The sequence below is a fragment of the Crocodylus siamensis genome, chromosome 2 (assembly GCF_052110815.1).
Source record: "Crocodylus siamensis isolate JL-2025a chromosome 2, ASM5211081v1, whole genome shotgun sequence".
Taxonomy (NCBI): Eukaryota; Metazoa; Chordata; order Crocodylia; family Crocodylidae; genus Crocodylus; species Crocodylus siamensis.
Window position 1 is genome coordinate 182765378 of NC_143396.1, and position 288358 is coordinate 183053735.

At 43.3% G+C, this 288358-nt stretch overlaps 1 protein-coding gene across 2 annotated transcripts; it reads right to left on the minus strand.

Annotated features, from left to right (window-relative positions):
• Positions 1-10799: 10799 nt before the first annotated feature.
• OSBPL5 (oxysterol binding protein like 5) lies at positions 10800-230075 on the minus strand. 2 transcript variants are annotated; one of them, XM_090032527.1, is made up of 22 exons: positions 229541-230075; positions 107236-107392; positions 95998-96071; positions 78699-78779; positions 75189-75290; positions 73784-73987; positions 65488-65572; positions 48682-48853; positions 40167-40386; positions 36204-36388; positions 33268-33349; positions 32579-32677; positions 30801-30897; positions 28321-28419; positions 25992-26089; positions 22529-22618; positions 19310-19446; positions 17880-18065; positions 16976-17114; positions 15239-15356; positions 13768-13870; positions 10800-12174 (listed from the first exon to the last, which is right to left on the minus strand). In XM_090032527.1, exons 2-22 carry the CDS (start codon positions 107369-107371, stop codon positions 12039-12041), a joined length of 2643 nt encoding a protein of 880 aa, XP_089888653.1. In that variant the 5' UTR covers positions 107372-107392; positions 229541-230075; the 3' UTR covers positions 10800-12038. The 2 variants fall into 2 exon arrangements, with proteins under 2 accessions (XP_089888653.1, XP_089888654.1); XM_090032528.1 differs by lacking the exon at positions 107236-107392.
• Positions 230076-288358: the final 58283 nt, after the last annotated feature.

Consider the following 288358-nt stretch of genomic DNA (forward strand, 5'->3'; position numbering starts at 1 on the left):
TTTTTTCAGCAAATATGATAATTTTGAGCTTCCAATATGATAATTTCGTATTTAAGATCTGGCAGTGCTGCCTGTGGGCCAACACTCCAGCTCCTTGCCTCCTACCCCCCCCCACCTACCCAGTGTTGCCAGGTGTCCAATAATTATCATATCTGTACAATAATTTCCACCTTTGTACAATGTACAATGGATAATACTAAAAGTGTTCAAAATGTATGATTTTTTTTATGCAGTTAATTGATGCAGCATATGCAAAATCCAAGTCACTCTGAGGAAGTCTTAACTGACTTTTGGGTTCTCTGTCAGCACTTTCTTATGACTGTTTGCCTGGAAATAAAGAAACACTCCAACTTTGATGACCCATTGGATTGGAATTTGACAGGGACTAAAGGGAGGGTAATATTTTAATTACATTTGTGGTGGTTGGGCCAGGTGCCAGATGACTGGAAGAAGGCCAATGTGGTCCCCATTTTCAAAAAAGGGAGGAGGGAAGGCCAGTCAACTATAGGCCCATTAGTTTTACTTCGATCCCAGGGAAGCTCTTTGAGAAAATTATCCAGGAGCACATCTGGGAAGGACGAGCACGAGGGATGATGCTCAGGGGCAACCAGCATGGCTTCATTAGGGGCAGGTCCTGTCAGACCAACCTAGTGGCCTTCTATGACCAGGTCACAAAATCATTGGACGCAGGTGTCATCGTGGATGGAGTCTTTCTGGACTTTAGGAAGGCCTTTGACAGTGTCTCCCACCCCATTCTCCTTAAAAAGCTAGGCGACCATGGCACTGATGCTTACACAGAGAGTGGTGGCGGACGGGTTATAGTTGACCTGGAGAGATGTAGGCAGTGGAGTCCCCCAGGGCTCGGTCCTCGGGCCCACACTGTTCATTTTCTTTATTAGCGACTTGGACGAGGGGGTGAAAAGCACCCTGTTCAAATTCACTGACGACACCAGGATTTGGGGCAAGGTGGGCATGCTAGAAGAGTGGGACAGGATACAGCTGGACCTGGACAGGTTACAGGGGTGGGCAAATGAAAATAGGATGGGATTCAATACTGACAAGTGCAGGGTGCTGCACTTGGGCAGTAGGAACCAGCAGCATACCCTACAGGCTGGGGAATTCCCTTCTCAAAAGCATGGTGGCAGAAAGAGATCTGGGAGTCATTATCGATTCCAAAATAGACATGGGCCGCCAGTGTGAGGACGCGGTCAGTAAGGCTAACCGCACCTTGTCATGCATCCACAGATGCATCTCAAGCAGGTCCAAGCAGGTGATCCTCCCCCTCTATGCGGCACTGGTCAGGCCGCAGCTGGAGTACTGCGTCCAGTTCTGGATGCAGCACTTCAGTAGGGATGTGGACAACATGGAGAGGGTCCAGAGGAAGGTCACTCACATGATCGGGGGCAGCAGGGCAGGCCCTACAAGGAGAGGCTACGGGACCTGAACCTGCTCAGCCTCCACAAGAGAAGGCTGAGAGGGGACCTGGAGGCCATCTATAAATTTACCAGGGGGGACCAGCAGGGAATGGGAGAGACCCTGTTCCCCCGAGCACCTCCCAGATTAACAAGGAATAACAGCCACAAGTTGTTGGAGAGTAGGTTTAGATTAGACTTCTGTAAGAACTACTTCACAGTCCGGGCGGCTAGGGTCTGGAACCAACTTCCAAGGGAAGTGGTACTGGCTCCTACCCTGGGGGTCTTTAAGAGGAGGCTGGATAGTTACCTAGCCGGGGTCAGATGAGCCCAGTATTCTCTCCTGCCCAGGGCAGGGGGTCGGACTTGAAGATCTACTTAGTTCCCTTCCAACCCTACATCTATGAATCTATTCATATCTATGAATTTACCGTTTATCTTTAACTGGAGAGTTACAGTGAGTGATCTAAGTAACTGCATAATGATCACATAACTACATCTCATTGTGTAATAATACTAAAAACTTTATTTTAAATGCTATATACTGTTTTTAACTCAATGGAAAATCAAAGGGGTTTTGTGCTTGCCGCACTTGTAAATTCCAGGCGTGTACCTAGTACAATAAGTTGCACAATATAAAGTGTAAAATATTTACAATGCACAGACCTGAGCCGCAAAACAAAGGGAACAGAATACTCATAGTAATAAATTCTGTTTAAGCAGTTGAAGAAAAAGTTAAACAAAACGTCATAGTGGGCAGTGTCAAGTCGAGTGGCCCGGGATGTGATGATAACAGTATAAGGCAACATGTTATTACTTAAAAAGGAAAAGTTATTTGCATACTTATTTGCATACCGGTGTCTAAGTGTACAGTAGTTTTTCAGAAAATATGATCATTTGAGCTTTCAATATGATCATTTCATATTAAAGACCTAGCAACGCTGCACCTACCCCTCCACCTGCTCACTCTTCCCCACTGAGCCCCTGAGAGTGAGAGACTGCCTTTCAAAAGTTGTAAAAAGAGTGGGCTCCTCAGGCCTGGCTTGGAAAGAGCATTAGCCTGCAGCCAGGACTAGCCCCTGGTTGTGGGCGGGCCCCTGGTTTCAAGGGTGATATCTTATCAAGGCTCACTGATGGTATGCCAGCCCTGTAGCCCCAAAAACTGGCACAGGCAGTAAGGGGGAGTTCCCACTTTTATACAGAAAATCATAGGGGTTTGTGTCAAAGGAAGGGAACAGGTCAAAGATGAAGAAACATCAGCACTGTGGTAACATACACTTAACCCTTAATTTCCACACACACACCCCTCTGGAGGTACCCCCAAATAAGCCTTTAGTCCTTAGAGCACTTAAACAGCAGCCTGCAGCTCCCCATCACATGGCTGTATCAGGGTCAGGCTGTCCCTAACCCCTCTCTGTGCAGCCAGATCAGGCCCACTGGTTGGATCCAGCCCACAGATGTGCTGGGCACTGCCCTTCTGACCAACAGCACAAAATGGTTGAGCACCAGTGGTTAGGGCTGTACAACCCTAGTGTAGTCAGGACAAGTCATAGTTTTAGCTCAGATACTCTGCTGGCAAGCATACAACTATTTTCCTCAGGTTAGATATGGTCAGGGGGATTAAGTGTCTTGACCAAGGTCACAGGAGAAGAAATGTTCAGTAGCAGAGCATACAATAGCAGCCCCTTGTTCTGACTTGAGAGGGAGAGAGAGAGTACAAGGAACTAGTGACACCGTATAAGTCAGATGCATAGGCAGTGGTCAGCACTTCTCATTTCTGTCAAGATTCTTGTAGACCAGTGATTCCTAAAGGGTGGCCCCTGGCACACTAGTGTTGCAAGAGCAATGGAAATGTGCCAAGAGATTCACCTATGTCCAGGGGTAAATGCTGTCCTCCCCCATCCCACACCCTACACCTGCCCCAGGTACTCCAGTGGCACTTGCAGCTCTGGCATCTGCTGCCACTGCTCCTGTCCTTCCCTACCCCTATGCTCTCAGCAGCCTGCTTAGCCACGGGCAGGCAGATGCACGGATGGAGCTGCTTTTGGCAGACCTGCTCAACTCCTCCAACCCTCCCACAGTCGGCAAGAGGGGTTGTGGAGGTGATTGCTGGTTGAGCACCAGTGGCTAGGGCTGTACAACCCTAGTGTAGTCAGGACAAGTCATAGTTTTAGCTCAAATACTCTGCTGGCAAGAATACAACTATTTTCCTCAGGTTAGATATGGTCAGGGGGATTAAGTGGCTTGACCAAGGTCACAGGTGATCGCAGATGCTGTATAAGCAGTCTCAGCAGCTGCGGCTACTGTTGCCCCCTGAGGTACAGAGCAGGCATTGGGAGGAGACAGTGAAAAGAGTAGGACACACCAGAGTGAAAGGTGGCATCAGCAACCCTGAAGGGGCCCGAGCTAGATCACTGAATCTTAACATTTTTAGCCTCAATGCCTCCCTCCATGTCTTTTTTTGAAGTCAGATCTATCTCATCATTTTTAACTGGGGTGCAATGAAATTCAGAAAGGTTATGGAGGGGAGCCTTGGGGCTAAAAAATTGAGAATCACTGGTATAGACACCAACCCCTTGCTTAAAGAGTGTCATTTTAGTTTTTAGTCAACCAAAGACTGCAGTAGTCAACCAAAGACTGCAGCCCTGGTGTCATCAGGAAGGCTTTGGCTTCCATGACCCCAGCCCAGTCTTTGGTGAGAGAGGCAGCAAGCTGCTGGGAAGAGATGGCCTTCACCTCTCTTTCCTGGGGAGGAGGCTCTTCTCAGCCAGACAGGCTGACCTGCTCCACGGGGCTTTAAACTAAGCTCGTTGGTGGATGGGGGGACTACTGCCACTGCTGGCTCGCTGAGCAACCCTTGCAAAGCCAGCAGGCCAAGGCACTTAAGGGAGCCCACCCCTGCCCCAACCCTGGTACAATATGTGGGCAAGGCAAGAGCCTCCAACGGGACACTTGCCTGCCTCTACACAAATGCCAGGAGCTTGGGGAATAAGCAGGAGGAGCTCATCTTCCTGCTCAATGCAAATAATTATGATGTCATAGGGATAATGGAGACCTGGTGGGACTCCACCCATGACTGGACCATGGGTATAGATGGCTATACCCTGTACAGGAGGGATTGTGTAGATAAAAGAGGCAGGGGTGTAGCTGTCTATGTTAAGGAAAGCTACGCGTCCCTGCAAGCTGATATTGGTGACAAGGGTGGACAACTAGAGACCCTCTGGGTTAAAATTTGTGGGGAACATGGCACAGGGGACACAATGGTGGGAGTATACTACAGACCTCCACCCAAAGTCCTGAGTTTGACCAGGAGTTTGCCTGGGAACTGGCTGAGGCTGCATGCTCCAGGACCAGGGTTATCATAGGTGACTTCAGTTACCCGGACATCTCGTGGGAAGATCACTCAGGAAAATCCAAGCAGTTGCAAAGCTTCCTCTCGTGTGTGGATGACCTCTACCTGACTCAAGAAGTCTATGGGCCAACAAGAGGCAAAGCTCTGCTCAACCTGGTATTGGCTATGGGGGATGACCTAATCAGAGACCTAGTGATCAATGGGAAGCTGGGTGACAGCGACCACAAGCTGATCACCTTCACCATCCGCTGTAAAGCTGGCAAGTCAGTCAGCAACACGGAAGTCCTTGGATTCAGAAAAGCCAACTTTGACAAGCTCAGGAGGCTCGTCAGTGAGGCCCTAAGGGACCATGTCCTCAGGGAGAGGGGAGTTCAAGAAGAGTGGTTGCTCCTCAAGGGAGCGATCCTCAATGCACAACCTAATTCAATTCCATCTCAGAGGAAAGGCAGCAAGAGAGCACAGCAGCCCCCTCCCCCCGGCTCTCCAGGGACCTAGCAGACCTCCTAAGGCTAAAAAAGAAAAGCCTACAAAGGATGGAGGACAGGATTCACCTCCAAGGAGGATTATTCTGCACTGGTCCGGTCCTGTAGGGAGCAAACCAGGAAAGCCAAGTCTGCAACTGAACTCCAACTAGCTTTGAGCATCAAGGACAATAAAAAGTCCTTTTTCAGATAAGTGCAGAGCCAGAGAAAAAGCAAGGGCAACATTGGACCCCTGCTGAACCAGATGGGGCAACTGACAACTGATGCCCAGGAAAAAGCCAACCTATTAAATGGCTGCTTTGCATCAGTCTTTCATCAGTCCCATGGGACTCCCATGCCTGCTACGGGACAGGGAGGTCCAGGTGAGGGAGATCCCCTACCCCCGGATAAATGCTGACCTTGTGAAGGAACAACTTGAGAAGCTGGATACCTTCAAGTCAGCTGGCCCTGACAATCTACGTCATCAGGGTACTCAAGGAGCTGGCGAGCATCACAGCCCAGCCCCTGGCACGGATGTTTGAAAACTTCTGGCGCTCTGGTGTAGTGCCCGAAGACTGGAAGAAGGCCAATGTGGTGTCAGTCTTCAAGAAATGGAGAAAAGTGGATCCAGCTCACTATAGGCCTATCAGCCTGACTTATATCCCAGGGAAGATCTTAGAAAAGTTTATTAAAAAGGCCATCCTTAATGGACTGACCGATGCCAGCATCCTAAGGGGTAGCCAGCACAGGTTTTTTGTGGGTAAGTCTTGCTTGACCAATCTCATTTCCTTCTATGACCAGGTGACCTATCACCTGGCCAAGGGAAAAGAGATTGATGTCATATATCTTGACTTCAAAAAAGCCTTCGATCTGGTATCCCACGATCCCCTCTTGGCAAAACTGGCCAATTGTGGCCTTGGGTCCACCACGATCCGCTGACTGGGAAATTGGCTCCGTGGTCAGACCCAGAGGGTTGTAATTGATGGCTGTCACTCATGGCAGGCTCTGTCCTTGGACCCATATTGTTCAACATCTTCATTAATGGTGTGGACATTTGAGTCAGGAGCAGACTGGCCAAGTTCGCTGATGACACCAAACTTTGGGGCAAAGCATCCACGCCAGAAGACAGGCGGGTGATCCAGGCTGACCTAGATAGGCTCAGCAAATGGGCGGACGAGAACCTGATGGTGTTTAACACTGAAAAATGCAAGGTTCTCCACCTTCGAAAGAAAAACCTGCAGCATCCTTATAGGCTCGGCAGTGCTACGCTGGCTAGCACTACAGAAGAAAGAGACTTGGGGGTCATGGTTGACCACAAGATGAACATGAGCCTTCAATGAGATGCTGTGGCTAGTAAAACGACCAAAATGCTGTCTTGTACTCATAGATGCTTCTCAAGCAAATCCCAGGACATCATTCTCCCCTTGTACTCAGCCTTGGTGAGGCCATAGCTGGAGTACTGTGTACAGTTTTGGGCTCCACAATTCAAAAAGGATGTGGAGAAGCTTGAGAGAGTCCAGAGAAGAGCCACGTGCATGATCAGAGGTCAGGAAAACACGTCTTACGATGACAGGCTGAGAGCCATGGGGCTTTTTAGCCTAGAAAAGTGCAGGCTCAGGGGTGATCTGATGGCCACCTATAAGTTTATCAAGGGTGACCACCAGGATCTGGAAGAATGTTTGTTCACCAGAGCGCCCCAAGGGATGACGAAGTTCGAACGGTTATAAACTACTACAAGACTGTTTCAGGTTGGACATAATGAAGAATTTCTTTACTGTCCGAGCCCCCAAGGTCTGGAACAGTCTGCCATTGGAAGTGGTTCAAGCACCTACGTTGAACACCTTCAAGAGCAAATTGGATGCTTATCTTGTTGGGATCCTATGACCCCAGCTGACTTCCTGCCCTTTGGGCAGGTGGCTGGACTCAATGATCTTCAGAGGTCCTTTCCAGCCCTAACGTCTATGAAATCCATGAAATTTTTTAACAGTACATCACAGTATTGGCATGGTGTCCTCTGGTAGGAGAATGGATGTGTTATATGGTTTGAAAAAAAATGTGTTACCAATTGTAATCCATAAAAAACAGCATGCCCAGGTATCAAAAGTTTGGTAAACACTTGCAGACCCGATAGCAAAGGGGAATAAAGGAGGTAGCTCTGTGGATAATTGTGGGGCTCTCCTCACAAGCATGAAGCAGCTGGGGAGTATGCATTTGAAAGGGGGAAACTAATTGAATGGGCTAACTGGAGAGGAAGAAGAGCGCTGAACTTTTATTACTGGATACAAAATAAAACAAGACTAGATTAGGAAGGGCTTTGAAGGGGAAACAAGTAGCTTGTGCTTGTTACAGTCATGAAGTGATTGCAGTGAAAGGATGCGGAAGCAAGGGGACAGTTAAAACAGCAGTATATTGAATGGAGATGAGCATGACAAAACTACATTGATCTGTAGGGCATGAGAAAAATTATCTCATGGTACTTCACTATTGCTCAGAAAAATGTGACTGCAGAAGCCTAACCCACTAGTAATTAGAGGTACTAAAATATAGAACGTGGTACAACCCACACATAAAGGACTGTTGATCTCTCGTTCATCAGCTTGGCTCACAGAGCAAGTATCTTAGATTAATAGGAGGTCCTTATATGGCCTCTCTTCCTAGAGATCCAGGTGTCTTGTAATCTTCTCAACTGTCCTAGAGAGCAAAATCTTTCCCCTATTTTCACAAATGGGAAATGATCAGAGAAACATAAAGCAACTTGCTGAAAGTCATTTAGGAGTAGAGATCCACTAGATTAATCCAATTATCACACTCTAGCAGCCTTGGCATTACGTTTGATGAACTTTAGCTAAAGCACCCCTGCCACCATTTTGAAGCACAGGATGCTCCATACATGAGACACTGAGGATGCTTTAATTAGAGTGACTCCCAAAAGCTGCTCTAATTAAAGCACCCCCATGCTCCACTGTGGAGGCCAAGTAAAGATGCCCAAAGTGCCAAAGTATACAGTGCTCCCTGAAGGTCAAATCGGGCAAGAATGGCCAGCCCAATCTAACTTAGTGTACCCAAGAGGTGCACTAGAGCTACACCAGGCATGAGTTATACTGAACATGTGCACACATTCAGAGTGCAGTCCTAGGAATGGGAAAGCCCAGACGCTTGCCACAGCTTTGCAATTTCCCTACCTACCTGTTTGACTGGGCTATTTTTAGCACCCCCTGCCCCCAAGCTTCCCAGCTCCAGACAGACAGCACCCCCTGCAGATTTGCCAGCCTCTCTGATCCCACCAGACCCCTTCCCTGCTCTCCACCAATTCCCTTCAGAACTGCCAGCCTCTCCAATCCCACTAACTCCTCCCAGACCTGCTGGCCCAAAAAATCTGCCTGCCTCTCCCTTCACCCAGACTGATTTAGATCAGACTCCTGGCACTGGCAAACATCTGTAAATCAGGACCCAATCTACAATCACACAACTTAAAACAAGCCACATGATTGTAAAGCAGATCATAGGAATATCTGTACTGTTCTGCAATTAATTTCTGCATAGAACACTCCTTTCCTATCAAAAACAATTACAGTAGGACACCTAACTTACTTGGGACTCTTTTGGGGGGAACCCTCTAAAACTGAGTGTGTGGATAATTGTACAATAGAGGGAAGGAAAAAAAGATAAACAGTGTACTATAATGACTTTGTAGTTATATCACCTAACATTTGGCTCCAATAGATAGATTTCTGCTCTAGCTTCGAACAGAAGGGTCTGCTACATTTTCTTGCTGAAAGATGAGAGTTGGATCTTCATAGACAACCATTGCAAGTATTTCCCAGTGATTGTATTTTCTTTTTCCCCTTATGGTTTTATTACCTTTCTTATACCATTCTCATGGCTTAGTATTTAATATTAATTCAGTTGCTATTTTAACAAAGCTGTTTGAAGATTGTCCTCTGGATTAATTTTTATTCCATGTAGGAAATGCTGACAGATATTGTGGACTTTTCTGCTGTGTAGTTGGGGTATCCAGGTCAAACCTCATCACTGGTTCTGCAGCAAGTCTCTCAGTGGGAGTATTATTTAACTGCAGTAACCAGTCCCAGGACAATCCTTTGGGGGTACAGCATTGTTCCTTAAAGTGGAGGAACTCCAAGTATTTGCCTAGTTAGCACCTTATAACGATTTTCCATTCAGCACCAATGCCATTTGGATTTTGGTTTTCTGAAAATAAACACGTTTGTATTCTTTTCCAAAACTTAAGGCATATCTATAGCCTAGAGACGCAACACATCCCTACAGAAGGTCACAAGTTCCTATCAGCACATTCTTAGCCAGTCTGATTAAAGGTCTCAAGCATTTTCATTTTTAAGGAAAATGCACAGCTTATACACTTGGCAGAAGAGATGGGGGCTACCTTGCCCTGCCATCTGAATTACAGAAGACAGGTCAGATAGATGCTTTATTTTGGGCAAGGTGCTTGGAGGCAGTTTGTTTGGAAATCGAATACCAAACCCACAGAAGCATCCAGGGCCAAACGTTTTCAAGAATTACTGGTGACCTCAGAAAAGTGCAGCCAGATCCTTTCAAGGCATCTGATTTCAGAAAAAATGTTGGAGCACCCACTCACTCAAACCTGAAAGGGTCTTTTCATAGAGTAAGGCCAATAGGGGCTATTATTCATCATCTAGTTGGCTCTTACATATAGTATGGGCCATAGAATTGTTCTTACCTGCCACTGTTGCAAATCTGGTAACTTGGGTCAATCATAGCCCCTTCCAGTAAAAAGGAACCAGTCCTAGAGAACCCACTTTTTCATTTTGCAGATCTCTTCAATGATTAGATCTCTCATTTAAAAAGATCAGCCCTCCCGCCACTTCCCCGCCCCCAACCCCAAACTTGTGCTTTATTTCCAACTGGAATTGGTCTGACTTTAACCTTTCAGAATGATTCCAGTTGTCTTCCATTAACTTCAAAACCTATGACCTCGTGTTCTTGCTCTCTGTATAGGTGCTTGCACAGCATCATCAAATCACTTTCCTTGCATCTTTAAGTAGGGTTGAAATGCAAAATCTTTTGTAATTTCTTTTATTGGACTAATAGTATAGTCAGGAGAGATGTTGGGCAAGCTCAGAGGGCTATGAGTAGTTCCAAGTGGTCTCCAGTCACCTGAGGAAAGGCATTTAATGCCCCAAAACCTTGTTCAACAGCTCTTCCACCTATACAGTTGGTCCAATAACAAAGATCACACAAAAAAGCTTGCATCTCGAAGGCATTTCAAAATTAGACGCTTAGAAACAAAAAGAACGCCCCACCAACAGTCTCCATCTTTGAAGGGCATGGGTTTGAGCCAAGCAAATACCAAATTTTACATTTTGGCATTTCCCATTATACATAAGACTTTCTCAAAATATTGTGAGCTACTGAACTTCCTTCATGGAAGATGATGAATCTTTTTATTGTCTAAAATGTAGTGTGCAATCTCTCTCGCCCCCCCTGTGTCCCTTTGAAAAGCATGTCATTACTGAAGATGTGCATGCAAGCTTGCTGCAATATTAAGAGAGACTCAGGCACACAAAGAAGTGGTCATTGAAAGTCATGTGTAATTTTATTTCAACATATCAAGCACAAACAGGTTTCCCCTAATGGGGGAACAGGACAAGGAATGTAGTTAAAAATTTGGAAACATTTACATTTGAAGTTAGCCCAGACTGGCACCACCACTAAGTATTTTAAGGCTATATATATATATAGCAGTATTTTTATCACTTGGAACTACTGCAGGCCAGAAAAGAAAGGCTTAGTACTGACTGCAGTCTACAGAAAATATTGCAATTTTTTTTTAAAAAAATGGTGTAAAATAGGAAGACTATTAACAGAGTTGAACAATGCAGTGGCAAAACCCTTACCCTTCCTGACTCTTAACAATAGACGTGCCTACGATCAAACAAACATTACACACATACTTGCTCCCACCCACCCACTCCACCTATTTTGGGGCAATGAGAAATTTTAGAGGACTTCCTCAACATAATGGTAGTGTGTTATAATATAAAAACAGCCATATAGCAAAATAAAAAAATAAAAAAAGTGACCAGGACTTATAAAACAGGCATGTCCGACATTTCACTCAATGGGCCTGGTTCATTGTCAGCTCTGTAATATAATAAGGAAATTTAATAAAAACACCTCCCATCTCCTAAAGAGGAATTAGCTCTAGGAAATCGTGCATATTTACAACCTTTGTGGAATGGAGCGTGAAGCATTATTTTCAGGTCCAAATTTCCCATGTGTCAACTAAAAAACCCTAGGAGACACTGTGACATTGATACCCACGTAGCTGGATTTCTGGGTCACTGTCTGTTGCTTTCCCACCCCCCAATAATTAAATGCACCCAGACATCTTGGAAAAAAAAAAAAAAAAGATAAATCAGAACTCTGCCCCCTTTTCCCCAATGCTCAGAGCAATAAAACAAGCCAATGGGACCATTCTAAAACCCTGTGTGTTTACCATTATCGGGGCACCAATACTGCTTGGTAATTATTGAGATAATGACAAGACATAGAAAACAAATTGCACAAATAAAGCTACATTTGGCTTTAGCATTAAGGCCCATACAGGTTAAGAGGTCCTTGAAGATGTACACATAAAGACAAATGTGACAGAATCTGAAGGAACAAAACTCTGCAGGTTCCCTCTGTTTAACCTCGCTCTCTCTTCCTCCTTCGTTGTGTTGGTTCTAAAGTGCTTGGTGCCTCAATGGGCTCCTTACGTGAGTGGCCCCCTCCCGCAGCCAGTGATTTTTATTGCTGCCAAACATAGTGTTTTTATTTGAAGACATAATTAATGAATAGTTGACATGTAAGAAAGATGCAAAGGAGAAACCAACAGCGGGAGTCCAGAAGGAGGTTTTCAGAAGAGACCCTTCTGTAGAAAGATTTCTTGTTCAGAACAGCGAGGTTTCTGAAACAAAAAGCAACACTTTTTTGTATCAAGGAAGGGAATGTGCATACATGTCCCACCCTGCTGCCCCTCCACCCTAAAGCCTCTACCCAAGCAAGACTTACTTGAAGAGTGCAGGCCTAAGTCTATATGGTTTTCCATTTCTAAAAGGAATATGACCTCCATTCTCCTACCCTTTGTCTTTTCTATATCACCTGTAAGCTTTTCAGGATGCTATGTAAGCAGAGAGCCCAAAACAATGGTGCTCTGATGTCACTTAGGGTCCCCAGGTACTATTGCAATACAAACATTATATCAGGTGGTTGGTTCTATGCAGCAGAAATGCAAGAGAATTTTCAGCACAGCTCAGTTTAAGTGCGAAAAATAAAGTGGCTGGATTTGCACAAGCTCTCATCTGGCTCCAGGTATGCCAATGAGGACCTCAGATCTAGCCCTAATTGTGGGCATAAAGCCCTTGGATGCCTAGCCCTAAGCATAGGACAAGCAGCATAGAAAAGCAAGTAGTGTGAGAAACAGGTGCTGTCAAGTTATTGCCAGAATTTGTTAGCTCTAGGGAAGAATAATGTTTCCTGGCCATGTCCAATAAAAATCAAATGCTTCTTATTTATGCTTAAACTCATTATATTTCTGAAATTATTAGAGAAGTTTCTGTAACTGGAAACCTTTAGCTTTGTTAGAAAGCTGATAATAGTGGACTTCCCCACATCCTCACCTGTGACCCCCCAGTTTGGGGAATCTGGGGAACTATTTTGAAAATGTGTCAGCCTGCAAAGCTAGATTGCATCTAGACATTACATTAAAGTGGGAAGAGACCACAAAATATATCCTGGGTCTAACAGTCAGGTACAAGCCTACATCTTGGCCTACTCAGAACACAGGGATTTCTGACGTTTGTGGAAGAGAGGTGGGGCCATGGACCCAACCTCACTTCTGCAGCCAGAGACTGCTCATCTGGTATCTGATCCTGTTCTACTGAAGACAGTGAGAGCAGAATCAGGCCCTTGGTACACAGGAGAATGACTGTAGCACTCCATGTGGGATGCAAGAGCAAGCATATTCCTCCCATCTGTCTTGGAGCTCCAATGAAGATTGCACCTCTTGATGCACCTTCGCTGGTAGGGTAGTCTCACCCTGAACCCTAGGCAACTTAGGAGACTAAAGGCCACAAAAGAGCTACACAAAAGTGTGGCCATTTTAGAGTGCAACACCTATGTGCCACAGTTCTTTAGCCAGCTGTGATCACTTCTTCCTCAAGACATCCTTAAGGCAAGCCTTAAATCCAGGCTGACAGGCCCATTTCTCCTGACTGGTTTAAGTATTTCTCCTTTGACAACAAGTAGAGAGATGCATCATAGGGTGTACTTGTGCCTTTTGGGGAAAGGGGAATATATGCTATTCCCTGCAACTCCCAGTTCACACACCATCAGACCAGGTGGGCTCTACACCTCCACATGAGGCTCCCAGCTGGAGGGCTCCTTTTCTAGGATACATATTATTGTACCCTTTAACGTACAACCATGCTCCAAAGGTCAGCTCAGAGGAGTCTAATTATTTTTGGGCTTATAAGATCATAGTGTTGTTGGAAGCAGTTACCGATGTATGTCCTGTTGGGCTTTCTGTAGAGATAAAACTGCTGTATGAATTTCCTTCAAGTGATTCATTTCCTTCCCACACCGAGTACATGGACTTTCAAATCCTGTCGCAAAACATGGAGAGGAACACAGATCTTATACATGTCTGATGATGGTAGAGCCACTCACCATATGACAAAAACCCCCACATAGTGGGGCTGGCTTTATATAACACCAAACGTAAGGAACCACTGGCCTAGAACTTGGAGCTAATGAGATTTTTGCTTACCAGAACTAGTAGTGATGTTTACATGAAACTCAACTGGAACCGTCTCGGCCTGAGGAAGCCCCTCCCTTCACAAAGCCTCAGCCTCCCCCTGCCTGGTACAGACGTATAGTGATGGGCACCTTCCGTTCCCCATTTTCCCCACACCATTGTTCTGTAATCTTCAAGGACACCTGGCTCTTCAACAAAAGGTAGTGGAAAGTTAAGTTTGTATCCTTACTAACTCAAGGCCTTAAAATGGATGCAGTTCATGTTTTTTTGCAATGCTATAAGCCAGCTTCTGCTAGAAAAGCCACTGACATTGTTAAGTCAGTACTTGGGAAGCCCTTGGTAGTACTGCTAACATAAAAAAAGAAAGAATAAGAGTGTTACATGATTTAGGTGACCATATGTCCTGGATTTTGGAAGCTCTCTCAGCATCTCTGCCACTGGAGAATATTGAACCAGGAGTCCCAGATTGGTGGGAACCTGCCCACACGTGCCTAGCTCCCAAGTCAGGAGCTGGTGTGTATGTGTATGTATATGTATGTGTGCATGTGCGTGTCCTGTTTGGTCCCACTCTTGGGAGCTTGGGGGCTGCACACTGGCAGTTCCTCATGTCTCAGATTTCCCTCAAATTATTATGGTCACCCTATATATGATGAAAGTTAAAACAACTAACCAAGCAAGCTCAGAACCTCAGGGGACAAATGCTGATTCCAATAATCAAGCGGACATACTCCTCTCTTCTTAACTCACTTCTGTGAAATTATCCAATCGGATGATATAAAGGCAAGGACACTCAGCTCTGGAATACAGACTGTGTCATCTGCCCACTAGCTCCCCCACAGGTCTGGAAATTTGGCAGCAGAGACTAGAAGCAGTAGCAGCATTAATTGCCACTCCCTTGCTGTCAATCTTCCAGACCTGTGGGGAGTTTGGCAAGCCAGATAGTGTGGGCCTGTACACTAGACTGGACACATGGGGTTGAGGCAGCCTGGGGCCTGATCCCAGTGCGTGGGGCTGAGCCAAGGTGGCACAGATCCAGGCAGAGGCAGAACAGGACCCAGCCACACTTGCCAATCCTGCAATGGAGTCATCCCATGGACTGGTGCCCCACCACTCATGTGGCCCATGGGATCAGAAAATAGAGTACCATTGACAAAGGAAAGATGCCAGGTACAAGCAAGGGGATGAGAATGTGACCCAGCATTGCCCAAATACTTGCCATCATCATCCGATAGCTCCTGCACAGACTCTGGTGTTGAACAGCTGCTCTCAGTGTTCTGGCTGTGATTGGACGGTTGGTCACTGGCCTTACGACGCCTGCAGTCTTTTGCAGACCTCTAGATAGAAAACGAATTATTAAGGTACACTGTCAAATTTGAGGCTCAACATTTGAACTTCAGAGTGCCTGGTGACATTTTGGTAAAGCAACCCAGACACCTGCTTAGCACCTTAGCATCAGATCTTAAATAGCTATTCACAAACAGTAGCACTCTCTCAAAAAGCAAGCTTTTTTTCAGAAATCACAAAACACTCAACCTTGATGTAATTAGCTTCAATACGCTTAAGACCAGGAATGAATTTGGCCCAAGTATTCTGTATTCCTGCAAGTTCTAAATGTTGATATCACCCATGATGTTGGCACATGACAGAAATTGGATCAGATTGTTGATCGTGTTTTGGAAAGTGAACCACAGCTTTAGATCCAAAATGCTCTTGATTAGATATTTAGATTTGGATTTCAAAACCCTGTAAACACCTCCAAAATTTCAGAGGTATTCAGTTTCAGGACACTATAAGACAGAGTTCTAAGGTATGAAACTACATTTGTCCATTATTTTGGAATGGGTCACATCTAACCAGCTTAGCAATTCCCCATACACTTCAGAGGCACTTTATATACTGAATGACTAATCCTAAGGACAATGCAACAAGGCAAGAAATTAATCAGCCCCATTTTATACAAGGAGAAGGAGAAAAGATGCTAGCCTTACCCAAAGAACTGGAACTTAAGCTCCAGTCATGCTCTTACCACAAATTCAACCTCTAGGGCCACATCCAGACATGCATGGATGTTTGGTTCCCCAAGGACTAGTGGTGGCGCACCTTGTACTGCTGCTAGTTGCCCCCGGGAATACCTGTGCCCTATGTGCTCTGGCACACAGCATGTTACCTCAAGTGGGGTAGGGGTGGCTGAGGCCAGCACTGGGCTGGCCCCAGTAGCCTTGTGTGGGGTCCTGGGGGCCTCCTGGGGCTGCAGCAGTGGTGATCCTGCTGCACAGAGCCTGCCTGGCAGTGGAGCATGGCTCCAGCTGGCCAAGCTCCGGTTTTGGGTGGTGCACACTGCTGCCACATGCACCGCTCCACTTCTTTTTCTGCAGATTTTTTTTTTCCCCCTGGGATATCCAGGGGTCAACACCCACCCCCAGCTCTGCTCCTGTGCAGCACAGAGAACAACTGAACATGCAGTATGTGGCACCACAGATGCGTCTGCGGCACCACATACCTCACGGCTATGCTCACCTGGACACAGCCCAGCAGTCTAATGAGATCCAATATTTTCCTATAGAAAAAGTTTAGTTCAACCTCATTCAAAAAACAAATCACAGGACAAGAACCTAGGTCAGTTATGATTGATAAGGGTTGGAAAAAGAACCACATCAAAATAACTCTTAATTGATCCAAGTGATAAACATCCATACAATGTTCTTGGCAGTCACTCTATTAATACAACACATCTCAGCAGAATTAAACTTGATCATTCAAACTGGAGTTTGGCAAGGCAAATGCCTTCAAAAGCTACTAGCAGATTAGCACCACTAGCTTCAGTACAGTTATCAAAATAAACACGGAAGTCCAAGGATGTCTCTAAGAAAAAGATGCTGAAAGAAGAAATGAGCTCTTCTTCCTCTACAAAGAGAAATATTTCTGAGAGGCTTTTGGCCAGAGCATCAGTTACCTTGTGTCGTGCAATTTGGTTATTTATGCCTGTGGTTTTGTGAGATGACATCCTTGTGGGCAAGTGCCTCTCCATGGTTTGAAGCAACCCATCCTTCTCAAACTGGGCAATGTCGTTTAGAGGGTCCCAGGGCCTTAAACTTTGGAAACAAAAACAGGAGTATTAAAAAACAAAAACAAGGCCACCCTCACACATGCCTTCACCATGCTTGTTAGAAGCAGTGCATGAACTCCAAGCACATAGAGGCAAATATTCAACCTCCAGAGGTAATGGGAGAAATGCTGGGGGAGTACACGGGAAGTCTTATACAAACAAACTGCTTCCACCATGGCCTCAAAGTATCTAAAGCCACAAGTATCAAATTTAGAGCAAGATGGTGTTTCAGTCTGATAGTAATTCAGCCACTAAGTTTTAAAAACCTTGGTCTTTGGGTTAAGGCTGCTAACAAAAGTGCCTATAAGCATCGGCTGCAGCACTAGTTGTACAATATGGAAATGCTCATCAAAAACTTGAGAGATTGACCCAGTTCTCACAATCCACCAAACCTCCAGCCAGATGAAAACATCTTCTGACAGCTACAGCTTCAACCCAAATTTGTACCAGAGAGGTTTTAGACATCCCAAAGTCATTCCTATTTCTAGCTATTCCTCCTTTCTTATAAACACTCATCCAACAAAATAGGAGGAAGAGTACAGGAGAAGGGAATGATATCTAGTCATGGGATGTAGGGAAGGCCCAGCATGTTTGAGGGCAGGAGGAACGTCGCCAACGGTCCAATAGAAACAGATGGCCAATGCATGCTGTACATCTATAGCCCTTGTATTTCCGTACTGGAACCCAACTAAGGAGGTCTACCCCTAACTCTTTATGAATACATGAGTGACACATGGCTTGGGTTACTTACTCCTCATATTTGTAGTGCCATTCATTGGTAGCAGCATCATGCTGGAAAAGCAACGGCTTCCACTCACTGCAAGTCTCCTTCCGCTCCTGGGCTGCTTTTCTTTGCTCTTCTTCCAGCACAAATTTCTCCTCAGTTGCCTTGTTTTGATCTCCCTTGTTTATTGCACTTGTTACATGCTGCCAAAGCCTAGAAGGAACCCCCCCACCACAGGAAATCCAATAACTGCCTCTCAACCAGCAATGTATTCAGCTGGATGGAACCTTAGCAAGTCTCCTCTGAGATAGACTACAAGAACTCTGACAGGACCAGCCAGACACTAAATACTGAGGAAGTATTATCAGGACAGCAAACACAAACACTGCATATTAATGGCTGTGGGGAGACATAACTTCAACAGATTTAAAAAGAACAGAGTTGTCACTTGGGAGTGTTAGCTATTCCAACGCAACTTATATCTGCATGCTCCTAGAGTGGCATATGTGACCTAAACTATTATTTCCCTTTAGCTATGAATTCAAATGGCATATATTTGCATGTGTAATTCAGGTAGGCAGACACTCAGTTTTCCAAACCACGTGAGAAAATTTTCTACTTTGCACACAGAAAGGTGAATCAATCTATACATTTTAGCGCCTCCTGGGTAGAAGTCAAGGTGCAGACAGAAGTGCAGCTCCCTGCTGGAACTCATGGTGCTTTGCAGGAAATGACACTAGTTCTACAATCCCCCGGACCCAACAGACATTTGCTGTTGGGTCCCAGGGGTTGGGGGGGTGGAAATCAAGCTGCAGCTTACAGCAGCCGAGTCTGCAGCCACTCCCCCCTAGCTCTATCCCTGCCCTCTCAGCCCCAGTGTTATCTTCAGAATGGGGGGGGGGGAAGGAACCGCTAGAATGAGCTCCCTCTGCCCCTTTTGCCCCTTCCCATTCTGAAGACAGAGCCAGGAGCAGGGCTAGGCTGGCATGGTCCTGCTTTTGGCATGCACAGACACAAGTTTATGAAGACACTCTACTTTGGCCTATAAAAACATTCTTTATGGCCTATAGAAAAAGACTCCCCCCGCCCACAATATCTGACCATTATTATTCCTCCACGGAATGGAAAATAGATCACATCCTTGGATAATCAGTTCCTGTTGTCAAGAAACAGATTTTTCCTTTATTCTCTGGGAGTCTTAGATCTTATTTTACTTCATAAAACAATGGATTCAGCCATTTATGAAATGGCTAGGAGCTTTTAACCCATTATTAACACTCTTTGGAAATTACTTCTTTTATTTGTCATCTATTAAACTATGAAGATCACCTGTAAATATCCTACAGGCCATAATATATCCAATATCCCACTGCAGACTTAGGGCCTTTATTCCTGCTTCTATTGAAATTCCAACAGAAAAGCCACCAGTGGGAAGAGGTTTCTATTCATCTGCTTACCTCTCTGATTCAAACTCAGTTTGTTCTTCAAATAGCACAATGTGACGTTTCAGCCTCTGCCTCCGCACCTCACTGGTTGGATTCCAAAATATTTCTGTGTTTCCATTTTTCAGGTCATTTATATGTACTTCCCCATCCTGAAAGGAGAAATTAAGTGCATGGGTTAGTGACAGCAAGAACAAAAGGAGCAAATAATCCTGAGGACCCTCAGCAGAAGCTTGAAGGGAGGGGAGGATGTTAGCTAAAAGGTCCTTTTCCTACTAATTTCCAATAAGCCTCACAGAATGTTTTAGGAGTTACCCAAAAGCATCCAGGAGTTTCCTGACTTTGAGATGCTGGCCAAATTCAGGGGGAAAAGGAATCACATTCACCAACTGGTGGTCAAGAGTTCACCTTTTCACAAGAATTTATATAGGTGCTAGCATTCTGCCACCCTTTCCCCCACCTTTAGGGAGTGGGGCCAATTTCATAGACAGGAGCTAGAAATTCACCGCCCTGGAACTCCCTGTCGGCTCTTTTGTGTCCCCTTCCCTTGAGCCCTCACTACAGCAGAAACCCTAGCAGAGTTGCACAGCAGACATTACAAAACCACAAGAGATGGCCACAGAAATAGCAGAGGAAGCAGAGCAATTTTATACCAATTCAGCATTTTTGTGGTCCTTCAATAGTGCTTCAAATACCACCAGACTTTCATCTGTGTTCTCTGTCAATTTATTTGGCAACTAGCTACAAAGAGTACGTCACTGCTCAGAGGCCAACTGGCAATGCCTTAGTGTCCCCACCTAATTACGTGACTTTGTAGGCCTGCCTATGGACACAGCAATGCCTCAAGCAAAAAGAAACTAGGCTAGATACTTTACAGAGGTTATGGTGCACAGTATGACATCCACTAAAGGGAGAAGGAACCATCATACCTTATGTTTGCTCAGTGTGTGCACTGGTGCTATTCTGCCCTCTGAATGTACTGTGAATATTATTTAGATCACATTTAGATCATGCATACTTGCTTTAGACTCCTGCTGCTCCATTTCTTCCCTGAAATGGCTGTTGAAGAAAGCCTTACCTACCTCAGTTTCAGATTTGTTCCTACTTCAGCCCACTTCTATTGCTGAGTTACAGTTTAATTTACTCCACACAGTTCCCTTAACCACATCTTCACCTGCAGATTCCTCCCAGGCCCTATATAACACATGCTGCCTCTCCCCACCACAAGCCCACACAGGTGAAAAGAGTACCTTGTGTGGACACCCAGCCCCTCAGTACAGAGGAACTGGTTCTAGGTCAGGAAATGAGACCCCCTGAGATAAGTTCCAGCTCTGGATTTGAAGAGACACTGATGGGTAGAATATTAAACTTAGTGATCACTATGTATAAACCCATTACAAGCCATCATTTGCTTGTCTTCCACCCGGTACATGTGAAAGCTGACCTGCTGCTCCAAAGCCCAGAGCTAGGGAAGCTTTGGCATGCGTTTCCTCACCTAGAGCTAAACTTTCCTTATCCAACAGGAGACTGAACTTTCAAGTGCGGCCAAGAAGGCATGAAAAGGAAATGGATACTTATGCAATGTAGATTTTAGTGAAACTAAGGATTTTAGTTAAATAAGGGCCAGGTCTGATCCTGTAAATTTGGGGTAAAGGTAGTTGTGGTGTTAATTCAAGTAGTGCCGTGAAACAAAAAAACCCACACAAAGCAAGAGTTCCAAGAAACAGAATACAGAACTGATACAGAGAGTTCTTGAATCACAAGCAATGCTGGAGTGAAGCCTTGAACACAGTCTGTTTTAGTTAAAGGTAACTGCCAATCGAACCAACATGAAACAGGGGGTGGGGCTTTAAAAAGTAATGCAACTTGGTTGTAAGGTGATATCTTATATTAGCAGGCTTAATATGACAGGCCGAGTAGCCTAAGCAACAAGAACAAACTAGTAAATGAATAATAAAAGGGGACGAGAGGGGCTGGTGGTGGCACTGAGATTCTCCGATACAAAGTCCATCCTGCACCCTGACAGAATCCATTGTTTTCTCTGCCCTTACCACATGATGAACTATGTCTTCAGGTGATGTATTACTTTTATGAATATTACAACTATTTTCTCATTTTACAACTACCACATAGAAGTTCTAACATAGCACAAAGGGGACCTATACATGTGCCTGATGCCAGCTCTGACACCTAATTAGACCAAGTTGGAACAGACTCTATTAGTAGTATATTCAGTGTCCCTGCACTTCAAAATGGCAGTGGGGATGCTTTAACTAAAGCTCATTGAACAAGCACACCCACTGCCATTTTAAAACATGGATGCTGAATACACATGATACTGTGGGTGCTTTAATTAGAGGAGCTCCTGAGAGCTGCTTTAATAAAAGCACCCCCCCACACCACAGAGCACATTTAAAGATGCCCTAAAAGTTTAAAAGAACCCTTTCAGAATAACTTTAACATCAGTATTGCTGAGTTAAGGAGGAAGCTACACATTAGTGTTAGACCATACTAAATCTGAGAAATGTTAAAGTGACGTTAAAGTTGGAACATGCTATATCAGCCCATTAAAAATCATCAGTTGTTTCTCCTGTCAGGCACACATGGAAGCTGTCAGCACTTACCCATGTCTTTCAGAAGTGTTGGGACAACAGCATGATAAAGACTATGAGATGCTGGAATACTCACATAACTGGGATCAGATAGCCATTTACAAATACATAAAATTTCATAGGATCATAGGTAAGTAGGGCTGGAAGGGATGTCATAAAGTTATCCTGTCCAGCCCTCTGCTGAAGGCAGAATCATCCCCCACTAAACCACTTGCCACAGACCCTTGGCTGGGGTGTCACGAGCCATTAACCTCCGGCGACCTATAAACTATATGCTAGGGTCTATTTGAAAGCCATGGAAGTCAATGAAAATTGACTCCCTGCACATTCCAATAGACTTCATCTTAGGTCCTACAAAGGCAGGCACACTGAAGCTCCCATTATCCAAGCTGGACCAGGTTAAGAGGTCTTATGTCTTATTCCACACCATGCTATGTGTTGGATAGTAAATGATGTGGCTTGGTAAGGCAAAGAGGTATGTTCTGAAGGAAGCTGCCCTTCGCACAGTGAGGAAGTGACCAATGGTTTCAGAGTTTTCAGGCTGCAGTCCTTCCCCCCAACCCTGTTCCCATGCACAGATATAATTTTTAACTTGTCAGCAACTTGGACCATCATTAGTTACCCAGTATCCATTGAGGCTTGCTAACACTTCTTCTCCACATTTAATCTTCCCGGAGATTTGATTAATGCTTGTGCTGCCACCAAAAAAGGGCTGTTGGGGGAAAAAAAGTACAAAATAACGATCAGTCCGGATGCATCTGGAAGAGGGTCAGAGAAGCAGTGCCTGAGATTGAAGCTAAAACCTGCTTCATTTCCAGCATTAAGAGGCTGGGGAGGGGGGAAGAGAGCAAGAATTCTTGTATTACCATAACTCATCACACTTCTATCCTTCCTATTTCTGATACTGTGTCTATTGTCTATTCTGATACTGTGTCTACTTGCAGCGATCTCTGAGAGAAGTGGAGTAAGCTTTCAGATGCATTACTGAATGTTAAATGCAAGACCTTGTCTTTTCTGGGAATCTTTCCCAATTACCCTGGCTAAACACCAGTATAACCACACTTGTGCAAAACCTGACTAGCCAAAGTAAACCTTTTGCATCTAGAGGTAAAATAGACCCAAAGCAAATGGCGTTTTGTGCATTTATGGTAGGTTTCTGAACCAGTGTCTGACCACTGATGGAAGTAATTAAAGCAAACCCAATGCATTGGAAGCCTCCATTGGCTATCAAAAGGGTATTTCCAGGCTCCAGCAAATTCTTGGAACAACGTGAAATTCTTTTGGCTGGCTGCCTGCCTGCCTAACAGGAAGTGGAGGCAGCTGTGACCATCTCTTCCGTTTCCACCATGGAACCATATCTCTTCATCAGTTTTGATTGTTGCTTTCCACAGTGGTTCGGCAGTTAGACCCACACAAGTTTACTATCACCATAAACATTTATTACAGTCTTTACTGAAAAAGACTTCATCTATGATGAGCATGGCAGGAATGAATGAATGCATGTACCATAATCCGCCAGAGAATTGGCGCACACCCAGATAAATAACAAAGCCATGAATCACTTAAAAGTTTCTTACAAGACTGCTGAAAATGTGGCTAAAGTGAATATGAAACAGTTACAGTACACTATGCACAAATCTGACAACCAAACTGTAGGAACCCCCCTGAACCAGCTTTGGACCATGACAAACTGTTTAAGCCACAAAAGGCAGCATTTCTCCCCTTAAATTATTTCAAGTTCTTAAAAAGCATTAAGATTCACAGTTAGGCACTTCTTCATATATGGCCAGAATCAGAACGAATTGAAATCAGTGGAAAAACTCCCCCTTACTTTATCAGGCCCATGGGCACAATGCACATGTCCAGACGAGCATGCATATGCAGTTTGCAGCACCTCAAACCTGTTTGTGGCACCACAAACTGCGCACTGTGAATGTACAACTGTGCACCATGCAGTGCCAAAATTTGACACCAGGATGTCCCGGTGTAAAAAAGAAGTTGCAAAAAGCAGTGCAGCACGTGGCAGCAGCTTGCACTGCCAGAAACGGAGCCTGGCTGTCCAGAGCCATGCTCTGGCTGCCAGCCAGGCTCCTTGAGGCCAGACTGGCACTGGTGCTGCCCTGAGAGGACCCCAGGCAAGGCACTAAAATGTGGCCCTTCCTGGTTGGACGAGGCTCCTGTGATGTCACACCAGGTATATAAGAACTGCTCTCTAAGGTTCTCCCACTTTCTCCTGGGGCTGCTGAGAGCTGCATGGCTACATTGGGACCAGAAAACCTGGTCCCCGTGGGGGGAGGAGGAGTCACACCCCCTGTTCATGGAGAGGCAAGCAAACACTATTTGCAGGGAAGTCTCCGGTACAGGGAGACAAAGTCTGTCTTGTAGTTTGAGACTCCTATTCCCTCTCTCTTTTCTTTTTTCCTTAAGTGGGTTAATGCCATGGAGGTATTAATCCCTGAGCAAACTACCCAGGAATAGGTCCTGGCAGTTACTGGCTACAGGGGCCTGGCCCCCCCTGTTTTGAAATTGTATAGTCTCAGCTTGGGGTATAGGTGAGATGATGTCCAGGCTACAGCCCTAAGCCCGGGCCTTTTTTTATCTGCTATTTCTACTACAGCTATGGTGTTTCAGCCTAGCTGCATGGCTGAACCCCAGTTATATGTTCAGGTCTCAATGCAGTATGGGACTGGCAGCTTTTGCTGCCCAGTTCAGGCCCAGTGAGGTAGCCCTGCTCTCTCCTTAGAAGTTTGTTTTTTTTTTTGTGTCAGTTTGTGCACAGCAGATTGAGACTAGGAGTATAGGGGTGTAGCATGCTGTCGGGAGCCACAGTTAACCCCTCCAGGCCACCATGTGGAAATGGGGATCAACCTAATGCATTGCAGGGACCAACAAGGTACCCCTTGCAACACAGAAGGACCCGTGCTCTCTGGCAGCTTCCTGCAGCCCAGCAAGCTCAAGGGGCTCTCCAGTGAAGTCCCCTCTCTAGCCCATTGCTGAAGGGCAGATATAAGGGTGCAAACCCCTGAAACTGCCTTTGTACGAGCCTTAAGTCCAAGACTGCGTGGGCATGGGTGAAGCCTCCCCAAGATGGTGCAATCTGTGAACTATACCTTGGTAGTATTTTAAATTGTATTTAGTGTTTTTCTTTCCTTTGTCTTAGTTGTCTGTAATGAATTTATCCTCCGTGTTTACACTCCTTGCAAGGAGGGAGTTTTGTTAATGCAGGACACTCTAGTAATCTATTTAGTGGTCTGGGTGGGGCGTTGAGCCAAGGTAAAATATATTTAGGCCCCACAATTGAACCTGGCCCTTGTTGCTGCTGACAAGTGCCCAGCAGAAGGGTTACATATACAACAAAACAGGTGAAACATTTAACTTTAAAATTACAAGCAAAGGAAATGAAATGTGTTTTCCCTACAGGAGACATTAAAAAATAAACACACACAAAACAAAAATGAAACAAACAATGCCCCTGCTACCAAACAAACAGAAAAATCCCAAAAACCCAAAACACCCCACCCTCTGCCCAACACCCCAATTCAGCTGCCTCCAAAAATATGCTCTGTCTTTGTCCTGAGAAATCTATGGAATGCCATATGACCTGAGAAACCCCATGTCCAATTTGTATTCACTTTGCAGTTAGACAGAAAATTTTAACCAATGCAGGAGATGGAAACTATGCTTTTTTTTTTGTGTGGAAAGACCACCCCATTTTTCTTCAAGTCCTACTTTAAGATTCACTTCTATTAAATATTACTTAGAAGAGTTTCAGATTTTATCTGCAACCCACAAACCTGAATTTCACCCAGTGAAAAAAAAAACTGCAAGTAGAAATAAGCGCCCTTGCAAAGAAGTAGTGGCAGCCCAGGTCTGAAAATCTGGCCATAAATGACTTGACCAAAGGGATATAGTAAGTTAGCACCCAGGTATGGTCTTCTGGCTGCAAGTCTTGTGCTTTTAAACCCCAAGCAGGACTGGCCTGTTGTGAGATTCTTCACGACTTATCTACCTCTGGCCTGGATGAGAATGAATTGGAATATATGAGGTCTGAAACAAGCTAAGAGATAAGCCATGAGATCCATTACCTTTAGCTTGAATTCCAGTTCTGCCCTGTGGTTACTTTTCTCACAGTCAATGGTAACTTTCCCTCCAAGCTCCATTGTCATGGTACCATATAAAATTCCTGAAAGACAAACCAAAAAACCCACAATGAAGTGAATATAGTATTTGCAGAGGCAATGGGTCAACTCTGGACAACCTTGCTAAACTGCTGAAAAAATTGTGACTTCCAGGAAAAAAAATTGGCCCTACAACATAACCCAGAAACATCCATTCCTTACTCTACCTATCAAAACACAATAAATCTTTCCAGTGGAGTTTAGAGATATTCAAGGAAAGAGGTCACTCAAGGAATGGTGGATTCACAGAAGATGTGAATAATGGCAGAGGGTCTGAAAAGAGGCAAAAGAGAAGAGTAAATGTCTATAGAAGCAAAAAAAAGGAGAAAGCCTTTTCTCCCAGGATTCTACAGACATTCATGTTCATTGTCCTGCTTCAAGTACCTGTGAGCTAAGTTTACTGGATAAAACATGTTAACTGTCTCTTCCCCCTCCCCACACACACACCTGTAATTTAAATGCAGCTCATTTAACTTAACTGGGATTAATTCAAGGACAAGCCTGGCAGGATGTCTGCTCTCTCTTGCCACCTACTGGCAGAAAAGTACCAAAACAGCTGTATGTGTAAGGGGCTATGCTGCTCCTATTTTCATCCAGGGCAAAAGCTGGGACAAAATCAGGACTGCCTCAAATAAGACCTCCGATTACAGCCATCACATTTTCAAACGTGTTCAGCAAGCAGCAGTTCCATTTATTTCAGGAGCTGTGGTCTCCTGAATAGTGAATACCTAGTCCAGACGTAAGAATGAATTGGGGAAGAGAAGGGTTTTTATTAAGATATTGTACATTCTCTTCTAGTAAAGAATACTTCAATGATGACCGAAATTTCCCTATTGTCATGCACACATTTTCTGAAAAGTTCATTTGAGGGTGAAAGCAGACTGGTTAAACTTTTAATTGAGCCTAACTTGCATAAATGGAACTTTTCCACCCAGGGGACACTATAACACATTTTTATCCTCCTGTGCATTATGAATTTTCATTTCTACCTGGGAAAAATGTTACAATCTCTGCTTTCTCCCTTGCCCAAGGAAGGGCATGTGAGCCTGAAAGCTCGCAAATATTTTTTTTTGCAACAATTTAGTTGGTCTAAAAAAAGACAACACCTCTGCCAAATGTTCTGCATTTTTCAGCTTATAGACCAACATGGTTAAAACCTGTATCCCTGCTACAAAGAATGTAATTTACACTAGCTATCATTTCCTAAGTGGTCTCCACTCAATATGCCAAAACTATATACTCAACTACTGAAAAAACTTGGTTTTATACAGGCAGGCCAAATATCAGCTAATTATAGAATTCTGAGGAAAGATTCCAAGTTTAGTGTTGAATCAGCAGTTCTGCCACTGACTTTAGTGCATATTTGAACCAGAATAATAAAACCAAAATTGGCTCGTACTATTTAAAACCAAGTCAAAAAGCAATCTCACTTAAGCTGATTTTTAAAATATGGTATTATAGTTTCAAGATCCTTTACCTATGCAAATATGGACTAACAGGGAAATTGCAGGAGAAGGTAGGGATATATTTAACTCCTTTATTCTTAAGGCACTAGATAATTCATTAAGAACTTCTAGTTGAACATTAAGCATTTCAGTTATCAATCATCACAAGCCAGAAACTCATGGACACCTTACCTACAGCACATGAGTGGAGTATTACTAGTTTCTCAACAGCATTAACTATGAGTTTGCAATGAATTTACTTCTGCTCTCAGGCATTCCTGTACAAACCTAAATGATTTCGATGAGAGTAGCTGGATGTCCAATTATCTGCAGTCCTCATGGTGAGACACATGGCTTATATCCTAGGCAGTGTTAGGGCAATGCTGTAGCCATGGCAAGGATTTTTTTGGGGGATGATATCTTTTGTTGGACCAACTGTGCAGTTAGAAAAAAAAGTTAGACAGGCTTTCAAATGCAAGATATGCAAGGTCATCCGATACAGAATGTCTTGCATTTGGAAAAAAAAGCTAGACACGCTTTCAAATGCAAGACATTCTTCAGATAACCTTGTATGTCTTGCATTTGAAAGCTTGTCTAACTTTTTTCCAACTATGCAGTTGGTCTGACAAAAGATATCACCCCCCAAAAATCCTAGGATTATAAATGCATTTAGTGTCTAATTATTTCAATGTGGGAAAGGTGTGTGGAAAATGCTGCAGGACTAATTACAGTTCTACAACAGTATATCCATTTGCTTCCAACATCCTTTCTTAATGCTCCTCATATCTTACCTTTGCAGTGGGCATATGGCATAGTAATAATGTAATCCTCACTCCTGTTTAGGAATGTAAGCTTGGCTTTCCCATCCAATAAAGCAGAAAGCGAGTTACCTAAGAGTTGAAAAGTACAGGTCAACGCATCTCTCCAAAGTTAAACATAAATCTTTTAATGGGGAGACAATGATTTTGGGTATCAACCAACTACTAACTGAGGAGGAAGAAAAGTATCTAGGTACTAGCCAGGTTTGATGCAATAAGGCATTTCCTACACTCATGGTGGATTTTTACCCATCCTGCCAAGTCTTTTTTCTTCTTTACAAAATTCATCCAGTTTGATGAGCATTCCATAAACACTAAGGACAGCACTGGTTAGTCCAGTTTCAGCCAGTGTAGCTACTTGATGCACATCTGTCTCATGAGACCAACTACTGTATTTACTCAAATATAACACAAGATTTCTTTCCCCAGTCAGCATGGGGGGAAATGCTTCTCGTCTTACATTTGCAGACAAGGAAACCTCATCAAATACACTGTCTATCAATAAACTGCTGCCAACAGCAGCATGTGCTCAGTAATGGAAACCAACTATGGAATTGATTAAATGCAGCCAACACTGAACACGACTATAACATACAGGCCTATATTGGGCAAATATGGTGGGTGGGTGGGTGTGCGTGTGCGTGCAAAAAAGGATAGTTGTGTCCCCAGGAAGGAATGGGTATCAGTCCAGAGGCACTGCAATACCAGGCTGGCACTTGGAGAGGCTGGAGCAAGTTCCAACGCCCTCCCTTGGTGCCAAAAAATGGTGACGGGAACCATTTTTTCCCCCCTGATCCTTAACCCCCACCGAACAAACAAAAACAAAACACCCCCCCACCCCAGGTGTTCCCTCCACAGGGTACTGGCACTGGGCTTGGAGGTACTGCAATATCAGGGCCAGAGCCAGCCTTGACACCCTCCCCTTGCTGCCAAAACCACTTGATCTACGGGAAGCTACCACAAGAATAAGTTAGTGCCATCCATCTAAGTAACTCACGTGGTAGTGCCCATTGTACTTCATCCCCCTCAGCACAAACTCTTTTCCAGCCCATGGTGAGCCATTATACTTCATACATTTTGATGTCCACTTCAGTCCTACAGCTGAGCTGTTCCTTTCTTTCCCAATTTAGGAACAAAATTTATGGGTACCTGTAGTAAGTTGCCTATAATAAACAAGCTATGGTGCATATTGTATAAATGCAGTGCCTGGAAGCAATAAACTCCAGTACATGTGCCCAGGACTACAGCATGTAGAGCTGGGTCAGAGCAGCCCCGGCTGGCAGGGGACTTGGGGAGGGGAGGGGAGGGGAGGAGGCACAGCTGCTCTGACTCAGCTCAACATGCTGTGAAAGTGCTGGCTGGGGTTTGATGATGCTCCAGCGCAGGGCTAGCCAGCAGGCAACGCCCCACACTGAAGCACCCTTGTGCCACAGCCAGCCGCATCAGTGCCTACATGTGTGGTGCTGCACAGTAAAAGAGACTCTACAGCAAGATATCTGGAAGCGCTATCCTGCTGCAGAGTTAATTAGTTTCCTGCAGCCTAACAGATTGCACTGTAGATGTCAGACGTTTACTACAGAACTAATTAGTCTATTCCACAGTAAATGTCTTGCATAGATATGCCCAGTGTTTTCACATTTGTCCCTTTCCCCCTAATAATTAGATTCTATATCTGGAAAATTGCAACAAATATATACATTTTCCATATATAGAATCTCATTATTGGCAGGGGTGGCAGGGCAGTCTTATATGCAAGTAAATGAAGTAATTCCAAATAGTGTTATGTTTTTCAAGGCCAACAGAAGCACTTTTCACGTGATGTATATTGACAGATTTGTGGCTGAAGATCATAGAAAGCAGAAGTACTGAAGCAACTATTCTTACCAGGGGCTGTGCATCTTGGCAATCTGGGGTAGACACCTAGGCCTTTGCGAGTGCAACTTTGATAATTACACAAAGTAAGCATATGTCTGAGACCCTGTGAATTCCCATCAGATGTTTGTCCAAAGTCCTGCCACTCTATTTATATGAAGGTCTTAGGGGAGTCCTCAGCATCAAATCTCAACCTTGTCAAACTATTATTATTATTAGTCAAGTAGTTGCTACAGGCCAAGTTCTGTAATAATTTATGCATGTGCTGAAGGAGATGGGCTTGGCATGTGTCTCTAAGAACAGGATTTGGTCCTCTAATTATGGTACCCTGTATGGATAGCACAATAGCAAGATTTCAAGCATGTATGTTTTCTATACATAATAGTTTTCCCAACTATCTTGGAGGTAGCTACCATTGGATTCTCTACTCCTAAAGGAGCTATGTAGGCTATACTACAGAGTCCAACTGGCAACTTTTTTGCTCTTAATTTTTCATGAGATGCAGGCAGGACTAAGAACTCCACCAGAGAAACACCACCACCAATAGGTCACTTTGAGGATGTTTAGGTTTGATGTCTTACCATAAAACTTTGACTTAGCTAGTATGCTGCCAGTAACACAAAACCCATCTTTCCTATTACTGACATGAAAAGCTGATACTGGCGGGTGATGAGAAACCTACAAGAAAAAACAAACAAACAAACAGCTAAACACACCATTAATGATTAATGATGCTCCTTGCAATCCATCTGAGGTGAAATGTGCAAATTGGCCCTCAAACAATAGAACAAGTGCTAGCACAAACCTCTGCAGATGGACCTTTTAAAAATCAGATTTACGTTACTGGCAAATTGTTAGGGCCATGTGATCAGCTGGGGGAGAGTTGACACGTTCCTGGACCACGATGAAGGAGATCTCCATTCTGTAGAGTCACTCTTCCTACTGTGACTTCAAGCAAGGTCACCCCAACTGGAACTCTAGCACTGCAAATAGTTCTTCAGGGTTCAGGGACAAGAGGCCCCCTCAAATAAGCATTTGCAGCCCTAGTGCACGGAACAGAGCAGCACTTTAAATTACAAAGAGATCTGAAGTTTTCTTCTTCTACTTATAGACATGTCTGGGGTAACAGTGTTTTCCTCTCTGAAAACATGGTAAAAAATTCACAGAAACACAAGCCCAGCCATCAGATCTCTGAGGCAGCACTTCCCACTGATATTCAGACAGATTTTTGAGAAGCACAAAACACCTTTACAAGCACTTATTTTGCATCTTAAATAAGGGCAGAACTCATTTGAATATCTGTCTTAAATTTGGGAGCGGAACAGGGGGTATTGGGGCTACTTAAAATCTGGTCTTATATCCAGAAGTCTCTTCTTCTTTGAGCAAGAGAGACTTGCAGCCAAAGGAATAAGATTTCTTTATAATAGGCTAATAGACTTGCAAAACCACAAGATTCTGCAGACAGACTCCATGACAGTATATGAACTACTTTATATCCCAGATTTTGTGCACACTGGATTTTGATGCTCACCAGTGTTAAATGCCTGGACATACAGCACAACTTGAGACCCTTATTTCAATCTGTGTAGACATACCATTGATTCCATCATCACCTCCATAAAAAGTGATGTAGTGGTAGAAAAGATGAGGATCAAGAAGACTTGATAATCAAGCGGGAAGAATTGGCTTGAAAGCAAATTAAAGGATTCAGATGCTTAATTTTAATAGGGATTCAAATCACTTCAGCAGAGAATTTAAAAAAACTGCTAAACACATATATTCTGAAAGAGCTAATTATTCACTTTTTTTAACCCGTACAGCAAATAGGGATAATTATTTCATTTACACCTGACCACCTCAATCAGAAGGTATACCTAACAGCAGAATTTGATTATATGTTTCGTACTGTACATGAGAGCAATGCTTCTACATACAATACACTTCATTACAATAAGCAAGTGACGGGGCAGAGTTCAGAGGACAGAAGGTCTTTAAAACCTGCTAACAGGTTAGCGTTGTGGGTCAAGAATCTACTGCTTGCATTGCTAAGATCCGGGTGTCGCGCTGTAGGTCCCTGCTAAAAATCAGCCTTCTTGTCTCAGTACTGCTCATCATTTAACAAATAGCATGGAAGGATTTTATCCTAGAAGGACTCCAAAGAAGTCCTGTTATAGCAAAACAGTAGGCTATGATACGCAGGATAAAGCACAGGGAAAAAACTTCACATACCATGACTAGTTTGTAGACATTGCCTACTGTTGATATGTGAGCATATGAACTGGTTTCTTGTACTAAAAAGGAGTAAGATTTAATTGCTCCAGTGCTTCAAAAGGCTTCGACTCCAAACAAAGCCGCTTACCTGTTCTGCTATGTAAAACGTGTGACTGTTGGTCTGTGGGTGAAACCAACAGCAGCGAAATGTCTCGCCCAAAATGGGATTATATGGCTTTTTTATTCCCTGCACAATATAAAAGACATTTACATTATTTTTAAACAGTCACACTCCCACAGCACTCATACACCAAACAGCTTTGGTAATATTCTGGGGGAGGATATGACCCCAACAGTCAAACTGGCTTTCATTTGTAGTAATTAGCTTGTTTTACAAATAGGGAGACAGTAACTTTCCGCAAAATTTTATAGCAAGGCAGAGTCAGTGACTAATATCTGACTCACTTCCCTGCTCTAACTACCTCCGCCTGATCCATGGTTTGACCTGCTGCATAACCAATCATTATATCCTACTGATAAAAGCTTTGTAAGGGAGTCAAGCTTTCTTATTGCCACCACCCAGAGCAGGTTCATTCAGCTACAGAATACACTGACATAGTACCATAAGGAAATAGCCTCCCAAATAATTGCATATTTATTCTATTTACCACATGACTGGCTCAACGCCTCCTGCTTGTCCAGTGCAAGAAGTGAGCCAGTTGCTGGTTAAGTATTTCACAGGAGGAACAAAACACTTTGTAACAACACAATACATATAAAAGCTATAGCAATAGGTGTGAACATTTCTCATATCCACAGAAATATGCAATTTCTTACCTTTGGCTTCTTATAGAAGCCTGACAAATACCATCTCAGAACCTGCTTGATTCGACTGTAGGCATCATCTTCAAGCACAGCTCTGTGGAAAAGGGAGATGGGATAATTACTCAAAATGCTTTTCATTTCACTGGATAGGGCTGATTAGAGTATTCAGTTTTACACTGGGGCAGGGATGCTCAGTTTCCAGCTTGTGGGCCAGATCTGGCCCACAGAGCTGCGTCTCCTTGTCCGCAGGGCTCCCTACATGTTCAGAAATTTGGCAGCAGGGAATGGTACCAATACATCATTGCCACTAAGCCTCAGGATCCATGGGGAACCCCAGGCTCTGTGCGCTGAATCCAGCGCCTGATCCCAGAATACAGGGTCAGGCACTGGCACCACTGGGCCCAATCCCAGCAGGCAGGGGCAGGAGGGAGTGGTGCTGTTCCCCAGGACCCAATCCTGGCATGTAGGGCAGCAAAGGCAAAATGCTGGGCCCCAGGGCCCAATCTGGGCCACAGACAGGGCCCTGTGACACTCATCTAGCATTTACATGGCCAAAAGGGCAAGTACCACTGCACTATAATCATACTATTGATTTCAGTGGCGAGAGACCAGCATAAAACTAGATTGGTGAGTCAGGTCCTATGTCTTGCTCTGAAGCTTCTAGTGAAAAGTAAAGGTCCCTTTCCCAGATGAAACAGTTCTGTGGTGTATGTACCACACGTGCATGCCCATGCATACATCCCTCCCACGCTCCACACACACACAAGCAGTGGGATTCCTAAGGCCTGACTAATTGTCAAGGTCCCTATAAAAATCCAAAGGCAAAAATGAGAGACACTATCCTAAAACTCTTGCATTATGGATGTCATATGCACTAGAATTTTACATTCTCAACTGCAAAATTGAGTTATCCCACCCAAAAAAAATCCAACCCATCTTGCATTTTTTACGGGAAATCAAGCATTAAATTGCCTGAGCCCTCTAAATCTTCCTAGCTTCAGACAGAGCAGAAGCAAATGTTCATCATCATCATAGCAGCCTTCAAATACCCAAAGGGTGGTTCCAAAGAGGATGAAGCTAGACTGCTCTCAGTGGTGGCAGATGGCAGAACAAGCAGCGATGGTCTCAAATCACAGCAAGGGACATAAGTGACTGGTAGGGGGTGCACAGGGGTGCATGTGCCTCCCCAGTGGGGCCGGTGCCCCTGCAATGGCCAACACTGATGCCGTCAGTACGGCTGGTGCCCTGCCTGACAGGGCCTCCGCCATCAGCATCTTCTGCGGGTGCCCCCCCCAGATTCAGGAGGCACCAGTTGCTCATGGCAAGGGAAGTTTAGGTTAGATATTAAGAAAGAAACACTCTCTCATCAGGCAGATCTCAAAGCACTGGAATAGGTTACCTACAGAAGTTGTGCAAACTCCATCCTGGGAGGTTTTTAAAACCTGACTAGACAAAGCCTGGTCTGGGATGATCTAGTAGGGATGGTCCTGCTTTGAGCAAGGGGTTGGACTAGACCTCCTGAGATCCCTTCCAACCCTCATTTTCTACTATTCTATATTCCCAACCTCATACAAAACTGGAGATCTCTTGAGATGGAGGTTCTTACATACAGTTAGGAGCCTCTGGACCTCATAAGGCATTTTCTGATGATAATCTCAAGCCTCCTGAAGCAGAAGACAGTGAGTTCCACATTTATAAATAGTGAAACTGTGCCCAACAGGCAAGCTTGAAAGTGCACTGGGAAAGCAGTGGAATAATGTGACCTACTCACATGATATATAAAATTCCATACTTTTTAAATCTAAAAAGAAGACAGCATATTAGGAACTTCAGCCCATACTTATAAGCACATATTGAATATAAGATGTGTGCGAAATGGGCCATATTCAATTAAGATTTGACCCAAATCGGGGACAGCGATTTGATTTGTTGATTCGGATCACTGCCCCCATTTGATTCAGCCAAATCCGAATCTGAAGATTTGATGCCGATTCAGAGAATCAATGATTTGGCCATAGACACAGCTTGAAATGTTTTTTCTACATACCTCGAGGTACCAGGCATGGCTTATGAATGCTGCAATGCTGGGGTGGATGAAGCATCCCACAGGAGCATGGGGGTGAGGTGGGGTGGGGGGTGGCCGTGTGCTCCCCAGTGGACCGGAAGTGCTTCTGGTCCACTTCCATGCTGGGGACACCCCCACATTCCTGTGGGTTGCTCCATCTGCCCCAGTATCGCAGCATTCACGAGCCACCTGCTACCTTGAGGTATGTAGAAAAAACATTTAAAGCTGTATCTACGTCCAAATAATCAAATCTTTCTGAATCTCTCCAAATAGATTCAGAGGGCTCCAATTCGATTTAGAGAGATTAAAGCGTCTCCTGATTCGATTTGGATTCGGAGTTTTGGTTGCCGAATTAAGCTGAATCTCTGCTGATTCAAATCAGCAACCAAAGCTTCGAATAGCCCTATTAAATATGTTCTACTATCTCTGCAAATAGGGTGCCTCTACCCATAGGAAATAACATGCAACTCCCCAGTCAACCCTGATATTGTTTTCAGTTGGCAACTCTGCTGCAGCTTATTCTCCTGTAAGGGTTTTTTTCCTGTGCCTCCTTTTATATCAGTACACCAGAAGGTGGAGTAATATTGTTACTAGTAGCCATACAGACTACCAGCTTTTTGATCCATTCTAGCCAATGCTGGAGGGGTGGGCTCTGAGAGCAGCATCTAGCACATTCCCATTTTCTTTGCTTTCTCCACATCTGCCATTTTCCACTGGGAACCATCTGGCTTTAGAAGGTCACAGGAGCTGATGGTTGACATGATTTACAGATCAAACTAGAGACTCGTGTATTAAGGAGACTTCACCAGCATACAAATGTGTCAGGGAGGCCCAGCCTAATACTTTCACACGTGTTCATGCGGCTGCCGAAAGTGCAGCTTACTGGGAAAGTAGGTCAGCATGGTAGTAGTAATCAGAAAGTTTGTTGAGGAAAGATCGTGGTTCCAGGATGAAGGTAGGTAAAACCACTCGGGACAAGTCCATTCCAGGGCGCAGCTGCTTCAGCAGAATCCACATCAGACTCTTGTTTTCATCAGAGACCGTTTCTGTTTGGGAGGTTTCACCAGTCTGAATAGGGGAAGGGGAAACAAAACCACAACCAAAAATCAAGCAAGCAAGGAAGCAAGCACGCACAATGTGAAAGGTGGCAATTAGATAACAGCCATTTACTAGATGTGCACATAGCTATAAGGGAACCGACCTAGATTTTAGACTTTATCATGGTCATTGGTGCAAATCAGGCCCACATGAGTAAGGAGCAAAATCATCAGAGTAGTGTATCCTGGTGAAGTTTGTGCCTGGTGGGCATTCTTAGCAGTGGCTATAACCAGTTTTGCTGCTGTTGACAAACTTAGCAGATAGGCCAATGACTAACATGGTAAAGAACAATGGAAGTGGTCCTTTGAGTATAGGAGTGAGAGGGTGAGGTAGGACTTGTGTACCTGAGTCTGCCCTGTCATCATTCCTGCACAAACATAAGCTTACAGGCCAGCATCCTTCACCAACAGCAGAAGTAGACAGAGTAGTAGTCATGGACCACATTCTGCTTTTAGCTACATGCAACTGACTTCAGTAGAGCTGCATCAGGTATAACAGGCCAATGAGCTTAAACTTTCAAACACTATCAGCTATCAGGTCTGGTGTCCAATGCCCATCTTAGGCATTAGACTTTTTGATGGAGGAAGGAAATTCAGCAGCTATTTATATTAGGACTTCTGCTGCTTTAATGCCTCAGGCAAGAGACTTCTAACAGGGAATTGCATAGGCCTGCTTCTGAAATACTACTTTACTTTAGGAAAAGAGTTGTGCAGCTTTTTCATACACCAGCCTCTTATTTTTATTTGATGCAAATTGATATAGCTAATTTATACCAATGGAGAATCTTCCCATGTAGCTTTTGGCTCCTGATCATCCACTTAACTAATGTTTACCCCTACAATAAGAACCCAGGTCTGAGGTGAAAAGAAAAATCAACAAGGAAGCCTTTTTCATTCTGTTAAATATCATCCTGCCAGCTTTGTGATGGACACTCAAAATGGACACAGCTTGAGCCTCGGAAAAAATGGAAACCACAAGAGAACTTACTACAGCGCTGGTAGCTAGGATTACCTCCGGCAGCAATCTATTCCATACTGCCCAAGCCCCCAGGGTTTGGAATAGATCACTGCCAGACAGAGGTGGTTCAAGCACCTACTCCGAATGCCTTCAAAAGACATTTAGGATCCCACCAAGATGTTCATCTTGCTGGGATCCTATGATCCCTGCTGACTTCCTGGCCCTTGGGCAGGGGGTTGGACTCGATCTTCTGAGGTCCCTTCCAGCCCTAATGTCTATGAAATCTATGAAAATACATAGGAATCTGTCAGCACTTTCATTTTTCACTCAGTTTTTCAGGTAGTATTTCTTGAATACTACAAATTAATTCTAGACTGGACTTGATACAAAGTCTTGCCTTAGAGAGCTCAGGATGGGAGTTGCATTCAGCAGGAGATGAGGGGGAAGAAAGCTTGCAAATAATTTTGTTTGGCTTCTTAAAATGTATTACCAGTGGGGATGCCTTTCAGCTCCTATAATTCAAAAGCAAGTTTTCCTAACTAACAGTCCACCTTTCACAGATATGGGATTTACGATATGGTATTATTCTGTGTTCAATTCTGGCAGGCACAAAAATGTCCCCACAACTGTTTGTGCCTGCAAGTTTCCAGCACGGATATGGAAGCTCAGATAAGGCAAAGCTGACTGTTATAAAAATGTAAATCTATGCTTGCGTATGGTCTCTCTGCACCAAGTGAGCTTCTATAGTAGTGCTGGAAAATTGGAGGTGAAGTTGTGCCTGAAAAGATTGGTCCATCATGTCTAAATAGCACCAACTGCAAGGCATAAAGCATGTACCCAGTTAGTTTAGGAGGCTGTTCACACATCATCCCAGGTGCTAACTGCATTATTGCCCATGGCACCCCTCTCCCTCCCGTAATGTCACCATCTGGGTGAAAACACTACAAGTACATTCCTTCCGCCTGTTCAGAGTGACAATCCAGGTGGAAGCCTACTCCTCACGGCCAAGAATCTAAGAGTATCTAAGGGCCAAAGCTGTATATAATGTCCTGTGGAATGCATAGCGCATCCAAACCCAGCCACTCTGCTGCCAGGCCTTACTTCTAGCTACATTCATGATTAAAACAGTAGCTTCACAGAAACCAAGTATAATTCCACAGCCTTGTGCTATAAATTTTAAAGTCTCATTTAAAAAGTAGAAAGGGACCCATGTTTTCTTTCTAATGTCACCTATTAAATATTTATTTGGGTCCCAAATCCACAAATGCCAATGTATCAATTTGCTTATGTCTCTCTGACACTTTAAAAATGAGAATTTATCATTTGATAAGTGTTATAAATGCTAGTTTACATGCTGATTTTGTTGTTTGTGGTTTATTCTTAATCTGAACTCAATATTCTTTGTTTGAGAAAGGGGAATAATTTGCCATCTATTAGGCCTTGAAGAGATGAGAAGGACTTTAGGAGCAGAAAAATAGCTGCCTCTGTTTTCAAGCACACATTCTTCCCCAGGAAATAGGCAGAAAAGCTTCAGAAATCACAGGGCAGAGCAACCGGGGTTGTAGCTATGGATGTAACAGCACTGAAGCAAAGCACTGATACAGACAAAGCCACAGTTTACGTTGGTGTGTCTTATTTTTCTTTGAAACAGGGATTAAACTGTACAAGCAAATCATAGTTTATAGCTGCTGACTAGGGGTGTTTGAAACAGGCCCTATTCAATTCAGAATCAGGCCTGAATCAGGGACAGTGATTTGATTCGTTGATTACTCTGGAGAACACATAACACCAGCAGAGTCTCCCTATGCCTGAGGAAGAGCGTTTGTGCTGGAAAGCTTGCAAAGACCTTTTTCCCAACATTTCAGTTGGTCTAATAAAAGATAAGTACATCTACCCAAAGAACTTTGCCTGCCTGGGGATAGGTATGGAATAGCCAAGTCACTATAAATTTGTACTCGCAGGTATTTCCTCAGGGACCTGTACTCCGTCATCACCAAGCGTTTAAATTCAGAACTTAAAAACAGGCTGGCTTCTGACCTCGTCTCTCCCAGTGTTAGGTTGGAGGTCTTCCACTGACTCCTTGCTTCTCAGTCTCTTGAAGGCTCAGATCAAGTGTATTCTGGCTGACTCAACCTCCATGCCCCCCCGCTTCTTCCCCCTCCAGTGATGTCAGTTCCATGAGCTACTTATAAGTTAGAGAAGTCACAATGTAAAAAAAGGTCCTTATGTATGCAGATACATTCATGTCCAAATTTTAAACTGCATGAGAAATGGCTTTCCAGCCATTTAGGAAAAATTGCTCAGGTACTGTTAAACACACACAGGGTTCATCTTTATTCATATCAAATAAAGAGAAATATCATATTTTGCATCCTGCCATGGACTGAAGCATCCTATTTGGTGGGGATACCTGCCCTGAATGATAATTCCCCTCCTGCTGTCTTTTGAAACAACTGTGCAAATGCTACATGACTCCTTAATGCAATGCCTAGTTAAAGCAATCACTGGTTTTGGAAATATGCCAAGGGCCAATACCAGAGCTGCTGTTCCTAATGAATGATTACCGCACAAGGACAATTCAACAGAATTTGGCATAAACCCACGCACAGTATTGCTTGTAAAATATCTCAACTCATAGAGTAGTTTTTACCTTGTCCCTCGTCCAGAAAGCTGACTAGATGCTAGGGACTGCATGAAGAAAGAAAAAACCAAAACAACAACAACAACAAAAACCACTCTGACTTTAGAAAGTGTTCTGTGGAAATAGTTTAGATTTTATTTTTTATTTTACCTCCCCAAATTCCTCGTAGATCTGTTCGATATAGGTTGTCCCTTTCCTTTCCTGAGAGGCCTCCCCATGGGTCTCAGACTGGTCACTCTCACTTTCGTTCGTCTTCCGGCTGTTCTCGTGAGTCTCATTCTCAGACTCCTCTATGTTGTCTCTCTCAGACTTGTCAGAAAAAGCGTCATTTTCCAGATGGTGGTGGTTTTCCAGGGCTGACTCATTAAGACTGAAACACAGTTTGTTATTTTTTCTGTTTGATTTATGCATCTGGATTGCCAAAAGGTGTTTTAGTGAAGACAATCCCCCACCCTCCTCTAATCCTTGTGAGCCAAAGCAAAGACTGTAAACAGAAAAAGCAAGCAAGGAAGGAACCTGCAGAAATGCCCAGTTCACACCATACAAGCAGTAAGACATTTAGGTCAAATTTCTCCTCTTCCGTCTTCATTTTGTGGCTTCGCTGCATATTCTATACTAGGGCTAGGTACAGATGTTCAACAAGCCCAAGGTAGAATTGATCTAAGTTATGTGGTTTTCTAGATCAGTAACAAACAGAAAACACATTTACAGTTTTGGTGGGGCAGGGGGAGGGGAGGGGCGCAAATCTTAGACTGGGTTCCACCTTTTTTAAAATCAGTCTATGCATGAACTTTATTCTGTTACAGGTATAGGCTGCTTTCTGATGTCTTATACTGGTAAAAGTGTAATGTCTTTACTTGGCCTTGATTTTTTATTCAGAATGCCCATTGACTTCAACCAGGAGTCTTCATACAGACTAAATGCAGAATATGCAGCAGTTGCTGGATTTAATTGAGTAGAGACCTTCAGTGTGAATCAAAGGAGATTGTTTGCCATAAGAACAAGCTAAAAGGAGGCCAGGAGGAGGACACAAGAAAACACTCCCCCCCCCCCCAAAAAAAAAAAAAAAAGATTACTACCACTACATTTCAGTGAAAGATGACGAAACCAACCCTATAAAAGGCTAAAAGTACATGTAATAAAATTGAGATAGAGGGGGCAAATTAAAACTGATAAATGGAAATTGTTAACCCAATGCCCAAGTGTCTTGTGGAGCTTATTGCTGCCAGATACCCAAGACCAATGATTCAAGAACAAGAATCAGACATTTGTTTGCAACAAAAATGTATAGAAATACAACAAAAACTAAATTCAGGAAAGGATATTAACCTGCATACTTCAGGGTACTGACAAACCTCCAAAAATGAGGATTAGGAGGAAATTCTTTCTAGGGGGTAGGTTATACTTTATACTGCCTATGGTATCTTCCTTTGATCAAGCTGGTACTTGTCATGGGTGGGCTGACAATACTGGATTAGACAGACGGCCACTCTGACCCAGTAGAGTAGGACCTACATTCCTGCTGAAGTTTACTTGGAAAAGCAACTGCGTCACTGCCTTCTCGTAATTGTTTTGTGCACACATAAGAAACATTTCTTTAATATATCAGACCTGCTACTTGTTCAGTTTAGGCAATCCTGCTACATCTCTGACCAAATTTCCATGCAAATTTCACCTCCTCAGGGATTATTTCAGGTAGCATTATTTCATTGACTGCCCCAATTGTTTTCCACAGATGATATTAACAGTAGAGATCATCTCTTGAGCTACGTAATTTTACCAACACACAGAAACCTTACCAGGTTTTCTTTTACAAATTCTAACAGATCCACAAACTCAGTGCATAATTTAAATACACAAGTACTTTCAGCAGCACCAAGAAATATTTCAGAAAAACTAAATGGACATGAAAGGTCCAGTAGTTTACTTTGGGAGAGACCTTCCTGCTATTAGGTGCCAACATGTGACCCTGTTTCACCCTGTTCAAGTCCTCGGGGGTGGGGGGGAAGTTAAGCTATTTTTACAGTGGTATTTTGTAAAATGCCAATGCCGTCATCGTAGCCTTATGACTGTGTCACAAGCAGCAATGAGCAGGAGGCAGATCTACCCCTTTTGGCATTAACTGGTTTACAGAGCCTTGAGCAGGGTGTAAACCTGGCCTCTGGTCTTCTTTTCTGCCAAAGTAATCTTTCCCAATTTCCTCTTCTCTCTGTCTCTCCAGCTCCCCTTCCTCCTAGTGGCAGCAATGCCGGAGCAAGCCTGTCTGGCCCTGGCACACTCTGTACAAGCTACGCATTGCCAAGGGAACTAGTGACCTCCAGTGGTGGCTGCTGCATGAGGCCCTGGCCACAGGCATCTTTGTCTGCCACTTAGACTTAGTGGCAGCCTGCCCTTTCCGTGAGTAGGAAGTGAAGGAGACTCTTCCATGCCTTCCTGGATTGCCCTCAGATGCAGTCACTCTTTACTGCTGTTGGTACCCTCTTTGGCATGCTGGACTTGGACTTCTCCAAGACAACGTACTTCCTCTCTACCCCATACCAAGCAGCGGAAGAGTGTGATCTGCTTCGCCAGTTTCCTGCTAGGCCAGGCCAAGATGGTGACCAAAAAAGCTGCGGAAACTAGCTTGCAGGTGCCAGCTCTAGGGATGCCCTCCAACTTTTCTGCTTCCTGGTCTGAGCACATCACATTTGACTTTGGACATTTCACCTCGCAAAAAAAGTGTGGACCAGTTTGTGTCACACTGGGCCATCAAGAGGGCATTCTGCAAGGCAGAAGACAGACAGCTGGTCCTACATGTGTAACCCCATGAGAGGCATGGGGAAGGGGTTTTCAGTCTCTGGCAACATGGTGCTTTTTGTCACTGACAAGCATTTCATGCTCAGCCTCTGAGAGGGCCACAAATCTTTACACTGTCAGCATTTGTTTTAAAACAAGTCTCTCTCTCTCTCCATCTCTCCCTAACCCCTGCCTCCAGCCCCAATGCATTAGAAAGCTTTTTACAAATTTAAATGCCTTCTCAAGTGGATTCTTGTTTTAACCATCTTTACATATATAAGGGAGAGACCTTCAAACAAAGTTAAGCTTTGTCAGCTAGCAAGAGATTTTCAAGTTTTCAGAACACAGAACTGGTGTCAAGTTTTAGGAGAGCTCAGTTCCCACTTGGTCACAAAAATATGGGATTATTTAAAAACTATGCAAAAATCCCTGTTCTTATGGCCAGCTTTCTGGAAGAAGCCAAAACTCAAAGCTGAGCTGTTTCAGAATTCTGGCTCACAGCATCTTTTAAGTTTGAGAGATCATCTTAGCTTTATATCATTTAAAAAATATCTTCATTATGAGGTTTTTCAGTTTCTCAGTTCAGACAAATGATTATAGGCTTAAGACCAAATAGCTAATGGCAGTTGTATTTGATCACCACTGCGCTACTATTATAAACATATGTAGTTCCAGTGAATTCCAATCCCAGGTCCTGACCTCTACATTTTGCTTTAGGCAGTGACTACCAAGCATGACTGATCACCAAGATCATCTCCATCCCAGAGCTAAGTGCATATTTGGACTTCAGACAATAAATGACAAGCAAAAGGCAAAGAGCAGACAAGGAAATTTATCCCATGATCCTACAAAGATACCTGTTGGACAGCAGATCATGAATTAGGTGTTGACAATTCAGAGATTTGATTTGTTTCTTTGGGGTAAATGATCACCAAAATATGTCTGTGTTGGTGTATGGTTGCTAGGCTTCCTTCCCTTGTGGAAAACTTCTCCAAGGAGCATGTATACTTGAAGCAAAGGTTCATTAGATGGGCCAAGATCAATGTTTGAGAAATAGTATGTGCTTCATTTAGCATTTGTTAAATAAGCAGCTGCATGTAGTTATGTAGCTTTTTAAAAGTCTTCCCTCAAATTCAAAACTTTCAGTCATTCCTTTTTTGTTGTTGATATCTCCGCTTTCTTTTTACTCCTATTATGGTTCCTCCTTCCACAAAGCAGTAAAAGAAATAAAATTCCTAAAAAAATATATATATATATATATTTTTACAGTATTTCAGTTATTTCCAGGGGTGGGTCTTGGGATGAGGATGGAGTTACATCCCACTTCAATTCCTGCTCCACACCAATTTTGAAACCAACTGCCTGGGAGGGGCAGCAGCATGTCTAGTCAGGCAGTGCTGAGACATTCAATTGACTTCAGGGCTCAATAGCATCTCTATAATTTCTGCTAATCTCTCCATTCCAAAAGGTGTTAACAAACCTCTAACCTTTTTAATGGTCTTAAAGTTCCAGTATTCAAACTATCCTTTTCTTCTGCAATTTTGCTGTCTGTTAGCTAGGTCTGGCAATCTTCCCCTTCTATCACAGACCTGCAAACTGTTTTTAACTTCAACTAAAAACCTCAGCTTAGGTGTGGTAATACTAACTCAGGTATAGAAATGACTGACAGTGAAGTAGAGGTCCTGTCAAGACTCTCAGGAAAGACAGAGTTTGTTTTAAGAATAAGAGACATATTTAACTATGACCAAAGGACTAACGACAAGATATGATTTGACTATTTTTGTTTAGTTTGTGGGCTGTTGGTTTTTAACTGAATACGTAAATCTAGCAAATCAAGGCATTTTCCAGTAGTTATATTTGGTTTTGCTTTGATTTTAAAATGAATAATATAGTATTAGCCCCCTAGCACATTAGTAAAACTACTAATTTATTTTTAACTGGAAAAAAATGTGTCGTGTTTTATGTGTAAACAGGCATCACGTCTTTCCCCTCCCTGCGCCCTTTTCCTAGATCTGCCCACGGTTATTCCACAGCAGAGCTACAGGCAGGAAACCAGTTCATTTGAAATCACACCATATATTAATATTAGACAATAATTAACAACTGGCCTTCTAGGACACAGCCCTCAATACACTCCTGGCTAAAGAACCACTCTGGGGGAACCAGATGCTCTTCATTCTGAACAGCATACTCAACTGACTTAAATGGAGCCAGCCAGTTCTCTTCTCACGAATGATGCCAACCAGAACTGTTAAAAATGAGAAATATTTACATTACAAATAAAAGCCAAGTCATGAGCCTGATCTAAAGTCAGTAAGAAAGGCTTACATTGGCTTCCAACTAGGATCTAAGGCCGTGTATAGACAAAACAAGGGGCATGTGTACACGCCACTTTAAAAGCGGGCTAAATGCTTTTGCACCACTTTAACGGTGTTGGTGTTTGCACGCATTGGTGCATTAATTCCAGCTGCTGTAGGAAATTCGCCTCAGCGGTATAAAGTGACTTGGGGCACAGAAAACTAAACTACTTCCGAGCACCGGGCTCCGTGCAGCTCAGGCACTCTGCAGAAAGCCCTGCAGGCAGCCTGGCAGCAGCCCAGGAAAGCAGACTCTGCCCAAGAAAAACGGGAGTCTGATTCCACACCCCTCCCCTGGAGCTTGCCTGCCTGCCTGAGCTGTGCAGGGGCCTGGTGCTTCCCTCCGCAGCTGCGCTGCCCCCTGGGACCACCAGAGCCGGGTGCCTGTGGGCAGGTGCCGCCTGGGGCGGTGGGGGTGGAGCTGCCGCTGCTGTGAAGGGAAGCACCAGCCTCCCACATAGCCCAGGGACCACTCTGGCCACCAGCAGCTCACCTTCCCCTCCCCATATTATTTATGATATCTATTATGGCAGCATCTAGACACCCCAATCAAGGATTATGATCCCATCCTACTGAACACAGTCCTCCTCCTGCCTTTAAATAACAACGGAAATAGCCTCTGGCTCAGAGAGGTTATAATGTAGGACTCAAACAGGACAGACAACAGGTAGATAAGGCAGACGAACAAGGAAGGAGATCTCCAAAGACTAAAGCAACATTTAAGAGCTGCAGTCAGGTATCCAGGTTGTAGCTTTTGGTCTAGAGGCAAAAAGGAATCAGGACTCATGGTAGAGGTGATATCTTTTATGAGACCAACTATTAAAAGTTATCACCTCTACCACGAGTCCTGATTCTATTTAAGACACGCAGGGTTTTTGGTTGTATCCATGTTTGTCCAAGGACATAGGCAAGCAAGTTTCTTTGGGTAGATGTGATATCTTTTATTAGACCAGTAGATCAGTTGGAACAAAAAGTTATTAGCAAGCTTTCAGGCAAAAGCTAAAAGTATGACAGGATGTTAGTGAGAATGTAAGTGAGTGGAAATCCTCTTCTCTACCCATTGTTTTCTTAATGTCCACCTATTCCCATTCTCACTGACATCCTGTCACACTTTTGCTGTTCTGAGATCTCCAAGGAATGGAAGAAGCTAGAGTCTCCCTAGGCCTGAAGAAGGGTGCTTGTGCCCGAAAGCTTGCTATTTAAGAGATGGAAGAAGTGTATATTCCTTCTGAAGTCACAAGTTAAGACTGTATAGACTTGAATAGGGCTTTAGTCTGCAACCCTGCAGAAGGCTTGGAAATCTAAAACCACAAAGTGAGCCAGAAATCGTGATGCACACATGACATGAAAGGCAGTAAAGATACCAGTTTTGCTATCATTGTGTCATTTTCACTTTCTTCTAGGAGAGAAACAAAAGGTGCCATCAGACACACATACTATTTACCCAAGATAAATTTCTCCTTCTACATGGAGCTGGTTTCAGGTCATCTCCAGAATATACACCATCTGCCCTTTTTTCCCCCCTTGACAGAGTAGTTTGACTAATTTGAAGATGGAGCTAAATGTAATTAACTGCCTCCCTAATAATAGCATGCCAACTTAATTGGTATGATTCCCTGTAGGAAAAAGGCATTTAATTAGAATGAATCAATCCCTGAGAAAGGCACTGTCAAGGGTAAGTCAAGAATCTCTAGCTCAGCACTTGGGGAATGTTATTTTCATGGTGTCTCTTTCCGCCAGTTTGCTCATCCCCCGTCACTTCGGGGAATTCACACCTCTGCCAGGCAGATGCCAAAGTCTCCAAGGCTCTAAACCTTCCGGGAAGACTGAATCGTAAGGCAAAGCTTCAAACACACCAGCATCAAGAATGGAGTTGCATTAAGAGCTAACCTTTGAGTAACGCTCAGTGCCAACAACTGCAGCCAGACTCTTCCAGGACCCAAGCTTTTTTGAATATCAGATCCCAGTTATGGCTGCTGAACATTTCTAAAAACTGTTTTCTGCAGTATTGTTGAAGCCCCTATTTCTAGAGGGCTAAGTAGGCCTCTTAATGTTGAACATGCAATCAGAAGAGAGAGTAGCTGTTGTATAAACTTTATCTGTGATAGGGGGGGAATACTTTAATACACTCCTAGCCAGTCTCCTGCGATTTCCATTTACTATAGCTGTGGCTCCAAATGCATATTACCAGGGCTACAGGTTTACTTCTGTCCTAGAATGTACACACAGGTGTAACAGAAGATTTGTCATAGCAGGATATAACAGGGTACCACAGCAAAGGTGGTATAAAGGACCGACCTCCTTCTACTGTGTTCTTTTTACTCAATTGCACGGTACTGAGCACAACACAACCTCAAAACCCAGTTGAATGCCTTAAGCATTGCTACTATGCCATTAATGTAGTAACATGAAGCAAGTACAAACATCTTTAGACAAGTGTGCAGCAAGGCAATGGTACTTCCATTACTGATGCATGGTATCTGATTTTACAAGATCATCCCCCATCTGGCAAAGCATTCATGTGCCCACAAGTCAGAAAAAAAGCACAAGCTTAATGCTGCTACATAAGCTTCAGTTTCTTGTACTTGGAAACTTTCTTATACCTGAAACTACACTATGTTCCTTGCTTCACTGTCAATATAAGCTCTTAACATGGGTACTGTTATAGCGTATTGTCTCTTTAGCAGCAAATGGGAGAACTGAAAAGTCAACAAGGATATGGCACATGAGATTACAGGTCTACAGTTAACCTGTACGTCTGAGTAACACCTCAGATTTCCTACTGTGCTGTCCCACCCTCATCTCATGTTATACCTGGAAGGAATGAAGGAAAAAAGAGTTGTACTCATGAGTTGTATGAGCTATAACTGAAGGGCTGTCAAGTACTCCCAGCTGCAGGAACTCCATGCATTCCTGTGGCTGGGAACACAGATCAGCTGACTGATGCTTTCTGTCATCATGACCCCAGGCTTCCCCTGCACTGGCAATATGGTACAATGAGGATCTGACCCCTGATCCCACAGTCACTCCTCCTACTGTCTATGTGCAGCATGGCAGGAAGCACAGTTGTTGGGACTGCATCACATCTTTTACTAAATGTCTGTCAGTGGCTTAAACAATGACTAGATGCTGGAATGGTTGCATCTAGTTATCTACCCAATTTGGTGGGCTTACCTATAAACTGGTACTCAACCCAGGCAAGCAATTCTTCTACCAAAATTAGCTTCAACAGAAGATTAGCTCAAGTAAGAGGAAGAGTGGACTTGATCCTTGCACACACTTTTACACAACTAAGATTCCAACCAGTCCTTTCACAGTCTGTAGGTTGAAGCTTTCAGATGGCAAGACACAAATCAACTCCTTCACTGGCCAAAAAGCACCCAGATGTCACAGACTGAGTGAGGTATGAGAACCTATCTAGGCAAGCCTTGAAGTTAGATTACCAAGCCAATGAAAAAAATAAGGTTAAAAAAAAAATCATTCATCTATATATGCCAACACCTTTACAAGCCCAAGAGGCAAAAACATCTTACTGGAAGAGCTCCTGGTCGGAGATGGTGGCAGTGTGCAAGAGGTTGTATAGGCCAGCATGCGAGGAATCAGATGAGCAGTTCAGTTCTCCATCCTTCCCCTGTTTGGAGGTGCTGAGCCTGAAGAGACTGGAACAACGAAGGGCAAGCTCCAGAGCATCCAGCCAACATCGACCTGCAAAAACAAAAGTCTAAGTATGGAAAGTCAGAGAGCTGTGAAAAGCGGTTGTTTGCCATTGCACAAAAGCTGCTAACTTTTAGGCTTTCACCATTTTTTCTGTAGTCAAAAAAAAAAAATACCAAAGTCAATCTTTTGTTGCAAAGAACTCAAAACAACCACAACAAGTCAATGTTTTTGACACTATGCCTTCCTGTTTGAAATCCCTGGGTTTATTTTGTGCATAGATATTTGCACACCTAACAGTGCAAATATGGTGTAGCACCCTTAAAAGAATCTCACAAAACCCCACGGTGCCATGGCACCTTGGTTAATAATCAGTTGCCTAACCAAAAAGTAAGTTTTACATTGCATAATTTTTAACATTCAGCAGTATTATAGATGCTGCTGGGTACAATCTATATTTCTCAGTGTTCACTTTATGCACTCAGTGCAAGTTACCATTTTATGCAAGTCCCAGAACCCTGTTTAGATCTCCATATAAAAAACATCACCAAAAAAATTATTAGCCTCAAGGATCATGGCCAGGTAATTAATACTGTGTTATTAGTCACTTATTACTAGGGACCTTCTGAATTTGTGGTGGCTGTCTGCTGATTTCACTGGTGGATTGTGGGGCTTGGCAGCCGTTTTGTGGGCAGAGTGCAGCATTTCCCCCCTCTCCCCTGAACCTCTGGCCAAGGGGCTCCAGCAGCCCCACCCCTTGCTGCTGATTGGCTGTGAGGGATCCCTGTTAAATGGTCCTGGCTCTGCTGCAGATTGGCTGTGAGGGGCATCCATCATGTAGCCTCACTCCTTGCACTGATTGGTGGAGAAGGGTGTGGCCACATGACAGGCAGCCCTTACAGCCAATCAATGGAAAAAATGAGGGATGGCAGCCATCTTGCCAGCAGCCCTTTGAGCAGCTTCCCCTTGTCCCTTTCCCCGTCCCCTTGCTGATGGGCTGCCGCAGTGCCCTATGCACTGCCAGCTCCCTCTGGGGATCCTGCAGCATGAACTGAACTAATGTAGCTGATGTTAACAAAGTCTAATAATAGTGAAATGTAACCATGTTAGTTTTGTCTTGTAAGTAACTTGGAAACTCAATTTTTGTACTGTTTTGCTTGACATAAATGAATGAACTCTGTACGCCCTTTCTGAATGAGTGCATGTGAAAGGGTGAATGGTGAGAGAATGGCATAGAGACAGGAGAAGACGATTTAACTGTTTATGTAAATAGCAAGGCACCAGTCAGTAAACTAATTAATGGATGGCTGAAGAATCTCTTTGAGGCCTAGGACACAACAGGAGATAACAAGGAAGAGAGAGGCACATAACCTGCCAGATGGGCAGCAAGAACACTCCAAGGCTAAGATACCAACTTTAACAACCAAACTGACCTCAGGCTGAGATAAGCTGAAGATGAATGAAGAACAACCTCAAAAACAGAAGCTGGGTATTGAAAAAACCCCAAAGCACTGAAACAAAGGATGCCAACCCCTACAAGAAAGAACTTTGAGAATGCTAAGTTGGGCGAGTCTCTCTCTCAAATGCTGTTTCGTTGGAGTACAGACACATCTGTTTCACCCGACTCCAAGCTGTTATCTACAGGATCTGTCTCTCAAAATAACCAACCTACCTGCTATCTGCATCTTCTCTCAATAAGGCCTGGGCTGGCCACCCAGTGCTATTATTGAACAACTGCTGCTGGTAACTATAATGGAATGGTTGTTTTGTGTTTGTGTGTGCCTGTGTGTTAGTTTTGTGCATAATGATTTGTGTGCATCTACCAGTGGTGTGTCTGAACCTCTATGTCTAATTTATGTAATAAATAAACACGGCATTTTGCCTTATCCCCCTTTATAAGGTCTCGCTTGTGATTTGAGCAATTGGCAATTTAAAGTAACAATCCAGCATTTTATTTTCAGTTCCTTCTTTTGCCTTGTGGATTTTGTGGGCATTGCCCATTTTTGCAAGCAATGCCACATTTTGCGAAATCTGCAAACTTGCACTGAGTAGGGACCTACCAAAATTACAAGTGCCAAGATTCTCATCATTTGAGAAGGAAGTTCAGCAAAAATCAACATGCTTCTGCTATCGTTCTGCATCAGCACAAACACTGGCCCCATACCTACAACTTTCTAAGCACAACAAACTGTTGTACATCCACATTTCTGAGTGCACCCTGAGGACTCAGATGCAAGGGAGTCAAGTGAACAGGGACTTAATGTAAAGCATGACACAAGAAGCTCTTTGAAGGCACACAATTACCCCAAAGGTAACTGAAAGCTAAACCGGCCCAGGAGACACCCGCATTACATTGCCTCATTCCATTTAACATGGAGTAACTGGGAGCGCACATACAATTCCCAGAGATAGCTGCTCTACAGTTAGCCCCCTCACCTACTAACTCTCTCCAATTTGATGATTTCTCCATACTCTTATTTGATTTCAGTGCAGAACCGGTGATAAGCTGGCATGGAAAAAATTGCATCTATCAGAACCTATACTGAACATCCACACTTCTTATTTAGGCATGCAAGTCAGCATAGTCATGCAAAATACATAATTAGGTGCTCAGTGGTGATTATAGCATTGAAGAAACAAGGAGATATATTGGATTCTCCATGATTTGTTTTGCTTGCTATAAATCATAACCTTTGTCTGCTTATCAGGGAAGCTTTTGTATACATTTGAAAACAAATTAAAAATACAGAGGAAGCATATGAATCACTAACGAGCACAGGCACCTGGCAAATTTACAGGATATTTGAGAAGCTCTAGTTTCTACCACATATAGCAGAGATCTTCATTACAGTTCTCAGAATACATTATAGAGTAATTAGAACACACTTGAGAGGAAACGAAGGAAATTAGCAAGGACTTTGCAAGAGCAGTGGAGAGTCCCGTAAACACATGAATTTCTTATAGCCCTGATTTTACTCCCCCACCCAAGTGTAAGGAAGCAGTCCTACTTAGGAGAACACACATCTAACTACAAACCCAGGGTTAAGTTTAATTGAAATTTAACTGCTGTCTAAATTCCCACTAGGCCAAAGTCCCAGTGGAGTTTAATAGGACCAGGTTTTGGCCCTATGGGAACAGCAATTAGAGTTCAAAGGTTTGAATCATTTTTCTATAAAAGACATATTTATAATTTTAATAAGTCTCTGCACTCCCATGAATCATTTGTATAAGAGAAACAGACAGAATGAAGGTCTTGAAGGATTATGGGTTTACTGAAATTCCAGCAACGGCATTCAGTGTAGTCATTTACTCCTACTTTGTCCTGCAGATTCCTTCAGCATCAGCTTGTGGTTTACAAATACCATACATAATGGCTAATAAATGATTAGGCAGGTTCAGGGAGGCTATAATTCATTTCACACTACTTTGGATTTTGCAAGTAATTATATAAAAGCCTTGATATACAGAGATCTCTTCACTTCTCACCATGCAAAGGATTTGCCTGGATAATGCCTTAGAGCTAATGGGCATTTGAACACAAATCCCTCATCTCCTTCACACACCTGACTCAAAACATATTCCAGATCATTCCATGTAAGGAAGCATATCTTCACCTTCTATTCTCCAGTCCTAGGAAAGGGAGAGAACTGCAGTAATTTGCTGTTGGGAATGCTGTGTGTGCCATTTGTGCACTTAAGCAAAGCTTTCAAAAAAGCTCTTAAATATAGGCTATTTTTACAGCTTCAGTTACAGAAGTGAAAGGGTGCAGTTCCCACTGAAACCCAATACCCAATTCAAAGGAAATTACATACATGCATATCTTCTCCACACTAGAATAAAAATTTTTAAAGCACGTGGTTAAGGGTTTAGATGAATTAATGAGCCTTACACTCCTACTAACAAGGCAAGGCCCATGTTTATAAAAAGTAGCTGGGCAGTTCTATTCATCCCTTGAGGCATTTTTCCATTCTTGCAGGTGAATAAACACCTTTGTAAACCCAAGAGACCATAAGCTTAGGCACCTGTTTTTTAAAGTCTTAGCTTTACTATTCAATTGCAGGAACATCAAATTCTAAAGAGCATTTATTGCACAAGTCCATTCTGCAATAGCATTTAGCACTACTACTGCATTACTGGCATCCAGAGCATGGCTACCTACTTACTTGAAAGTCAAGGAGAATTCAAAAGACAGACAGTCTAATGTAAAAGCTAGCAACAGAACTTTATCCATCAAGTGGTGCTATGAATCTAGAATCAAATATATGCCAGGGTTAGATGCAAGACGTGGCATTTATTTTGCCAGGAATAATATAAAAAGTACATTCACTCTAAATTAGCAGTATGCTACTCCCACAATCCAATATTAAAAAAACCAAACAAAGAAAAAAAACCAAACAAACCCAACAAATCCCACTAATGTTTAGGGCTTCCAGGCAAGACAAACCTGTTTTACTGCTAAAGAGAGATGTCAAAGAGTGATTTTTCAGCTCAATTACTTTCTTTTATTGCAGAAAATACAATGAATCCTTCTTGTATTTCTATTGTAAACACTGGTATTTAGGTGCTTGTGTAACAGGTCAATGCCTTTACACTGAAGCAGGGAAAAATGATAATTCAATCATGTAACCAAAGTCTATATCATAATCCATATGTACAAAGAGGATTGCATTAGGAAATGCCAGTATTAAGATTACGTGTGCAGCCTTAAATTGGAACGGTCGATTTTACAATCCAAGTAACGTCCTCTACATATAGCATACATATCACTAGTTTTATAAAACTAAAATTGGAGGCCAAAAGCAGATTCTTTAAAAGAAGGCTGAGAGAGTTATATTAGACAACAACCTTATACTATGATTATGTTAAAAGGCTGGGAAGGATTTGGATAATTTTATTTTTTAAAGCAACTGCTATTTTTTAGAAATGAGATATTTTTGCATGCTACAATTTAAGAATAGTCAATAAAATGCAATGTGCTATATTTGCCATAGATAAGGGATTTATTCTAAGTGCAAGCTCCTATTCCAAGAAAAAAAAAGAATGCATCAGACAGTAATTGGCAGCATTCTTCTGTATTTGTTTTTAGAGTGCGGATTATCAGAATTTGGATTTATGCATTATAAATAAATTACTCATTCAGGAACTTCAAGATAGAAATTATACTTAAAGTTGATTCAGCAATACCCATGTTTCTCCTGTCTGGAACAAGAGAATCTTTCCCCAAAAACTCTTTGCAAGGTGGATTCTGCTTCCATTTAAGTTCACGATTACTTGCTATACTGAAGGCCTAGTATAGAGCAGTGGTTCTCAAACTTTATTTTATTTTTTTTCCACGGACCACTTGAAAATTGCTGAGGGTCTTAGAAGATCACTTAATAAACTTTTTTTATTCTACAAATCAAAGCACACGCAACTCATATGTTAATATCAGTAGTCTTACCCTACAAGTACAGATATTCTCAATTTTTCTGCAACCTTTCTGCGGACCACCTGAATGGAGTTTGTGAACCAATGGTGGTCCACGGACCATAGTTTGAGAACCTCTGGCATAAAGGGCAATTATTTCAGTGTTACTTAGAAAGAACGGAGTAGAATTAAAACAAAACAGTTTTATTTCCCCCATACACACACAAATGCTTTTGCACAATGCATTGTTGACCAAGCCAATAGGAGAATTCCAATGAAATTTGCCTTTTTTGCCAAAATTATGTAATTTATCAACTGGCTCTGATGGCAGGTTATAAACAAAATGAAAATTCTTTTATAAAATATTCAGTTCTAAAAACACTAATGCAAACCAGGTAATTATTGCAAGTCTATAAACATCAAGTCACCTTGTAAATGACTGTCATTGCATTGTACATGTGAGAGAGGTTACACAGCATATATCTGTGTCTCCTCTGACCAGAGGATTTAGTCTTTTCTCTGGTTCAGTGGCAGTAAGACTGTAGCAATTTGACTTAATTGCAATTAAAGAGAGAAGGAAAAGGGAAGGGAGCGGGGAGGGGTAAATGTAAAGTTACAGATGAACTGTAATTGGGTTACAAACTACACACCCTTGTAGAAAGGTGTGGGGAAAAGTACCAGAAATGGCTTTCCATTTATTGCCGTTGCTCTGTAACAACAGGAGCTGAACATGCCCTTCAAGTCGGATGCACAGCCTTGGTTCAGCAGTCTGGACTAACGCTTAGCAGCTGTTTGAAACAAGCAGCTTAAATAAGTCAAGCATGTTCAGATGTTACTACAGAACGTTTACCTCAAAGATAGCTAGTCGGGCTGTGTGAAATTTCATTGGCTGTTTTGTTTTGACACTGTTTCGACTCATTTTGAGCGTGAAACAGTGAAATGAAGACAAAACGAAGGGCTTTGAAACAGCCTCGAAACCAAACAAGGGCAGTTGAAACATTTCAAAAGTTTTGAAATGTTTTGAGTTTTGAAGCAGCCAGCCAGGCGGTGGGAGACAGGGGAGAACCAGGGCTACAATCAGGCTGGGGAAGGGAAGTCATTTGGGTTGAGTTCCCTTCCCCCGCCCCAGCCTGATCACAGCACTGGGGAGGGGAACTCAACTCCCAAGCCCGACTGAAACGTTGAAACAGCAAAGCCATTTTGACAAAATGGAACGGGACAGTGTTTTCAAAACGAAACAAAACTCTAAATGAAACACTGTTTCGTCGAAACGGATGTTGAAGTGGAACACTGCTGTTTCACACAGCCCTATAGCTAGTGGATGCACTGTTTGCTTCAGCAGTGGAAAGATGATGAAACTGCTAAAAAAGCTGGGGCTGTGTGGATGGAAATGAGCACGCAGCTTAATTTCCTCTAAGCAATGGTTGCAATTTAATTCAACTTTTTTTTTTTTTTTTAAATAAACATACTCAGCCCATGTAGCTAGATAGTCAGCCTTCTAACTCTGGCCAGCTCCTATTCAAAGAAAACATTTGGCATGCCCCAGTCTTATAATGGATGGTATGAAATAGCTATCAGTTTCATCATGTAGTACTGAGAATATTAGCACTTAGAACCTTTTCATTTTAAGCCCTTTTGTGCGCCTTGAAATATTTGATGACAAAACCTGGGCTGAAGTTCCCTCTGTGCTTTTAGACAACACCAAACTATGCTATAGATTGAATCTTACTGAAATTTCAGCCTGGGACCACTTCTTTCAATCACAAATTTCAGAAATGGAGTGGTTGGGTTTTACCCCCTTCCAATTTTACTTACAAAAACCAATACAAAATAGCCATACAACTCTTCAGACAGTACACTGCCAGGGGAATACTGCTTTTCTTGGCTAGTAAAAGTCAGCAGCTTTTGGCCTTGTGCCTCACCAGCATCAATCACATGGATGTAACAGCAAAGACACATACTGCCAGCTGACAACTGTGTTTATGCCTTTAAACAAGGAACTCATGAGCGATAGGGAAGACATTGATTTAAAGCAGTCACTGAACATTTCAAGGCCCAAAAATTTTCAGTTGACTGCCCTTAATTTTGCTGTTCCTTTGGGGGGCATGCATCTAATTTGTAGCACTCTGGCTGCCTTGATTCAAGGATGATCCCTCAATTAGCTGCAGGTGCTGTTTATGTAGTGTACAAGTTAAAATCCAGGCATTTGTAGGCTACTGTTAGAGGTGAGTGAACTTTACAAAGTGCTGTTCTGACGGGCACTTATGTGGTACAGAAAAGGTTAGTTGTGAGTTTTAATTGCTATGACATGCCTGTGATAAGAGTGCGATGCATCTGCACCAAACTGTGAACTCCCTCTGGGATTACAACCTCCATCTTGAAGTCTAACCCTTGTTTTACCTTGTCACTTCCAGTTTGAATTAGAATAGGTTCTGTACTGGCACCTAGATGAGTGTCTAAGCCTGAGAAATCTCCTAGGGCAATCTAGGACCATCAGTTGCCTCTCATGTACTGGCCTACAGTCATAGGCCAGCAGCCTCTATACCAGGGGTGGGCAATTATTTTGGGTGGAGGGCCACTTAACAAGCTTTGGTGAGCTGTCAAGGGCGGCATGCATAGCCCTGCCCCTTGACAGGCGCCCTGCCCCCTGGTCACTGTCTTGGAACCAGAAGTCCCACCCCAAACCCCTGACCTTGCCACCAGAAGTCTCTCCCCTTACCCCTGGAAATACTCCTTTTGGCAGGGGAGAGTTGCCATTTAAGAAACAAACAAACAAAAAAACCCTAAATCACACACTAAAAGTTAAACACCTACTATAACATTTAAATTTTATTACAAAAAATATTTTTGTCATGATTTGTGCAATGTATATAGAGGGGATTGCATAATAAGTCCAAAACAAATTCTTAGTCTTTTACATTGTGTTGGGGGGGGGAGGGGGGGGATGGTGGGGGGGGGAGTTTGTGAGGGGTGCGGCTGCGTGGCTCTGGAACACACCGTCCTCTCCTGCAGTCAAGCAGGCAACACTGTGTGCGCATGTATGAGTGCAGGTGCATTCCCCCCGCCCACACACACACTCCCATGGCACAGCAGCAGCAGGCAGGGGTGCTGGTGCCTGGCTCTGGCCAGCGCTGCACGTCACAGCGAGGAATGCAGCCCCTGCCGAGCCGTTCATTTCCCTGGTGCTCCCAGCACCTGCAGGGCACAGGAGGAAAGGCCCAAGCGCTGGAGCCAGCCGGTTTCCCAGTCCACTCGTGCCAGGTGCTTCCCTCCTGTACCCCGTGAGTGTTGGGAGCACCAGAGAAATGAACGGCTCAGCAGGGGCTGCATTCCTCACAGCGCTGGCTGGAGCCAAGAGACAGGCACCAGCACCTAGCAGAGCACCCCCTTGCTGCTGCTGCTGCTGCCCCTGCTGCCTGCCAGGGTCCGCATGCCCCTCCCCCTTCACACTCACACCCTGCCCAGCCGAACTGCCCACTGTTGCCACCCCCCTGGGCAAGGGCTTCCACTGCAGCCAGCCCCAGCCCCATGCTCCATGCTTCTGCCCAGCTGCAGCCCCACCTTCCCTACCTGATGCCTGGAGGGAGCAGGACCGGCGGGAAGCCTACAGCAGCAGCCCCGCCTGTGCTAGTGGGGCACAATTCGTTGGGGGGGTGGGGAGGAGGTGTTCCGCAGGCTGGATGAAAGTGCCTGGTGGGCTGGATCTGGCCTGCGGGCCATATTTTGCCCACCCCTGCTTTACACAGAAGTCTGACAACTCAAGGAGAGGAGGGGAGGGGAAAGGGCTGGAATTTCCTCCATGAATCATAGGGGAAGGAAGGCCACACTACATTTAAGAAATGCTTTTCTGGGCAAGGGAGATGTCTACCACAACATACTAGAATACCAGCAGAAAAACTCTGCTTTGCCCAAAATGCTGGCAAGACTCGCCGAAAGAGCAAGATCAGATGAAAGAGGGAAAGGTTCTTCCTCCAGGTGAAGGTAATACAACAGAGCAACTGTGTGCAGACATTCTCCTGTATTCTTTGCCTGCTTGCTGCGCTGTCACCAGAGGGCTGACTTGAGAAGTACAGAGCAACTACACGAAGATGGACTTACGAGGGGTCATGTACAGCAATGGAAAAACGGATGGCCTTAAGAGGCTGAGACACTGCTTTGAAAGGAGGGGTTACGGTACTGGATGGAGGAGCCTCACATTTCAAAGGAGGGTGGCAGATGGGCTCTGTACATGGGCACAATCCCTATCAACCCAGGGAATTCAGAATAATGTCCTGTCCTCCTCCATCCCTACTGAGGAGTCTTAGAAGGAAACAGACAGTAGTGGTCGAGTCTTCGCAGACTGGTGTCTTTCCAGGGAGGGGGACAGCCTAGGTTGTGACAGCCTCTCTTAGAAATACCACCCAGAAGTTGTTTTTTAACACCGCTGCTTATTTTTAGAGACTAGTAATTACATAAATACAAGTTCCCTTTCAGATGATGGTGAGAGAAAGACCATGTATTTATAGAGGTTGAGCCCTGTGGACTGTTTTGCCCTTGCAGATGGTTTTCTAAAGCAGGAGTGTATGCCAGAAAATGGACCCTGCTCCTGGACACTACAGGATGGGGAATTTATTGTTTGTGGCTCTTCTGGGGGCTGGCTGCAAGGTAGGACCTTAAATCCTACCCACAGTGTCAGAGGGCAGGGCAAGGAAAAAAACGTTTTAAAAAGGGAAAACAGGATGCTGAGGTGCTGATCACGTTGTAGCCACATGTTTAATGAGACTCTGCCTCAAGTTCATTGTGCAAGTCAATCTTCTAAAAAGTAGAAATTCCTCGTGAATTATTGTTAACCTTGCCAAGTGTCTGAGGCTCATGCCCCCCTTTTAATAAACAGGAGACACACATGGTCAAGGTTTGCTCAGAGGCATTGTGGTTCACAGATTATAGTAGTTGGAACCAACCTTTTTGGCATGCCACAAGTTAGCCTGCACCCTCCTTAAGTGCCACTCTGATCCCCTCCCTCTGCATGATCTACTGCTCTGCTTTTTGGGCCTGCCCCATCGGCCTGTCCCCTGCCCTCCTGCCACATACAAAGGCTGCCCATGCCACTTGTGGTATGCATGTCACAGGTGGGTCACCCCTGCATTACAGGATCCATGGAGGTGTCACACACACATCATAAACAGTGTGAAATGAAAAAGAGAGAGATGCCAGCTAGCCCATTTCTGCTGAATCAACCTACTACTAACTTCTTTCTCTCTCTCCCCCGCCCATACTCCCTGCATCTAATCCACCTCCTCCACCTCCCCAAATTCCTGCCGCCTTAACTATCTTTACAAACTTTGTTAAATGCATTAGATGAAGATAAAAACTCTTTCAGACATGCTTATTCCCCAAATCCCTTCAGATCTGGGTTCTATTATTTTCAGTCCATACCCATTTATAGTAGAATCTGTTCCATAGTACGTATATGAGGAGTTAATGGCAGTGCATGAGCCTCTGTCTCTCTTTATAGCCCAGTCTCTTTAAAATGCAACAGGTCCCTTTTCTTGCAACATTTTCAGTGCAAGATTCATATACTCCATAAATGCTGATGGAAAATATAATGCCCATCATGATTTTATATGCTTTCTACTTCTTCCCCAGAGCACATCCATTTAATCACAGCTCACTGACCTCAACTACCAAGCCAGATGTTTTGTCCACCTGAAAGCACCACCATCAGCACCATTCTTCACCCTTCATGCTAGCATTTTTGTCATGACAGTATATCAAAGGCCAATATCAAATAGAATATGCCTGTGGCTTCATTCAGTCAGCAGTTACCATTGCCTCCTTGATGGAGTTGATGGAATTTGTATGAACTCCCCCTTTCCAAATCCATTCAGATTCCCTTTGATCATTCTGTACCTGTCCAAGAGCACTCTCCTCATTTCATCCTTAATTACTGGCTTTCTGAAAACAGATGTCGCTTAATCACTGAATACAAATGTCACATTTATGTTACTAGATGCTAGCCTCTTTCTCTGATCCTGTTTTTAATTTAAAGAGCTCCCATTAGCTTTTCCTTCAGGCCATAAACCGCTCTTGCAAGTGAAGAACCAAGAAGTCTCAGGTTCTGAGATGGATTTCACTTGAATTGCATAGATCTGCTTGCCAAGGAACCTGACCAAGCTCCTGAGTGAGAAATAGGTCGTAGTAATTCACTATTTTAACTTCTGCCTTTATCACAAATGCCTAATAATTCATTTGAGAGAAAGCTCCCCACAGGGCTTCAAATACTGCAAGCTAGATTTTTCCCCAAACTGTCTTGTGCCAATCCATTGTATTGAAACCTAGTGCACATGTTCCAGAAGAAAAGGGCACAGCTGGGGCTGTGCTGCACTTTGAGCTGCTCAGGCCTCTTGTAGGATGTCCCTAGCAGGTGAAGATTAGAGTAGCTACAAGGCTGCTCTGATTTATAGAGAGGGCTCGCAACAGTGCCAGGAGTAAGGAGTGCACCAAGATGACATGTGGCCACACTACTGTTATCTTGCTTGGTCTACAAGTTTCAGTCATATTCAAAACAGTTCATCCGGCATGCTAAGAGGTAAGTGGTGGCAGCAAATTCCATCCCCCTAACATTCACACACATGCACTGCCTGCACCAATCACATCGTACATTTTCTAATTAAGTTAATGGAGTGGCAGGTTACAGTGATCACTAAAGAAATGGCAGTTTAGGAGATTTGGGTTGACAGACAGTTACTACTGGTATTCAAGTACCTAACCAGCCAATAGGTTGCCTGTACAATAGAGGAACAGAACAATTCTATCCCATCTGACCCAGGCTTGAAATGCTTTGACAGTTGATACTTAAAAGACTATCCTAACTTTCCCATCAATGTTTTTCTAGACATTAGCTGCAAGGTAGAATTCTAATCATTTTCTATTAATCTTTTATTTCATTTTCACAGAGTTTTGCAACGCAGGGAGCATTCTGCTCAAAAACCCTTGCATAATTCTTTATTTGAATTCTGCCTAGCTTTCACTGTAGTATAAGTTGTCGCTATTGAGAAGGCCTTTCCACACAAACTCTTTACCCAAGAAGGAAGGGATGGAGGTGGCAGTGGAGGCAATAATACCATATTTACTTGAATATAAGACAAACCCCTCTCCCCTGCATGAGCACGGGGGTCAGGTGCGGGGAGGGGGGCGGATCCTTGTCTTACATTTGCATACATGGAAGCCTCATTAAATACATTGTCCGTCAGACTACTGCCAAAAGCAGCATGTGCTCAGTAATGGAAACTAACTATGAAGCTGATTAAATGCAGCCAACACTGTGTATGACTGTAAGATATGTGGCACACATTGGACAAATGTATTGATTTTTTTTGCAAGATGTATACATACATACATACCCCCCCTGCCTCCAACACTCTGCCAAGTGGCCCCTGTGATTCACTTGGCAGATTAAAGCACACTAAAAACCTGTTACACAGTTCATACCACATATTCACACACCCATCTCCATACCTGTACCCCCACCCACTGCCCTGATGGGAACCACAACAAGGACAGGCTCATGCAGCCCAACTGAATAAGATATATGGTAGTGCCAATTCCCCCCAGTTATTTTTAAAGTCATGCCGAGCCACTATTTTGACTGCAATTCCACTTCTTCACTCCCACAGCTAAGTTGAGCCTTTCTTTCCTCATTTCCAGTTATTCCTGTTTCTTCACCAACTTTAAATGTCTGGCAACAATCACCAAATGGGGCCCCAAACAGTTCACCCAGAATCCCTGTCACCCCCTCTCTCAGCCTGTCACATACGATTAGTGTGGCCCCACCCTCCATAAGGTGGAGGTGGACCAGGTTGCCAGGTTCCTCATCTGCATATACGTTTTTTGGAGGATCCCAGAATTCGTGGACAAGAACATCCAATTCCAGTCATGAGTGGGATCTAATTAGCATTGTAGATCCTTTGTGGGGAGGGAGGAGTATCTGGAGTATACACACATACTGAGCAATGCTGGGCTCTTGGGTGACCATGACTTGACACACTGTGGACGGTACTGTGGCTCAGCCCAATGAACAATGCAATGAATCATGAGCCTTTTGGCTTTGGACTAATATGCATATGGGTGTATCTACATGTACTTGCAAAACCAAGTACTAAATCAGTGTGTAGTAACTGGTGCTACTACACATTAGTGTTGGAACATGAGTTTTTACAGACACTAGCTGTCTGTTAAACTAACATATTAGCTTGGGCTTTGCCTGGCATGCTTCTGTGCGTTAGCGTTTCATGCAGATGTACCTAGTTTGCACTATGCATCAGTAGGTATACAAGCATTGCTTAAAAGTGTGTTTATGGAATACTTGTGCTAAAAGTTGCAGTAGTTTCAAAAAAGGGAAAACATCAATTTTGGATGAACTAAGTCTATGGATATTCATAGTAGTTTGTCTATAAGCAAAATTACCATGGGCATGTTTTTCCAAGTCAGTGTTTTAAAGCAGGGACAAGGGAGTAAGGGAGTGGGATGGAAAGGGGCTGCAAGGAATAGAATGCAAGGGGGCCACCTGACCCACCCGGGATTTATTTTTCCTGATGAAGCAGTGGGAGGGGGACAAATTCAAGGCAAACTTCCAATAATTAGATTCTATACCTGGACAACTACAACACATTTATAAATTGTCCAGGGTAAGCATCTCTTCCCTCCACTCTGCTTTCAAGAGGCACTAGAGAGTTAGACACTAAAAACATCTGAATGGAGATTTAATATTCCACGAGATCTGGGATTTGGTCATCAACCCACAGCAGAGCAGCTCAAGGTGTCTTTATTGACATTAATGTGATCAGGTAGCCTTCCTTATAGTAGTTCTCCTTTCACTAGTTTTCAGCTGAAGTCGGGCTTTGGAGGGCGCTATCAACTAGTTGGATGTAGGAAACTACTACCACATGGATTTTCAGTGCACAGACTGAAATCTGCTTTATGATGGGAAATCCCAGGACTAACTGATGCAGAAGCAATATTAAAATTACTAAGTAGATGAGGCATCAAATGTCTAATTATTGGGGGGAAGGGGGTTGTGTTATATTTGGAATTGTCTTATATTTGAGGAAATACACTAGCAGGCCCAAACCCAGAAAAAACAACAAAAAACAAAACCAGACCCCTGAAACACTTTCCCCAGTTTTCAGCTCGTATACTATTTGCTGCCAACTGCTAAACCAGAGATGCATTTGACAGCCTCAGCGTTCCCTCCATGTTCTTCCTACTTGCCAGCTACTGGAGTGGATTAAGATGAGCTGCAAGCCAGAAAGCCCTTCGAACCTGAGCCTAATGGAAGTCTTTTCAGAGATTTCAGCAACTTCAAGGGAATTTTGAATGAGACCCAAAGTGTATGCAGGGTCACTTGGCATGCCCTTTGTGGAGTGGGTAAAAACTGTCCATCAGGAACAATTGTGAATTTGGTAGGAAAAAGAATGATGTTATTCTGAAGGCCAACTAGAATGAAAATATGTTTTAAGCTTCTTATCTGCTTAAAAAAAAAAAAAGAGTGATATTTTAGCCTTCTGTAGTCGTTAGGGTCAGAGACAGGTCTCACATATCAAGCTGGCATATTTCCCACACATTGACCTAAATTCACTTCTCACAGTGTTGTGAATTCAGTAAAAGCAGCCAGATGTGGTGTCAGGGATAGCAACTTGCAAAAGTTACAGCTCTAACCTGGGAAACACTGTATTCAGGATAAGAATTGGCACTGGGGAGTTGTCTCCCCACCAGCCCTCATGGATTGTTACACATTTTCTCTTTTAGGTCCTTGCCTAAATGAGTATTTAGGGAGACGGTAATAAATAGGGAGCAAGATGTTGAATGACTATCCATAAAAAGGGGATGCATGTGGGACCAAGTCTCCTGAAATGAGGAAATGGTTCAGCTGGGAAACAACTGCATGAGGCTAACACAAGATCCACTCCTAAAGCTCCAATGATTCTCTCAAGATCTCTGCTAATCTTGTGCAGGGGATAATCCCTTCCTCATCCCACATTCAACTCCCTTCATCTTCTGGCTGCTTGGGGATTTAAGGTTTTTTCCTCTACCTTCAAGACTTCATATTATGGCTAATCAACTGAGAAAGGTAGATGTTCAATGAGCCACTCTCACCTAGAGATGTCTGGAGCACAGCTGTGACTCAGTGTAGACACACTTAGGGTCAGGCTGATGCCTGTGTGGCAGAAGCCACATATCTTTGTGCTCCCTGGTTTAACAACATGGATGCTGCCTTTTACAAAACTGAAAAGCCAAAAAACCCTAGCTTCCTAGGTCCCTTACAAGTTTCCAAAAGAAACTCTCAGCCATAATGTTCAGCTTTATCCAGATGGAGAGAAATTGGGCATATAGAGCACTTACACATGTGCCAGACATCTGCTCTGACATGTCCAAATTAGCATGCTCCAGCAGTCTCCACATCACATGTATTAAATGTCCCGTGCTTCAAAATGGCAGCAAGGGCACTTCAACTAAAGCTTGTTGAATGAGTGTCCGACCTCTTTCACCCCAAAGCATGTGTAATGATGCCTATAATTTAGTCATGGGGTCCCACACAAATCTATTTACCTTTTACTGTAGTACACACATTTCTTCTCACCCTTGTTTTGTTTTAGAAGAATTAAAGATGAAATACCAACCTGTGAAACAGGGTGCTAGTAACTCGAATGAGTCTGTACTGGATGCTGTGCTAATGCAGACAAATATCTGCACAGATATAAACCCAATGGGGTATGACTTGTTGCAGAACAAAGTTTAGAAGAGTAATGACTGCAAAATTAATTGGAATGGATTCTAAATCCTTTAGTCACTTCAAGTGGTTTTTCTTCCTTTACTAGAGGAGCATATTGCTTGTATTACAGCGGTACTTTAAGAAATGACATTGTTAAGTGACTAATATGCATGCCACCATAGCATGAGAGTATGGCATCAAAGAGCTTACTATCTAATTTTAGACAAGGATAGCAGAAAACAGTATTAGGCTTATTTTAACTGCAGCACAGAGATTAAATCCCTTATATAAGGTCACATGGAGAGACTGCAACAGAGCCAGGAACTAATTTCATTTAGGCCCCAGCCTACTGCCTGAACTATGAGGCCAACCGTCTTTTGTGTGCTTATGTGCTCAATTTTCTTTAAGGACATTAAGAAGGAGAGCATGGAGAAGATATTCTCAAAATCCCAATGCCCAAGTCTTGCTCACAATCCATCCTGATGATCTATGGAAGAGGAGAAAGATTGGAGATGTAGACAGCACTCACCATCCGATTCAGAGGCTGCTCTGAAGATCAAGTAGCTGCTGGGTAGAGGCTGAGTGATTGAACCCACATTCTCTCCTTTAGGCCCCTAGAGTCACAGATAAATAAGGGGAAAAAAAAGGGTCAGGCAAGGAGATGCATGTTACCATTCCATGTATTTTACTTTACAAGGGCAGTGTGTGCTCAAGGAAGGAGGAGGAAAAAGAACATTTTAAGTGGTTTATAGACATGCTCTGGAGTGGGGATGGGGAGCGGTGAGAGGAGGGGTTATAATTAGCGTAGCTCTGAGATCCATGCTAATTAAAAGCACCTACAGCACCACATACATCAGCATCCCCATGCTGAAAAATGGCAGCGGGGCACTTTGAACTAAAGCTAGAATGAGCTTTAGTTCAAAGTGCCCCGCTGCCATTTTTCAGCATGGGGACCCAGAGCGCAGTAATTACCATGCTCCAGCAGACTCGATTAATCGAGACTGCTTCAATGTGCTGTAATTACAGCACACTGGAGCAGCCTCCCTGAAAACGCATAGGAGCCCTTAGAGAGCTTTGATTGCAACCAGAATATTGCTGTTGCATTTCCACAGCAGTAATAAGATGATGAGCCTGTTCCAGCCCAACCTATTCTTTGCCCAGAGACTGGTTTATATCCCCACAATTTTTTGTTTCTGAGGTTACTGAACAAGTATAGAGAAACATGTGCAATTACTGTCTTCTTACAACGCCGGAGGACTTTTCAGCTCAGCGCCTACTCCGAGTTTGTGAGAAAAAACTTTGAGGTCAGCAAAAAAACCCACAACTCCCTTCCCCCAGTTTTCTACATCAACAGAAAAACAAAACTAAAACAAAACAGCAGGTGGCACTCACACCTTATGTGGTGGCTTTCACATTTCCAGGAGACTGGACCCATCTAAGCTGCTGGCTCTTAATTATTTAGTTTGCCGTGCTGATGCTTGGAAATAGCTTTCATTGCATTGCGCCTTTCCCCCGGTTGGCTGCTTCCTTCTCTTTCCATTAGTATTACAGGTTGATAATCTTGAAAGTCAGCAGAAAGGGAGAGACCTAATGCAGGCTAATAACCTAGATCCTTCCTCCACGTGCACCTCACATACATAGTATTACTCAGTTCAGTACATGGCATTTCAATGGCTGCTTTAGAAAAGGGCCAGAACTGAAGTGAAGAGGAAGTCTTCATTTCCACAAACCCTCCTGAGAACAAACAAACAAAAAGCAACCAACCAAAAAAACAATGCCTGCCCCCCCAAAGAAAAACCCCCAAACAAACAAACAAAAATCAACCCAACTTCCATGATAGTTTCAAGGCTGAACTAAAAGAAGGCTTCAAAGCTTCACTGTATAACCAATTACTCTGTAGTCTAGCCTTCGCTCTCGCATAACGTATTAGTTTTATGTCCTTCCAGGGATACTGATCCTGGGAGATCCAACATGACAAATCACCACGGGGACACAGGGAGGAGTTGCTTAAATAAATAAAATAAATAAACAAATAAATAAAATAAGTGCCATAAACTTGCCATCTTCAGTCAAGAGGTGAATAACTATGTCTTACAGATAACCCCACACTGATCTGATCAGGGAAAGATACCCAGAAAGTCTATGTGCCAGCTGAATCCATTTCAGTTGAGTGCTGCGCAAGGAAGAGTACCAACAATCTTCGTTGCTGGGGTGGGAGGTACCTAATCCATCCGTGATTCCTTGTCCATTTTAGGGCATCTTGAATCTCAGAGGTACTCAAGAGGAAGCAGTCCCTGCCTTCTAGTGAGCACAGGTGCAAAGAATACGGTCCATCTGCACACAGGTATGAAAGGGGGCTGAATTTTGAGGCTACATTTCCCATCTTGTCTAGGCAACAAGACAAAATCTGGCTCAAGGAAGTGGGGAGGTTTCCTTCCTTTCTTCCCTCTCCAAAGTGACACCCACAATGCTTAGTTCTATCCTGATGCATGAGTACACTATAAAAGTCACATTGCAAAGGAACAGGGAAAAAAAAAATAGATTTGCTTTGAAAACAAACTAACACGTTAGCTAGCCCTTGTGTGGTAGGAGACACCACTGACTTTGGCAACTCTTTATCCTGGCCTGTATTTGAGCAAGAGCCACTCTCTCTCTGTGGCTACAGCAGGGGCGGGCAAAATGCGGCCCACGCGCTGGATCTGGCCTGTCATGTCATTCTATTTGGCCCGCGGGGCCACTAAAAATTTAGAAAATTAATATTTATCTGCCTCAGACTGCCTGTTATACAGCCCTCAATGGCTTGCCAAAACTCAGTAAGTGGCCCTCTGCCCAAAATAATTGCCCGCCCCTGGGCTACATTAAACCTTCATTTACTATAAAGGTTTGTACACAAACCTGTTTTAGCACATGGATATAGGTTTCCTGGTTTGTGCAGGCACCTCTTGATGTCCTGCCTGATGTAATATTTCATGTCAGTCTCCTACTCAATCACACACACAAAAAAAACTGGCACAAATTGTTTGCATGAGCCCACCCAGTTTTAATGCAGAAGCAATATTAAAATGACAAAGTAGATGAATTCACCATCTCTGGTTGGTGTTGTGAATGGCTCCTCTGCATGAGTGCCTGGCAGGTGGACTGTAAAGTTACCAGAGATGGTAAGCCCTGCTGGGCAGGACAGGAATAGGAAGAAAAGGAAGATCAGAATGGGTGACATGTCGAATTAGATTCATCAGGCACATATGTTACTCAGGAGAATCGGTCTCTCTGACCTACTTTCTAGTACCAGAGACTTTCAGGCTCTGTAGCAATTCAGTTTATTTTCTTCTTCTGCCAGGGGAGCTAGAAATCCTCATTACTCAAAGCAGGGAGAGCCAGAGTAAACATCTCTCCCCTCCACTCTGCTTTCATGAGGCACTAGAGAGTTAGATACTAAAAACTTTGGTATGGAGATTTAATACTCCATGAGATCTGGGATTTGGTCATTGGCCCACAGTAGAGTAGCTCAAGGTGTTTTTACTGATATTAATGTGATCAAGTAGCCTTCCTTGTGGCAGTTCTTCTTTCACTAGTTTTCAGCTGAATCAGGCTTTGGAGGGCAATATCAACTCTATTTGTAGGAAACTACTACCAAATTGATTTTCAGTGCACAGACTGAAATGTGCTTTATTATGGGAAATCACAGGACTGACTACTGCAGAAGCAATATTAAAATGACTAAGTATATGGGACATCAAATGTCTCTTAAAATCTTGTAAAGTATGAAAAAAATTAAAAAAGACCAAATCACTCTGTCAAGCAAACATATTCAAACAGTTGTCCATGACTACACAGGAGGAAGGCTATTTCCCACAGGCCTATACCAAGAGGTAAGAGGGGCCATTTTCTATGACAATAAAATGAGGGGGAAAAAAAAAATGAAGTGCCATGTCTGAAAACTCAGCTACTTTTTTTGTTATTTTCCCTACCCTTTGAAGATAAAATCTACTTAGATTAGAAGCACTACTTAGATTAGAAGCACTCCAAGACAGTGGTAATTTCTACTAAAATATACATGCAAAGCCTAGCACAGCACGGCCCCAATCCCAGGATGTATACACAGATTATAATAATAAATAATCTGGGAGAATCCTCCCAGGTTTGTTCTATTGGTAAAGAAACATTTTACCCAGAGCCTCAAGTACAGACATCCAAATACTGAGGCCCCGAAGAGTGGAGAGACTGGAGTGCTGTCACTGTGTAGTCAAGGAGGGGCCCTGTGGACACATCCCAATGTGCTCTGCAGGCTCCTTTAGTTTGCCTGGAAACCATAGGTGACACGTAGAGGGGGCAGTGGGGGTGGGGATATGCTCCCCACCCCCAAGAAGCACCAGCAGCACTTCTGGTTTTGCCACCTCTGGGGTCAGACACTGGGAGACCCCCCCAACCAGTCAGTGATTGGCTGCTGGTGCCCCCTCCAGAGTCAGGAGGCACCAGTCCTCATGCTGGAGACATAGGGCAGTAGTGTAATTGGGCAGCCTCAGTTAACTGGCCCAGACTGCCCTCAGTCAGCCTGTGTTTTCCTGTAGCACACTAGCACACTGCGGGGATTGTGAAGGGGACGTGGTCTGCAGAGCAGAGTCCAGTGAGCAGAAAAGAAAAAAGTCACCTGTGGTAGGGAAGGGGAGGGGAAATCCTGGAGGATTATACTGTCTTCTGAAAGAAGCCACAGTATGTACAGACATTTGATCTCCCAGGAGAAACTCTTCCCCCAAGTGATTTAACCCTGATTGCCCCCAAGTTATTTTTCTCCTGGAACAGCCATTTTTACTCCAGGAAAAAAAGTTTGAATGTCCGTACATTTGTGATTTCTCCTGGGACAGCAGCAACTCTAAGACAAATTGAATATCTGTATGAGACCTCATTTTCTGTCTCAGATAATATAACTAAAAGTAAAGCGAAGTCTGTGTGTCACTCATATTGACATGTGTTCTTAAACCACAGATATGTCTGTGGTTTTAAAGAAAAAACAACCAGATTTGTTTTGCCACTCCAGGTAGGGAATGAGACCTCCCATTACTGAAAGACTAAAAAAAAAAAATTGAGATGTGTTGATGTATGCAGGGAAGTAAGCCATTTAGAAGTTTCTAATTTTGCTTGTCTTGGGGGAAAAAAAAAAAAAAAAGCAGCTCATTAACAACATAACAGAAATCATGGGTTGGCAAACTATGGCCCATACCTTTCCAATGGAAGAAAAGAAAATGAGCAAAAATATTTTAACTGGATATTAGGAAAGCATTCCTAATGATGTTGTCAAGAGAAATGGTAGAAGTTCTGTCACTTGCTTTAAAGGAAAAAAAACTACAAAGAAGAAAAGACCCTTTATTTTACACTTTTTTGATTTCAAATTTTACTGGTACCCACCCAGAGTTCTCTGCTGGATACATACTAAAGTAAACTGAAGTCAACAACAAAAATCTCTAAGATGCAAGAAAACTCAGGTGAAAAACTGAAAAGATTTTCATATACCTGAAAGCCACCAGTCCACATTGTGAAACACGTGGGTAGGTATCCAAAAAACTCAAAATTATTACTATTCTAGCACTGCCTGGTACCTTGAAAAATTTTTGCAGAAAGAGCATGAGTATTACATGGAACAGAGCCAAATCTTCCTTCCCAGGTTAGAGATGGCCCTCTGTTTATGCTACTGGGAGTGGATTTGAGGTTCAATAGAGGTCTACCTAGCACCTTTCAAAGACAAAAAAAAAAATTGCCCAATTTATTGTTGCTGCTTCCCAACAACAATCATGTAGCAGATGAAAACAAGCACTTTAGAGAAGCCTGTGGAGCTGTTACACAGTCTCCCCTAACCATCAGCAAAGGACTCTAAGCAGCCCTGTGGAAATCAGTCACTTTTACAGGAAAAAAGTTAATAGAAGTCACTTGGTACACTTAAAGTATGATTTACACTAATATTTAGCAATTAAACACACTAATGTTATTAAGGATATTAAAAGCAGTGGTGTTTCTCTCTGCCTCTATGGGTAATTACTTGACATGCACCTCAGAGCCGGATTCTGTTTTAACTCAAGTTAAAAGGCTCCCCATCAAATGGAGTTGGCTAATATTACTATAAATCCTGGCATAGACATGATACTTGACAAGCATTTATGCAAGGGTTTATGGCAGAGTCTTAAGTTAGGCCCAAACATTTGTGGTTTTTGACCAAATGTTTGTGAACAGGGGCAGGAGGCTGGACTTGATGATCTTCCGAGGTCTCTTCCAGCCCAAATGTCTATGAAATCTGTGAAGAAAACCCAACCAGCTGACACTAGTTGAAGCAAGGCCACAAAAACCTCTAATATAGATATACCATGGATTGGTTTTATTTTAATGGCAGTTGATATTCTCAGCCATATTTTGGATTCTTATATTACAGCCAATAACTTTGTTCCAACATAGGTTAATCTCTACTTCATGAAACATGGGCTTTTGCACCATTAAACTAAAAGGGATTTGGATCTGCAAGTCTGGCATCGGTTGCCTTAAAAGCAGACAGTGAAAAGACATAAAATGAAATTGTATTTTTGGCAGCTTCAGCATTAAACTGCTGTCAGAGTGTAGACAGCTCCTTTGACATAGAACAGCTCACTGGACAAATTCTTCCTCATGTGCTTTTGGTATTCACTTTACGGCCGAAAGTGTTCTCTCTCAAAACCATCCAACTGAAATTTCAGGAGGCTTCTCAACAGGCGGTTCAATAGCAACTTCCCCAACATTCAGTTGAAGCAATTCAGTAGTATTTAACCTTAAAACTAAGATGTCTTAAGATTTTCTGTAGTCCACAAAACTTTTCAGGAAAATCCCTTTATGCCATCACTCTATGTACAATTGCATACCCACAACATTTTCTTTTCTTTCTGGCTAAATAGCACTGAAGGAAAAAAAAGATGCTTCCAATTCCTAACCTTCATTCCTTTATTATCACTTTTCCTGACTCTGCTTTTTAGAATTCAGTTGATTTGTTAAAAGTCAAAATGAATTACGGTGATAGACAGAGCATACTTAACAGCTTTCTTGGGTGCATGCTCTGAATCAGAGAAACAACCAGAATTTTGAGGGCTGAAAACCCCCCCAAAGTGGCAGCAAACTTTTGGGACAACACAGTCAAAGCCCATCAGGACACAGACTGCAGCTAAGTTAAAAACTCTGTAAGGAAAGAGTACTTGTTCCCTCAATTATTTGAAAGAAACACCCATTTATTTTTGAAGACCATTTAAATGGTGCCCTCTACCTATTCTGGATTCCCAAAGTTTAAGAGATTTATTCTGATGAGTTCCCACTGACTTCACTACTATTACTCATGACATACAGTGCTGCTCACTGCAAATAAGACTACCTTGTCTTCTATTTTAACCAGACCCTTTGGTACAAGAGTCTCTCACAAAGCCATCCACCCTAGACTCAAATTTCAGGAGACTCCACAACAGGTGGGTCAATATCAACTTCCGTAACATCCAATGAAGCATCATCCTAAGCCGGGGTGGGCAAAATGCGACCCGGGGGCCAGATGCAGCCTGCCAGGCCATTCTATCTGGCTTGCGGGGTCCCTAAAAATTTAGGAAATTAATATTAATCTGCCCTGGGCTACCTGTCATGCAGCCCTCAATGGCTTGCTGAAACTCAGCAAGCGGCCCTCTGCCCAAAATAATTGCCCGTCCCTGTCCTAAGTGTATGAATCCTTCCAAGCTGCTCTGTTATGTTGGCCTCTTTGCAGCAGGATGGCAATCAGCAGTGCTTTGTTTGTACTAGTATACATTTTCTATGAAATAATATCTTGCAATAACTCTGCACAGTTGCTATTTTTAATGGTGGAACACAGTTCAAGACTAATTAAGCGCTGTTCCTTCAGGCATCAAACAGATGTTACTCAAAGTTTGACAGGAGCTGGTAGGATCTTCCTCATTAATTGCAGCTAAGGTCAGATGAGCTTTTTTGGGTCTTTCCTTGGGGAAAAAAGACCCCAGAAGATAAGTGCCATAAATTATTTAAAAATAAATAGGTTTCAAAATCAGTTTCTTTCAGGAGGGTGAAAATACTAGTTATTTGCATTACGACAGCACCTACAGCCATCAGCCAAGATTCTGACTCTGGTCAGAGAGTCGCCCAGCATCCACAAGCTTAAAAATTAAATACAAAAACTATGTAAGGCAGGAGAAAGGAATTACTAACTTCATTTGCTAGACAGGGAATGGAAACAGAAAGGAATGAAGTACCTAGCCAAGAGGTAACAACAAGTATTTTGTAGAAGAGTCAGGATTCAAAAATTCAAATCTAGTTCAAATGGCACAAGACTTTTTCAGCACTGAAGGGTAGTGTTTGAGAAGTGACCAAATCATTCGATCTACCTCACTTTGCCACTGCAGAACTGGCCTTTGTGCTAGGCTGTTTAGGCTTTGTTAAGGCTACTTCAAGAAGTGCTAGTTGATGGGTCAAGCCCTCCTTGTCTATTAGGAACTTCTGCCTTAGTCATCTACATCTCACCCCCAAGGGCCTTTTGCTAGTGTCTACATGCTGGTTTCCCTCTCTTGAATTGCAGCTGTGTAGTTATCCACCAAGCGGTTCAACCTTATACAAATCAACCCTAATGACCAACTCCACATTCTTTGGTCTGGTATTAAAACAAAAAAGGGTTAAAACAAAGCCAAAGGCTCCCTTAAACTTGTTTATTATGAAATGACAGTGGCACTTGCAGACTCCTGGCATCCTGCATCTTTCCCACAGCACAGGCCTCCCTGTGTTAGAAGATGTAGCGGGGAAATATTTCAGCTTAGCTTAGTGGTTACCTTCACAGCCCAGATGGACTGATCCAAAGGGTGGAAGAGTTTAAAACAGAAGCCGTCCTTTTTGGAGGGTCTTTCGATCAGCTCACAGGAATGGAGCAGGATGGTGCCTACCCACTGCCCAGTCTTTGGTGTTTTGTAAATCAATAGCACGCCTGGTTTCAGAACACACCACAGCTTGGTCCAGCTTTTCAGAGTCCCACGGATCTGCAGGGAAAGCAAGCAAACAGTTTGATTGTTGATCCTTAAATCAAGTATTCAAATGTTTTCAAAACACATGCTTCACTCCAAGCCAAATTCTAACAACTTCATTCATGCCAACATGCCCAGTACTCCATGGTTTAATTGCTTTAGTAATACTGATGGAGAAAAACTACTATTCCACATGAGCCAGTATATCAGTCTAGCCCCTGGCATTTAACTGATTTGATTTGACCTGTACAAGACATAAATGCTACTTGTTGCCGAGCTGAAAGGTTTCGATGCTTCAAACTCTTGAAGTTTTTTGTCCACAAAGATCAATATTAAGAGAGCTTAAAAACTTAAAGTGGCATATAAATACATTGTTGTTAGCTTTGGTTTTCTACTACACCATGCTCTCCCCCCATTACTGACAGTAATCAATCTTTATACTTGTTATAACCCTACATCCTATTTTTTTTCCTGAAATCAATGGCTTTTTCCTCGCCAAAAATATTAAAATCAGAAATCTTGGCTTCATAAGTATTTGAAAATGGGCAGGTATTACAGAAAGGACAGCCAATCCTAAATGTGCATCAGGAACGCACATACAAATTGAGATACCTAATAAATCATACAAAAATGGGAAGTAACCTTCCCCTATCTCATTGCAGAACTTCAATCTAAATGTTTGTCCTGCTAGGTGTAAGTGTCAGGAACCAATGATAAATTGCCACATCTGTGCACAACCATAAGTTACAGCTGTCAACTGGTCCAATCAATTTTGTTCCGTTCTGTGTCAATTTACAATCCAACCTGCTGCACCTCCAAATGCCAAAGAAATAGCTTGCATCTTCCTGCTTTCAAACAATCACTTCCCCAATATAATCCCTTCTCTCTTAGCTAAAATATAAAACACATCTACAGGAAGAAACAGCATCTCCTTGCCAGGAAGAAGAAAGGATGAAGAAATATGGTCAGTTTTTTCCAAGGCAATAGCTCAGACCTGGCTCCTCGTTCATTCTCCTAACCTTCATACCACAGCCTACAAGGCAATTTAGATCATTAGTCCCTTGAAGTGCTAATTAAGTTGGGATTTTCCATTCCCTACAACTTTCTTCTTGCAGCAGATATTCAAGGATGACCTTTATCCATTCCTGAGTACAAATCCTGAAGCATTTTCTCTCTTATTCCTACAGGTTTACAAACAGTACTTTGCATTAAATACCTTCAGCCAATCTGCCATGATCACAACACTGGGATCCTTCAAAGCACTGAAGAGCTGTTTGGTGGCTCTTTTCTTTTCCTGTCTGTAGTTCTTCTTCTGTACCTGTTTCAGAATAGAGGGGAAAAAACAGCTGCTGTAAAACATGTTCTTTTTCTGTGTTACACTTGGAGAGGAAAGACCATTTCTACTATACATCTGAGGCAGCTATGCACCAATTGCCTCAAACCAGGCATTGTACAGTTTCCCTGGAAATGAAAGGTGCATGCTTTGGTGACTAAATTGTGGCTGGTCCTTTACAAGCAGCTGAGATAAATGTAAATATGAACTTCAGTGGAGTTTCAGCAGAAAAAGTACTTTATCTTGTTTGGGTTGGTTCTACTAATTAAGCATTACCAAGGGTGTGTACCACTATTACCGAGAAGTTTGAGAAGCTAAAATCAGGTTAAAAATGGCCACCCAATCTAATGCAGTGATTAGATAGGTACTGGGAGCCTGATCCAAGGTAAGTCAGAGCAGGGGAAGGGGAGGGCAGAACCGAGAGGCTAGTGGGTCCACAGGGTAGTTTAGGGGGGATTGAGAGACTAGCGGGATCTGCCGGGGGGGGGGGGGGGGATTGGTGGGGTCCAGGTCAGTGTTGCAGGATTGGAAAGGCTCTCTCATTTTGTCAGGTCAACACCCCCCCGCAAAGGCCCCCTTACACTCCAATCCAGCCAAACCACACCCAGTCCACTCTTGATAGAGCTGGGCTATTCTCAGTAGTGGCAGATAACAGAACAAGGAGCAACCATCTCAAGTTGCAGCAAGGGAAGTTTAGGTTATGTATTACGAAGAATTTTTTCACTAGGAGGGTTTTACCCAGAGAGGTGGTGGAAGCTCCGTCCTTCGGGGTTTTCAAAACCTGGCTAGACAAACCTTTGGCTGGGATGATTTAGTTGAAGCTGGTCCCGCTTTGAGCAGGGGGTTGGACTAGATGACTTCCTGAGGTCCCTTCTAGCCCTGACTTTCTATGATTCAATCCCTCAAACTGCTCCCAGTGCCAGTTTTACTGGTGTTCACCACTGCTGGGAGAAAGATCAAAATGTCAGGGTGGGAGGGAGGGGTAGGCAGATCAGAGTAGCTAACGGCTCTTTAGCTGGGGGGGCGGGGATGCTGGGGGGTTGGGGGGCTCTCCCCCCTCAATTGGAGGCTACTTCCAGCCCTCACCCTACCTCTACCCCCAGACAATCCTCCCCTTATGGGCCAACCCCCTCCCCTCCCCTTCTCCCAGCTTACTGCAACTGGGCTTCTGGCACTGGCACCTGTGAATAAAACCAGGACTGGGGGCTGTTTGTAGGCTTGGGGGTGTTTGACAGGCTCCAAGGGCTTCCTGGTCCATGGGAATGGTGGGGATGGATGGAGGGGCGGTCAAAATAGCCCATGGCAAGGGGAGGGGAAAGAAAAAAGTGCTGCCCTGGGGCTTAAGCTGGGCTCTCAGCCTTGGGGTTGCATTCCAAATGCATGCAGATGTTCGGTTAGATCAGTATAACTGTGCCTGATCTAACTTAGTGCACCTCTCAGATGAACTAAAGTTACATCGCGCCAGCCATTTTTTGAACCGATCTACCCTTCAGGGAACATCTGTACAGTTTGGTACTTACATCTACCTAACTAGGGATCTAAGTATAGTCTGCAGGTGGGTGAGCTAAGTTAGACTGGGCAACTATTTTTAACCCAATCCAACTTCCTGAACATCTGTATGCACCCTTAGTCTCCTGTATATCTGGCTACTAGGGCAGTGGAGGCCAACAAAAATTCCTATGCAAGGGTGTGCAGAAGCAGATAAGTTTAATTCTTTCAGTTACATTTACACGTAGATGAAGTCTCCTAGAAAATCATCCCAGGTGTAAGCAAACTGAAGCCTTTGAATTGCACCAGGCAGGACTTGGCCACTTGTTTTAGATCAGCACCACTGCTACTTGGGGTGCATTATACCTTGGAAGTAGTAAGCAAGGAATTTTGGGCAAGGCTGTCAGACTTCTGTCAATCTTCATGGTTATTTTCATCATGTGGATTGCACTGGTTTCCTCAGACAAGCTGGCTCTACCACCTGGGTGTAGCTGCCTGAGGCAGTTAAAAGGAGCTCAAATATTTAGGTACCATTTCCCAGGCACATGAACAGAGATGACCACAAGGGGCTGATATTTCCTAGTTTGTCAAACACAGCAGGAGGAACCTTAAAAACAGTCATGCACAAGTCTCTTATGCAAGACAGGTTTTATTGAACCAGCTTCCTTACACAGAAGCATCAGCTGACCTCTCTTGCTTTATACCAGGCAAACTGTCAGTGCTAAAGGAAGTGTAGTGGATAGTATTACAGCACACTCAGCATTAGAGCTGGGTGAAGTTTTCAGGCCAGGAGTAAGACAGGCAAAACATGCCATTTTGTTCATTTTGATTTTATTCACAAATTCATGTGAAATTTGTGATATTAGATTTGGTTGCAAAACATTTGGAGACTAGACTTATAAAATTGACAGAGGGGAAAATTAGGGTTGTGGTGTACCCTTTTCAGTTAGTGCATTCACCAGGGTTGATTCCCCCCTGCCAAGGAAATACCCTAACTATCATGCTGGTAGGTTAGAAGGGTGGGTGCCCTCAACCCCTCCTGTTGAGACTGTTTCCCTTTGTATAAACATGCAATTGGGCAAGGGCATGAATCCAAGTGTCCTGCCACCCAAGCAAGCACCGTGACCATCAGTGTTACTGACAGAATATCTCATTCTGTGTCCTTGAAGTGGATGTCAACAACTAAGGTGGAAGAGTGGCAACATGAGACAGCATGTTTTATCCTTACAGAGTCCATAGCTTATGCTTAAGGCACTCTCAGAAAGGAGAGGTATTAGTTCAAGTCCCCTCAGGGAGAGGAAGTTGTATAGGATGTCAGAGACCCTGGTTCATGTGCTCCAACCTCCAAACTTTTAAGTAAAGGAGAAGGCACAATCACCAGTGTTTTGGGTCCAGCCTTTTGTGTTTTGTTTACTTTTCTGAAAAAAAGCCACGTGGAATGTTTCATTACAGGTTAAATTAAATTCAGTTTGGGGTTTTTATTTCAGTTGGGAGGGGAAGAGGTGGAGGGAGAAGGAATCAAATTATTCTCACAGCCCTTCTCAGCAACTTGCCAAATAACATGATTTGGGAAAAATGACACCCTTTTTGTTGTTCAAAGAACTTTAGAATATGTGAACAAATGCATGACAATATTGCTTCTTTCATATCAAATGCATACAAACAATTCCAAGTGCAAGGTTGGATGCCCAAGTGAGTAGGACAAAAGTCTTGGATCTGTATGGACCCATGAAAACAGGATCATTTTGTGTCCAAATACACAGTGACACTCAGAAAAGGTTTCAAGCTGTAGGGTGTTTTGCTTGTTTGTTTGTTGGGTTTTTTTTGAAGTTACTAGTCATCTCTAAAAAGGAAGTAAGCAGGTGACACCTTGGCCAAAAGGAACTCATATTACTTTGCGCATACCTTTAATGTTTCCTTCTTAGTGAATTTGGCTGTGGGAGATACACACTCTTTATCAGACCCGTTGCAAAGCTTATATTCATTCTAAAAAAAAAAAAAGAGAGAGAAGCAATGTATTAAGATGCTTATGTTATGGTTTAGCGGGAAAAAATGTTTACATCTTCCAAGAATTCACTGAAGATTTATCAAGATAACACCATAAAACTACACAGACTCAGGAAAGGCCTAGTTGCAGTGTACTCTTCACTTCCTTTTAAGTGTGAACCCTTTCTTCTCCCCACAAAAAGTGTTCTATACAGACACCCAATGATGGTTCCCATCTGTACACAGTCCATTCTTCTCCTCCATTGATCTGAAAATCGGTTGTTCATTCTTGGATCTTAAAACATTTAACTTTCTGAAGTGAAACACTAGCATCTCTACCCCATGAACATTAACAGCATTTTTTTTTAATTCAGTACATATTTAAATACACAATTGTATTCCCTGAAGACTGGGGTAGGCTTGTTCTGGCAAGACAAATTGCTCAAACAGATATACTTTACAGCATACTGTACTTTACTTTACTCAGAAATCTTTTCTCTTTCCATGCTACTGCTTACTCCAGTTGCACCCCATTTTAGTTATAAGGAATCTTGCTCATGTTGGCATGAATCTTTGGCTCAAGAGGTTTTTAAATTGCTACTACTTAAGACCCAGTTGAGCTGCCTATAAACATGCACAGAGAGGACCAGAGCTAAACTATGTCCTGGATAAACACAAACTTATTTTGGCTTTGGGAAACAAGGCTCAAAATGTATATGTCACTTTAAATCATGTTTGGTGCCAAAGCCATTTAAACTCATTTTCAAGGAATCTAAAAATCACCAATTTCCTGATTCATCTGATTAATTGGAAGGACACAGTCAGCAGAGCCAATTGGCCAAAAGAATCTCTGCATCAGCTTACACGTTCACATGGACTAGCCATGCAGAGCCCACTTTGATGCTGGGATCCTGACTTAGGTTGGTATTGTTAGTGCAATGTCCAGAGCACTGGACAGACTCAGAACACCGATTTATAGAACACCCATAGATCCCTAGCTCTTCCACCACTAGCTTCCTATGAGACTGTGGGCAAGCCATCTCCGCTTCCCCTTCAAGCCACCTTGTTTATTTACAGTGTGATCTCTTTGGGTCATGATCGTCCCTTGTTAGAATAGTATGTTACTATATTGACCTTGATTGGTGCCCTTAGGCACAACTGCAGTATAAACAAGGGCAACTTTTGGGCAAGGCATTCAATTGCTACAACACACAAGATGAATACTGCACAGCTGTGTTCCAGTAGGATAGCAGGAGAACACTTTTCAGGAGCTCACTTATAAGAACTGGACTCCCTGTTATGAATTACCAGTAAGCTAGATGACTCACTGCATTGTCAAGCTTTTTTTAAAAATCATCTTTAGAGGTCTTTTTGCTGACTGCCTCAATTTTATGGCTGCATTCCCAGAGCACCTACAGCCACTGCACACAAGGTAAAGCCAGGGTTATTACAGAAGTCCATAAGGCATACTCCTTTTAACAACAAAGCCCTGGGGCTGGAAGAAAGGCAAAACACATTTAAGTAGCATCTGCACTTCCTTGCAAATCTTAGAAGGCTTGGAAGTGAAAGGAACTAGTCAGTTTTGGGGCTGCTAATACCATGGCATTTCAAGCAGTACTTATTAACTATATAACACTGCTATGTTATTAACAGGCCCAAAACAGAACTAGCTCCCTTAATTTTTAAGGTTTTGTTACAGATCTTGAAAATGAAGAGCGCGCAGCGGAAAAACCATTTATTTTCTGTCATTTTTTCAAGTTTAAGAGCAATCCTTTGATAGCTGCTTCCCCTTTACAATTGCTGGCACAGTTAAAAAAGGGAATGTGGTGGCCAGTGGGGCTGAAATATCCTACAGTATATTTAAGCACTGAAAACAGGTAATCAATATAGAAATAACCAGTTTGTTACAGTGTAAGCAACAGGCAACAAATGAGAACGCTCATTGTGTTTTATAGTTAAGTGAATTAAGCACTAATGTGTTATGCATACAAGTGGAATTCACTGTAATACTATTTCTATTGATCCTTTTCATGTTTCTATCACTTGAATCATAAGGAGCGTTAAAAATCACATGACCATTTCACTCTCCAGGGACCATAAGCACATGTGCCAAAGCCTACATTTTGAAAACTACTGCAGCAGCTAATACACAAGAGTATCGACTCCCTCTGGACCACGTGAAAAGCAAATCCTATGTCACTACTTTTCTAGAACTGTGGAAATTAAGGGCAAAACTTGAAGTCTGAAATACAGAGGTGAACACTGTACGATGTGGCTTTTGTTAAATCCATGCTTTTGATATCTTTTGATTATGAAGGAAAGTTATGCACAATATTTTGCAATAAATACATTTCCTGAATTGCAAAATGAAGACTCAAGTAGTCCCTAAACAAGACTTGTGGACTCCTAGATTTAACTAGGGCTATAACAAATGGTTTTATCACTAATGTCACTCTTAAGTTTTTAACTTCCGACTCATGCCAACGATTCACTGTCTGGGGTGGTTTTTTTTTTTTGCAGAAGGCCAAATTCTTCCCCCTTTTCTGCAATACATATTCCACACTACCTTTGCACCTGGAGGCTTTTCCACACACACACTTTACAGCTAGTGATGGTCAAACCTCTGCAAAGAAAATTCTGCCTGCAGAGCATATATTGCATTTCACATGTCAGTACTGTGTTATGCATCTGAAGTACACTATTAGCTTTTCTTTATGGGAGAAAATATCTCATTAGCATGAAGAATGTCTTGTCCATGAGATGTAATTAGGAGTCAAGTGTTTATAGGCAGTTTCTCCCCCTCTAGACATTTAAAAAAAAAAAAGAAGATCAGGCACAGAGACAAATACCAGGTACTGAGCTCATTAGCTAGACTGAGCAAACAGGAAGATACAAATGTTCACAAGGTTCTAGGAAATCCTGCTCAGATAGATGGCTACAAAATCTTAAACCAACAGAAAGGCACTCTTCGTAATCTAAGCATTGTATGCTAAACTCATTTATGCAGTTCGTGGAATACTATCTAAGCAGAAAGACTGGGAATAACATCTGACCCTGTAAACGCAGTTAAGTGACTTTGCTTGGAGATGAATTCAGCCAGCCAATCAACATCCACCACAAACTGCATGATGCCCTCTCCCTAAACCTTCTAGCAGTAGAAACTGTTATCATCACAAAGAGAAGATGTTTTCATGATTAGAAGACTGAACCATCCTGCCCATCATACAAACCTTGTTACAGTGACTGTCAGAGTGAGAATTTTAAGTTGGGCAAGCAATAAAATGGCATTGAAACCTGGATGCTTGCAAGAAGCAGCAAAGTGTCTGCTCATTCAAGGAGCATCTGCTTAAATTTTATGACGCTTTCCAATGCTACCAGGCTATAAAACCACCAAGTTTAAGAAAGTGAATCATAACCCCTTGGTACCAACACCAGGCTCTTTAGGCATTTGATTAAGATTGCATACATATATCAAAAGTATCTGAAATCATCCCCCAACAGACCAGCTAAGATTGAACATCTCTCAAAGGTGTTTTTTAATTACAGGTCAAACAAAACTGGATTAGAACCTGTGGATATTACTTTTAAGTGACCTCAAGATGGCAGGTTACTTACTGGTGAAGTTCATTACTGCATTTTTCTGAAACATCAATGCATAATTATTGAATTTCATTGCATAGTTGAAACTCTTGGGATACTGTTGTGCCCACACAGGTTGGATTTACTAAATGTGCCAATCACCTAAGCTACTTTGTCACTTGGCACATCCTCTTACTTTTTGTACAAACATTAGGGCCATGCGAAGCTTTGGTCCCCAATTCAATTCGGTGGAGATATCGCCTGATCCAATGGCTGAATCTCCGAATCTGAAGTGAAATCAGAGGACCCTTTAATCTCTCTGAATCGATTCAGAGAGAGTTGGTGATTCAGACATAGTCACGGCTTTAAATGTTTTTTCTACATACCTCTAGGTAGCAGGCAGCTTGTAAATACTGTGATGTTGGGGCACATGGAGTGTGCCACAGAAGCCTGAGGGGCTCCCTAGCACACTCGGCAACAGAACTGAAAGCGGACCAGAAGCACTTCCAATCCACTTCTGGGTCTGCCAGGGAGCATGTGGGCCTCCCCCCCACTCAGTGACTTGGGCTCCCACAGACCCAGGAGGTACCTGGGAGGGGGGCATCCCAGCGTGCTCCCCAGAAGTACTTCTGGTCCACTTCCAGGTCTGCTGCCAAGCGTGCTAGGGGCCCCACCATGCTTCTGTGGGACACTCCATGCGCCCCAGCACCACAGCATTCATGAGCTGTGCATGGTACCTCGAGGTATATAGAAAAAACATTTAAGGCTGTGTGTATGGCTGAATCACTGATTCTGTGAATCAGCATTGAATCCTCTGCTTCAGATTCGATTCAGCTGAATCAAAAATCGGGGACAGTGACCCGAATCAATGAATCAAATCACTATCCCCGATTCAGGCCAAATCTGAATCTAGATCAAATAGGGCCCATTTTGCACATCCCTAATAAGCACTTTTGGCACAGAAAGATCATTGCACCCCAACAGCCATTGTCATTTGCCAAATGACCAGCTCTGTATATGCTCAGAAAGAACTGCAACCTTATATCTGTAAAGTGCCACCTGTTCTACAGGTAATTTCCTGTGCTACATGGACATGAGCTCTTATTAAGAAGACCTTTCCTTTTCGCAGGAAACCTGGGACCTAAACACTTCATAATGAATATTGTAGATCCATGCAACTGTGCACTAAGGCATTGAAGAAACCCCCCCGCAAAGTTCTCTTCAGGTTTTTACCTGCTAAGTAACTTAAGGAAATTGATTCAGGAATGAATAAAACAAATCCAATCTCAACAGCTTTGATTTAATTACTTTATTGTCATTAGGTTCAATGACTCCAGTGACAAAGCCTCCAGGATCAAGAAGATAGAGCAGCCTTGACATCACCAAGTAACACCAAGTGCATCTAATGATGGCCTTTCATTGACCTACATTGCTCAGCCTAGTATAAAAAGGCAGAAATTCTCTACCTTCATAGACTGCAGCTACAATTTCCTCCAAGTTTTACTGATGTAAGTATACAGCAGCTCTTTGAGGTCAGAATGACCAGGGTTTTTGCAATGGTGAAACAGCACAAAATTTCACCTTCTGTCTCTCCCAGAGCTGTCAGTCTATATTAACCAAGGAGGGTACTTCATATAACCAGGGGCAGATCTGCAGGGGAAGAGAATGTCATGGTACTGTCTCCCTCACTTCCTGTTTCGATTCCTGTTCTACCCAAAATTTAAAACCAATGGCTTCGTAGGGGAGTAGCATTTCTGTTTAGGCAGCAGTGAGGGAGTCAACTGATTTCACAGCTTCTTGTAAGCTACCAGATTTCTTCTGAAATCTTCATTCCACAAGTGTTAATGATGCTATCCCCCTTTTAATTATCTTGATGTTCCATTAATCAGCTAACCATTCTTCTGCAGTTCTGCTGCCCCTTAGCTGTTTCTGGTACTCTAGCTCTTCAGACTATTTTTTAACTCTAGCTAAAAATATTAACTCAGGTGTGGAAGTTTTAACTGGAGTGAACACTAATTCAGCTGTGGATATAACTTTCAGTGCAACACTAGATGTATTGTCAAGCTGCTCAAGAAGCTTAGTTTTTTTATGAATCTGAAAAAGGAGATATACATTTGACTGTATATACATTTGGAGATGTATAAGGATATATCCATTTGACATTCTTATGACCACAAAACTAATCATCTTGGGATTATTTTTTGCCTATTTTTAAATACATAATGTATGATATAGCAAATTAATGGGCATTCCAGTAAAGTTGCATTTAGTTTGGTCTCCATGTTAAACTGAATATAGCCCTATGGTGATAGCCCTAGGCTTTATCTTAGTAAAACCTCCAGGTTTTTTTTAAACTGGATAATCTGTGTTGTTTTATATTTGATGATATTTGACACCATCTGCACCCTCCACCCCACATTTCAAAATCCTAGATCCACCCGTGTGTACAACTGAGTATCTTCAGCCTTTAAAGAGAAAGAAATCTGTATCTCCTGAAGAAACACAAAATTTGTGCTTTATGCTCATTGCTTTATGAGATTGAGAGCAATTTCACATAGCAAAAGCCTGTCTAGATGTGTTCCATGGGCTAGAGGAGGAGGAGGAGGAGGAGGAGAGCTCTTCTTGATTCTCTAGCTAGATCTTTCATTTACAAGACTGATGGCCCTGGCTATACTCTGTCCTATTGGAGGTACACCTTTTAGTCATAATAGGAGCCCCCTTCACTTAAGACTTGCTTAGTAAATGCAATCATAGCACGAGTGATCATTAGCTGTTACAAGGAAACCTCCATTTACTGAGCAAAGCTCTGATATCTGACAGTCACCTCAGGGGCCAGACAGCTGCAGACACAGCTCCCCTGGTACAGTTTGGAAACAAATATGAGCCCCTGCCTGCACTAGAAGAGTGTACAGTGGGGGAAAGTGCATTGGAAGGGTCTGCTGCCATCACTGAGTCAAGGGCTCGCCAGGTAAGCAGAAGAAGAGACACTGGGTCACCGTTGTGGGCAACTCCTTGCTGAGAGGAACAGAGAGACCCATCTGTTGTCCGGATCCCATGGTGTACAAGATCTGTTACCTGCTTGGAGCCAGGATCATGGACATCATGCTGAGGATTGCTGACCTCATCCAGCCCTCTGACAACTATGCCGTGGTCCTCATCCATGTGGTAACAAATGATGCAGCCAGGAGTAGTCCAGACCATATCATGAGTGATTATAGGGCTCTGGGGACCAGACTTAGGAAGATGGGGGCACAGGCAGTCTCCTCATCAATCCTCCCCATCAGAGGTGGCAGTAGGCATTAAGTCAACCTGCAGCTCCAGAGCTGATGCCATCATGCGGGTTTTGGCTTCCTGGATCACGATCCACACTTCCATGCAAGGGGCCTCCTGGGATGCGATAGGCTTCATCTCTCCACAAGAGGTAAGAGGCTCTTTTCTTACAGGTTGGCTGACTTCCTATGTTGGGCTTTAAACTAAGTGCAATGGGGTATGGGGAAGAGGAGATGGAGAGAGTCTAGAGCCTACAAACTGCGAGACATGCAACAGTACACTCCAGGTAAATAGCAAGGGGCCCTTTGGGCATCAGAACAGTGGCACACAAAAGGCACCATTCAGAGGGCTCAAGTGCCTCTATACCAATGCTAGGAGCATCGGGAACAAGGAGGAAGAACTCACACTTCTGCTTGCAGATAATAAATTTTGATTTAGTGGGGCTAACGGAAACCTGGTGGGACCCTACACATGACTGGGTGGTACACACTGAGGGCTACAGGTTGTACAGAAGGGACAGAGTAGGGAGGAAAGATGCGGGGTTGCTCTCTATGTAAAAGGAGCATTATACATCTACCCTAATCAAAATGGGATCAGAGGAGAAGAAAGTTGAGGCATTGTGGGTTAGGATACATGGAGGTTGAGGGGAAAGGGACTTGGGTGATGGGGGTCTGCTACAGACCACCACATCAAGAGGAAGCGCTAGACTTGGAATTCCTGAGGCAGCTCTCAGAGGCTGTACCATCTAGGGACATGGTTGTCATGGGGGAAACTAAACTACTCTGACATCTGCTGGGAGGAGCAGTCAGCCAAATCTAACCATTCACGTAGGTTCTTAACCTGCGTGCAGTACCTTCAACTAACACAGGAGGTATATGGTCCCACTAGGGAATGCCTTACTGGACTTGGTGTTTGCTACTTGGAGAGGACCTGGTAGGGGAGCTGCAGATTCACGGTCACCTTGGAGACAGTGACGACCAATCAATCAAATTTACCATATCGTGTAGGGTGGTAAGATAACTAGTAGGGTGGAAGTACTTGACTTTAGGAAGGCTAACTTCAGAGTGCATAGTCAATGATGTACTGCAGGATAAGAGTATTGGCGAGATGGGAGTCCAAGAAGGGTGGTTGTTTCTAAAGGGATCCTTTGGGTACAGAGGGAGACTATCTCAGTATGAGGGAAAAGGGGGAAAGGAGCCAAAAACCTTTCTTGGCTAAACAGGGAAATCCAGGGGAGCCTAAGGGCAAAAGAGAAGGCATACAGGCAGTGGAAGCACAGGGAAGCTACCAAGGAGGAGTATATCTACTTGGCCTGCACTTACAGGAATGGAGTTTGAAAGGCTGAAGCAATTACAAAGCTGAGGCTGGCAACACAAATTAAAGACAACAAAAAGTCTTTTTTTTTTTTTTTTAAAGGTATGTAGGGAGTAAAAAGAAGGCGCAGGGCAGCATAGGTCCCCTACTGAACAAGAAGGAGCAATTAGTGACAGAGAGGGGGGGGACAAGGTTGAGCTATTCAATGAGCTTTTTGCCTCAGTGCTCCTGAGCAAGATAAGTTTCCTAATGGGTTCTTAGATGGGCAGAGGGATACCAGCCTACCAACTGTTGACGCTGACTTGGTGCAGAGTCACTTGGATGGACAGGATGTGTTCAAGTCAGCAGGCCCGGATAAGCGGCATCTGAGAGTACAGAAGGAATTGGCTGGTGTCATAGCAGAGCCACTGGCACGGCTGTTTGAGCGCTTGTGGCGCTCAGGTCAGGTCTCAGAGGACTGGAAAAGGGCCAATGTGGTCCCTATTTTCAAGAAGGGCAGGAAGGAGGATCTGAGTAATTATAGGCCAGTCAGTCTCACCTCCATCCTTGGAAAGGTCTTTGAAAAAGTGAAGGATCATATTTGTGGGAGTCCAGTGAGAAAAGTAATGCAGCAGGGAAACCAGCATGGATTTGTAGCAGATGGTCAGGCATGAGCTAATCTGGTTTCGTTTTTATGACAGGGTCAAAAATTCTTAGACGCAGGAGTAAAGGTGGTCGTTTTCCTGGATTTTAGCAAAGCCTTCAATATAGTATCTCAGCCCATTCTCATGATGAAATTAAGAGGCTGTGACATAGATATTTACATGGCCTGGTGGGTGGCAAATTGGCTTAGCTGTCACACCCAGAGAGTGGTAGTAGACAGGTTGGTATTGACCTGGAAGGATGTGGGTAGTGGGGTCCCACAGGGTTCAGTCCTTAGACCTGTACTCTTCGATATCTTCATCGGTGACTTGGATGTAGATGTGAAGTGCACTCTGTCCAAGTCTGTGGATGATACTAAGTTGCGGGGTGAATTGCATATGCCGGAGAGTAGGGAACGATTGCAGGCAGACCTGGACAGGTTAGAAAAGTGGGCAGTACACAAACAGGATGCATATTACAACAAGGACAAGTGCAGAGTGCTGCACCTAGGGTGCAAAAATATCCAGCACACCTACTGGCTGGGAAGTGACCCTCTCAGCAGCACAGAAGCGGAAAGGGAACTCAATCATAGCAGACTCCAAGATGAAATGAGTCAGTGTCACGATCATCAGCAAAGCTAACTGCACTTTATCGTGGAACAGCAGATGCATGACAAATAGATCCAAGGAAGTGATATTTCCCCTCTACGCAGCATTGGTCAGACTGCAGTTGGAGTACTGCATCCAGTTTTGGGCACTGTACTTCAAGAAGGACGTTGATAGACTTGGGAGGGTCCAGAGGAGGGCCACTCGTATGGTTAGGGACTTACAGGACAAGACCTATGAGGAGAGACTGAGGCAACTGGGCCTCTTCATCCTCCTCAAGAGAAGGAGGAGAGGTGATCTTGTGGTCATCTACAAACTCATTAGGGGAATGCAGCAAGGGATCGGAGATGCTCCATTCACCAGGGCGCCTCTTGGGGTAACAAGGAACAATGGTCACAAACTGACAGAGAGATCAGTTTTAGGTTGGATATCAGGAAGAACTTCTTCACGGTAAGCGTGGCCAGAATTTGGGATGGGCTTCCAAGGGAGGTGGTGCTCTCCCCTACCTTGGGGGTCTTTAAGAGAAGACTTGATAGGCATCTGGCTGGGGTCATGTGGCCCCAGAACTCTTTTCTGCCTAGGCAGGGGGTTGTTTCCTACCACCCTGCCTGGAGACAGCCAGCCGAGCCTGCCAACATGCATTCCCCAGTATGGGGGTGGTGCCCCTCCCCTGTCCCCAGGAAAACACCCCAGGGCCTAATGGCACCTGTTGTGGGTGGGATGCTCCTCTCCTCACCACCCCCAGGGAAATACATGCCAGTCAGCTCTCAGCCTGCTGACTGCAGGCAGGTAGGGAGGGAACAGCAGCCTGGCAATCAGGGGTTGGGAGGTTCTGGCTGGGACACTGCCCCTCCTCCCCCCCCAGAAAGTGTCCCTAAGACCTGATGGTACTAGTGGTGGGGCAACCTCCCAGAGGCCCCCCTCAACATGGGGCAACATGTGGGGGGGGGGGGGGAGAACCAGCCCAGTGATCAGGGATGCCCTGGCTGGGACCACACCCCAGAAAGTGCCCCCAGTACCTGATGGCACTGGCAGGGGGACACACTTCCCCCAAGCCCCCCTCCCCCCACCCCACCCCACATGGGGGAATGAATGCTGGCCCGCTTTTCCAGCCAGCTATTTCCCAGCAGGCAGGGGAGCAAGTGCTGGGGTGCTAGGGAACACTCCCCAGATGCCCCTTGTGCTCTCCTCCTCCCAGCCCTGCTGCACAAGGAAGAGACTCTCTGCCTTCTCCCTGTGGTAAACTGAGGGCATGGTATGTGGGTGGAATCATCTGCACATAACCCTCGCAGGGAATCTGTATAGAAGCTCCCCAAGGTGCACCTCTCTAGAGCACCTTCAGCAGATAGCCGATTTAACAAGGGTTAACTTTTTGCCTGATTGCTCTACAGCCAGGATGTAACACATGTACATGGCTGCAGAGAGCTTTTAAAATGGCCATGTTCAGGGGCCTGACAGTGTGAGAAATGTAACTCATCTGCACCCACATTATCAGGAACAGCCTCATTATCTTCAGTGGTATTTAATTTATTGCATTACAGAAGGCTATTTAAGCACCTAATCCAAAGCATGGGGTGACTCAACGTAAAGGCTCCCATTGATTTAACCGAGTTTTGACTCAGGCCCTGAATTGTTCAGCAAATAATACCCTAGTTTAGAATTCCAGTTGTCTTGTTTCTAATACATCTTGGCACTACCCATGAACATTGAGTAGATCACTTGTTCTGAACCTCAGCTTTCTAGCTTGTATACAAGATTTTCCTACTTCAGTGACAATGCAATGATAAAAGGTGTTTGTGCACATAAGAGCAAGAGCAAAATGAACAAAAAGTAGCAAGGGGCAAACATAGACATAAAAATAAGCAAGTTTGATTGTTATTGGTCTTTAAGTGCGTGTGTGTGTGGGGGGGGGGGGGAAGGGGGAAAATAACCATTGAGTTTTAAGTATTTTTCATAACTGCACTAAAGTTGTTGTACTACAGTTTAGTAAAACATTTTGTACCTCTCTACTGGAATAAAGTAGCAATTTTTAAAGTCAAGGTCACAGTTTATGGGACCGTTACAATGTCGTTTAAGTCTGCCCCTGCCCTCTGCTTCAAATGGTGGGTGGGAGGGGAGGGGTTACAATTTGCAACCCTAGGTTAAGCTTAAAAAGATTAGCTTGATAAGGTAAAATAGAATAGTGTATTACAGAATATTTCTTTTTATAAGTGCCACAGAAAGTCTTGCTGCCTTGTAACTTTAATTCCATTTCAAATTCAAACCAATTTAAGAACATAAGTGCCCTACTGGGTTACACAATGGTCTGTCTAGCCCAGCATCCTCTCTCAGTAGCAAGTAGTAGAAGCCTTAAAAGGGAGATTATATGTACATGGCATATTTAGTTTAATTCATCCCATCATACCCTTTCTAAGGCAAAACACAATTGATTTAAAGGATGATAGACAATAGATCCCCAACTGTTATACTCAATAGCTCCCAATGGAGCCATCCTCCATGAATTTGTTTAATGGCTTTTTGAACCTGGATATACTATTTTCCTCTACAACCACCTATGACAATGAGTTCCACAAGTTAACACCATTCTGTGTAAAAAAAGAACTTCCTTTTTTTTTGTTTCGGTATACCTGTCTGTAGTTTCAGTGGGGCCCCATTGAATTCTTCAGTAAAGAGGCTTTCCCTGCTGTTATGTGGGATGTAGCTTTCATACCTTTTTGTGTGGTCCAATTACTCAAGCAAGTCAGGAAAGCATTACATTAAATATTTAATAATTTAAAATTAAATATAAAACTTGAATAGTCAGTTAAAATACGTTTGGTTGCAACATTTAATAAATCCCTTTGGTTTTAGTAACTCCATTTAGTCTCAGTACCTGAGAGAGGACAGATGGGTAGAGTTATGACCACCATTAGCCCAGGGTTACACAGTAATGCTGCTGTAGCTTAACATGAGTTTGTCTCCCTATTTTCATTTGTCGTAGTAGAACTTGCATCCATTCTGTTCAGTGAAGTGTTCAGGAAGATTAATGGCTGTGTGCATCCAATACTTCCCTCAATTTTCTTTCCTCTCAGACACTGAAGCCAAAATCCTAGACCAACTAAAGGCAAGACTCCCTGTGCCTTTTAATGTTGAAAATTAAGGAAAAAAGTTACTTCCTCGGCCTGGCCATGGGAGTTTCATCTAGGCTAAGTACAGATATTTGGGGGCCTTAGGGGGAGGTTAAATCGGATCAAAATGGCTGCCTGACTTCAGGTAAGTCAGGATGCAGGAGGGGAGAATGGGGGGGCGGGTCTAGTGGGGGTTGGGGGTCCAGCAGGCTGGAGGGCCTGGGAGTCTGCTGAGGGATGAGGGGTGGTGCAACCCACGAGAGGTGGATATTAGCGCAACTCACAGGTGCAGTGCGTAGGGGCTGGCACAAGCCATGAAGGTTGTGGGGGCAGGAATGACCTGCAGGTGGAGTGGGATCCCCCTCCCAACAAGCTTACACCCATACAGATTCACAGAAGTCTAGGGCTGGAAGGGACCTTGTGAGATCATCAGGGCCAGCCCCCTCTTCTTTGGGCATACTTCCCACCCCTCTTTCCACTGGGACTTACTTGCTCAGCTCTGGTAGTGGCAAATGCTGATAAAAGTGGCTGCACACAAAATGTCTTGTGGGATGGGCGTTGAAAGACCTGGCTGGTTGGGAGCAGTGGGAGGTGGGGAAAAAACAAAAAAAAAAACCAACCCAGAAAACCCAGTTGGGAGCAGGGGTCAAGGGAGTGTGAAAAGAGCAGTCCCAGGACTGGGCCAAGTGACTGGGTTTTCCCACGCCAGGGCTACACAGGGAAAGCGTGTAGGAGCTCCATGCACTGGTTTGATCCAAATTGAATAAAGTTTGATACTACATAGATGCAAGTTCATGTTAAACCAAGCTCTGCTATTTTAGACTGGTTTGTGTGCATGGAACTGCTGATGATTGCCAGTCACTGAGACTGGGTCTGTAAGTAGAAGTTTAGCACCAGGATGAGCCAAGTTTAAACTGGGCAGCCATTTTGAACCTCATGTAACCTCCCCAAATACTTGTACTTAGCCATAAAGAAGCAGGGCACGTGGATGCTGGTGAGGAATAGAAGTTATGAAGAGATTCCTTCTGACCTTTTGTTCCATTCTGTTCAGCTTTCAGTCCTCCAGACTTTATGCTAAGAGTTGGGTAAGACAACAAAGTGAAGGAAGTCACAACATCTTTGCAAACTGGTTTGTTAGGCTACTTATCCTGAGACTGTGTTGGCTCATCCTCATCTGCTTTGGCAGTGCTGAGGCTCACCTACTCAAATCCTGACACCGGCAGCAAATTAGAAAAATAATTGTGCTTATGTTTCCCATATCTGTGTGTAAACTACTGTAATGAAATATCATGGACAGCTCCACTGGCAAAAGCAATGCCTGGAATGCTTGGACTCTTCTCTAGGACTATGCTGAGCCTACACAAAGAACATTTTGTTCCTGGACTTCACCGATTTGGGTTTTGAATCCAATCAGATCTTCCTGCCAACTGAATCTGGTCCCGATTCCTTGATTCACTGGGTAAATGGCAAAAACCCTTGTGCACTGCCAGAGTTGTGACTGATCTTTTATCGTGTCTCTGAATGTAAATGTGGCTATAATTAACTCCAAAGGTTCAAGGCATGCTGCCACCTGGAACTCAAATGATTGGTTTAAAGACAGCTTAGGATTTGCAGTGGCTCTATTAAAATGAAACTGATACATCATTACAAGCTCAAGGACTCTCACTGTGCAACAAAAATAAAAGGGAATGGGGGAAGTTTTTAGCAACCATTTAGACTCATCTTTTAGAATGCAAAAATCGAACAAGCAAGCCAAAAAACCCAAAACTTCAAATAAGTCAACCATACCAAAAACCTCGCTTGTGACAACCTAAGCAAATCTAAGTTGTGTATCAGTTAATGGTAGGCAACATTGGACCTTCCGTCACATAATAAGTTTAAATACAATTATGGCACAAGCAGAGCAATCTATTGAAAAGGAGCACTAAAGTCTCAGTTGAATTAGGGCCCCAGTGACGGGCACTTCACAGACGCAGTACCAGGTCTCTTTAGCCCCAGTCCAGTGCCCCACCACAAGTTATATTTCCTCCTCTTCCATTTACGCTTTAAGAGAGTCAACATATTTTGGAAAAAACATACACAGCAGAGGAACGATGCTACAGATTCACAGATTTGTAATAAGGTCAGTTACATTTATTGGGCAAGATACAGCTCAAACATGCAGAATATTTCCCGCCTCCCACTTAGAGCAGTGAGTCTCAACTGGGGTGCATGCCATAGCATCATGGGGTGCTGCCAGATCCTTTTAATGGTGCCACAAGGTGTGAGAATATAGGCAGATATATCCTACTGCCTGGCCCCTCCATAAGAAGGTAACCACTATAATATGTAAATTAGTTTGAGATTGTGCACCACCTAATTTCAGAAGTGTTATGGAGAGGTGCCTCAACTTCAAAAAAGGTTGAGAACCACTGCCATAGGACCTAAAATGCTTTCTTCTTTATGCTGCCTAAATGGGGCAGCTGCTTTAATTTACTTTGCTGACACAGTCTTGTCTTATGCCTAACTGAGAGAAGTGGTATAACAAAGAATGAAGTGACTCAGGAGCTTGGTCATGACAAAGTTACAAGTATTTAGGAACCTGAGGCCTAGCATGGTCCAAACATAATGATCATCTGACCGATGATCACTACCAATACAAATGCACTAGTGGTCTTAGGGCAGTTTCAAGTGAGCAGCTGTTTGCCCTAGATCTTGTGTTAATTGGCTAACAGTCTCAGACAGACCAAACAATTGCTAAAGTCCAAGAGCTTATCTCTAGCTTTTGACCAAACCCACATCCCAGAAATGTGGAGACAAAAATAAATAAATAATAAAATTGAGCTTTTGGGGAAGGTTCTCTACCATTGTACTCATTCAAGAGGGTTGCCTCTGTTGTCAGCCCAACACTTCCTACCGAAAATAATTTGATCCAAAAAAACCCAAATAGGTGGTTTCTTTTGCTTTGCTGCTTCAGCTGAGGCGTGCTCTGCTATAATTCCAAGAGCAGTACCAGTCCAACATCCCTCTCTACACGATGTCAAACACTTTTCTCCTATCCACAAAGGCAGAAGAACAGCTGCATCATTGTAGATGCCAGTAATTTACTGGCTGGTAGGCAGTTTTAGTACAAACAGGCTGGTGGGCTGCCCATGGAGCTATTGTTTGAATCCCATTTGTGACAGATTTTCAAGCCTTGTTTCAAAATGCTCTGCTGGAAAGGAAAACAGAAGAGCAGAATGGCATGATTTTAATCTAGACTTTTCTAGCCATGGTAGAGTGGGCAAGATGAGAACTACAGGCATGGAACCTAGCTGGGGACCAAACTGTGACCAAGTCATCTGCAAGTATTAAAGACCTCACCTGAAGCGACCAGACCATTATGATGAAAAACAGCATCTGTACATTTTTGCAGCTCTAGCACATTTAGTTGCCAATGTAATTGCTTCCAATGCTGAAGAGGAGTGAGGGAGTCCTAGTTTTGTTTTTGCTGCCCTTGGTATGTGGATTGGGACTCTGAGGTGCTTCAAAGGAGCTCTGCAATGGATGGAGTCTGAATGAAGAGAGCTCAGTACAAGATCATGAGCTTTGGTCAGCAAAAACAAACCTGGATCTAACTAGACATTGGAAGGCAACAGACAAGTGTTGATAAAATATTTAAGTTGTGCCCCATCTCTAATTCTTAGGGGCTAACTGGTCTTAATGCTGTAGAGGGACTTGTTATTCTTCAAGTACACATTTAGTTAAAGCTCCACAACCTTCCAAAAGACTCCCACCTTTGCATATAGAGACAGTCGTAGCAGAATAAAAAATTAGGGCCTCAAGTTGGAAAGATTAATACCAGGACCAAGACCTTAATAACATCCATCAAAACACATCAGAAAGAACCCGAGAGGTCTTCACTCCATTACCTATAAATCAGTCTGCTGGCCAACAGAGAAGCCTTAAGCAGGGATTAAGAAAAGCCTATATACACCCTTCACACTTCTCAGTGATTATGGGTGCATTCACACATGCTGTGCAGGTAACTGCACAGCAGTCTAATTTGTTGCAGTATAGAGCATTTATACACATACTTTTTTTATCCTACAACATGCCAGAGATATGCTGTTTCAGTGCAGACTTGATTAATCAAGTCTGCTCTGCACACGAGCCGAGGTGAACTGCACTGCGCTGCATGCGGTTGTAAAAGCGGCAAAATGTGCATCAGCATACAGAAAAATGGAGGCAGTGCACTTTTGGACCAAAGCGGTAAAAGCCTACACATGAGATGCTATTAGACCACAGCAATATAATGTTAATATAGGACAGTAATATCTTGCAGCAGTGAAAATAACTGTGTCTAAGTGCACATGTAAACACTGACCTTGTCAGTGTAAATTGTGCCTGGTCAGCCCAGGCAGCAGGGGGCCAGACCCCTGTCTGCTGCCTAGCCACATGGCTCCGCTCTTTGGGCACCCTTGTGTTCCAGCCAGCCCCTCCATGCCCGATGCCACCACCTGGGGCTGACTCCCCAGGCCTCCTTCCAGCCTGGGGATGCTCTGCCTAGGCTCAAATAGCTATAGTCCCATGTGCTCGTTTAAATGCTGTGCCTGGGAGGAGTTTTCCAGAGTTCATCACATTGAGTTAATTGCTCGTGTAGATGAACCCTACATGTTCAATATTGAATTGATCAATCACTAACAAAACCTGAAAAGAGATGTAAGCGAGACATAGCAAAGTTATTGCCCCATGCCACAGTACCTTGCTAATGGAGTTTGGTGTCTGGGGAGCCTCATCCTTCACCATTGACGGGCTATTTCCTTCCATGTCTTTTCCTGCAACAGAATAACAAAATGAAGAAACTGAGAACTGCTGTGGGCGACCAGGACTACTCAAAGCCATTAGCCCTTAAAAAGACCACTGCTAACATAACAAATAATAATAGAGCAACCAACAGAAAGCCAGGCGTGGCTTTAAAATCACACAGATCTATGTGCAATTTACCTTCTGCAAAGGTATTACATTTATTGTAATAAATTCACATAATGAAGGTTGCTTTTTAATTATTACTATTTAAAATTACATCTAAAAACGACAACACTGGAGAGTCATTATGGTTGCAAAGTCAAACATTTAAAAGGTTAGGAAATACCTGACTGAATGTCACTTCTACAGCCTTAATTTAGTCCCCTGGTATATATGCATTATGATGCTGCCTTTAATCACATTACTACATAGTATTTTCCTTACCACAGGCTTCCTGCCTCATTCAGAGCACAGAATGAATGATGCTCAAGTACTAAAAAGCTATTCAATGTTTTGTTTTATCCTCCTTATTCAGTAACTACACTTTATTACATCTGACATTACATTATCCTTTTCCCAATCAATATTACACAACTCAGAACGTTACAGAAGGAGCTGCAAAAAGTTGCACGCATTCTGGGGTGGTCATGAGATCATAAAGGCTAATGGGTAGTTGCTTCAAGAAATACTTGCTAATAATTGGCATATGCGAGGGGCTTGAGGTTTCCATCATGTATAAATATATACATTTTAAGTCACTAAAATATACTATGTATATAAACATGTACCTTTTTTAGGATAATGCGCTGGCATTATCTGCACAAATTCTGCACCTTTTGCCAATTGAAATCATGCTTTATACTAAAGGAAAGCTCATAAATGCTATTAAGTACACAGCACTTGATCAGACTATTGTTTTACTGCCAAGACTAATATCCTATTGCAGTACAATAAATAACCATCAAAACTGGTTATTTAACTGGTTAAAACATCAAAAAACTACTCAATGATAACAGCCAAGTAGCATTAGAAGTTTTGGACTCCTCTGTGAATGCAAAAATAGAAAGGGAACCAAATGAAAGGCAGAAAGACAACTCTTGTTCTATTGAAGTTAAGGGGAGCATTGGCACAGATATCAATGGAGCCAGAAGTTTACTTGGAGTATTCAGTACCACAAATGAGAAACCTTATACAAATCATTTCACATGAGTACTTCAGTCCCACACAAGACTGGGAGACTACTCGCCTATATGAAAAAGGTAATTTTGCATGCATTCATGTATATACAGAAAAAGCGCAGAAACTATGAAATGGAGCATTGCAAAAACTAGGAGACGGACAACAAAGAAAGAGGAATTCAACATCAGTATCACTGAATCAAGCACAACTTTGGCATGGCAGTAAAAAAAGACAAGTCTTAAGAAGTATGCAGAACAGTCATTTAAAAAAATTAAAAGATGAGAGAAATTAGTAGTGGGGGCTGGTGGAGAATACAGTGTCATAATGTTTTCTGTTATAACTTCATTACAACAACTGTGAGAGAAAACTGGATTTGTCAGTTATCCTGAAGAAAGAAAGAATCAACACCATAACTGTAAGAGGGATAAGATTTCATGAGTCAGCGTTGTTGAGATTCCCTGCAGAAAGCTGTACTGGTTATAGTCACTGATCAGCCCTTTGGAGCCTGATCACTTTAACAGTATTTTTTAACTTCACCTTCTTACAGTTATAAGATATGCTGCCTAGACTCAGGACCATGTTACATGCATTCACTTTCCAGCATCGTGAGCTAAGCCTGACCATAGCTTCAGATCTATTAGTTCCCATATTTTTCCCCCACTACAAAGCAGAAGCAAAACAAATGCCCTCAGAGAGAAGGAAAGAAGAGCATCTCATCCAATTCGCAATGGAGAAACGAAGAGGGAGGTTAAGGAACATATTCAAGGTCATAAGGGAAGCTGGTGCTAAAACCAGGAAATAAGCCCCAATCACAGAAACCCAAGCTAGTTCCTCAAAAACCAAACCATCCTAACTCTCAACAGCCCAGCCTGTACATAGACTGCCTAAAAATATCCCCCAGCAGAAAACCTCAGGCTGGCAGCAGAGTTACTAAATCAACTGTGCCATCATGGCTAGAGAGAGACCCAGAAGGGACTATATGGAGAAAGTCCTAAATGCTCTTAGGTACCTTGCTTTGCATGCATTAGCACTTCTCCCCACCCTCTTCATCTCCAGAGATCTCCTACACCAGGTGGTAGCTAAAATACTCACTCAGTTCTACTGCTGTTGAATTTAGTTCATTAGCTTCCTCCATGCAGGTGGGTATATTTTTCTGTCTGTGCATACATATGCATTGGAAGGCAGCATATGGTCTTCAGGTCCAATTAAAGTTAACGGAAGCCATAAGATACCTTTGTCATTCACGGGGATGGAAGTTGATACCAGTGGCATTTGTCAGTAACAAGATTAATTCACACCAGCCCCTCAATTATACCTTATTACTTAAATAAAAGTTTCACACCTTGTGGGTAAATATACAGAAAAATTTAAAAATTGCACTGCAGGAAGATTTTTGCCTTGGTTGCATGATAGGGTTAAAAGCTTAGCATGTAAACAACAGGATGATGGGCATCTTTTGAGTTGTAGATCATCGTTCTCCCCTGGCACTATGCAAACTGGAATTTCCTTATAGATACTCCTATTTTCTCTAATTAAAAAAAAAAAAATCACAACAGTTAATCAAGTCCTTTTGAGGGTCATTTGGCCTACAATTTATATAGCTTCTGTATGTTGTACTGTTTGCAAGTCCTCTGTAGTTCATGTAGGAACTACTTAGGTTTCTTAAGTAATTACATGTTTAAACAGTCTTCTTGAAAAGAAGACAGAGAACCAGCATATTGAGGGAAAACTCATGAAGAGCCTGTCTGGACACTCCCTTAGAGACAAAACCCCACCCAGGCCCTGAACCTGCATCCTTTCAAGAAGAAGGAAAGAAAAATCAAGCTAAGCATAAAAGAAACCAAGTACTTACTAGCTACAGAAACAGCCATTCCTACTTCCCCCACCACAAAACTACTATTAGAGGTTGAACTTATTTAAATCTGCAGATTTAAAGGGCCAGCCACTCAGCAGAACAGGGAGGGCTGCCATAAAAAAGTAAAGGCAAAGCTTTGAGCTATACGATAAGAAAGAATTCAGGAAGTAGGCCAGTTGCACTTCTAGAAAAGGGATGGCTGGGAGGAAGGGGGTTTAAGTGCTAAGGAAGATATTTTACAAAAAGTTTCAGATACTATAGCCCAGCATATTATGTATTTGAGCTACTGATATCCCTCTCTCGTTCTTCTGTTACATTGTATGCTGTGGATATAATGCATACCTATATTTTTTCTCAAATGCAAGTTTCTTTTGTTTGAGTTTTAACTCTGAGCTTTAGCCTACCAGTTCCATTTATTTCTCTCTTAATAACTTAACCAGAATAGCTGATAATTGGTAGGGCCCCTTTTCTCTGAGCACAAAGCTGAATTACTAGATTGTTGAAGAGTGCCTTGATTAGTTCAACACAGCATGAGAGTGATTGCTTTATAACTTTTCTTGATATGGCATCTGGTTAATTACTGAAGGAAATGTAGACAATAAATCTAGTAAGACAGAATGGACTAACACTTGTTCAGATTTAATTGATTTTTTTTTTTATTACAGTAACATCTGTCAAGTCTCAGGAGGTATATGCTAGGCTAGAATTTCATTGCCTTATATAGATTGTGGTCCACATTTAGGAAACGATTTAGAAGATAAAAAGATACAAACAGGTACCTGTTAGGACTCATAATATTGCTTATAAAGTTAGGTGCTTAGTTTCCACTGAGGCCAATAAAAACTAAATGCATAATCTGCTAAAATGCTTTTCTAAAGCCTACCAGCTGCCTATATGCCTTTTGTAAATGTGCCCCCTCATCCTTTTTCTACTGCCCAGGTTACAGCAAATGCCTTACTAAAAAAAGAAAACTGACTCTAAGTCAAATGCTGGGCATTCAGGAAGCCATACTGCTTCTAAATCTCAAAGTGTGTTAACAGTACCTATGCTAATCTTCTTGTCTGTTTGTAGCTAATAATTCTAACAGACCTATAGAAAAGAGAAAAAATACATATAATTGGACCATTTTCAGTTTGCTTGGCTTGTCACAAGCATGATACCTGAAAGCAGAGGTCTTTGGATGCTTTTTATGAACCTTTGCTATATTGAATTTTGTCTTCTTTGATTCTGAAGGAGGCATACTTAATGGTGTAGAGTAGGAGTTTTTCTTAGCCTGTAATTGAAAGGGTGGGCAGGTGTGAACCTTTCAGAAGAAGCTTTCCCTCCAAGTGTTTGTCAGGTGTTTCTATTACGTAGGTGCTCATAAAATTAAACAAAACTAAGGGTATCAACAGATTAAGTAAAGGTCTCCCCCCTCACCTTTTTTTCCTTGTAGTTACTAAATGTTTACTGTTGCTTGTGATGCTGCTGCTCTACAACTTCTTTACCAAAGAGAGGACAGATTTTTTTAATACATATCACAGAGTAACAATTGTACAAAAACACAATTCCTTCTGCTGCTCACCTTAAAAGAGCTTTAGCTGCATTTACTTGAAAAGCACAAATTATTTTGTTCAGTCTTTTTCTGTTTGTTTTCCTTTCTGTGGGGAATTAATTATGTAATGCTTAATACCTTATTTTAACTGACGCTATAGGAAGTCCAGACATTTGTACTAGAAATGGAATCTGTTCTCAGGAGGCAATTGTTAATACAGAAGGCTAGAAATGCCAGGAAACTACACTTTTAGATGCAACTCTTTCCTTTTCAGCTTGCAAGAATGTGCTCCTAGGCATGAACTATGGAGTCTGAAACATGAAACTCCAAATTTGGGTGACCTTCATGTGTCAGGACTAATCAAATAAATTGTTTAGAGAGACAGCAAAGTGAAGTCTAATCAACATAAAAAAGCTTAGTTAAATACAGTTTCAGCTACTCCCCCTACCAGCTTATTACATTGTATTCCAAAGAAAATCTCTTCTTTCTTTCCTTCTTTCCTTTCCTTTCAGGAGGCAGGGACACCAACAGGGGAAACAAATGAAATTGGACTCTTGTTTGTGGACTTTCCCTTCTTTTTTTTTCCAGTTACAGTAATTTTGGTGGTTATATGTAAGAATAGCAGACCAAAAGCCATGTTCCTCTTTTTTTCCCTCCTCTGGGTACAGACCAGTATTCTCATTTCAGAGAGCCTTTACAATATGCTTTAGCTGAGGTCTACAGTCTGTCACTCTTGTATTTACACATGCTAAAGCCACACAGGACTAGTCTTCTATTTCACAGCCCTGAAGCCTGTGCCTATGAAGTCTACTGCCACAGCCATGCTAGACATGGTGGTAGGATGTAGGAAGTCAAGGCAGATCCAAGGTGTGGAATGGTATGTTGTACCTCCCTTTGATTCCTGGCTCACTCAAAGTGCAAAACCAACCATCCAACAAAAGCAGCAGCATTATTATTCAGGCAGCTGTGAGGAAGTCGCATAACTCTGTGGCTCCTCATCACACTCTACCTGATTTCTTCTAAGCTTATTATTCCAACTGGAGTTAACAATCCTCTCTTTTTTAATAGTCCCACTAATCAAGCTATCCTTTCTTCTGCAATTCTGCTGTCTGTTAGCTGCTAATGGTAATATAGCTTCTATTTCACAGCCCTGCAGGCTGTTTTTAACTCTAGTTAGAAAATTAACTTAGGTATGGAAATGTTAACTTACGTGAACTTTAACTCAGGTGTGGAAAGAACTTTCAGTAAAGCATTGGATGTACTGTCAAGATGCTCAGGATAATAATAAAGGATAACCAATAAAGCTTGGTTTTGTTTTATTAATCTGAAAATGATGTACACTTAATTCTAATGACAGCAGGACTAAATAAGCAACATCTTGTGATTATTTTTGCCTAGCTCCTTGTGTTTTTATACATATTATATGCAAATTAATATACATTCCAATACTTTTTTTTTTCTTTCAGTTTCTTTTTTGTATGTTGTGTTATATAAGATGAGGCACCACACCATCTGCACCCCTCTCTCAAAATCCTAGATCCACCCATGGTGGGAGATAATTACAGTCCTTCATTGGGTTGCCAATTCAACATCTAGGCACAACATTAAGAGGATGGAAATGATCAATGGAAAAAGTCTTCAGAGCTCCACGGATTCATAGACATTAGGGCTGGAAAGGACCTTGGAAGATTGAGTCCAGTCCCCTGGCCCAGGGGCAGGAAGTCAGCAGGGGTCATAGGATCCCAGCAAGATAAACATCCAAATGTCTCTTGAACGCGTTCAAAGTGGGTGCTTGAACCATCTCTGGCAGCAGTCTATGCCAAACCTTGGGGGCTCGGACAGTAAAGAAGTTCTTCCTTATGTCCAGCCTGAAACGGTCATGGAGGAGTTTGTGACCGTTTGCCTTTGGGGCGCTCTGGTGAACACCCCTGATAAACTTATAGGTGGCCATCAGATCACCCCTGAGCCTGTGCTGTTCCAGGCTGAAGAGTCTCATGGCTCTCAGCCTCTCATTATAAGGTCTGTTTTCCTGACCTCTGATCATGCATGTGGCTCTCCTCTGCACCCTCTCAAGCTTCTCCACATCCTTTTTGAATTGTGGAGCCCAAAACTGGACGCAGTACTCCAGCTGCAGCCTCACCAAGGCCGAGTACAATGGGAGAATGACGTCTTGGGATTTGCTTGAGAAGCATTTACAGATGCAAGCCAGTGGTTTGGTCACTTTAGTAGCTGCAGCATCACACTGAAGGCGCATGTTCATCTTGTGGTCAATCGTGACCCCCAAGTCCCTTTCATCCATAGTGCTAGCCACCGTAGCACTGCTGAACCTATAAGCATGCTGCGGGTTTTCTTCCCAAGGTGGAGAACCTTGCATTTTTCGGCGTTAAACACCATCAGGTTCTCACCCACCCATTTCCTGAGCCTGTCCAGGTCAGCCTGGATCACCCTCCTGTCCTCAGGTGTGGATGCTTTACCCCAAAGTTTGGTGTCAGCAGCGAACTTGGCCAGTCTGCTTCTGACACCAATGTCCACATCATTAATGAAGATGCTGAACAATATGGGTCCAAGGACAGAGCGTTGGAGGACCCCACTGGTCACAGGGCACCACAACGATTGACTTCTGTCAATCACCACCCTCTGGGTCCAACCACGGAGCCAGTTCCCCAGCCAGCAGACCATGGTGAAGTCGAGGCTGCAGTTGGCCAGTTTTGCTAAAAGGTGATCATGGGATACCAGATTGAAGGCTTTTTTGAAGTCAAGATATATGACATCAATCTCTTCTCCCTTGTCCAGGTGATAGGTCACCTTGTCATAAAAGGAAATAAGATTGGTCAGGCAAGACCTACTTGCAACAAACCCATGCTGGCTATCCGTCAGGATTTTGCCATCAGCCAGTCTGTTGAGAATGGTCTCTTTCATAATCTTTTCTAGGATCTTCTCTGGGATAGAGGTCAGGCTGATGGGCCTGAAGTTTGCCAGATCCACCTTCCTCCCTTTCTTGAAGATAGGCACCACATTGGCCTTCTTCCAGTCTTCAGGCACTTTACCAGAGCACCAGGAGTTTTCGAAGATCTGTCCCAGGGGCTGAGCTATGATGCTTGCCAGCTCCTTGAGTACCCTGGGGTGTAAACTGTCAGGGCCAGCTGACTTGAAGGTATCCAGCCTCTCAAGGTGTTCCTTCACAAGGTCAGCATTGATGGAGGGTAAGGAATCTCCCTCACCCGGGCCTTCCCATCCCGTAATGGGCAGGGGCATCCCATGGAACTGGTGAAAGGCCAACGCAAAATACCCATTTAGAAAGTTGGCTTTTTCCTGGGCGTCGGTTGTCAACTGTCCTGTCTGGTTAAGCAGGGGTCCAATGTTGCCCTTGCTTTTCCTCCAGCTCCCCACATATCTAAAAAAGGACTTTTTATTGTTCTTGATACTTGTAGCCAGTTGGAATTCAGTCACAGTCTTGGCTTTTCTGGTTTGCTCTCTGCAGGTTCGGAGCAGTGCAGAATATTTCTCCTTGCAGGTGGATCCCATTCTCCATCCTTTGTAGGCCTTTCTTTTCAAATGCAGGAGGTCTGCTAGTTCCCTGCAGAGCCAAGGGGGCCACTGTGCCCTTTTGCTGCCTTTCCTCCAAGATGGAATAGACTTTGTTTGTGCATCCAGGATCGTTCTCCTGAGGAGTGACCACTCTTCCTGAACTGCCCTCCCCTTTGGGTCATGGTCCCTTAGGGCCTCACTGACAAACCTCCTGAGCTTGTCAAAGTCAGCTTTCCTGAAGTCAAGGACTTCTGTATTGTTGACTGACTTGCCAGCTTTATGGTGGATGGTGAAGGTGATCAGCTCATGGTCACTGTCACTCAGCTTCCCTTTGATCATTAGGTTGCTGAAAAGGTCATCCTCCGTTACCAGTACCAGGTCAAGCAGCGCTTTGCCTCTCTGCAAGTTGATGATAGTGGGGAGTGGAATACCTAGACCATTCCACAGTAGCCACATCCCATAGAGAGAGGGGAGGAAGTGGAAAGCTGATCCTCATAGAGGAGAGAGAATGAAATACAAGGGTAACTACAGGAGCAGAAGAAAAAGAGTAAAAGGAGAACATATATGGGAAGAAAGCAAAGAGTGAAATATGGGATGCAAACAAAGATGAGGGATGAGAAGAGGCTGCTTTTTCAAAGCATATAAATTAAAGAAAGACAAGATTAAAGCTGAAGGAAAGAGAATGAACAGGAAAGAAAAATAAATGGGATAAAAAATCCAAGGGAGAAAATAAAACCATAAGACCCCCACCCCTAGGCCTGCACGTACGGCTTCAAGCAATGACATGGTTTTATTTGTATTCTAGTTTAAAAAACTCAAGCACACCTTCCTTCTGCATTGGGTGGAAGGGGAAGAAAACCATGGCTGTTTTCCTCACTTGTGCTAATGCTGCAAGTTATTTGGGATGATCAGAAAAAAAAGAACAAAACCTCAAATGCAGCACAATGCACTTTGTGCACACATGCATTCAGAGGGTGTAGTTACAAAAAAAAACTTGCCTGCACGTAACAAGGAGAAATAAAGTACTGTGATATGGAAGGTGGACTAAGAACAAAGCCATTTTGATAAAGGAGATGAAGATATGGAAACCCCTCAACTTTTACTGTCTCAGATGGAAGCTAACAGCACTCAACACTTCTCAAATGAACAAGTAAGTAGGTCATTTTTCAGGATGTTTTATTTATTTGGCATGTACACAATCATAAGCAGCTGCTCACTTCCATTGCAGCAGACAAAGCTGGCAGAAGGTTGAAACGTCTGTTCTTCAAAACTAAATTTCTCCAGTGTGCAAAAAGTTGACTAATAGACCCAGCTCTTGGTCCAGCTCAGCCATGAGAATGTAATTTGCTGCAGACTTTTTTACTCTACCGAAGCCATGTTTATATAGTATCAGTTCCATTGGACAAGATGTATCATAATGCCTAACCACTGGCTCCCAAAACAGGTTTTATACACCCATTTCACTGATGGTCACCACTCTGGAGGTGAGTAGAGGTAGGGATTTAAGGACACCTTGAAGGCCAATCTAAATACATGCAATAATAACATCAATACCTGGGAGACTCAAGCACAGAATCATCTCCAAGGATGCTGTGACATAGGACAAAACTTCAATGATTTTGAGGAAATTCACTCTGCTATGGAGGCAGATAGATGAAAGGGATTAAGAGAAAGAGCAGTGACCTGGCATCACCAGAATCTACTCCTTCCTCCCACAACCATCTGCTGCATCTACAGCTGAACATTCAGATCTCACATGGCCTCGTCAGCTGCAGACTCACTGATAGCTTCCTTATTTACTGGAAGAACATCATCCTCACATTGAAGGACTGCCACTGCCATTGCTGCTGACATCTAAGTGGAGCATTTTTAGTTGCGGCCACATTTTGTAAGAAGCCTTAAGTTCTGAGTGTCACAAGTTTTATGTCTCCACCCTGTGCTAGCCCTGAACTAATTTTCAGAAGGTGGTGAGCATGTACTGCTTCTAGTGAACTCAGCACTCCTGAATTAGGCCCAAGTTGACTCCAGTTGGACATCCAAAAATAGGCACTTGAAAGTAAGAAGCCTCCTGAAAATGTTGGGTTTTGATTATAAACTCTTTGGTTCCAGATTTGATTTTGTTCTATATTAGGAGAACACCAAGCACTATTGGATCCTGTAGAAGTACTAACGCTGTTTTGTTTTTTTGCCAGTGACATTACCCTCTTTCCCAGAAATATCAGAATTGCAACAACTTACAGAGGCACCTGCGGGTTTAATTATTAAACTTATCAGTGACAACCACAATTTGAGTTTGCAAAATTGTGATTGCACCTTCAGCATAGGTTGAAGCACATGTTTACAGACTAGTACCTGATCCAGATTGCAATCAGCAAAACTGCTCTTAATTGAGTGTTTACTACATACAGGAAACACCACAACAATATAGTCAATTCTGTTTCCTTCAGAACAGATGGTTGCTAGTAATTTTAATTTAACCCTGAAGGAAGTATTGTAAATTCTTGAAGCCAGTGGTATATTTATTGCAATTGGGCAATATTACTGGGAAAAAATGCTAACGATATTAGCATTGGAGAAACAGAATTTGTTATGTATGTTAGAAGGCCAAAAATGTACATGACAATCACTGTTTTTAAAAGTGGCTAAAAATTATGGTTGTCCATTTGACACTTTAAAAAGGCCCAGTTTTTAGGACAATCCATTCAAAGGTTCTCTGAAATGGGTACCCCAGATCACCCTCTTTTCTACAGTTTTAGGCCATTTGGCTCAACATTTAGCTAGATCTGGGCCCCTCTCTGAGGGGTGAATGCCTTCCACTCCATTGAATGAATGAATGTTGAGGGCTTGTAGCATCTTTCCAAAGTCTCTTAGGACTTTGTAGGATGGGTTGTCCACTTGCTGCAAGACTTTTATAACCTCCTGCTTTCGCTTCCACACCAAGTTATGTCTTTGCGGCTTGCAGACATGGTAAATTTATTTGCGCTCACTCACCCAAAGGGCCGGTTTAACAGTGCTGTACTGTTCGTGTGTGTGTTGCACTGAGATTCAGACAAAGCGGTGCAAGGGCACATGCTGATTCAATGCAGCACAAACTGACCTGGGCTGAGCGGGTAGATCTCATTGTCAGCTCCAAAGAACAGATTCCGTGTCAGCTTGCGAGGGTCGATTTTCTGAGGAGTGGATGAAGCAGGACAGAGAGAGAACCTGCGGCGGAGAAAATTCTCTTCCTTCATGGCATGAGTTGTGGGGGTTTTCTGAAAGGCAGGGAGAGTAATTACAGTTAATAGAAAGACAGAAGAAATCAAAGTTTTACACCCAGTTGAATTTGCTGCTGCAAAGCTCCCTAATCCGGAGTAAAGTGCCAAGTTTAAAAAAAAAAATGCTAAGCCCCAAAAAATATTGCTATAATAGTACAAAGCCACAATTACTGCTCTGCTGACTCCCAACAATTCATGGTTTGGGGCCGTGCCATGAATCCAGCCAAGGTAACATCCATGAGGCTCTGAAGATAATGTCAAGAATTATAGTTACTTATTAGCCCATGCCTAGAGCACAGTAGCTGAATTACCTTTCTGGTGTTCCTTATATCATAGTAACCCCACTGATGCCAGTGGAGTTTACCATTTTTTGGCTGCTGTCACTGAAGTAAAAATCTAGTTCATGGTAACTATGGGAAGAAAAGCTGCCAATCCAATGACAAGAGCAATATGAGCTTTGCTGGGAACTAGTGAAGAAAAGCCAGTACCACTCCTTCCCTTCCCAGTTTCTTAATACAGGACGTGTGAGCCACTTCACATTTTCTTTAGATCAGCCTTGTGGTTTGATCAATACAATAAGATTTGCTTCACCATAGAACTACCATACAGAACCACATTTATCTTTTGGAAAGCCTCCCTACTTCTTAATACGAGAGCCTGGCAGTGCTGTGTGCTATTTACCAGTGCTCAGCTAATGCATTAGATTATCCTGATTGGAATTAAAGGTTTCTTTTATACCCATCTGACAAGCAGCCCTTTCTCATCCACTACAATTGGATATTATGACTGTCTTCCTGAATTCTAGGCTCTATTCTCTCTCCCTGATGTGCGATTGGAAGCAGAGCTCTCATTAGCAGCAAGGGGAGTTCACTTTGCCTGCAGGGTTTGCAGGAGGGAATACAAGGTACGCTTCCTCCAAGAGGATGAATTGCTGCCCTGAGGAATAGATCTCGGGAAAAGCCCAGTGAAGCTTCAGGGCACTGTTTCCCAAAAACAGCCTGTAAGCTTGCCCCTTTCTTTAGGTTATGAAGAAAAAAACAGGCCAGATTCTTGGCTCAGCCTGTAAGAGACATAAGCCTAGACACCGGTTTCAGTTATACTGGCTGCACTGGGGACTGCCATCCTCAATGTCAGGTGGACTATGTATCAGCCTGTGTCTGACACCGCAAAGATATCTTAGTCTACCACAGGGGTCTATTTTCCTCATCTGGATGCAGCTTTTCTGCTGCTTTGAGCCACTGAGGTAGTGCTAAGCAAACAGAGGAAGGGGTAAGAATCTGTGCCCAGATGAGAAAACATCCTCTTGCATGTTACCTGGGTATGTCTCTGGCACCTGTATACTGGTCCATGAAGAAGATGGCACAAGTAACAATGCTTTTTGACTGATTAAGCATTACACTATCAAAAAGGTAAGAGACATGGTTCCTTCCTTCCCTCATGGACAATTTTTAGGCTACAGGAGCCTAATTTAAAATGAACCACTGCATGCATTTTTATGGAAGGAAAAACAGTGGGTTCTGGAAGACCAGAAACAGTCCTGGCTTTTAATCCTAGCATTACCTCTGGTCTACATAGGTAAATCACTTCTGTTTCCTTTGGTTTTCCCACCTACACAACAGGGGGAAATCTTTCTTACCTACTTGACTGACAGAAGATTGAGTAAGATCAGTACAGTGCTTCAGACATTGCAACACCTCTCAAAAGGACCAAGTATTATCAAATATGTCTCTGCAAAATGGGTGTGAAATGCTAATGAGTCACTGAAACAGCTGCTGCTTACTATAATAACTTCGACTATATCAAAGGAGGTAGTGGAAAGTCAGGCCCACCATTTGCTTTTGGAAGACAAAGTGACTCCATTTTAGATGGGGGTCAAGCAGCAAAGTCTAGATTCAAAGTTCTCCAAAAGGGTTCCAAGCTACTGTTTCAGTTCAGGCCCAAACCAAATCCTAGTCTATTCTTTCCACAAGTTTATACCTTGTGATTGTAGAGAGTTCCAGGAACAAAAAAAAAAATCAAAAGAAGTCCACTTCAAGAAGGGGACAAGAAAAATCTGTCTGTTTACTTATCTCATAGAAAATATTTTAAAATAATCCTGGCTAAAATAACTGTTTTGAGAATGCTAACCCTCTGAGCTATTTTCTGTCTTTGTTCCCAGAAAGACTATCTGAACTTTCCACCTTTGGAACTGCTTGTAAGCTGCTCTAATCAAAAGCAGACCCGTGGGATTTTCTCCCCAAATAGCATTGGCCCAGACAGGCCAATTTTATCATACAGAGCTACAGGAAACCATTCAGAAATACAACATCCACACAATGAAAAGAGGGCCATGAAATGTTACAAATGTTAATGCTTTTTTTCCCCATCTGGCTCTCATCTCATCTATTGACTTGAATAGGAGCTGGATCAGGCTGTGTATTTGGTTTGGCCACAGAGAATACATGTACTTTCGAAGTCTTTGTCTACTGACTCTATACACTATGTAGTGGGTGGCTAAGGATTCCTTCATGTGTTATTTTACATCAGTTAGTCATGCAAAGACTGACATAGTTATAATGATGCTGCTCTGCCTTTCTTCATATCTGCACTGGGGGGCAGTTGCTCAGCAGCAAGGACTGTTGGTGTCCTATTTAACTATGGACAGCCACTGGGTAACATATGAAAAGTAGGGCTGTGTGAAGCTTTGGGTGTTGACTCAATTTGGAGGAGATTCGGCCCAATTTGGCAGCCAAAGCTCTAAATCCAAATCGAATCAGGGGACCAATTAAAAGGTCCGAATAAATTGGAAGCTGTCTGAATTGATTCGGAAAAGATTCGGAGAACTTTGGCAATTTGGGCAGTTCCCGCTGGCTGCAGCAGGGAGCTGGACCTGAACTCCATGCTGGTAAGTAGGGGGTTGGGGAGGGGAGGCTGGAAGAGGGGGGAGGGAACCATGGGGGGACCCCTGCCAGGCCTGCCCCAGCTCCTAGCCCTTTACAAAACACAATAACAACCCCCCCACACACACCAGCCGCTGCAGCAGCCTTGAGGCTTCTGGGGGCTCTTTACAGAGCCCCCCATGCAGTGGGGGGGCAGGGGGGACTGTCCCCCCCACCTGGCAGCAGCCAGTGAGTGCAGGGTTTTATTTTTCAAAGAGCCAGGAGCTGGCATGGGCAGGGCTGGGAGAGCGGGCAAGGGGTGGGGCCTGTGTGATTTGGAGATTCGGCAGCAGCCAAATCTCCAAATCAGATTCAGCTGAATCGATTCGGGACAGTGCTTCAAATAAGCGAATCGAATCACTGTCCCCCGAATTGGCCGAATCCGAAGCGAATACTAACTGCTTCACACAGGCCTAATAGTTTCATAGTTTCTAGGGTCGGAAGGGACCTGAGCAGATCATCTAGTCCGACCCCCTGCCATGGCAGGAAAGAGTACTGGGATCAAATGACCCCAGCAAGATGTTCATCTAACCTCCTCTTAAAGACCCCCAGGGTAGGAGCCTGCACCACTTCTCTTGGAAGCTGGTTTCAGACCCTAGCTGCCCTGACCGTGAAGTAGCGCCTCCTGATGTCTAACCTAAACCTACCCTCTGCCAGCTTGTGACCGTTATTCCTGGTCACTCCTGGCGGTGCTCGGGGGAACAGGGACTCCCCCAATGCCTGCTGATCCCCCCTGACTAGTTTATAACAGGACACAAGATCCCCCCTCAGCCTTCTCGTTTGGAGGCTGAACAGGTTCCAAATGAAAAGGTTTTGCACACTGTTTAGTTAAAGTAGGATTGCATATCATGTAGTAACTTTGGAACAGCAGCATAAGTCCTTATCACCACTTGAGATAATCAAAATCTCTTAAGATCAGCTCATGAGGCCTGAGGCTACGGGGTGGGGTTAAGGCTCACATGGTATTTGAACAGGTTACCAGTTCATGTATACTTTCCTTTTGCTGCTGTCCAGAAAAAGCTGTACAGGATGGGGATTCTGGCTTTATACAGAGAGTCAGAACGCAGGAAAAACCAAAGGAAACGAAAGTGATTTCATATAGTGCTATTTTTTCCAAAATGCACATATGATTATCTGGACCCCAAAAGTTAATTGGGGCCGGAGTTTGCTCCAAGGTTTCAGGTGAGAAATAAGCAACATGAGAAAATGAACTTCAGATCAAAGGTTATTTTTGCTGAAGGTGCAAATGAATTTAAATGCTGTATTCTTGGCTTTTGAGGGCATTGTTCTGAATTCAGAACCCATGAGCTTGCAAGAAAATACTGGTACTGAAACTATGGAGAGCAGGTTATAAATTCTGGAACAAAATTTGGATTTTAAGGTCAAAAATCATTCTGATTATGCATCTTGATGATATGTGTAATATAAGTTAAAGAATTTCATCCAGTAATCCCTATACTTAGTCATGCTAGGACATCTATTTTTAAAAGATATCCCCTCATGACTGATGTCCAGCAATCCACCATATCTTTAGTAGGCTGTTCCTCAGGTTAATTACTCTTGCTGTTAAAGAGGTATGCCTTATCTCTGGCTTGGAGTTATGTAGCTCTTGCTTCTTAGTTGCTGGGTCTTGTTATGTCTTTGTCTGATGAATTAAAGAGCCTTTACTTAAAATGCAGCTCAGAGCATCTTTAGCTCTCCATCAAATTCTCTTGACCATAAACATGAGGTAAGAGTAATTCAGAGAATATTGGCAGAACTGATAAAGCCCCTTATATGCTGTCCTCTCTTTACATATCAATATAACATTTAATGAGAGTTGTATGCCTGTTCTTTGCCTCTTGGGTCTTGAGCAAGAGTAAATAATTAACTAAAGAAGGAGAAACTCCTTTTAAACCTTTGCCTGGTATTATTACCTTAGCCTTTTGAAAAGGATCAAGAAAAACACCCAGAAAATCAAAACCTGAGCCAACCGATTATACAACACCAGCAATGAAGTTGCAAACATGACAGCTGCCTGGTGCTGGTGCTGACATTAGTTCGTTCACAGATTGATTCATGACTAGGTACAAGGCAATGAAGAGGGAAACCAGGAAGAATCCTGTGTAGGACTCAGAGGTGCTGAATACCCCCAGTTCCTATTGAACTAAAGGAAGCAACCGACGCTGAGCAGCTCTGAGCAGCAGACCTATTTAGAACACCACGACTGCTGCTCACGCACAGGCAGGCTGCTCTTCATGATGGTCACTCTGCACTTCTGGCTTTCTGTTGCTCAGGAGGAAAGATGGTGGCAGGAGGCATCCGCTCTAAGCATCAGGCTAGGCTTTTGGTTTGGAATTTCTGTGGCTGTCTTTAAACTGTCTAGGTTGCTGATATGCAATTACCCAGTAACTGCTAGACACTGCGCAGACATTATGCTGTCCGTATTTTGTGCTAACTAGTGGGTAGATAGGTTTCCTTCCTGTCATTTTCAGTTTTAAAATAGATTGGAAATATACACATCTCTATAAATAGTTAATTAAAGGTCTGGCGTAGGCTTTTCCAACTGCATTAGTGAAAGGGAGTCTTTGATTTACTTCAGTCTTGTTTCAAACAACCTTCACACTTTCTGGCCATTAAGTATTTCTCAGAAATTAGACTAAACTGTATTTTGTATTCACAGAAGTCATTCATTCTCTAGAATCTGCATCAACAAAGGAAAATAAAGTGAAAAGAAGCTGACATTTCCTGATTCAATTAACCTGAGGAGGTACACTTTTCATATTTGAAAAAGAATGGCAGATTGTTAGTGTATGCATTTACTGCTATTATAAACCTGATAGAGTGCGTATGCGGAATATTCCCAAATCAGAAAATAACGGGATAGATTCTTAGCTGGTTTAAATTACCATAGCTGTTACAACTTCACTGAAGCTATGCTTATTTTAATCAGCTAAGGATCTGGCAGTATGTCAATTTTTAATGTCTGAATTCTACTTCAGGATGCTGGTCCTAAAACATCTAAATACAGGATAGAAAATTGAAGGGACACAAACCTATTTGCAGTTTAGAAAAAGGACAGTGTAATATAGTGAATAGTGCTTCCCTAGGCAAATCTTCCTCAATAAAGGTATCTTTTTGACAGAACATGTTGTTTTGCATATATATACAAAATGTACAGACAAAATCCATATGACAAAATACAGTTTTATTGTAGAAAAAGAAATGAAGCAGCATATTATAGTTTCATTGGAGTCTTTTGTGCTCCTATTGTTTGTAAAATCCCGAACAAATTAGGTTTCAGCATAAGTCTCAACAGAAGAAGTAGCTGGTTTGGTAGCAATCAGTCTACGCCAGCAGGATGCAGAAACATGCATAAAATAAAACAGGTGATGCATACTGCAGAGATGAAGAACCTGTTTGATGTTTCAAGCTTGGGATCCAAAGTGTGATATATACATGAGAAATTTGTCAATTTGCTGTCACACTTCAACATGTTAGATTATACAAGCAAATCTGATTTTCTATAACTAGGCTATTCAAAGTGTTTCCAAATGAGAAAAACTGCTAAACCACCAAAGAAAACCGAGCCTTTGAGAATGATGATCAGTTGAGTCTACTTTCCTGTTCCCAGTACATTTGTATTGTATTGTTCAGAACCTGCTGTCAATGTTAACACTTCAAATCCAGGTCCAGATCCTTAGCTGATCTAAATCAGTAGGGAGCTATTCCATGACATTTGACATCAACTAAATACCAGGTTCACTGTATTTACCCCAACATTACTTTCACTCATGTAACAAACTTCCAGTCATATAAATTTTAGTGGTATTTACAGGTATCTGAAAGTAAAACCACAGAATAATTCACTGTAAAAACCATGTAATTGCATGGTAATTACATGTGACCTACTGCTTATATACAGTACAGGTTCCTCGTTCAGTGTTACAAGTAAGGACACAGACAGGTACCCATTTGTCATAAATGCTTAGTGGTCCCTAGGCACTAGTTGAATTACCAGATAACTGGTGACAGTTAATTCAAAACTATTTGTATCTCATATAGCTTGATCCCAAAGAATCACCTCTGCATTCAATAAACTTACCGACGCAATGGTTCCGGGCTAGGCTTAGGGCAGTGATTTTCAACCACGGGGCTGCAGCACCTAGGGTGTTATGAGTTCCTTTTGAGGGTGTTGCTCAATATTAGCACTGTAAGGTATGCATACACTGACATATGATTCACAAGATAAACCCTGACCTATTGCGGTCTTTCTTGGTTCTTTGCAGCAGAAGAATTGCTCTATTATTTTTTCAACGTCAACAAGCAAGTGAAAGCTAAGAGTTGGCATTTTACAAGGGTTGCCTTGAGTCTAATAAGAGATGCTTTGAGTCTAAAAAGGTTGAGAACCACTGGCTTACAGTGACAGAAAAGATCTCCCCTCCCTTTCCTTTGACCATTCCACTGCATCACCAGCATTATTTCTGGAAGGAAATGCCTTACTTTTCAGTGGTCTCCTCCCTTTGCTCCTTGCATCTGCCTTCCTTTACTCTCTGATCTCCTTCATTAGCTTACACTTTTAAAGCCAGCTTTGCAGGTGTGAAGCAGGATAAGGAAGAGGAAGAGGAATATGACAGTGGTAACAGCCTTACAATTCCTAGTCCGATGACATTCAGAACCACAGAACTTTCTGGACACAGATCTTGTGCAGAAAAGGGACCTACCCGTCACTGCAGAACTGCTATCTGGGGGCATTTCTGGATGCAATCAAACTGGGGAATGAATCATATGCACAGTTACTTTGGACAAGTTCCTGGCTAGCCCAGGGCATCTGCCTAAAAGTAGCTTCCTGAGTGGGATGATAGAATTCTGGAGCCAGCTAGCAGCCACAGTGAATCTTACTGTAGATGTCCAAGTGACATCCCATTTTGAGGTGTTAATAATTACCCAGTCTGACTTTAAGCATGTGTGAGGTTTGGCGAAGAAAAGAAAGGAAGACCACTCAAGTGTAATTTACTTTATATAGATCTCGGGCATATACAATCATTAAATATAAGATCATCCTGTGTATTGCCTTGAAAATGTTTGGAATTTACTCTGTAAACATTGTGCTGGAAGTTTCTTTCACATCCTTTCAGAGTAAAAATTACGGCTGCTCTGGAAGGGTCACTGAAATAAATGCTTAATGGCTTTTACATCCACTTTCTCTGACCTCTTAACACATAAATTGATTGTTGTGTAGAGGCTATTAATTTAACAAACCATATTCAATTTGTCACTCATACCAAGGGACACGTTTCTGACTTAGCGATCTCCCTGGCCGTCCCCTTGCTAACTGCACAAATCAGATTTCACTTACCTCTAAAGCTATACATTTAAAGCTATTATATCTGCATTAATAACTTACCCTGATAAAAACATTGAGCTTCAGACCTCTGTACTGTAGAATACCATTGATCCCACAACGTACTCCAGAATGATGAGACAGTTCACTACTGCTTCTCCCCTGGTGTTTACACAGTTTATCTTGTTTTTTATGACCCATGCCTAATCTGCAGCAAATCAAGCTTTACTCAAATTGCTTCCAAGTCCTGATTCAGAAAAGAAGCCCTGTTCAAGACATCACTTTAGTATGTACTTCATGTTAAATCCTACTATACACATAAAATAAGCACACATGTATGTGCTTCCTTAAATAGGAACTTTGTTCTTTTGCCCTATATTACAATACATGGATCTGAAGACGATAAACATTTTAGACAATCGCAGCCATTCCAGTAGCTGAATACTATATATTCTACAGTAGTCTACTTTAATGCACATTAAAGGATCACTTAAAAAAACATGCTATTTAGCTAATGTGCATTAAAATAAGCTACTGTGCATTAAGCATCACTTTAAAACCATTTTTTTTTAGTTAATGCATATTAAGGCAGGTTAATGTGCATTTTCCTAGTACCTTAGGGTGCCTATACATGAGCAGGGAGGCTGCTCTGAGTTGTAATTGCGTCGGAGCAAACTTAGTTAATCAAGTTAGTGGCAGCATGGTAGTTACTGTGTTCCAGCTAGCCTCTGCATCTCGTGTATCAGCATCTCTGCATTTCAAAATGGAGGTGGGGCGCTTTATCTAAAGCTCATTGACCGAGCTTTAGCTAAACCCCACTTCTGCCACACTGAAATATGAGACGCTCTGGGTACTTTAATTAGAACGGCTCTCTAATTAAAGCATCCTTTCCCTCACCCTCAGAGCATGTATATATATGCCCTCACAATGGAGGTACTAGTTTTAAAGTACATTAACTAAGCAAGTTAATGCATGTGTAGATGCTCCCCTAGAGTGGCTACTTTTCTGCATTAGTTTACCAATGACTAAATTTGATCTTTATTTTAAATACATGTCAATTGAAAAATCAAAATACAAATGGATAAAGCTGCCTACAGAAAATAATATTGTGAAGGGAGATGGTTCACCCTCTCCTGCAGGGACGGCAGTGGCAGTGGAACTGGGCAGTGGAACTTCAGGGAAGGCAAGAGCCCCATTTTGTGACCTTCTGCTCACTCCTGATTGGAGCTCACCATGGGAACAGTGAGGTATCTGGCAGTCTAGCATGACTGGAAGAAAGAGAGGCAGCGGTGCAGAGACACAGTGCAGAGCTATGCCATGGCAAAACCATGGGGAACAATGCTGAAAATGGGGAAGTGAGAAGGCTCCATGTCTGGGAGCTTGGAGGAGCATCCAGCATCCTACACCATCACCTGGAGGGAGCAGCAGGGACAGAAAGTCCTGGGAGACACTCTCTGGACCGGGCAGATGGTGGAAAAGTGGGTCAGTGAAGGGACCTGATCATCACCAAGCAGGGTTTTTTTTGATTGACTTAATGGATGTCTGTTCAGTGAATGTCTGGGGCAGGGGTAAGAAAGTTAATGGCGTAAATTGATTTGTTCCAAGTGGTGCCAGTGAAGCTTACTGGTTTAATTTATCCTTGCAAGGAACTACCCAGGAGTTAATTTGGCAGTTTGGACTCATCTGAGGAATGGCCCAAGACTTGAAGGGCTATATTGGTTTATTTCCCTTTCTGAGTTTAATTGTTTTCATTTGAAAAGTGGCTGGCAAAGCTGTCTGACTCAACTGATTCAGGCAAAAAACCATCCCAGGATGGGTTGGTGGCACTGATCCTTTTCTTCTTCAGAACAGGCCTGAAAATTAATTTGGAGCAACCATGTGAGCATTAGTTCACCATACTGAGTTGTCCCAAGGAACACAGAAGAATTAATCAGACCCAGTGCGTTTTGGTTAGGGGCTGGTAGGGAGGCAGAATAACTGGACTATTTGATTTATTTGATGAAGTGCTAGAAGGCTGGCTGGCTTCATTGACTTACCTGATAAAAGGCCGTAGAGGCCACTGAACTGTCCCAGAACCAGTCAATTTGGTTTGAGTAAGACCAATGGAAGTGGAAGGCAAGTTCTGGAAAACAGATGCCCTTCTGATCCCTGTTGGGTGGAAATGATACAGGGTGACCACCATTCCATCTGTTCTGCTAAGAACAGGCTGAGGGGAGGGTGGATGCAAGGGGATGAAGGAGTCCCACAAGAAGATTTAGCCCAGTGGACCCAGAGGACAGTTGCTGAGCCCGCAATCCATCTCCCAACTAGATTCTATTAACATCAAGGCATGGCAGATGACAAGCAGATAATCCAGGCCGGGCAATTGTTTAAGATATTCTCGGCCTCCTCACAGCTAACCCCAACAAGGCACCAGGCTGTCGAGGGCCACAGCTTTACAGCATCCGCACATGACAGATATCTCAACAATTTAAAATAATTCATATGACCAAGAATACAATAGCACTGGACAAATAATGCAATTGTGTTTCCCAATTAGTCTGCTATTGCTTTGCACATTTCTCTGGGTTCCTGAAAAGCATTTCCAACAATGTGACTATAACAAAAAATATCAACAGAGCATAAATGGGGAGGAGGGGTTGGAGTTTTTTATTTAATAGCCATAAACTTTTGTGACTAGATCACTATGGTTCTACATTTTGTATTGTTTTGTTTACACAACTGCAAAGCAGATGTGTATAAAGCATTACAGATTCAGAGTATGGACTGACAAATTATATCCAGTTAAAAGGAGTGGGGACGCTTTTACCATGTCAGCAACTTCTGAGTAAAAGTTTGTGTATCTGAACCTATCTTGTGAAAAGTGAAAGCTAAAGCAAGCAGCTTATCTCTAAATGAACAGGGATAAATTATCATGGCTTATCCTCCATTCACCATGGGATAGAGTGGACACACAAAATACTGCAGAGCGGCCGAGGCATGTTAAGTCCCCATATCCCTTTTAACTTGGTATAACTAGTTCATCTGCTTGTACCCTAAAAATGGCACAGTTTATATCTGTTATAAATGGTTACGAATGACTATGCAACATAAACATAAGTTCATTTCAAACACAGGTGATCCAAAATTCATTACCTGAAATTCTTAGTTACCCCAAGATCAGACAAATCTTTCAAACATAAAGTGTGGTTCTTCAGAGTTTTCCACAAAAATGGAACTGCAAAACTAGCCAACATGAGGAAGCCTACTCTGATTATTATTGTGTGTGTTATGGAATCTAAATTCAAGGTTATGGAAACATAAATATGTATTTCAAAGCTTGCTGACCCTTGTTTGTGTGAATCTATAATGGTATGGAAATCCTAGAAAACCCATGAGATTTCTGGATACTAAAGATACTTGGAAACAATGTACATCTCTTCTGCAGTTCAGGTATGATGTACAAGTTTCCCTTGCCAACCATGGGGGTTAGGTTTCTAAAATTTCCCGTGGCTGGCAAAACTGGTTGGCAAAACTGGCAGGGCTGGAGCAGCAGGGGGTGTGGGTGTGGGTGAGGGGTGAGGGGCACCATCAAGGCTTGGGGGGGCAGGGGGAAGTGAGAGACATAAGCAGGGCCAGGGGAGCTGTTGGGGGTACTTTAAGACCTTACCCTCCCTCCCTTCTCTGAAGTGTGGACACTCAAAACTGCATTTGGCAAAACCATGTTTGGTGAGGTTTGTTTAGACACACCCAAGCTGGCTTTAAAACTACCTAGTTCAGGCAACCAATAACAGTGTACTTGAAGTACCAGGGATGTCAGCATAAATTGCAAACTTCACCTGAGAAGCCAGGCAAATAATCAAGCACTTAATCCATTCTGAAGTCCATGGTGCTATAGCTGGAGTGCTATCAGTAACCAAGATAGCTAGTTTGAAGCCAATGTGGGTAAGTCTGCATAAGCAACAGTCACACCTTTGACTTCAGCATAGGCATGCCCTGAAATGGTGATTACTGCAATAGCATTTCTCTTATGGGAACTGGCTTGCTATTTGCCTTAGAATTAGTGATATTACTTGTAGTCACTAGACATTTGAAGGGCCATCAAAATAATGACTCTGAGTCTGATTTTGCAGCTAATGAAGTCAGGGGCAACAGCTCCTTTGGCCTCAGTGGCTGACACTTGAGTCCCATATGCTTTTTTTGTCAGTAAAAATACCTTGCGAATGAAAAGGCTTGGTTTAAAGTTAAAGGATTTTGTACCAGTTGAGTAAATAAGGGCTTTGTCATTGACTTCATTAGACACAAGATCAGGTTCAAGCACAGAGCACTAGGTACTTGATTCAAAAGCATTTTCAGCTAGAAAAGCAGGTTAGAAGTGTTTGGACCCTTTTTGTCATTACCAATGTTAATAATTCCTTTCATCAGGGAAATTATATTTTCTTTGAAGTGTGCATTGGAAAGGTGACATATAATATTTATTCAGCAAGTCTTTGCCCTTCTTATCTCAGGTGGATTTTTGGATGAATAGCAAATCTCCAATCCTGATTAACAATATTAATGAGCTGCACAGCTGATAAACCACAACAACCTTAGTGCATCAACCCTTCCAAAATTATCTCTGATTCATTGTACCCATTCTTTGGAGAATTCCTCTTCAGCAGTCCCGACTGTACTACATTCTTTATACCCACTAACAGTTATTACTACCATACAGCTTTTTCAACAACTCCATTTAAGCATCCCTTTAAAATGGCACCTTTTTATTAAACAATATCTTATTTGTATTACAGGGAAGTCCACCCCTAACTGAGACTAGGGATTCACTATGCCAGGTACTTTGTAATTGCATACTGAGAAACAGTCCCAAAGATCATTATCTGTATATGACCCTGCCTGTGTGCATCACAGCTCCTTAATTTAGGGCTAGGCTGATACTGAGAGAACCTTACTGCTCAAATACACCCACTGATTTCAAAGGGATAAGTCCAGTTTAAGAATTCCTATAACAAAGAACAGAACTCATGGCATAAGGTATTATTTGGTAGGAGTAAGGTTGTTACAATCGGGATCAGAGTAATTAAAATAAGTGTTGGGTTTTTTTATTATTTCTAGTCTGACATAGCCAGTACAGCCACAAAGGCGAGCTAGTGTTTATTTCTCTGTGTACAACATCAACATAACTGTTTATGTTTAAAACATGTCCAGTTGCAAACTTATTGAATATAGTTGCACAGTACAGATATCAAAATACACAATAGAATTTGCCATGCACAGACTTTATTACCAATGGAGCTGATGACGCATGGGAAGGAAAGAGCCCCACTTACCTTTGCAGGATTGGCAATTTGCAAAAATATCATTTAACTTGAAAAATCAACTCATTTTGTCCTTAAGACACAAAGCTGGAGATAGGGGTGTGTGAGATGGGCTATATTCGATTTGGATTTGAATTCAGCCTGAATGAGGGACAGTGATTTAATTTGTTGATTTGGATCACTGTCCCCAGTTCAATTTGGCCGAATCCGAATCTGAAGATTTGATGCCAATTTGGAGAATCAGTGATTAGACCATGGACACAGCTTTAAATGTTTTTTCTACATACCTCAAGGTACCAGGTGTGGCTTGTGAATGCTGTGATGTTGGGGTGCATGAAGCATCCCACAGGAATGCATCCCCCCCGCCCCTTTGTGATCAGCCGTGAACCTGGAAGCGGACTGGAAGTACTTGTGCACCAGGGAGCACGCAGAAGGGGCCCCCCTGTACCCCCTGGTTTGGCAGTTGGCTGCGGAGGGACCCCAGGTGGCCACCCAAGACCCAGAAGGCACCAGTTGTTGAGCTGGGGGGTGCAGGGGGTTTCCCCATGTACTCCCTGGCAGACCCAGAAGTGTATCGGAAGTGCTTCTGGTCCACTTCTGGGTCTGCTGCTGAGTGCGCTGGGCAGCCCCCCATGCTCCTGTGGAATGCCCTATCCATCCCAGCATCACAGCATTCATGAACCACCTCATACCTTGAGGTATGTAGAAAAAACATTTAAAGCTGTGGCAGGAAACATTTAAAGCAGAGGTCAGGAAAACAGATCTTACGATGACAGGCTGAGAGCCATGGGACTCTTCAGCCTGGAAAAGCGTAGGCTCAGGGGTGATCTGATGGCCACCTATAAGTTTATCAGGGGTGACCACCAGGATCTGGGGGAACGTTTGTTCACCACAGCGCCCCAAGGGATGACGAGGTCGAACGGTCACAAACTCCTGCAAGACCGTTTCAGGCTGGACATAAGGAAGAATTTCTTTACTGTCCGAGCCCCCAAGGTCTGGAACAGTCTGCCAGCGGAGGTGGTTCAAGCACCTACATTGAACACCTTCAAGAGTAAATTGGATGCTTATCTTGCTGGGATCCTATGACCCCAGCTGACTTCCTGCCCTTTGGGCAGGGGGCTGGACTTGATGATCTCCCGAGGTCCCTTCCAGCCCTAATGTCTATGAAATGTCTATGAAATATGTATGAATCTCCAAACCTTTCCGAATCTCTCCAAATTGATTTGGAGGGTTCCAATTCAATTCAGAGAGATTACAGGGTCTCCTGATTTGATTCAGATTCAGAGATTTGGCCACCAAATTGGGCTGAATTTCCACTGAATTGAATCATGGATCAAAGCTTTGCACAGCCCTAGCTGGAGACAGAATAAACCTGAGTCCTCGCAATCCCATTTTGCTCTATTCATTATTCAGGTAAGCATCACAGCTAACTCTTGAGTGCAGTATTCTAGCTCTTTTTAGCAGCCATTTTGTTTTTGGATCTCTACAGATCTACAAAATCCAGTGTGCATTTGGAAACAATTATAAAAGCCTTAGAACAGTTCAAATCCTATTGCTTAAAAAGAATATCTTTGGCAGGCCAAAGGCTTTTCTCACTCACAGTGAGCACGTCTACATGTTTGTTAATGAGCTGTAGTTACTGCACATTAAGTTTGGTACCTGTATTACCAGGTACTAAATCAATGTACAGTAACTGGTAGGCCTGTGCGAAGTGGCTAGTATTTGCTTTGGATTCAGATTCAGCCAATTTGGGGAACAGCGATTCTTTTCGGTGATTTGAATCACTGTCCTGAATTGATTCAGCTGAATCTGATTCGGAGATTTGGCTGCTGCCAAATCGGACAAGACCCACTTCCCGGCCACTCTCCCAGCCCTGTCAATGGCTGCCCCACCTGGCCCCAACCTCTTGGATCTTTAAAAAAAAAAGCCCAGCACTCACTGGCTGCTGCCAGGCTGTGTGTGGGGGGGACAATCCCCACTGCCCCTTTAAAAAAAAAAGCCCTGCACACACTGGCTTCTGCCAGGGGGGGAATCCCCGCTGCCCCTTACTGTGTGGGGGGCTCTGGCATGAGCCATCAGAAGCTCCAGTGGCCACTGCAGCATCCAGGGCAGCCATGGTGGGGCTGGGAGAGCAGGAGGGGAATGGGGCTCGTGACAGAGTGACAGCGCGGAGCAGTGGAGATAGCCCCCATGCCTAGCAGCAGCTGGTGAGTGGAGGATTCTTTTTTTTTTTTTTTTTTGAAGAGCCAGGAGCTGGGCCCGGGCAGGGCAGCCATGGGTGAGGGGGCTGAGAAAGTGGGCAGGGGATGGGGCCTGGTGGGGGTCCCCACATGGTCCCTTCCACCCTCTTCCAGGCTGCCCCTCTCTCGCCCCCTACTTACCAGCATGGAGTTCAGGTCCAGCTCCCTGCAGCGGTGAGTGGGACTGCCTGAATCTCTCTGAAGCTCTCCAAATCTTTTCCAAATCAATTCAGAGAGCTTATAATTGATTCAGAACTTTTTATTGGGCTCTTGATTCGATTAGGATTCAGAGATTCAGCCGCTGAATCAGGCTGAATGTCCTCCAAATTGAATTAGCACCCAAAGCTTCACACAGCCCTAGTAACTGGCATTACTGCGCAGTAATGCAATTGCATGTCTTTTAAATTACACTAATGAGGAATAGACTAATAGTACTGTGTATTAGCATATTAGCACAGCTTTGTCTGTGATGCACTAATGTGCAGTAGAATTAATCTACTGCACATTTAGCATCTCATGTAGATGTGCCCAGTGAAACAAATGTAGAGTAACTTTACTGACATCAATAGCATCATTTCAAATTTGCACCATTCTTACAGAATTTTCCTCTGTCACTTTAGGCAGATGCTCTCCAGTTTGACTGTATTGTGGTGGGCAATACTGTGGAGTGTTGATCAGTGCCATTCTTTCTTGACTTTGGCTTGAAGTTTATTTCTGTAGCCATAATTCCAGGCCCAAATCTGTGCTCTAGGGGGTCTGACTGAATAGGGGCTTGGAGCTTTAGGTCTTCTCTTGGGAGTCCTCACATGCAGAGAAGTTTTAATTCTTGTGAAGGCAAACCTCAAGCCTATACAGTGTTCAGTGCCCTTACTGACTTCAGTAAAAGCTGAATAGCCGAACACCCTGCAGGATGAGTCCCATGTTGTGTACAGATGTCATGTTCTGGCTGGGAAGTATAAAATACATAACTTATATGGAATAACATATTAATGAACTTGCTTCAGCTTAAGTTCATTGAGCTCGAAACCCCTCAGCAGAACTTGCTGGTTTGGGCTTCCATACAATGATGTCTTTTCAAGGAGCCCACAGAGTCAAGGTAATTTCTGTTTTGAATTTTTCTTTAAAACAAGATAGCATCGTCATCACCACAAACTAATTTTGTTATCTAAATCACATACTGAGATCATATTCCGTCTTACTGGAAGGATCCTACTCTGTGCTTTAATGATATTAAAAAAAAAATCACCAGACTACTGCAAGCAGCTCTGATTGCCTTATGAGATATCCAGCTCTTGCTTTTATGTAATGAAATCTAGGAGAGCTGATGTCTTAGGGCTAGGCTCCTAGTACACAATTACTGGGAAATACTAAGCTAATTTGATGACCTACTTACATAACTGAAAGTTTCTACCTAGCATTATCCCCTTTGTTTTTTTGGAAAGTATTTTTCTCCTATAGCAAAAGGCCAGATTTCCACCCTTACTTTCTGTTCTTTGCAATGGAGTTTGTGAGTACTGAGCAACTTGCAAGTTCAAGCTAAGAAGAAGCAATTCCATGTAAAGGGATGTTTGAAATGCTAAAAATATACAAAGGAGGAATGACTTCAACCAACTTAAAAAAAAAAGAGAGACCATGAGTCCTGTGGGGTCTCTCAAAAAGTGTCAGAATTCTCCATGGGGTCTATGGCTTGATCAGAAAATACAGCAAGTTATTCCTTAGAGATGGATTTCCCATTAGGTTTTCTTTTCAGAAATTACCTGCCTTACCAACATCAAAGTGCTTGAGATAGCCGCAGATTTTTAAATACAAAATTCCCAGGAAAATTATACGAGGAGGTGGTTTATCTAAGTATCTTCTAGTGTGTATATTTCACCAGCACTCTTCATATCATAAAAAAATGGGCTATTTCTCAGATTTTGAGGCCAGAAGGACCATGATCATCATCATCAAAGCCATTACGGCCTTAAAATCTATGAAATAGCTCATTTTTATTATATGAAGAGTGGTGGCAAAATATACAAACTAGAGGATATTTAGATAAACGATCTCCTAAAATCATTTTCCTGGGATTTTTATACTCATACATCATCTCATCAGAGATCAGAGTCTTACTGTCCTAGACACTATACAAAGACAGAACAAAACCTCAGTACTGTTTGACTTCCTGCATAACACAGACTATAGAACTTCAAACAGTAGTTCCTACACTGAGCTCCAAACATTGTGGTTGAACTGCAGGATCTCTCTTTTAAGAGCAGGATCTCTCTTTTAAGAGCAACCTGGATTTAAAGACATCAAGTAATGGAGAAATGGAGAATTCAGCCCACCGACAGTTTTAATGGTGAAGAGTTTTCCTATCTCTGACATTCTTGATCAAGGCAATGATGGGAAGATAATATAAAAATGATCTGGAAGAGACAGGAGAAGATGCAACAAGGTGGAAGGGAAGTGTGCAAGATAGAAGAAAATGGAAGGCTATAGCTAAGGCAGTTATAAGCCCTCAAGGCCTGTGAGACCAGAGAAGAAGAGAGTTTCTTGTGTTCTTATTGAAGAAGCTTCTATACGTCTCAAAAGTAACAGGAAAGGATAAGTAAGCAACATCAGACACATTTTAGGAAGTGTTTCTATTTTTTTAAAAGACCCTTAAAAGCCCTGGTCTAGCTTCTTACATTTTTGCACAAGCATCTGTCATGAAGAAGCTTATGTTTAGCATGCCAACTCTACTTACTTTGAAGTGGTGACTATCCATCAGATTCTAATGGAGATTAACATATTGCTTTTTTTTGTGTAAACCTCACTGTATTTATCATAGAGGGAAGCATCAAGCTTTTCCAACATTAGTGGTTAAAGGACAATGCTGCTGTTATTTCAGTCCTGGGCTTTTAATTAAATATCTCTGTGGGAGGAAGGGAAGCTTCTATACAACATAAAAAGTGCACATAAGGTGACATTTGCAGAAGAATAAGACTCTGTACATGGCATTCTGCAGGGGTGGAGATGCAATGTACACCTACAACATAAGGCTGCAGTGCTGACCTACTGCAATGAACTGGTCACTCCCTCTGTTCTAGGGTTTTGAAATGGAGAGCGGTTAAACACCCTTTTCCCCACTCATATTTATTGCTAGCTGCACCTGTGGGCTACAAATCCCAAAGGCACCTGGAAGCAGAAAGAGGAAGTAATGAAGAACCCTGAAGAGTTCTGTTGCTGTAATTCAGCACTGAAAATCCCAGAGACCTTGGGAGCAGCAGGAAGAGGCAGCTAACACACAGCCAGAGAGCTGTGCTCCAGCGCATTCCAGCTTCTGGCCTGAGCCACTGCAGGGATGTGGCTGCATTTCCTAAATCAAAGGTAAATGTCTGTTCACTTCCATTTCAATTTAATCTCTGCATCTTAGACTAACTTGCAAAGACTGAATTGACATTTACCTTTGATTCAGGAAATACAGCCATATGCCTGAAGTGGCATAGCTCTCTGGCTATGACTTCACTTCCAGTTCTTGTTGCCCCCAGGGTCTCTGGGATATGCTGTCCAGAATTAAAGCAGCAGGACCCTGCAGGGTTGCCCATCACCACTTTCTCTTCCTGCTTCCAAGTGCCTCAGGGATTTATAGTCCACAGCTGCAGCCAGCAGTAAGTTTGAGTGTGAGGAGTGTTTAACCCCCTACCCTGGCACCAGACCCCAGCCTGGGGTTTGCCTGGTGGAGGAGGGCAGTCTCCTTCCTCTGTAGACTGGGCTGCATCCCCAGCCAGGCTTGTTTGCCCTCACCCCCTTATCAGCCAGCCTTCACTGCCCCAGCTAGGGAGCAGAGGGGCAGGGCCAGCCCTGCTCTCTGGAGCAGACCACACAGCCCAGCCCAGGACTGCAAGACTGTGACTTAACTTGAACCAGGAAGGGGTCTGGGACAGAAGTTTCATAAACTGGCTTGACCCAAATCAGTTGAGTGTGATACTACATTCAACCAGGTTTATCTTAAACCTACTTCAGCGATTTTTGAAACTGGTTTACATGCACTGAGCTTCTGTTCTGTTACAGGTTTAAACCAGTTTCTGATCACTTAAACCAGTTTATGTTTTGTCCTTAGCCCAGGTGAGAGCAAAATCTGGCTCTCACATCCCATAGGCAAAAAACTCATAATACAGTTGTTTAAAAAAACAAAACAAAGCTGAAAGCAGGGCTAAATTTAGTGAAAGAATCTTTGTCATTACTTTAAATATTAGGATTCAGCTGTATTTTATGCTGTTCAATGGGATTTTTATTTAGTTCAATGGGAAAATCTAAGCAAAAACCCTATGGGGTCCAAATGTGAAACCCTCCAAACTGTCCGTGAAGTACAAAAGGGGCATGCTGCAGAACTATGTGGAAAGCTGAGGAATTTTTAGCATGGGTGTTAATTCAGGGTTGGCACAGAACTATCACAGCATACTCTGTGCCACCTACACTGCTTCTCCAAGCACAGGCCACATGCCAATGGAAGGAGGAGGTGTAGCTGGAATGTGCTATATTCCTGCAATCCTCATCCATCACCAGGCCAGCACAGTCCAGTCATAATTTGTGCCATTGACCAGCCCGGTCAACAACAGCTCCCAGGGCTTGGAAAAGTACAAAGTGTAAAGTGGCTTTAAAAATCATCTTTGCCACCCACACCTCCTCAACTGTGCTAAGCAGGGCAAGGCTGTAGCACAACAAAGGAACTGGTCCTAACTTCAGCTGTCTCTTCCTTGAAAGGAAGCAAAACACAATGCAGACAGTCACAGTGTTCCTTTATCCCAACACAAGAGCAGCCAGACAATGCTTTTCAAGACAGATCATAGCAATTTATCAGACAGAGATATGCACTAGCAGGAAACTCTTTTATTATCTCCACAGTGACAAGGAAGCAGGAGGAGGAACTGGGGAAACACTGGTGACAGACAGTTTGTACTGAAATCAGAATACAGCCAATGATTTACAGGAGCAGGGACCATCTAATCTTTTCTATGCTGCAGGAAAAGGCAAAAGTGCCTTGTCTCTAGGGGGAAGCTGTGGCTACTAAAACCCCACTTTCAGCTGGAACAACACCTGACAAATGAAAATACTTCAACAACGATGATCGGGAGTGAGATCTTCAGCGAACGTAAATCAGCAAAACTCCTTGGGCTCTAGTAGAGTTACACCTATTTTTATCACCTGGGGATCTGACCCCTGGAATCATCTGGCCATGAAAGGCACAATAGTAAGAAGATTTATAATGTTACAATGAGGTGCCAGGAAAGAAAGCTGGTCCCTGTTATGGAGATAACTTAGTCTGTGCTACAAAAAGAACCTAGAGACCTCTAGCTGTTTAACCTAGTTCAGAGCATTTACATTTGTATAGGTAAAGAGAAAAGACCTAAAGAGGAAGAAAAATAAAGGAAGAAAATAAATAAATAAACCTGCTGTGAATCCCTCCACACTATAGTCACATTTAGTGAGGCAAATGGACAGTGAAAATCTTTAGTGAGGAAGATAGAGGGTCTAGCCATCCATGTGGGCAGACAGGATCAAGCCCTGACCATCCATGACTGTACACGGTCTGTCTACATTGCATACATGTGGTACAAACAGAGATCACGACCACTGTAGTTAAAGGAAGAAATCTTATTAGTCAACACTAATAATTACTATTTATCATTTATATTACAGTAGTCAGGCAGCACAGAGACCTAATGTGCTAGGCCAGAGGTTCTCAACCGGGTGTACATGTATCCCTAGGGGGTATGCATGGGCAGGCAGGGACAGAGTACCATCGCCTCCCAAGAGCAGGGCCAAGACAAGGCGAAGGCAACAGTGTCCCTGTGCAGGGTAAGGAAGTTCATACACAGCAGCGGCTGCCACCACACACCAGGCCAGTGAGCTTCCCCTCCCTGCAGAAGGGTGGCACTGCCCTCACCCCAACCTGGTGACCTTCCTCGCCCTGACCTGGCCCTGCTCCTGGGAGATGGCAGTGCTCCATCCCTTGCCCTGCTATGCGCTGTCCCTGCCTTCCCACTCAGTGTCTGGCTGCACACCACACACTCAGTGTCCAGCTGCCAGGGGTATTTAGACTAAAAAAGGTTGAAAAACCCCGTGCTAGGCAGTATACAAACATATTGGTTAAGTATAGGCATTAAAAATGCCCAAGGCTGAATCATAGATTTCAGAGATTTCATAGACAATAGGGCTGGAAGGAACCTCGGAAGATCATCAAGTCCAGCCCCCCACCCGAAGGGCAAGAAGTCAGCTAGGGTCATAGGATCCCAGCAAGATAAGCATCCAATTTGCTCTTGAAGTTGTTCAATGTAGGTGCTTGAACCACCCCCGATGGCAGGCTGTTCTAGACCTTGGGGGCTCGGACAGTAAAGAAATTCTTCCTTATGTCCAGCCTGCAACAGTCTGGTAGTAGTTTATGACCGTTCAACCTTGTCATCCCTTGGGGCGCTCTGGTGAACAAACGTCTGGTGGTCACCCCTGATAAACTTATAGGTGGCCATCACCCCTGAGCCTCCGCTTTTCCAAGCTAAAGAGCCCCATGGCTCTCAGCCTGTTGTCATAAGGTCTGTTTTCCTGACCTCTGATCATGTGCGTGGCTCTTCTATGGACTCTCTCAAGCTTCTCTACATCCTTTTTTAATTGTGGAGCCCAAAACTGGATGCAGTACAATTCAATTCAGTCTTTGCAGGTTAGTCTAAACTGCAGAGATTAAACTGAGAAACAACTAGACACACATTTACTTCTGATTCAGGAAATGCAGCCACATGTCTGCAGTGGCCCAGATCAGAAGCTGGGAGGTGCTAGAGCATGCTGGTAGCCAGCATGGGCTGTGTATTTTCTTCACCTCCCTGCTGCCCATGAGGTATTGGATCTGCAGTCCCCAATTACAGCAGTAGGACTTTGCAGGGTTGCTTATCACTTCCTCCTCTTGTTTCCAGGTGCCTCTGGGATTTGTAGTCCACAGTTGCAGCCAGCACTAAGTTTTAGCAGCACAGGGCAGGGCAGGGCAGTTCTGTACTGCAGAAAGGTGAGTTTAACCCTCCTTCTTGACCCTAGACCCCAGCTGGGGTTTGCTGGGGAAGGGGAAGCCCTGCCCCCACCCCTTACCCCACCCTTCTCTGTTGGACCAGACAGCCCAGCCCAGCCCAGGGATGCAGAGCATGCTGGGATGCTAGGGGACTGTGATTTAACTTAAACCAGGAAGGGGTCTGGGACAGAAGTTGCATAAACTGGTTTGACCCAAATCAGTTAAGTCGATATTACATTCAACCAGGTTTATCTTAAACCAGTTTCAGCCATTTTGAAACTGGTTTATATGCACTGAGCTTCTGTTCTGTTACAGGTTTAAACCAGTTTCTGATCACTTAAACCAGTTTATGTGTAACATCTGTCCCTAGCCATTTAACTTAAATAGGTTGTTAAGGTTATAACACAAACAGACCTGAACCCTTATGATTGAGGGCAGCAGCACACAAAGACAAATGCATGCATGCACATACATGCACACAATTAAGCCAGGTGCCAATGTATTGTAAGCCTACTATGCTGATAGACTGGCTGTAGCAAGACAGCATTAAAAATGTGATATTTTTAACTTTGTCATGATTATATCTCTTCATTCAGTGCCTTTCTCAGCAGGAATAATCTTCCATTGCATTCTACTCATACTCTCCAGGAAAAAAAAAGACTATTGCAGTGTGTGTTATAACAATACTAATTTACACTGATAGTACCTTTCCTCTGGGGCTTGCCATGTGCTTTTACAGACAGTGGCATGATTGAAGTAAATATTATATTACTATGTTTACAGTTCATATCAGGTTAAATTGAGGCAATGGCAGAGTAAAAGGAGGACTTCCAAAAACACCCATCTTTGACCTGCTCTATTGCAAATGAGCTTAATGGTTCTACTGACTGCTGTGAGGACAGTGGCCAACTCTAAGTACTTCCAAAAATCCTACTTGATGTGAACAACCCCACACATGAGGGGAAGGTAAGGGAATGATTGGAGCTTCTGACTCTCCTTCACGTGAGATCCACGTTGCTTGAACCTTTGAAGGGGGACAACAGCTATTACTAACCTGCTTGCCTCATCTTGTGCAGGTGGGTGGGATGCAGGGAGGAACAAAGGAGAGCAGGCAAATCCCTAGCTGCACATGGCAGTGGGTGTTCTGCAGCCAGACTGCAGGGAAAATTAATCCACATTGACTAAAGGACTGGCAGAGATCACCTTTCCCATATAGCAAAAAGGAAACAGAGAGCAGAATGACTCAGATTACGCAGGAAGCCTGTAAATGAACTGGAGTGTAGGGTACAACACACGTACAAATAACTTGACCAAGGTCAATCACTTCAGTTGTAGGTGAATCTGGTTCTCAAAGTCAGTGCCCTGCCCTGACTACCACACTCACATACACGATTCCTGGTTAATATGATCACAAGGCAACTGCCGTGGTTTGGGTAGACAGATGGGGCACTGCAAGCCCCTTCTGGCAATGAGCACGAATAAAAGATTTTTAAAATGTTTGGAAGGTAGGGGGCTTCACAAGTAGATGGAAAGAAGCATTTCTAACTAGAGAGTCTGCCTGACAAAGCATGCTGTTTACAGCATGGAAAGTGAAAACACGTTACTCAACCAGGACTGTGATATAGAAACTATGCTTGATCTTGGAGTTTCAGAGAAATGTGGTAAGACAGGTCTTGAAGTGCTGCCTTGAAAAGATACTACTGCTAAGTAAACATGGGAATTAAGTGAAAAAGGCCATTCTGGCTCATAGGTGAAGCCCATTAGGCTGTATAAACATTCTTTTCCTCATCAGCCACTCAATGTAATGATGACAACAAGCAGGTCAACTGATCCCCAAACTGTAAGCAGTGCAATAAAATACCAAGATAGCATCTATAGTCATTTGAATGCACTAACTTTTCTGCTCCACTAAGCCTCCCAACCCCCAAATTTAGTGAATTTACTGATTGCAAATGGAGATGCTATTGTCTATGTGGAATAAGCTCCCTCCAGAGGTGGTGCAATCACCTGCTCTGGAAACCTTCCAGAGGAGACTGGATGGTCACTTTGCTGGGGTCACCTGACCCCCAGTTGTCTTTCCTGCTTGGTGCAGGGGGCTGGACCTGATGATCTTCTGAGGTCCCTTCCAGCCTCACAATCTACGAATCTTTGAATAGTCTTTCTGTGCATCAATTGATTAATCCCCTACTCGATGTGGATTGTTCAAGTGCTGGACCCGATGATCTTCTGAGGTCCCTTACAATCTAATAATCTGTTTTTAGCATGGTATTTTAGTAACTCTTTTAGTAGCTAGAAGCCCATTTAAACCCTGCCAGTTCAACGTATTGTGTAATTATATAAAATACGGACAGACTTGAGACATCTCACACTTTCGGAGCTGTACTGACAGCACTGCCAGCATCTGATTCATCACTTTGGAATACTTTAGGTATGAAATATTACATAAACCAAATGCATTGCTCCTTCAGCCACCCACATAAAAGTACATACAACTTCCCCATCTGCCTATAGCTTTGCACCCTGCTCAGGTAGTCTGAATTAGCAGCAGTAGTGGGACGATGCCATGAGCAAACAGGACAACCTATGAATTCAGCATTCCAGATATATGATCTGAACAAAAATAGTTTTTCACCTTATGTATTTTTCCTGTTGGCCACTCTCATTTCTGTACATTTCTGGATGTATAGAGAAAGCCTGAATTAGTACAGCCACTATGAGGTCCCTGGATATTGCTGGTGCATTGTAAATGAAAATAAAGGCCAAGGTACAGGTGGCAGCAAAATGGGCCCAGGACCCCTATTATATAGTTTATTTGAAACAATGGTCATGAAAAAATAAACATGTAGGAACTGTATAGACAAGGTAATAATTCTGCAATTCTCAACTGCATAATTTCTCAATAAACCTGCAATTCTCAGCTGTATAACTGTTAAAATGTACTGACTAGAAAAATCACTCTGTTTTCTTTAAAAACTTCTTGAATCACAAGGACAGTGTTATGTGCCTATGATATATTCAACACAAGGTTGTCAAGGTCTGCTGGGGCAACTTGCAGACTAAGGGTATAAACATAGGTCACCAAGCAGATCAGCTGTGCTGGGATGTGTCCCATCACAGCTGATCCATTTCACTGGACAAAAGCCATGTTACCCATTGTCCCACACTGGGCAGAGGCCCAATCCTGTGAGAGAACAGGCAACATGTTCCCAGCGTATAGTGACATGCCTTGGTGTATGTATCTAAGTACAGAAGCCCAGCTTTCTTTGCTTCCAGAGGTTCATGCCAGGGAATCCCTAAGGCACATTTCTGTAAGTGAAGAAATCAGGGGTTCCCCACTTACGGACATGCCCCAGGAAATCTCCAAGTCATGTCTCTGTAAGCAAGGAAACCTGGGGTTGCCTACATACAAGGATGTGCATTAGAGATTGCCTGGGGCCTGTCTCTGTAAGAGGGCAAAGCTGGGAAGCTACTCCTGGGTCCTGAGGGGTCCAATCCTGCACGGGAATTCCCGGGACACATAGGGCTCCTATACATGTGAAGGGAGCCTGATTTGACATGCTGTAATTCCAGTGCATTGGAGTAGACTCAATTAATTGAGCCAGCTGGAGTGAGGAAATTAACGTGCTCCAGCAGCCTCCCCCCCCCAAAACAGCTTCTGGAGCATGTGTATGAAGGCCTATAGGGTTAGGCCCCTCAAGTTGCTGGAGCGCTTTAGTGTGCTCAAGTGTGGACTTGCTTACCTTGAAATAAAAGTACCTTTTATTGGAACAGCTTGCTTCTCCTTCCTTTGTAAGAGTAAAATCTACTGGTATAAACTGCATTTGCACTAAAGGGAGTCCCAACACTTTAACTATAATGGCATCGTGTTAGAACTTTTGAGTAGACAAGATCTGATCTCATTCTAGAACAGACTCGGGTTGCTTTGATGTCTCTGTCTAAACCTCCAACTGATATGAGTGGATCCACTTGTGCACAGGACAAAGGAACAGTGGAAGCCAGGCCTTGTTTACATTACAAACTTCTGCTGGCCTAGATATGTTGGCCAGGAGTGTGAAAAGACTCCACCCTGTAGCTGATAAAGCAGTGCCAGCAAAGCCCTTGATGGGGATGCAGCCAAAAAAGGCTTCTAACAGCAGAGCTTCTGCCTCCTGGGGGGAGCTGGTATAACATTGGGGGCAGAAAATATCCTTCTACCACAAGAGTGTACCTGTGTCATCAGCATCCGCTGCTGTAGCTAGAGCAAAAACAACCCCATAAGTCAGAGTGAGATTTCCGCTTGAGTGACATTCCCAGAATAAGGCTTAAGCTATTCAAAAATAATGACAAAAATACTTCATGGAAGAAGGGATACATCTGTGCAGACTTCCAATAAAACCTCCTGTTATAGCTAAAAGATACAGTGGGCACGTCTACATGTATGCTTGATGGGCTGTAGCCTATTTACTATACATTAGAGCGTCATGTCAAAAACTGCTCTAATATGTTAATAAGCAGTAAAAATAGGCTTCTGTGCATTAAGCATTACTAAAAAAGCATGTGGTTTTGCTACTGTGCATTAAGGCAGCCTAATGCACATTTATTTAGTACCTCACATTAGCGCTACTAAATTTAATGTGCAGTAGTAAAAGCATATTAATGAATATGTCTATGTGCCCAGTATATCTCTATCACATGTCAGCAGCTAGGAATTTACTCAAGCTGTTCTGAAGCAGAGGGCAGTGAAAAGACCAACCCTATTATAATGTACCAGCTACTTGACAATGTCAATTAATGAAGCTAATCACAAGATGCTGCTGGGTGAATTCTAACTGCAGCAGAGCAGGGCACCTCAGTTTTCAGGCAGATAGACAGAAATGCAGATTGGGTATTTGTAAATCCATCATTTGCGTTCCCTGCCAGTCACCAAAACAAATGTTCAGTGAGCCCAGTAAATTAGCATGATACTGCATTCAGAATTAAAGGCAAAGAATTGAAGCAAGAAAGGTGATTGGAATTACAGAACAGAAAAGCCTAGATGACCTGGACTGAGACATAATCAAAGCACCATTTGCCAAGCAGCACAAAAGACCCCTCCAGAGGCAAGTATTCCAAGCCTATGGCATTAAGAGAGGTGCACACTTTTCTGGAAAACTAGTATATTAATTATTTTTTCATCCACAAAACCAGGAAACTGTCAAACAGATTAATGTGATTAGCATTACTCTTGGCAGTACATGCACTTGGATCCCTTCAACAGTCAGGCATGTTTACTTCCCACATCACACAAACACTATAAAATGTCCAAACTTTCCCCTTGTCTTGGGGTTTCCCTGTATTACTAACTTAAGCAAAACAAAACCTGAATTTCAGCTTCAACTCTCAATCTAAACTGGGCTCTTCCTAGTGTTGTTCCCTACATGGCATGCTCTAATACAACCTCTTGTTCTCTCTCCCTCAGGGAGAGGCAACAACGATGGAAATAATAGGACCCAACTGAGCTGACTGCAGAGCAAGTCAGTAGAATTAACTCTGCATCTCTAGCAAGGTTAACTCTGCATCTCTACACCTCAAAAAGGATGCAGAAGAACTAGAAAGGTACACAGAAAGGCAACAAGGATGATTAGTGGTATGGCAGGGCTTCCATATGAGGAGAGACTAAAGAGGCTAGGCCTATTAAGTTTAGAAAAGGGATGCATGAAGGAGGACACAACAAGAGTTTACAAAATACTAAACGGTGAAGAGAAAGTAAATAGGGATTTATTATTTACGATCTCTCACAAGACAAGAACTGGGGGTCATAAAATGAAATTAATGAGTGGTAAGTTTAAAACTAACAAAAGAAAGTTCTTTTTCATACAACGTGTAATTCAAGAACTCATTGCCACAAGGTGTGGGAGCTGACAATTTTACCAGATTCAAAAAGGGACTGGATAAATTCCTGGAGGAAATGTGCATCGGTAGCTATTGAACATGAGAGCTACCGGTACAGCCTCTGAAGCAGAACTTCCTAGACAATAAATGCTGGAAACTGCAAGTGGGAGAGGAACAGGGAAAAAACCTGGTCATCCCTGTTCGCCAGTGGCAAGCACCAGTGCACCCCCTGCCTGGCCACGCTCACTACTTAGGTGATGGGCAGGCAGGAGCATCAGTGCCTGTCCTGCAAGTGCCGTCCGATCACTGCAGCCACTCCCAGAAGCGGCTGCAGCCACTCCCAGAAGTGGCTGCAGTGATCGGCCACCACGGGATTGGCTGCAGGGGTCCCCCCACTCCAATCAGCGTGACTGGTCACGGGGGGGAGGGCACATGCCCCTCCGCCACTGACTAAGGCAGCACTAGTCTCCCATGGTGTTCACTGTCCCTTTCAGAATCCAATCTCTGCCACCATGTGACAGAATACTGGGCAAGATGGATCTATAGTCTGCCCCAGTAAGTGGCGGTTCTTATGTTATATTCTTATAAGACTTGTAGCACCTTCTAACTTGTTACACTGTCACACCTGTTTTGGGTAATCTGTCAATAGACCTGGTTTCATTAATGATTATGTACCTGAAATCATTTGAATTGCAGGCATATATTGCATTTGTGTTGCTGAATTTTTTCCTGCCTTTCATGTACATATGTGCTGCCTTTTGAGGCACGATGCAGGAGCCCATTTGATTTTGCATCATATATGGCACCATGCAATTGGACCCTGGAAATGGGTTGAAAACTTCCCTGTTGTTGCACTGATTTCTTACAAATAACCAATATTCAAAATGCTGGGAGGCTGAGGTGGCAACACCAATAAGCTAGCATTCCTATGGCAGCTGACATCTTCAAAGCACTGTGCAAACAAGAATTAAAATGTGTACATAAACAGCATTTGATACACTTGACAGCACATGGTTTAATGAAACCACAGTATCTGTTTGGACATAATGATCTTTTATTAGGTCAGACATTTAAGCAATCACAGAGACTCTTGCCTGGGGAGGCTGCTGAAACCTATGTGGGAGACTGCATTCACATGTCAAGCTGCACAAACACCTCCTGAAGTCTAATGACAGCCTGAAAGGAACCTATGTGCCCATCCACCTATGAATGACAATGACATACATTGAGTTGAGGGGTTAGAAGCCTATACACATTCACTCAGAAAAAACAACTGGGGGAAGGCAAGTGACGATTCAGGTGTTTTTACATTCCTGAGCTTGTACTTAGTTATATACATTATACAGTTATTTGTGGTTCAGAAAATAAAACGGCACACTCCCTATCCAATCTTGATGCAGTTAGACTTCTATAAATGCATTGCCAGTAACAGAAGTGAGGATGGGACCTAATTTAGAGAATCACTGGCTTGTCGCTGTGTTGCTGCATAAGAACCCCTACACTGTGCCAGCTACACTGTAGTTTAGAGGTCAGCAACGTCTTTGGACAGAATGCCAAGAATGCCAAAAATACCTGCAACCTCAGCTTGTAAGATGTTGGCGTGCCAGGGGCAGATGGCAGGGGAGCCACAAGTGGCCTGATTCTTGTTGTGGCAATGCAGCCCTGGTCCCTTCCATGCCATTCACTCTGAGGTTCACGTGCCATGCAAAATGCCTTCACATGCCACACTCTGGCACCTGTGCCGGGGCTTGCCTACCCCTGCTATAGTTTGAAGGAATGCAGAAGTTGTGGCATAGTCCTTGAACATCCATCCAGATGTAATTCATAAAGACCCTGTATATTAGGCAGCACAGGTTAGGTTTAGTTTGGGTGCTAGAAAGCCAAAGAACACTACTGGTTTCTCTCTGGGTCCAGCAGTAGCCCTTAGACAAGTGCATATTGCACATACTAACAGTGTTCTGTCTCTTCTGTACTCTGATGAATACTACAGATGGGAATATTGTGTGTGGAAGGACAGTGGGCAGTACAGAAACCCTAGCCAGCTTCCTTAGTGGGTTGTCCAGCTCCCAGATGGCTTTGTGTTCCTGCTGCTGTATCTCAAGATAATCAATTCCCCTTGTTGGGTAAATCCATGGAAAATGTTTCCACCTACCATAGCCTGCCTGGCTAGGAAAAAGGCTTAGAGTTGATCTACCTCTTGCAACTTTAGGTGACACCAAAACAAAGGGAGAGCAAAGTGAATGTGTTATTTGTCCTCAACATGGTTCCTTAAACTGTTATCATTTTCATCATATTGTCTGTTCATCCCCACCTTTCACATCCTACAATGTTAGGATTATGCTGTTCTGGGGAAATGGCATACCGCATAGCAGCAAGAAGAGCAAATAGGGTTTTGTTTTATGCCATCCAGTTGCCATGAATGCCAGTGATGTCAATGGGACTGCTCACTTACCTAAGTGCTTCCTTACTTAAGTGTTTTCAGGATTAGGCCCATCAGCTCTAATTCCCAGGTCAGAGTTTCTAAGAGGTTTTTTTTTTGTTTCAATCTTAGAAGGGTGGACTATGGAATGTAATGATATTAGAGCCTGGCCATATGACATTATGACATCCTAACTATGGGATGTAAAATGAGAAGGGCTGTCAGGTTTTTTTTTTTTGCCGTACCTATATGTACTTAGGCCTCAATCCTCCAGTAAGTAGTTTGGCTGTGGATAGGCTGTGCCCAAGCAGAACACCTTTAACAGCAATTGAGCTCCAGGTTGGTGTAATGCTATCCTATCAATGATATCGCTTAAAACCAATTCCAGAAGCAGAGCCTAAACAGCTCCCCGTGGTTTTCAAATCAAAGCAGGTCTTTATATCTGCCCTGAAATAAGCATAGTCTTCTTCTGAATAATAGCAAGAAACTCTCCACCTTTGCCAAAGATTAATTGTAAACTATAAAGACACCCAGAAACATAATCTTCATGGGGTTTGCTATTTGGCTAGCACAAAGGAGAAACAGAAAGCCAGATCCTCAGCTGCAGTAATCTGTTGTGGCTATACCAGATAATAAGATGAGTTAGGCTCAAAAATGGGTTTGCTTCTTTCTGTCTCTCCTTTGCACACTTTCCTTGACAGACACCTGGAGATGGATGGGAATGTTCTGCTCAGCAGCACTGGATGTACTATTCTTTGAACAATAAATTACTTTGGAAGGTATAAAATCACAGCCAGACCATAACTCAGCCACAAAAATGCGTCAGAGCTAATTGCATAGTTGCCAAAACAATCTAGCCCATTTTAGGTACATTGGGGCAAACCAAACAAACACAAGACTATTTCCACAATTTGGCAAGTGGAGCCACTGCTCTTAGCTCTTATGGGGACAGAAAATAGGGAGGGAAAGCAGAATGGTTCTGACACCACCATAAGAGGAAGGACAGTCTAGGGATGAATGCATTGGGAAGGCATCTTGGTTTAATTACTGTGTGACCTTGGACACTGCAGGTATGTCTGCACCATGACAGCAGCATGTCCTGACACAGACATGCCTGAGCATATACCCTGCCCACTTGCTTTTCCTCAAATGCTCCAGACCTGGAAATGCAGTGGAGAGTTTACTTTATGGGTGTCCACCTCAGGTTGCCTTCAAGACCATGGCCTCCAGCACAAGAGAATGAGTGACTTCTGGGGATTGGGTTTGGATTCTGTGAGTGAGCGTAGGTGGGCAAAGCAGGCCTAGGAGTGTACCTACCAGGACACAGCTGCTTGCATAGTGTAGGCAGGCCATAAATTGCCCTGCCCTGCAATAAAATGTGGTTAACAACACTCTTCTCTTACCCTTAATTATTCTACCTATTTAGTGTGAATGCACTTCTGAGGAAGAATGCGGAAGAATGCTCTTCCTCCTATTTGTCTGTCCTTGAGACTTGTCATAAAGTAACTAAAGAAGTTGTTGCTTTTGAACACCTATGAGATTTCAATGGGAGTTTTCCCTGAGGAAAAGTGATAAATCACCATCACTTGGGCCATTTTATTCCTCTTCTTCCTCCTCCTCGAAAATCTACTGTATTTTTCAAAGGTAAAAAAGGACTAAACCTATTTTAAAACTACTTTGAACCCAGTACTCTGTCACCATTTCTCAAATCTATGTGAAAGCTTTTCACTTGATCACACAGGTATTAACAGCAAGTAGTTACATCAGCCAAATTTCTTACACTTAAATGTGCCTGAAGGTCTGTCTGTACACCTGCTGCACAGTGTCCAATGTATTAAGCCACCCACAGGTTTAAAAACTTTAGTAACCCTCACTGAATAAGGTTTTAGATAAAGCATCCCATAGCCACTTTTAAAAGTGCTGGGGCTTTATATGCATAATGTTTGTAGCATCGCTTCTTGGCCTCTTGTGGGCTCAGATCAAGCGTAGTCTATGCTTACGTAGGGGAAATACCATAATCATCACAGTGACTTCCTAGTTTCACCTGGGGAAGACCGTTCTGCTGGCATGGGATAACACCCGAGTGGGTAATGCATAGTTAACCTTGGCTTTATGCTGACTTTATGGAAATGGGAGACTCCTCCCTAGCTTGCTCCTGGGGCCTTTTGGCTAAGGGCAAGTGAAACTCAGGGGCATCCAAACCCCAAGCCTCCGGGCTTCGGCCTGCAAGTAGGATACCCGCCAAAGGATTTGGGAACGTCTGAAGCCCCAGGTGGGGGATTTCATAGATTTCATAGACATTAGGGCTGGAAGGGACCTCGGGAGATCATCGAGTCCAGCCCCCTGCCCAAAGGGCAGGAAGTCAGCTGGGGTCATAGGATCCCAGCAAGATAAGCATCCAATTTACTCTTGAAGGTGTTCAATGTAGATGCTTGAACCACCTCCGCTGGCAGACTGTTCCAGACCTTGGGGGCTCGGACAGTAAAGAAATTCTTCCTCATGTCCAGCCTGAAACAGTCTTGCAGGAGTTTGTGACCGTTTGACCTCGTCATCCCTTGGGGCGCTCTGGTGAACAGACGTTCCCCCAGATCCTGGTGTTCATCCCTGATAAACTTATAGGTGGCCATCAGATCACCCCTGAGCCTGCGCTTTTCCAGGCTAAAGAGTCCCGTGGCTCTCAGCCTGTCATCGTAAGATCTGTTTTCCTGACCTCTGATCATGTGCGTGGCTCTCCTCTGGACTCTCTCAAGCTTCTCCACGTCCTTTTTGAATTGTGGAGCCCAAAACTGGACGCAGTACTCCAGCTGCGGCCTCACCAAGGCCGAGTACAAGGAGAGAATGATGTCCCGGGATTTGCTCGAGAAGCATCTATGGATGCACGCCAGCATTTTGGTTGCTTTACTAGCCGCAGCATCGCATTGCAGGCTTATGTTCATCTTGTGGTCAATGATGACCCCCAAGTCTTTTTCTTCTGTAGTGCTAACCAACGTAGCACTGCCGAGCCTATAAGGGTTCTGCAGGTTTTTCCTCCCAAGGTGGAGAACCTTGCATTTATCGGTGTTAAACACCATGAGGTTCTCATCTGCCCATTTGCTGAGCTTGTCCAGGTCAGCCTGGATCACCCGCCTATCTTCTGGTGTGGATGCTTTGCCCCAAAGTTTGGTGTCATCGGCGAACTTGGCCTGTTTACTCCTGACTCCAATGTCCACATCGTTAATGAAGATGTTGAACAGTATGGGTCCCAGGACAGAGCCTTGAGGGACCCCACTGGTCACAGGGCACCACGATGAGTGACTGCCATCAATTACAACCCTCTGGATCCGACCACGGAGCCAATTTCCCAGCCAGCGGATCGTGGTGGAGCCAAGGCCACAACTGGGCAGTTTGGCCAAGAGGTGATCATGGGATACCAGATCAAAAGCTTTTTTGAAGTCAAGATATATGACACCAATCTCTTCTCCCTCGTCCAGGTGATAGGTCACCTGGTCATAGAAGGAAATGAGATTGGTCAAACAAGACCTACCTGCAACAAACCCGTGCTGGCTGTCCCTTAGAATGTTAGCCTGGGCCAGTCCCTCAAGGATGGCCTCCTTAATAAACTTTTCTAAGATCTTCCCCAGGATAGAAGTCAGGCTAATGGGCCTGTAGTTAGCCGGATCCACTCTCCTCCCTTTCTTGAAGATCGGCACCACATTGGCCTTCTTCCAGTCTTCGGGCACTACACCAGAGCGCCAGGAGTTTTCAAAGATCCGTGCCAGGGGCTGGGCTATGACGCTCGCCAGCTCCTTGAGTACCCTGGGGTGCAGGTTGTCAGGGCCAGCTGACTTGAAGGTATCCAGCTTCTCAAGGTGTTCCTTCACGAGGTCAGCATTGATGGAGGGTAGGGGATCCCCCTCACCCAGATTTCCCTGTCCCGTAGCAGGCATGGGCATCCCATGTGACTGATGAAAGACTGACGCAAAGTACCTATTTAATAGGTTGGCTTTTTCCTGGGCATCAGTTGTTAGTTGCCCCATCTGGTTTAGCAGGGGTCCAACATTGCCCTTGCTTTTCCTCCGGCTCCCCACATATCTGAAAAAGGACTTTTTGTTGTCCTTGATGCCTGAAGCTAGTTGGAGTTCAGTTGCAGCTGAAGGAGGAGGATGTTTGCTTGTAATAGGGCCAATTTTGGTTCTAGACTAACTTACGGATTTGGAATTGATTTGACCAATTTGTCTTAGAATATGGAAAAAAAAGTGAGAGACATGCCCTCCTCCCCCCCCCCCAAGCATATGTGTAGGCAGCCAAAACTTTTATTAGCCTTGTTTAGTTTTGTGGGCCCTGCTTATGGTACCTTTCGTCCATACATTTGGTTCCTATCCACATAGTGATAATGCCAATGCTGTCAGGAATAAGGGCTATAAAATAGCTCCCTACCTTTGGGCAGTTCTGTGCATGATATTTCTCATAGATTTCTGCCCCCAAATCAATTACTGAATTGAGTTTAAGTAACCCATGCACCCTCATGCTCCAGTCCTGCAAACAACTGGGATTAGGAGGCCAGAATCTGTCCCTTCTGCTATTGGTAAGTGATAAGAGAATCCTTCTCCCTAAAACATACAGACACATATAACCCACACACGTCATTTCTTCCAGGAAGCATGGAAAAAAATCAGCCTTTGAGAGTGCTTCTGGAAACTAGATATATCGGTGGGGAATTTCAGGGTTAGTATGGTGAAATGCTGTAGAGCTAGATGGATAAGAGCGGGTGTTTGGGTAACTAGATCTGTACATAGTGGCACCCTGAGGGAAGTGCATGTGTGTGTGATGGGACAGCTGGAGGATTCTGAGGCAACCTGCCTAGATGCCTCTGAAAATACAGGTCTCCAAAACAATCTGACCACTGAGGGTGAGCTTCCCTCACCAATGAAGAGGTTCAAGAAATTATTGCCAACTGGCAGCTCATCTCCACCAGAATCAAAAGGAATCAGTGAATATACTAGGGCATGTGCTCCAAATGCCAATGCATTCATTCCCACATGATGCTGTCAAAGGGAAAGAAACTGGTGTATGAAAAATTGGGTGCCCAAAAGAAACGTCAAGACAAACACTTACCTGGTAGAGCAGGGCACACAGAACAGATGGCAGTAACTGCAAATGAAGAAAGAGGAATAGAAGAAACTGGTTTCCACTTTGTATGCCAAATTTGGCACTGGAAGGATAAAATGAACTTGGTGAGTGGGGTGCTTGGGAGTTGAGGGACTGAGGTAGGCACTTCCATCTCACCATCTGTCTTGTCTCCTGTTCCCTCTTCCACGGATGCTGCTCCCTGGTGCCTGTAGGCCAGCGAATGGCACAGAGAGCAGTAGGAGCTGGCAGAGAGGCCATATGGCTTGCCAGTGAGCAATGTCCCTTGTTGCCCAGAGGAATAACTGCTGTGAGGTCCCTTCTTCCTGCAACAGAATCCTCTAGGATTCCAGGAGGAGGTGCCATACAAAATGGCTTTCATAAGTATATTAACAACCTTATAGAAGGACGATGTTGATTGTTGTGGTTGCCTGCTTTACTTGATGCAGGTTACGGTATTACTGGTTAGGGTGTTACGTGCTGTGTTGTGTTAGGGTTGACACTGGTTTTATGAAGAGTTTAGATTACAGATTAGGGTACGATGGTTTGGATAGGAATGATCCTTCAGGCAGGGGGTTGGACTAGATGGCCTCTGGAGGTCCCTTCCGGCCCTAGGCTTCTATGATTCTTTATGACTCATAACTTTAGAATTCCTCTAGCTCCATTTTAATCAGTGGAAGTGATGGGTGATCAGCACCTAAGAAAATCAGTCCTAAAGTGCCTATTTAGGATGCGTTGGGAGTCTGTTTTTCTTCTTGTCAGAGGCACTGTTAGCAGGAATCAACAGTTTCTTACTCAAAAGTTCCTGTGAGAGGGTGAGAAGTTTTTGAATGGTTCAATGCAGAGGCAGCTATAAGTGCCCCTGCCCTAATTCATCAGCTTTTCATAGCATGCAGATGCCCACACAAACAGTCTGGGAAAGCTCTCATGCCCTAGGATATCAGGAGTTCTGTCCATGTTAAACAGCCAGCACTGGCTACATATAACAGAATAAGTTCTAATCTGAAAGGGAGAGGCAGAGGGACACATCAGCAACTGATGGCACCTCCTCTCAGCCACCCCAGATAAAACAAAGAGGAAATCCTCAAAGGTCAGGTTTGTGCAAAAACAAAGCTACTGCCTTACTAGTAAGATGTGCCTCCTCTTCACTACACAGCTCAGCTTAAGATTGAAACCAACAATGAAATCAATTTCTGATTAATCTGTATGCAGGTTCAGTCTCACTGGTTTATAATATTAAATTAGACTTCAGTCCTGCTTTACTTTGGATCCTGAACATAAAGGTTAAATCTTAATACTCCTTGATATTGGAAACTTTTGACTGAAGGTCACAGAACCAGAATTTTTTCACTTTATTTCTCCATTTGCTTAGATTCTGTTCCTGCAGAGTCCTCTTGTACAGCTTCCTTTTTTTAATTCTTCAAGGGATATCTGCCTTTCCATATGCATGTTTATAGCCCATGCTTTTTGTTCCTTGTTTTATCATGCTCTTTGTTGTCTCAGCGTAACCCAGGTATACCCCCTGTCTGCAAGTGGAAGGGATAGGATGGTCAGGCAAGAGTGCTGTAAGAGGGGCCTGCCACTGGGGAGCAGTTCCCTCTTTTCGCTATAGAGCCAGACCGGGACAAAGCACTTAACTATATACAAATGTATTGGTATACAAAATAGATATGAATAAGAGACACTAATTATGTACAGTAGAATTGGTATGTGACACCATATACAAGGACTAAGCCATTAACTCCTGATATCAGTTGGCACATGTAACCTGCATTCAATACATTGCACCACTTCGAAGGACTGAAAAACACAGAACAGGTAACTGGGAGCTCAGTACAGGTGAACTACAGTGCAGGCAATAATTAACCCCCTGCACAGATGAATATTAATGCCCTGGAACAGGCAAGTCAAGGCATCAGCACAGTAAACACATATAAGCATCAACTTAGATAAACTTAGGTAAGTTGAGGCAGTAATAAAATAGACGTACACAGGCAACAATACAGGTAAGTTCAAGTTAGAGGCAGTAAGCATATATAGGCAATGAAACAGGTAAACCAACATAAACCCCCCTAAGGAGTACCCATAACTATATTAACATCAACAGTATGAAACAAACATCAATCATAAAATACGAGGTGTGCTCAGGACCGTGTTCCCTGGAGCCCCTCCCCTTTCGGGCCCAGGATGTGGACACGCCCCCCCTATGATGGAGGAAGATGGAGGCTGCAGACCCTCTCTTCCCAAGGCCACCTCCCCTGTGGGACCTGCTTCCTCAGCAACTCTCACTCCCACTGTGAAGCAGACAAGGCTCGTCCCCTGGAGGCCAGTCCCACAAGGGCCTCTCTCCAGCGGTGCCTCCGGCTCCTCTCGATAGCCTGATGCCCTGCTCTGAGCACCCGGGGCTCTCCTGTTGCCTGGAGCAGCATTGCCGCTGGCTGTAGGCCCACCCAGCCTCCCGCTGGGGCTTCCCCAATTGCCCTGTGCCCCGCTCCAGGTACTGAGAGCTCTGTTGGCTGAGCCAAGCCATACTACCTGGGCTTTGGCTGTCCGGCCTAGCACTGGGGCTTTTCTCCTGGTCTCCGCTCAGGGCTCTGGGGGCTCTTTCTGCAATGCTGAGCTGTGCTAGTGGCTTTAGCTGCCTGGCCTCATGCCAGGACCACTGGCCCGAGCCACCCCAAGCGGCTCCCAGGGCCTGACTCCATGCACTGTTCTTGTGCACTGTGGATGGACCTGAGCAGCCTCGAGCTACAACCAGCGTTTGGGCTCCGTGCACCATCCCTGTGCACCCTGGTGGACCTGAGCGCTGCTCCCAAGGTCTGGGCTCCATGCACCGGTTCATGCACTGTTGGAGCCTCCTGCCACTTGGGTCCCCAAGCGGCAGTGTCTTCAAGGGCTGTCCAGGGTGCTGGCTCCACCCGCTGGGCTGTTCTCCTCAGCTCTTCTGGGCCCCGCTCTTCTTGAGTCCCTCACCATGTCTGCCCCACATGCCAAAAATACTGGACTTTTATTTACACCAGAGACCCCACCTCAAAGTCTGCTGGACCTGCAAAGCACTGTCTTCAATCAGGTCCAGGGACTCTTTGCCCCCCACCCCTCCAAGCAGGGGCAGGGCAAGCCCCTCCCAGCTGTTACCTGATTGGTGGAAATGTTCCACCAATCCGAAGTGTCCTTCTCCAAGCCTGGCTTGCCAGGCAAAAGCAGTGAGCCCGCCACATCAGCTGTTAAAAATTTTAATTCCCCCAAAAGAGAATAATCAAAATGACTGTCATTCAGTGCTGACTTAATGAAGCATGGAAGTAGCACTGGACATTTTTTGTTTGTAGATGACTCTCTCAGCAAATGATCTAGAGCTATTTCTTCAAGCACAGTGACTTACTTTGAACCCTTGCACCTTTGGATGCCTGCAGCAACCAACAGACCTTTTTAGAAAGGTCCGATTAGAAAACAACTGGGCTTGGACCATTACTGATGTCAGGGGTGGCCAATCTGCTGCACATGTGTCACAAATGACATGGGTAGTCTCTGTGTGTGGGGGAAGTGGCAGATGGCTGAGGGGACAAAGCAATAGAGCAGGGAACAGAAAGTAGAGCAGCAGATTGGGCAGGAAGCACGGGGCAGAAACCAAAAACCAGAGCAGCAAATCAGGCAGGGGAAGGGGAACAGAGAGGAACTCAGGGAAAGTGCAGTGCTAATTTGTGGCAGGCCTGCCGAAAAGGTTGGCCCTACTGATTGATGCAGCCAAGCACTGCTCTTTTCCCTACATGTCCAGACTCAGTGGTAAGGAAGCTCATGGTCTGCTAATGAAACCACTTTCAAAGACACTGAAAACTAGTGTCTTCCTTCCCCAGTCCAGGAAAAACTAAGTCTACACCCAAGTCCCTTTTAGACCAGACATGATTTATTACCTCAGACACAAATCCCAGAGTAACATAAATCAGAGCTTCTTCCCAGGGCCAAAGAGGCAAAAGGGCCTGGAAGCCTTTTCATTTGTGCCTCTCTCTTCCCTGAAAGACGGACACACCTATTCCCGTCAACCTCTGATAAATCACAGAACAGGCAGGCAGCTCTTCGCTCTTTCCTGGCAGGTCAAAGACACACTACACTGACTTGTAAAAGAACATAAAAACACAATGTTTCAGTTTCTCCTGAGGGCCCACACCCAATCCAGTAATATCAGCAGTTGATGGCTCAGTCCTTCAAGCCCTTGCCAAAGCAATCCTTGGCCCCATGTGAACAGTCTCACTGAAGCCAATCAGTTGCCTTGCACATATGCCTGCTCACATGAATGAGCACATATGCCTGCTCACACAAGTTTGCAAGATGGGGCCTTTTGTGCATTAATGCTTCTATTGCTGGTATAGGCTCAATGGTGCCTCTCTGGCTTTAAAAAACAGGATTTTCTTTTGTGAAATAAAATCTTCACAAAATCTCATCAGGACAAAAATGGTTCAGGCTTTCCATGTGTTTGGGACCCCAACACATGTACACAAAAGGCCTGTTTTTCGATCAGTGGGAAAGTAAAGTACATTTAGATACAGTTGCCCCTATAGTGATCCTTCTCCCAGCTTACTGCTGCTCCCAGTCTCTTCATGAACTGTACACTTTTATGATTCCACATTTTATAATGTTAGCTCATTAGACCATATGACATCACACTACTGGTGAAGAAGGAATTTTCATCATGTTGCTATGTATCCTCAAGCATTCTTATATTGTTAGCCTTCCTGTACACTTTTCAAACCAAAGTTGGAATATTTTTATAAACAACATCTGAACAGTCTTCATTTATCTGTTACTGAAAATGACCACATCTTAGGACACGTTTTGTAACCAGAGCCGAGTGTTCTGTAGGACCCCCACAGAAATCTGGCACCAAATTCATCCCTTTCTGCAGAACAGCATTTTGGAAACTTAGATTTTACTTCTCAAATAAACATATAAACAAATGATGACCCTTATCTGCAATTATTTGGAACAACCTATATATCTCTCCTGTGCAGCTTTGCCACTTATCAGTAATGCAGCCCCTCCTCTCTCACGCTGGTAATTACCATATGAATTCCATATGTATACCACATAATACACATCACCAGCAAGTATTTGATATATAGAAACAAGTTAGGTTGTAATACAAACCCTGATGAAGTCAATGGAAATTCTCTTGTAATACAAACCCTGATGAAGTCAATGGAAATTCTGTCAGTGACTTCAGGGGTGCCAGAACTTCACCACTAAAGTCCAGTTCTTGACAGAAGATACAGTGAGATATTAGAGATCTGCTCATCTCAAGATTTTACAACAGCTGAACTCGATTTCACTGAAGATATGCCTGACTTCCACCAGTGAAAGTGAGATCTGAATAAGGACTTTGAATTATTATAATACGTTTCCAGATTCTGGGATGACTACTCGCTGCAATGCCACTATGCTAGTGTGGACATATAGGTATAATAATAATAATGAAAACAAAGAGCACAATTCTACATACAGAAAATCTCAACTGCTTCATTTTTGAGGAAATAACATGGATCAGAAGAGGTACATCAGAGAAACGTCACTGTTCCATTATCCTATCCTGGATGTAGGTTTAAAGACCTTCCCCTCCAAAATACGGCCTTTGTTTATAAATGAATATGGCCTTAAAAAGTTGAATATTTATAGTGGTGAACCATGACTACTCCCTGGCAGAGTAGCCATCACTGAGCTTTGCAATGCACCAGAAAAGCTGTCTGCGTAGCAAAAGAAACCACTGCAATCTTGCATCTGAAGTGTAATAAAATTAGTAACAGCCGCCATCCCATAACCAGGTCTTGAAGGGCAGCTGTAGCCTAGTTCTGTAACTGCAATCCTGAACAAACACAATAATTTAGCCTTTTGCTAATTTATGTTGTTATGATATTATATAATAGACATTTCCCCCCACTATCTATTAATGCATGCAGCACATTTCCATTTCATTACACAGCTGATCTGTCAGAACTCTGTATCTTTCTAGCCTTCAAAGGGATTCTGCTGTGCAGAAGCAGAGAACTACTGTAGCAACTGGCTAGAAAACTGATGATAATGAAAGCTGCTCTGCACACCAGCATAAAAAGATCAGAATTGAGAGGTTCAATTTTGGTGCTGTAAAGACAGATACTTAAGAGACTTTGTGAAAACAGGGGAATTCTTGCAGTTTGGAAAAACAAAAAGTCCTGGGATTATGTAGGAGTGTAAGAAATCTGGCCAAGGATCATCTGAAAATAGGAGTTAGAAAAAAAGGCAGGATGCAAGGGAGAATAGAGTAAGGAGGATGAATCAGATGGCAATGATGGCATCAGGGAAGTGTTTGAAATATTTTCTCCGCCTTTCCTAAACACCCTGAGTCTGATAAGCTGCTTAGCATGGGATGCTTCTAGTGAACAGTGTGATCCCACAAACACTTTCTAATGGGCTTAGAGCTTGCTTCTGTGAGTCTGTTGATAAAAACTAAGCCCAAATAAAAGGAGCTTGCAGGACTGGATCTTCAGGTGTCAGTTCAGGAGAGCATTACAGCACATACTTACCTTGCTGCTTAAATTCTTTGAATCCACAAGGAAAGCAGGTTGGTATGTAGTTGCTTTGTCTTGCCTTACCTAACTGCTGCTTCCAAAGTCTCTCCCTTAAGAGCCTTCTGAGGCTAGGGACAGACATTCAAAAAGCTTGAGCCTGAATTAATTCAGTCTTTGCAGGTTAGTCTAACTTGCAAACCTTGAACCAATTTGGAGGTGGACAGATGTTCCCTTCTCAATCCAGAAATGCCGGCACATGCCTGCAGTGGCTCAGGCTAGAAGCGAAGAGGGGTGGGGAGAGGGTGCTAGAATATCCCTCCCTTCCCTTGGACAGTACTGAGTTGGGAGGGGAGAGGCATGGTCAGGCCCCGGCAAGATGATTCTGTTAGCTCAGCGGGGGGAATTGATAACAGTGTATATTACCCCATTACGAAAACAATTCAGGGACATTACAAGCTACCTGTTGATTCTGTCTTTGTCAATGCAGGGACGCAGGCCAACATGGTGTCTGCTAGCTAATACACAGATACCTCTCAGCAAGACAGAGGGGAGTGGGGAATGCCTGCTTAGCTGGGAGTGGTGAGGGGGTTGGGTGGGGGGAAGCCTGCAAGACTCTGAGGAGCTGCAGCCAGGGAGAAGAGGGGAGGGGCCAGCTCTGCTGTAGAGCAGAGAGCCCTGCCCAACCCGGAAAGCATGCTGGGATGCTGGGGGAGTCTGATTTAACTTAAACCAGCAAGGGGTCTGGGACATAAACCAGTTTGACCCAACTCAGTTACGTCTGATACTACATTTAACCAGGTTTATCTCAAACTGGTTTCAGCCATTTTCAGACTGGTTTATGTGCACTGAACATCTGTTCTGTTACAGGTTTAAACCAGCTTTTGATCACTAAAACTGGTTTATATGTAATGTCTGTCTCTAGCCTGAATGTCCAGCAGAGGGACCTCTACCAGGCTCATGACAGTAAAGAAATGGAGGTGGACTATTATAACGGTATTACTAAATTATGTATTAAACTTAAGCATTTAAGACATGTTTTATATTGAGAATACATACATTGAGCAACATGCTCCACAGCTGTTCACCTTGCATAATTGCTGCGCCCATGCAAAATAGATGTAAAATACTAGATCTGAAAAGGTAATGTTTTATATTCACCATGTACAGAGATGAATGACTTGGCTGTGGAGAATCAGGGTAATTTTTCTACTCCAGAAAAGCTACAAAGAATGCAAATATCCTTTATACTGAAAGAGCCAGAGGTGGTGAAACAGACACTCAATACTACAAAGTAGAATGAACTTCGTGAAGAATCTAGGATAGTGCTACAGCATAAACCCATGAATTATTTTAAGTTTTACTTAAAATGATAAAAAGGGGTAATTTAAAAATTACAAATGTGTTTTACTGTCTCAGGAGTCTAAATCCATTTTCAAAAGTGTCGTGGGCTAGTAGAAGTTTATGTTTCATTTAACACTAGTGGGATGTAGGCTCCTAAACTGAATTTGGACTTTGCATTTAATAAAACATTTTTTAAAATGTTTCCATAGTTCTTACACATGCAGAGGGAAACAAACAACACAAAGCAAGACAAGCAGAGTCCGATTTTCCTTCGAACAGTGTTTCTCAAACTTGTTAGACTCAAGGAACCCCTCAGAAAGTGCTCTTAGGTTTCACTCATTTTGTTGCATACAGAAAAATGACAGAGGAATTCTTCTGTTGCAAAGAACTCAGAAAGTCCACAACAGACCAGAATGTTTCTGACACTGTGGATATGAAATCTCTGGTTTTAGCTTGTGAATTCTGTGCAAGTGTTTGCACACTTAACAAAGCTGATATTATGTGGCATCCAGGGCACTGTTAAAAGGATTTTACGGCACTAGAGTGTGCCACAGCAGCCTGATTGAGAACCCTTGTTTAGAGCTTTCATGTTGTAGAAGTCAGTTTGAACACCTGAATAAGATGTACAGTACTTGAACTCTGCAACACTTGATCTATCAATTTACACCTATTTCCATGGGAATTCAAAGCCAGGATGGGCTCCTTCTGGCAGCAAATTCAACATCTAACCCTTTCCCTAAGAAAACAGAAATCTGGGCATGGACTCAAATCTGGAATATGATGATAAATTCATTGCCGAACTTTGCTCAAGATCAGTGTAGTCCCCGCAGCTCATTCTCCACAGGCCATTCTGTCTGAACAAACTTTATACTTAAGTAGAGCCCTCTCCCTCTCTTTGAATGGTTTAAAAACATTTGGGGAATTGCTTTACATTTTTGCACAGCACTGGACATGTGATCTGAAAAAGAACCATGCAGAGGAAAATAGGGGGGCCCATTCTGGCCCAAAATAGGGGGGCCCATCCTGACTCTGAAGTACCTTTCCAAACCAGTTTGGGACTTATCTCCCAATATTCAAGTCCTTGTGTCTTTAAAGTAAACAGAGGGTGTATCTACACGCAATGCTTTACTGCTTAGTAGATTAGTCGACTGTGGAGTAAAGCTTCACCATCTACATGTGCTCACATTTACTGCACAGTAAATCAGTCTACTGAGCAGTTAGCTACTACCTATAAATAAAGGTAGTAAACTAACTGCACAATAAAACACATGTAGACACTGGTCAAGAGCAAATTTGCTCCTGGTCAGCCTAGCCAGCAAGGGGCCACAAGGGACCAGGAGCTCTCTGTCCCCGGTCCTGGAACTGCTCAGCTCCCCCCATAGGAGCTTTTTCCCTCCTGTTCTTGCTCCTTGTCTGGAGCTGGCTGCTCTAGGGGATGATCCTCACTTGTCCCCTAGGGCAGCTGCTCCTCACTGTGGTGAATTCAGCTGGCTGCTCTGGGGAACTAGTGGGGGCTGGGAATCCAGCCCTTGCTTGTCCCCCAGAGCAGCATTTCTCAACCCATGGGTCGCAACCCAAAAGTGGATCACAAGAATATATGAAAAGGTTGTAAACAAACTTTAAAAATGGATTCTCCTTTAAAGGAGAAAAAATGTGGGAACCTGTGGCTTTTCCCTTTCATGCTGTCAGAGTTCCAGCCTGCAAGGGACTGCTTTGTGCCCCCCATACCTCACACACACCCTCTCCCACCCCACACACTGTGGGGCTGGAGCCTGGGGGCAGTGGGTCAGGGGTGAGGGGCACTGGGTCAGGGCTGGCCATTGATGTTTACAAATGGGTTCTGGTACAAAAAATGTTGAGAACTACTGCCTTAGTGCAGCCAGCTCCGTGGACTGCTAGCCCTCGCTTACTCCCCAGAGCACACAGCTCTGTGCAGCATGGAGCTGGCTGATCCAGGGAGGACTGGATTCCCAGCACCCACACCCTCCCCAGAGCAACCAGCTCTGTGCCAAGCAGGACAACTGCCAGAGCGCCCCATGCTCCCCTGCCCAGAAAGAGGGCCATCCACAGCTGTGCTACACCCTAGACAGCTCCCAGCAAAACCCCTGCCCAGCAGGAAGCTTGCTGGCAGTTGTGTGCCTGGATGTGCATGGGACCAGAAGAATTCTGCCCACTGCAGGCAGCTCTCCTAGCCTCGTGCAATCAGGTCCCCTCTGAATGTGCATGGGGCCAGGAGACAGCTGCCATTACAGCTGGCAGAGCTCCCTTAGCCTCATGCCCACTGGGACCACCCCATGCTCCTTGCCAGCCCCTGGGCCAGCCTGGAGCTCCCCCAGCTGCTGCAGGGTGGCAGAGCAGGATGGGAGCAGCTTTGCACCAGACTGCTCCCATTGGGAGCAAATTTGCTCCCATGAGGGAGCACCTGGAGACATGCTCCCCTGTAGGCTTACTGCACAGTAAGCCTACTTTGAATTAATAGCACATGTGGACATGCCCAGAATGCATCTTGGTTGCTTTGAAGTCTTCTGATACGATACCGATTTTTATGTTAATTTTAAAGTCTTCATGAGCTGGGTACTTCCAGCTATAAACAACAGCATATTATAGTCACCAGGTGTTCTAGCCAAGCTTGTGGTCAGGAGATGAATGTAACAGACATTCACATTAAAGTGGCCTGCCTTCATGAATGTATTACTTAAAGATAAATCTACAATAGGGCAAACTGTTTCATTACAGTAAAAAGAAAGGAAGTCCCACAAAGGGCAAACAGCCTTCTTTCTCCCTATGCTCTTGTTTTCGTCAAGCTATATGCTTGTTTATACAGACAGAAGCTGTGTACGATGTCTAAAAATGATGCCAGCATCATAAGAGACCAAATGCTAGATGTCTGGTGTATCAGCCTCCAACTTCAAATCCAGGAATGAGTAATCCAAGCCAGAAACTCCCTAGCTTGTTTACTGTTAAACAGAGCCCTTTGCTTCAATATATTTTTGGATTTACAATGACTTTATTTTTTTAAAAAGTCTCATAAAAAGCAAAAACAGAAAGAAATGTGCTATTATAGTGACAGTAAAGAATTCAGTATTAGAACCCTAGTGAAAGGAAGGTCACTGGTGAAAGCTACAGAGCTTGATAGTGTCAGGTGAACCATTCTGGAAAAAAATACACCAGGCTTCTGGAGCTAGCTGATGCACTGACTAGGATGGAATCATGCCCATTTATCCCCATGTCCCTTTGTGTTTCAGAATGAAAGGAGTTTGTTTAAGGAAGAACAAACCTATGATACTCAAAGAGTTTATACATTTCAATTTGCTACAGAGTGAAACTGTGGCAAAGCGTTTGTTTGGGTTTCCGGTTTTAAACTCTGCTTCTGTGGCTAACCAGTGTGGCAGTGCAGCTGGGAAAGTCTGAGTTGTGTTCTAAAAGACTGGACCTCCATTCTGGTTTGCAGTCCAGAGAGACCAGTACCAAGCATCTCAGAGCCTCAGGGGCAGTGCACGCAGCTGCTGCGTCCTACTGCAACACAGCGGAGGTGTCAGGACTTGAGGCCTTCACTTGAAGAACATTTACATAAAAGAAGATGAAGGCCTTAAAATCAAGTTCAGGGGCCTTAGTCCATGTCCAAGAGAAAAGGAGTATTTCTAATTCTAAACTGAATAGGTAACATCTTAAAGTAGAAGTATTTTCTAAAAAATAAATCATTTAAAAATATACAACGTAACATGTTTCACATAGGCTTCTTCTCTAAAAACATGCCTGTTACAGTCTCCTTTGCCAAGGGAGCTCTCATTTGAGTCTGAGAAAAGGATGACTCAGATTCTCAGTTCCCTGCTGTCAAGCCATTGAACTGGCTTTGCAGCTAGTCCAGTGGGACTGCTGTTGAGAAGCAGCAATTGAGTGAGGAGAGCAGGGAAGGTGGGTGGATTATCCTGAGGGCCTGGTTGGCGTTCTGAATATTTCCACTTGCACTAAATTGAAGGTGCATGCACATGTATATGAAGGTGGAGCATGGGCTGAGATTCCATAGCTGGGTGGCAATTCCAGGGAGAAGGGCAGACTGTATAACATTCATTTTTAAATCAACTTGGTTGGGGAATGTAATGTTGTAGCAATGAGTTGAGCAAGCAGCAGTAGCACAGCATGTTCAGAAATGCTGCTCTAAGATATGCCTGCTCTTGTTTTTGGCATTGTGCAAGAGTTGGCAGATTCTAATAATGGCAGCCAGGTGTATTCCCTTGAGCTCATCAAGTTGGCAAGCAGCCTGGGAAACCATGCTCGTGAGAGAGGAAAAAGTCTTCCAAGTTTTCAACCCCAGCCAAAGCTGGGAGGATAGTTGGTGGTATAAAATAATAAAGCCACTCGTTTCACTTTAGCTGTAGAGAAACCTTGAAAGAAGAAGATCAATGCCATTATTTCTCTCCCTCTGCCAACTAATGTAGTATGGAATCAGATGTCTTTTGACTTGCATACCTGTTTAACAGTCGGGTACACCATGGTTTCACTGCCACCCTGCCAAGCCTAGGACAGCTGCTGAAAAGCATGCCCTACCCGGTTGCTCCCATTCAGTATGCACCAAAGCCAGGCAGTGTAGCCAGATTTTCACTGCCCTAAACACATGCTTGAGCTTATGTCAGGCTCTCTGTCTTGGACATGTTTCTTGGCTACTTTGCTTGTTAGACAATGCATGCTTAAAGAATCAAAAAATTGCTCCAACATGCACAAGCCTAGTCAACATCAGTCTTTGAATTGTAGTGTTCTTTCAATCTCATCTCAGGAGGTGACTAAAATAAGTTTTCCCACTGACTTTGGGTGATGGGAATGGTAGAAAGTCTTCCCTTCCAAGGTTTCTCCCGTTTTCTATCCTAGTTCAAGCTAACTAGACCTGGGAGATTAACACAATGAGGTACTAACATAGCACCCGTTGCAAAGGGGATAGAACATGGACCTATCATTACAATATGCAACTGGGTCTCAGGATTCCTCAGTTCAGTTCCTAGTTCCACTCTGGTCTCTTTCTCTATGCCTCCTTTCCTCCATTGGTAAAACTCCTCCTTTCTTCCCTCCCACACTTTACCCATTTTGCCGAAGGATACTGTAAAAACTTTGGGACACAGACTATCTTCTATTTTGGGTGTGTAGCACTTGACATAATAGGGCCCAAAGCTTTGTTGCGGCTTTTAGGTGTTACTGCAATGCCACTACTAAATATTTAATCCAAGGTATTGTTACTGTGATACCTTCACCAACACATAGTGCTTAAGTGTGAGTCATGATAGATTAGATTAGTAGCAAGTAGGATTTCAATTTTCAGGGTAAGATTTTCAGGGGCACCTAGATGTCTAAATTCATTAGATGTTTTGAAAACAAGGTATTCATTTTCTTTAACAAATTTTGAAAATCCCTAAATTTAGACAATTCCAGGGAGATTAAATCCTGGCCTAACTTAGTTTTATTCACTGGCTGATTTTCTCAGAACGGGCCTCAGAGACTTTTCGCCTGTCTCTTACTGGAGCACTTTGTTCACAGCCCCTTTTCTATTATCATACCCTAAACTGAAGAAACAACAGCAGGTGAAATCAGTAACCTTGGAAGGATCTGTTAAACAGTCCCAGCTTTTCATGACATGTGCTAAAGTTGCTGGAGGCAAGTAGGTAGGGAGAGTTTTGTTAAAAAGGAATAAGGAACTAATCCGTTTTGCAGGACGTTCTTTCATCCAGTGTCCACAACTTCACTTAGGGATGGGAGGATGAACCAACTGTCCTTTGTCAGGCCTTCCCAGTGGAAACAGGACACCCTGTATGAAACTCCCTTCCTGGTGCCTGACTGTCAGACACCCTTGGGTGGCTATTTTCAGAATGACAACTTCCCATAATCTGAGTCATTTTGTTCATGACCATGTAGCTTCCATAGTTTCTCTCTTTTTTCACAGATGGGGAAGGGTGGGGATGAGTGGTTCTTGAGAGCTCTGTAGCTTGGCTACTGAACATGGTTTTTCATTCCTAATTTTATTTTAAGTACAACAGGGACATTTTTGGCAACGGACGCTTGGTAAATTAGTGAAATAAGCTCACAGAGCATCACATAATGTTGGAATGCTAAAACACTGCTGCCAGTGAAAACAGAAGCCAGAAAAAAGTAAAAAAAAAATTCCCCTCTCCTGAAGCAACACAGTCCTAGTGGAAAATGAGGGAAGGATGAACCCCTAAACAATCTGAAGAAAACCATGATAAAAGAGGAAGAGAAAACCATTCATTTGTAAAGAATTAATCAGAATTGCCTATGGTAGCAGGCTGGCCAGGACCTCCCGAGACCCAAATTTGGGATGTAAATGGAAATGGGTGAGGTGGCCTCACCATAAAATATCTTACAAATGCCACCAGAGGCCAAACAACCAGGGTCTGTGGCCTGGGTGGTAGTGAGGCCTTGGCCGGCTGTGTTGGTAGATGTGGCTGCCATTCTTGCACCCTCTCTAACTGCTCATTACACTACTGAATGCCACTGTACATTGAGGACTAGCAGAGCTGGCTCAAGAAAGGTTCAAGACTAAAGTAAAAGGAGGTTTACAACTTCCAGTTGTTAATGCTCTGGGTCAGGGACTATCTCTCTTCTGTATGCATTTGCTTAACACCTAGCACTAGGGAGTCATTGTCCTTGAAGTGGATTGCTAGGTACCCTGGTAATGCAAACAAAAGATTGAAGTACATTGGTAAAGCTCTCTGTGTTAAACTGACATAAATAGCACAGAGGCAGGCAATTATTTTGGGCAGAGGGCTGCTTACTGAGTTTTGGCAAGCCATTGAGGGCCACATTACGGGCAGCCAGGGGCAGAAATATATTAATTTTCTAAATTTTTAGGGGCCCTGTGGGCCAGATAGAATGGCCTGGTGGGCCACATCCAGCCTGAGGGCCGCATTTTGCCCACCTCTGGCATAGCACCTGCCTGCCTCATGAGGATCATTTATGAGAGAAACATGCTTTCTTTGTGATGTAGCAACAGAAGGAAAAGAAAAGAAAAGCAGGTTTCACCTTAAGAAAGTCTGGAGGTTTTCATGTGACTACATGTTCTCAAATCTACTGTAAGGATGAGGCCACTGACACAAAAAAAAAAACCTGATCTGAATCAGTGATAAGCAAAACCAAGGGATTCAAAGCCATGGTTCACTCCCTTTGCTCCAACAATCTGGTTGGAAAGATTATCTCATCAGCTTTCTGGCTATGTGTTCAGGTTTACCTAGAGAAGAATTATCATCATGAGACCAAGTTTTGTAGAGATATTCCTGTAGTCCTAACTCTGATTCTATACAATCTGTGGCAGGGAGGGAGAGGTAACTGAATATTTTCAAACCAATAAATAAATAAAAAGGATCAATGCAGCATTGGTCTCAGTTTTGAGCAAAATCTCTGGTTGGTTGTGAATCTAATCTCAATTACTTTGCTTGCATGCAACCTTTACTCATTGACCAGCAGCAGTTATGAAAAAAGAGAAGATCTGCTGGATGATTATATTCACACCCTACCAGTGTGCAGCTGTTCCTCCTGAATCAAACTTTCATTCAAAAATGTTACAAAAATCATGAGGGGCATAAAACATTTAATAGAGTATTGGGGATTCTCCCAACTTTCTTGAGATAGTTCATTGTCCTTAAAAATCTCACTTTCAGGAATTTCTTCCTGAAATACATGCTGTACTTTCCTTTTCAATGTATTGCTTCTAGGTATGCCCCCATGTACCATCTTAAAAATTCTCTCCATCCTTAGTATTTATAACCTTTATTTACTTACAAGCTATTGTTGTGTCTTGTAAATTATTTAAAGACATTTGAATCACTGAATTATAAACATAATTAAAATTGGGATCCAGTGTAATTTAACCTATCACTGAAACTGCTGAATACAAATCACAGGAAGCGTCATTCACTTCCAGTCAGGTCAATGGCAATATTTTCATAGACTTTAGTGAGGGTAGGACCCATCCCAAGATTATCAAGTCTGAGTGTCTCATTGTATTTCTGTACACAGTGATACTGCCTTGCTTCAACATTTATATTAACAGAATCATAGACAACAAGGGTTGAAAGGGACCACAGGAGGCATCTACTTCAACCCCATGCTCAAGGCAGGACCATACCCAACTAGATCATCCCAGCCAAAGGTTTTCTAGCTGGGTCTTAAAAACCTCCAAGGATGGAGCTTCCACCACCTCTCTGGGTAACTTGTTCCAGGGCTTTACTACCCTCCTAGCGAGAAAAGTCTTCCTAATAATACCAAACCTAAACTTCCCTTGCTGCAACTTGAGACCATTGCTCTTTGTTCTATCATCTGTCACCACTGAGAATAGTCTAGCTCCATCCTATTTTGAACCCCACTTCAGGTAGATGAAGGCTGCTATTAAATCTCCGCTTAGTCTTCTCTTCTCTAGACTAAATAAGCCTAGTTCCCTCAGCCTGTCCTCATAAGTCATGTGCCCCAGCCCCTTCACCATTTTTGTTGCCCTCCACTGAATTCTCTCTCCAATTTGTCCGCATCCTTTCTGTAGTGGGGGCCCAAAACTGAACACAGTACTCCAGATGGGGCCTCACCAGTGCTGAATAGAGGGGAATAATCACTTCCTTTGACCTACTGGCAACACACCTACCAATTCAGTCTAGCATGCTGTTAGCCTTCTTGGCAACAAGGGCACACTGCTGGATCATATTCAGCTTATTGTCCACTGTAATCCTCAGGTTCTTTTCCGCAGAGCTGCTCCCCAGCCTGTCCTGGTGCATGGGAATGTTCCATCCTAAGTGCAGGACTTTGTGTGTGTTCTGGTTGAACCTCATGAGATTCATTTTGGCCCCATCCTCCAATCTGAATAGGTGACTCTGAATCCTAGCGCTACCCTCCAGCATATCTACTACTCCCCACAGCTTAGTGTCATCTGAAAACTTGCTGAGAGTGCACTCTATACCACCTTCCAGGTTGTCAATGAAAATATTGAATAAAACTGGCCCCGGGACCAACCACTGTGGCACTCCACTTGATACCGCCTGCCAACTAGACATCGAGCCATTGATTACTACTCTCTGAGCCTGATGCTCCATCCAGTTTTCTATCCACCTTACAGTCCATTCTTCCAGCCTGTACTTCCTTAGCTTGCCTGCAAGAATGTTGTTGGAGACTGTATCAAAAGCCTTACTAAAATCAAGGGGCATCACATCCATCAGTTTCCCCACATCCACAGAGCCTGTCACCTTGTCATAGAAGGCAATCAGGTTAGTCAGGCATGACTTGCCCCGGTGAATCCATGCTGACTGTTCCTAATCACCTTTTTCTCCTCCAAGTGCTTAGAAATGGATTCCCTGAGGATCTGCTGCACGATTTTTCCGGGGAATGAGGTGAGGCTGACTGTTCTGTAGTTCCCTGGATCCTCCTTCTTCCCTTTCTTAAATATGGGCACTATGTCTGCCCTTTTTCAATCACCCGGAACCTCTCCTGGTCGCCATGAATTTTCAAAGGTGATGGCCAGTGGCTCTGCAATCACATCAGTCAACTCCTTCAGCACCCTTTGGTGCATCCCATCTGGCCCCGTGGACTTATATATGTCCAGCTTCTCTAAATAGTCCCTAACCTGTTCTTTCACCACTATTGACTGCTCACCTCCTCCCCAAATTGTACTGCCTGGTGCAGTAGTCTGGGAGCTGACCTTGCCTGTGAAGACTGAGGGGAAGTAGGCATTAAGTACTTTAGCCTCTTCTGCATCCTCTGTCGCAAGTTTGCCTCCCTCTTTCAGTAATGGACCCACACTTTCCCCGATTCTCTTCTTGCTACCAACATACTTGTAGAAATCTTCTTGTTACCCTTCACATCTCTTGCTATCTGCAACTCCAATTGTGCTTTGGCCTCCTTGATTTCATCCCTGCATGCCTGAGCAATGCTCTTATATTCTTCCCTAGTTATATGTCTAAGTTTCTACTTCTTATAAGCTTCCTTTTTATGATTTAGTTTATTGAAGAGTTCCCTGCTAAGCCAAACTAGTCTTCTGCCATGCTTGCTAGTCTTCCTGGTCAACAGGATGGTTCATTCCTGCACTCTCTGTAAGGCTTCTTTACAGTACAGCCAGCTCTCCTGGACTCCTCTCCCCCTCAGACTGGCTTCCCAGGGGATCCTGCCAATGAGTTCCCTTAGTGAGTTGAAGTCTGCTTTTCTGAACTCCAGGGCCCTTACTCTGCTGCTCTGCATCCTTTCTTTCTTCAGGACCCTGAACTCTTATCATCTCAGAAAGGCTGGAAATTACCCTTTTTGGACAATGAGATCTTGGATTAGAGCTGCTCTAACCAAAACAAGAGGCTTGTTTTTCAAGCCTGATTCTGAAAATCTGGACTCACCTGAGAAACCCTTCTGAGGTCAAGAAGGCCACTTTCTCAAAGTAGAGCCTGCAGAACAGGTCCCTTACTTTGGGCCCCTCCACATGCATTTTCACATATGTGCAAAACTATATATACTTTAAAAATACACAAAAGAAAAATACACTGATGGGAAGGGCTCTGTAAGCTATTGGTTTTGTCACAAAAAGATAAAATATAAAGGGAAGAGATATTTTAACACCCTGGTCATATGTAAAAGCTGTCATAAAATGCAAAATATTAATGGCCATTTTCATTTTCTCACTTCTTCCACTGAAAAAGATGCTTGTAATTCAGCACCCTTGTAAAGTCTGAAGAAGGGCATGTTTTATCTCATGAATGTACATTACAATATTAATTCTGAAGTAACAGAGCCCCATGTCAAAAAGAATCTTGCCTGGAAATCTCTCTCTCGTACAACTCCATAATAATAATTCACAGGCAACAGAACAGCTCTAGGAAGCTACGATAGGAAATTATTTTTTCATGAGCCATTCCAGATGAAAATGAACTCTTGAGAAATAAATTCAAATACTGGCTGGAAATGTTCATATTCTTAGTGGGCTCTCAAATTAGCTAACCTATCTTGTAATAAAGCAGAAGTATTCAGTGCACAGTCATCTTTACTTTCTAGTTCCAAATGATATGTTATTTGCTCTTTGTATTTTCTCTCAGTGGGAGTTGGGGCTGCTCAGCACCTCTCAGGCTTTAGTCCCATATCCTGACTTTTGAGTATAATACAGTCCAGGTTGTCAATGGGGGGGGGCGTTATTAATTAACTTCAGAAGAATTTTGCTCAAAAGAATTAAACCAGTCACAACCATGAACAATGCTGGCTGTACGTTCTCCCCCGAGAGAACTACAACACCATGAAGTTAACATCTGTCAGCTCAAAGAGTATGTTATGGGTCTCAATGTGGGCATGCTATACAGTAACCTTTTATTTCAGGAGCTGGCAAGAGTTCCTTTTTGATCTTGAGACATCTGTAAGCAGCACTGAGTATATCTAGTCCTGAATGAATCCACTGCAAGAAGGCTTCCATAATAAGAAAAAGGCTTCTCCTCCTCCCCACCTCACTGCATTGTCCTTAGATGACATTTATACAGATCAGAACACCAGCTTCAAAGCCACTTGTCTTCTTGGCATTTTACTAAGTCAGTACACTGAGTTTACTATATAAATGGACAATAACATTTCATAGCAACATGTTATCCTGGGTCTTTGCAGCAAAGCAAATCAAGTAATAATAATAACCTGTTTCCACAAAGATGGCACAGTCTAAACTCAAATGATGTTTTTATTTGCAAAAGCTGAACTTCAGTAGTCTTATTTTACTCTAGTTATAGGACCTTATTTTACTGTAGTTAGCACCCGGGCTGGAGATGAATCTAATGGAAACTCGAGAAGTTACAGGACAGACATTCCTTCAGCATTTTTGCCAAACATCAGGATTAGAACATCAGCTGCTCTCAAATGGAGCTGTCACCATTCATTTGAACCTTCTCAGGGTTATGGAAATAACACAGGTACTGCCTCAGCTGGTGTAAACTGGCATCATGCCTTTGGGACCAATATTGATTTGACTGAATAAATCCCAAGATTCCATCTGAAACACTTAGATTAAAACAAATTATTTATTTAACCTAGGACAAATTCTGATTTCCCCCCATACCCTAGGGTGATGTCATATTCTGTGAGTTGTCCTGTTGACATCAGTGAGTCTACATGATGAGCAAGGGTGAGAAAATTTGCCTTTATATAAGAAAGAGGCAGTCTTTCACAGTTAGTTAAAGGCATGTGATGGGTCTAGTGGGGTATAGGGAACTGATGCACATATTCATTTTGTCATCTTTAAAAAGACAGCCTTTCTTAAAAAAAAGAAAAGTATGTGAAAGGGAAAGCAAATCCTATTAGTGTGCCTTACAGACAACTTGGGATGCAATCGTTTCTGAAGGTGGTAAACGATAAAAATCCTTGCAGCCTCTGCTTTACATTTTTTGTCTGTGTTACTATATATGGCAGACAAATGTAAAGACAGGCTGAATGCATAATAGTGCAGCACCAGGGTTAGCATTTAGTAACTCAATATGCTATACCAGAAAGTCTCAAAAGCCTAAACCAGATATCCAGCACCTGCACATCTCCAGTTAGAAAGAATCATTTTTGCACTCTCCACACTAGCCAGAGGGCCAGTTCCTTACTCAATGAACATGCCACCCACATACACAATCCCCTAGAGTATTTATGGTCAGATAGCAGAATAATTATTAAATTGAAAAATGCACAGTAAATGTTTTCGGGAATCCCAAGTAGGTATTTAACACAATAAGGACCATCAGTTGGAGGAAAATCATTTTATCCTTTTTCCATATGTATTATTCAAATCTAAATATAACTGATGTTTGAATGAAGTGAAATCCTGCCTGGATTTTTCTTATCAACATTACCACAGTATGGATATTTTCAAAAATAACATGCATTGAAAAATGGAATCATAATATTGCTTCTTAAATGCCTAAAACAAGGAGGAAACACCTCACTCCTGTTTCTTCTCTCTCAGCCTAATGTCACCTCCTGTCTTTAGGAGATGCTTTGGGGAAGAATAGCTTACATGTAAACATAATAGTAAAGATCCCAGTATCAGATACAATGCTGACTCTTCCTGTGCAGTCAACCACAAACCATATTCAGTTAAGTCAAGAGCATTGTGGCCTTGTGAATATGAAACTGCGTTCGGAGTTAAAAACCATACTTCTTTTCCTGTCACTTATTGTGCAACATTGAGACATTTGCTTCACCTTTCTGCTCCTATCCTCTTTCTCCGTTGTCTCTTAGGTTGTAAGGGTTTGGGCCACATCTCTTCTTTTATTATTTGTGTATGGACAGCACCTTCCACTAAGCGCTATGATTGTAAATGGCTCTTCTGTGTGCTACCACAGGACTTGTCTATGCAGGGAGCTATTCCTGATTAATTCCCCATAAAGACACTCTAATTTTACAATAAGAATACTTTATCCCATATTACCGTTATCCATTTTTGGATTAAGAGTGCCTTATTCCAAATTAATTTAGACTGTGTCGGCTCAAACTCATTCAGAATAAGGAACTCTTATTCTAAAATAAGTGTGTCCACACAGGGAGTTAATCAATAACAGCTTTTCTGCTTTCAAATGACATCTTATTTTAATATAAATTAAGTTGCCTGTGTAGACAAATGCATAACCTCAATAAAACTCATTTTGCTTGTTTTGCTTTTCTGCTGCAATCAGTTTGACAGTAACTAGCTGACACAATGCTGAACACACCTTGTTTTTAGCTAACCATTTCTCAGAACCATTTTTTCAAATGCAATAGGATTTCATAGCAAGGGCAAGCCAAGAGTGTAGTTACCCCGCCCTTTCATTTCCCAGCTCTTTTTCTCTATATTTCATTCTCTCCTATCTGAAACTGTCAAACAACAGAAGACATTACAGATGCTGCTAGTCTTCCAAACTACCTGCCCGTGGCTGCCCTCCTATGCCCCAGAAGACTGAACTGGAGAGAGAGTCCAAATTCACAGCACAGGAAGAAGCACAGTAAGCAGCCCTGGTGGGTCAGACTGAAGCACAAGGAAGTGTCTGAAATCTAAAGGAATAATGTGGTCAACGAAAGTCATCCAGAAACATAGCTCTGAGCTCCAACTGCTCCCTCACCTTTCTTCTCTGACCTTCTGCTTCACAAAGTCTAACCAAATGTCCAGTAGCAAGAGCACGGGAAAGAAGAGATAACATTGTGTCAGTATTCGGTACAGCAGGCTTGGGACAACTAAGGACAACTAAATACTCCAGCCATGTTGTCCTCCCCTTGTACACTGCCAGGATGCTTCATGCTCCTTTCTTTGAAGACAGTCTTGTACCACAAGCTAAACTAAAGGTTTTCACAGCCAGATGTTTAATGAGGGCTTGTACCAACAGTGATACATGGGCTACAACAAGGTACAGGATTGAAACTGCCTTATCTAAGAAGGTTACAGTTGTCTGTGGGGGGCGGGGGGGGGGTTCTGTACAAATCTAACAATTAAGGATGGATGGGTTTGAACAAAAACTTCAGGGCCAAATATCCCCAAACTTTGCAGTGTTCGAGCTTCAGGTCCAAATTTTGTAGCTGATCCACTATTTTAAATTCTGCTGGGAGCTAAATGTGAAGCTTGAGAAATGCTACTGATGTCATTGGACTTACTCTTGGTCATGTGCAGTATAACTAAAGGCAAGATTTAGTCCAATGACATTCTGTCGCATTTTAATAGCTTTCCTTAGCTAATGACCACTCCACTTCACAAGCATCAACAGATTATTCTGCAGATGCAATGGTTCCAGTAGAGTCCTGCCTTACAGGAGCAGGACAAGCTGACAACACACAGAGGTGGATACATTTTTCACTTGAGTGCTTTCTTGAAACTGGGAGATCTCTGCTCTGTTCCACAGCTGCTGCTATTAGACAAACAGATGTCAGCCAGTAACCCACCAGGATACAGCAGCATCCCCTTGGGGACAGGCCTTTTTTGTTCCTTTGGAAATCCTATCACTCATTTCCTCCACCCAAATAACAAGCACTTGTTATCTCACAACTGTACCATACTATGAGCTGGGAAGTTCAATGAATTACGAGAATATGATGCCCTTAGAATAAGGAGCTGTGACACAAAACAAACTAGCATGTTTAACCATCAGGAACTGGTGTGAATTTGAATGGGACATAGAAGTGCATGTGTAAAACAAGGAACACGTGATAAATCCTTTAGGCAGTGCTAGCAACATAGATACTAAATGATTTAACGCATCAGAAACAGTGTCTGAAGGAGTATGTTGAGGACAAAGATACCGGAACGAGGGAAGAGTGAGGTGAAGGCTGGCAAGAACTGGGACAAGGATCTGGGATCTGCTCCCTATAACTTCACAGGAGCCGAAGGAGGACCTAGTGCCTTAATCGCTTCTCACTCCTGTGATGATTCTTCCAGTATAAAGTTGAGGTTGATTAGCAAGGCAAGGAAAACTTACACTGCTGTTGCCAGTACCATACTTAGCCTGTGAACAAATTAAATACTCCAGCTTTGAGGACTGTCAGTCTGTCTCTACTTGGGCATGACATTTTCTAAATTAATTAATCAAAGTGAAAGCATATTATAGTCAAATTCAAAATCGTAGCCCCAATTTCACAACAGCCTGATGTACCACATTAACTCCCACTTCGATTACTTTCATCCCAGTGTTTTTCATTATAGTACACCAACTGGGCTCTGCACCTACAGGGTCATTAGGCACTAACTGCTAGCTTTTCATGGCAGCAGGGACATAAATCAGCTCAGCCATTTTTAAAGGGACCATTTAGGAGGAAATTATTAATTTGTAATCATTGAGAGTGAATGGGAAACAAATTAACTAAACAAAAGCTTTATTCTCTTGTAACGTCTTTAAGGATGGAAGGGAGGGTGGGGAAAGAAGGATTTCTTAATAATGGTTTAATTAACAAAAAATGTAAATCTATGCAGTAAATGGAGCAAGAAAAGTAGCAGCAGAACTGCAGCAGTTACACACTGCATTTGTATATTAGCATCCATTTGTATTACCTGTCTATATAATTGCACCTCAGATAATAATTAGTAATGTGTCTTCTGTAAAGCTAGCATCACTCTACTCCAGCTATATAACAATTTGCACTTTAGGGAAGAGATAGTAGCAGTCAGACATTTTAAGATTACTGTATTAAACACTGGGACTATATCCCTCAAAGCCATTCTCCTTTTCTGGTTTTACAGCTCACTAAGGCTAATGAGTGACTTGATTCATGTGACTATTCATATGAGTCATAGATAGCTAAAAAATTACTCGTGTGTAGGTGTTCCTGTATACTAAGGATGGGATTTTTAGAAGGACTCTGCAATAGTTTATATTTGTTTATGTCAAAATCAATGGTCAAATTGCCATTTATATCAAAGGACCGGCTTCACAGTCCACTGAAGTCAGTAGAAAGAGTTTTCAACAACACCATGTGCAGTCTTAAAGAAAAACACAAGCTTAACAACTTTCCTGGATCAGGGCAAGAGCACACTGCAGGATTTAGCCAAACGCCATTATTCACATGAGTGAAGTTGTTTAAGTGTTTGCAAAACTGGGGCTTAAGTCAACAGGAACACACACATTGGTCTGAGAAGAATTCAGCGCGCAGCAGTGGTGTTTATTTGAATGTTCCCGTGTTTATAGATCGCAGTACATTCAAGGTTCCTTGAACATGTAAGGACTGAAATAAGCACAGCTGTGCTTGGGCTCCAGATACATGCCATATGTATTCATACAGCACAAAACATAAACTTCTGCCCCTTGAAATGTTATCACCAGCTGGGGCAGAATGACACCCAACTGCCCAGTTGTTACTGCACAGTTATTTAGTACTTGCTTTAGCAAGTTTCTGACCCTACTGCGCAGCAGCAATGAGTTACTGCGCAGTAGCACTGGCATCACGGTTTGTATCTGCTGACACTACATCACCATAGTGACAAGTTACATTGGCATAGGTCATCGCTATGGCAATGTAACATCACAGGTAAATGGACCCACTAAGTGGGAAATAATAGAACTTTTGAGTCTGTAGCTATCAAACATTCAGCCATGCAGATAATTTAAAATAAATCTTTTGTATTACCCAGATGTACAATGTAATATTTGACCAAAAAAAAAATTGAAAGCAGTGAAAGGCATCATTTTGTTGCGCTGAAAAAAAATGTGGCTCAATTTGGATTTTATCAAATTTTTCCCGCCCTCAGGATTGTACCAGGTGTGGGCTGTGAGAAGGTATGAGATATTTTGAGATGGTGACCTCCTGGCTAGAGTATCAATTTAAAATGTCCTCTACCAGAATCTATCTGGAACTTGTAGAGAAATGGATTGAATTGTTATATAGGTTTTTTCCATCTCTGAATTATGGTGAACTCCAGCTCTGGCACTGTGTTAGCAGAGAGATAATCAAACTTTTTGTTTCACAACTACTAAGCAATCAGCTTGATACTGCATGTATGTGCACCAGAAAAGCCAAAACATATCACTGGGCACCACGTTATTTCCAAGATTAACATAACAGAATGACTATTTCTTCATGGGGTAAATTAGTTTCTGTCATTACAGGAGAAGTCATAATTTACCAGGGATTGAGGTTTCTTGCAGTAAAACACTTGGTTAAGCCCAGTGAGTAGTATAGTAATATAAGTATGGATTTGGTCCTTATTGTTATTTTAACACTGCCTGTTAAAAATGAAAGCACTGGGCCAAAAAGGCATAAATGAAATCTTCATGAAAAATATCCATATAAAAAAGCCCAGACTGGTGTGGTGGGTATTTCCAATTGCACAAAAAGTTATGCAAGCACAGTGAAGGTACAGTTTTAAACTGAAAAAGGCTGACTTTTTAGAGGGCATCCCCACAGCCTTGCTTTTCACAGAATGGCTTACTTAATCACTGTTTCTGTAAATTGGCAGATACATAAACTCACTATGAATGACACTGTCATTTTGTATATAAAGACTGTCTTGGACCACTATCATGTTTGTACTGAAAAAGTTTAAGCCTTTGTTTTAAATGTACCACATGAATCAAAGAGGTCCCTGGCAATTAAAATACAGCCAAAAGGTTCTGGTTGCTGTTATGTAATTTAGAAATCTCTCCATCATGGAATCTCTTAAGCCTGTTGGTCACTGGCCTAAACCAGAAAAGAAAAAAACCCCAAATCTGCTGACACTAAAGCCACCCCTTGTTAGGCTAAAAGGAAGTGGTTCTGTCTGTAATTGCCATATTCTTCTCTTCCAATTTGAGAATTGCAGGTCTAGTCTGGAGATAAATATGAAAATTGTCCAGAATGAAGAGGGCATGAGAGCAGTGGCAATGTCTCTTGAATTTATACCCAGATAGCAACTGGGCATAAGTGGTGAAGCACAGTGCTAGTCTGTCAGAGAGACTGACTCAATGCTTACTGAAGTCAATGGAAAAATTCCCTTTTCATCAACGGACCTCACACTAATAAATTTCTAAAGAGAGGCAAGGCTTGAAATTTAGACATTTGTTTCAAGGGCAACTAAAGAAGATACTGAGTTACAGGGATTAAAAAATAATACCTTGGGCCAGATCCTATTCCACCTACTAAGTGAACTGAAGCAACTAAGTGTCATTCTATTCTACCCTGCTTAATTCCCTGAAAAACCTAGTACAAGGGTGTCTGTCTCCTTCTCCTTACTGCTTTTCTGGCACTTAGCTTCAAGACTAAGGCTAAGTACAGACATTCAAAGAGCCCAAGACAGAAGTGCTCCAAGTATCAAAGTACTCTAGGTTACATCAGAAGGAAACAGAACAGATGTCTGGTATTTGGTGGTGGTGATGGCAGTGGTTGGGGGGTGGGGGGTGCTCAGAGCCTGCCTGCACTGGCTGAGGCCAGCGGGCTAGGAATGTTCCTGCACACCTCCGGGGGTCTCCCTACTACTAACCCCGACCCAGCTGTGCACAGAGGAGACCCAGCCTTTTCTGTCTCTTCTCTGAGACAGCCCATGTGCAGGGCTAGGGGGTACTCACCGGGAACAGATGAACACTGGCCAAGGTTAGCAGGCCACCCAATGAGAGGCCCTTCAGAGGCTGGCAGAATGCAACCTAAACTTGAGTCCTAATGGTATAGATGTTCAATAAAGTGTTCTAATCTAAAGTGCTTATTCAGATACCACATCTATCCAGGGTTAACTTAGACAGGAATCCATGAATTGGGTTACAGCTGTAGAGTGCTTTCTGTGTGCTTATTGCATGATAAGTGTAACTTCTGTACCTAACCTAATCTAGCAGCATGTTACTAACAGAGGAGTATTAATAGATCTTTAGATACTCATACAGAATAGAATAGACTCACACACCAGTCCACTTAGGCACCTAATAGGTAGAGAAAGATCTGCCCCTAATATTTAAAATAACTGACAAAACCTCTACATATCACCACAGTGAGGAAAACCTAGTCCTAAAAACCAGATTCAATGACAATAGCCTTGATTTGGTGACTTTCAGCTCTCTTGATACCCCCAAATTGGATAATTTAACCCTATAAGTGACTATGCAAAGGGAAGGTCCATTGCCGTATATCTCATATCAAATCACAGCAGGACTCTATGGTGTATTATATATTCCACACTAATATACTTGCAGTATACAAGCGTGGTTTGTTGCACTGAAACTTACCAGGTGAGTAATTGCTCCCCTGAACTAGATACAATTACATTTGTCTGATGTGGCTCTCGAGATATGTTGGACTGCAAGATGTGATCATTCACTCTGCATATGCAACCAAACAAACCAGCTCAGAGAGAAGGGATGTTATATATTAAACCTTGCTTTCTAAAGCATTATTAATATCATATGGAATCAGGTTTATTAAACATAGCTTTAAATTGCAGCCGTTCTGAACAAATTTCTTAGGTATTGATTACATTCTCTGTGGGGCAGTAAACAATAAAAGGTAAGATACTAATTACTGTATATTCATGCTTACAGAAGCATGGAGGACCCACTGTCAACTGAATCCTAAAAATGTCCGCTATTGCAGATGACTTGCTTCTTGCCTTCTCACTGACAAAACAGGAACATGATTAAATAAACCCTCTCTTGGTAGCTTGCCTGCTTCGTGACTGCAAGCATGTTCTTCCCCCTTGATGAGGTATCTCTGGGTATAAAGGGAAGGAGTCATTCACTCAAAATAGCAGAATATTTGCTTATTATGACTCACTGAGCTCAAGAGACTTCAGTTTAGTCCCAATAGCACTGGTTAAATTCAGAATCACGGCTTTAGTTACTAGAGGCATATGAAGGCAAAATACACGCCTTGCTCCTTGGGTACTCCTTAAGAAGATGGTAGGAATCCAAGCAATTAGCCAAAATGATCCAGCTTTAAAGAAGCACAGAACTGGAAGGAAACCCACAACAATTTGCAGTGTAATCAGTGGGTGCATTTTCTGGGAACCCTGCACACACAACAAGAATGAACAAGTCAGAAAAGACATCAGCTGAGGTTGCAGGTAAAGGAAGAATCTCAGTCTCACAAATAAATAAAAAACAATAACAATGGGCTTGACGTGCTTCCCAGTTACTGTCATTTTCTGTTGATTTTTCTCCACTGAATTCAAGAACAAATCTTGGCAAAATCTGCATAAAGGAGTGGAAGACTACTATATTTTTGTCATGACAGATTCAGATTTTCGTCATGACAATCTCTTCCCGAGATGCTGCCCCTAAAGCAGGTGGTTGCCAACCTTTTTAAGTAGGAGATCCCCTTTGGCATTTAAAAGCAATCCAAGATCTACCGTGCACAGTTGCCACCCCCCCACCCCACCCAGCTCTCCCTGCCCAGCAGGTAAGTCCATGGGGAGGGAAGTGGGGGGCAGATAGAGGCAGAGGGAGAAAAAATTATTTAGGGGCATGCCTTCCCAGCAGATAAGTCCCAATCTGCCAGGACCCCACTCAACTTATCCCTCACTGTGGGGGCTTCAATCTAGCCCTCACCCTTTCCCTCCCCCACGGACTGACCTGCTGGGCTGGGACACATGCATGCATGCATGCGGGCACTCAGCCCACCCCCTCGGATCGACTCCAGGAATCTCTGAGATCTACCGCAAGAAGCTCTGAGATCCACCAGTGGATCGAGATCCACTGGTTGGTAAACCCTGTTCTAAAGCATTGAACTACTAAGAGGATACTCTTTCAGATGAATACAAAATCAAAATAGCAAAACTTTATTAATAGCACAGGCTTCAACCTTGCAAAAACTTATGGGCATGCTGAAGCCACACTACTCATGTAAATAATACAGCTGACAACAATGCCATTGTTTTGTAAGCATGAAGTGAAGTACACACACGGGTGTTTGTTGGATCAGTACTCTTAACATTTTTTTTCTGACATACCAGATTCATCATCTGCAAAGACAGCAACTTTTACCACTTCAGTCTAAGAACTCAAAGCAAAACTGTCACCACAAAGAGTTCTGTCCAGAGCGTGTGGCATCAAAACCCCCTCTTTAAGACCATAAGCATATTGTTGACATTTAGCTCTTCTAGAAGTTCCTTTTCTTTCTCCCAGCCTTCACTGTATTTAAATGCACAGGGAAGGATGTTATGAGCATGTAAACATATGTTCTGATAGATTTATTTAAGGAAAAGATTTTTTTAAAAATCAGAGGTTTTAGCTCTTTTTTCTTTTGGTTACCATTACAAGCAAAAAGCCAAACCGAAGCAAAAAGCCCTAGAAAAAAAAAAGAGTTGGGAGGGAAGAGTCCAACTTAAATGAACATTTTACTGAAAACTTTTCAACCCCCTACAGGCCTATCCACTTTCTTCTATCTTTTACCCTGAAAATTAGATCTCTTTTTTTCCTTCATGAAAATAATTGAAGATGTAATACCATTGCTACTATCACTAGTAGCTATGATAATACAGCTGCTCTGGGGCTTTTTTATAGCATTTTATTTGCAAAAGCTATATATAGGCTTGTGTCAGCACTTCAACTATAAATGTTCATTTTCAGACATTTATAACATCTCTTCACCTGATGCAAATAAAAGTCCTCCAGAAACTTAGCATGCAGGTTCTCAGCACCAACATGTTTTATTCTATCTCTCTGGAATTGGAAGAATATGAGCTTTTCCCATTGCCTCCCTTTTACCCTGTTCATTCATCATTGCTTCTTCACTGGCCATAAATAGCATTGAGATACTGTTGATGCAAATGCCTGCATCTCTGTTGTCCCAGCATTATGAATTACCCTTAAGCGTCTGCCCCACTGATGCACCATCTTTTTTCAAAACTCAGTTTGCAGCTCTTTATTCTACTAAATTTATCTCCTCTGCTATTATTATCAAACTCTGATCAGAGATAGATCCTCCAGTGCAATACACCGGCACAGATCTTTTAGTGGAGCTGCCTTCACTCAAACTAGCTGATAATCTCTTTAAAATGCATCTTGATCCCTATAAATGCATTAGTCAACTTAACAGTTACAGCACTTGGGGATATGGCAGTTATGAAGATCCAATATATAATAAACACTTAATCTGTAGTGCACCTAATAATTATTTATTGTAGTGGGGATTGGCAAGAAACAAGAAAATGCTTTCTGTTTCCTGTCTGCTGTGATTTGTGGATGGACAGACAGGCTCACACACATATGTATGTACAAGCACAGCCTGAATTGGTCTGGGAACTTAGTGTGATTCAAAACTTGTTTATATCCTGAACCCAGGCAAGACACCCTTCACAATGAACAGGCCGTCTGTGAACCCAACCCTGCCTGCCTTGGGAGCGTGAGTTCACGCTGGCTTCCGTGGGAGCGCCAAGAGCTATCAGGATTGAATGCTTTGTCTGTTGTAAAACAGCTCCCTATTCCAGATGACTCAGATCATTTTAGGCTTCCACAGCTGACAGGTTTCTAGATTCTATTTCCTGTAATAATTTGTATCTCTAGGTCATCAGCTCCATTTCCTGCCTGCAAGGATTGTCAACCAGCACAGAAAGGTCATTCTTCTGCTTCAAATACACCAACTTTCTGATGATTTGAGATGCATGCTTAGACACTGTTTATGAAATAGGTACAATTTTCATTTGCAAGCAAACAGGTGGCAACATCACTGTTTTACTATAAAAAAGAAATGACACCTTGTCACACTGTGCAACATTGCTAAGCAAGTGGAATATTCTGGTCTTTATAGCTAGCTTGCCAATTGTATTTTCTGCTCTGCTGTTGAAGGCTTGTTAGGATAAAAGGAGACTAACGTAGAAATATAAAAACCAAACAACTGCAGTTCAGTCTGTTCCCTATGACATGAGTGACATGTATGATATACAGTGATTTAAGCAGAACTGCAGAACTGCCAGATCTCATCATTAAAAAACCATGAGTCAGGCCCATTAAATTCATGAGCCTAGCTTAAAAATCAGGAGATTTTAAAGATAACAGATTTTGGTTCTTTTTATTCAGATCCTGTCGTATTGTCTGCAATCATGAGTAATCTGATTCCTGGAGTTGAGTCTTTAAGGCAAACACCAAGTATCAGAAGACTTTCAGTCCAATTTTAAAAGATGAAAACACTACACTTAAGACCAAAACTTGGGACATAGTCTTTTTCCATATAAATCAGTTGGTGGTCTGCCATTCACTTTAGTAAATTACCTCAACCATTATTAACTGCTCAAAAACCAGAAAATATGAATGTCCCAAAAACCTTATTCAGGTCTAAAATAAACACAGACTCGTTGTCATTGGCTTCTTAAGATGGTTCCATCTGTGGAATATACTCACTTTATTTTTGCTTTAAAATGGTTCCAGCTGACTCTCTGATAAGTTGATTTAGAAATCTTCACTGTCGTGCTCCAAGAACAATTGTAATACATCTTTCCTATTCTGTTCTTGTGGGCGGAATCTTGAATGATCAAACTACTGCTTTTGGCCTAAAAGGCAGGTAAGGCAGAAGAGGGGCATCTTGAGAAATTCTTACTAATTTGTATGGAGTAATAGGACACTCCCACACCCCAAAACATGGAATAAAAATGAAGTAGTCTCCTACCTGCCACACAAACCCACAAAGAAGTTTTTCAGGGCAAAATTAGAATCCTGCATGCTACAATGAATAACAGAGGCAAGCACATTTAAGCAAAGGTGCTCTACCCAGTGACCAGTGTAACTTACTGATGATTTGTGGAGCAATTAGCAGTTTGTAGAGATTTAACTGGTCATCCACTGCCAGATTTTTCCTATTTCTAGCTGCTCAGTCAACTGAAAAGACCCCTTTTCAAATATTAATTAAACCTCTTTGTATGAATGCAATTGCCATTATTTCCAGCGGGATACAGAAAGGTCATAAATGAAAGGAAGGTGATCTGCCCAACCAGGCATGGGAAGACAAGTAATTGATGATGTAACTTCTGTATTTAAATCCACGCTATGAATAAGTCTGATATCCCTTGACTGGAGCTGACTGGGACACAGACAAGGTCTGGCTGCTTAACTGTGATCAATGTGCAGATTTTCACAAGTTCAACAGGAAGACAAACTAATTCAAACCTGAGGTCATGAAAGCATTAACAAATATCTGTCTGCCTCCTTGCTAAAAGGAGGAATGCAAAACTTGACTCCTGTTCAGCTCTGAGTTAACAAATCTGAGAATGAAATATTAACAAAAAGAATTGCTATAAAATCCCATCAGTCTTAATAAACAAGGAGATCTCACACCATAATATGCTCAAGAAAAAGGATTTATATCGCTTAAAAAGCAAACATCATTTGAAATTGGCCCAAGAGAAGAGGTCAAGAAATGCTTCATACACAGATGGCTTAGTTCTTGTTTTGAGAACATCTTCAAGGACTTCGTGTCCCAGAGACCTAAACTGCAGCTGAAAAATTTTACATAAATTTATATACAACTTTCATTTGCTTTTGAAAAAGGGAACTCTGGCTGCACATTTGGCTGTAGATATCATACCCTGAAACATTTGTGCTCAAACTTCCAGCCCCATGGGCCAGATCATGAGCACAGGGTCAGTCCATGGGCTGAATCCTGTGGGCGGCATCAGTCTGTAGATCTGATCCAAAATGGGATCAGTGTGAGGGGTCTGTCCACAGGTATGACCCCATGTGCCAGATCCGGTCATGGCATGCAGCCCAATCCCACAGAAGGGCCATGTCATCCAGTTCTCAGGGCACCCCATGGATATGGAAGTGGGGTAGCATTGATTGCTACAGTTTGGGAAGCTGTGGCAATTAATGTTACTACCATTCCCTCCCCACCAAATTTCTGGACCTGTGGAGAGCTCTGTGGGTCAGATGACATAGCCCCATGAGCCACACATTCAACCTGTGGGCCAGAGGTTGGACATCACTGTCTTGTGATATCAACTAAAATGATCTGGAGGGTTGCTGAATGGATGCTGTCAGCAGGAGGGTCCCCCAAGTTTAGTGTCCACCAGGGCATAATATTTTGGTATTACTTTCTTGCACCTCTTTGCAGAAGGTGAGGTAGCTGGAAATCAGGATGTAATAATTTGCATAATAACAATAGAAATATTGTATTATTAAAGACTCATCATTTGGTACTCCTCAGTCACTGCAGAATACCACCCTCTTCTGTTTAGGTATGGATCCTGAAGACTATTTAGAAATAATTAGTCTTTTTAAGGCTTGAAATTTTGGACAGCAAGTCTCATAGAGGAATAGACTTCACATTTCTATGTATCTACTGGATTAATTCAATACTGGATTATTTGCTTTTCCTTTGGAGTGATGAATTAACCAGAGTTCACTATAATTAACGTCTTTTCCCTGTTATTTTACCATTTTAAAAAATAAATGCGTAGTGACAGTTATGGAGAGAATGTGCCAGGACCTCTATTAAACTGTTAGATAAGAAAAAAATCAATGGCCAAGATTTCCAAACATGATTAGTAACTTTGAGTTAATTATTTTTGAGTGCATATTTTGAGTGAGGAACCATAACAGGGTCCTGATTTTTAGAAAGAGCTAGGCACTCTCTATCTACAGATTCAGCCTCTGAAACTGTACACTGAAAGAAATAAGGCACATAAAATTGCAACCATTATGATCAAAGTCCATACTGGTACATCCCTTGTAGTCCTTTATTTAGAGAATATTTTTCACAGCAAATGTCAAAGGGAAAGGACTCATACTTGATTACAGGAAGCAATAGATTTAAGCTACTGAGGAAAGCCTATTGGATTTGCAAATGAGATACCTGTAAAATGCCCAGTGAATCTGGAACAAAAGAGAACATACTGTACATTCAGGTCTCCAGGAAAAAAACCCCAAACCCACTGTTGTGTATTTAGATCACAGACAGAGAAAGAAATCTTGGGGGTCAACTTCCAGCTGGAAATAAATGGAACACTATAGTTCAACACACAATGTTCTGAGCTGCAAATGAATGGATTTTCATTGCAGAGGTGGAAGGAGATAAAGAGATGAAAGCTTTTTATTTGACTTAGACAAGAATGTAGCTCTCAGAGATGTCTTTGAATTAAAAACCTGAAGAATTTACAAAGTACAAGGATAATGAAACAGAATGTCTAATAGCTTAAAAAAACAACAATATAATTACTGTCATGAAAAGAGCCATAGAAGCTTCATCTTATGAGCTATTTTTGAAGAAGTTTCTGGCTTGGAAATCAATACAACTTTCCTAGGGTCACAGTTCAGCAAAGTATTTAAGCACAAACAGAAGCATTTAGCTGTAATTACATGCCATTAAAGTCAAGAGCACTTAAGCACATGCTTAACTTTATGCATTTGCTTAAATGCTTTGCTGAATCCAGACAGACAGCTAAATTACAACCTAAAAGATTCACCAACACCTCCAACATCTCCATCCCATCTTGATTCTTGGACAGCAGTACACTGCCTAGTGCCTAAATCAAAGCCAACAGAAACCAACAGAAAGATTCCCAATGACTTTAATGCATTTAGTTTTCAGCTAGTAAGGAACCAGAATGAATGGATCCTCAGACAGGACACAGGACACTCATCTGAATTTGTACCTTTTAATAGTTTCCAGACCAACTCTTTTTTAGTAAGTTAACAGTTATGCACCCACTAGTCCTGTCAGCGGACTCTTCTTTTCATAAATACAATTTTTTCGAAATTCATCTATTGTTGATACTTTCTTACCTCCAGTTTGTGTCCTCACAAGGCCCAAGATACTCAATGGTTTCAAAAGCTTTCTAATATTATTGTTAACCTACTATAGATACTTCAGTATACTTTGGGTCTTTTTTATTTCCTACATTATATATTATGATAAGTAACACTGTATCCACCATAAAAGTCTATGGCTTTAATTTTGGCTTATTTCCTTCCAGTTAGTACATCAGTTTCACAAACTCTTTTTCCCCCTCTGGTTGCTCCCTACTACATTTTAAGAGCACAATTATACACCATAAACTACTCCACCTACCTCTTTAGCCCCAACAAAGAAGACACACCATAACCCGCTAGCTAAGATCACTTTTCCCATCTTAATGATGGCATGTGACTTTTCAGAATAATCGGGCTTTGGTGAATGTATACAAAAATTTATTTTAGTATGCCCTAGTCTGCCACCCAAAGTAAACTGGTTAAGGGCTTGATCCAAAGTTTTTCACAGTCACTGGCAACCTTTCCATTTAGCATGAATTTTAAATGCCAAATTCCTGATTTGCAAGGATTCAGAGTAACTGCTGTTCTCATTGAGTTCAACAGGAAGTGCTGAAGCTCAGCACTTAAAAAATGAGGTTTCTTCTATCTAAGTGTGTCAGTAGGGATATAGGAATCTGACTTCAGTCACCCACTTTTAAATATCTAGCCTGTCAGTTTTTTCGTGATGAAGAATATTGTAAGGGGGCAGTCTCAAACTACTCAACATTTTTCTTTAAGTCCCAGCTCCCTAGGTCATGTGATTATGGGAGACCCTCCAGGTTCATGTAAAAGAGAGTTTCGAGTCTTTACAATTGCTCAGAAAAGCCTGAAAATGGGAACTAAGTAAACAGCTCCAAAGAAACCCAACAAAAATCACCCTCCTCTAAAGCACAAGCAAATAACAACAAACACAGTTACACAACTCAAAAAGTTAATGTTTTTTAAAAGTCTTCAGATTTGTAAGACAACCTTGTGACCTCAGGGATCATGACATGTGAACATCTGAAGTTGGCAGCTTATTTTTGGCTTATTTTTATAATTGGGCCTATAGGAAAAAAGAGGAAGCCACTTTTCTATAAAGAAATGCAACTGAAAATAGGACTGTTGTGAAAAGATGCAGCTGAAAAATAATTGTCAAAACTTCATTTAGCTCTTCTGCATGCCAGCTGTGCAACTCAGGATATCACTCTGGATAGGAGGGATATTTGGCTTTATATAGATAAGTGGGGAGAACGTTTAGCTGCACACAAGGTTCAAAGAATTTAGCAGCTCCTTCAAATTCATTGAGAAAATGAGTTTAGCATTTCCATTCCCAAATACAGAGAGACAATAAAACATGCTGACAAGACAATCATGGCATAGAGAAATCAATATGGAAAGTCTTAAGCTGTCCCCAGAGCACCTACATTAGCTATGAGCCTGACTGCACAAAGATCAACCCCATCAGCAACCAAAGATGGAAATGAAGTTGGGTAAATGCATGAGAGAAACAAATCACAGCCATATGGATTTGCTTTAATGTGAAAATGGCAGCATTTAATTTCCTAAGAAGACAATCAATAAGATGCAGAGCAAGGGAATAACTCTTTTACAGGCATCTTAAACAATGTTTATTATTTCAAGCAAAGTATAGTGACACTGGCTATTATAATATTATTTGCTATATTGGGGAAAGAAGAACTGTTGGGCCTAATTCTCATTTGCAGTAAGGATGCTTTGGGCCACTATGACAGAATAAAGAGGTCTTTACATTGGCATAAAAATATGTTACTCCCATTTTAAGGCCCCTTTGTGCTGTCAGAGTAATGTAAAGCCCCCTTTGCCTCAATAAGAGTCAGGCCTCTGAATTTTAAGAAAAGACAAAGTACCGTTATAATAATGTACTATAAACAAAAACAAAAAAACCCATATAAAATGTTCCTATGGCCCTTCCCAGTGGAGTGGTGAGCAGGACACCAGCCCCATGTGCTGGTGTCGAGCAGGTACAAGAACAGCAGCCGCTGCCACTGCTCGTCTGGCCACTGCTGCTGCCCTTGCTGCCGTTACCACCCAGGGCCCAGAAGTCACTCATTACACCTGTGCAGTGCCAGATTAAGGTTTACTGGGGCCCGGGGCAAACAGAAAATTGGATTCCCCTCTCTCCTACAGGAGTTGGACTCCCATTGGGGAAACGACCCCTTCCCCTCCTGGTACTGTCACTGTCAATGGTGAGGCAGGCCTCCATGCCCTGCAGGGGAAGCTGGGTAGACCCAGCCAGGCTCAGGGTAGGGTGGCACATGCCCACCTTTTCTCCCTGCTCTCCTCCCTCCCTTACCCGCACTGCAGCCAGAGCAGAGCCAAGTGGGGTAAGGGCAGATGCGGGCTGCCAACTGAGGGCTCAGGGCTCTCTACTCTGCTGCCTTTGCCCTGGGGCCCCCCGTGTCCTCTGCCTGCCTGGCAGCAGGGGCACAACTCACCACACCCACTGCTGTTAGGCAATCCAGGGATGTGCAGCTGGCACAGGGCACCCAGGGCAAAGGCAGCAGAACGGAGAGCCTTGAGCCCTCAGTGAGCAGCCCAATCTGTCCTGTGCACAAATCTGGAGGGGGGGGCACATGCCCCCCATGCCTCCCCCAGGAGGTGCACACAGCAGCAGGGAACACCCCCCAGGCTGCCCACAGAGTCAGTCTAGTGTGGGCTGGACTTGGTGTTGCAGTTATTGCTTGCAGCACTTGTGGGGTGGGGGGATTGGTCCAAGGTGCAAGTTGCAAGCTGCATACAGCATCTGCACCAAGCCAATCATACGTGCTGGCTCCAGGGCTGGTCCACACTGTGCCCAATTGGACTAGCCTTGCCCACTGACTGCAATACAGCTGGATCCAGCCTGTAGACCAGTCCAGAGACCCTCATCCGACCTGCAGAACTGAATGAGTTTGACACCCCTGCACTATTGGATGCCTGACAACCAAGAAGAAGACTGAAGATACCAATTAACCTCACATGGGCCACTGAGCAGCTAGAGGATGTTTCTTTACAGCCTTTAATAACCCAGGGTGAGAGCTCAACTAGTAACCTGGAGAAGAAAGACACTTAATCTCTTCACCCATCCTATCCTCATCTCAGTGACTGATTTTATGAAAAATAAGTGCCACTAACAGGAAAGCCAATTTCAGGTAAAAGGAAAAGACAGGGGCATAAATCACCAGAAAGCCCCACCCTACTTTCAGTTTAGAGTTGTACCAGGCAGCAAGTAGTTCTAGCCATTGGAACAAAATATCACTGAGTGATATCCAGCAAAAAACAGAAGGCAAGTGCAGTTTTCTCTTTAAGACTGAGTGACCAATTGTGTCTGCAGTTCATCACCTCTCTGAAATGCCTGATAGTCCTTTAGGCATCAAGAACATCTTTACACACACTCCAGAGTGAGGGGTTTGGGAGAAGGGGGGTGGGGTGTTGCCTTAAGTAGAGCAGCTCCAAGAGCCACTGTAATTAAAGTGCCCACAGCATCATGTGTGTTCAGTGTTCTGCATTTCAAAACGGGAGTGAGGATGCTTTAACTAAAGCTTGTTCGATGAGCTTTAGTTTAAAGTGCCCCCGCCACCATTTTGAAGCATGGGGGTGCTGAATACATGTCATGCAGAGACTGATTAGCATGCTCCAGCTACCTGCTAATGGGCATGTGCTGGAGCAGACATCCAGCACATGTGTAGGTGCCTCAAGTTTCCTTTCAGCAGCATTTCACAGTCTCCATGAAGCATGGCAACTACGTAGGTTGCCATAACTAAAAAGAAACATTATAACGCAAAAAAGAAAATCAAGGCACAAAATATAACAGCATATTAACATGCCAAAGGTCTAAGCCAACTATTCTAATGCATGCAGGGATGCACCATCCCAAAACCCCAAACCATTACTATGTTGTTTCTCTGGCAGCAACTTGTTTTACAGCAACAACATTTCAACACAGAGTTATATTTTATGCTAGAAATCACTCAAGTAGCTACTGCCATCCTCCTCCTGCAGTCCCCTGACCCTGTGAAGGCAAGATCCACATCATATTTCACTGTTTCCTGGCTCATGCATTTAAAAGCCATGGAAAGAAGGGTTGTAAAAATAAAGATGTGTGCACAAATATATGCAGGCTGCACAAGAAGTCTGAAAGATGAAGTGTGATTTGTGTGCTACATAATGTTCGCTGTTAGAGTTTCTGAAATTCTACCCTGGCAGGGCTTAGTAATATGTCTGTCATTAAATCACAATAGAAAAAAGAGAGTGAACTGTAAACTAAAAGCAGTTACCTATCCAGACATGAGGCTATGTAAATGTAGTTTCTGCATCTCTAATATTGTTAGGAAAGTACAGACCTGAAAGACTGAAGTACAAATATATGCCAGCCTCCCATTTGGTCAGCTGTACAGAAGACAAATATTGTCTCCATATATATAGCAGTCTGCTGGTTCTAAAAAGGACTTGGTTGAGGACACAGTAATGCTAGTACTGACAGACCTTTCGCTTGGTTATAATCTGCTTCACCCAAAATCCACTGAAGTTAATGGAAGCCCAGATGAAAGGACCTCTGGTGATGATTAGATCAATGTACCATGCAACAATCAGTATAATTAAGCACATTTACTAGCTTTACTAGCACATCTTCATCACATTTGCAATTATTTTCCTATTGTTAATAATACAGCTCTCTTGAAAGGTGAAGATTTTTTTTTTTTTCATAGACATTAGGGCTGGAAGGGACCTCGGGAGATCATCGAATCCAGCCCCCTGCCCAAAGGGCAGGAAGTCAGCTGGGGTCATAGGATCCCAGCAAGATAAGCATCCAATTTACTCTGGAAGGTGTTCAATGTAGGTGCTTGAACCACCTCCGCTGGCAGACTGTTCCAGACCTTGGGGGCTCGGACAGTAAAGAAATTCTTCCTTATGTCCAGCCTGAAGCGGTCTTGCAGGAGTTTGTGACCGTTCGACCTCGTCATCCCTTGGGGCGCTCTGGTGAACAGACGTTCCCCCAGATCCTGGTGTTCACCCCCGATAAACTTATAGGTGGCCGTCAGATCACCCCTGAGCCTGCGCTTTTCCAGGCTAAAGAGTCCCATGGCTCTCAGCCTGTCATCGTAAGATCTGTTTTCCTGACCTCTGATCATGCGCGTGGCTCTCCTCTGGACTCTCTCAAGCTTCTCCACGTCCTTTTTGAATTGTGGAGCCCAAAACTGGACGCAGTACTCCAGCTGCGGCCTCACCAAGGCCGAGTACAAGGGGAGAATGACGTCCCGGGATTTGCTCGAGAAGCATCTATAGATGCACGCCAGCATTTTGGTCGCTTTACTAGCCGCAGCATCGCATTGCAGGCTCATGTTCATCTTGTGGTCAATGATGACCCCCAAGTCTTTTTCTTCTGTAGTGCTAACCAACGTAGCACTGCTCAGCCTATAAGGGTGCTGCAGGTTTTTCCTCCCAAGGTGGAGAACCTTGCATTTTTCGGTGTTAAACACCATCAGGTTCTTGTCTGCCCATTTGCTGAGCTTGTCCAGGTCAGCCTGGATCACCCGCCTATCTTCTGGCGTGGATGCTTTGCCCCAAAGTTTGGTGTCATCGGCGAACTTGGCCAGTCCACTCCTGACTCCAATGTCCACATCATTAATGAAGATGTTGAACAGTATGGGTCCCAGGACAGAGCCTTGAAGGACCCCACTGGTTACAGGGCACCATGATGAGTGACTGCCATCAATCACAACCCTCTGGGTCCGACCACGAAGCCAATTTCCCAGCCAGCGGATCGTGGTGGAGCCAAGGCCACAACTGGCCAGTTTGGCCAAGAGGTGATCATGGGATACCAGATCAAAAGCTTTTTTGAAGTCAAGATATATGACATCAATCTCTTCTCCCTTGTCCAGGTGATAGGTCACCTGGTCATAGAAGGAAATGAGATTGGTCAAACAAGACCTACCCGCAACAAACCTGTGCTGGCTGTCCCTTAGAATGTTAGCCTGGGCCAGTCCCTCAAGGATGGCCTCCTTAATAAACTTTTCTAAGATCTTCCCCAGGATAGAAGTCAGGCTAATGGGCCTGTAGTTAGCCGGATCCACTCTCCTCCCTTTTTTGAGGATCGGCACCACATTGGCCTTCTTCCAGTCTTCGGGCACTACACCAGAGCGCCAGGAGTTTTCAAAGATCCGTGCCAGGGGCTGGGCTATGACACTCGCCAGCTCCTTGAGTACCCTGGGGTGCAGGTTGTCAGGGCCAGCTGACTTGAAGGTATCCAGCTTCTCAAGGTGTTCCTTCACGAGGTCTGCATTGATGGAGGGTAGGGGATTCCCCTCACCCAGATTTCCCTGTCCCATAGCAGGCATGGGCATCCCGTGTGACTGATGAAAGACTGACGCAAAGTACCTATTTAATAGGTTGGCTTTTTCCTGGGCGTCAGTTGTCAGTTGCCCCATCTGGTTTAGCAGGGGTCCAACATTGCCCTTGCTTTTCCTCTGGCTCCCCACATACCTGAAAAAGGACTTTTTGTTGTCCTTGATGCCTGAAGCTAGTTGGAGTTCATCACTGTTTTGGATTGCATTTTCTCTCAGTGGATCCTGCACATACTGGCTGTTTCTTGTAGGCTATTGTCACTCATTCCAAGTTTGTGTAATAAGGAAATAATAACAGTATTACAGAATGATTTATACTTTCAGAGTACTGGGCAACATAAATTATTCCTCACAATACCTCTCTGGGGGAGAGAAGTATTATTTTTTATGTTTTATTTGCAAAGTATATAAGGGGTGAGCACCTCAGGGGATGACAAGATCCAACAGTCAAAAACCCCTGCAAGACCATTTTAGGCTGGACATAAGGAAAACCTTCTTTACTGTCTGAGCTCCCAAGGCACAGACTCCCCCCAGAGATGGTGCAAGCACCTACTCTGGACACTTTTAAGAAACATTTGGATGCCTATCTTGCTGGGATCCTTTGACCCTAGCTGAATTCCTGCCCCTGGGGCAGGGGGCTGGACCCAATGATCTTATGAGATCCCTTCCAGCCCTAATGTCTATGAAATCTATAAGTAGAAACATGGGGCTATGCATTTACCTTCATGGTGTTACTGAAGAACAAGCAGAATGAAAAGCCAAGAAGCCTTCTGGCTTATAGAGCTGCTGTTCAAAGTAAATTTTGTGTGGGAGTTGACCACTACACTCAGTGTGCCTTGGCTAGATTTCAAATGCTGAATATAAGGGTGCTTAAAGTCATAAAATCAGACCATTTTAAAAAGTCATATCAAATGGTTCAATCACTATAATATAATCCCACAGAAGGGGAGATTTGGCTTCCAGATATATACCGATAATACGTTTTATGCCACACACATCTCTCTCCACTGCCATTTGTTACCACCACCCTCTCCTCCCTGCCCCCTCCCCAGGTCCATCTCTTTGGTCAAGTCATCAGCTAGCCAGTTATAACTGCACAGTAACTTAGTACCTGTGTATTCAAGTACTAAATGACCGTGCAGTAACAGTACAGCCAGTGTCTTATGTAGATGTGGCCCCTGACTCCCAAGATGTCCCAAATCATGCCTCTGGTCCCAATTTAAGCCAAAGTACCTGGTAGACTATTTAACTTAAAACTGCTAGCTATGGCCCTTTAAGGTGTTATACACTCACTGGGAACTCCCATCGGAGAGATGAACTCTGTCCATTCTCCTTCTAACCATCTCCCAGCTCTAGCAGCAGTCCACAAGGTGAAATTTCCCTTTGGCTGGAGGAGTTCCCATTCAGCCAGAAGAGGTCATACTGCATTCTCCTTGGCTCCCTTGCCTACTAAGCCAGGGGTTCTCATTAGGAGAATAATTTCAGCATGTCATACATTTGCATGGTTTGCTATGAACTTAGATATGCCCCTTGCCTTGAAAACCTTATAACCGAGTAACACAAAGCAAAGAAACACTAGACAAGAAAAGGCATGAAAACACTGTAGATTAGAATCCCCAATTGGGAAGGATTGTTGTTGAGAGAAGGGAGGTGGGATTCTTTAAAGAGAAGGGTTTTAAAAAGTGGGGATCTGAAGAAAAAAAGAGAGGAAGAAAGGGAATCGTTCATATACAGAGGGAACATTTAAAGAAGGCCTGAAGCTGAGAGTGGGGAAAGGAGATAAAGAGGGAACAGTTAGGCTGGTGAACAAGGGAAAGCACCAAGGGTCAGAGATGTGAGTTTGGGTGAGGCTAAGTTATGCAAACCTTGGATAAAGATAGAGGACTTTATTTTTCATTATCTCTAGCTGGAAGTTGGTGCTTTCAGCTTCTGTTTGGACACTGCCACTACTTAAGGACTGTGCTATAGGTATCATCATGTCCTACAGTGATTACAGTAATAAAGAAACAACTAGCAACCTAGTATATTTTAGTCTATGGAAGCAACAACCCTGAAAATTGCAACACAGATTTGTCATTGCCAGATATTTTGTATAGGCATTCAAAAGGATACATTCCAAGACCTTGTGTTCTTTTTAGAGGCAGAGACCTAAATTTGGATCTGTCTGCTAAGTCTGGCACGTCTCTGAAATGAAAGCTCACCAGCAGGAACAACAAAGACTACTTCTAGGTGCCAGCTGAATAACAGAACACAAGTTGTACAGTTCCAAGGTAGGAAGAGTTTTGCTGGTTGGAAAAAAACACACTGTCTTGACAAAAAATAAGCAGTGCAGACTTTATACACCTCCCTTTTTCACAACAACTGGCTGTGCGAGGGCTGGAATTTTCCATGGACACTACTAGAGTTAGGTGCCCGTAGCTCAGTAGTACAGTTAGCCTTAATGGCCACATCCAGGTGAGCATGGACATTTGTTTCCTTGGGGACAAGAAGCAGCAGCACAGTTCATACCACTGCAACTTGTCCCCAGGGAACACCTGTACCATGCATACTCTGGCACACTGCAGGTTACCTGGGGTGGTAACTGTGCTGGCCCCAGCAGCCTTACCTGGGGTCCTGGGGGCTGGGGAAGCTGCAGCCATGATGCTCCTGCAGATAGGAGCCTGGCCAGCAGATGGAGTGTGGCTTTAGCCAGCCAGGCTCTGGTTTTGGGTGGTGCTTGCTGCTACCATGTGTGCCACCCCAATTTTTTTCCATTTGGATTTTTTTGACCCCAGGGTAAAAAAAAAAAAAGCCCCTCACTGCAAGGTAGCAGTGTGGGGAATGCCCGAACGTGCACTGTGTGGCACTGCAGATGGGTCTGTGGCACCACATTACCACATGACCACACTTGTCTGGACACAGTCAATGAAAAGAAAAGTGTCTGAGGCCAAAAAGGAAGATGTTGGAAGCCTTTGCTTACTTCGAGGCTTTGGAAAATCCCATACCAAGAATTCTTTGTACCTTTATGTACACTAGAAAAATGACACTTAGTGTTAGTCAGTGACATTACTTTTGATTCATGCCGACAAGAGAATTTGGATAAGAGGATGTTAATAACTTCAAATCTCAACTGAACTTAAGACACTACTCAGATATTGTAAAGAAATGTTTTAGCAACATTGAAACTTGAAAAATTAATCAAGATCTGAAAAGTCTCAAATTTTCCTAATAGAAAAAAAGAACTGGAAACCATAGAAGAACGTATAAAGTCACAATCCTAACTGGCCAGGGAAGAGACAACATTAATGAACAGTACCTCTAATAACAAAATACTAACTGTGGCATCATTTTTCTGCCACTCATATTAAACAAGATAATATATAAATACTTAACGGTAATAAAAAAGGAAAGAAATGTACGGCATATAAGTTAGAAACTGAGCGACAGCCAATCAATTAGCTCTACAAGACAAAGCCCACAATTCAAGGTCCATATGCTGAACTATTAAGCACCTGCTTATATCCCCTTGACCCAAGTAGGAGCTGAAGAACACGATTGTGTGCAGTCCTGATATGGTGCTTTCCTGAACTGAAGCCCTAGTGAATTAAGCCAAATAACCTTTTAGAACAACTACAGTGGGATTGTTCTCTGTTGTATAATAGCTCCAAAGTAGCAGCCCAGCCCTGCTACTTTGTTATGGCATTTCCTCACTAAGGTGATATTAATTGGGAAATAATGTGCAATATTTTTTCACACGATGAGGTTATTAACAGGCCAATTTTGTCTTTCTCTTACACTAGTGTAACCCTGGTGAAGTCCATGATGCTGTCTATTGTTAGGCCCCATGGGACTTTTTTCAGAGTGTTGGAAACCACTTTGCATGGCATTGGAGCTTGAGCCTTTTACAAAATCTGCATCTAGGGCTGAAAGACAAGGCCACTCAAGGGAGACCAGAAAGACCAGAATACTCAAAGTGTCTTTTCCTGAAGTGCATAATGAAAAATTCTTATCTGGCATTTCACAATGTATTATTTCTTATTCTCTCTCTGCACATAGAATGCTCATGTGTCTAAAAACTGAATGATTTTGACTCTAGACTTGCAAAAAGTAACAAAGAAAACTATTCTAAGCTGAAAAATGTTGCCAGCCACAAACACTTTTCATCACATCACTAGACAACTCATGTCCTGTGACTTGTTACTTATATTGAACAGGAATGTTTCAGTGTTATTGTGTTCTCACTCTCATTTCTTTACTGAATTCACCTGTTGTGTCTCATCACAGAATCACAGAATCAAGGGAAGGGACCTAGACAGATCATCGAGTCCGACCCCCTGCCATGGGCAGGAAGGAGCACTGGGGGTGGCAGGGGTCATAAGACCCCAGCCAGGTGCCTATCCAGTCTCCTCTTGAAGATCTCCAGGGAATGTGAGAGCCTATTCCACACTCCGGCCACCCTTACAGTGAAGTAGTTCTTCCTAATATCTAACATAAACCTATCCTCCCTCAGCTTGTGGCCACTGTTGCTGGTGACTCATCATATCCAAACACCTCATCTTTTAGGGACAAGCACAGTATTTTCTTTTAGCTAGGTCTGTACAGTTCCTAGCACAATGGGGCTTTGATCTTAGATCAGTATCTCTATGAACTACCACAACACAAATCATTATCATCATCCCAGGCAACAAAAATAACCTAAATAAGCAGAGTCCTAGCAAGCAGGTAATATTGACTATTACAGGGCAGAAAATGTGTGTAAAAACATCCTAAATGAAACTGAAAGGAGGAGATTAAAATTGCACATTACATCTCGAATCTACCATTAGAATTGATGTAAGACTCAAAGCTCTCTGAAGTCTCTTTGTAAATCATGCTTCCTAATTTGTCATTGTAATCACTAATTAAACCCTCCATTCCAACAAGACCCTGAAAAATGCTGATTTTTTTACGTTTATCTCTGCTCACACTGATATCAGAATGTTGCTCTGCAGTATGTGTGTGCTAGGTCAGTCAGAGCAGAAATCAACAGGGAAAATAACTGGGCCTTGCGTACTTTTACTGTGGATTTTCAGTGATGTTTGAATAACCAGCGTAGTTCAGTACAGAACAAAAAAAAATTATGGGAGATTTGTTATGAGTCATTTAGCTGTTTCTGACAGATCAAGTCAAAAGTCACATATTGGTGGAACATAAACTACATTTCAGAACAAGGACAGTGCAGGTTCATGATGATATTACTTTTAATATTAGCACACCAGACTTCTATGAATTGGTATGGGGGGTATTTTGCCAACGTGAGTGTGAATTACAGTAATTACTCCTTCACCCTCTGTAGATCTTGGTTATTACAAAGACATCTGCAGGTAATTTAGTAATGATATGGCCCACCATATTTTAAGATGACTGTTCACTGACGTCAGCAGGGATTTCAATTTCAATTCAATGACACAATATTGACCACTGTCCACTAAACAAACGACTGAAAAAAGAGAAAAACCCAAATTAACCTTCTACGCTGATTTAAAACGGGAAGAGATGGCATTTTATTCCATTAGCATGATGGTAAAATGGGGGCGGGGAGAGGTTTTGAATGAGTTCACCATTTGCCTGAAATAGAGAATTATGATCAGCAACCATAAGACCTTCTTAGATCAGGCCAGTCATCTTATGGCAAATACAGAATCTGGCTTGTCTTCTGCCAAACATAAATAAGCCAAAACTGGGGTAAAGTGCCTTTGCCAAACAGATTCTTAGTAACAGCATTTGCACACTGTTAATTGCACACATGCACAAACATCTGCTGATTTCAGTGGGTGTTTTGCTATGGATCTCAACTGAAACAAATGCAAAGCCCTTTTTTGCAGGCTTAAAAATGTTTGGCTAAGTATCGAAACCCAGCTTCTGCCCTGCAGTGACATTCCAATGTAGAATCAGTGATCTTCCACTCTTTTCCCACCACAACATACAAAGAGCAAATGCTGTTAAAATGTCAAGTCAAAATTATTCTTTGCTAAAAGACTGCACCTGAAAGAGTCTGGTTTTATGCCAAATGACCTCACTTACCTCCTCTCTTGCTTCAGCCAGGGCTGTTTTAGGTGCTACAGACAATGCTTCTTGCTTATCTAGAAACACTAACGACTGTTTCGTGGAAACCAGCCCCACCTACTTTGCAGGCTCTGAGGGCTTGTCTTTGTGGGGATGATCTTGCAATAAGCTACAGTGTGAATTTAAAGTGAACAGCAACAGGTATTCTGCATAGATTCCTTGTTGGGAGTTTACCCTAAGGGGACCTTTTTTACAGTTAGTTTAATCCACTTTCCAAAGTGGACTGAAAGGGCACCCTTAGTGCAAAACTAGTGTTCACAGGGGAACCTAGTGTGCAACATGTCTTTTGCAATGGCCATGCTCTTTCCCCATACAGATGAGCCTTCACTGAGAAGAAAGATAAATAGAAATGGAGTACCAGGAACAGAAACAGTGGGTAACAACATTGCTTTACCACCAGTATATAAATAATAAACACTAGGGCTGTGTGACGCTTCAGGTGGCCAAATCTCTGAAGAGATTCGGTCTGATTCAGTGGCCAAATCTCTGAATCTGAATCGAATCAGGGGACCAATTTAAAGGTCTGAATCGAATCAAAGCTCTCCGAATCTTCCGAAGATTGGGAGAGGTTTGATGATTTGGGCAGTCCCCGGTGGCTGCAGCAGGGAGCTGCAACTGACTCCAAGCTGGTAAGTACTAGGGGCAGCGGAGCGGGGGCTGAGGGAGGGAGGAGGGGACCATGGGGGGGACCCCTGCCAGCCCCCACAACCCCCCTACACCCCCAGCCTCCCTGACCCCCGCCTACTGCTCCAGCCCCCTCTCATGGCTGCCCCTGCCTGCCCCAGCTCCCAGTACTTTAAAAAAAAGCCCCAGTGTGCACCGGGTACTGCCAGGTAGGGGGGGTGACCCCTGCTGCTTCCCACTGCTACATACTGCATGGGGGACTCTGCACAAGCCCCCTGACATCCCCCGCTCCCCTATGGGTGCCCTTCCCAGGCAAGTTCCGGTCCTTTAAGAAACCCCCCCCCAAGAAAAGCCCCAGGACTCACCGCTCCTGCAGTGGCCTTGGGGCTTCAGGGCAGGGCTGTGGAAGAGCCCCCCACATGGTGCCGGGCAGTGGGGGGCAGTGCGGATTTCCCCCCGCCAGCAGGAGCAGTGAATCCAGGGGGTTTTTTTGTTTTTCTTAAAGGGCTGGAGCTAGCCCAGTCAGGACACCCATCAGGAGCCTGGAGGAACAGGGGCGGGGGCAGGATACTCATGCAGAGCCCCCCATGCAGCTTGGGGCAGTGGGAAACAGCAGGGATTGCCCTCTGCCTGGCAACACCTGGTGATCTGGGGCTTCTTTTTTAAGCAAGAGCCAGGAGCTGGGGCAGGCGGGGCAGCCATTGCCGGGATGGGAGACCAGGAGGGGAATGGGCCTGGCCTGGCTGATTCGGCCGAATCTAATCAGGACAGTGATTCGAATCACTGAATCGAATCACTGTCCCCTGAATCCAAATCTGAAGTGAATACTAGCCACTTCACACAGGCCTAATAAACACAGGTTACGGTGGGGAACTCTCCTCTTTTCCCCTCTCTCACATCAATGAACTAATTGTTCTGTTCAACTTGCCATCCTAAGGCACTCCTGTAGTTACATCTCTTTCCTATCCAGCCTAGAATGCAAAATCTTCTTTGGACAAGGATCCCTCCTTGACTTCTCCCACTGTCTCCCCACCCCACTTTATTCCTACTGATTAGCAATAATCATACACCTTGTTATGGCGATACAAAATTCTGAACTTAATGTCTATTTTCAAGGCCTTTATTGCAGCTACTATCTGAAAAGAAAGAATGAATGGGATTCCTTCCAGTTCATTCTGCTATTTAATTGTCCAGAAGAGTCAATACCGAGCAATATAATATATTCCCTTCCTGCCATCACAGGGGTGAATGTGGACTTCATTTTAGATTTCACTTATTCATATCAGTGGGCACATGTTTGCATAAGCTGTCCCCATGACTTCAGTAGAATTATTCGCATGAGTATGTGTGTGTGTATGTGTATCAATATGAGCATAGGTTGCAAAATTAACTTAATTTTGCAAGAGATTACAAGAGTGGGAATTTAATTCATTTTTCCCCAAATTAAGTCCTGGCTTCCCTCTCTCCTGCATCCTAGCACAAAACTACCCCCACTCCTATGGTACCTCCAAGGTCAACTGTTAGGAAGATGCACAGAGCGTATTCACCAAATTGTCCCTACTCCTAGAAAGAATCTAGGAGAAATGGAAAGAGACAAATAGGAATCATATTCTATGCCCTATTTACACTGGTCTTGCCTTGAAACCAAATTTAGAATCCAAATTTAGAACCACTTAGGATCCATCTCTAATTTTGCCAGGATGAAAAATGGAAAATGAAAGCTAGTCCTTCACTTAGATTTTTTATCAGCTGCACAGAGCACTAACGGCAACAACCTAAACATGCCCAAACAAAATGACATGTAGGTAGGACAGGTGTTTTTGTCTTAAACCATATGTACAGCTTGGGTATAAACGTTGTCTGGCATCTGACTAGGATTAACCAAGGTGTATTTTGAAGCTCTCTGCAGCAGCATGAGGTTGCAAATGTTCCTCCCTTATTTCCGAGAAGAGGGGGGGGTGAGGGAGTTTTGTTTTCTGAAGTCACTATATAAATCTTTTAAAGAATTCTGAACCCGGGATTTGTTACAACACACATCTCTCATTGACCAAAGATGCTCTGGTTATCACAGGGGGAAAAATGCTTTCACTCAGTGACTCATCAGCTGCCTGTGTTCTCTTGATCCATCCCATGGTAAATCTGCAATAAGAACTGTGAATAGGGAAGAGGAAGACAGAGAGGAGGAAGAGACATCAGTGCTCTTTCACGCTTCCTAGTAGAGTGTTGCCCTATTGGTGCCAAACCTTTCATTTTGCAGTGCAGACAGACACAGCAGTGTAGCTTTCACATTTCCAAGGTTTCCATTAATCATTTCCCCAGGAGTTCCATTCTCAATGGCTTCATATTTCATGAGCCCAGGGAATAGGGAATTCAAGTTTTACAATACATCTTCATATGGGATCATTTGTGGCTGGTCTGACAATACTCACCTTGGTTACTAATCAACCAGAGGTTTGCCTGCACCACAGCCACAGTTCCTGTAGTACACACAGTTCCTTTCACCAGGCAGTTTATTTTTCCTAGGAGTCCTCACAGACAACAACATAAAAAATAAAACAAACAAGTATACAATGAACAAGGCAGATAAACCAAAACCTGTGCTTCCCCCTCAGCACCACAGCCTTCCCTCTCCCCCTCAGTACCCTCCCTGGGAGCTTTTAACTTCCTTTAGGGCCAGCCAGTCACTGCTGTCAGCTGGCCCAGTGCTCCTAGGCAGGCAAGCTATTACCATCTAACTCCCTACAGCTGGGATCCAGCCCCTGTGCTGTGCATTTTGTTATACATCCCCTCTCCCAAGACTGGAGTCCAGGATACACTCTTCCATATTTTTAATTCCCCCACTTCCTCTCAGGAGAAGTGGTGTTAATTTGCATGTGCAGTTCCAGGGCGGTGGCATACTGAGAAATCAAAAGGCTGCAGAGACAGGTAACATCTAATCAACCAGGCATTAGTCTCTTGCATAATATCAAAGGGGCACATTCAGTGACCAAATGAAAATGGGCCCTTAGGAGGGAGTAGAAGAGGGTCTAAACTGCCCACTTAAAATTGCTAGACACTCCTTTTTTTACAGCATATTTCTGCTCTTGGGGAGGGAGCTTTCTGAGATATAAAATGGGGTGTTCTCCATCCTCAACCTTATGGGAGAGAACAGCCCCCATGCCTCACTCTGTACCTGTCCTTTGTTAAGTATGGGTCATGCAGGACTGGTGTACTACATAGTAGCCATTTTACTGTCCCAAATGCTGCTTCACACTCGGGTGACCACTGGATCTTTTATGGCCCCGCCTTCCACAGCAGGTCTATTAGTGGAGTTATGATGGCAGCAAATGGTGGGATGAATCACCAATAGTAACTTGCTAAGCCTGCCAATGCTTTTACTTTGTCCACTGATGCCTTTTGCCATTGCCCAGTGTATATCCTAGGTATCTAGTATCCATGTATCTTAGGTGACACTTAGCAGGGGTGGCCATGAGACCAGCCACCTGTATTCACTGCAACACCTTCCTCACCCACAGGAAGTGTTCTTCCCACGTGTTGGCAAATATTACTGCATTGTCCAGATAGGCAGTTGCATATGCCCTGTACAGCGGAGTACTCTATTAGATGCTGAGCGGAGTACTCTGTCCATTAGATACTGGAAGGTCGCAGGGACCCCATGAAAACCAAAAGGTACATTTTGGAAGTGGTAGAGTCCCTGGGGCATTACAAAGGCTGTGATTTCTTGGGATGCTTGGTTCAAAGGTACAAGTTTCCCTTGATTTCTGCGGTACATGTGTTCCCAGAAAACTTCACATAAATTGCATAAAGGGAACCCAGTTTATAATGTAAGAAATAGGGATATGTTCCCACGGTGGTGAGGGAAGGAGTAGGCTCTCAGACATAGGCATGGGTATACCTACAATTTACCTGCTGGCAGTCCCAATATCGATGGTCGTTCTCTCCACATTGGAAACAAGTCATTTGAGCCTCCCTTCCTCCTCCTCCTGAGCTGTGGGAATGTCTCAGGACAGGAGCATCGCCTTTCTTCTCTGGGGGAACTACTCAAGGACCCTCCCCCTGTCTGCAGTCTCAGAGAAGATGGAGGTCACACTGCTAGTGGAGACCTCTTTAGAAACCAGGTCTGTTTTCCCCATAGTACTGGCTTCCTTAGCCTGGAAGCTGCCAGCTCCCCCACAGATCCCAACAGTCTAACTCTGCCCCCATGAAGTCCTCTACTTTCCAAGTGGCTTCCTCCAAGCTGGCCACCCAGTGGTGATACTACCACCTCAGGGCTTCTGGTGAGAGGATGGCACAGAACTGTTCCAGGATCGCCAGCTCCACTATCTCCTCAGCTGACTGTGAGTCAGGGTTCAGCCAGCAGATGCACAAGTCCCTTAGTTTCTGAGCCACGGCTTGAATTTGGGTCCCAAATTTCCAGTCCAAACTTGCAGCAATCGGCCTGCCCTGTGAGTCGCAATTGGTCTAGGATGGCCATTTTGAGGGTCTCATAATCCCAGGCTGATTCCACTTCCAGGGCCCGGCAAGCAGCTTGTGCCTCCCTAGTTAACAGAAGGGCCACCCTCATAGCCCACATGTCCTGTAGCCACTGATAGGTCTCTGCCACCTGCTCAAATGTTGTAAGGAAGGCCTCAAGGCCATCTGCAGGTCTCATCTTGGTGAGCACTCCACCTTCTATCTTAAGGGAGCCAGGTGACTCACCAACTTGCGTGGGGGTCCGTATTGACTCCAAATGCAGTTTCAGAAACTCCTGCAGCTGCTGCTGCTGCTCCCTCTGGAACTGCTGCTGCTGGAATTGGAGCTTCTGGAATAGCTGTTGTTGCTGCTGCTGCAGCCCCTTCAGCCATTCTAGCAAGGCTCCTGCCTCTGTTTCTGGAGTTCAGTTTAGACTGCCCGTATTCTTCACCACATGTAGTGGGTTGTCTCTCTGGCAGTTGATTTTTCCTGGGACAAACTTCCCCACAGAAAACAACATAAACAATAAAACAAACAAGTATACCAGCAACAGTTGGATAGACCCAAACCTGTGGTACTTCATCAGACCTTGAGAGGGCAACCCCAGCTCTGTACTTTCCCCTGAGCACCACAGACTTCCCTCTCCCCCTCAATACCCTCCCTGGGAGTTTTTAACTTCCTCTAGAGCCAGTCAGCCACCCCTGCCAGCTGGCCCAATGATCTTAGGCAGGCCGGCTATTACCCTCTAACCCCCTGCAGCTGGGCTCCAGCTGCTGAGCCATGCACCTTGTTATAGTTCCGAATACCCTCGGCCTTCAGAGGATGTTCAGAGCTACTTCTGAAGTCTAGAGCTCAGGATCATCTCTCTAATTGACATGGCTGGAGTAATAGCACGTGGGTTCAAACCATCTATTAAGATTCTGTCCTCACAGTATCTGAGGGCTTTGGCTCATCCCAGGTTTAAGAAGCATGGCAGAGGGACACAACAATCAGCAATCTTTCTTTAGTAACTTAAGACCCACACATTTAAAATATCTAGTTACTTTCATTCATTGAGCTCTTCGATCCTGGAGCTGTATGTTTTTGTCATGATTTTGCTATTATTTATGCTTTATATTCCAACAGTACCTAGAAAATCTGTCCGGCATCAGAGCCTCATTATATCGGGCACTGTACAAACACGTATATGGAATTAAGATTCTATCATTGTATTTTCCTCTCGTTTTCTGTCATTTGTTACACCCTGACAAGGTACCTGGTTCTGGCAGACACAAAATGAGGAGCATTCTTGCCCAAAAGGGCCTATAGTTTAGAGATGGTGCAGGCTGAGAAGCCCAGAGGAAAGAGGAATTTTGAAAAATAAACAGAAGTTTTAGTTATATAGTGCAGATTAAGCAAAAGTAAATTTATCGCTCACAGGATTTTGGTGGTACAGAGCACAAGCAGCTGTATTTACAGGGGCACAGGAAACACACTTATGTTGAGTGCTGTTGATAAATGAAACGGGGGGACAGGATATACACATACTACAATTTTAGAAAATTTCAAAAGGGCAGATTTTTGAGTACTTGGCACCTACAATTGCAGCAAGATTGTCAAAAGCGCTTGTTTGGGCACTCAAGTAAATATCAGATATTCAAAAGTGGTTAGTGGTCAGCATCTCCACTTATGACAGTTATACCCGTATTTTCAAAGAAACGTTCAAGGAGCAGAGCCTGTTAGAAATCCAGGTCTCCTACTGTGGTGTTGAATCTCTCTGAAAATGCTGGCCTCTGAGTTGTGAAGGAGTCATAGTCTATGCCCTATTTACATTAGTCTTGCCTTGAAACCAAATGTAGGACCTATTTTTAAAATGAGTTTCTAACAGTGTTTGGCTGAACAGTGAGCACCAAACTGAGTAGAAAATAGCTTTGTTTCTTAATTCAATTTGTGCCCCACTGAGGGGGCATGAAGCCAGATGGAGCAAAGCCTGCAGTATGTTTTCCTGGGAGCTGCACAAGGATGAGCTGACAAGCAGCAAAATAGAGTATACAAGTCGGCTTCAGCCCAGCAGGAATGACTTTTTTATTGCTAATTGCTGAAATAAAAAAATAAAAAGGAAGCTGTAAAAAAAAAATCAATGCAGATTAAAAACAAAACTAAGATCAGAGTGGTGTGTTCAATCTATTGTTTCCTAATGATACAAGAGCTATATGGAGATGCGCTACCATTACCTGTTAGGTAATATATACCTAATGATATACTTTGTCCTTTGATGGTGAATCAGCTCACATTACCTCATTACCAGGGATGTTCTGAGGTTATCAGCCAATGTTATTGCTTGTTCTAGTGAAATTTAAAACAAGTTGGCCTGACCTTTTCAGATTAAAGTGGCACTGAGCTCCCTCTGATCTGCATAACAAATTTGCCACAGTGGCCATCCTATCTGTGAAATATGGTACCTCTTATCAGTTAGTGGTCAAACAACTCCTGCACCATGTTCTGCTAATGCTGCTAAGTGCAATGTGCCCAAGCTGACAGCTGCTGTGGAAAAAGAGAAGCTGGATTTAAAGCTCACTGAAGTCAACTGGAGTCTTTCTATTGACTTTAGTAGGCTTAGGTCAAGATCTAAAGAGCTTGCAGCATTTTTCTCCAGAGACTCTGTACAGTGCAGCATTTATGTTCCCCAGAATGGCTTGTGGGACTATCTGTTCTTGAATCCTATCACAAAAAGGAGCAATTACTATAAAACTGATGAACAGTGTTACACACATCAGGGGCACGAAAATACCATGGTGATGAGCACTACAGAAAGGCCTGTAGAGAGTTTACGTAAGGATGTCAGTAGGGTAGCTCTCAGTTCAATCAAATAGGATTTGTCAGATGACTAAAATCCTGTTTAGTTTTAAAAAATGTATGAGCAAATGGTGAGGCAGGGAAATCCCAAAAGGCAGGCTGCAGACAAAATGTAAACATTAACGCATTAGCAATTAAAATATAGGTTATTAATTACCCTGTGAATGTGTCCCTTTTCCTTAAAAACATATTCACAACATGTGCTGATTTCCCCCCCCTCACTGCAGGAAACCTCCTGGGTTCTTTTATCCTCCCAGGCTCAGATGCCTCAGTTTAATACATGTGGGTGAACCTTTCCATCCTGCAACTGAATTCTGCCCTCAGGCTCAGGGGTCTGCCCATGCAAGTTGGACAGCAGGACTGGCAACTCTTTCAGGCAAAGGACTCTACCTGTCTCTGTACTTGCACCTGGTTTAGTAGAAAAGGGGCTGATTCACTAGCAATTTTTGAGCTCTAAGGCAAGACTATCAGATAATCGGTCTAAAGAACCCAGGCCAAATTCAGTGTAATGCTTCACTAATTAACACATGCTGAATTAATGAAGGCCCATCTAAACAGAGTCTTCAGAGTGTTTGCATGGGCCAATAACCTACAAAATCTATTAGTTTTACTCTTGGTTGAAAAAGTTGTCCTTTTTCCCCGTGGAAAAATCTCTTTCTGACAGGATGCTGCTTTATGTAACATCTTCCTAGAAATGTTCTTTACATTCCCCGCTCCCTCCACAAACACAACCCTGAAAATGAAGTCTTTCATGTAAATTAAACTTACTGGAAATATATGCAGACATTGAAACAGGGCCTGGAATGACATTTCTGAGTATGACATTTAAAATTCGCTTCAAAAGGCCTATCCTTCCACTCCCCTATATGCTGGATATTCTGTTATTTGAAATGATACAGTTGCTTTACACCGCTTGGTCACTTAGGAATCATACAAATCCAGTTATCTTCCCTCTCTCAAAGGAAATACTCTGTTCCATGGAAACGGGTTAGCTGTATTTATATCCATCCATTCATCCATCTATAACAAGGGAAAGGTGAACAGAAAAGACATCCACACCCCACACATACTTTCCTTAATTAAATAAATTAATAAAAATGTAAAAGATCGCACCTTAAAAACATATGCATAGACTAAAATTATAAATGATAATCTTTTATAGCTAGCTGCCAAGACCAGCTTTCAATAGCACAGATTTCTTCTGCAACAGCTGGTGGCAATATTTATGCTTAAAGCAGCCTGAAGGCCCTATTTGGGGCCTCAAGTCATTCTCAACCTTTCTGGACTCAAGGTAACCCTTGTTAGACTTACCACTCCACTTATTAGACTCAAGGCATGCCTCAGAAAATGTCAGTTCTTTACTTTCACTCATTTTTGACTAACAGAAAAATAATAGAGCAATTCTTCTGTTGCAAAGAAATCAGACAGATCACAACAGGTCAGAAATGTTTAGGGCACTATGGATTCTGAATGGAAATCCCTGGGTTTAAAAGATGAATCATATGTATGTGTTTATACACCTAAGAGTGCTAATACTGTATGGTATTAAAAGGACCTCATGGCACCCCAGGGTGCTGCAGCACCCTGGTTAAGAATATTAAATTCACTGGGCTAGGTGTTAATTATAGAAGTGCAAACATTGAACTCAGGTCTTCACATGTCAGAAGACTTTTAGTTCACCTTGAAATACACAGCATATGGTTTAAAAGAACTGTGAGAGAGGCATGCAAATTGAACTGCATGGACATTTCTGAGTCAGGACCAAACTGTAACCCATTCTTATGGTATTGGTAAACAGATACAGGCAATATCATCCAAACGATCCAAATGATCATCCAAATTTAATTTACTTTAAATTCTGGAAGCAAACTCAGCCTATATTATCAGTGTGCTTCTGTCCTTACCTTATAAATCCTGTACTGCGGGTGTTCAAGGTAACATGACAGTCCGATAGGGAAGTCTCTTTTTAGCTTCTTGACACCCAGTGTGCCTATTATTATAACATCATGTAGGTTTCTCTCAAGAAAGGGCTGCTGATTAGCATGGCTTCTTTCACAGATAAGAAAATTAACTGTAATTACCAAGACTACAAATGATTCTAGATTAGAGAAATAATTGACAGGACACTGAAGAGGCATTAAGACTACATCATTAACATTTCTTTCTCTAACTTCATGGTCAACAGTTTCCTCCCTGGGGCCTCTTGTTTCTGAGGCACCTTGCTGTGGACATGCTACCAACTGAAATGGCCTCAAATACTCTCAGACTCTATAACAAATGCTGCAGGGTCCACCCCATTCAACAGTGCCAGGACATTAAAACCTTGATTCAGCAAAACACTGAAGGATTTGTTTAAATTGAACCACATGCTTCACTTCCACTGACATCAAGTGTGTGCGAGTGATTTACTGTATCAGACCTTTAATATGAGCTTTCTTCTCTGAGGGAATGAGTGGACAGATGAACAAATTATGCTGGCTTAAGAACATGGGGGGGAGAGGCAGATGGCAACGTATCATTTGCTCCAAAGTAACTGTTCTTTGCGTCCACCCTTAGCCTACAGTAATAAAGGCTAAGCTGAAGCACTTATCCCTGGTTGAAACAGCCTGAGTTGTCCAGTTCAGCTTTGACTTACCACAGGGTAAGCACAAACATGCAAAAATGAAAGGAGTACCTATGATGAGCGTAGCAACTTAATAAAGGGGATGCTGAGAAAACAGAAGCAGCAGCACTGCAGAGCCAGCTGTCATGTTGGCTGTAGCGCAGCCATTGACACTGCCCCATGCCTTGCTGGCACCCAGGAGTTATGTTTGCTCTGATGAAAAATGGTTAGTGCAAAGGCTTTTAACATGATACAATTTGTTCATCTGTCCACGAGCTGAGAAAATCATTCCTATCGGAACTATTGACACCACTCTTCCAAGCCACCCAACGCAAACAAGATCCAACAGTTTTACCAATCAAATCCCTGAAAGGGTCCTTGGAAACTGACAGGACTTCAAGGCACCTCATGCTGATCTAGAGCTCCAAGTTCACATGCAACATCTACATAAACCTGGTATCCACAAAGGAACCACTACATGGCCAATTCAGTGATTGGGAATGCAACTACTTTAGTCCATGGGCTACAATAGTATGTTACAGCCCCAGTACAACCCCTAAAAGCAACTTTTAACAGCAGAGCAGCTGTTCCCCAAGCAAATTCAGAAAAGTTAACACCCTGGAGGCAATGGTGACACTATGGAGCACTGTTGTTCAGTGGCAGGTGAATGGAGTCCTTTGAGCAATAGCCAGCACCAGCAACACCAGCAACAGCAATTCTATTACACATATAAAGGCCAAGTACAAACAGTCAAAAAGCCTGAGCCTGAACTGATTCAATCTCTGCAGGTTAGTCTATACTGTGCAGATTGAACTGATAAGCATGTGAACAATCATTCACTTTTGATTCCAGAATGCAGCCACATGCCTGCAGTGGCCCAGGGCAGAAGCCAGGTGGCCTTCCTGGTCAGCTGGAACAGACAGCTTAGGCCAAGGCTACCCTGGGGTGGTTTGCAGGGGAGCTACAAAGCATCCTGGGATGCTGCAGGATTGAGTTAACTTGAATCTGGAGGGAATCTGGGAAAGAAGTTCAATTAGCTGACTTAATCTAAATCAGTGAAGTCTGATACTACATCTAGGTTTAACTTAAACTGGTTTCAGCCATTTTGAAAGTGGTTTGTGTGCACTGAACTCCTGGTGTGTTACTGTTATGAACTGGTTTCCGATCACTCATACTGGTTTATGTGTGATTTCTGTTCGTAGCCAAAGGGTTCTTTTGTCCACATGTGAATAGGAGGGAACACTGATCCTTTACTGAGTCTCTTAGTGTGGGCTGGCTCCTTCTGGCTTCATTCCCCTCCTGCCCGCACCCCCCTACCCCCTGGCGCCGACTTTTGACTCTGGTGCTAATTACACTGTACGCCCTAGCAGAAGGGAAAAAAAAACCCTTTCTTGTGGACCATGCACAGAAACAAGGACAAAAAGCGTAGTTTGGGCAACAAAGGCCTGACATTTCAAAGTGATGGATGTGTGGTCTTTGTGAGGAGCTAGCCTTGCAATTTTCAACCCACATGACAGAGCTATAAAGTTATTCATATGCATTTGCCAACGCTGGTATTGCATTTGTATGCCTGGCAGTTATGGAATATTCCAGGACTTCCCAAAGAGCTGACTGGACACATTCACAACAGACTTGCAACATGGAGAAGATGATAACCCATTCCTTTAAGACTTGTGGAAACAGGTGTTTTCTTTGAAGAACAAAGACATGGTATTTATGTTACTGGGATTTTTTAAAAGTCTCTTCTCTAATTCAACAGACTCCATTCTACTAGTCTGACTAAATCTGCATAATGTACTGCATGGCATTTATAAGGAATTTGACATTTCCTCAAAGTGTTTGTACAGCATAAATCAGAAAAAAACCCCAATTTGTTCAGAAACAAGCTTTATCCAATTTACATTGCCTTTCTTCTCCATATCACATTGATCAGTTCACTCAGGAAACACCTACTGTTTGCTCTCACTCTTTGAGTAATCCATGGGTAGGGGATCTCCGATTTAGTAGCTTCTGTAGGGAAATGACCCATGTGATAATTTCCCTTTCCATTCACAACTGTGCAGGCCACCTCCCCACTCATTCACAATTGCACCATATCCTTCTGGCAGTGGCAAGGAGAAACTACAGCGCATTTTTAATATATTTTAGCTGTTTTTTCCTTGAGATTTAGCTGCAATGAGGTATGACATACAATTCTCTGGAAGACATCTACAAGTACTTTTCAGAGACCACAGTTTTCACACTTTTGACCTAGAAACCAATTGAAAATGCCTGCAAGGATCCTTTTCAGATGTACTACAGTCTTGGCAGCAGAGACTCCTCCAAACCATATCTCTAGGTCCAAACTTTGGTCATCTCTCTAATGAACTAAGCCAAAAGACCCAAGATCAAAACACCCTTGGATCTAGGGTGGATCTTGGATCTTGGACTTAAATTTTACATCTTTCTATTACATAGGTACAGACTGGGTCCATATCTGACCCAAATGGTACTTCTCCAACCTACCTCTCCTGCACACCTAATAGTCAAGTATGTCCCTAGTCAGGAAAAGCAAGCTGCATATTCTTTTTGTCAAAATATTTTTCATTTTAATGCACTTTCTCTTGCTTTATTTCCCTTGAAGTTTTTCTGAGTTGAATGTGGTTATAGGGTGTGTCTTTATTCACAGCCTTCCAGTGTTGGCAGGTCACACTATGCTTTGGTAGAGAGACAGGCTGCATATGCCTGTTTTCAATTACATCTAACCAGTTCAGTATTTTGACTTTAAAAAAAATCTTTCTGTATACTCAGCCTCTGCTGAATACAGCACTTTAGATCTTCCAGTCATCTTCACACATTAATTAATCCTTTAACACCCTCGTGATACAGGAAAGTATTGTTCCTAGCAGAAGGAGAAGCTGGCAGACACATTAATATGACTCACACAGGGCTATGCACAAAGGACAGAACTGTGGCATTCCTCTGATAGGTGAGGAGGGTAGAAGGAAAGAGAAATCCTTCAGATCTTCCGTCCAGTAACTCTGCTCTGAGAACCACAGAAAGGAGCCAGGGACAGTAAAGGCCAATCAATAGTCAATAGAGTCATGGTATCAGAGAGCATGTGGCAGGGGTCCCAGTGGTGGCAGAAAGGCATGTGTCAGCTCAAGCTGCCCAGAAAACAGGAATTCCATTTCAGGGAAAAATGAGAGATTACAGCATTTCATTCCACACCAGAATAAAAATGAGATTGATGAGGCAGAAAAAGGTTCAGGGCCTTGCTCGCCTGATTCAAAGCAAGAACTTGAACCTGAGTCTCCCACATCCCTGCTGAGTGCTCTCCCCATAAAGCTTTAAAGTTAGTGTTTGACTCAGTCTCTCTCTCTCCTGCTGGACATGTTACATTTTGTGTAAGTATTTAAATTCTCCATGGGTGAGAGAGAGAGAGAGATTAACATTGTAGAAAGCCCAAGTTCCCATTTTCCAACAATGACAACAAAAATAATTTTTTTTCAGTTAAAACATTTCCAATTAGGCCTAAGCAGATCGCATAGATGGCTCCGGGATGCTGCCGACCTTGGGAAGAAAGGAGAGAGGGGGAGCCCCTGTTCTTGAGGCCAAAATCCTTACTTGTTCTTTGGGAACAACAAACCCTTAATGCCTGGAGAAAATCTATGCAGCTGTGGTTGCTCTCCACCTTTTCCTGTAGGTTTTCACCAGAGATGGACAATTTAGCACATAGCTCTTTATACATACCTAGCTCCCATTTCTATAAATTAATTTATGTGAGCAGACAATGAAGTCAACAAGGTCTTCCATTCATTTTCATGTGCATATAGATTTACTGCTATACAAGCATGGTATGTTTCTGTATAGACATTCCTGCAATGATAAAATCATGTGTGTTGTAGGATGACAGTTACACAGTACTACACTACATAGACAAATACTGTACCCTTTACCTTTTACACTGAATATTAAAATACATAGCACTATGAAGTGTCTGACCAAGTATTACCAGAGTCATTTTACAGGAATACAAGGTCATCCCACATACTACTGAATAGCAGGATATAACATTATATTCCATAACATGCAGTTTCACATAGAAATATAATTTTTGGCATTTCTAAAGTGCAAAACAGAACACTGATTTTTCTGTATATCCTATGTATCCTATGTGACTATAACAGGGGAAAACATATAACCTAAATATGAAGTGAACTGAAAGTGATTTCATAGGCACTGAACAAAATGCCAGGGGGAGATAGTGTCTGGTTAGATAGAAAAAAGGCAGAGACACAGAGCAAAATGACCTTGTTCTGCACAATAGAGTGATTCATATGGATAAGCCAGAGTCTCCAAATTACAATCTACAAGGAAGGAAAAGAACAGTATTATGAATTCAGCTCAGCCTTCAATATTACCAGTGCTGAGTCAATTCTATTTGTAAAATGAGAAAGTGTGCACAAAATATAGGCAGTCACCTTGTTGAACTTGACCATTCTCTATAAATTAAAAGTGTGCAGGTAAGCTGGGCTAAGAGTTTACAGAGGTGTAAATCAGGACAGCTCCAATGAGGTCAGGGACCTCAGTGGAAGATCCGGCCTGAAATACTCTTCAGGAGATGATGGGCACTGTTTTCCTGTAAATTATATTTTCCTACAAAACCAACTGTATATCCTCACAGAGCTTTACTTCCTCTGGAGAGGGGGAGGGGAAAATAAGGGGAAAATAGGGAAAGAAAGGATCAACAATGAAAAAAGAGGCCTGTTTGTGCCAATTGCATTGGAAAAGTTGTTCAATGATGGTTAATCCATGTGAAAACAAGTCTTCTGTGATACTGTGCCAAGATCAGTATTCTGTGCTCTACTCAATAAATGCAAGTTGACCTCCAGGTCAGAACTACCTTCCTGAGAACATTTTTATGACATAAATTGAATCAGAGATGTTCCATCCATGTGATATTTTTACACAGAAGAAGTAGATGGTACCTGGCATCTTGAAGAAGCCCAAAGCACCTAAACAAATTATTTTTTGCATATATGACATATATACATCTACACCTCCCCATCCAAATTCAGTTACTTTTAGTTGGAAACTAGAACACATTAAAATATTGCAAACTATACAATATACAGTATTAGACGAGGAAGGAGAATATGCAAAATGAGTTTATAGGTAACACTGTGTGCGCAAGTTAACCTGTCAATGTTTTTTTGGCAATGGTACATGTAAGGCATAGCCTACAGAAGGAAATTTGGTAGAAGAAGTATACCGGTCCAAGTCCTTGTGCAGGCAGTAATTCTAGTAAACTAACTTCCAGTTCAGTTTATATTACTTCCAAAGCAACACATGTGGAAAAAGTCACTTGATGTAGATAACAGTAATAATATGTGGAGATACTTCAACTTAATTAAAGCAGAACAGAATTAGAACAGTTTTGATAGAGTTTTGCCCCATATACATAAGCTCATAAAAGCTTTCTAGATATGGGAAAGAAACAAATCATGAACCCCGTAGTAGTGATGACTAGTAAGACTCCAAGCCCCAAGAATTAGATAGGGACCACTTGAGTTAAATATACTCAATACACAGCAAGGTGAATGAGCCAATGAATTCAGTATAGTTCCAACTTGGCAAAATGATCTGTTGTTTCCAAGTAATTGTGCCTCCCATTTGAGACTGAACACACACTGGGTAACACGGAGAGGACCCTTGTACCCAAAACTACTCTGAAGGGCAAGGCCTATTGCGCATGCCATATACTGTTGTGCAAGACTTGTTACACTCTAGGTGGCAGGAAAAAAAGGAAAAGTGGGGGATAAGGAATAGTATGATCAAACCCCACAAAGGGTGTGTCCAAACAAGTGTGGACTTTTGGTTCCCCAGGGACAAGTAGCAGTGGCACACCTTGTGCTGCAGCTACTTGTCCCTGGGGACTGCCTGTGCCATGCATGCTTTGGTGTGCAGAAAGTTACCTCGGGGGTGGTAGGGGAGATTGGGGCCAGCACTGTGCTGGCCCCAGCATCCTTACCTGGTGGCCTGGGGACTTTCCGGGGTTGCAGCCACAGTGTTTCTGCTGGGTGGAGCCTGGCCAGCAGTTGCAGCAGGGCTCTGGGCAGCCCAGCTCTACTTTTCAGCAGCACACACTGCCTGCGCGTGAGCTGCTCCAGGTTTTTTTAACACAGGTATCCAGGGGTCAAAAAAAACCACGGAAAAAAAAAACTGGAGCAGTGCACACATGGGTAGCATGCCCTTGCAGCGCAGAGAACACTGGACTGTGTGTTATGTGGCACAGCCGACGTATTTGTGGCACCACATACTACACCGCCACGCTTGCCTGGATGCGCCCAGGGAGGTTACTCCACACATACTCTCACAATTCAGTTTAGAAGGGATTTGACAATCTGACAGTTACATCACTTCCAGACAGCAGAAACTGTACTTAATAGGTTCCTTCCAGGGACAGATTCAGGATTTCCCAAAAATGGGGGTGCAGGAGCAGTACCCTACTCTCCAGGGGTGGCCACACCCCCAGCTCCTAGCCTCCTCTACCTGCATGGATGCAGACAGACCATTTGGAAATCTCCAGAAACTTTTTAAAGTTCCTAAAGCAGGTGAAAAATCTGCCCTTCTTTTCCCTTTCTTTTTCTCCTCCTCCACCTGCTGCTGTTGCTTTCCCTGCTGTTCTGGGGGCAAGGGAAGCACCAGAGCTGTCCCTGCCCACCCCACTTGGGCTGCATCAGGGCTGGGTTCATCTGGGGTTGGGAGAATGGTTCCTCCCTCCCTCCCCCATCCCTGGAGCAGGTGCAGGGAAGGGGATCCCCTTGTCCAACCCCACTGCTGTTTTCCCTATCTCTAGCTGAGCCCAGCCCACATGCAACCAACTGGGGCAGACAAGTTCAGCTCTGGATAGGTACAGACATTCAAAAAGCCCAAGGTGGATCAATCTAAGTTATGTGGTTTTCTGTAACTGGCATAGTTTAGATTGGTAGTGAATGAACACATGTTTGCCCTTTGGTATGGGTTGCAAATCTTAGACAGAGTTCCTCCATTTTTAAACCAGTCTATGTATGCTGAACTTCTGTTCTGTTACAGGTACAGACTGATTTTGTGTGCCGAATTTCTGTTCTGTTATGGATATAGACTGATTTCTGATCACTTATACCAATAAAGTGTAATGTCTGTACCTGGTGCTTCTCCTGTCACTGGGGGAAACAATAATGGCAGGCAGGGGAGGTGAGGGGTGGGGAGAAGAGGCAATGAGGGGGATTTTCACCTCCTTTAAGGGCTGAAAAACATCCTGGGAGGCTCCCTTGATGTGGTCCAACCCAAAAGGGGGTGCTGCTATGCCACTGCACCCCCTCTGGATCTGCCCCTGGATAACTGAACTGGGGCTAAAAAATATTGCAGCTTCCAGATCACAGGTCAACATTTGGAGGGAGCTCTATGGTGCCAACTGAAGGGCTAGGGAGATCTGAAACAAGATGTGGGTCCAAATGCATACAAAAATAAGACACTCATGCTCTGTCATTGAGTACAGGATAAGGACCCATGCCCATCTCTGTATTTCTATTGGTTTAAATTGGATTAGGACCTATATAGCCCAGATATGTCAGATGATGCAACAAATGCATTTGAAACAAGTAGGGACCAGAGATATTTTATCATATTCCTTGCACACACACACAGGCTGTGTTTCTTGAACAGCTCTCCTCCACTCCGGGGCCAGTAACACTTATCAATCTCATTGGGATGTTGTGAGACAATAGAAAGAGAGCTAGGGAAAAGGGAGAGAGGATGTAGTTTGCTGAACTTAAGGTAACTCTAATTTAACAATGGCAGTGATTTTTACCCAAATTTATTACAACACAGCAGAGGCACTGAAGCAGCCTTTGAGCTTCCTTCACCTCTCCTTTACCAATAAAACTGGGATCAACAATTTATTCAGTGTTATTTTGTCCAGACTTGGCATGGACAATGGTAGCTTCTCATTTGAACACAAAGGCATCTAAATACTTGTAAAAAAGAAAATCACCATTAGCTAAAAATATCTTCATGGATGTAAACAAGAACTGCTTTTAAAATGCCATGACACTATCCTGGACCCTTTAACTGTGGCTGTCAGGACAATATTTTCATATCAGATACAATTTTCATAAGTGAATGTAGGAGAACTTATTTTCTTGCACTGCATTCAGAAAGGGTGCAGCGTTTAATACATTTCAGTGCTAACAGTCCAGCAAAGCCACAGTAAAACCCAATGAAAAACTCATGAAGGGATAAGAAAATTGGCTTTTAGCAGCCTATAGCAGGGGATGGATCCTATCACATTGTATCTCACTTCGCCAGACCCTAGAAGAGCTGTTTTCAAGTTCCAAAGACTGTGTTGGGAGAGGGGATAAATCCTGGAAAAAGATGATACATCTGGATGTCTTGTTAGCAATAAAGATCACACTCTTCTGCCTGCTGCTTCACTTATGACACATGCCTCTAGTCCTGGGTTACATGATGAGATGCTGAAGGCTGCTACACATCTTGGCATTTCAAGCTTTAAATACCACTCCAAACTAGGCCTCTCCTAAAATCTGACCACCTTCCACTGCTAGTCCCATTCACAATACCTATACATGGGAACTTCAGGGGCCTGGGCCTATTGAAAATCTCAGGGTGAAGAGGGTATGGGGGATAGAAACTACCATATTTTGTGTGCAAAGGGATATTCGTTTCTAGGGGGAGTGTGGACCAAGCCCTACATCCCTAGAGAATGATATCATTTAGACAGGGATGTGCATGCCTTGAGCATGGGGTTGGATTAGATGACCACCCTGAAGACCCTTCAAGCCCTATTTTTCTATGATTTTATGAATATCTAAGAACTCTACAAGGGAACCCCCCTATTACCGGAAGGGTCACTAGGGCTCTAACGCTAGCCTGTCTTTAGAACAGAATGCCTCACAATATAATAACATACAGAGGCTGTGTCTGTTTTAACTGGAAACCCTCACATATTCATGTGCATTGTGAAGCTTTTGTGACATGACCTGTACCTGTCACACACACACAAGGGGCAGGTGAACACCATGTCCATTTAATAAAACACACACAGACAAAACATGCTGACTTCATTTAAAACCATTCAAATGTGAAAGGCTAGAAAAGCGACCCTGAATGGGACTCCCAGTCCCTGTGGGATGATGGGAGGCTGGGACGGCTTTTTCCAGCCTGACGCAGATGGTGGGTCATTCTAACTACTGTACTTTTCAGTGTTTTTTAATCTGGCAGTCAATGCCAGAACGAACAGGTGCAGAGTCCCAGCACATATGATGCTACCACTGAAAAAAAAAACAAAACCTGCTGAGCTGCCTAGGAGCACTTAGGATAAAGTCATTGAAATGGCAAACTGGCACATTTTGATCATAATCCTTTTCGAGTAGGCCTGGCTTGCCTCCGATGCCAATTAACAGTGATACAGACTCCTTGGATGGCCAAATGTGCAGATTCTCCCCGCTGAACTTTCAGTTAATGATATCTCTGAAGGCTAAGCAATCTCAAGGAAAAATGATGCATTTATCTAGGCACAATATATGGCATTTTCCCTCCATGGGTTTGAAAACCTTTGTGCTTTGAGGGTGCTTTGGAACCACATACATAGAGCAAGTAATTTTCCTGTTTCTTCTCTGTTTGCTGTAGCTTATGTAGCTATAAAACTGATGCCCTTTGATTCCTTGTTTACTTCACATTTAAATATCTAAGTGGTTGTTTTTTTGTGAGGCAGCCTTGATGTGACATGTTATAGAGAACAGACATGCTGGTCTCTCTCTTACAAAGACTTGGCTATTGTTTTTTTCCCTGGAACTATAACTAAAAAAATCCCAAATCCATTTCAACCCAAGGGCATTGTTGCTCTTTGTGTAAGAACCACCCCCTCTCTCCTCCCCTCCAATACATACTCACTAGGTTCATTTCAATATCATGTGGTGGGAAGATACCACAAAAAGCCCCAGAGAGCCAAATTTAAATCTCAACATTTCAAGTCACATCTCTCTGCCTCCAAATCAGGTTTCCAGCTTTTGGTCCAGCCTCCTTAGATATAGCTCATATTACTATTTCTATCCATTCCATGTCAAGTCCCTTTCAATTGCACCAACATAGCTAGTGTTATAACTGAGCCATAATCCTGTCTCCAATGGCATAATTTCTGTATCATTAAGGCCATCTGGGGTTCTGATTAAAACACTGAACCTAAGATAGCTGCCAACATTTCAAAGCCATAAATAGAGATATTTAGCAGGGAAAATAAGGGCAAAGCTTTTAATTCCTGAATTACTGAAATACTGTACTTTGGAGCCAAGGGAGCTTTTCCTGAGAGGAAGTGTGGAAAATTATAGCTTAAAAATTACAAATTTATGTCTGCTTGAAAATGAGAGAGAGCAATATTTAAAACCACCTAGTTGCCTTATTTTCTAAGCACCAGTATTCACTCACTTCTCTGTTATCATAATCACTATTCAGTGCTTAAGCAGTTCTTTCTGTTCCCTGTTTTCTAATGGACGTAAATGGATGCACCAGGGGCCATTGCAGCACATAAAGATACTTATGAAAAGTGCCACAACCCTTACTTGCATACATTTGAGCCCATTAACAGTCCTTTACAGAAGCTGCAGATGGCTGCACTTTCTCTGCAAGCAAAGCATGTTTGGTTTTAAAACAGAAAAACAGAATGCCACCATTTGTAAGGAAGAATTTTTATCTTGACCTTTTTATTACCAGTAGAATGTCAGCGGATTGTTAAAGTGCTGTAAGAACAATCAATGAAAGTGATTACCAAAACCTAAAATGAACTGTTATTCCCTCAGAACAGACCAATAACCTGTTGCCCTCTTTTCCAAGTACTATCACAGTCTTTTGCAGGGCCTCTGATTTATACAATATGGTTGATAAACAACTGGACTTGAATTCCCAGTGGGTAAAGAGGGTTAACACAGTCCTTGAGATTGCTGAACAGAAGCAATGAGGGGGTATTATTTCTTTATATTTAGACTCCTGCCAGAATATTGTATTCTGGGGTTCGCACCTTATAGACAATGTTGAAAAATTGGAGGGATTTCAGAGGAGAATGACAAGAATGATTCAAGCCCTTGGAAACTCTTTATAATGAAAGGCTGTGGGGGCTTCATCTCTTTAGCTTATCAAAAAGAAGTATAAGAAGCCACTTGATTACAGATTGAGGGTATAAACAGGAAGATGATGCGGGATAGTACAAAACAGCTTAAATGACAAACAGCTTTCCTTTGGATGGGCAGTTAAGCTAAACAACCCAAAGTGGAAACAAAGCCTAAAGTTTTAATAGTGAAGTTAAATAACCACTGGAACAGACTACCAAGGTATGTAACATAATAGCCATTGCTTGAAATGGTCAAATCAAGATGGGATATATTGCTAAAATACATGTTCTATTTCAGTCACAAGTCACTGGGCTCGATATAGGAGTTGATGGATGAAATTATATGACCTGCATTATGCAGGAATTAAACCAAGATGATCAACGTGATCCACTCTGTCTCTAAAACCTATGATAATGCATTTTTTCTATTAATGGAATGCAAATGCAAACAAGAGTGCTGTCACTTTTCTATGCCCTCTCATTTATTTACAGAAGCAGCTTGTATAAGAAAAAATGTTTTTAGCTTGACAACTCCATTCTCAGGAACAGCTGAACTGAGCATGTAACTCCTGGCAAAACAAATAATATTCAACAATGAACAGGTTGTACTGCTAGAATGGCTGCAAATACCTAGCCCTGTAATGCTGCATATATTCTCCACTGTGTCTGTTGAATCTAATTTAAAATTACGCTGAAGAAAAATTGTCTTTTGACTTCAGTAAAATAAACCCTTTTATTATTTCATTTGCTATTTCATATGCCAGTCCTTCATAGAAAGCAGTACTGCTGGTTACTGTACTGGATGTCTCAGTTGCAGTTCACCTAGGATGGAATCACTCAGCCATGGAGTTACACAGCACTCTCTATAAGCAGCCATGAGACAAGCTGTAATCCAAATTCAGGATTTTTGATGTCGCATATGCATTCATAATCCCTCCTGGTCTCATAAGAAATGTTAAAAGAGCTTGCTCAAAATTCTTTATTTCTTTCTCCTGTTTAGGTTTTATTCAGTATTAAAAAGGAAAAAAAGAATAAAGGCACAAGCTGAAGAAGTTGTATAGCTGAAGATTTTACCATTAGCTTTAAACAGAGATCAAACACACTTGTTGTGATCTGAATCTGTTCAGCTGACTAGGGATGGATACATCAGATAACAGTAAAAAAAGACCTGGGTTTTTATTCACACCTTACAACAAGACTGAACACCCATCGTTACCGTATCTCCACTCTAATCAAGACTTGACACATATAGGTCCCAATCTTTGCAATACTATAGTATCTGAGTGTCTCCCAGGTATTTATGGATTTGCCTTCAGAACACTTCTGTGTAGTCCAGTAGATGGGGAACTGAAGAAAGTTGGGGTGGAGTCTAGACCTACGCACAGATCTCCTGAAAACAAAGCTAATCTTTCTTCCTACTTCACTACCTGAGTTTATTAAGAAGCAAAAATGCCAACATACAGTGAGAAAAAGTACTCCTGGGATATTTCCAACTGATCTGGAGGCAGGGGCTGAAAATATCAAAAACAAGCCTATTAGTGTCAGGTTTTCCAAATGAATGTTGCAGTTCAAAAAAATTAGAACGTGGAGATGAGCTTGTGGCACTTAAGGATCCCTGAGCTGTTTGAAGTTATCCTAGAACTAATACAGATCTCATATTAATTAATGAGAAAACCCATTTTGCTTAAAGCCTTGTTCAGCTGGGGACTGGAATGCTGATGGGATCAGTAATAGGCTACAGAGCCCTTCACCTCTAAGATTTTGGTTCATATCAAGCCTGGTCCAGAGATGACAGTTATGTTCATATAGGTGCTTGGCAGTCAGTCTGAAGTGAAAGGAGTACAACTCCTAAATGACAAATTTCCCCATCATAAAAGAACACGTGATGGTAACCTCATCAGGAAGCAAAGCCATGAGTGATCATGAAGAGTAATCCCACTGTCAACTTCAACTCTAACAATGTTGATGAAACTTTTCCCCAAAGAAACGATTTTTAACATAAAGGACCTGAAACCATTTGCACCATCTCCTACATTAAAAACAGAATGAATGGACTTTAATTCTTTTACTGAACATGCAAAAAGAAAGTTTATTTGAGGCATAATATAAGACTGAAATATATAATTTGGGCTAAACAGCGTTGGACTATACACTCAGAAGAGGTAATAAAAAAGAGCTGACTTTCTTATTTCATTTAAACCTGTGTGCCAACTCTCTGGGCCTTGAGACCTGGAACTTAAGCAGGCTTGCATTTCCCACACTAAAGCAAGTAGAAGGGTTAGAGCAAAATAAGCGCAGAGTCAACCATGCCAGTATAGGCATTTTGGATGCTCTAAGTTGCTGAACATATAGACCCAGAGAGTGGTGATGGACGGGTCTTATTCAGCCTGGAGGGATGTGGGCAGTGGGTCCCCCAGGGCTCAGTGCTCGGGCCCGCACTGTTCAACATCTTCATCAGCAACTTGGATGAGGGGGTAAATAGCACCCTGTTCACATTTGCAGACAACACTAAGATGTGGGGAGAAGTGGGCACACTAGAAGGGAGGAATAAGCTGCAATCAGACCTGGACAGGTTACAGGGGTGGGCAGATGAGAAAAGGATGGGATTCAACACTGACAAGTGCAGAGTGCTGCACCTGGGGAGGAAGAACCAGCACCATACCTACGGACTGGGGAACTCCCTTCTCATCCATGCAAGGGCAGAAAAGGATCTTGGAGTCATTACTGATACCAAAATGAACATGGGCCGAGAGAGTGGGAACGCAGTCGGGAAGGCCAACCGTACCTTGTCATGCATCCACAGATGCATCTCAAGCAGGTGCAAGGAGGTGATCCTCCCCCTCTATGCTGCACTGGTCAGGCTGCAGCTGGAGTACTGCGTCCAGTTCTGGGCGCTGCACTTCAGGAGGGATGTGGACAACATGGAGAGGGTCCAGAGGAGGGCCACTTGCATGATCGGGGCAGCAGGGCAGGCCCTATAAGGAGAGGCTACGGGACCTGAACCTGTTCAGCCTCCACAAGAGAAGGCTGAGGGGGGATCTAGTGGCCATTTACAAACTAGTCAGAGGGGACCAGCAGGCATTGGGGGAGTCCCCCGAGCACTACCAGGAGTGACCAGGAATAACGGTCACAAACTGGCAGAGGGTAGATTCAGGCTAGATATCAGGAAGCGTTACTTCACTGTCAGGGCAGCTAAGATCTGAGGGGCGCCCAACTGAGCCTCTGAGGTGTACCCATGAGAGACAGTGCCTCCTGAATGTACACCTGTGCTAGCACTAATTGTGCAGCACCCCTGCATAATAAACTGAATGTGGGCTGTGCCTGAAGGTACAGCTTAGCTCTTTAGCTCTGTTTCCATGGCCATGTTTGAGGCTAAGTAAAGACAGTAAAAAACCCCAAGGGGGAAATCTATCCAAACTTTGCAGGTTTCTCTAAACTGTCTAGATTGGACTGTTAACAAACAGACCTCATGTTCACTTTGTGGTTGGCGAAGAGAGGCAGATGCCTGCACTGGCTGAGGACAAAAGGCGTGGGGTGCTCTTGGACACTTCCCAGTGTGTTAAACATTACAGAGGGCACCTGAGCACAACCAAGTGGGGACCATCCTTTATTGGCTGCCCATCACATACCTTGAACCCCCTGCTACCCCTCATGTGTGGCGGGGGCAGCCAACCAACCAACCAACCCAACCTTGTCCTGCCCCCCACCCAGCTGATGGGACCCCCACGCTGGGGGGTTCCCCATCCCTGACCCCTGTGAGACTCTCTCTGACCCACAGGGAGGAGAGGGGAAAAAAGCCCCCTGCCCAAGTCTTACGCCCCCAAACTAAAGGTCTGCGTAGTGAGGGGCTGACAGGTGCAGGGAGGATGCAGGCTGGGAAGCAGAGGCTTTGCTGTCTCAGCTCTGTGACAGCCAGGGCAGGGCCAGACTGGCACAGCTGGAGCAGAGTAGCACTGGAGGTGGGTAGCTCCACCTGCCCTCTGAGTGAGGGTTAGTGTGGATGCTGCAAAGCATCCTGGACTGCCAGGGGACTGTAACCTAACTTGAATCAGAAGGGGATCTAGGACAGAAGCTCAACAGACTGGTCTAACCTACATTGATGAAAACAGATACTACTTCCATCCAAGACTATCTTGAACTGGGTTCCACCATTTCAAAATTGGTCTATGTGCACTGAACTTCTGTTCTGTTATAGGTTTAGACTAGTTTCTGATCACTTATACCGGCTTAAATGTAATTTCTGTCCCAAGCCTGAGTGCCTGGTGATTTCCCTTTATAAAATTGCTACATCTTAGAACTTTGTGCCCACCTAAGGCAGGGTACAAAGTTCTAAAACCATAAAGCTTTTGGGAATATGTTTCTCAGTTTATTGATTGCAAAACCAAATTATAGTTACAATTGGTCCAAATGTTCCTTCTCAGCTGAAGCAAATCATACTGCTCTCCTTTCTCCAACCATGAATACAGTAATACAGCACAGCTACTCATTACCCTCATCATAACTGGAGGAGCACCTCTCAATTTAGTACTTAATATAATTATGGCATATTAGAAAGGCTTAGAAGACCAAATTCCTCCCTTCTCAGAGCTCTAACCCACCTTTCCTCAACACTGTCAACTGAAATCTGACCTGGATATTTAACACTGAGGCCTTTCTTTTTTGCTTCTATTCATTGCATAGAAAACTCAGAGATTAGCGTGGAAACTGTTCAAATTCTTTTCTAAATTTAAAATTACATCTTCCAGAGATAACTACAGAACAATTTTACTATTTGGTGAACTACAGAAGCCAGAAAAAGGATGGTTAATAAGTTATTTTTGTTTGTGTCACAGATTAAATTCAAGATATTAAATCTTAAGAACTAAAAGTCAAAATCCTAAAAACCCTTGTCCTTACTTTGGCAAGAAATCCTATTTAAGTATGTGACATTTTTCATGTAAGTAGACTGATGGTACTGGACTCCATGCCTGTCAGTTTCTGCACCACAGGAGAAAATGCAAATCCCTAACCAGAACTTTCCTAGAAGCAGCCATTGTTTAAAGCTGTTAAATTCATAGCACTGAAAGGAACAACAAAAATGATGATTCCTCTGGGAACAAAAATTAAGATATGCCTCTGGTTCATGGTGAATGCGTGTTTTCATAAATAAATGAAACATCAATTTATTAGATTTAAACTGCTATTAGAAGGACTGCTTTTACATAGCATGAGGATGTTTACCATTAGGAATAAAATATTAAAGAAATGTTCTTATTGCAACTGCCTTTCAACAGTTAAGAAAACATTACCCATACTTAGCAGCCAACAGAAGAGCTTCTCTCTGTTAAGCTATGCATCTTGCTGATAACAACAAGGCATATATTCATACAATGAAGTCACCTGACAACAGCTTTATAGCTGAGAACAACATATTACTGGGAAAAGGACATTTTAAGTACTGTGGGGATTATTATGGTCAAATTGCTTCCGAGTCTTAGGCCATCAGTTGTATCTGCAGTGTTGCTCACTTTCTTCTCATTTAGCCCATACCTACCTTTTGTACGCTCTTGTAGGTGTACATGGGCAGATTTAGAATTCTCAAAAGGAAGGTGCAGATGGTGGTGCATCATCACATATAAAACAACACATATTTCTCCAGGGAAGAAGGAAGTAGAAGCTTTACTAATATGCAAGGGCTGAGAGCTATATTATTAAGTTCAAAATCAAAGCACTAACCATTATAACTTTATTGGTATATGCATTAATTTACTATACAATATATTATGTATAACATCACAACAAACTAGGCAACAAATAATCCAAAGATGATGTTTTTTAGTCCTGTTGTCATTAAAATTAAATCCATGTCTCTTTCAGGTACATAAAAGAAAACCTAGCTTTCTTCAGCATCTTGCAATTCATCCAATGCTTCACTGAACGCTATTTCCATACCTGAATTGATGTTCACCTGAGTTAATGTTCTAAAATCAGTATGCAGGACTGTGAAATAGGATCTGCACTAAGAAGAGCACCTAACAGACAGCAGAATTGCAGAAGAAAAGATAGTTTAAGTAGCAGAGCATCAAGAACATTAAAGAAGAGACAGAGTTCTTAACACCTGTGGAACAAAGTTTAGAAGGAATCAGGTATGTTATAATGAGCTGTGAAGAAGTCAAGTGACTCCCACACTGCTGCCTGAATAGAAAAGTAGCTGCATTTGGTTTGGTTTTAAATTGGTGGGGGGGAGGGAACCAGAAATCAAAGGAGGGTGCAACTGAATTGCTGGACCCTCCTGGATCTTTCCCTGAAGATGTGCCTTTTCTGAGAAAAGGAAAAACTGGAAGAGCTGCACCATCTCTCCTCATAAGCATTATTCAGTACTTTGCTAACACTGTTAGTTTGTTTTTATTATTAATATTAATTATTTATATTACAGCAGAATCAAGAATTCCCAACAGCGGCCAAGACTTTGTTATGCTAAACCCTTCTATATACATAGCAAAAGGCAGTCCTTGCTCTGCAGAACTTACAGGCTAAGCAGACAAAGCAGGCAAAGACCTGGACGTGAAAGAGCCATGGAAAGCTGAACGGATATGCTTAGGATCATATACTTTCTGAGGGGCTGGGCCAGGAAGGTAACACAGGTCTTTTAATTACTTATTCACCACCATGCTTCTTCTCAGGGTTTGGGACAGACATTCAAAATGCCTGAGCCTGAATTGATTAAATCTTTGCAGCTTAGTCTAACCTGGCTAAGCTAAATTGGTTTGTAACTGGAGAGACATCCCCTCTGGACTAAAGAAATGCAGGCACATGCAGTGGCTCAGGCTAGAAGTCAGGGGGGACTAGAGCAGCCCTCCCTTCCCTTCATTAATACTGAGCTGAGGGGAGGTGTGGCCAGGCCCCAGCAGGGCACTCTGATTAGAGAACAGTCCCCGCCTTCCCCAACCATGCTGGTTAGTAAGGGAGCCAGCAGGGATTTACATAGCATATAGTTGCACAGCATTTATCAGTCCATCAGCAAAACAAAAGAATCTCTCATTTCTTCAAGCTCTTCTTAAACAGCTTTTTCCAAGGAAGGAACAAAGGGACATTACCAGCTACCTACTGATTAGCTCCAAAAAGCCATAAGCTGACACTGCCTTTGTCCCATCTCCCACAGCATAGATGTAGCCAGCATGTGGTTTGCTAGTTAATGTTGAGAGGTGTCTGTGTAAGGCAGAGGAGACCAGGGAATCCCTGCTTGAGCAGGGAGTAATGGGGGTGGGGGGGGGAGACACAGGAGGAAACTAGGCAGATGCTCTGTACTTGCAGCCTCTGCCTGAGCTGGGCCAGCCTGCTCAGGGTTGCAAAGCATCTAGGATGCTGGAGGACTCTGATTTAACTTAAACCTGGTGTCTGACAGGCTCTTTACAGCAGAGTCCTTTCCAAACCCCAGCAGAGCTGGCCAACCAGGAAGATCAGGCCCATTGCATCTACCCTGAGAATTTCTTCCTTCACAATACTGTATATTTTCCTTCCTTGGAGGTTTAAAACAAGGACTTGAATTCAATTCACAGTAAATTGTGTTAGGTGCCTGACACAGTTTTTCTTATGTGCTTGTACGGGGTTTTGACACAGTAGGGTTGCAGTCCATGACTGGGCTTTTAAGATCTGCAGGAGTACAAATCAATAATAATAGTGTGGCCATCGGTTCCTTCTTGACTCTGAAGTACAGACAGAATTTAGGGACTCTGCATGGTAATATTAGACAATAATATCTGTGCTTTTTACTTAGGGCCCACCTGTGACCATTAAACCTCAAAAATGACCCCTGTTATATTCAGTCCAATCCAATTCTGTCCCTTCTGAACCATAAGGAGCATTACAGATAGTGTAAATAGCCTCTCTGGGCCACACTGCACCAGGGACTTACACTAGGAGGAACACTAGTCCATTTTAAATAGAATCACAAAACAAAGATTATGCTTTTCACACCCCAAAAACCAATATCCCTTTCTAGGCTGACAATAATAGAAAGGTAGTTTGAACATCTCTTAAATTATTTCCTTGGTATGCTAATACTCTAAATAGAATGAAATGAATCTAGTGTTCAGGGAAAGCCTTTATAATCCAAGTAAGGATTTTCTCCTTTATGAGAAAACCCCCCCTGATGTTGTTCAAAGCTGAACTGTCTTTGAATCAAATATGAAAGAATAGGCCACAGAATCAAAGCATCTCTTTTAATCCAGATGGGTTTTTTCCATAGAAAGGTAGAAAGGGGTGAAAAGGGTTGTAGTATCAGCAACAGACAGACTTGCAAAATTCTGTGGGGTTTCTTTTAAGGCAACATGGCAAGAGAAAGCTGAGGGATTCATCTTAAAAAATGGAAATTTACTCTATTTGTATCTTTGCCAGAAGGTTATCAAAATGAACCCGCAGGTCCAGTATTAATTTCAGTGGTGATTGCATATCATACTTGGAGGGATTTCATGGATCATCTTGCAGTCTTTCCTCAGTGAATTGCACAACATTTGATAAGATGTTAAAAAGCGTTGGTGGTATCTCACAGCTTTAGAAAAAAATATTCTTCCCCAGTGCTGCAAACTAAAAAATCAAGTATGATACAGGCCAGGCAATTTCAAGAGAGGGTGAAGCTGTTCTTTTTATTCTGCCAAGATGATCCACAGTGACTGCTACCCACGCCATGTAGTACATCAGCATTCTGCATGTCTCAGGAATGAGACAGGTAACCTGTCTACCATGTTTTGAGGAGTCTAGAATTTTGTATACTTACAATCAGAAAGAACAGCAAATCACTTGAATAGTTGCAATTCTGGCTTACGGTTTTGTTCGTTTACCAGTACCAAGGGAAACAAGTAAAGTCATAACATTCTTATTGAATTGGGAGGGGAAAAAAAGCAAGTACCTGAAAATGGTGCTATGTTAGTGGAGGGGTAAAAATATTTTTAGATTTATTTTGATTCTTGCTTTGAGAAATACAGAGCTAATCACATTAAAAGAATTGGTGTATGCTGTTAATAAGCATTTTTTCAGAAGCTGATTGTTGTCTTAGAACCAAATCCAAAATGAAGGATTCCTTTGGAACAGAAGCTATACAGATTTACTCTCTGTAGCAAGGAATCTTAACTGAAGAAGACTTAACTGCAGACAGAGTCAGATCCTATTCCACCTGTTGAGCATGTAAGCACAACTGAACAAGACTCTATTCCACCCTGCCCACATTTCTGAAAAAAGCATTAAGGGTGCATACAACATTCAGGGAGGTTAGGGGGAGGTGAGATCATATTAAAAATGACCACCTAATCTAACTTAGCTGGCTCACATGTAGACCTTACACTAGCTCCCTAGTTAGGTCAATGTAAGTGCAAACTGTATAGAAGTTCCAGGAAGGTTAGACTGGTCAAAAAATGGCTGACCTGATCTAATTTAACTATACTTTGGATGTGCACTAAGTTAGATTGGGTATGGGTAGACAGATCTAACTGACCTTCAGTACACATTCAGAGTGCCACCAACAACCTCCCCCACCACAGACCTGCCAGCCCACCAAACCCCACCCCAATCTCACATGCTGCTCCTAGTGCTGGTTTTAACCAGCATCTGCTGGTGCTAGCAGCTGACTGCAGTAAGTCGGTGGGAGGAAGGGTGAGTGGGATTGAGGGGGGGTGCCCTGCAGGGGTGGTTGTTTGTTTAGGGGTGGGGGGGTTGGGGTTAAAAATAGTCCCTGGTTAGGGGAGGGAGAGAGCCACCCCTGATCCCACCAAACACCCCTACAGAGCTGCTAGCCCCTGCAGTCCACTCATCCCTCCCTCACCCTGATTTACTTCAATCAAGCTCCCAAGGACCAATGAACACCAGTAAGTCAGCCCTGGGAGCAGTTTGAGGGATCAGGGGCAGTTTGGTGGCATCAGGGGATGAGGGGGCTTATGGAGTTTGGCAGGATTGGAGAGCCCCCACCCCAATCCTGGCAGCCCCCACCCTGATCCCCCAATCCCCCTCCAGACTCTGTTAGCTGCCCCCTAAATTCCCACAACCCCTACATGGACCCTGCTAGCACCCCCCCAAATACTCCCAAGCCTCCCCAACAGATCCTGCTAGCCTCCTCAATCCTCCCAATCCCCATGTGGACTCTGCTAGCCCCCCCGATCCTTCTAAGTATCCCCCCCATAACCTCCTCATCCTGCTTGCCCCTCACCCTACCCCAATTCATAGATTCATAGACACTAGGGTCAGAAGTGACCTCAACAGCTAATCAAGTCTGACCCCCTGTCCTGGGCAGAAAAGAGTGCTGGAATCAGATGACCCCAGCCAGATGCCTATCCAGCCTTCTCTTAAAGACCCCCAAGGTAGGGGAGAGCACCACCTCCCTTGGAAGCCCATCCCAAATTCTGGCCACCCCTACTGTGCAGAAGTTCTTCCTGATATCCAGCCTAAATCTGCTCTCTGTCAGTTTGTGACCATTGTTTCTTGTTACCCCAAGAGGCGCCCTGGTGAACACAGCATCTCCGATTCCTTGCTCTGCCCCTGTAATGAATGTGTAGGGGGCGACAAAATCACCTCTCAGCCTTCTCTTGCGGAGGCTGAAGAGACCCAGGTCCCTTAGTTTCTCCTCATAGGGCTTGTCCTGCAAACCCTTAACCATATGAGTTTGGACCCTCTCAAGTTTATCAACATCCTTCTTGAAGTACGGCACCCAAAACTGGACGCAGTACTCCAACTGTGGTCTGACCAATGCCGCACAGAGGGGAAGTATCACCTCCTTGGTTCTGTTTGTCATGCATTTGCTAACGTATGATAAAGTGTGGTTATCTTTGCTGATGATTTTGTCACACTGATGACTCATGTTCATCTTGGAGTCCACTATGACTGAGATCCCTTTCTGCTTCTGTGCTGCTGAGAGTAATTTCCCAGTCAGTAGGTGTGCTGGATATTTTTACGCCCTGGGTGCAGCACTCTGCATTTGTCCTTGTTGAACTGCATCCTATTGTTTTCTGCCCATTTGTCCAACCTGTCCAGGTCATCCTGCAATCGTTCCCTATCCTCTGATGTGTTCACTTCACCCCACAATTTAGTATCATCCACAAACCTGGACAGAGTACACTTCACGCCCACATCCAAGTCACTGATGAAGACATTGAAGAGTCCAAGGACAAAGCCCTGCGGGACCCTACTTCCCACATCCTTCCAGGTCAATTCCCCTTAGATCAAGCTCCTGGCACCTATCTAACTGCTGAGTTAGACTGGGGAGGGGGGGCAGAGCATTTTTAACTTGATCTAACCCCCCAAACTTCTAGCTGTAATGTTTGTATAAAGCCTAACACAAAAGGTGTGGGGCCCTCCTTTTCCTCACTGTTTTTTTATGATTTAGTCTTAATGGCTAGAAGATGGCATGCTCCAAGGACTGTCAGAACATGAAGGGAATGGAATATAATCACAGGTGCCTGAGTCCACTTAAACTATTCTGCTTGTTAGGCATCTATACATATGGCACTGGATGAGAAGTCATTAGGATTTAACTTCATTCCCAGCTTTGCAGCAAACTTTCTGTATGACCCAAGGCAAGCCATACAATAGAGGCAAAAGCCTCTGTTCTCTATCATCCTGTATCCCGCCTTTATCTAACTGTTTAGACTGTACTTTGGGACTGAGATTGTTTGTTACCCTCTATATAACCCTATTCTACTACAATGGGGCCTGCATTTCAGCTGTGGTTTCTAAGTACTTGTAGAGTACAATTACTACTGGCATTACATTCTTTCTTTGAGGGCAATTTTATACTGAATGCGCCTGATTTTTCTTGTTTTACCAATCAATTCTAAACTCCCTAAGTGAATTGGTGAAAGTCCCTACTAATTAGGGAGCTGCAATATCTCCAATCTAAATACTCACTTTGCAGGGCTTACTGCAATGGGTTTTTATTCAACCAATAATGCAGATACTGTATCATGCAAATGGAAACTAATTTGCCAAGACACCCACAAAACTGACACTGCCCTTGAGTGGATTTACATAAGGCCCAAGCTTGGCTGCGAGTATAACAAAGCATCTTCATACACAGTAAGGAGGCTGACTAAACCAGCACAATAAAGATTATTGATCTTGACTTGTAGCCAAGATCTCCTCTATCACAAGAGATTTTTGTATCTCAGAGAGGAAAGCCTAGTATAAACAACCAGTGCCCATTAAGGTGCTGAATGTTACATATTCTATATAGAACTAAAATAAATTGATACCAATCCCAAATAAAGACATTTGTATGTGTCAGTTTCAGCCCAGAGCAAAGTTTGGTTTCCAAGTTATAAATCCTTCCAGCCAAAAGGAATACAATGGAAATATCGATACAAGCCCAGCTATCATTATACAGGCACAACACAACAAAATCTGGAATTTCAGACCGTTCCAAAGGGAAGAACAATGGGTACACACTCCACTATCTCTTCACCCCTGGTTCCAAATTAAAGAAACAGTCTGGCAATTCTGGCTCAGAAATAGCCATTGGGATGCCCTAAAGCCATGCAGAGGCAACATAACAAACGTGCCAGTCATCTGCTACAAATTCTGCAGAACATTCCTTTTCAATCGTTCAGTTTCCTTATGCTACAGATGCATGCATTCCTGGTATCAGAAGCCTAACACAAGTGTAATAATAGGCCTCTAGATGATATGCAGGCATTACTGATAGAAACTCTTAGTCCCTGAATCCATCAGTAATGAAGCAGCCTGAATCTGGATGTGCTACTGCAGGATTTATTTTTTGTTTGTTTATCCTCTCCCCTGGAAGCTTAGGAGGGTGGGAAAATCATTACATCCATGGATCATTTTTGCTCCAGCCATCTGCAAATCATCAGTGGATGGAGATGTTTGAAATGGTCTCATCAGAGCTACTACTGGCTTGAAATTTGCAGTGGGTTAAAACATGCTGTGCCTAATTAGTATCAAAGCAGCAGAAGATGAGCAGTAAACGCTGCAGTCAGAAAAAAACGTGCTTCCAGAAAATTAAATGATCCATGCAGACTTGGGAATATGAATTAGGAATGCTTAGAAAGCAGAAATCAAGATGGCAAGAAAGCAGCCTTCAGTGCCATGTTGGGAAATTTTGTTTGCTATCTGTGGAAAGCTCCTTTGATGCTCATCCTCCATTGCAACAAACAACATGCAGGAAGACTTGGAGGCACCATTTCTTTGCCCACAGAAGAGACACCAAAGCTGCTCAAAGAGCATATTTTTAGCCATACCATCCTGAGCCAGTATTGTTGTTCTCATACTTCCATAGAAACGGTGTGGCCAGAAACAGCATACCGATGGGTGGGGCTGAGGTGAGGTTAGAGCCTTGTATTTAAATGCAAGCCTATGAATTTCAATTAAGGGCCCAGAACCACCTCAGCTCTGCCTCCAGTAATTCTTTGCAGCCACTTGCTCAATAGCAGAAAACGTGTACTATGGGAACCACAGTGCCAATGCCAGTTTGGGCAGTCTAGAGAGCACCAGACACATAAAGAAGGGTAGCCAAAGGCTGAGACATGTTGCTAAAAGAGGTCACTGTAATTCCTTGGCAAATGTATTTGGCATTCTGACTGTCTGCTACCATTTCCTCAACTGCATCTCGTTCCCTTTCACACTCATCTTACTAACTACACAGTGAAGCCATGATGATCTACATTTCCAATTGAGTGAAGTCTGTGCTAAATGATCTAAGGCAAAGAGGCCATACTAAATAAGAAACCCCATGGTAGCCCTCCTTCCCTTAAACAAGTCAGCTACCAACTGCAGAGCATACAATTCCTATGCAAGCTTTCTACTAGCTTAGTGAATCAGAAGCAAGTAACTACTAGGCATAGCCTACATGGGGGAAGTGTAATATGTGCTACCATCCAGCTCCTGTTTCCGAGTTATGCAGGATCCAGCCTGAAAACAATGATGTCCTGGTACAGTGGCAGCTGAAGTCAAGAGGAATCTTTCCTGACCTTGGAAACCAATGCTTTTTTTTTTTTTTTTAGCTATTAATTTGGATAAAGTCTAAATTTGACGCTTTGTCAAATTGGCCTAACATAATATAAAACGATAGTGACCAACTTCTGCCTTGATATGCATGTACTTTTCAGTTGTATTAGGAGATAGAATGCATCATTAACCTAAAGGAACAGCAGATGCTAAATCACAAAACTTTTTCAAGATTTTTCAGGCAGAGACTCATGTTTTCCAATGCTCTGTCTAATAAACCACATTGTTAGACACATAGCCCAGTAATAGAAACTGAAGTTCTGACCATACAACCCTACCTCCCACTCACCTGATCATTCAATATTGTGATAAAAAATATGGAAATTAAATTAAGGGACTATAAATAGAATATAGAAAAATATCATTCAATTTGTGCAACCCTCATTGATTAAAATTATTTTTAAAACATTTACACAGAAGTAGGGCACCTATTAAGGTGCCTTCCTCTTCTCTTGAATCAGTCAAAATTTGTCCCTGGCACCCAAGTTTCATCCTCGTGGGCCATAACAGGCTCAAGTACACACCTCATAGAGTACCCTTCAAATCCTATACATTTCTGACACAGCTCAAATGTTACCCTCCTCTTTCATATTCCTCCCTCACCAACAGCTACAGGTGTGGCTGCCATCATTTGTCTGTTCCCCATGTAGTATGCAACAGCCACCAACACTTTCCAGAGACACCAGGGGAAACTAGGTCTAACTTCTTCAGGTCTGGTGAGAAAAATCCTATGGCATAGAACAGGCACAGAACAGAGAAAAGCTCTCCCCAGTGCCTACTTCCCTCATTCCCTGGACACAATGCCTTAGATTTTTTTTTTTTTGGCCAGGGAAAAAGATGGCAAATGAGGAAGACATCCTGTGTAATCACCATTCTCCTGTATATGGATCTCTACTGCCCTGTCTGCTGCCTCGTGAACAGGGGGAAATGCATGGGTCAGAGTATTACAGTGGTATTGGGTAAAGAGAATGCATTAATGGTTAGAGATAGGCTAGTTAGATTATGGCACTTGTAGTCTTCAAAGCCTCTTATGTACACCGGCCCTGATCCTGCAAGCCTTTAAGCAGGTTTACCAGTACCTCACTTGGAGTAATACCATGTTTCAGGATTAAACATGGGTTTAAGCATTTACAGTAGAACCTTTGTATGCTTTTATATAGGAGCTTATGTGGCTTCTGCTGCAGTAGGATATGACCACTAATGAGGTCAGCAGTTATTCTCCCCATTTTACAGATGGGTGACTGATATCAGTGATGACAGTTCCATGAATGTTTTTATCATGTTACAAGAAATGTCTCAAAATGGGCCCTGTATCTGCTAGACATAATGCATTTTTAAAATAGGAAGTATGCAACCCTAAAAGTCTTCCAATTCCTTAGGCTAAATCTGACAGCCTGCTCGAATTCACCTTTGGCTGTAGTATAAATGTGCTGGGAGTGCCTGCTTGATTAGTTTGTGAAGAAAGACTTGAGTTATTCTGACATTCTGCCACTTCCACCAATATATCCCAAACTGCAACAAACTCACTTAAGAATGGCAGTATGTTCTATATACATTTGTCCCCAAAAGCCTTTTCAGAAAGTATTAGTAAATTCAGACACTAAGTATTTCAGGCCTGAAAGATTTGTTATTATTTCACTAGTATAGTAACAGTACAAGAAAACCCTTGTGTACAACATCATACATATATATTTGTATAATGTGTGCAGCCACCTATGTCATGAAAGAAAAAGATATTAAGAACTTAATTTAAAATAACAAGGTACTCTAACACCTCATCTATAGGATTAATTCATTCCAAGAGAAAACAATTTTTTTTTTTTTACAAAGAAGTGACATCTAAAACGAGTTCACATTTCACTTGCAGCACAAACACAGCTTTTCCTAGGAAATACTATGATAAATGTGATCTGGATAATGAGGAAAATTCCATGGCATCTTGCTTATATAAACAAAGCCACGGTGGGGTATTAACTACAAGCCAATTGTATCCTCTATTATATGACAGTAAGCAAAAGCAAATTTATATAACAGTGCAGTCAGTTGGAATCACACTTAAAAACAAAGCAAAACAAAACACAGGGCAGTTCTGCAATGATTGTGTCCTTAAGCGAGGTTCCAAGGTTTTACCAAGATTGTTTTAGTTTGGTGGGGGGTTTTGTATGTCTTACTCAAGAAAAATTCTTAGTGATTGTAACAAGGATCTTTGTGTGAGTAAGAGATGACATTTCAGATTCCTTTTTTTGTTGGTGCTCTGCAGAAAATGAGGTCTCGATATTGCCAAATGGTTTCTTGGAAGCATGGCTTTCAGTTGCAAGCGTGGAACTATGGAATTTGGGTTTTTTCTTTTCTTTTTTAGATAGCAGCAGATCCATATTGCTAAGGATAAAGGACAGAAAGATCCATGGAAAATCAAATGAAACACTCAAGACAATGGCATCATAAAACAAATACTGCTGCATTTCTGATTCACTGAGGAATGGACATATGGTGGCTCTTAATGTGCCATCTACCTGGATGCTAGTATCATTGTTTGTTGGAACTGCAATTTATATAATTGCACGTGTCCAAGTAATGTTGCTCAGGCTTCTTTTAAAATATATTTCATTTTCTATGTTATGAGGAGTGTCCATGCTTGCAAAGAAATAGGTATGAGTAAACCCTGGACAGCCTGTTATGTGGATGTATTTCTGAGAAAAAGAACTCTGCATGCGATGCTGAGTTCACACTTATTTCACTGCTAGATTGGCAGAAATTAGCTAGTACTACTCTTTAAATGTAAGGCTAGAAGAGGCAGCCTTCCATAGTCAGGGTGTAGTTCAAGGGGAGAAGGAAGAAATGATCCATTCACACAGAACAAACAATCGCAGTTTATCTGAAATACACAAACACAGATCTGCTGTAAGCAGAAAAGATGCCTTACCTTCTCAGGATGCAATCAATGACAGTTCAGACATCCAGTCCCCCAGTTGCAAATCCTGCTGGAGATCAGTGAAGCAAATTTCCCATTTCCTACTCTTTGCTGACTGCTGTCCTCACCGTAGTAAAAAGTTCCTCTGAAAACACCTCCACCATGGGTCTGACATGATGATGCCCAGCTCAGTCGTGGTTGCAAAGATCCCTCCCACCGTGTCCCCTCAGCTTTTGTATTTGGAGAGACTTGTGCGGGCCAGAGACTGTCCTCCTCCTCTGAACTGTCAGCCTCTCCAAGTGCTTGCCATGCACTGCTCAATACCTTGTGGCTTTGCCCTGTCACTTGCAAGCAGCAGCTGCCTTTTTCCAGCAGTTGTTGCTTTCCTTGCCCGAACTCCTTCAGTCAAAATACTCTGGCTTTTTATGCATTGGCTGGCTTGTGAAGCTGTTCCCTTCTTGGTTCTATTTCTAGGGAAGGCAGCCGCAAAGAAACCCTGGCGAGGCGGAGAAAGGCATTTACATCAGAAAGCTGTACAGCTGTTGGAGGGAATCTGCAGCAGGAAATACCAGAAGACTTATCCAACCACATTAGGAGGGGAAAAAAAAGGAAGCATGTAAAATCTGGGCAGGATTATCAAATACTGGATTGGATTGAAATCATTTCCAACTGACTTCTGCAGATCAACATGGGCAACTCACTTGATGTGAAAACAAAACGAGACAGCGGGGCAGAGCAATGGACAACGCAGCAGTGCTTCCCCAGGACAGCCCTAGGCTTACCCTCAGAAAGAAGACCCTTAACAAACCTATGCCTTTCATCTTCCCTTTCTTCCCCCACAGTTTGTCTTTTTCTCTCTCTCAGACCTTTAAACGCTGAAGAACTGAAAATGGGAGCAGGCTGAGGCAAACAAGGGACATGCTACCCCCTATTGGACAGCTCATTTGTGAAAGATGCATTACATTGAAATCATGTTGAAAGGCAGTGGAGAAGAAAAGGGAAGGCAATAGGAAAAGGAGCTAATGGATGTGGGAGGTGTTCTGAATACAGGACCTCTGTGCAACATCCCAGAAAACCAGTAAAATTGCACTGTAGGTCCAGAGCTGTTCCCTGAGGATATGTGGTACATAGCTCACCTAGAACGCACAGGAGTCGTCTCAGCGTGGCCATCCTTCTTCTGTGTGTAGCTCTGAACAGCAAAGCATTTAAGCAAATATTCAACTTTAGGCAGGTGAATAGCTCTGTACATCCTGTACGCGGCAGTGCTCGCGTATTTAAAGTATGCCTTTATGTGCTTTGCTGGGTCGGGTCCAAAATGCAGAAGAAGCTTCCTGGGGTCTACAAAATCATTTAACTGAAGCTGCTTAACTTGTAAGTTAGTGTAAATTTACTAGTAGTAAGCCCTACAAATTTTCAGACACCAGTAGCATAACTCAGGCACAGTAAGCAGGGTGCCAGTCCTGGGCACTGATTTAGAAGAAGTGCCAGAATGGCAGCCCCCCAAAAGGCCATGTGACAACAGTAGCAGTCGGTGTATAAGGAGCTTGCACTGTAGCATGGGGGCTTGCAACCCCCACACCCTACTCCCACCCCCTCTTACCCTTTAGCACTTGGCCTCCCCCTTTCACCCCTCCGGTGCTCAGCAACTTCTCTGCCCAGGATGCTGGACCCACTACTCGTGCTTCTGCCAGACATAGATGATTTCCTTGCAGAACTGATAAAGGACTGACTCATGCAACATTTTGCTCATTTTCTTTATCAGTCTCGTGCTCCATGCATCTGACACCTGTGACACAATGCCTCAAAATACATACTTGAATTTTTTACTGTAGCTGTCTTACAAGCAACATCTAGGTACATATATTCAGCCCCTGCACTCTCCTATTTGAAGTAGACACAGAGAACACAAAAATCACTGTTATGTCAAGGATAAACCACTACCCTCCTTCAGGCATACAGAAGACTCAAGCCGCAGAGTAGCATGACAGCTCTGTCATTATGGCCTGCTGATCAAATAACCCATCTGCTTATAGACATTCATACTTTTCTATATGGGTAAGGAGTGGAAGATATGGTGAAATGCTATGGCCATGCTTAGAGTGCATCCATAATTACAGTTCCCTTCCTATCCATCGTGCAAGTCACCCTGTCTTCTTGACAATGGAGTAGAAACAAAAGAATATGAGCGAAAGTCTGAAGGAGAAGCAGACAGACCTCAATGCAAGCATTATTTACAAACCTACTCTGTAGCCCTGGTAATGACAAAGAAATCATTTTTCTTTTCAGCATTTACAGTTTCTAAAGATTTTTTTTTCTAGTAAATTGCTTCTTCCATTCTGATTGCTCACTTATCCTAGAAGACGGCTTTTTGTTCTGAAGGACTGTTAACATCTTCCACTGAGATGATGGCCCAAGTCATGATTTTGTTGGACGTTAGAAGACAAAAACCAAACTCAGAGCTGGAGACATTCTCTCACTTTCCCGGTCCTTGGCCCATTCACATAATGCTAAATGGAACTGGAGCTACCATACGCACCTCGGATATGTATGCCTCATACTAACAGATGCAAGGGATTACCTGAGGGCTAGATTTTGATTTGGCTTATGCACCTATAGAGAGGACTGAGGCAGAGTAAGACCCTCATTTACACCTATATAGGTCACCTAGATCTCAATGTAATTGTGAGCTCAATCCCATAACATTTATACAATGCTTATTACAGTGAATTCAAACAGGACATACAACAATAAGCCCTACGGCCAACAGCATTTGCAGGCTCTAACCACATGATGACTGGGAGTTGGGTGGCAGAGTGGAGGGGGGTCCACTCCTTCCAGGAGTGAAGGACAATTCAGACTATTTTAACTCATTTCTGGCAGTCTTTGTAAAAGCCAGAACTGTGTACTGCTTGTACTGACTCTTTTTTTTTCTCACTGCCAGTTCCTTATTTTTCTATTCTGCAGCATCAGACAGTGGATCTTGTCACTTTAAGATGAACACTGTCCTTTCCATCAGTATCACTGTATATTAGCAGGCCTTGCCTAATTCTGTCAGAACAATTCTTTTTTCTTGCTAATAAGCACAAAGCATGTACCAAAGTAGTACTCTCCTGTATATCTATGCAAAACTCAATGCACATTGGGCCTTACAAATACAAGCAAATAAATTAATGAATAATACAATATACAACTGCGTATGACCACTGCTTGCAGACACGTACAGCAATAGTCATTTAAGGTCTCATCTTTTACCTCTTAGACTCAAGGGCAAATTTTCCACTGACTTCAATAAGTGTAAGATTGAGCCCTGAGGATTAGATAGCAGTTTTGTATACTGTACTAGGAATCCAGAAAACACATTCAAAATGGAACCTTATAAGGAATAAAATTGACCTTTGTCATTATATTATCCCTCCCATTCTAGGATTTACATGAATGAAATAACACCTGCAACCCTGAAGACAGGTAGTTACTATTTTATGTATGGATGTAACAGTGGATGAAAGTGTGTTTCTGCCAATAAGAAAAACAGAAAAAGAGACTTTCTGCCAGCTCTCCATTGTTTAGGACAATTTTCTTTCCTGCTACATACTTCATCATCATCTATGAAAGAGAGTAAGTAGATTAGGGGTCAAATCCTGGGCCCACTAAAGTCAATGGGGGTTTTGACCTCAGCAGAGGCAAGAATTCACCCACACTTTCTAAGACAGAGATAGCTGTGCTAGTTTGAAGTAAGGCAGAAGCCATGGCAGGGTGGCACATTACAGAATACCTTTTTGAATTAGTCTATAATATGCTACGCTGCCCATATTTTCTAAGGTACTGCATATCATTCAGTATAGATGGGGATACACTGGCTAACAGTTTATCCAGCTTCTCAGGCAAGTTTTACTATTTTGCATTCTTCTATGATACCACAGAAAGGCTTGTAGCAGTACCCAAGCAAACTAGTTTAAAGCTAGCTCTGAGGCTATAAACAGATGTCACAATTGTCCCAAGATGAAACAAAATGGGCAAAGTGCAATCATATTTCCTTGTCTATTGTTTTAGGATAAATCCTAAAAAGATGCATGGGGTAAGCAGTACTAATAGTACCTGGGAACTTCACAAGCAGCACGTCTACATGTGCAATTAATTCAAAGCAATAAACTCTGGTACATATTGTGCCAGAGTTTATTGCTCCCATGTGCTGCATTTGAATGTGTGCCCAGGACCACAGCATGATGAGCTGAGTCAGAGCAGCCCTGGCTGGCTAGGGAATCAGGAGGGGGGATCAGTCTGCCAGCCTCAGGCTGCTCCGACCCAGCTCATTGTGTTACAGAGGGGCTGGCTGGGACACAAGGATGCTCTAATGTGGGGCTCACCAGCAGGCAGCTCCCTACACTGAAGCACCCTTGTGCCCCAGCCAGCTCTGTAAACATCTACACATGTGTTGCTTACTAAAAATCTCCACTGCAGGATAGCACTTGTAAATACTGTGGTGGAGTTTATTAGTTTACTGCAACCTAATAGGAGCACATGTGTAGACAATGAAATGTTTATTGCAGAGCTAATTAAGCAGCTCCACAGTAAATGTCTCAGTAGATGTGCCTAGTGTGTGTTTGAATAGGAATCCCAGGATCGCATCACTGAATCAAAGGGAGAAGAGTGGCAGGCAGTGTATCCAGCCACTCACTAAACCCTAATTAGAAAGGTGATGTGTGTACATGCTAATCCTGGGATATTTCTATTCCGGGATTAGCACAGGCACAACTTTTCAAGGGACAGATACAATGTCTGTTACTAGCCTGATAGGTCTATTTCTACTCTTATGTAAGCCTACCCTTATACAATGCTCTAGAATAGTGGTGTTTAACCTTTTTTCGTTTGTGGATCCCTAAAATAATTTGATTGGAGGTGCAGGTGCCTCTGAATTGTAAGCATTCAAATACTTTTGTTTAATCATAAACATCTTTTGTGGACCCATTAGACTTAGGCTGTGGAACCCCAGGGGTCTCTGGACCACAGGTTGAAAACTACTGCTCTAGAAGATTAGCGTACTGAGCAGCAATGCCTGGAGGTCCACTCTGGGTTTACCTAGCCTCTGAAAGACTTCCACCCGGATCCCCTCTGGCAACAATTGATATCAGATGTGTGAATCTGGCAAAGGAGACACCTGTAATACCACATTGGAATACCACATAGACACCTGGAATACCACATTGTTACAATAATAATATTAGCCCTGTTACAAGATTAATCTCTATCAGAAGAAGGCTTGTGAAGTAGCTGAATTATAGGAAAACCTTGATCTCTGAAGTTTTATAGACCAGAATGATGATAACAAGAGAACAGAATGTGCTGGGATTCTTGTGCCCTGACAGTGGAATCTGAGTGATTTGCTTCTGTCACCACCACTCCTTATGCAGCTTCTTTCCATAAATAACCCTTATCATACATATGTATTTACAGGTCTTATAAGCAAACCACTTTACAAGTATTGTTTAATTGCTAATATGAAATCTATTCTCACAGAAGCCCCCTTAGGTGTCTAATAATGCATCATTACCCATTTTCATGAGCAGAAAAGTGAACTCTCCTGTGCTTAAACAGGCAGACCATATATTTCTCTCACTTAATCTGTTTACAATTACATATCATGCATAATTAAAATGCCTTCTCTACAGTCTCAGGGGTGTACTTGGTAGCTGTGTTGGTCTGAGACAAAAAGACATACAAAAAACATACAAAAAACTAGTTTCCAGTTGGTCTAACAAAAGGTATCATTTTGGAACCAAGCGCTCTAGTTTTTTGTATGTCTTTTTGTCTCAGACCAACATGGCTACCACATACACTCTTGAAACATGGAAGATGCCGAATTTTAGCCAATTTTGGATTTTATACTTCATTGCAGAACAACAAGGAATTTTTTTTGCCTCCCTGCCTGCCATCTGACACCTCCAGGGAAGGAATTCTACCTGATCAACACACCAAAGAGGTACTCAACACAGCTCACAAAGATACTCTCATGGACCCAGAGGGACAGCCTTCCATCTTCAGCTTCCTCTGTGCAAAAATGAAGTTTATTTCCTACCTGTGGGGACTTTTTACCATCTTGTACCATCTACACTTTTCCCAGAACCTGACAAAGGGACTTTGATCCTGAAAGCTTTCAGAAAAGGACAATTTTCTTGCCATTTTCCAGTTGGTCTAATAAAAGGTATCATTTTGGAACCAAGAGTTCTAGTTTTTTGCATGTCTTTTTTGTCTACAGTCTTACTTTCTGATCCTTGTGCCTTTTGTCCTTATTTATCCCCCAGCTCTTCCCTTCATACTGTCCTCCTGTATGCATGAACACTATATCTTCTCTGTTGGAAATGTGAACATATATTTACTCCGTACAGAAGACTTTTGTTTTATGTTACTCTGATCTCACAATGCTGAACAATAAACTGTGGATGCAGCCTGATTTTGTAAGTCAGCAACAAGCTTCCATGGATAATTAAAAAGATAATAATTGAAATAATCAAATGTAAAAATAGGTCTCTCTTAAAATGGAATACCAGAGCATCAGCACTGTGGTCATATTTCTCTCACCATAACATAGCATAAAGCCTCTGCAGTCGTAACCATATAGATCATATTTCCCACTAATATTTGCCAGCCTTACAATGAATTTATTCTTAACTTCCCAGGCAGTCATGAGGCACAAACAAGATTTGTTTAATCATCCGAGCAGTGTAAAATTGTTAATATCTATTATAAACTGCACCATAAGTTTTAACTTTGTCATATACATTAATAAAAGAGAAAGTTTGCATTTTTACCTTCAAAGGTTTTCTGATGCAGGATTTTGGAGTTCAAATATTTAATGCCAAAGCTGACCAGAACAAAGATGCCTTTTTAGTGAATGATATTGTACCTCTGCAGCACCCCAGAAAAGTAATCCCAAAACCTAACACGTTTGGCCATTTTACATTTTCGAAAACAGTGGCACTGCTAATTGCAAGTTTGCTGGATCTGCTCCCCACGGAAGTTAGAAAAAACCCCCAACAAATAGCTCCCTGGAAGACCCTGGAGACTGAAGTCCTCTTGTGGCAAAAGGCAGAGAAAAATTTTGTGCAACCGACTGGTGATGTAAATTGGGGCTTTAGATAGGAAGCCACATGCTAATTAACAATTATAGGGAATTCAGTTCTGAAGAACCTCATGCCCTACTGCACAATATAAACACAACATCATGAAGACAACAAGCAAACATGAAAAGCAACAGAATGGCACAGTCCCTCATATTTGGACACTAAGGATCGCTATTATGTTTACATGAGGAGCTTCTGTCTCTTGGTGCGTGCTCCCCATTGAGATGGCAGTTCTGACAGGAACTTCCTCTGGCTAACTCAGGCTATCTTGAGTGTTTCACTCATGAGGACACATCTATCAACTTGAAAGTTCACTTAAATAGTAACACAGAAGACAGACTGATCCCTGTTGTCTTCCAGCAGGTTCCCCATGAGATGAGGGTATTGTTCATTTTAGGCTTGGATCCCTGCACTCCATATTTCACCTATTTTTCTGCCATCCCAAGGCTTTCGGTTCTTTGTAATTCTCCCTGATTGATACAGCTATGTTTTGGCATGAGTTCACTTTTACTATGACCGACACATCTTGAAAATATAGCCATGATCTTGAACTCCCTGTCCTCGCTTAAGTGGTCTCCGAGAAGATTCATAGATTCATAGATTCATAGATGCTAGGGTCGGAAGGGACCTCAATGGATCATCGAGTCCGACCCCCTGCATAAGCAGGAAAGAGTGCTGGGCCTACATTACCCCAGCTAGATACACATCCAACCTTCTCTTGAATACCCCCAGGGTAGGGGAGAGCACCACCTCCCTTGGGAGCCCGTTCCAGACCTTGGCCACTCGAACTGTGAAGAAGTTCCTCCTAATATCCAATCTAAATCTGCTCTCCTCTAGCTTGTGGCCATTATTTCTTGTAACCCCCGGGGGCGCCTTGGTGAATAAATACTCACCAATTCCCTTCTGTGCCCCCCTGATGAACTTATAGGCAGCCACCAGGTCGCCTCTCAACCTTCTCTTGCGGAGGCTGAAAAGGTCCAGTTTCTCTAATCTCTCCTCGTAGGGCTTGGCCTGCAGGCCCTTAACCATACGAGTGGCCCTTCTCTGGACCCTCTCGAGGTTATCCGCATCCTTCTTGAAGTGCGGCGCCCAGAATTGCACGCAGTACTCCAGCTGCGGTCTGACCAGCGCCCGATAGAGGGGAAGTATCACCTCCTTGGACCTATTTGTCATGCATCTGCTGATGCACGATAAAGTGCCATTGGCTTTTCTGATGGTTTCGTCACACTGCCGACTCATGTTCATCTTGGAGTCCACTAGGACTCCAAGATCCCTTTCCACTTCCGTGCCACCCAGCAGGTCATTTCCTAGGCTGTAGGTGTGCTGGACATTTTTCCTCCCTAGATGCAGCACTTTGCATTTCTCCTTGTTGAACTGCATTCTGTTGTTTTCTGCCCACTTGTCTAACCTGTCCAGGTCTGCTTGCAGCTGTTCCCTGCCCTCCGGCGTGTCCACTTCGCCCCATAGCTTAGTGTCATCTGCAAACTTGGACAGAGTACATTTCACCCCCTCGTCCAAGTCGCTGATGAAGACATTAAAGAGTATCGGTCCAAGCACCGAGCCCTGCGGGACCCCACTGCCCACACTCTTCCAGGTCGAAACCGACCCATCCACCACAACTCTCTGGGTGCGACCCTCCAGCCAATTCTCCACCCACCGGACTGTGCAGTAATCCAAGTCACAGCCCCTTAACTTGTTCACCAGTATGGGGTGGGATACCGTATCAAAGGCCTTCCTGAAGTCCAAGTATACGACATCCACCCCTCCTCCTGCGTCGAGGCGTTTTGTGACCTGGTCATACAAAGAGACTAGATTGGTCAGGCACGATCTACCTGCCACGAACCCGTGCTGGTTTCCCCTCAGCATAATTTGTCCTGCCGGGCTCTCACAAATGTGAGCCTTGATGATTTTCTCAAAGATTTTGCCAAGGATGGAGGTGAGACTGACTGGCCTATAGTTACCCGGGTCCTCCTTCCTCCCCTTCTTGAAAATGGGAACCACATTGGCCCTTTTCCAGTCCTCCGGGACTTGACCCGTGCGCCACGAGCATTCAAATATTCCCGCCAGTGGCTCTGCAATGATGTCGGCCAGTGCCTTCAGTACCCTCAGATGGAGCTCATCAGGGCCTGCCGACTTAAAGGCATCCAGTTCCTCCAAGTGACCCTGCACCACCTCAGGGTCCACGCATGGAAGTCTGGTGCCTTGCTGCTGCCTCCCTACACTCCCAGTGAGAGACTTGTCATGCCTCTCGCTTAGGAACACTGAGGCGAAGAACTCGTTGAGGAGTTCAGCCTTGTCCCCTCTGTCCATCACCAATTGTTTCTGCCCATTTAGCAGGGGTCCTATTCCTCCCTGGGCCTTCCTTTTACTCCCTATATATCTAAAAAACAATTTCTTATTGTCTTTTACTTGGGTTGCCATCCTCAGCTCCATGGTAGCTTTGGCCTGTCTAACTGCCTCCCTACAAGCACGAGCAGAAGAGGTATATTCCTCTTTGGTGATCTCTCCCTGTTTCCACTTTTTATGTGCTCCCCTTTTGGCCCTTAGTCTGCCCTGGATTTCTCTGGTCAGCCAGGGAAGCCTCCTGGCCCCTTTCCCTCTTTTACCTCGCACGGGGATCGTCTCGCTTTGTGCTCGAAGGATAGCTTCCTTAAGGCACAGCCACCCTTCTTGGGCTCCCATCATTTCAAAACTGGATCAGAAGATGGATCAAGTCAGTCATTTTTTACCTACACAGTGTTGTCAGAGTCACGTCAATGGTCTGGGGAGGCCTTCAGTCTCTAGGAGGACTCTGTTTGACCATGATTTGCTTATAATTAACCAAGAAAAAGGTTCAGGAGCCTGTGATAGTTTTAATGAATTCCTGTATAAAAAAATATCTAGGACTCTTCTACTTAGAGATATAGGGATTGGTACACTGGATCAGATTTGAGGTCCAGATAATCCAATTATTCTGTTTCAAAAAGGAACCAGTACCAGCTGGATCCCTCCAACAATCTTGCCTCCCATAGATAGAGACTAGCTTGGCCCCTGAAATGTGAAATTTAATCTCTCTCCCAAAATAGTTCCTAGCGCTATTATAAAACTGTGGGTAATCTTGTTACCGAGATAAAAATCCAGCCATTTTTAAACTATTGCCAGGTTGTGGTGACAATGAAATCCATAGTCTAATTACATGCTGTTTGGAGAGCTATTTCCTTTTATTAGTCTTCAGTTTGCCACTCTCTAATTTCATTGGTTGTCTCCTTGTTCTTGTGTTACCAGCTGAGGAAAGTAGACGTTCCTGATCTATTTTTTTTTCTTCTTTGTGTGATTCATCCCCTCTATGCCCTTAAATCACCTCCCCTTCCTCCAAACCTCCTATATTAACAGGCTCCTATTTTAATTCCTTCTCCTCAAACAGCCACATTTCTCTTTTGCCTTCTACTGGATTCCCAACAGGTACCTTTAAGCATAGCTCAAGGCCAAATGAAATGCTCAAGTCTTGAGTGCAGTTAGATAATGCGCTCTTCCATCCAGGGCTGGTCCAACCATTAGGCAAACTAGGTGGTTGCCTAGGGTGCCAAAATTTGGGGTGGGAGGGCACCAAAATTGTATGCAGAACAAAGTAACAGGAACATCATTCTAAATAACAGCTCTGGCTAGCTACTGCTCCACCTTGGTCTAAGACCTTTGGTTCCCTAAGGAGAGAAAGACCTCTGAAAAGATCTCAGAGGTAAAAGTTCATTCTAGACTTCTTATTTTCCTCTATGTTGGAAGTGGTGGGGGCGTCTGTGAAAGAGCCCCAGCCCCAGACAGCCCCGGGGCTAACAAGGCCAGTCGGAGCACGCCCGGAAAATGCCGGCAGCGGTGGGACGCGGGGCGCGATAGCGGCGGCGCGGCCGGACCTGGGGCGAGAGCGCGTCCCAATCGCCAAGTGGGTTCGGCTCGGGAGGTGAGCCCCGCGCTGTGCCTCAAGGCAGGAGCCCTAATTACCTTCCCCAGGTGTGCCAGGGGGCCGGCAAGCTCAAAAGCGGCGCCGGCGCAGAGGAACGGGAGACCGGAAGAGCCAGGGAAGGAGCAGATCCCTGGCGGAAGCTCGACACAGCGGAGGACTGCTGACCCACGTCCTGCGAGAGTGTTCTGGAGCAAGGGTAGGGCCCCGCAGGGGCAAGACACAAGGGGCAAAAGGCCCCGAGGGCCATTGAACGGATTGTGAAGGCTGGGGGTGGGGAAGCTTCCCATCCCAACCCCAGGCTGCGTGGCCAGTAGCTGGAAGCGGCAGGGGGTGGACCCCGGCCGCAGAGTACTGGGCAGGAGGCAGAGCCCAGGCGGGAGCAGAGTGCTCTAGCCTCAGACGGCGAACCCCAACAGGGGAACGAAGCCCCCTGAGGAGGCGAACGGGACTCAAAGGAACCCGGGGCCAGCCCCGGCCGGGAGCTGGCGGAGCGGCTCACGGGTCACTAACTTTACGTTTGCTCTCGAGGAGTTGCCCCCCCCAGCAGAGGAGAGGTGGGCAACCCGGACTTGTATACGGAGGCCCGGGCGGGGGTGTAAGGGAGGTAGGAGCCCTCAAGGAGCTAGGACTGGACCGGACGGGAGGTCCCGCTTTTGGATGTGCACGCGCCAGCGGAATTCACTGAACTAAAGAACATCAAAGTCGTGGCAGGCGGACCTGGTGAGAGCATACCCAGAGCAGGGCCACATCCGGAGAGTGAGGCAACAACCATCCACGGACACCCGCACCAGCGCCATTGCTGTCAGACTCGTGGACAGCGTCAAGGTACAGTTTGCCTAGGGTACCAATTACCCTTGGACTGACCTGCTTCCATCTCATATGGAATTCATGATTGCCCCTATGAATTCTAGTTTGAAATTTGGGATTGATGGTCAGATTAGCTTTTCTGCAAAGGGTTCATACACTGAGCTCCATCCTATTCCCACAGAAGTCAAAGGATTTTTTTATCATTGATTTTAATCATAGCTCAGTCAGGTCCTTATTTCTTTTCCGAAGACTGGTGATATTAAGTGAAACACAGATGGTGTTTTTTGTTTTTTTATAATGGCACAAGATGATGAGCACTAGCAACTTCTGCTCTGGTGTTGATAGATCAAAGGATTTGGTAGTCATTTGTTTTCTCCAGCCCTGGGAACTAATTCATGGCAGTAGAGTAGGTTGCATATCTGCTCTCACAGAGAGTATGAAAATATTATGATAATTGGCTGAAAGATTTTTTTCAGAGACTAGCAGTTAGTGGATGGCTAGAAAGCAATCATGGCCCAGTCATGATATCTGATAAGTAGTCTGATCCAGTCTGGGCCAGACTTCAAGAACCTAATTGGAAAAATGCCACAAAAAAGGGCTTGATATTTAAAAACATTCTGATGGCTCTTGTTCTTGGTGTATTTCAAGTTAATTGGAAATCAACCCAGCATTAAAAAAGCAATGATGGATACTATTAAACCATATATAGTTGTGAACTTTTCTGCATGGCCGGATCAGAAATTAAAATTAAAATCAATATGGATAATTAACATGGTCCTGAATGATTCTAGATTAGATTTTTCCCTAGTGTAAAGGAAATCTTCATGTGAGATCAGATATGCAACATTATTTTTTCAATCTTTTCTCCTCCTGGCCAGATAAATTTTAAAGCAGATGTCAACAAGCATTATCTGTCCAGAGTTACTACTGTCATGTTGCAGTAATAATAATAAGCACATCTAGGGAATATAGTTTAGTTCTGATTTATTAATCACTCCATGGTCTCTAGAAACTGATGTTTTGATTTATGAACCACTGAATGTAGTTAGTGACACCTCAAAATGCTGTTGACTTGTAAGTCAAGACACAGGTTCCCAAATGTGATATATCAGTAGCTTTATCACACTAAATCATATCACCCTGTCTGTTGCTGCTTTCAGTCACTGCTGGATGTGTTTATTCTTATTTTTGACCCTTTTAATCTCTTTAATCAGAACTGTAGGCATCTCATTTCTTCTAAGCTATGGGAACATCTCAGCACTCTTCCTCTAATAATTTAAATTCACTTCCAGCCTCTATCAGAGATAAGACAAACAATCTATTTGATTTTTATAATTAATTTTGAGTCAGTTATGTTATTGCTGATGCCACTGAATGACCTGAACACCAACTATTGTCACAAGGATTCAGAAGCATTGGAGCCCTGGCTGGGGTGGAGTGTGTGCTAAGTTATGTGGCTGATAACCCACAGGCTACAAGTTCAAGGCTATAGTATAAGTGTTCATGGAACAGCCCTGTCAGAGTCCAACAAGTTTGAGAATTATTCTAAATATCATGTCACAAGACATGGAAAGGAAGGCAGGCCCCTGGCAGACATTACAATTAAGCCTGTTAATAGTACCATAAATAGTTGCACAGCCAAGTAATAAATGACACAGGAAACTAGCCACAAAAGATGTAGGCTTTCTAACTGGTTTCCTTTAAATTGAACATGTGGCAGGGTAACCAAAGTCAGATCTGTTGATGGTCAGGACCACACAAGAATCTTGAACTGGCCCCAGAGAGGTCTCTGGTCTGGGACCAACAATCAGCTGAATGTGAGTCCCATCTCCAGGACCACAGCGTTCTTGAACAGCCCCAGTTCAGACCCAATCAGCCATTTGTTAGTCCTAGCCCTGGGACCACTTGGGTTCACTAGGGCTGCAGAAACCTGGCTTTCAACTTGTTGGTGCAGGGGAAGCATGGGATCCTGCTGCACTGGCAAGTAGTAATGGTACCACTGGGGTCCAATCTCCAATCCCAACAATTGTGCCTCCTGCTATGCAATATGTACATGGCAGGGGTGCATTTTTTCAGATCAGCTCTCATAACACCGTTAAATGAATGTGTGCCAGGGGCCTCCAGAAGAAAAAGTGTTCAATAATACTCTCTACAACTGCCAAAAAGGAACAGGCTTATTGGCTTGTCTGCAGGGAAGAAAAGCCAGTATAAGTTCCTTGGATTTATAGTAGGGACTGGTCCATTGTCCCTGCCACAAATGACAAGAATAAACATAAAAAAAATCAAATAGCAGAACTAATACCTCAACAAAATGCAAAAATCCTGTTCCAAAATAGATATCACCCCATCAGAACCTCACTCTATTCCCACTTCGCAGCATAGCCTCGAGGCCAGTATAAAGGGCTATTTTGAACTCCAGGTGTGATACAGTTCCCGAGTTAGGAGTTTCTCCCTTTTGATCAAGAAGAGTCCACTGATTGTAACTGTGGCCATAAACTTGAAGCACAAGTAGAAAAGTAGTCTCTCAGGAAGAAAGGTCCCAACACAACTGCAATTCTCTAAGAATAGCTAGACTTAGCTATGATTTGAATCCGAAATTGGATAAAATAATAGCTAGGTTATTCTCTCTGGAATCCCAATGATCACTATAGAATCCTGTAAATATTTTTATTTCATCATTTGGTAAACAAGATTAATAATGTCCCAACTGCCATCAGCCCTGATACCCTCTACTGCTCCACTGTCATTTGTTGTATTCTTTCCATCCCTGCCTACCTTGCAACAGTGCAAGAGCTCTTGCTGTATGGCATGGCTCTCAGAAACTCAAACCTATATCCATTTGAATTTCTTCAAGTCAAAAACTGATAAAACTTGGAATTATGGAAAGAGAGAGGTGGCCAGGGTAGTAACTAGATGGTGCAGCCCAATTCTGCAATGGGGTGCACTCATTATTACCATTAAGACAGTGTTTAGAAGGTGACATTTGTTAAATGTGATGTCTTTTTCTCATGGTTTGCATGACAAAGGTGCAGATATCAAACTTAGATGGGTTTCTAAGTAGGGACAGCTTCTATTGACCAGCATGTTATGGCACCCTGGAGTACTGTGAGGCAGCAGATATTGGTACAAATGTTCACAGAGGTGCTGAATGGAGAAGGGCTTGAATGAGGCTCAGGAGCAAGAAAACAGTGGCTCAATAAGGGTCTGAAAGAGGCGCTTACCTTTAGTAAGCTTTGGTAGCAAAGGAGGTCCAAATGCTCCCTAAAGAGGAGTTCAATGGCTCTGCCTAGGTGCTGGGCCCGGTAAGATAGGATTTTTTTCCTTGTCATCTTGTGAAAGTAAGATTTAGGGTGGATACCTAACCAAGGTATAGCCTGGCCGTCGCTTACATCTGGAACAGCTGGATAGTGGGAATTTCTGTGCAGGCATGGCATACAATTACCTACCCTGAAACTGGACCTAGATAAATGGGGCTTGCAGGTGTTCATTATTGCTTCTAAGACTGGAAGTGCAAGGGACTGAAGCATGGGTAGTCAGGATAGGTCACCTCTGTGTCTAGGGAAGGGTCCAGAAGCCAGAGTCAGGGAACACGTCAGGAAGCAAGTGGAGTTCCAGGACAAGGTGGGTCAGAAACCAAATCAAGAACCAGTCAGGAGACAGGAGATAAAGTCAAAAGCCTAGATCTGGAGCCAAAATCAGGGTTGAAGGATTGAAGTCAGAAGTCAGAATCAGAAGCCGAAGTCAGGATTAGACAGGCATTCCAAGCAGGCCAGGGGCACAGCAAGACACTCTGTCATCCAGGCATCTTGCTGCTGTCTACTCTGCATCTATAAAGTCTGGAACAGATAAGGCTCTTTTTCTGTTTCCCTTGGGTTGACTCAGCCTAGCCCTTGCTCATTTTCAATGGGGGTCTGGGAGTAGGGCAGGAGTGGGTGGAAATCCCTTCCAACTGGGCTTAGACTCAATATAGAAAGGGACCAAATGGGCTGTTGCTAGACATGAGGGGCTCCAGATCACTTGTATATGTTCCAAAGGCCAAAGTAGTGACTCCTCTGTTGGCTGAGGCACTTTGTTTTGAAGATGCTCTTATGAATTCATACATTTAGCTACTGGTAAGAGCTCCCAAAGGAAATCTCTTGCCAGCATCCAACTGAGTTACACCCACTCAGGAATCACAGTTGGTAAAGAGAGGTGCTGTAGACAAGAGACCTGCTCTAAGTGGGAAAAGTATAGCACTCAGCCCTAGGACAAGAGGCCCAGTACCTGAGGGCAGTGCAGCCCAGCAAGACCAAAAAGGATTCCAAAGGACGGCAGCTATCTCTGAACAATAAGAGTATTAAAAAACAAATTAATATGCCAAATCCATGAGGCCCAATTTTGCCAGCAGCCAGCTGCTTTCTGGAACTGAGTGATGTGCAGGCATTTTTTATTTGCTTTCTAGTTTTCAAACGATGACAGTGCATTTACTTCACCTCTGCAAGCTTTCCTCCATAGCCATGAGCATTAGACATTTCTTCCAAAAGGAATGCTAAGAAGCTCAGGCTGTCTCTTGAATCCAACATCTGGAGTTTTAAGAAAAGCACCACATATTCTGAGCTTTGTTATAAAACCATGAGAATTTTGCAACACTTCAGTAGGCATATGTCTCCTGAAACATGGGGAACTGGGAATCCAGACAACCGGAAGGAATACAAGATAGACCTTTTGTTAGCTTTGAAAGTGATCAGTCCTCATGACCACATAGAACTAGGCGTTGTAGTACATGGTCAAGCACAGGAAACATCAGAGTTCCAAGTGCTGTCTGTTGTATATATTTAAAATATGCCTGCAGGATGAGTAGAAAAGAGCTGTTGATTAGACGAGCTTTAGAGGAGACAGAATCTCAAGCCCCTTAGTGATCTCTGGCTGCCCAAGATGATGGCCCCTGCAGGACTCCCATCACATTGGTTAGTCACAACTGTTCTACTTGTTCACCTCCCACTTCTCTCCACTGGAGCCCTGGCTTGTTAATTGCTGCAAGGAACAGCAGAGAATACATTTTGTTCATTAAGCTACTTCAGAAGATGACAAATAATTACACTTAAATATGAAGTTCCAGTTTCCCAGAATTTGGCAAAACCCTAAATAACCTTTAGCAGAAGAGTAGCACAGCTGTTTCATTACAAAACCAGATGTCAAACGAAGTTAGCCTGGTGTGGAATCTTGCCACAAGCTCAAAGCTCAGCCCCTTTTCATCAAAAAGTTTTCTCAGCTATGCCAAGTGTCTGAGCCAATTTATGGTTTAGCAGCAAGCTCTCTGATGCTCTGAAGTTCATAGAGTTTTGCTGCAAAAATCAAGTAACACTCAGTGGTTTCAGAGGTAGCCAAAAAGAATGTCTAGAGTCAAGTTTCTCAGCAACACCTTACCAATGCCTATAAAAGTCAGAACGGACCCATAAATAGATACTAGCCTTGAAAAATTCTGCTCACTAATAGCAAGAAATACATTTTTAAGGAGCAATAAGAAAAGGAAGTGAGCAAAGGAAGGTCTGGTGATTCAGCCTTATTATATGATATTGCTAAGGATAGTTGGGTACTGGGTCGATTTTGTGACTAGACTGATAATTCTTCAAGGCAATTTCACAAGACTGATCACAAAGGTATAGTTGTTTTTCTTTCATCCATAGGTATGTATATACATCTGTCTACACATACACTTTTCCAGAACAAAGTATTAGTTTCATGCAATTACTAGATGTATCTTTATCTATGAGCACACTGCACTGTTTCAAAAGGTTTGTTTTGCAAGCTGGTATGAAAAATTACAGTGCAGAGGAGAGGCAGGATGATTTTGGGGTGAAAAACAAATGTTTTGGGACTCAGCAAATATGGTTTCAGTTCTGGGTCCTGCTACAAGCCTTGCCTGTGACCTTGGGCAACACACTTAAAGGCTGTCTATACAAATATGTTACCATGATATAAACAAGGACAGCGCTTCACAACACATTAGTAATGCCACATTAACTGCCTGGGTACACACTCTTACCCTGCAATAAGTGGAAGATAAACTGCTGTAGCTAAGCAGTCAGTGAAAGAGGGCTAAACTAGGTTGGCTTTCACTTACTCTGGTTTAAGAGCATGCACCCAGGCAGTTACCATGGAGCAGCTGATGCAGTGTAAAGCCCCGTCCATCTTTACCTCAGCAGCGTATTTATTCATGTGCCCATAATCAGGAGACCCTTTGTGTTTCTGATCCCCATCTGTTAAATGCATAGGATAATGTTCCATTTCTTTCACCCTCTTTCCTCTTCTTGTCAATTTAGCATACACTTTTTAAGGATGATGACTCCACCTTTATTAAAGGGCCTAGGATGATAGGTCCCAGCTCCTGTTTGGGGCCTTTGAGTACTTCTATTTGGATATAAACAACCAAGTCACCAGTCTCACTAAAAATACCCCCCCACACACACTTATTGTAGACAGTCTATGAATTATTTTCCCATTCTGTTTTTATTTTTCAAATCTTTTTTTAAAAATCATTTTACAGGTTACCAAGACTTGCTCATCACCAATGACCTTGTGCAAGAGTCTGTGAAACCAATGGAAGCTGCAATGTGGAAATGTTGCCCTTAGTAAAGGGGAAAACAGCTAGAGAATAAATCAGTGTTTCTAACACAGCCCGCCGGTCTCCTAGAAATGCAACTACCTTTCAATATCTTGTATACTGGCAGAGCCAGCCCTGAGTACCTGTGAGCAGTGTGAGAGATGGCACTCCCAATGTTAAACTCAGCAGCAAGAGGACTGGGGTTGGGATCAACAGCAGTATAATTTTTTTCTTTTTAAACAAAGAAGCTAGAAGGAGCCTTCTAGAGAAGGAAAAAGAGAAGGGAGAAATGCTAGGTCCGTTTTATCCAAAGCACAGTGTACCCTGATTTCAAGAATACAATGGATTAAGCACAGAAACACTGAAATGTCTCTCAGTTGTTTCCCAGGCTAGGGACAGAAATTACACATAAACTGGTATAAGCGATTGGAAACCAGCTTAAATCTCTAACACAACAGAGGTTCAGTGCACATAAACTGCTTTGACAATAGCCAAAACTGGTTTAGATAAACCTGGATGAATGTAGTATCAGACTTCACTGATTTAGGTTAAACAAGTTTATTGAACTTCTGTTCCAGATCACCTCCAGATTCAAGTCAACTCATAGTTCCCCAGAACCCAGGATGCTTTGCACCTGTGCTGCAAATCCACCCCCTCCCCCCAGCAGGGTGGGTGGGCTATCCTTGGCCCAAACTGGCTGTTTCAGACAAGCAGGGAGGTGTGCTTTAGCTGGCTTCTGGCCTAAACCACTGCAGGCATGTGGCTGCATTTCTGGAATCAAAAGTGAATGTCTGTTCACTTGCTTATCAGTTCAATCTACGCAGCTTACATTAACCTGTAAAAATTCAGCCTTGGTCTTTTTGACTGTCTACTTATCCCCAGAGCCTCTGTTCTCTTTAAATAAATAGCTCTAGCTGTTTTAATTATGAAAGAAACTCTCAAAATGCAAAGTGAATGTAACTAATGCAGAGAAGGTTGCCTGAGGGCTTGTCTATACAAGATTTTTTTTCAGCTATAGTAAATTAATTATACTGGTAAATTAAAGAGTTAAATGGCGGTAGTTATAGCAGTACAAATACACATCTAGTTATTCTTAGTTTAGAATAAAGGGTGTGGGGGGGAAGTTCAGCTTAGAGCAATGGACAGATGAGGCGACCCCTACATGAAAGAATGAATGGTCACTGATTTGGCATCTAGTCCAGAAGCACATAAAAGCCTGTCGCACAACACTTTAGCTTCCCTGGAAATTTCATCGCTGACCTTAAAGTAGCTGTAAACTTTAAAAAGAACTTGAATGTGAAATTGCAGAACAACAAATCATCCACAGGCTGGATTGTGTTAAGCAAGGTCTAAACATACTTAGTTTAGAAATTCTTATCTTATTACCTGGATTTGCTTTTTTTAATTCTCATGTCCCTGCCTTAATTTTCACTGGAACCCATCTTTCTTTCTCTCAACAGTGCACCCTCTCCTTTCCTCACTCCTTCCCTATACTTTACATTTAAATCACCCGGGGGGGGAGGGGGAGGGGAGGGGAGGGCAGTAACCTGTGGTCCCTGGGCCTCTCTGGCACGGAGCCATGTGGCCAAGGGAGCCTGTGGCCAGGAAGTTCAGGGGACCTGAGGACATGATGTGGTGTGGTTCAGGGGCCCTAGCATAGATAGTGCAGCAGGGGGTTGCCCACCGCGCAGTGCCTCTCTGGCCCTTACTGTCATGTATTCATTTAATCCATAGTGCTTATTTAGAAATTTGCAAACCAGGTACTCTCATGTGCACACAACAGTGTTAAGGAATCTGCCATTTGTGTAGCCTCAAAGTGCAGATGAGCACTCTGAACTATCTGTTTGACTACACTAGTTAAATATAGATGAGGACATCAGAAAAAATGCCTCATGCAGATTCTAGGGAACACTCCTAGTACAGGAGTTTGTAAAACCCAAGGAAGCTGCAGTGTAGAAAAGTTGCCTTGAGAGACATACAAGATACTCATATCATCTACTCTAGCTTTTCTAGACTAAAGGCAATGTCAGTGAAAGGAGTTTATAAGTTTGATTTTTTTTTTTTACAGTACAAAATTATAAATACCATGGTAGGGCAGAATAGATCTATTAAGACCTTCATACAGATTATATGAAAGCCTCAAGTTCTGTAAGTCCCCATGCTTATAGAAGAAACACAGACGTTTACTCAAAAAAAGGATGCTGCTAGCTAGAGAGCAGCATGGTCATAAACTATAGGATTGCAGTTCTTCCCTTTGCATCTTTTCCAATAGCATGTGAGCACATTTAACTATAGAAATTTGGTCTCCGCTAAATTTTCATGTGCAGATCCTTTGTTGTGAGGCATCCAAAATCCAGGTCCTGGTTCTGGAATCCCTTACTTAGGGATTTCAGTGGAGCCTTCTTACATGAATAAGGGCTGTTCTCATGACAGCAGGATCAAACTCCAGAGCTATGCCCAAGAGCTTTTTTTATTTCTTTTCTGCCTATCCCATAGAGATAAATTCATACTCAGTGGCCCTACACATATATTATTGCTTTTCTAGAGGTGAATTCATAGCTGTAAAAGCAAACCCCTGCTTCAGAAACATAAACTAGAACCATGGACACATAAAAAAGGAACTTACATGGAAAAAAAAACAATGGAAGCTGAAGTGAAAATTAAAAAGTTTATTTCATTCTTATTGCTCCTTGCTGTGACACTTCCCTATGATTACTCTTATTGGTTCTAAAATGTAAAAACACCTGCCGGGTCAGTAACCCCATCCTAACAAACGTCTGACAGGTGAGATAAAAGAAACACATTTCTAACCGAACTCCAGATATCATAGATGCCTAAAATCAAATATTAGAGATGGAAAAGACATATTAAGTTATCCTCTTCTCTGTCTCTTTATCAGTGTAGGATTATTCCATCAAGCATTTTCTCTTGTCTTTGATAAAATTACATCAGATCCCAAAAGAGCCAGGTACATGCATTTGCAGCACAGAGATTCAAGAATTCAGGTCTCAGTGCTCCAGCATCAGCCAGCTGACACCCTGCAACAGAGCTGCTGATGGACCACCCACTTCTCAGGGCCCCAGGATCCATCCTCACTCACACTGTTATTTTTCTATCCATCTGTGGCCTGGTGCGGTATCCCCAGCCTCTGCTGTTCTGAACAACTGCTGGCTTCTCACACCGGCCCTTGGCAGCCAGAAGGCAAGGGCTGTCAAGCATATGAGAAAGTTTGTGTGTAGGGAGGAAGTCGCAGGTCAGGAGTGAGTTAGAAAAGACCCCACACATCTTTCTTTGCATTGGGTCTTACAAGTCCTATGCCACATGCCAAGAGCCCACACATTTTCCTTTTAGTGAAACAAGCAAAGCTATTAGGCAGTAACAGGAGCACAGAATGTGCTGAGGGGACACAAAGGGGCTGGAACGAGGCACTGTATTTTTCCTCTTTGCATTCCCTTAATCCAGATGCAACAAAAAACCATTGCTTTTTTTCTTTTTAAGGTTGTTTTAAAAAATGCATAACAGCTTTTTATAAGGCTGTAACAGCATAAACTTCAGGAAAGGAGACATTTCTATGAGAAAAATGATAGGTTTTTAATACTAGCCTTGGTTTAAAAAAAAAGACACTGTATCATACTGGGCATTTCCATTTGGACAGATCCTGAAAGACATTTATCTGAGAATGTTCAGAATCAAATGTGCATTTAACCCTTCCTTCCATTTCACACTCCACTTGCAGTGATTAATGTTTGCATTCTAGATGGATGAAAGCCGAAACAGATGTTATCCAGCCACAATGTCATCTGACAATCCAGAGCTAAAGGCTGAAAGCTACAGCAGATTAGTGGCTGAAATCAAAAGTGGATAAATAAAATGGAGGCTATGAGTGAACATACACTGGTAGGGTTTTATTTCAATGGATAACAATGCACAGGAGGTTATGTAACCTCAGTGCTAATCTGGCAAAGGAAAAGATTAAATGGACACATTCCAGCACTCCGACCCGCAGCCTGCTGTCTTCCGGATGCCTGAAGAGAACTGCTAGAGAATGCCTAATGGAAAGTCATTCTATAGACTGCAGAGTATGGTTAAAACTAAATCACTTAAGAGTTTTGCATGAAAGTGTCAACAGTTAAACATAAGCATCTTTCTTGTAAATGCCTATCAAATTTGCCAGAAGGCATATTACTCTTTTTACCATTAAAAATGCGTAAGTGCACCTACCCAATGAGGTAACCCAAATAGATATGAAAAATATTTTTCAATTTTTCTTTTAGAAGAGATTTTAGTGACTTTCACCAAAAAGATACCTCTTGGCATCCTTTGGATTAGTGGTTTTCAATCTGAATTCCATGGAACCCCACAATACGTCATCACAGGTCCTGCAAAGAGATTGGGGGTAATAGCAGAACAGGCTGGGAAGTGGTGCACTGCCACTAATGGCCTGAGCTGCCTGGCGCCACATCAGTGCACATGTCCAGGGGTTGGGTTTCCAAGGCATAAGAAATGGTATGAAAGGGTTGTGTGACTTCAGGAAATTTAAAAACCACTGCTATAGATAACTACAGGTAGCTTTGCCTTCTCTCTTCCCACGAATGGGGGGCTCTTCAGAAGCATAGAAAGTGGTGCAGTTTCATAGCCCAAGGAAAAAAATATGAGGAGTCTGCATAGAGGATGCATTATGGAACATAACCGTGTACAGTTTCCCAATATATTGTCATGTTAGGGAGGCTTGGGGAAGAACATGAGTAAATTTGCTGCTACGTCTGTGTTGTCCCTCCCTAGCTTTAGCTTCAGCCTGTTCATACTGCTGTACTAATAAGCAATATTTAAACTCAATCTCTTGATAAAGGATTCTTATGATAACTGCAGGTCTCTTAGGCTTTATCTTGCCATGACAGATACCCAGGTGGTACTGTGCACCTATTCTAAGCCCACCAGAAGAACCATCAAGACTTAACATAGAATCATAGAAAAATGAGGGTTGGAAGGGACCTCAGGAGGACATCTAGTCCAACGCCCTGCTCAAGGCAGGACCGTCCTCAACTATACCCTCGCAGCCAAGGCTTTTTCTAGCCAGGTCTTAAAAATCTGTAAGGACAGAGATTCCACCACCTCTATGTGCCAGTGTTTGTCTACACTTCTAGAGAGAAAGTGTATCTAACCTAAACTTCCCTTGCTGCAGCTTGAGATTATTCATTCCTTGGTCTGTGAAATTGACAGCTAAGGCCTACTAAAGGCAGGAATTGAACTAATAAACATTTTTGAAGATTGTGTTGAAATCCTGTCCCCCTCCCCATTGTGGGTGGCAGGGAGGGGTGGGAGTGGGAAGTGTGGTCAACGTTTTGCATATTGACAACCTTGCTGTCAAAGGTTTTCAAATTTGCAAAGGTTCCTAATTTGGGGATAATATTTTCATCACCATGTGGATCAGGGCCACAGCTATGTCTGCAGGAAGCCTGGATTATATTGAATTATTCTTGATTAATTATGTAATTATTGACTGATTTGGCACTATTTATATGCTCCATGCAAATAAAAGGCCTGTAGATAAAGGACCAGATGTGCAGCTGCTACAAATCACCACCAGGCCACTGAAATTCAAGGTGCTGCCTTAATTTACTTCATCTAGAAATATTTTCCCCAATATCTGTTACTTAAGGCCCCATTTATTTGGACAACTTTTCTACCACTTGCTATAAAGCATAGGCATTGTCACATTGGAACAAATCATCTTGTTCACTGTCATGTCTCAGACAATGGCCAAAACGAGATGGTCTGGGAAAGGCTCAAGAACCCTGCAACAGGCAGGTGTGGGACCCTTTGCCCCAACCCTGACACCCATTAGGTCATATCTTGGCCCTAGTATTTAGAGAAAGGGTGACCCTTAATGCCTAAGGTTTAATATCCATCATTGTAACAACTCTTGCTATTCATTTAAGCTCCCAAGCCCAACACAGAGGACCAATTTCTATTCTCCATTAAACTCATAAATATCATGGGTACCTCAACTGCAATAGACAGTAGAATCAAACAGAAGTTCTTCATGAAGCTTTTCAGTGAGAATTCATGGAAACCAGGAGAAACCTTGATTTAAAAATCAGCATAAATAACCAAGATGGTAACAGCTGAAAGCTGGCATGAGACAGAGACACACACACACACACTCACCCCATCTTGCGTGTCTTATTGTCTCCAGGTTGAGTTCAGGTTGAAATCTCTTTGGAGCAGGAGCCATGGCCACAATACTTGCCACAAAAAAAGCTCTCACTGATTTCAAGCAGAGCTAAGATTTACCCCATGACTTCCCCAATACTAGGCCAGTTTAGAGTATATTTACAGTGTGCATGGCAGGTAACAGCAGCAGAACCAAAATCTGAGATCCGGTCTACATACAGCATGAGACAATTTAACAAAATAAAGGTGGACACTGATATCAACTGACTGAAGTATTTGTGGGATTCACCAGAGGCTCCTTTTTTCTTTTTACAAAAGGACAACATAATCCAAAAGGTTAGTCATGTTTTCATACGAAAGATCCCAGCCTTGTCTCATATGTCTGGGAACAGATCTGAATATGAGGTATCTTTCAGGGTGTGATTGTGACTGAGACATTATGAAGTGTACCACTGAAGTGTCATGTAAAGGGCTAGAAGGGAAACATTATCTAATAAGCCAAATGATAAATAGGAGAGCTGAAGGACACCTTCGGTAATCATCCAAATACCATTTAGATGTGTTACGCAGTCCTTAAAACAACTTCACTGAGGAACAAAGTAGTTTGACGGACTAAGTTAAGCAATTCCAGGTGGAAGATCTCCAGCTTTTCAACTACCAGGTAGGTGCAAGAATTCCCTGTTATATTATTATTGGTTTGATTTTGTTGCTAACCTTCTTTATTTTTTCCTGAAACCATGATTAAGATTTCAGTAGCTGAAGCAAACATTTCATTGTTACTGAATTTTCAATTTTCTTTGTGCTGTAGTGACACCTGCTGGACCTAACTTAAACTCACATTGTCCCCAGCTGCTGTGTCCAACGAATGATATCTTTTGGTACACTGAGCATCTGCTTTGACTATAGCAGAAGCAACTTTGGCATGGTAGAAGTGATTTTTGAGGGCTAGATTGTGACTACAACTGTATTTCAATCCCCAGACCTTAATGAACAGAAGAAAACAGATGATGTATGCCAGCTTCCTCCTCTTGTAGAGTGGGTGGGCAAAGAGGATTGAGGCTATGAGCAACGTGGGCTTCACCCTCCCCATTCACTCACCAGGTGAACTGAATTAAGGGAGGTCAACAGTATGTATTTGGCAGGTAAGGACACATATGACTGGACTGCAGTGTAGCTGAACACAGAAAGTGGGTGTCTCCTATATATCATGGCTGACAACCTGGCTCATAAATATCAGAAATTTCATTTTGCTATGTGAACATTATCGATTAAATAAGCACATCTTTCACCAAGCCCCTCAGATTGTGGTTTTCCACCTGGCAGTTTGGCACCCTTTGAACTTCCCAGTTTGCATGTTTCTTGGGTTGAGCTAGCACTGTTACATTCAAAAACATCTTGCATATCAAGCCAGGAGCCTGACTCTAGTGCCCAGTGCCTTGAACAGCCATTTACACCTGTGCAAAGTGAATACATGAGGGTAAAATTAAAAACACTTTGGCATTTTAAGGATTAACACACTCACCTGGCACTGGTATAAATGACTACAGGATGAGCCAGGCAGTAGAGCTTCCCATCATGCCTACACAAGACAAGTTTATAGGAGAGCTGTGCCACTCAGACTCCAAACTTAAAGTAGCAATGCTTAGTGGGGTTGTACCTCTACAGCATAATACAGCAATCTACTGAATTCAGACACCTCAATGTAGCCTTTTTTTCAAGTGGTATAGAGCTAACTAGCTATGTCACTGAAAATTTTCTTGGGTAATATCTGCATCATTTTGGGCCATCCTAAGGAGCACCACATGAAAGCATGCTTCTTTCATTCACTCCTACTCCTTGAGAACTAAATGTCAAAAGTATCTGGCAGGTGCAGCAGGGGAACAAGAGGATGAGGTATATTTTAATAGTGTACTCCCTAGAACAATTCAACACAGTGCAGACATGGTTGTGTTGTAGATAGGATTCAGGGTGTTTGAAAACAGTAAGGCAGTTGCCATATGTACAGTATTTATTCAAATAGAAGATGACCCTGACTATAAAGCTGACCACCCCCCAATAGATTCGATATATGGAAAATTTATAAATTTGTTATAATTTTCCAGGTATAGAATATAATTATTGGGGGTTTGCCTTGAATTTGCCTTGAAGTGCTGCTCCTTCTATGCTGTTGGTTTTAAAGTTTGGGTAGAACAGAAATCAGAGGGGTGGAGAGGGGTGCAACTGCACCACTGCACCTCCCTGAATCTGCCCCTGAACCCTAGTGATAAAAGCTTGCATATGCAGATAGGTTTGGTGAATCCTGCAGAAACTCTGTGACAGGAAAAAATGACCCTAAACCACTAAGTATGACACCAGAAAAAACAAAAACAGATCCTCCCTGCCTCCACCCAAGATCTTAATCTTAATCTTAAATTCCTCTCTAAACATCAGTTTTTTCTATGGGATGAAGAAAGATGGCTAAATGGAGGCTTAGCAGCCTAAATGAATCTCAGCAGCTACAGGAGGTCTGGAGAGACAGCAAAGGAAAGAGATGAAATGGATATGGATTAGATTTATTCTGTACAGATTTTCATCTTTGAAGCTGGAAATCCCTAAAAAAGGTATTTTTATAATACAGGAGATAGGAGGAGAGTAGCTAACAAAAATAACTCCCTCTCTTCCTCCAAATACATTGTGAGTCTAATTCTCATCTCCTCCTCATCTCTTCCTAATTCTTCTCCACTGGAAGACTTATTTTGGAAAGCACTTAAAGTACATGCTTTAAGGACAAGATCGCACCTGCCACGTTCAGTTTAGTTTCTCTGCTTCAGTGGAAAAGACACCCCCAGGGTCCTAGCGCCTGCCTTTTTCTATCTATTCCTCTTGCAGGAGCATCTGATTACCATGGGGTGTGGGACTGCAAATCGTGGAGGGGGCTGGGTTGTAGGCAGTGTCCCACTATAGGGGAAAAAGTTGCAGGGGCAGGGCAGCCAGGAGAAAGAGGGAGCAGGGGGCTGTGGCTTGGAAATGATGGGTGAGGGGGTGGGGAACTCTGGGTTGGAAGTGTGGGCTAGGGGGCTGTGGGTCAGGACTGAGGGGCACCAGTGTGGCCGGGGGGGGGGGGGGGGGAAGGTACTGGAGAATGGGAGTGGGAGGCAGCAGCAGGGCTGGAGGGAGTGAGGGGCAATGAAATGGGCAGAGCCAGGGCACTGGCATAGATATCACTGTCCCTCACAATCATATACCGCCCCCCCCCCAACACACACACACATGTGCAACGGATGTCCTCTTATTTGGAACTGGCAGTATGGTACCCTAATGACCAAACAAGTGCACGGCTACAGACTGCTTCAAAAATGGCCAATCAGGTGAAAATCTGAACCCTTGTTGAATGGGAGTGGGGAAAGGGAGAAGAGGAAGTCCAGTCCAGGATATTTTGGCTTTTTGGGGCACAGGTGTATTAGAGCCCCACCTTAAGGGGGCTCTAACCCCATCCAATTCACCCACCCCATCCTCCAGCACTAGCTGAGGGACTCCTAGAATGAACTCCCTCTGCTCCCTTTCCCCACTTCCCATTCTGAAACAGGGACAACCTTGAAGAAAGGACAGGGTGTTGTTGGGGGAAACTGGCTGTAGGCTCAGCTAGTTCCCCGACCCCGAGGAACCAACACTGAACTTCTGTTTGGTCCAGGGGATCACTGCAACTCAGAATGCTTCCTGCAAAGTGTTCTTAGTTATGCAGAGGGAAGCTGCACTTTTGTCTGCACCCTAAACGTGCCTTCCTAAATTTGGAGCCAGTATCAGGCATAACTCTGTTACAGCCAATGGAGTTAATGTAAAATAACTTCAAGAAAGAAGACAATGAGCCTTTCTTGACTGAAAACTGACTGTTGCTCAGTACTAAGTATAGCTGCCAAAGCTTAAAAGGCAAATACATTTTGTTTGACACACAACTATATATAATGAAAGCCAGCTAATATGATTCAGACAGGCATATGTATAGTTCATAGTAATTGATAGGAGCTGGTCAACTGACTAGACATATATAAACTCCTTCTATAAAAAAAGATTAAAACAGAACATATTGCATAGCCAAGCCACAAAGACCATTGTTCCACTAAGTATATAAACATGTACTTGATTCCCACTGAAGTTAAAAGCAGTAGAAAGACTGTACCCATTTATTGGTGGTGAGAACCCCCTGGATTGGGTTTTAACATGGATTTTCTCAATGCAAGATAAAGTGCTGTTTTGGGCCATTTACCAAACTTGGCATAACATCCAAGAATTCCACGCTTGGGTTTAAAAAAAAGCAGTACATTACAATCTTGGATCAAACACATTTTTTCTGTTTTTCTGTTATAAAATATCACAGCATTTCACACCAGCACCAAGGAGAACAGAAGGTAAAAGTATTATTTTCTGTACAAATTATCCTATGAAGCAAGCACGTAAACAGCGCTGAACTGAAGTTTCAAAATTAGTTTCCAGTGGCATGCTCATGGTACTGCCACTTTAATTGAACAATATAATCCTGTGAGAAAGGATGTTTGACTCCTTGGCAGCTTAATATTGGAAAGTTGCTTTGTTTCTTTCTGTATGCAGTGATTTGTTACACTTCAATAAAAAAAAGTCAATATTGCTTAGATTCTTTGATGCTCTTTGAATTTTTTAAAGGAAAAACTCTCAATTTTCAGGAGCTGCTTTTTTTTAAAGAACCAAATAAAGAGGTGTTTTCCCATTTTTGTGACTAAGGATTTGACAGAAACACAACAGAAATATCTCTTCTCTCAACAGAGGTGGAAAGAAGCCTACTGTCTACCACCACTGCCTAGTACTGTCTCATTTTTTCTTGTAATCCCTCATCTATCCACATTTACCGCTTGTCTAATACTTTAAGGGAAAGTTCTTTGAGGAGGAACATCCCTTTTGGTCTGTGCGTGCACAACAGAAGATTCATAAGTCTTAAGTACCACCTCAGTGCAAATAACAAGAGCCAGAGGCAAAACCTGGCACAGTACTCAAAGTGTAGATGCAACAAGTGTGCTGGGTGTGCAGCAGAAGAACTAAGATATTCCATAAGGTTTACTCACTATTATGTATTTAAGGAATGTGTGTCGGAAGTCATGTGAGTGAAGGAATATACAACTGTATGTATATGGTAAATTTACTGTGTGCAATAGTGGCACTCTGAGCCCACTAGCTGCTCTGGGGCAGCTTCCTCCTCAACTACAAGTAGTGGACCTGTATCTATGCAATACTGCAGGTGGGCTAATCCCTGCTACTAGCCATGCCAATTCGCTCATGGAAGAACTACACAAGGATCTGGCTTTATTGTGTGAATGGGCTACTAAATGGCAGATGACATTCAATGAATACAAGTGCAAAGTGATGTACATGGGCAAAAATAACCCAAAATATACCAATACTGTGATGGGCTCTACATTAGCTATTACCACACAGGAAAGATCTGGGAGTCATTGTGAACAGTTCAGAGATCAGCTGGGCTCATCAGCCATCAAACAAGGCAAACAGGATGTTAGGAATTATTAAAAGAGGAACTATAAGTCAAAATGAAAAGTGTCATTATACCCCTTTATGAATCCATGTATGGAGGAGCTTCCATATGAGGAAGGACATGGTAAAGGTTTACAAAATACTAAATGGTGAAGAGAAAGCAAATAGGGTTTTATTACTTACTCTCTCACACAATACAAGAACTAGGGGTCATAAAACTAGTATTTAGTAAGTGTAGAACTAATAAAACAAAGTTTTTGCACACAAAGGGTAATTCAAGTATGGACCTCATTGCCAATAAACATTGTGGAAGCTGATAGTGTAGCCATATTTAAAAAGGAATTAGACATTCTTGGAGGAAAAGGGTATCAGTAGCTATTAAGCATGGCAGCTAGGGGTACAGTCTTTGAATTAGAACTTCCTGGATCATAAATGCTGGAGGTTGCAAATGGGAGTAGAGTAGTGGAAATAATACCTGGTCATACCTAGTTCGCTCTCCCTTTCAGCATTCATTCTCTGCCACTGTTGCCAGATACTGAGCAAGATGGACCTCCATCTGACTGTAGCAGGGCTGAGCCCCAGGGGCGGCCGTGATGCCCCCGATGGCCATGTGGCTCCTGCCCAGCTCTGACTAATGTCACCCTCCCTTGCCTGCTCACCCACCATGCCTTGTTCTTATTAAAGATTGAGTAAGTGAGGTTGGCATGGACCTTAGAGTAAGCCTCTGTCCTGGCAAATCTCCACTGAGTTCCTCCTGGACCCCACTAGTTTCAACTCAGTGCTCAGGCTCAATAGGCCCTTTCAGCCTTTCCCTGCCTCTGCAGGGCATCTGTATGTAGCCTTAAGGACTAATTTCATGGCTCTGTTCTACCCCTACACCACACCCCAAGCCTTCCAGGTACTATCGGTCTATGATTTAATCTGATTTTTGTTCTACTTAGCCCCTCCCCAGGATCCTCAGTACCCCTCTACCTGGGCTCTCAGAACCTCTAGTCACCTGCACAGACTGCCTCTGGGCTCTGCGATTCTCAGGTCCCACACACAGCCACTTCTGGAGCTCTTGGATGCTCTGGTCTCATGCTCAGTCCCCTCTTTGGGCCCTTGGAACCCTGGTTCCACAAGCAGCCCCTCTCTTGGTTCTCTGACTCTGGTCCTATACTCAGCCCCCTCCCTCTAGTCTTGTGCACCTTCTAGCCCAACTCCTACCCCTTCCCCAGGCTATCGAACTCTCTGGTCCAGCTTACAGCTCCTCTCAGAGACTTGTGAGCCCTCTAATCCAGCTCTTGGCCTTTTTCTGGGCCTGTGGACCCCCTAGTCAGACTTCCAGCCAATCCCTGGCTCCTGAATCTCCTGGTCCCACAGGCAGACTCTCTCCCTGACTTTAGGCCTTCTTTGGTTTTGCTCTCTCTCAGCCCTGCTTTGTGCACCTAGATCTTCTGATCCCCATGCTCAGGGCTCCTGCACTTCCTGGTGAGCCCCACATAGCTACTTCTGGGCTACCAGTACTCTAAATAGGCTTTGTCTGCCCTTGCAGGGATCAAGGCTAATCCACCAGAGCAACTTAATAACAAGCACCCGCACCCTCTGGCAGGCACTCACACCTTCGCTGGGCTTAACATAAAACCAAGGCTATCTGCCTATATAAACAACCCCCTCTCTGCTCCAGGTGCCTTCCCTTGTACCCAGTATTGCAAAGTTGCTTCCTTTCCATCCATTCACAAGAATTGCTGCTAGGAGCATCTCACTTCAAGGCTGGGTGCCTGACCTGCTCAACCCAGGGCTTATATAGCTCAAGCATGGCCTGCTGCTGGTCAGATGAGTCCCTAATTAACCCCCTTCATCACCTGTAAGCTATCTCTTGCTTGCTCCCTTAAAGGGACAGGTGCATCCCAGTGCCCTGCTACACTGACTCAGTAGGTGCATCAACACATTCATTAATGTGCTTTTGCTACTGTGCATTAAGTTTAGTACCTCTAATATGAGGTACTACATAAAGGCGCGTTAGGATGCCCTAATGCACAGTAGCAAAAGGAAATGCCTTTTTACTGATGTTTAATATGCAGTAGACTAATTCTACTCCATATTAGCACTTTTTGACATGACACTTTAATGCACCTCAGATTAGGCTATTGTGCATTAAAGCACATGTGTAGATGTACCCAGTAAATAGCTGTTTTTATGTTATTATGGTCTTAAGAGCACTATGAATGCAGCTATATCACCTCTCTGTTGAGCCCCAAGCAGCCTACAGCAAGTTGTCTGTGTAGAAATATTGCCTGAGAAAAGAGCAGATAATACATGAATGATTGAACTGCTTGTGTGGGCATTCATTGTGAATGTCAAACCCTAAAAACACATGTAGTGAATTTTAATCAGTGAATGGCATATACAGTTAAACCAGCATGTAACTCAGTATGGGTAACTGCCTTCATGGTTAATGAAAATTATTTCTAGCATAATTACAATAAATTGCTGGACACACAAATGGGAAAATATCCCTTTATATGGATAAAATAATGCAAGAATGAAGGATAACTTTGTGATTATGGCTCTACATTGTGATTCAAAAGATCTAGTCATATCCTGATTCTGTCATATTTCCTATAAGTGTATTTATATTGTAGGCACACAGACTGCAGTATAGTGTAGAGACTGCTGAGATAGCATCAAATGGTAGTCAAGCTGTGACTATCCAGAACTCAGCATGAACGAATTTATCTTCCATTTCCCACACCTGAGATTATCTTATGTACTGTACCTTGATTGTCGGGTGTTTTGGATAGAAGTATCTCTTCCTTTCTATTTGTATGAGAAAACAAGGGTTTTTATTTTCTGATGATATCTTTTATTGGACCAACTGTACAGCTGGGAGAGCATTCCTATCATTTCTATATGTACACAGCCAAGCCCAGCGGAGCTCTGACTTTTGGCTGGGAATCTAGGTCTTACTGTAGCATTAAACAACAACAAGAAGCTTTTCATACAGCATCTGATATGTATTGTACTAGTTTGTTTTGGGTATGTTGAGTTATGCTTCCATTAAGCCCACTTTAAAGACCCTAATAAGAGTTATGCTTGCTAGATACTTTGAACTTATCTTCCAGGTATGTACTGTGTTCCCCCTTTGCCCTTCTCACAAGCCTGAAATACATAACTTCTAAATTTAAACCTAGTGCTGCTAAAGTGCAGCTGAGCATCAAAAACAAAACAGGCTTCTTGGGAGATCAGTTACTTCCAGGGGAGGATGCTTCACTATATGCCAACAGCATACAGCATATACAAGGGACTTTCAACTGGGGGAAACACAAGGAGCTGCATTGTCAGTAACAGCTTGGCCTTTCTTTCAGGGCTAGTCTATGCTATGGGAGTGCTGCCACCATAGCTATGCCAATAGAGCTTCCTAATGAAGATGCAGTACATGCCATCAGGAGGGGTGTTCTGATGAGGTAGCTCCATGAACCACAAAAGCCAAGCTGACAGAGGCTTTCTGCTATTGGCCCAGCTGTGTTCAGACCGTCGGTGTTGCTAACATAACTACATAAAGTGTGACGTGAATGATCTTCTCACACTTTTAGCCTACAAAACTATTCCAGCAAAACTGGTTGCATCTACATGAAATGCTGACTGCACAGTAGCTCTTTACTACTGTGTAGTAGTGTTTCATAGTTGGTAGGGGAAGAAGGGACCTGAGCAGATTATCAAGTCTGACCCCCTGCCCTGGGCTGGAAAGAATGCTGGGGTCAAACAACCCTGGCAAGGTGTCTATCTAACCTCCTTTTAAAGACCCCCAGGTTAGGAGCAAGCACCACTTCTCTTGGAAGTTGGTTCCAGATCCTAGCCACCCTGACTGTGAAGTAGCGCCTCCTGATATCTAGCCTAAATCTACTCTCCGTCAACTTATAGCTGTTATTCCTTGTTATTCCCAGTAGTGTTCGGGGGAACAGGGACTCTCCCATTGCCTGCTGGTCTCCCTTGGCCAGTTTATAGACGGCCACCAGATCCCCTCTCAGCTTTCTCTTGTTGAGGCTGAAAAGGTTCAGGTCTCATAGCCTCTCCTGGTAGGGCTTGCCCTGATCATGCGAGTGGCCCTTCTCTGGACCCTCTTGATGTTGTCCACATCCCTCCTGAAGTGCGGCAACAAGAACTGGACACAGCACTACAACTGCAGCCTGACCAAAGTCATACAGAGGAGGAGGATCACCTCCTTGGACCTGCTCAAGATGTATCTGTGGATGCATGACAAGGTGTGGCTAGCCTTCCTGACTGCGTCCCCATGTTAGCAGCCCATGTTCATCTTGGAGTCTATAATGACTCCAAGATCCTTTTCTGCCTCTGCACTGACAAGAAGGGAGTTCCCCAGCCTGCAGGTATGGTGCTGGTTCTTCCTCCCCAGGTGCAGTACCTTGCACTTGTCAGTGCTGAAACCTATCCTGCTCTCATCCGCCCACCACTGTAACCTGTCCAGATCCAATTGCAGCCTGTCTCTCCCTTCTAGCGTGCCCACTTCTCCCCACATCTTAGCGTCATCTGAAAATTTGAACAAGGTGCTTTTCACCCCCTCGTTCAAGTCGCTGATGAAGATGTTGAACAGTGCAGGCCCGAAGACTGAGCCCTGGGGGACCCTACTGCCCACATCCCTCCAGGTTGAAAATGACCCATCCACTACCACTCTCTGGGTGCGGCCCTCCAGCCAATTTGCGACCCATCTGACTGTGTAGGCATCGACACCATAATCTCCTAATTTTTTAATGAGAATGGGGTGAGTGACAGTGTCAAAGGTCTTCCTAAAGTCCAGAAAGACTACGTCCACCGCAACACCTGCATCCAAGGATTTTGTGACTTGGTCATAGAAGGCCACCAGGTTGGTCTGACAGGACCTGCCTCTAATGAACCCGTGTTGGTTGCCCCTAAGCATACACTCCCCTGCTTGCCCCTCGCAGATGTGCACCTGGATAATTTTTTCAAAGAGCTTCCCCAGGACCGAGGTAAGACTAACAGATCTTCATGTTGCATGGCATGAAGCATGGTGCAATGCTACTGTGCAGTCAATGTCACCTAAAATCCGTTTAGTGACGCTACTGTGCAGTAACTCCAGTTACTGAATAGTCATTTTATGACTTTGCAATAATGACTGCACAGTCAACATCTCATGTAGATGCAGCCACTGTGTAGCATAGTACAGACCAGACCTCAGTCACACTTATAAAGGAGCATAAAACTATTTCCTTGACCAAGATGGACTATATGGATCCAGGTCCTTCTCTGTTCCACAGCTTATCGTAGAAACCAACCACTATCTTACAATTCTCACCTACTGCAGTCACTTGGCCAACCTGACCCTGTTTCTCTGATGAATCTAAAAATATAACAGAGATGGCTTGCCCTGCTCCTTCTGGCTCTTAAGCAGCTGACCCACCTCTTACCAATTTATTTAGAATTATTTTTTCCCCCTGTGGAAATTGTCTTTTAATCTAATGCAACATTACAAAAAAAATTCCAATTTTTTTTTCCCAATCAAAACTATTCATATGAAAACATGATTTTCACAGGAGGTGATGGGGGAAACTAGCTTCCTGATACCCCTCTTTAAGTGACTCCATCAGGGAAGAAACTTCTGCAGCCCCATATGGCAGAAGCCTCTGAGGGAGTCATATAGAAACATCCTAGACAAGTAATAGAAGAACAGAGGAGAACTTGACGGAGCCACATCAGAAAAGAATAATACAGAGCAACAGAGACAGAGACCGGGATGCCAGTGCAGGCCTCCCGGGGTTCGCTCTTGCTGTTCCAGATGATCAAAGTAAATCTTAACAAATATTAATGGAAATCCTGCTTTAAGGAAGGAACATATCTGCTACCCTTCTTGATGTAAAGGGAAAAAAAGCAGCACACTGTGGACCAAATTCTCATCTGGCATAAATTGACACGGCCTAGTAGAAGCCAGCTTTACTCTAAACTTGGAGATGTAGTACTCCAGATGTCACTGTCTCTTGTGCCTGGTTCCTAAGGCAAACTTTAGGAATATTTCTTGACTCTTACTAATACCCCCCACCCCTTGATGTGTTCCCTAGCCAGTACCTGGAAAAGAAGGTTTTCCCTTCTGTGTCTTCATTTCTTTGTAACCTAGGTTGTGCACAGCAGCATGTGAACCCCCACCCCCAAAAGTAAAGACATTTTCATCTTCACGTACTTGCTGAGGTTCTTCATTTTACATGATAGCACACTATGAATGAACCCTTTGATTCCTTTAGTTCCACTCTGGGAACATGGCCTCTCTCAGTACACTGTCACCCACAAACTCATTTATGTCAGTGAGTAAACAGGAAATCACCAAAGCTAGGGCAGCGTGCACTGAGGTCACCGATTTCTTTTTTTGCAAGTGAATTCCAATTCCTGGGCCCAAGCCAGATTTTATTCTTTTAAGGCAAATCATCCTATTCCTGCATGAACATTGCATGCCTCCCAAGGCTGGGGGGGCATGGGGACCACCTACAGGCAGTGGCAATGATGTTGGCAGTGGGAGCATGGTGGCAGAGAGCGGAGAGCTTCTGCAGGTGGGGGTGGGCTGAGCAGGGCACTCCTGCAGAAGGCTGCAGTGGTATAGGGGAGGGGGGGATGGGTGGCAAGCAGTGACCACCTGCAGGCACTGCCAGCAGTGGCAGCAGCAGCCAATCTCAGGGGGTGCACGTGCACCCACATGCACCCCTATGCATTGCCAATGCTTTCCTGCACTATCATCTGTGGCAGCAACCTGAACTAGACTTGTTACCAGAAATTAGGCCACATAGATATCTTCTCTCAAATAACAAATGAGCAAACTAGATCAATTATTTCCCACTGGGCGCATCTACAATGTACCTGAATAAACTCCAGCACAATTCTTGCTGGAGTCAGCTGCATCTTCACTTGTACCTGGGACCACATGATTCAGGCTGGGGCAGTCCTGGGTGCAAATGAAGCTGCTGTGCCTGGGAGCAGGGAGCCAGAGCAGGGAGCCTGGGGGGGGCAGCTCTGGGCTTCAGGTGGCGACATTGGGCCATAGAAGGGATGGCTGGGGCATGAGAGTGCTACAGTATAGCGCTAACTAGCAAGAAGCCCCCATATTGTAGCACCCTTGTATCCCAGCCAGCCCTGGTTACAGTTTACATGTGCATTTGAGCTCACATAAGTACTCAGCTATAGAATAGTACTTGTGTCAGGAAGTACTATCCTACAGCAGATTTAGTTTACAGCACCCTAATATGGACACACATGTAGATTGACACTTTACTGTGAAGCTAATTAGTAGATATGCCCACAGTTAACAAGATTAAGCATCTAATGTGATGTTCCATATCTGAGTACTTAGTGATTTTTTTATGAGTTCTTCCTTAAAATTGTTGAGTTGGAGAGTTATAGTCTTTACTGTTGTGCGCTGCAGGGTCAGGACCTGAGGCACAATGAGAAGGTTCGTCTGCCTTTAAGGGAGAGAGTCGGATTTTCTCTAGCTGCAGACCGTGGAATTTTCTGGTTGCAGACCAGGGTACAAGCTTTATTTTACTTACACGCCGGTGAACGAGACGCGTAGGTGTAACAGCTTGATAAACACTTTCTGACCTAACTGTTTAACTACAAAACAAACAAAATTTCTCTCTTTACTCGCGGATCATAAATCGGATCGATGCGCGGGGAAGGGGTATGCCAGGACGGTCGGTGGCGGTGTTGTGGTTGGCCGGACCATGGCAGATGGGACTAATCGAGTGGGGTCCCAAGATGGCTTCTGCTGTGGTGCAGACTGGGTGCGGCTTTTAAAGGCTTTGCCCTTCTCCACCCCCTTGTTACTATGATGTCAGCTGGTATGATGTTTTCCCGCCACTTTTTCTTCATGACCGCCTCTAAGTTTATGGCAGTGACTAGATGTCTGACTTTGTGCTTATGGCAGCTTAAATCGAGTGGAGTACAAGACATTTACATGCTGAGAGCCATTTAGCTTGGTTGGTTAAAGCACAATACTAATAAAACCAAGATCCCAGCTTTGAACCCCAGTTGGACTAGATCATCTCTTGGGGTCCCTGTCAGTCTGACTCCTTTATGATGATTTCTATATCAATAAAGCCTATTTAAGAATTTATATTTAAAACATTTAATCTGAGCAGTACTTCTGAGTAGTCCCTGTCTTTTCAGTGGGAGAGGACAGAGCTGAGGTTTGAAATAGCTGCCTTGCAAAGTTAATTGAAAGAACGGCCAAAAATCAGAGTGGTGAATCAGGTAACGCCAGTCACTGAGCACATAAAAATGTCTCAGTCGAAATGCAGAAAAAAGATTTCCACGTGCAAGCTGGCTTTTGTATGTAACATTGTAGCACTTATTTTTTCCAGTAATGATCAAATATTTATAAGTAATTTCCTAGATTGAAAGCTCTGTGAGTTCCAGACCTTGTTTTCTTATGTGTCCATAAAGAAATAAAGATGTTTTCACTGATAAATAAATAAAAAATTCCCAGTAACGTATGCACACCCTGACCAGCCCTATTTCCTACTAGATTTCAGTTTGGTTAATCATACATATCTTCTGAACCCATGGTAGGAGTCATAGGACATAAAGTTTGATCTCTGAAGTCTGTGCTACAGTGTTGCTAATCTTTATTAAGATAATGCTCTGAAGACTTAGAGAAGCCTTTTTTGCTCACCTCCATCTTTGCTGTCTTAGAGCTCCTTGATGGTACACTACTCTGAGCAATACTTGGATGTTCCCTACTTTCCTTCAACAACATTTAAAATTATATTAAAATAGGAAGTGCATTATCTCACTAGGAGCTCAGTGTTCACCCTGAAGACCAAAAGGAATTGCTTTCAGAATTCAGTAATTTTAAGTGTCACATCATTCCAATAATAAAACAGACTAGCTAAGCACAAAGATTTCAAACAGGCTGACATTTATATCCATTTTCTTTGGAGTCAAGGAAGTTTGTTTTGAATAAGTCACAACACAAACCCTGGCCTGAAACTATTGGATGATCAGGAGAGGTCCTAGATGATTGGAAAAGGGCAGACATAGTGCCCATATTTAAGAAAGGGAAAAAGGAGGATCCAGGGAACTACAGACCAGTCAGCATCACCTCAGTTCCCAGAAAAATCATTGAGAAGATCCTCAAGGAATCCATTTCTAAGCACTTGGAGGAGATAAAGGTGATTAGGAACAGTCAGCATGGATTCACCAGGGGCAAATCATACCTGATCAACCTGATTGCCTTTTATGATGAGGTGACTGGCTCTGTGGATGCCAGAGACTAGTGGATGTGGTGTACCTTGATTTTAGCCAGGCTTTTGATACAGTCTCCCACAACATTCTTCCAGGCAAGGTAAGGAAGTATGGGCTGGATGAATTGGCTATAAGGTAGATAGAAGACTGGCTGGAGCATTGGGTTCAGAGGGTAGTAATCAATGGCTCAGTGTCTAGTTGGTAGCCGGTATCAAGTGGAGTACCCCAGGGGTCAGTCCTTGGGCCAGTTTTGTTCAGTGTCTTCATCAACAACTTGGAAAATGGCACAGAGTGCACCCTCAGCAAGTATGCAGACAACACCAAGCTGGTGGGAGTAGTGGATATGCTGGAGGGTAGAGCTAAAATTCAGAGTGACCTAGACAAATTGAAGGATTGGGCCAAAAGGAATCTCATGAGGTTCAACCAGGACAAGTGCAGAGTCCTGCACTTAGGATGGAACAATCCCATGCAGCAGGACAGGCTGGGGGCTGACTGGCTGGGCAGCAGCTCTGCAGAAAAAGACCTGGGGGTTATAGTGGACAATAAGCTAATACATGAGTCTGCAGTGTACCCTTGTTGCCAAGAAGGCTAACTGGGCTACATTGGTAGGTGTGTTGCCAGTAGGTCAAGGGAACTGATTATTCCCCTCTATTCAGCACTGGTGAGGCCACATCTGGAGTCCTGTGTTCAGTTTTGGGCTCCCACTACAGAAAGGATGTGGCCAAATTGGAGAGAATTCAGTGGAGGGCAACAAAAATGGTGAGGGGGCTGGGGCACATGACTTATGAGGAAAGACTGTGGGAACTGGGCTTATTTAGTCTAGAGAAATGGAGACTTAGAGGAGACTTAATAGCACGCTTCAACTACCTGAAGGGGGGTTTGCAAGAGGATGGAGCTAGGCTCTTCTCAGGGGTGGCAGATGACAGAACAAAGAGCAATCATTTCAAGTTGCAGCAAGGGAAGTTTAGGTTACATATTAGGAAAAATTTTCCAAGTAAGAGGGTAGTATAACACTGGAACAGATTACCTAATGGGGCGGTAGAAGCTCTATCCTTAGGGGTTTCTCATAACCCAGCTAGACAAAGCTTTGGCTGGGAAGATCTAGTTGGGGCTGGTCCTGTTCTGAGCAGGGGGTTGAATTAGATCAGTGGTTCCCAACCTATTTTATACTGCAAACCAGCAGAAGCGGGACAGGGCACATGGAGCCAGCTGCCTCTCTCCCAGGGCTGCCCTGCTGCCAAGCTTTAGCCCCAGAAGCTCAGCTTTAACCCCAGAAGCTGCTTGCCCGGGCAGACAGACAGGGGCCTGAGTTGCCACAACCCCATAGCCAAGCCTAGTAGTTGGGAACCTCTGGATTAGATGACCTCCTGAGGTCCAAGTCCAATCCTAACTTTCTATGATTCCATGCATGTGTTCTGGGGAGAAAAGGGGGCATCTATACAGGTGCTTCCAGATCTGCTCTAATTAAAGCGCTGCAGTGTCATAGATTTCATAGACATATGGGCTGGAAGGGACCCTGGAAGATCACTGAGTCCAGCCCCTTGCCCCAGGGGCAGGAAGTCAGCAGGTATCATAGGATCCCAGCAAGATAAGCATACAAATGTCTCTTGAAGGCGTTCAAAGTGGGTGCTTGAACCGCCTCTGGAGGCAGTCTATTCCAAAACTTGGGGGCTCAGACAGTGAGGAAGTTCTTTCTTGTGTCCATCCTGAATCAGTCACAGTGGAGTTTGTGTCATGTATATTCAGTGTCCTGCACTTCAAAATGGCAGCAGGGGTGCTTGAACTAAACCTCATTTGATGCATTAATTAACATGCTACAACAGACTTGATTAATCAAGTCTGCTCCAACAAATTAGCATGTGTTGGAGCAGATGTCTGGCATGTGGACAGGTGCCTATTATGTCGTCTCTGCATGAAGTGCTGAACCACAAACCCAAATCTGAAACACTACCAACTCTTGGGCTACAGAGAGAAATTATGCATAAATCAGTATAAGAGATCAGAAACTGGTTCAAATCTTAACACAACAGAAGTTCAGTACACATAAACTGCTTTCATAATGGCTAAAACCAATTTAAGTCCAGATGAATGTAGTATCAGACTTCACTGATTTAGGTTAAATCAGTTTATTGAATTCTGTCCCAGATCCCCTCCAGATTCAACTTAACCGACAGTTCACCAGCAACCCAGCATATTTTGTACCTCCCCCACAAACCATCCCTTGCATGGTGGGGTGGGCTAGCCTTGGCCCAAGCTGTATGCTCTAGCTGAGCAGGGAGGTGTGCTCTAGCACCCCCCCGGCTTCTGGCCTGGGCCACTGCAGGCAGGGTTGTCCCTAGGGGGCATGAATCAGAGTGACCGCCCCAGGCCCCACGCTTTGGGGGGCCCCACGGAGCCAGGCGGAGTGGCCATAGCAACTCCACGCTGCTGCTGGCTGCACATCCAGCCGCTCGGCACCACCTCTCCCACTGAATCCACTGCTGGTTTGCTTGCGTCCAGGGTGGGGCCCCGCGCAGGCTTATTTGCCCCCGGCCCCACACGTTGCTCGGGTCATCTCTGACTGCAGGCATGTGGCTGCATTTCCAGAATCAAAAGTGAATGTCTGTTTACTTGCTTATTGGTTCAATCTACATAGCTTAGACTAACCTGAGAAGATTGAATCAATTCAGCCTTAGGCTTTTTGACTGTAGTTAGGCTTGGAGTACATCAAAGTCTGAATGATCCTATAAAGAAAGAATGAGTCTGATTTTTTTTTTTTGTAAAATTAATTTGTGGGATTTATCAACATCCCCTTGTGCAACAAGTCCAAGGTACATATCCTACCCCTGTGGCATTAGGACTACCCTCTTTGGAGGAGGGTGAGTTGTGTGGGCAATGCCAGGCTCTGCTTCAGTGATTTACCAAGGAATTGTACAAGCTCTGTACCAGCTTTGCTGGTGTTGATTGCCTGGGGATACTCTGAATCACTGCATACCACTGGCCAGGCTTCCATCCATTCTGGGCACTGCGCTGGATGCCTGAAGGTGGTCAGAGGTTGCAGCATCATAAATCCTTCCTCAAGTAGGCTAGATACCACCAAGAATCTTTTGCTGGTGGAATCATGTATATCCCAGATCTGGATTACCCTCTTGTTCATAAATCACTTGGAAACTGGAAAAGGTTAAGTACTATTATTTCATTTCTGGGACAGAAAATTGATCTGTTGCATTTATATCATGTCTCCAGCACTGGCCAGCCCACTAGCAGAGTTTTCAAGGGCAGGTTAATTTCCAGGCACTCCAGGTGATCCTGAACCAGGGATAGGAGGATGGCATTCCTTCCTTACAGAACAGCTTAGCATTTAAGTAAAAAGCTTTGACATTTGCCATCAGCTATTTTATAATGCAGCAACCCCAGGCCAAATTGGACAGGCCTGCATGTGCTTCCCACCGAAGTGTGAGCATCTTAATTTATTCTCTTCCAAACTGCTATTTATTCTCTCTCATTTTTTATTTATATATTTATTTGTGTATTTATTTGGTTTCTTCATTATTTCCATGTGGCTGTCACCTGATCCATTCTATGAACACCAATGCCTCTTTTCTTAGGTGGAAATTATTACTGAAATAAAGAAGTTGTGCTTGGAACTTTGCTATGAATAGTCAAAATAAGGAAAAATTAGAGAATCATTCTAAACAAATAATTTGATCTTTTAAATCAACCATGTTATGTTTCTATGGAGAGGAAGCTTCTCTTTAGTTTTGTTTGCATCCAAGTCGCATTATATAAAGCTCTATTTTAGCCTCTTGTAATTTTAGCTTGGAAGGCTGATGTGGGGTCCAAATCATGAGATTTACATCAAGGCAAAAGAGAACATCTGTGTAGAGCCCATTTTACCCATGTATGTTAAATAAGGCCTGACTTGCAATTGGGTCTAATCAATGGATGTCATTAATTTATACATTAAATGTCTGACACTGAGCAACTGTCCACTGATGTACACAGACTTTAATGGAGTGCCACCAGGTGGTACTGGTATGGTACTGACTTTAATTTTGTGAGGGTTTTTTGCAGAAACAATATATATTTTGGATTGGAGGTCTGGATTTGTCATTCTATGGTAAAATATACACCTCTTCTACTTGATGAAGATAAAATTTTTATTGTTCAATTTAGGAAGTTCATAACAATTATTTCCTTAATTTTAATTACATTGGGTTTTGTAAAGGAACTATACTGTTATTTCTTGATCTGATTTTAAGTGGTGCATTTTGGTTTTGTAATTTCTCCAATGTCTTTTAGTTTAGTTCAGTTTCTTTTTCTCTGCTGTGGCTAAGCTTGGAAACTTATCTGGGATAAATTAGAACTATCCCACTGGAATCAAAAGAACTACTCCAACTTGCACTGGTTTTGATGTAATCCACTGTGTTTCAAATTAAGCAGATAAAAAAATATTGTCTGAAGGAAAAAATATTCAGTAAAAACATTTTCCTGCTTTTCAATTGTTTGTAGTTTCTGTCCAAAAAGAGATGTTTGCTGTTTTAAGCAACCATTTTTTAAATTTAACTAAGTAGAAACATTACTGTTCTGAATTTTGATGACCCAACAAATGTATTTAATGAAAATTACCACTTAGTCCAAAAACAATTCTCTAGTGGCCTCCAGTAGGTAACTGTCGATCCTTCTGGACATAGTGTATGCATGAGAGGTCACCAGGACCTTCAGTGCATATGCCTGGGCAGGAGTATGGAGGAGTGGAGGCTGTACAGACCTTCCATCTCCATATCAGATCATCTAGACAGAATCCAAAGGCCAGACTGAGTCCAGACATTCAGTGTCTTGCTGGCTGTAGTTAAATGTGTATCTGGGTCTCCTGCATAGCAGACAAGGATTCAACCACTGAAGCACAACAGTGGGTCCTAATGGGCTCTAATTTAAAATAAATTGATCAGATGGGCCACTAGCTTATTAAAAAATTGCTAGCTAAACTAATAAGGGTTTCCGTTGCACTCTGCCTTGTACAGTGTGCACCAAACAGGGCATGCCTACTTTCTGGTCAGGTAAATAAGCCATACGTGTGCACACAGCATAACCATGCTTCCCTCTAAATATTGGTATGAAATGAAAAAGAAAATAATTCAAAGCAAATTAAGTGTCGTATCCAACCTGCATGCATCAGTTTGTTGCCTTGTTTGGTCAATATAGTAATCATGTGCTGAAACAGAACTGCCAAATCATAACTTAATTCAATCAGTTCCTATAAGTATGTGACCATCATCTGCCTACCCTCAAAACAGCACTTCTTTATCAAAACTGTGAGTGAAAAATCTTGGAATCATGCTTAGTGTCAATGTCAGCAGAGATGAATAGCTGCCACAGCAGAAAAATATAATAGTGGGTAATGCCTGACAGACAGAGTTGTATTTAGGCATAAGCCATCTTTGTAAGAGAATTATTGCTTCAGTAATATTGCTAAGATCAATATATCTTTCTGAGGCTGCTGTATGAAAAACCTGTAGCCAAATATCATAAAACTTCATTAACAGGATGTGGTATTGCACCAGAAGCAGTTGAGCCACCATCATTACAACAAAAGGGCAATTTTTGCATGAAACAAAAGTATAGCATTTTCAAGGACGGGGCGCACAGTGACAGATTGGGTATCTGCACGCATATTTAGAGATGGGGAAAATATATCATATTTTCTCACATACCACATACCCCCTTGTTTTGAAAGGCAGAATAAGAAAAAAGAGCTTTCCTTGAAAATATTCATAGGTAGCAATAAGTAACTGAGTAGCTGCAGCAAGGGAGCCTACCATGCTCATTAAAGCTGCACATGGCTCCATAAGGAGCAGTACACTTTCATTTACCCCCCCAGTAGAGGCTTACTGCTGTACAAACTGCTGCTACCGTATTTCCTTGCTTAGAATGCGCACCCCAATTTCCAGCAACTGATTTTTGGAATCACAATGAATGTAAGAAAATCTGGTATTACAATGGCTGACAGATGGCCACCATGGTGAGGTGTCCACTGCCTGCCCAGCAGCAGCTGGGGGCACAACTCCACGCCACTGCCACCTTTGCTGCTGCCAGGTGGGCAGGAGGCACCACATCATGGTGGCACAGCTGGAGTAGGGCTCCCAGCAGGAGGGCAGCAGGGCAGGGAGCCCTAAGCTCACAGTAGGCATCCTGCATCCACCCCAAGCACCCACTGGTTCTGCTTGGCTCTGCTCTGGCCTTGCAGCTGTGGGGGAGGGGGAGGCGGCCATTTGTCCTGCCTTTCCATTTTGAAAAGGTGGTCATGCTACAGTGCAGAGGTCAGCAACCTACAGTATGTAGGCCAGATCCCATCCCTGAAATGCTTGGCTTTACCCCAGGGCAGCATGAGGGATCAACAGCTTGCAGCTCAACTTAGCGTTTCTCTGCCCCCAGGTTATGCTGCTAAGTGTCCCTGTAGCAATCTCTGCCCTATACAGCACTCACTGTACACCCCTGCCCTAGATACGCTGCTGATCACTGTCGCTACTGCATTTCCCCCATGCCACTGACATGGGGGGTGGGAGGCAGCATGTGGTGAACAAGGCAGCAGGTGTCTGCAGAGCAAGACACTGTGGAGGGGAGGCAGGGGTAGCCGGCCTGTGGCAGTACCTGAATCTCATGGTTTCCAACCATGGGCTCTGTGGCCCTGGTGCAATGTGCAAAGATTGATACTTGCACTTATGCGGGAAGAAATCAAGGTGAGGTGCACACACGGAGATCACACTTTACACTGATGCAGCGTGTCTACATTAGGGGCTTGCACCAAGGCAGCTGCAATGCCCCTGGAGTGCAAAGAACAGCCCTTGCTCCCATCCTCTGTCTCCCTTTCCAGCCCCTTTCTTTTGCTGGCTGAGTGAAGGCAACCTGGAAGGATTCTGTTGGTTCTGTCCATCTCTGATTCTTGTGGTTAAAAGCCAAAGCCTTCATCAACACTGTTTTCCTCAGCACCCATTTGCAGGAGGCCAAGAATCAAAAGTATTGTATTTTCTTCTTTCCCTCTCTTCATGAGTCACTCTTGTACTAGACAGGTACCCCAGCCACTAACACACCAGTTTATGCCCTCACTTTCTCTGTGGTTTTGTCTACACTGCAGTCAAAGGGTGTAGATGCAGTACTGGCAGGAAAACTGCAAACCTGAATGCTAATAGCAGTATAGACTTCTGGGTGGGCTCGATGCCCAGGGAAAGGACCCAAGGGTCTTGGCGGAGCTAGGAAGCCCATGCTGTATTCTGTACTGCCAAAACTTCACTACCATTGGTACCTGAGGTAGGTAGATTAAAGATCATCTGTATACGTGGAAGTTTGCACTTCTGGGTTGTAATGCAGATACATCCTGAACAGACAGAATCTACTTGAGATTCCTTTCCAACAGTGGATCCTATTGGTTTCTTGACCAGCATTGCTACGCACACAGCCCCGCAGAAAAAAAGAACCATCCCCACATAGATACTTTTGCTCAGCTCATCTTTTTAAAGGACACAGTACATCTAAGACTAGCTGTCCCATCTGAACATATAGTTTATACTAGTGGTGCTCAGCCTTTTGGCCTTGTGGGCCAGATCAGGTTCTGGGGCCCAGCACCACTCCCTCCCATTGCCTGCATAATGGGATTGGGTCTTGGGGGGGGCTTGCATTACCTCCTCCCACCTCCTGTGCACTGTGATTGGCTCCTGGCAGCCCAGAGCTACCTCTGCCTAGCCCTGAAAAGTGGGGTTAGGCACCAGGTCCAGCATGCAGAGCCTGCAGCTACTGCTCCCCCATGGCCAGATTTCTAGACCTGTGGGGAGTCCTGTGAGCTGCATGATATGGATCTGTGAGCCAGATCTGGCCCACAGACTGGAGTTTGAGTTTATACAAGCTCACCATGAGCTTATACAAAGCTCCCCATGAGCTATGAATGTATGTCCCACTGGGAGGGAAGCAAGGCGGGGAATCCCAAGCCCCACAGTGGGCAGCCCACATCCACTCCCACCCTGCACAAAAATCTGCCGCCCCCCACCAGCCTTTTCCCTGGGAGTGTGCACAGCACCAGGGAACTGCACCCCCCCACACACACATACATTGCCTTGCAGATGAGCCACCCATGGTTTTGTCCTGCTCCCCAGCCGGCCCCATGGCAGCACATTCCTCCCCTGGCCCCAGGCCCTATGCACTGCCCCACTGGTCAGCACCAGCCCCTGCCCCATTACCTCCTTCACCATGGAGGCCCCAATCTGCCCCTGCTGCCCTGGCTTCCTCTATGCCCCTTCCCACCATACTTACCTGCAGGGAGCTGCTCTCCACTGCTGCCTGGCTGTATTCCTGGCCACGTGCATGTGTACATGCACACACATGCATGAGGTGTCCCCTGCATCTTGCTCCCCACAACCCCAAGCAACCCTGCGCAGGTTGGAACTCTCCAGCCTGCAAGTGGAAACCCACCATTTCCCATGTTTTTCTGCAGTGATCAGAAAACTCAGATTCCTGCACAATACTTGGAATCAGGAACAAATGCTGTCCTGGACTCATTCAGCCCAGGACCGGGACTTGATATTCCCATTCCGGAACTGTTTCACTCCATTAGGAATGGGTGGTCACCGTACTGCACTAAGGGATTGGCACAAGGGCAACCACTTCAGTATAAAAATACTAAGCCAATTTGGGGCCAGGTTTTCAATGGGATGAGTCAGAATAGTTCCATTGACATCAGTGCTCTGCTGAAGACCTGACTCCAAATGCAAGCAAGACCAGAAAAGAAATGTGCCAACTGTTGCTTCAAGGATGCAAACCAACTAGGAACTGAGCTCTTCCCTCCCTACCTGCAAGGAAGTGAATGGCTATACAAGGGTACTGTAGCAGGCTGACAATTTATGAAGCTGTTGAAAGAAAAAGATGCAAAATGAAACATTTTGCAGAGGATATATTTTTTTACACAGACGAGCACAGTTCTAAACCAGCCCATTACAGCCTGACCATAAAACATGGGATCAAAGCCATTTTGACTGCAGTTAAATTATATAGGCCAACATTTTGTCATTGGCAAACCTGGAGCAATTGCACCATACTTCAGATTTATGGGCTAGAACTGCAGCAAGGAAATAACCTTTTTGTGCACAATAAATATATGCAAATGACCCTAGCATAAAAAATACTCTATAAGAAACACATGCACACACACAGTTAGAATATTAATATAATTTTGAAGAATGTTAAAGATTTGGGAGCATTGAGGACCAGGGCATAGGGCAGCTAACATAAGGCAATGAAGCTTTCCCTGTGGTATATTTACATTGAGGCGGACAATAATTTGGGCAGGACGGCCACTTAATGAGTTTTGTTGAGCTGGTGAGGACCACACCTACACACAAATACACACATGTAAACACATGTGTACACATGCACACACAAGCTCCTTGCAGCTCTCCCTGCACCCCCTCCATCACCCCGAGTCCCCAGCCTGTTCCGGGGTCAGGCAGGAGCCACTCCAGCTGTGCCTGCATGGCCCAAAATGGCATGCAGGAACACAGTGTGGCACCAGCTGGGCCTGGCCACATGCTGGGGATGCAGGGCAGGGGAGAGGGTGAAGGAAGAAGGGGGCTGGGAGCTGCAGGCCTAGCTGGGCCAATGCTGCACTATGTTCCCTCCTTCTTCCTGCATCCCCTCTCCTGCCCTAAGTACCCAGCATGAAGCTGGGCTGGTGCCGCACTGTGTTCCTACACATCACTTCAGGCACAGCTGGAGCACCTCCTGCCCAACCCAGCCATATGCCAAGGACTTGGGGTTGGGCAGGAGCCATGCCAGTCAGGCATGATACATACCAGGCACTCTAGCTGTGCCCACATGACGCAGCCTGAAGTGGCATACGAAAACACAGAACTGCATTAGGAGTGCCTGCATACCTACCAGTCCCTGGCCCTGATAACCTATTGTTCCTGGCCCTCCTCCACCTGTACCACCTCCCCCACCAATGGGGAGAACCACACCTGAGTTTCAACCTCACTAGGGACCAAGCTGTCTGGTCTGCAAATGGCTGCAGGGTCAGAGCTGCACTCAGACAGCCTTGCTTGGCAGAAGGCTGGTCAGGAACTTAGTGCCCCCTCTCTTGAATCATACCCTGGGGGGTGGAGGGTGGGCCAGGCTGCGGAGGGTTATGGCTGCCTGGCCACTGGAGCTGGAGCTGAAGCCAGCTACAACAAGGGGAAAGGAGAAAGACAAGAGGCACCAAAAGCCAGGGCAGTCATGAGCTGCATACGATTCTCCGGCAGAAGAGCAGGCACAGGCTAGATAGAATCACCTGGTGAGCCAGGTGTGGCCCATGGGCCATATTTTGCCCACCCCGGATATACATCAACACAGATCCTTAGTGTGGATGAGACAAACCTCTGGAAGCAATGACTGACACCAGTGAAGCCTGACAACCAGTGAAACTTGAAGCTGGAGTTGGTTGCATTGATTCAAAAAGCAGTCCTGCAATGGGTTTACAATGGTGCAATGAAACCAATGTGCATTGGTTCACACTATAGACCAACATTAGGAAATCAAGGTACAGACAGACTGAGTACTTGCTTTAAGTCACACAGGAAGTGTGTGGCACCCAGGGGCACCTGTACACATGCCCAACGCCTGCTCTAGTGTGTTCTAATTAGAATGCACTGGAACAGACTGCTCAGTCAAACAGATTAACTGAGTCTGCTGGAGTGCTCTAATTAGCACAATCCACCAGCCTTAGTGTCACATGTATTCAGTGTTCCTGTGCTTCAAAATGGCTATGGGGGCGCTCCACCTAAAACTTGTCGAAGGAGCTTTAGTTATAGTTTCTAGCTCCCAATGCTATGCCTTATACAGGGTTACTGGAGGGTTTTTCCACATCTCTGCTTCCTCCTAGCAGCAGCAGAAAAGTGGAAACAAAAACTGGCAAATTGCACAGCAATAATCTTGGCCCCGATTTGAGTACTGTGAGAATATAAACACAGATGGATCTAAAAATAGTGCATAAGTGACCAGGAAATGAATGGAAAAGGGAGAAAAGTAAATGAGAGAAATTGGATAGCTGATAGGCAAAGGGAAAAATGAAAAAGAGGGACAAGAACATATCCAAACAATGAGCTCTTATTATGATTGTATGGGAAAAATGGATTCCCACAGAAATGTTAGAGCTGACATTTAGCAAAAAGTTTGTGCATTAAATCACTGTTTCTTCACCAGTTTTATTTTCATGCTTTTGTCCTTGAGTCCTGAAAGGGACACACCTCCTGTAGAGGGTGGGAAGGTAACCACATCTTCCTCTTTCAAAAAAAAAATTAGTTTTTGATGGACACAGCCTTACATAAGGAATAGGCATTGGTTTATAGTCCAGGTATTAATGTTCAGTCTGAAAATTTAATTTCACATGGCTGAGTTGCAGAAGAAAGGTCTCTCTTCAGGTTTCAAGGGTGTACTGGCAGAGCAGTAAAGACATCTTGGCATGGGGCTCTAGAGCAGTAATTTTTAGTAGGGTCCTCGGACACTTATGGTTGCCACCAGATCTTTTGAAGGGTTTCATGTGTTGCAAGGAGATAAGTGAGGTCTTAGGAGATAAGCAGATAAACTAAGCAGATAACCACAGGTTCAGACGTGTCCCTGACTAGATGATCTGCCATTCCCACTGCCAGGCCACTCTGCAAAGAAGTAAATACTGTAAACTATAAATTAGTTTTTGAAATTGGGTGCCACTCAGTTCACAAAAGCTGTGGAGAAGAGCTTCAGGCCCAAAAAGGTTGAGAACCACTGCTCTGAATTTGAGATTTGAGTTTAAGCCTTGCTCTAGATGAGGGGCGGGCAATTATTTCAGGTGGAGGGCCGCTTACTGAGTTTTGGCAAGCCATCAAGGGCTGAATGACGGGCAACCAGGGGCAGATATACATTAATTTTCTAAATTTTTTAGGGGCCCGTGGGCCACACAGAATGGCCTTGCAGGCCGCATCTGGCCCGCAGGCTGCATTTTGCCCACTCCTGCTCTAGACTCATGGAAAAGTTGTTCCCAGTTAATCAGCTGTAAATGGCTACCTGGCTATTTAGGAGGAAGGCATTAAAGACAACCAGGTATGATGCTAACTATTGGCTACAGAGGCTGATGTATTTTAATCATGTTAGCCTAATAAGCTTCTGGTTTAGGGGAACACCTGCTGCCTTAACACATGAAAACTCACAAAGAGAAAGCATAGGACTATGGATAAAAAAAAAATCAGAAGCACCTAAGTAGCTTGGGAACCTAAGTCACTTTGGAAAATGAAACTTTGACTCTCAAGTCATTTTATGAACCCTTGGAAAAATTTTCCTTTAGTTGTTTATGAAAATCATGGGACTGAAAGGAAGCTACATCAATTTATAACAACTAAGATCTGGCCCTTCACTCCACACAGCTTTAGCCAATCAACTGCTATTTCTAAACTCCAGGATGTAGCAGTATTCATAAGCCTTTGCATCTATTACTAAGATATGTGCAAAAACAGAATTTCATCATTAATGACAGGATGCTTATCCACTAGTCCCCATGCAAGTTGTTCTCTGGTCAGTCTGCTCAGGGTTACAGTATATTGTAGGTTTCTGTAGGAGGAAACCAAAGTAATTAATTTATAATCCTGAAAAATTTCCTTAGAAATAATCCTTAGAATTTCACAATCCCATCATTTCAAAGGTAATTTTTAAGGGTTCAACTAATAGGTCTACATACCTCTTCATTTCATGCCTTTAAATACACCCCTCAATCAGCTGATTCTTAAATTATTTTTTCTAAGATCTTTTATTCAGTTCTTTAAAGAACTAGACTCTCTAATTGCCTTATCTAAAATAATAACTATCACATCTGTGGATTATTTCCCTGACATTTTTTGTTCTAGCTTTCTCCAATCTGAGGGCTTGTCTAAGTAGGGAAATTTAGCAGTCTAATTATAGGAATATAATTATACTTCAATAGTCACAATAGTGCAACTCCCCATTTGGACGCTCTTATTCTAAAATAGAAGAATCTATATGAAGAATTACTTTGGTATAGTTATGCCACAAATCTCTCTGAGCAGACAAGCCGTCAGTAGTTTTGGAAAGCATTATGACCTGGTTCATAGCAAAACTAGTGCTAACAATTGCTGTCTGAACGTCAAAGGGAAGTTCAGGTTTAAGCCAAGCCCCATTAAGTCAGCGGAGAGGCTCCATTGACTTCAGTGAGCTTTGGATCACATGAACCTTCTCTTTAGAAGCTCTTTCAAAGCTTTTTCTGGGTCTGTGAATTCTGGAAGAATTGCTAATCATATCTTTTTAGTTCTTCCCTGGATTCATCAGTTAAAATCGGCCATGCTGTAAGCTGAGACAGACTGTGGCTGGTTCTGTTGTCAAGTTTGAACAAACCCAAAATGTGACTTGTAAAATAAAAAATTACCAGAAATTTGGGATCGTCAAATTAATATTTCTTTCAGGGTTGAGTATTATTCAGAGGGTCTATCCTTGTCCAGATCCAGTATGAAGCCATTTGAGCATCCCTCATACTAACATTTGCAAAACATTTCTTGAATATACTGTATTGGTCTAATCTGCCCTCTCATATAGTATGGAGCCAAAAAAGGCAGTCCATGCTAATTAAAATGTGAAGACACCTAACAATATTGTTAGCTTGAACTTATTTCCCTCCACCCCACAGAAAAGTTGCAATTATATGATGCAAACAGAAAAAGGGAGTGAGGTAATACAGGACTGGCATTTGCTGCAGCTCAGTGGTAACTTCCCATATGTCTTACTCCATTGTAGATGAAAACTAATCTGTGGCACCTTAGCCTTCTTTCATTCCTGTCCCTCTTTGAGTCATGGTAACTTAGTTTGTCTATACTCTAGACTAGTTTACTATCACAGTATTAAGAGTTAAATATAGCTTCTAAAACTCTCTTATGGAAATTACAGCTGGCACCAGACAGTACTGTTTGTTTCTACTGTGTGCAGGAGAACAAGATTTAGTGCATACTCTTTGTAACTACACAGGATGGCACTAGGAAAGGCGTAAGATTCCCTGCACTGCATCACAACAGTAGTGCCAGCACATCTGCTAATTAGTTGAACTTTAGCAGACATTTGTGAATGGGGCCCAGGTTGGCCATATCATCACCAATATCAGAAAAGAACTGTATGCCAGACCTAGGGATTTCTTTTTGTCCATGCAATAGTGGTAGTTCCATTTTTCTGCACACCTCCTCCTCTTCTTAGCTAAAGCAGAAGAAGAGGAGGTGGAGGTGATAAACTCATAGGAATGCAGAATTTAATACCTATGTGGGAGGTGATAATTGCTGTATTCCAAAAGGATTAGCAGAGTGGAACACAGGATGGAGTAAAACTTGGCTTTAAGGAGAATAAACACCCATCAAGAAATGCTAAGAGTTTCACTCTGCCTCACTTTCCAGTGAAGTTTTATTATAGCTAAATTCACTCTGAGAGAGATCTACTGTATACAAGCACAAGAAGAAATAAATCCTCATGTATAGTAGCAGAGGAAATGTCCATGAACCCATTTCCCAAAAAGTGAAAGTAGCTTAGTCTCATAAGGACAATATAATAAGGATGCTTTGCTTCTGCAGCACTTTTTACAAATCACTTAAAACAGATATGCAAATCCTGTCATGAGGTCCAAGTACAGATCTACCCTTACTGGTGAGTCTACATTTGAACACTGGATCTAAATTCTACTGCTTCTTGGTGAAGTTCAAAACTAGAGCTCACTGGAGATTCAAAAGATGTAATGCAAGCCTTCTGATATGTAAACAGGACAGAAACGTGCCATTATAGGCCTATGACCAAAAAATGCATAATCACATTGGACTTGCCATAAAGTCTACTGAAGTCAAGAAGATCCTAATTGGACTGCAAGGCCCTTTAACAGAATAATTGGGAAAATTATAGATGTAGTTTTCTATTTAGAAATGACAAAAGAACATATTTTAAGACTGTAAACTCCTAAACTCCCTTCTATTTTCCTTTCTCTGCCACTTTTTTTGATATTCAATAATATGTCTCCCATAAGAAGACTTCTCTTCTATATTAAGGTCAATATTAATATTTAGGTGTGTCAGTTGATTGTACTTTCATACCTCTTCGGACACCACAAACAAGGACGTTCTTGGGTCCCATTCAGTTTTCAGCCTCTTTCCCTCACATGGAAATTTTTTATTAGCAAGGAAATGATTCTGTTGTTTAGTCCATCAAATTTAAAACAGTCTTTTTTTTCCTTATGAGAAGAGAAAAATATCTGGAATACTTGGAATTTGGTTTGCAAATGGTAGTGGCAGTCAAACTGAAGGAGAAGAGGTGAAGCAAGAACAAATTAAGTTGCTAGTGCAAAAGGATCCCCTGCATATGGCGGTACCTGGGTTGAAGAATTCTTTTAGCTCTTATTTTGTAAATGCAATGTGAAATTTTGCTGATTATTTTTCTTGTTTGTTTTGGCATGCAATGTTTTCTCCTTTGGGAAGGTCATTTTTCCTCTGGGCCTCAGCTGTGGTGCTCTGCTTACATATGACATTCACAAAGAGTTCCACAAATAGAGCCCAGTTAGTCACCAGAAGGGCTTCCTTTGAATTCACTGGGTTGAGAGGTGTTGGATATTCACCATGGAAAAATATGGCTTTAAGATCTTAACGTTTCCATATGAAAGACATTCCTTTCACTTCATAATACACAGACAGAGAAACCCTGAATGGATTCCCAAGTTTTGTGTTCATTAAAATATGATTGCCTACTTCTGGTGACTGCACGCTGTACGCATCTGTACAGCATCAAAACATATCATAAGGGCCATTTAGTAACAATGGTAAATAAATGCACCACTTTAGTTAGTGGTAGTCAAAACCGAAAAAAACAATATTCCAGTTGCCACCCCAGCTGATAATCTGGCCGTTTGTAGCACACACAGTAAACATACTCTAGACTTCATGCTTTGCATATTATTCCTAAACTATATTCACAGCACATTAGGCTTGTAAGTATTGGTAGTATATGTTCTATATCACAGCTCAATAATATGCTAATATATATTCACAACACACCACTTAACAGTTGCATACATATTAATAGGACTGTGTGAGTGTATGTGTATATAGATGTGTAATATGTATACATACTCATGGATCTGTTCGTTAATATATACAGATTTGTAGGTAATTGCTGAGTTAAAATCCTTATAAAACAAGATTACTGAAGTCACTGTTTAAATGTCAATACCACTTTAAAGAGTAATTCATTTAAATGCCAACATAATCTGCAAGTCTGTATTCTGAACTTGCACATTACAACATTATATTACAGAAAAAGAGCCATTTTTAGAGTTGGCAAAGCACAAAATGCTTCATTTACATTTTCTCCATTCTAAAACTCAGGAGGTTCTTAAGAAAGATTTTGTTTTATTTTTTAATGTTTTTGCTGTCTTTCATTGTTTACTTTTTCAAGGTTTTCTCCAGAACTCAAGGGAGTCACAAATTTCCTTTTTAAATTAAAAGTTAAGATTCTAACATATACCCAAGACTTTTTTTTTTAAAGCAAACAAATATTACCAGACTGATGACAGAATCTGAGAGTAAAGAACACTATTAACAGAGTTACCAGAACTGTTGCACTTCCACTAGCAGGAGCTCTAAACTAGAGTAGATGGCAGAAGCCAGTAGCTTAACTGCGGTAGCATCTACGGCTCTTCTGAAATGGGTTAGGCAATCAATACAGGGGCTACAAAATCATTTGCTGCCTCCATTAGTATATCCACAGTATTGATACCTCTTGTAAAGCTTCACCAGTCATTGCAACAATAGGGAATAGGAACAAAGAAGAGTTTTAGTGTAGCTTCATATTGGGCTCCTATAGATGTGCAGGGAGCCGGCTCCAATGCAGTGGCAATCCAGCATGTGGTAGCTGATAATCAATAATATGCTGATAATCAATAATAAGCTGATTATTCAAGTCTGCTGGAGCACGGAAATAAATGCACTTAGACTATGGTCTGGTGTCTCAGCATCCCCGCATCAAAAAATGGTGGTGGGGCACTTTGAACTAAAGCTGATTCGATGAGGTTTAGCTCAAAGTGCCCTGCTGCCATTTTTCAGTGCAGGGAACCCTGATACACGTAACAATCAGATGCTAATTAAAGCACCCCTCTGCGCTTCCCGGAACATATGTAACAATCAGATGCTAATTAAAGCACCCCTCTGCGCTTCCCGGAACATATGTAAAAACACCCATTGTTACAGTTCAATTTTCTATCAACTGGATGCTTTCAAATGTGTGTCATTTAAAACTAGAACTGGTTACAATTCTTTCTTCAGAAATACTTTACATGAAAATTGCCCTTTCTCCTTAAATTACAGTCTTACATTTAAGTTTCTCTTTTTTCAATTAAAAACTGTAAACCCATTTTCTTCCACTTCAGATTTTGTTTCTCCACCCTGTCACAGGGTAAGCTTCCAGGCCCGGTACTAGTACGAGCCCGCCTCCTGTCCATGGGCATGCCTGCCACACCTTGTTGGTATATAATAAAGATTGTACGTAGATGGGAGGCTGCCCATGTTAAACCTCTGATGTCTAGGGGTGACATCCACAGCTCTGAACCTTCCCTACACTGCAGCCCATGCCTCACAGATAACATTCATAATTATAAATGCTCTGGCCAGAAGCCAAGCCAACTCTGTCTCACAATGGGCCTCTTCCATTCTCTCATTCATACTGCCCCCTCTCACTGGGACTCACTCACTCCACCTCCTCTCACAAGGCCTCACTCACTCTGCTCTGCTCCCCAAGAACAGCCTTCATGCCATCAGGCTTACTCACACTCACTCCGGGCAATCAAGCCTGCAGCCCTCTGGGTGCCTCTTGCAACCTGTCTCATGAGTGATGGTTCATGCCTAACCCTAGGCCAAATCTAGCCACCAGCCCCTTCCCAGGCACTCAACTCTTTTTGCCCCCTCTTGGGGCCACTCTCCATCCCTCCTAGGTTCCACACTGCCCCCTCTCTAGAACTCCACACTGCCTCCTCACTGGGGCTCCACACTGCTCTTCTCCAGGGCTAACTCTATGCCCCTTCATGGCCTTGGGGTCTTACACCCCCAGGGGTTCCAGTGCCTTTCCTTCAGTGTGCCTGGCCCCATAGTTTGTGTATTCTCCACTATATAGTGGGGGCTGAGGTTTTAAGGCACCCCACCCACCTTTCACCAGGGAAGTAACTGGGCTGGCATTTCTCGGGGGGCTCCCACACCACTAGGAGCCCCACCAGGCCACCCTTCCCCAGCAGGGTGCAGTTTCAAGTCACACCCAGGACAAGGAGACTCCAAACCATCCCCCATAGCTCCTACCCTTACACCTCCAAGGTGTTCCAGGAGCAGCTCAGTCCAATGTTGCCCCCTTGGCTACTCAACCCAGACTGCTGCTTTTCTGGCTTAAGTTTGAAAATGGCCGCTGCAATCAGCCACCTGGCAGCTCCCTGCCCTAGCCCTTAAAGTGACAGGCACCAAAGGTGTTCTGTAATACATCCCGCACCCCACTATTCTCTCCACCACTACTGTGGTCCACTACCCTGTGCCATCAGAGGGTGAAAGAAAAAAGAAAAAGAGGGAACAAAAAGGAAAAAGGTAAGGGAGAGAAACAAATTTTTAGTTAAAAACCAGAAACATCCTTGCAGGGTTTTTTTCTGAAATGAAAACTTAAATCATTCTGAAAAAAATGACTGTTATAACCAGCTCTATTTAAAGCCCATGCATAGAGAGAACAAATCACTAATAGTTTTACAGTTGCAGTTGAAAAAGGGAAAGGTTAGAATAGTTTTTCACTAAAAGGATTATCTGTAATGGATCTCAGACAGATCATCCCCCCCACTATCCATTTAGATACATTTTTTAAAAATGTGTGTGACAAGAGCATTGCTCATTCAAACAAGCTTCAAAATATGAGACCAACTGCCTTAATCTGCTCACAATAGGCAACTCAGTTCACAGTGCCATAAATACTACTTCAGGCTTAATTCCATGTTTAATGGCACCATTTGCAAAGCTTCACAAGCAAGATCAGCTCCCAGACTACTGCACCTGGCAGCACAGTTTGGGAAGCTGATGAGCAGCCAACAGTGGCAAAAAAATCAGGTTAGGGACTATTTAGAAAAGCTGAATGTACACAAGTCCCTGGGGACCAGATGAGATGCAACCAAGGGGGCTGAGGGAGTTGGCTCATGTGATTTGAGGCACTGGTCATCGTCTTTGAAAACTCATGGTGACTGAAAGAGGTCCTGGATGACTGAAAAAGAGCACATATAGTGCCCATCTTTAAGAAAGGGAAGAAGGAGGATTCAGGGAACTACAGACAAGTAAGCCTCACCTGAGCTCCTGGAAAAATCATGAAGCAGGTCCTCAAGGAATCCATAACCCCTTGGAGAAGAAGAAGGTGCTTAGAATCGGCATGGATTCACCAAGGGCAGGTCATGCTTG

Bases quoted from the DNA above. Each gene is read 5' to 3' on its own strand.
- OSBPL5 (XM_090032527.1), bottom strand. From the start codon at position 107,371: ATGAAGGAAGAGAATTTTCTCCGCCGCAGGTTCTCTCTCTGTCCTGCT. The intron at 26,090-28,320 runs GTAAGATATGAG...TTTGTCTTTCAG, and splicing joins GCCATATGCCCACTGCAAAG to GAATTTTATATGGTACCATG. The intron at 13,871-15,238 runs GCAAGTATTTGG...GTTTTGCGACAG, and splicing joins GGAGCTATCGGATGATGATG to GATTTGAAAGTCCATGTACT.